This window comes from Rissa tridactyla, chromosome 4 (assembly GCF_028500815.1).
Source record: "Rissa tridactyla isolate bRisTri1 chromosome 4, bRisTri1.patW.cur.20221130, whole genome shotgun sequence".
Lineage (NCBI taxonomy): Eukaryota > Metazoa > Chordata > Aves > Charadriiformes > Laridae > Rissa > Rissa tridactyla.
In genome coordinates this window covers 12,995,611-13,275,275 of record NC_071469.1, presented here as the reverse complement: position 1 = coordinate 13,275,275, position 279,665 = coordinate 12,995,611, and the positions used below count along the sequence as shown (strand labels likewise).

The following is a 279,665-nucleotide window of genomic DNA, read 5'->3' as shown; positions in this document are numbered from 1 at the left end:
AAACCTGTCTGCTTTTTCCAATTGTACCAGTGCGCGTGCTACCTTATGATCTTGCAAAACCTGGAACTTCTTCCCGCTAACACTGTTGGATCTCTTTGGACGACCAGGGGCACAACACCGTATGCTGCTCCAAAGGAACTCTTCCACACGGACAAGATCCCCAATCCCCCCTGCCCTCCACTTTAAGTACCACTCAAAGTCGCCCCTCACCTGTGAGACTGAGACTAAGCTGCCACAGAGCAGTCAGACGTAAAAACTGCCCCAGAAATTCTGCACCTGATCTCCTGAGTAGAGCTGAATACTTTTGTCTGAAAAATTTGGGATAAAACCTGCTTTATGCTTAATAATCCTTGTTAAATTTTACTATTTAATGATAAGCAAATATTGTTTGAAGACATCTAGATTGCCATTTCATTTGTACTTTAATGTAGTGAGAAGTAGTAGGTCTGCTGGGCTGAGCAACAGTGCATCATATCGACCCAAAATTTAACACGACTGAGCAAACATAATGAGAGCTTGTGACAGAAGCTGAAAACAGCTGGGGTGAGGAGGAAGATGCCAGAATGAAAGGGGGAAAGGGGCAGAGAGGCAAGCAAGGAAATACTTTCAAATATATAATTATTCCAAAGATTTTCGCACACATCAGAGATGTCTATTTATCAGAGATGTAATTTCAAGTCTTCCTCATCTCCATATGTATACTGGGTTTTGAATAACTGTTTTCCTTTGAAATGAATCACTCAAACTCTTGCACTTACACTTTCCATCTTAGTATCCAAGGGGTTTCCGAGCTACCAAATAGGTTGTTGAGTTCTACGTAAAATAACACATCTTCAGTAATCAGGATTCGGTTTTGCAATTTAGCAGTGGCTTTCCTTGGGAGCAGGACCTGCATATGCTTTATCTCAAACAGAGAGGAAATCTGGGGTTCCTCTGGTCACAAGGAGTCTAAAAGACCCTCTCATGTTCATTTATACTCCTTGTCTAAGTCTTTTTATGCCACTGGTAGAAAAACTTCCCTGAAACAAACTTCAGATCCACCAGTGATATTTTAAAAGTTGAAGGATCTGCCTCTTAAAATGCCACTGTCACCGAAATGAAGAACACTACTTCTGTTTTATTCCAGGACTGAATACAGTATGTTCTACTAACGAGTACACATCTTTGAGTTTTTGAGTTAATAGGGAAAAAAGGAGACTTCTTGCTATGTGAAATAACTTTTAGACAAAGACTTGCTTGGTGCACCTCTTAGACATTTGTATTTCTTTGTGAGAACTTCCCAAGTCATCACTACAACAAATTGTAACACAAGAACATTTCTAGACCCACGTGTTTGGACCAGTTAGCCAACAGACAATCATTGCCTGGCACTCAAACTCTCCTCTCCAACAGATGTCAATAAGCATCACCTTCTATAAAACCACCTCAGACCTGAATTTGCAAAAGTACTGTGAATCCAGCAGTTGCACAACACTTTGCTCACCAAGGCCACTGTTCTTTTTGTTTCTTCCCCTTGCAGGAAGTCTGAAAGGTTTGAGGCCACCTGCGATGAAGTGAATGTGTTTCTGAAGCCGTGCTTACCTCACAGCTCTATACAGGCCTGCCCCACGTCCTTCCCCATAGTGTCCCGCGGAGGAATTAAAAGCAGCAGGTCTATAAGCTTAGGGAATTGAGATAGTTTTCAAGAGAGGCAGGTTTGGCATCTCATACAAGCACAGCACGCCTGGCAGCAGGCACCAAGTTCACGACTGCATCCCCCCAAACCTCTCCAAGGCTCAGGTCACCAGCACCACCTCATCAGAGCATGGGGCAGCCTGAGTTCACCCTGTCAGCATCTCCCCCAGTGAGTCCACAGAATGACACCATCAGTTTTAGTAGTGCACAATCACCACCAGCTCAGGAAGACTGACGTGGTTCCTCCAGAGAGTTCTTAACACTTGCTTTATTATAAGCAAAGTTTATTTTGCTTTGCTTAAAAAAAGCCTCCACCGCAGACCAGGGTGCATGTGGGGGTAGAAACAAAGAGAGGCGAAGCAGAGGTACCCCCAAATAGTGATCAAACTCCTTCCTTCTTCGTTTTCCTTGATGGTATAAAACATCCAATGATGACCTCGTACAGTTTGACACAGAGTGAACCCTACCAACTTCAGAACAGCCCTAACTTGAACCACTGTTCCCAGGCTGAGAATATTACCTTCTGTATTTGTCAGCTTCAAACAGAAATCTGTCAAAGCAGAGATCAGCCATTGCTAACGTGCAGGTCAGAAGAATAAGCAAGTCTCTCCGGCTATAGCTGACAAAAGAGAGGGCAGCTCCCTAAAAGAAAGGAAAAAAAGTGCACCTGAAGGATGAGCTCTTTTTTGCAGACACTGGGCTACTAAGGAACGTCAGAAACCGTACAACATGGGGGAAGTGGCATTCAGCCTTCTTACCTGTTCCTGTCATTGTACATGGGGAAGAACTGCAGAATCAGTGACAGGGGTTGGAAGGGACCTTTGGAAGTCCATCTTGTCCAACCCCCCTGCTCAAGCAGGGATGTCCTGGAGAGTGCATTTTGGATGAAGCAGGAGATTAAAGCGAGTAAAACTGACTCGGTCTCCCTGCTTCTCACACAATTGACATATAAAACTTTCAGGACACAGGCAGCAGAAAAGTTACAGAAGCGTAACCACAAATGAGTTGTGCTCACATTTGTTTACTACTCCACTCAAATCTAAAAAACTAGATTCAATGTACAGCAAGGCAGGCAGAACCAGTTTCAAGGTGAGATAAGCAGAGCAGTATCTAATGAACCAAGATTACACAGGGCTCCACTACATCAGTATGCTCTTCAAATCATTCGAAAATGAACGAGTGGAGAAGGAAGTAACCATGCTTTTGCCTCTCTGCCAGTACAGTCCCTCCACCCAGTAATTCCTCCTCCGGGCCCATCTGTCAAGTTAGATCTTACCCTGGGGTAAGATACGGTAAAAAAAGGTAGGAAACAGGCAATCTAGGCAACAATGCCTGGGCACATGTGTGCCACAGATGCTGTCCAAATCTCAGAGATGGAGGACAGTGCTATTTTCTCACCTAACTTTGTATTTGAAGCATCAGATAGTTACATTTCCAACAATTCCTGCTTCTCTGTATGGATCCCCCTACATAAAGGGAAACGATGAGTACATCGTACATATAGGTGACTAATCGTATTTTCCAGAACATAAAATTTGGAGACCTCCACCAAATTTGGCTACTAGGATCAAAAGTTGTTCTAAGATAGGAAAAAAGCTAACACAAACGGTGACACGTATGTGTGCGTGTACTCACAGACACTTTCCGAGATCTGCATTAGTCCCTTTGCCTTCCTGTTTTCCCCATTCCCTGATTACTGAGTAGGCATCTTCCACTGATGGCAGTCTGACCGACAACTGCTTGTGAGAAGGCTACACTGGTGCTGGGAGGGCAGCAGGAATCTAGTTGAACAGATCAGATACAAAACTGTACAAAAAATGTCTCCTGAAATCAGACACTAAAATGTCATACGTACCTGCAAAGTCAGGCAAAGGAGAAAAGATGATTAGCCAAATTATAATAAGAGGCTTTTGAAAATAGCACATTAATGCTATTTTTCATGTTAGAAGACAAATTTTATTGCAATTCAGCAAATGAGCTACACCTGTAAAACAGTTTTGTATATCCAATTCACATTTAACGTCCAATGGATTGAAATGTCACAGGAAAAATAAAAAAGGAAAACAGTACCTGGTTTTGTAAGTTAATGTAAACTTCAACACCCGCCCTTAAAAAAAACAAGCCAGTGATTTCCCCACGTAGTAAAATATATAGTTTATAAGGTATTGATGCTTTATCTTAGTTTAACAGCCAATCTCTAGGTATAAAATAAAGAACTACAAAGATGTGAAATACATGTACAATATCTTCAAGTACTTTGAAGTATCCTCTAGTATCTTGCACTATGGACAAAAATCATATGACAATATACAGAAAAAGGTAACTCTGAATAGTTTCACTGCAGAAATCTTAACATATTCATGAATTCAAAACACATAAAAAATATGGATCATCCAGCTAGTAGGTCCCATTTGAACAATTTGAAAAATAATCTTCGTAATGGAAAAATGTCGTGGAATAGTCTTCAGTTCATTAATATGTTTTCAGCTACAGAATGCCAGATGGTTAAGTTTATGGCAGGTTTTTTTTTTGTATAAACTTATCATTATAGTATTTGATTACATTTAAACTGAGTCTTTATTAATTTGCATTTTCTTTTTGTATAAAGTATCATTGTATCAAGTTTGACAGCATTAATCAAACAAGCATAAACAATTGATAGGTGAATAGCCTGGGATTTTTTTTCCTGAAATCACGTATCAGCCTGTGAATATGTTTGGCCAGTTTAGCACTATACATTTACTGCATTATGAACTACTCACTTTTTACCATTACATTTCTCTCTACAGAACGCATGTGTGCTGTTAAAGAAAAAAATATCTATTCCCATTAACTGTTACCCAAACAACAAAGCAGCATAGCCACTTTAACCTGCACCTACCAAACCTGCTCCCACATTTTAGAAAAGTAACTGGGGGGGAGGGGGGGAGTTACAATTGCATTATTCTATAGCCCGTTTCTGAACAAAAATTGCAATGCAAGTTTTAAAAAGGGAGATGGATTTTACAAAGTTCTAGTTAAAGAGCAGCGAAAGACGCTGACTACGCCATTTGCTCTTTTACAGAGCCATCCAATTCAGCAAAACGGTATGGAAGGAGCAAATGCTGGATGCTAACGTTATTCTGTGGGACTGATGCTAGCTACATCAACCACAGAAGTAGGCTGGTTCGTGGGAAATACTGAAGAGCGGTAGGGATTATGGCTGCGACTACAGACTGAACTGTTCTTAGATACGCCAGCCAAATCTCGTCCCAAAGCCCCAGCACAGGCTACCACAGAGCTATATTTAATATCTCGGTCTTCCTTGGTGGCCTCTGGATCCAATGAAACCAACCTTTTTTCTGATGCATTTCAGAACCTTCTACTGGTCCTTCAGCGGAACAAATCATTCCAGATTTGGAAGTCCATAGCAAAACGTGTTCTGAATCCTAATGGGATTAAGCATAGATCCCCTGCAAGAGAAGCAGGATGGGTCTATCACAAAGTGGTCCTTCCTGTGAAAATAAAGTAACTGAGGAGCTGGGAAGATGACCTCTGCATCCTCCTTTTGCATCTGGGCAGCTAGCACACAGGCTGCAGTCACTGATGGACAGCTTCATCCTCACGTGCTAAAGAGCCCACCCTTGGGAACCAGCAAACCCCAGCCTGTGTCCATCCCAGGCACCGCTAACTGTCATAACGAGGCCAAAAAGATCCACACCAAAACAAGCCATTAAACCAATGATATCATGCCACACTAGGTGAACTGGTGTTAAGTGAAAAAAAGAAAAAAAAAAGAACCTTATTTCAGGGTTAATTACCTCATGCAAAATAAAATTAATCAATACTTAATATTATGAGAGATACGGTTTTAACAGGATCAACTAATGTTGAAGTCAAAATAATTAGTCCAACCCTCCTTTCTTACGTAGGCAAATTCCCTGTGAAATACACAGGCCTAGCAAAGTCATCTTAAGTATAGCTGGAAGTACTGTAAATTTATTACATTTTTTTCTATGATTAATACATGAATAAGCAATTTGGGGCAAGTGTATAAAGATTATCCCAACATATTACGTTGAATACATGAAATTCTTAGTATAAAGTACATCTGTTTTATTTTTGCCCTTCCAAAGCTGGAAAAAAACCAAACCAAAAAAACCCAAACAAACGAAAAAAAACCCCAAAAAACAACAAAACAACAAAACCAAACCTGCATACACAAACTACTTCTGTGAAATGCTCCTGTAAGCTCCAGGCTGTGAAAGAATTCACACCCACCCAGCATGAGGAGTGGCTTGGATATTGCCCTTGTATCTTCCTAATGCTTCTGTGAAATCAAAAAAGAATCTTGCTCTGATAAATAGTGACAAAGGAACTTCTCAGTTTAATAATGAAATAAATAGGACAAAAGTAAAAACAGTCAAAAATTTAATACATGTGCTATACTTATAAATTATGGAAATAAAACTATCACAAGATGTGACTAAGCTGTAGGTAAAGTAAAGGTGCTACAACATTGTATGAACCAAAAAACTTGGACTCTGCTTTTCAAAAGAGAGGCAATACTGAGATAAGTTTATACAGTGGAGACCTCTTAAATACATAGCCCTGAATTTCTGTACAGTAATTTGTGATGCTGATAAATCAGCCTGTTCTTAAGTCACATATTAATTTAAAAGAGATTTTTATCAGAGGATTCAAATGAACAGAGATGCCTTTAGGCATTTGCCAAGTTCCAGATCTCCAACATATTAAGCTTTCAAAGTGTTTGTATTTTATTGTAGAAGTGGACTAAAGCTTTCTCTGCTAAAAACAAAAGCATCCCAAATGAAGCAAACTGTGACAACAGGACTCAAAACATATTGATGCAAAAGGAAAAGAAAAAAAACCTTACCACTCACTGTATTTTCAGAAAAATAAGAAATTCTTATATTTGTTAGTAGTAGGTATACCATTATTATTTCGTGAGGGCATAAACATCTTTATTTAGTCATCTGGCATTTGGGGACCTCATGTCCCTCTTTATTAGCAGTTAAGAGATTTACCAGCAGCAACCATATACCAAACTTCAAAAGGCTGGTTCAAGTGGAAACATTTTTGTGTTATGAACAATTATTCCAGGTTTTTGATTTAAGTGGGCTGCACTGTAAATTCTGAATTGTAACGTCATATAGCCAGTTGTATCATAGAATATTTTTTAAGACAAACTTACAAAACACAATGATAGGTTAAATAAATAAAAAACATCAGTTAAAAAAACACACTTGGTTTCTTCTGTGCAATTACGTACCAATATGAAAAATATTACTTTGATCTCTGCACTTTTCACGGTTCAGTCTCCTGGATTTCACTAAAAATAATACTGACAACAAAAATAAAGGAAAAAATGATTTGTTGACAAATCAGTGCTTTGGAGCTATTAAAAAAAAGCACACATCAGATTTGTCGTTCCCTTGCAGCAGAACATGACCCGATACGTTAAAAATCAAACATTGGTAATAATGTTAATATATAAAATATTAGTTTAAAAACTATAGAATGACCTTCTCAGCAGAAATGGAGTGTATACATTGGGGTCTATGACATACAGCATATCTGAAGGCAAGTTCACAGAATGCTGAAAGGCTCACTGCACATTTTCTATGGCAAGGAAATACTGCAGCTTTAAAATAAGCTGCACAATACTCATCTCTATCTCTTTCACATGAAAGTGTGTAAAAAGCAAATCAGCAAATAAACTCTAAAATAGATTTATACCAAAATCCTCTTTTTTACATTGAGTTTACAGCTTCTATCCATTTGCCTGTACTATTTTTGGAGTTTCCTTCAAGAAAAGTCAAAGTTGCATTTTAGGGCCTTGAACAAGTTCACGATACAATGTACTGGCAGACAGAACTTTTGCATACTAACGAGATTCACTCCTTGTTGCTTTTTTTTTTTTTTTTTTTTTAAAAGATAGTTTTTCCTGTGGGACAAGAGGTCAAATATCGATTCCTTTGACAAGAGATGCCTCCAGCGTAATGTTGAACTCCTGCAAGGTCTGCAGCACTCGAATCAAAGAATTCACAAGAGTATGATCCTTAATCAGTGCTATGTCTTCATACATCTGTGCTGTGATGGGGCAGTCTGCGAGCAGGGCGATCCAGTGATGCAAAAGGTGGTCTCTGACAAAGTGGCAATTTGCAATTTGGAAATAAAAATAAAGCCAAGTTAATTTCTCATTTTCACTGACATGATTTTTATTCTTTGCCTTCTAAACAGACCTACTATCTCCTCCACATATTTTCATAAGGCAGGGAAAGGGGAGTAACTGTCTGTGGAACTTGTTTAAGCAGGAAGCATCCATGAGAGATGCATTTCTAGGCTTTCCACCCCTCACATCAAAAGATATCGTTTCCCAAGAGGCCTGCAAGTCACTAGCCTGCTCCACTGCCTTTGCGTCAGCAGGCTTCTAGATGGTCCCAGCTTCCCTCCTACAATGAGTAGGTGAAGGGTGGGGAATTCACCCAGCCATTAACTGGAGGGGCCTCACTGATGTATGGTTTTCTGTTTCTATCTTCCAACCTTGTTGGCTGTACATGAGAGGGAGGCTATTCACACCAGCCTACTATCTTTCTTTCTTGATTCAGCTGCTCAGCTCTTTGGGATATTCAGTTTTATGTCTCAGATTTCCCACACTTCACACACCTAAGAACTCAGTCAGGGCAAGGTTCACTTGATCCTTCTTTAGTTACATCGAAGAACTGTGTAAGTAATAGTCAAAACGCACAACCCAGCAGTTGTGTGTCTTTATCTTACTAATATGCAACATCTTTTTCATTTTATTAAAATATCAATATTAACAACAACAATAATAATAAAGAAGTTTCTTTATACCTGGCTCCAAGACACACCAGCATCTGAAACTTGCCATCCTTCCCAATGTTTCTAGGGGTGTTGTTGATAGCAGTAATAAAGCGACAGAAATTCCTGGCCCTTGTCTGCCAGTTCTCTTCTGGGACCATTTCATTCTGCTCCAGGGTCTCATAGTATGTTTGTGCTTTTTCTTAAAAGAACGGTGGGAGATAACGAAGTTTCATCATTCCATATAGCAGTCCTAAAATACCTGAAATATTATTCTTCTGTGCTCGGAATAAAATAATTAGGCACTATGACCTTCAAATTTAGATAATTAAATTGAATACCACCTCAACTTTTCCCATAAGCATGCTTACAAATCCATAAGGCTATCTGATGCCTATACTAGACCATTAGTAAATCAGCATAAGTGTCTGCGTCATGGTGGGAACAGTTAAAATTGAAAGGCCTGGATTCAAAGCTCATCCATGAATTTCCTGAATGATTATGTCTAGGTATTGTTTTTTATTGTTTGATTCCATGTGTGAAACTGGGATTCCACTTCCTTCCCTCTGAACAGTGCTAAAGATGTTCTAATACCTAATGAATTTTGAGATGCTACATTACTGCAATGACGATACAAAGAGATGCTGCCAAGATGCCTGCAAGAAGTATGTTGTTCACATCAGCCAAGACATGGTGGCAATGACAAGGAACACAGATATATTTCGAAGACACAAACAGGTTCTGGTATGTCTTCCTTCCACTTACCTAAGAAGTCCCAAATAAATACATTTTTGAAGAGTCTCGGCGATTTAAATCCATGCTGAAACACTTGTTCAAGAGCTGAAACAAGTCCATTTTCTCCACACAGCAACAGCGTCAGACTGCCTCTCTGCCAAGCACAAACAGAAAACATACACACTTATTATCTCAGTTAGAAAGTCTGGGACACAAAAGTGTCTCATGCATCTATTACTGAAACCAGTTTTTAAATAAATAGATGCCCAAACTTACAGTCTACTGTCAAACAGTGGCCCTAGACAAAATGGCCCAGTTCTCACAAGTTTTAAGCATCCAAAAATATCTTGACCTCTCTAAGATCAAGGCTGAAGAAAGCAGTCTCAGAGCCTCTTCATCACCAAATGAAGGCACAAAGGCCAAGATAAAGATCATGAGCAGGTTTTACCTATAATAATGACCACTATACAGAAAATTAAGAAAATATTTTTCTCTTTTACTAAGCAATAAAGATCACAGGTCCATTGTAGCAGGTGCCTCAGAACGTTTGCTTATCAACAAAAACAACATATAACGCAATTTTTAAATATCAGAAAAAAAAACAAATTCTTCTTTAGAACATGATGGTAAATTCTATTTTGCAAAACCAGTGCATGACCACTTGAGATTATTGTGTAAATGCAATCATCAACCGGAATTACACTGTATATGAATTTGCCATGCTATACTGAAAAGAGAGGTGCAGAAGGAATGGGAGGACCTATTTGGAAAAAAAGAGCCAGCACTGCTGTACACCACTCCTGCTCACAAGGGCTGGATTATGATGCTTTGACAGAAGCATGGTTCTTAAGTTTGTTTAGGAAATAACTACTGTGTCAGTTAAGATGATTACACGTATAACGTAGAATTGTACCAGAGTGAGTGTACCAGAGTCTCTGAGAGCACTTCTTCACTTGCAGGGGGGTGGGGGTGGATCTTTTTTGTTTCTCTTGGTTTTTTAAAGTGGCCCGTGGGTTTTCATGTTTTAAGTAGCAAAGAATGCAAAAAAGGGATTAAAAAAACCCCTACGTAGTACTCAATGTAGATGTAAAATGTCAGTTAATCCAGAACACACTAGACAGGAGGCAACACCCTTGACAATAGTACAGGTAGAATCCTTGGCAGAATTTGACTAACACCACAGTCTCAAATACCAGCATGTTATCATTTTCAGTTAACAGAATGCTCCGGTTAGCAGCAAAACAGGTGCTTGAGGATGTACTATTTCAACAGTGTAGTCTCAGTATTTCATTTTCACTCCACTTAAGGAATTTTCGAACACATGGCTGTTCATCCAGTTTAGTTATTTCCGTCATATATATTCTCCAATGCTTACTAATAGTTTTAAGACAGGAGTGCCACTACACAGACAACAACTCCTCACCTCCTTCTCTGGCTTGTGGAAATGCTTGACAATACCATTGACAGCTTCACCAATAGCTTCTTGTATCTGACCAGTATTTAACTCTGCAAAATACAAAAATACATCCAGTCACTCTGTAGCAACTTTAGAAATTGTACCTGTGCATGATGGATAAGGCATACCACCAAAAAAAAAAAAGGGGGGGGGGGGGGAAGGAAAGGGAAGGAGCCATGAACCAGTATAACCTATACTATTGGTGAAAAGGTGCTGGACTGTGGGTAATCGAAATCCAATTCTACTTTTATTTACTGTGGAGAAGGTAGAAATGGAGATGGCTTGTTTTTATACCAAAGTTAACACTGTGGTGTTTCAACACAACAACAGGTGGAAAAGGTTTTTACATATTATGTGCATTTTCAGACCAGGGTCCAAAGCTAAGAAAAGGAGATGTATTTTGATTAGGACCACCAAATCTGGGCATCCTGGAAATACTTCCTGTGACAGTTCCACTGTAAATCCAAGCATGCTTGGGAGCAAAGTAACCACCTGATTTATCACGAATAAGACAATCCCAGAAAAGTGATCTCAATCCAAAACTAAAAGTCCATGAACAGAAAGCACTAGCAAGCTTTTTCATCCATGAAGATAGAGACAGGACAGCAAATTTCTACCTTCCTCCATAGCATTCATTCCACAGATGAAGGACAAGAATACAGAAAACACTACCAGGGTAGCAAAGCACTGGACCAGGAGTCCAGAGACATCTTCCTTCCATCCTTGGAGACTTTCAAAACCTGAATAGATAGAACAGGTTGCTCAGGATTGTAACTTGGAAGTTAGCTGGACTTTGAGCAGGGGGTTGCGCTAAGTGAGTTTCACAGGTCCTCTCCAAGCTACAGTTCTAAAATACAATAAAACCTACAGTTCTGTTTGCAAGCAGCACTCCTCAGGCGATGATGCAGAACAGTACAAGAGAAGAACAAGACATCCCCCACCACTCACTTGGCTTATTGTTTGGTGATATAGTGACAAATCTTCTGATCATGCTTGGTGACTGCTGCAAAGGAGGCGTTCGGCACTGTCGCTCATCAGCCTCAGTGTGGGAAGTGAGCAACTCTCCCACCAGGATCCTCTCTAAGCTGCCATCATCCATTCCTTTTCCAAGCCACCTTCCACAGGGAAACCTAAGAATATAAAGGAAATATTTGGATCAAGTCCTTCAACCCAGATTCAATTCCATGCCAAAGACTTTCAACTGCAGTTGCAAAAAAACCCAAATTCTGCTAGTATAGTTATTAGAAATACTTCACTCATCTAGCAACAAATAAACAAAGTCTTGGGTTTGGCTTTTTCCAGCAGAGGGAGCAAAAGTAAAACAGCTTTTCAGTTCCAGTTTGTGCTAAATGTCACCCTAGATGATCCGCAAAGCAAACAGTGGCAGATTTTACCTTGTCCTTGTCCTACATGTAGCACATGATTTGACGACTACAGAGGAAGAAGAGGTAGAACGGGAAGACCCACTACACACTACAGATGGGTGGTGAAATACACCTATGCTTTCACTGAGTGCATTACACAGCAGGCCAGCCACAAAATAAACACCCCGAACATACACTTAAATGCCAAAACACCAATACATCTATTGAAATTGGGATATTAAATCACACACTAGAAAGCACACGTGCTTACTTGCTCATTATCACTTTCTATGAATCAATGCTCACGTCAGTTTAATCAGCTTAACTGAAAAACTGAAGAGCATCCAAAAATAGGATCTTGTCTCCTCATTTAATTACTAACAAACTGGCATGGAGAACTGAGTGGATTTACCCACCAATGTGTCATCAACATGAGCCTGGCAGTTTGTTTAAGCAAAGGACAGAGCATCCAACTATGCTGCACCTCACACAAATAAATTTAAGTCTCATTCCCTTACTTTCACTACGTAAATGGAGGTTTCTAACACTCATAAGCCCTTGTGTTCCAGCTTGTGTCCAAAGGTCCCTCTATAATATCTAAAGCACTCAGCCTTAATATAAAATATCACCCATATTTGGTAAGCAGCAAGCTCTAATCTGCTATTTCATCCCCAGGCTCAAACAGATTATTTTTAAGATGCACAACAGTCAACTCATCTTCTCCACCAATGTTGTGAGGCTAGACATGAGCATCTGCAAACTGAAAACTCCATTTAATTTTGTAAGAATCATGACTTGTTTAATGCCAGAAGCCAAATGACCTTTCTACACTTTCAGGTAGTGGCAACTGTAGACAAGAGAGTCCCAGGAGATAAGACCTTTCTAATCAAACAAGCCCTATTGTGCCAGCTCCTGCAGAAATTCTACTTACCCAACATGAAATGTCTGGATGATACTTACTTGTAAGTATGCCCTGTTATTTCATTTCTGACCATAACATATTCCACTAGCCACTTGGCATACAGTCCCGAATTATCATGTCCTATTTGCACTGTGGTCAGTTTTCCCAGGTTCTGGCACTGAAAATTAAACAAAGAGTTTGTCAGAGTAAACTGAGAGAGAACAGCATGTTGGAGGAGTAAACTATTAGAGAACATGCTCAGACAGGGAATCAGAAGTGTGGTTCTCCTCTTCTAACTGCATGATTGATTCTGGGCTATTTAGGGGTAGGTTGCTTTATTTGGTTTTGTTTGTTCGCTTTGTTTTGTTAAATACTATTTTGATCAGCAGAGAAAACATCAGCTGAACTAGATTTTTCAATTAAATTTTACCCAATGTGTGCACACACACAAAAATCAGAGCAGAATCAATTCTTTGTTTCCAATAGAAGAGGATATGACATTTTCCACCACTACAGTACAAAACTGTAATATAAAGACAGTCTTGTCCATCCTTGCACTAAAGATTTGTCAGTCACTTTGTTCTGCATGTCATTAGATACAGATTAAATTTGCTATGTGCAGGCACAGGAAGCATTTGCGACTAACCTCATAGACTAAAGAAATTAAACATATGTCAAGATGGTACAGCAAGGGGAGAACTTAAATTTGAACAAAGAGAACATCCAAAGCATGTTTTGTATCAAGCAATACAAACCTCAAAAGTCATTTCTAATACATTCCTGGGAATCTGCAGGACTGCTGTTTCACCCAGTTCTCCCGAGATACAGATCCAAGGATTGGCTGTAAACATCGAGCCACCAAGTTTCTTGCTAGGAACTATCAATATGTGGTATGGTATCACTGCAAACACAAGAAGAAATAACACTTCAAAAATGAATGATAATTATGTAACGTCTTTAACGAAGAGAGGGGGAAATGGTAAGTCATAAAATAATACTGCAGTACCATGAAATGTTAAAACAGCATCAAAACTGCTATTTAATCATGCTGACACTTGCACACTAAGCACTGATTGACAATCAGGAAGTGTACACATAGCAGTCATTAAGAAGCAGAGCAGACAGCAAGACTCTGTCAAATGAAACAAGAAAAATGGATGGAATAATGCCTTCATATGGGTACAATAATTTTTCATTTACCAGCCTCAAAACATGTCATGAAGAACTTGTCCCCAGCTTAAAGACAAGGAAGCAAAGACAGAATATTCAGGCATCCAGGACTATTTTGTAGCTCAGCTCCTAACTGCCTGCTTTTGTGTGTGTGCGTGTAAGCACACTACGCAACTAACACCAATTCCCATTCAATTACTAACGAAAGCCTTTGTTTGCAGGGCGTGCTTGCAGCAGCATTCACTACTGTGGCTGAACAAATTCAAGTGAAAATGCATTATAATGCTGCAAGTTTCTCTCTATCATGTTGCTTTGAGTTATGCTAACTGTAAGACTGCTTGATTTTAAAAAGAACAACTTTTTCCCCTCTAACTGGCACCACACACATGCTCAAATGCTTTCTGGTCCCCTGGTTTACAAGTGACCAATTCAACACAGTACCACCTGAGTTACCGCCCCTTTCTCTGAGTCAGGAGGCATGTGCTCCTGAGGAAATGCATATGCTTTTCAATCGCCTAGCATCGCATACACAGCCCCCTATTAACCAAACTTCTATAACAAAATCCAATTATCTGAACGGTCATTGTATTTCTTGGCGAAATGCCCTTCTTTTATAGTGCATAAATGGATTACAGTTCAGGCTTTTCAGCTGAGGCGTTTAATACATTTCTCCCTCAGTGTCTCCTCAGCTGTCAGTGCCCTCAAGAAAGCACTTGGTGGTTGGATTTTCTTAAAAGCTTGATGCTCATAGCATTTAAGAATGGATTAAAATGTTTCCCTTTTTATTTTCTGTGATGATAGTCTCAAAGTAAGTGACAATTTAACTGCATCCAGCAGACCAGATTTTAGCATCGTCCAGAACTCGCCCACAAGACCAAAACCTATTTTGCTTAGACGTCTGCTTGCTTTGTCTTTCATACACACAATATGGATCATAATGCACTATCAAGGGCAGCTCCTACCAGGGGGCCAGCGGGGTCCTTTCACACGCCCCCAGCCCCAATTTTATAAGCCTTGCTAAAGTCTTTCCTTATTCTGCCTTATTAGTGAGGTCCTGGGGCAGCAGGTCCACAAATGCATGAGAACTCTGTAACGCATTTAAGCATCAGCAACAACAGGTTAAAAGTTTCTCTAGGGCATCTTAAAAAAAAAACAAAAAAAAAAAAAACACAACACACAAAACCAACACACAACAAAAAACTTCAATGGGCATTTCATTATTATCCCAGAGTCAGAGACAGGCATGCTGCAAAGTAGGCTGAGCATGAAAAGTTTTTTTGTTTTCTTTTCAATTCCTAGCATGTGTTATTCTTGTTCAGTACAATACACACAGCCACCGCAAAATTTTCTGTTGAGAATTCTCCCCCAATTAAGAGGATTACAGCTGCCCATGTTTTACCAAGTTAGAAACAAAAGCCTTTAGTGACACAGAGAGAGACACTACTGCCCACCTGAGAGGATCACAGAAATAGCGATACAGCATACACAGATGGATACCAAGAAGAAAGCAGAACAACTACATCGTGGCATGTTGCTCAGAGATGTTTAGAATTTTGGGTAAGGACTCAACCAGAGTTCCAGGGAAAGCAAATACTTACAGATTGTTGTGAAAACATTGGTAAAGCAAAAGTAATCAACAGCATTGAATGACAGGAGATGATATAAGAATTGCTCTTTCTCATCATCACAGCGGAGGAATGCATAACGCTTGTAGAGTTTTCTGACAAAGCAAAACAAATAATCTGTCATAGTAACAAGACGCTTTCAGTGAAATGTTTTCTATTATGCATATATATTAGGTAAACTACATAGAATGTGCAAGCGATTACAAATGACAAGTGATACTGGTACAGCCAACAGGATTTAATGTGCCAAGATATGTCAACACTCTGCAAGTCTGAAGTTTCCCAAGTGCATCAATCCAATACTTCACACCATTTTCCAACCCTTGAAAGCAAGGTTTAGGGTGGTTTAAGGGTCCTCTCCCACCCAAAACGACCCCAAAAGATGGAAAAAGGACTTTTGTATTTTCTTGGTAAAAATCCTCTGACTTCTTTTGGCCATGTAAAATGACAGAAATGAAGTAAAGAGAGTTCTCATAAGTGACTTCTGAGCAGATGGTGCCGTGGGAGAGTCCTCCAGCACACAATGTAAGAGAGCTAGAAGACTCTCTTTCAAGGACACTAGGGCAAACACTGGGGATATCTGCTTGTATTAGGTTATAAGTGATAACCCAGGGTCTACAACATCCCACACGTTAAGCTAGGGAATAGCTTCAGTATTGACTGTACACAGCTCCTGACATAATCAAAATCATAAATATGGCAAAGGTGGGCTAAAGTCCTACTGTTCCCTTTTACTGGGTTGCAAACTCTTTGCTAGAACTGCAACACTGCACAGAACTGCAATTTCTTTTAAGTGGAAATATCAAAAGATGTAGTTCAGTAGCCTTCTCTCACTAATGGAGACACTAATGCCTATGCAGAAGAATGCACTGTAAAGAGAAACAATCCTATACACTTATTGAAAAACACATTAGAGAATTTAACACTGCAAGACATGCAACTAAGAAACCTTGAAAAGAATTTACAACCTCAACCTTTTCAAGTGCAAGGAACGGTAACAAGCGATAGGGAAATACTCTTAAAGTTACTCACTTGTACATAGCAATCAACACAATTTCTGTTAATTATGCAATCAATAAATAATTCCAGTGTTGGTGAATAATCATAAAGAAAGACCATGCCAAGATGCATCAAAATCCAACTGACAACAGGGGAATATTTACAACATCATGAATGCACAAGCTGGGCATTAGAAATGCTGACACGGCCATGGATAGCTTGCTCCTGCCAGGAGGGCATCCCGACAATTCCCCTCAATTTCAGATATCAATTACAAAAAAGTGAGCAAGTGACTCACAAGCCAGAGATTTGCAAAACAAATCAATGATGATTAGCACACACACATTCTCACTTACATAACAAACATAACACTAGAGACCAACAGGAAACGTTCAATGGAAATAAAGACACCGAGCCTTAAATCAACATAACCTGCCTGTAGCCACAAGAGTAGCAAACCCACAAAGGTCTCATGGGTGTCTGTGTCCATCTTTCATTTGAACAATCTGAACCACATGTTTAGGCAGCCTGTCCACAAGGGTATGTGCTGTCCTGCCTTTTCCAAGTGTGAGATTTCTCAGTTTACTTGAACACATAAAGGTCTCAGGGGAATGAAGCTATGCGATTTCCTGTTCCCTAACTCTAGTGCTTTTGCAGACTAGAAAGAAACTGAACGTTTCAGTTTTCTTATTTTTTTAGCAAATGCAAAGTGAAGATAATGGGTTAATTAAAATATCTAACAGTTGCTTCAAAAAACAACACACAATTGGGTTAACTGTAAAATGGCAGAAGGGGCACAATTGCTTCTAGTACCTCACTGAACTTGGCACTGCTTCTGCTAAAAAAACCAAACAGTGCACACTTTAAATCCATGCTGCCTAGAACACCTTTCTTTAAGTAGGCTATCTAAATATGCAGCACAAAGCACACAAGATTACAAAGAACTTATGTCACTCCTATGCAAGTTGCTCCTTTGCTTGTCACTTTAATTTTAAACATAGTTTTGCTGCTGTCTCACTCTGTTCTAGAGAATCCGAATCTGTCTGATAGACAAACAGTGCATTGGCCAGTGTTAAGAGAGTTGGGGTTTGGGGGCTTTTTTCCCCCTCTTTTTGCGGGGGGAGGGCTGGGCAGTGGAGTGCGGTGGTATGTGGAAAGTCCTTTCCTAGCACTTGTTCTGCATGGGACAAGCACTGCTAAATTTAACCTGATCTGGACCGATGACTTCACTGGAAAGGCCTAACCTTAATTTAAAGATACAGGTAGATTTATTAGCTGTCCTCACTCTGCCCTTCAGCTTTTCCTTGCTCACTGTTGGAAGGCCGCAGCTTCATCAGAAAGTCCAATATAATTCAATACAAGGCAAATCTCAAATAATTAGCAGTCAGGATTCAGGGGAAATGGGGGAGGGAAGACATTTCTTGGAAGGTAGTGTGAGTGGGAGGAGAGGAAGGAAGAAAAGACAGCATAGGTTAAGCTGTCTCCAGAAAGAAGTCTTCAATTAAAGCTAATGATAATTACTAGGGCCCACACAAGAGAACCTTTAATTTCCACAGAGTAAACAGTATATTCAACCTTATCAGCAACAGAATTTTTTTCTTCTGCACAGGTCACGCTAAATAAACCTCAAATTGTTACTTCTAAAACAATCAGTATTAAATATGGCCTGTACTCTGATTTGTGCAACTATTTACAAAAGAATTGTTTATGTTTACAAAGATAGTATAATATACACGTGCTCTGGACATCACCAAGTAAATAGATCCTTGTGCTGAGCATTTCTCCTTTTGCCCTTCAAGACGTGTACTTGTAAGAAGCACTACCACAGAGTACTCTTGACAGAGTTTAAGCCAGCGGTATTTGCAGCTCTCTCCAGGTTCAAGTCTTTAGTTTTTACTCACATCCCTCTCCCCCCCCATACTTTATATACTTCTCCCATTTTCTTCCTAAAATCCAATTACTCTTTAGATATTGTTTTGCGTCTCAATGGTTGGGTCTTTTCATAATTTTTTTATGACTTCATATACAATGAATTGAAAGTCACATATTTTGAAATGTTTAGGATAAGTAATAAAACCAAAAAAGGTATCATAATAGCAGATATTTCACTATTACAAAAGCAATTCACCTTATGTTCTTAAGGAAGCTACAAATGCAAAACCTTTACTGTGTAGGAGAGGACAACTAAAGCTGAGACACTGTCAGTTTGATCTAGAGATGCGGACAATCATGCTCTAAAAGATGTAAACAGAAGATTTCAAAAGATTACCAGACCTTGAGCTTATTGCCCCAAAATGAGATGCAAGAACTGATCATCACAGCCTTCCTAGTCACCTTCAAGGTACCGCATGTACACCCTTTATCTGCTCTCTTAAACCACACCAGAAGTTGATATCTACATCATTTTACATGGCACTGAAAGAATTCACAAGAATGTCCCAGATTTGGCAACAGAGGTGAGAAGCTAAGGAACACCCACTTTGAGTCACACTAACGTGAACCACAGAAGCACATCTGGATGTGACTTTACACTCCTCATGACAGAACTGCGTACATGGACCTAAGCTGCACTTTGTCATTCATTGCCAAAACACACAAATAATCCAAGGAAACCAAATATCCCACAGTTACAGAAAGGGGGCCAAGATAAAAAGTTTGACTCAGCAAAGTAGTGGCATTTGGACTTATGCCCCATTTCATTTAGTCTCTAGTAATTTTTGAAGATTTCTGTTTCACCTCAAAGTCGGAGACAGTCTACGCTGACAGAACCGATTTTGTATCTGAAGAACCGCAACATTGAATCATAATTCCCAAATAGCTCATGCACAGGTACATAGACACACTTGGAAGGATCGTTTGTTCCATTAATTTTGCACAGTGCTAAGCAGATGGAAGAATAGGCACTTCTGGGTTTTTGAAGTCAAACAACTAAACAGGCTTAATTTTCAAAAGCTTTGCCCAAGATAAACCATCTTACTTTGTGAGTTCGTGATCCGAAAGCAGCTGTTTTAGATGCCTAGAGAGCAACTTCTTTTCCATAGAGAGACGAACCCAGGCTCTGGCCTTGCCAACATCTGTTTTGATCTCACTGATGTTCTGGATATGCCTGAAAAGGGGGAGGGGGGAAAAAAAAAAAAAAAAAAAAGACCCTGCTCAGTATTTTCAAAGTGTGACAGTTCTTTTGAACCAAGCTAAGCTGAAAAAGGAATTTTGCTAATAAAGTAAAATATCAGGCAAACTACTGGAAAGAGGCACAACGACCTTAATATTCAGCAGTATTGAAATTCCTTGCATATCTAGCTGAAAAAGAGTAAGAGCCTGAAACGGAAATATCTGCAATGCAGTGCCCTATTTACTAAATTCTAAACCAGGCCCATTGCCTCACATGATTTAAGAATCATTCTGGACCTTATCACTGCAATATTTATGGCTGAGCGCTTTGGAAAATTAAACACTGTCTTTGCATGCTCAGTAGTAGCTTTTCTTGCATACAAGACACAAATGATACATTTTTAAAGGACAAGCATGTCCCTTGAAAATCCTAAGTTCACTCCTCCTCACTGAAAAAAATTAGATGTTGGTAAGGTAAAAGGAGAAAAGAAAAATCCTTTCAAAATAATTTAGAAGTTCTGCATATTGTTTTTGATGTGCTGAAAAGAGGGCATTGAGCAGAAGTTAGTTTTATTCACACTACAGTACTCAATGTTAAATAAACCCATCCTTCAGATCAAACAAGTTCTTTAAACTGCCTTCTTCACTGTGAAGCAAGAATGAGCTCAGAGCTACAAAACTAACTTGGCAATGACTGGGAAAATACATACGCTACACTCGCATCTCTGTGGAAATAAAATACAGAATACTTACAAAAAGATGAAAACCGTGTCGGGGAATTTCTATAAGCTAGTAGCTGTGACAATATAAAACCTGCTCAGTAAGAAACATTTCTGTAAAGGTCGACGAAAAAGTTGCACTATGTACTTTAAAACAGTTCAGCACGTTCCTTCCCCACATCCTCCTCCTGATGTATAAAACACAGACTTTTCTGTATGGTATACATTACACACAGAAAACAAATATGCAAATCTCATGGGTTTTCTGTGTTGGTTTTAATAGTTTAAATTCACCTCATATCCTGGATGAGAGAGATTCTAAGAGGTGACATGGCTGGACTGGTATCAGACTTCCTCCTTTCTGAATCAAGAAGTATTCCTAGATTCAGAAGAACAGAATTTCGTGTTAGTAGAAATTCATCTAAAGATTTAAAAATCAATGTAAAAAACAAGGTGAATTAACATAAACTTGCACTTTTGCGCTACTGGTGACTCGCTGCTTTGTGAAGATTTGTGGCATATCTCCACTTCAAGTGACATGAAAATCTAATATGCTACATAGATGGTTATGCAGATCAGCACACACTGAGCATTAACACATTAATGAGCTTAGAGTCAACCAAAATTGCTATGACATCAAATGGCTTAAGACATATACTAATCAAGTATTATTTTCTAAAGACTACCCTATTTTCTTTCTACGTAGTAAAACTGACTGGCATTGTTGACACCAGAAAACAGCGTTCAACATGTTTTACTCAGTACACCACACGCCATATGCTTAACTAATCTATCACTTTGCAGACTCCTGTAACTCCACTACTTTTTAAAATTGCACATTTGGGGTTTTTTAAGCAATATTATTACTCTTATCTTTCAAATTCCACTGTAGAATCAGGTTGGATGTTAAATATAGTCCCTGCCCTCAATACCAAGTTCGAAAGCACAAAACTAATTATAACTTCAGTCTGATATGCAGAAACACTACGGACCAAGTGGCATTTAGGAGACCTTAATGCTTTCTAAATCTTTATTTTTTATTGCTTACAGGACCTCGTCCGTGTTAGTAATGCTCAACTCTTTGCCTATAGCAACTTTAAAACAAAACAAAACAAAAAATCCCAAAAGGCACCCACCGCCTCCTCCAACCCCATTGTTCTCTGCAAAGTTATACACTATGCCCCTATTTGACACAAGAAGCAGTGTTAAAAAAATTACATTAGCAACCTCAGAAACATATTATCAGTAGATCTAATGTGCAATATTACTTTTACTACAACACTTGGTATAACAAAAATTAAAATACGTTTCAATGTTTGTTGTATTTTTTTATATGTCTTTTCCTTTTAAACAGTAAGCCTACTGTTCAGTTGTTTTTCAAGAGAGAATGTAAAACTTCAGGATGTACAGCACAATTTTATATGAATCATAGAATCGTAGATTTGCCTAGGTTGGAAGGGACCTTTCAGATCATCTAGTCCAACCATCAACTTAACTCTGACAAAAACCCTCACTAAACCATATCCCTAATGGTTTCCCTAATATCTACCCATCTTTTAAATACCCCCAGGGATGGTGACTCAACCATTCCCCTGGGCAGCCTGTTCCAATGCTTAATAACCCTTTCAGCGTAAAAATGTTTCCTAATATCCAGTCTAAACCTCCCCTGGTGCAACTTGAGCCCGTTACTTGGGAGAAGAGACCGACCCCCACCTCTCTCCGACCTCCTTTCAGGTAGTTGTAGAGAGCGAGAAGGTCTCCCCTCAGCCTCCCACAGGCTAAACAACCCCAGCTCCCTCAGCCGCTCCTCATAAAACTTGTTTCTCCAGACCCTTCACCAGCTTCGTTGCCCTTCTCTGGACCCGCTCCAGTGCCTTAATGTCTTTTTTGTCTTTGCTTACACTTGTTTTCCACCCCCATCCATAACATAATATGCTTTGCCAGTCAGGCAGTGACTGTGTGTCATATAGAGGATGGTATATGGGAGCGATCCATTTTTAAGTTTATCTTTGAAATATCAGATACTTCTGGTATCTGACTACTGCAGTAGTCAGATACCAGACCGAAACAAGTGGACCCAATCCAAACAAGTTTATTTTCCACAAAATATACTGAGACAATACACCAGGTCCACATTAATTCTGTAGGGGATACAATACTTGATTCAGTCATATTGAGTGAAGGATATATCCAAGGAAACAATCTCTGCATGATGCAAATCTGCAAATAGCTCTTACTCATAGTTTTTTATCACCTTCTTCCAGCAGAAGCCGATCTTACCTGAGGTACTGAAGCTGCCTGATGTAGTTTTTCTCTGTCTGTTTTCTAAGTAGTGTAACAGATGAGACCACAAAGCAGATTTTCCCTAAAAGTAAAAATAATATTAAAGAAATCACTATCAGCTGAATAAAATAAAAAAAAGTTTAAATCATCATTGAAAGTATCAGCCATAACAAAACCTTTCTTTAAATGTGTCTCTCCCTAGGAAGCGTTGGTAAAAAACAAAAACGAGACACAAGTTGGAGGTGCTCAGGAGCTGTAAAGAGGTTGAGAAAGAAAAGCAAGAGTCAAACTGCTGAGATCTAATGATTCTGGTAACAGGAAAAAGTCAATTGAACTTCATTCCTCGTAGTTCATTAACCTGACAAGAAAACATTGCAAAACACTATCTGCCAGCAGGGTTTTAAGTCTGCGGCTGAGGCTGTAACCCGTACCATGTGGCTTTCCCTCCCTGCCTCTCCAGCAGTGAGATGACAAGCGTTACAGAGCCAGCCTGAGTAAACCATCTTATACCTGCATGGCTTACCATGGGATGGCAGAATGGGATGGTAATTCAGGGATACAGGTGCACGCTGCCAATTTTCAGAACCTCAAAAGATCCCCCTTAATTTCATCAAGGAAAGGACTTGGATAATCACAAACACATTAAGAAAAGACAACACAGAATGCAAGCAGGACAATGAAAGCTTATCAGCAAGAATACTCCAGTTCTACACAATATAAAACCAATTTAAAATTAGGGATGTAGTACTTAGGCCAAGATAAATCCATTAAATGATGTTTAAAAGTGCACCTTGCTCATTATGTTCCTTTCTTAAACCTCTGGTGGCTTAAAGCAGAGTGTGAGGAAATCTTTTGCTGGCAAACTAAAAAGATTCTTGGATTCATCCTAAAATACTCTGCATGACAAATCAAAAGCTTGCAAAGCCACAGAAAGACAGCAGTAATTGAACAGGGACTCTCCAGCACATTAATTGGAAGTACTTACAGAGGAAATTAATTAGTATTACTTATGATCTTCCTAAATTATTATATTAACTTGAAATCCCAGTAAAGATTTAGCAATTCTGCGTTTCAGAAAAGCAGTTATATTATAAAGCCGTATTTTTATTTACAACTTTGTGCAGAAAGAAACCATGACTGTAAAGCAACAGTTGTCAATTTAGCACTATAAATGTCATCTAAAATCATGTAAGTGCCTTCCTGGAGGTGCAGTCATTATGCTTCAACTCTGAAACATTTTAAATTTTTTTAAGCTTTCTTAAAAAAACAAATCTCTAAACACTTCAATCCTAAAGTTCGCTACCATTGACATAAAAGGCTAATGACCATCAGGGATTATTCCAGAAGTGGCACGCCTCCACAAGATAAAGCCTAGAGTGTCTATAACATCTGTGTTAAGAGAAATGTATTAAAAATATGCATTCAGTGGTGAAGGTATAAAAAAAAAAAAAATCCAGAGACGCTCAATGCCTCATGTCTGTACCTGACAGATCCAAAATTGAAATCCAGAAAGCCAAAATTGCAAGTCTTATAAAAAACATAAAAAGAAAGCATGAAAAACATCAACCAGAGAACAGTTACATCCAAAATGGCATTTCTCTCAATAAACACACACATACACACACAGTCTAGCGTTCAGCAACTAACTGCCATGGCAAGGAGAACCACAACAGATCGCATAAAGCAGCAAACAAAGGAACCTGCAGCTAATAGATGTCAACAATCATGGTGAATGTAAGAACTCATGCAGTATATATCTGCCCGCTTCCTTTACCACCATGTTACTCTCCTTTAACTTCAACAAATAGCAATGATGATGCAAGCTGTAGGGAAAGGAGAACAGCCTAAGGATAGCAGTGGGACAGAGAAAGGGCAAGGGAATAACCAAGGCTTTCTGAAAGTTCAGACTACTTCAGTCATTAGACCCTACATCTGACAACTCTCCTGCATTGCTCTGGACAAAGGAAGGTGTGGATTCACTTTGCACATGGAAGAATCAGTAGGTAGCTAACATAGGATTATCAGGGTTCATCAGCAGGGAAGAGGTAAAAGCAGGGATTGGTGAAAGGAAAGCCATCCTCATTACTATGGTCAATTGAGAAAGAAAAGTCTTCCTTGGCTCATTATTGAAAAATAAAATAAAATCGATGTACAAAACAGCAGGCTTTTGCATATTTAATAAAGGCCAGAGCACACAGAGAATTAGTGGTCTGTTGTTTGTGTTTGTTTTTTGTTTGTTTTTTTTTTTTAAACTGTAGATCATAATATGATATGCACTGCACTTCCTCCATGAGGCCTCTATTATATTCTACCACTCTGTTTATTCCACCATTCAGCACTGTTTGCCAACATCTGCAATCAATCCAAAGCATTAACCTTATGTAGGGTTGGCCGTCTGGTGGTCTGAAAGGCCCAAATCTGAGTTGAAGCAGAGTATACTGATGCTCTGTCTTCTAAGACGAAAGCAGTACAGCTTCTATCCTAAGTGATATACAAGAGGGAAGGGAGAGAATCACATGATAAATCTTCACATAGAGAACTGCTACATACTTTGAAGGAGAGCAGATTTAAACACTGGCGCTTGGGTGCTGGGAACAGAGATAATGAATTACAGTTGCCTGGATTATATACATTTATTCGGCACATTCTTTTTAAAAAAAAAAAGTTATCATCCCCACTGTCCTTGGTATTCCTATATACAAAGGAGGAAGAAGGTAGGAAGGCCCTCCAAAATCCATCTAGACCCACAAGCAACTCCAAAGAGTTGGCAAACAATTATTAATTTCATACAAAAAGCAACACCTCTAACTTGTGAGCTTGTAAGTGTCACTTAACTATCTCTACACCATTCAGAAAGAGCCAAATAGCAAGGGTTTTACTCTTAAAAACTAAATTATCCTTCACAAAAACAATTCCCCATACCATATCCCGTTGACCGCACCTTTAGCATATGCTGCCTGATAGTCTATGCGACTCCAGTAACAAAAAACTGAGAACACAGAAATAGTTTTACTTGTAGTAATTTACTACAATGTACTATTTAATAGTAAATAATATTTACTATTAAAAAAACCACCAAAAACCACAAAACAAAACAAACAAAACCCAAACAGGTTAAATAGAAAGAAAGTCTTCCAAGAAGTCATCGGTGGGACACATCTACACATGCATTTGCATGACCCCAGAGTAAAGTGGAGACAGATAAGGGGGCAGTAACTGACACAAAAAAGACTGGGGGGACACAAGTATTTAACACATCTATATACACACAACAGGTATCCTCTGAAAGCAGAGAGAGGAAGAGCATAACACGACTTTAGGAAAGTACACTGCAACACACAGGAATATTTGTTCTCACCTGTTTGACCTGCAGACCGTGGCTCCATATCCTTTCTAAGAGGTCACACAGACTGGCTATCAGGGTATTCTCTTCTACACCTGTGATATTCACTTCACCATGACCTAGCTCCACAGCTTCTCGACCCATTTTTTCAACCAACATTCTCTTGGTCTCAAAAAGGACAAGGCAAAAGAGAGTTAATTCCTTCTACAGGAACTTCCAAGATCACTTAACACTTTTTAAAACAACCAACAAGGAAGCAAACAATAGCAAAGATTTGTCAGAATAACTGGGTGTATGGGGTATTTCTGAAGCTAGTGCAGGACTGTGTTTCTTTTATCCCTGTTTTTCAAGCCATAGCAGCACCAGTGTTGATCACTTTAGAGCCTCTTCCGTCTTTCTCACAAGGAGCTTGCACATGGGCACATAAAACTCCACCAAGTAACCCCAACAAAGGGAACAGCAAGTCACACATCGACAAGGTAGACAGTCAAGCGGCAAGGCCCTGCCAGGCAGGCTCGATGTTTCTGAAGCCTAGTGAGTGCTGGACTGGGGGCAGTACGCTATGTCCACCTCCTCCCAGTGGAGATGAATGTGCACAACTGCTTCCAAGTAGCAGGAGGATATGTCATTCCTGTGAGACCCTGTTCTGTCAGGAGGGCATTTGCTTTCAAACCAAATCCATTCCGGAGTGCATCTCCTGAGTTTCCCAATGAGCCACATTCTCCTAAATCATGCACAATTTCATACTGGTCAACAAAGCTCTCGCCAGCTCTTAAAAGTACAGTCTCCCAGTCACAATATATTCATCGTATAGCTACCTGGAGGGAAAAATGACTAGGGAATCACTTCTGCTCATCTCGTACACGTTTTTTCATCTTGCTGTTCTAGAGTAGCTCTCAAATGAGTAATACTCCCTTAGACACCTATGCACGGTCTTAGTTGAGACAAAGAACTCCAAGTTAGTCTCTAGCTTCTCCTCCTCACCTACCCTGGCACTTTCTCTCTGTGCTAACAGCAAGCTCACTACATTCACTAGAGATGCATACCCACAGTGAAAGAGCCAAGTCTATCTCTGAGGATTTTCACCATCGTATGTCTCTATTAAGTGAAAGGAATTATTCGGACAGTTTCAAACATGTAGAAAACAAATGTGAAATCAGAAGTAGATGCATGTACTAAACACAGTTTTACGAAAAGTTGTATGAAATTGCTTTATTACCTCCACTGACTTAAGGCAAGAACGTGTCTATTTGATAATGACTCTCTTTACTGTGTTACTATAAACATTAACATTTAATTCAGATAAATATATTGTCAAATCTATACTGGTGAAGCATGTCTACAAACTAATGCCAAGTATCTTTAAGTGCTTGAAAACATATGTTTCAGAAGTTTGTTAACCCACTTCCTTTAGTTATGATAAAAGCTCCTGCATTTTCACCATAACCCCTGCTTTTGGAATATTGACTCTTGTTGAAATAGTATAGTCTCCCAGTGATAACTGAAATATGCTATAATAGACGTGGGCAGCAGGATCACAAAGACCCATCAGAATATTCAATCTCTTTCTGTTATTTTACATTCTCTATCATAAATCGGCTTAATAAAGTTTCCACTCTCTGCAGAATTTCTAAGTTATCTCTTCATGAATTTCTTGCTACCATGCAAAAATCTTTATACGAATGCCATGCTAAAGTCTTTACAGGGATAAGGCAGAAACAGATGGCAGAAGAGGGGGGTTCAAACAGATTGGCCACAAAATGGTCCATAAAGGATGAATATGAGGTGCAAGAGAGCAGAATTATTCTCTATATTACCTTATTTCGGCATTCCTTCAGCAAGCCTTCTACAAACTTCCAGTTTGTTTGTGCAATTACCGATGGAGAGAGGTTAGACAGTTTGGGCTGCCGAATAGTGCTGCCCAGATTCCTGGCTTCTTGGATATACTTCTGTATCGGGGTAGAAAATTGACAAACACAGATAAAAGTACAAGTGAGACTACTTTGCCAAGAGAAAAGGGTAAACTTATCTTTATAACCCATCCCTGTGCAATAAGGGGAAAAGGATCACATCTTCTCTCAGAAAAGGCCCCTTTTTATATCCAGCATTATATTGGGCTGAGATATTTAAGGTACTATTTCTCTGGAGGTCAAATCTCCATTTACATTTTCTATCTAGTATTAGAACATACATTGTAGAATAACAAAAACACAATACAAACTGTCAAGGATATTTAGATGCATAGAGATTCAATTACTCTCTCCACCACTAGGAATTGTTATTTTTTCATAAAAATGAAAATTTGTAATAATTATCCAGATGAAGACTATTCAAATGGCAGACTGGTCAGTACGTTGACAACGCATGAGATCTGTGCTATGCATTCCTGCAGATCTCCTGTTTCTCACCCACCCTCCCAGCCTTTCAATGCAAAATGCTACTAACAGCTCTCAGCTGTGAACCATCTGCACTTTTTGAGCAGAATCTTTTCCTGAACTCACTATGCTTCAAAGAGCTTTTCTGCTCCTCTTACTGCCATCAAGGAGTTGCCATTGTTTTCACCTCAGAGACAAGAATAATACAACAAGTGTTTTGAAAGACAGGTGATAGATTGGTTGGGGCACAGCCAACTGCAAATAAGTGATAAAGTCCTCTACAGGCACTGACAGAATACTCAGGATTAGTAAATATTTCAGATTAATAGGTAACTTCTCTAGCTTACATTGATATAATGACTGACTGAAAAGTCAGTGAATGAAAAGTCAGTGAATAGACAGATTTGTCAAACATGATATGATCTTTGAGAAGAGGGAAAACCACACCTTCTCCATCATGCATTAAAGAGCTATGATACATACACTTAATTATGCATCTTTATCCAGAACTACGATTACAGTCATATTGTGCATTGGACATACCAGATAACGCTCTGACACAGATTTTATAGAGGGCACGAAGGGCCAATCATGCTGGTCCCAGTCTAAACATAACTGCAACTGAAGCTCTGACATGGAAAAATCCAGGTGCTGGCAGGATAAGTTGGTAGCAAAAAGCCAAGGAGACCAGGTAAAGTGAAAGTGGTAAGCACATATGAAGTAATAAAAGCAAGCATGCAAAACAGAAAAGGAAAAGGGTGAAGACATAACATAATGCAGAACTCCCAAGCATTCAACATAAAAATAAATTAATAACTAATGAAGCTGAAAGGAAAAAAGAAAAGATGGTATTTATTGTATTGGTGTAAACTCTGCCCTCCACTGGGCACAAATATTTGTAAGTTAAAAGCCACTAACTCTCAATTCCACACATTTTTGTTGGCTGTCCTAAAGCTTCACTTTGTCTAAAAGTCTCAACATTGCACTTTGAAACCACTGCCTCCTGCTTGGCCCAATCCCCAGTGTTCATCTCGGAAGGAACTCCCTCCCCATTCTTTCTGGTTCACTGGGAGAGGGGGTCAATGTCCAATCACTGTCATGTCATCAACAAGGTACGGCATAAAAGCCTACAACACCAGCACAGAATAACCTGGCAGTTGGTACCCTCACCAGACCATGTATTTGTAATTTTTATTCCTCAGAAGTTATTTGCCTCATGTGACAGAGTAGCTCCTACAGGATAATCAACATGTGAAGAGTCAGTTAAAAAAAACAAAACCAAAAAACCCCCAGACACTAGAAGTAGATTTTTGCCTTTTACCCAACTGAAATCATAAAACATCATAACAGCTAAACATCATAACTGTTAAAAGCAACAGTGAGGCTATAAATCAATTATTCTTCACTTCTGTTACTTCTAAGTAAAAAGTACTTCAGAGTTATCTGAGCATATGGAACATGTCAAAGCCAGAAACTACTCGCAGCTTTTTTTTTTTTATTATGCAGACATTCTTCTATTACATGGTTATGAATGACATAGATGACACTACACTTCAACAAAATTTTAACAAACCAGTAAGAAAATTCTGGAAATGAGTACACTGGAATGGCAATTAAACTCATCACTACCACAAAAGAATGAACTGGACAGACAAAAATACTTGATTTTGACAACACTATCCTTACAGACACGAGACTACTTTAGAATTCCAAGTGAAGCTTTTCTGAAAATATTTAACAAGGCAAGAGAATATTGTCTTAACGAACAACATATATTTAAACAAAACTAGAGCTCTGAGGTTAGTAAACAAAAAAAAAATTCTGATATTTTAAACCAGATTCTTCTTGGAATCACCTGTAAATGACACCCGGTGTAAGAGTTTGCAGTCTGTATCATATGAATCATAAACTGTACTGTAATTAGTTCACATCACCCAGATCTTTCAAAATGCCTTCACCACAAAGAACAACTGTGTCAGCTGTAGAAGCACTGATGAGAAAAGTTATCAGATCAGAAGGTGGGTAAATCAGCATCAGACTGTGCTGTGTAAAAACAGGTAGACACAAATTTGACAGTGTGGGTGGGGTTCACAATCCCACCTTACCATGAGGTTGTGTGTCAGTTTCCCACCTTAAGACTTCTTTTATGGTCTACAGAAGAAAAACAGGCAACACCAAGAGGCAATGCTTCTGATTTTAGGATGAAATTAATCACTCTCTGGAGGTGGTTATCTTTCCTCCATCAGCAGAAGCATAGGGTGATGAAGTCAATTAGAGACTGGAAATGCATGGCTAAAACTGTTAAAATTAATTCCTCCCTTCCCCCACCTTTCTCCCCCCCCCGCCTTTTTTTTTTTATTTAACTTTAAAGCAAGTGATGACATTTTCAGGGAACTCTCCTATACATAGGATGAAATAATTTTGTCTTGAGAGGGGATAAAAATGGCATAACTTTTAGAATAAGCAAGCTAAGTATTTTTGATCTCTTAAGGACCAGGAACTTCATTCGTGTTAAATACAAATAAGAGAGCAGAGATGGACTGCAAGTAACTGTCTGGACATTTCATAAAGGTTACAGAGCATTACTCAGGGAATCAGAAAAAAAAAAATAATCAGATCTCTATAGTTGAACAGTTTTCACCTCTCTCTGATCGTTGTCAAGACGCAAGTGCTCTGTGTGTTGCTTCTGTCTGTCCTTTCGCCTCCACTGTGCAGGAGCATTTCTCTTTGTCCACCTACAGATAGAGGAATATTATTAAGCAAATGTCAAGAGTTGGGTGAAGGGGAGCAGCAATGGGGGAAATAAGTTTCTATCTTATTGTATATTGAACACATCGGCATCAATTACATCAGATAAAGTGCAGCTGCAAATACACACAAAGAATTTCTGTAGAAGAATGCAACACTGGGCAACCAAAAGATTTCAGAAAATTAGGTTACATACACTTGCTTTTTATTTTTCCATTCTTTTATGATATCCAGGTACAATTTACACCGTCTCCCTCTTCCTTCAAAGCTTTTATAAGAAGATATTCTAAAATGTTTGCTAGCTCTTAACTGAGATCCAATAAGGAAATCTGCTTTTATATTGACAGTAATTGTGAGTAACTCAGAGTATAACAACTATAACCTCAAACATAATAGGGCTTTCTTAAAGTCAATTGGCTTCTGGAAGTCCAGATGAAAAGAAAGGGAAAGGGAAAGGGAAAGGGAAAGGGAAAGGGAAAGGGAAAGGGAAAGGGAAAGGGAAAGGGAAAGGGAAAGGGAAAGGGAAAGGGAAAGGGAAAGGGAAAGGGAAAGGGAAAGGGAAAGGGAAAGGGAAAGGGAAAGGGAAAGGGAAAGGGAAAGGGAAAGGGAGACATTAAAAAAAAATCCACACACAACCCATCCGCATCATCTGATTTGTTCTCACTTTAAAAGATCTGAATTTACTTTCTAGTATCTCTGCGTTAGTACCATTCTATAAATCTCGCCAAGATCCATCATCCATTTGTCACAGCTTACTCACTTGTTGCTTGCTGGTCCAGTGGATAAAACATCAGACTGAAGCTTGGGAAAAAATCCAAGCTCATATTTCCCTTGTCCAATTTTCATGTCCAGCAAGTGTGGGTGGACTGCAGTGTGATCTATTTTTGCTAGCCTTAATTCAATAGATTTCTCTGAAATAGTAAGAAAGTCCAGTTTTTTAAAAGGTGTCTTCATCAGACATGTCGCCATAGTCACACCTCCTCAACTAAAAGCGATCTCAAATTTAAGAGAGGAGGGAGTTTCTTACTGACACCAACAGGTACACCAGTACAAGAATTTATTAAATATCAAAGAAGTAACTCCAAAAGGAGAAAGATGTTTACCTTCTTAAGCTCAAACATTTCTCATAAAAAGGCATGCAGGAAAACAGCTGAGTTCAATTAAACTTTACATGAGTTTCATCTCACATCTCGGCTTCCCAGGTAACATTTGTTTCCCCACTGAAGCTTTACACCTCAGCTTTTTTGGTTGGTTTGGTTTGGGTTTTGGTTGTTTTTTTTTTGAGGTTTCAAAGCATGAATCATTACTTAACTTTAACCTAATGTCTATAACAAACAGCACTGACTAGTTTAATTTTCTTAAGTCTCAAGATAGTGGTTTATTACTCTTACCAGCCTCATCAATGGTTGTGCACTTCTGATACATAGATGTGCGCAGAGTTGGCGTCCTAACATTTAGCAGCCTGATTTTATCCACTCTGGAATCAAATACTCTCAAAATAGGGTCTTTATCATCTTCGTCATGGCACATAATCTTATTGTCAATAAAAGATGCAAACATTTGGGTCTCCAGGAATCTTGAGAGGAAAGGCAAATAAGGTTCAGGCTGGTCCGACAAGAATGATGCCTAACAGAGAAGAGGAGATCAGAGCGTTTGAGAGTCTGCAGAGAGAGATACATCCACCAAAAGCACCATTTTTTCTAATCAAGGATGTATTGGAGTGGTTTGGTGCCACTTAAAGCCTCGTTTTATTACACACACCAATTCTATCTCTGAAACAGGCGGTCTGTATCTTCAGTTTCATGACCATCACCTACTATATAGCACAATAATTATTAAACTGTGATTTGCTAGAATTTCCTTAATTTTCTAAAAATTTCAACAGAATCCCAGCAAAACACAACGACAGTACCACAGATGTGGATATTATGTACTTCTGGCTGGGCTCAAAGCTTATGAAGTTGATGACAATCTTCTCATATGATTTGACGGAATCAGATTAGCGTTTTAGCAGGCAGTGCTGCAACATAATCTTCACCCACGTGAACTATCCTGCTGACAAATATCTGATCTCCAGTAAAGAAGACAGGAGTAAAATCTGAAGAACTGAATCTTGTGTTTCTCTAGAAAAGAGCTAGGGATACATCTAGTACACATGTACGTAAGTATCGTGTGGGGTCACGGCTTTATCTATTAACATATTCAGCAATTGTGGTTAAAAAAAATAATTACTTTCACTAGTAATATTTAACTTTAATGCAGAGGTTAGCCATAAAATGAGGCTAAGTTGTTTTTCTACAGTATCCTTAAAAGAGTATCTTTATCTAAGTGTGTGTATGTATATATTTTTCCACATGATATACAAGATGTGACTTTTTTGGGGAACACTGAAATTTAAGCAAAAAATTTCAATTTTGACAGTACTGTTTTCCGTTTTATGTCCCAATAAAAAAAGTCTTAGGTTTGAATACTGTTTTACTTTTCATATTAACATATCTTCTTATTACAACTTACTTTGTCAAAGTTTTGCATCTGTTCCCTGTTTGTAAACCAAGATTCCTTGTCCTGACTGGGTTGAATGACAAATACTTCATAATCTGCAAACATTTGTGTAAAGCGGTTGGCAAAAACTTCACGGATTTGAATGTTCAGCTGGTAAATCTTGAATTCTTCTTCATCACACTGAATTTTAAGATCCTTTTTGCTACTGGTCTCTTCTCGCACCTCCAACTGAGAAAGTAAGCAAATACACAAAAAAAATTTGCGTTGTTGATTTGTCAGATATTCTAGGTATACAAGACCTTAATCTGCCATTCAGCTGCCACTCCTCAAGTCAACATTTCAATAAAATAAAAAAATACTTACAGTTTCAAGCACTGTAATAAAACAGCAACATCAAAAAATCTACAAAGAAACTTATCTATAAAAGTTTCATTTCAATAATAAACTATAACCTACTTTAGTACTGGTTGCACGGGATATGCATTAGATTTAAAAGGGATCGATAACAACCATATACAAGCCCACATATGCCATATACTTAATTTACTTTCTTTTACCCTTTAATCACCTACTTCTGTCCGGTGTAATACAAGTCCAGGTTTCATACTGTTACAGTTCAATACATACCAGCTTTCAAATGAAGACAGAAAGGCACAGTAAAAAGAAGCTGGGCATATCTAGTAGCCAGTTTCCTTTAACCTAAGTCTTTAGCAGCATAATGTACAATTCATCACTACACAGCCCAGAGCAATCTTTAATGAAATAAAATGCATTTTCAGTTAATGCGTGGGCTAAGATTTATGAAAACAGCAATACAAGATCCAGATATTAGCTTTGACAGGAATTGGGTATCTAGAAAAAAAGTACCAAAGCCACAAGCATTCATGCACCAGTTTGAATACACATTTGCTACCCCTACCTTTGTTAATTACTATGAGAGACTGCCACACATAATTAGACATAATACCTAGAGCTTACAACATCTGCACAATGATGCAGTTGCTGCAGCTGTCCCACACTTCTTAAAGCGCCTTGGTTGCAGCAGTCCAAGGTTGGCTATGAAGAGCATCCTACAGCCATGCTCTCTGATGGAGAGAGCTCTGCTCTTCAGCCATTTCTTCTAACTGCAGCCCATAAGTAGCACTTGGCACCTACACATTCTCCATTCATTCCGTATTTGGTATTAAGCAGTTTTTTAAGTTATTTAACCATTGAGAAAGTTTTGACAGTTATAACCTATACACTCCTATCATCACAAAAAAGGCTAGTAAAATGGGACTAACTACTACGGAAGAGAGAACAGCCTAGATAAGGCATAGGTGTGCAAAAACTTACAAGAAACTGAGATTAAAAAAAAAAGACAGACCTGTACTACTGCCATCACTTTCCAATCCATGCAGCAAAAGAACAAAAGCTCCTTACCAGTATTCCCCTGAACAAGAAAACAATGCAAAAGAAAAACCCAAAAAGAGGAACAGAGCTGATTCACAATTTCTACCTCTGTCTGGCCCAACCTGTAGCCAAAATTACAGTCACACAGGTAGGAATCGGAGTCAGCAATGAAAAGCTGGCCAAGATAATTTAATCATGAAAGAAATAAAACCTTTGCTGAGAAAATCGATCCATTTCACAAAGGCTAAAAAAACTCACAATACCTTTTCTGTACTTTTTTTTTTTCCCAATTCTGATCGCCCAAAAAAATGCAATCAGGGACACCATGAGCTGTACACATTCACTTGCTGGGAATAAGACACTAGTGCACTTTACAACATCAGCCAGGAAAAAAGAAAAAAAAAAAAAAATCACAGTATCCCTACAGCAAGCATATATATACAAGCAAAATTATACATATTCTATACACAATGAGAAAGATACCTATAGAAACCAAGAAAGGATTCCAACTTCAGAAATACCTGGATATCAGTTTTAGCCATGTAAGTCACAAGAAAGTGGTGTAAGTTTAGAATAAATCTTAAAACCAAGAATAAACAAGGCAAGGTGTATTTTTAGACACATTATCTGGGCAAAGAAACAGGGGATAGTCAAAGGTTTCCCTAGATGTTGTGGGGTTAAATCTCACCCCCCAAGACTTGCCCTTGCCTCTACAGATGTTCACATAAAGTTATTTCTACTGAAGACAGACAAACAGAGTCTTTGGACTGTTACTTCAGACCACCTGCTAGTGCATGTCGAGAGAGAGTGCAGCTAATTTCATAGCTTACCTTTTCTAGGCTCACACCTGTTCTTTTAACAAGTGCTTGGAGTCTTGCAATAGTCTCATTTTCCTTTAGCAGCTCATAGGAATTCAAAGGTGATCCCGCTATGTTCCCATTTCTTTTATCAGAAACCAGGTCACATGCTCTGAGGCTCTTCATCTTGGAGGCACTTTCACTGCAGTGAAGGTTTCCCTCAGGCGGAATTCCAAAAGCCATTAGTATCTCTGAAATTTCCTGAATGAATTCAAGTTTATTTGGGAACTGGGGTAGGTCTTCTGGCAGCTCGATGAAATGGTTGTCTACATCCACAAAGCACAGGTTAGCCTGGGATTTAATTTAGAACAGGATACCATTACAATGCCATTAAGCACAAGGGTCATGTTTTATTCATCTTTGGGTTTTGGGTTTACTAAAAGATTCAAATACGCTTGCATTTGTTTGGTTATTTTGCAAAAAAGACTTGCCCCAACCACAACTGAAATGATTGGTTGGCTTTGAAGAGAGCAGCACAAGGCCTACATTTCCAGGTCTTTCAAGGTGGTAACTAAGAAGACGACGCTAAAGTTCTTTACTAGGTATGAAAAAGATTGTGGCATATATTAGGTACAGATGTGTGCCTTTTTTCCGTAAACATACAGCTAGATTTTAACTACAAGATACTTGCCACACTATTTTATACACATGTATAAATAAGCAGGTGAGTGCCTCTTGCTCAGATTATCAGTCCACTCCTCTAAAAGATTTGACAAATACTATTCTAAAAGGTGTACTGATATTGCAGAAGCTGCAATAAAGTTACCTTCTCTTTTTTGTAAGCAACTTGAGAACTAAGGCAGTTCCTTGAAGGAGTTTAGAAGTTTGCTTCCAAGGGGGAAAATGAATCAAACTAGTTTCAATTCTGTTTTCCTATTCCAATCTCTATGTCATTTACCATCAAGAAAGACCAAGGGGGGAAAAAAAAAAAGAAAGAAATAAAAACCACCTATGTGGCTTCCACAGTAACATCAAATGAAGCTTTACATCTTTCAACGATTTACCTCACCCTATATTTGGTGTGTGAGGGTTTCCCCTTTTGGCTTCGACATTGCAAAATCTGTAACAAATAGTTTCCTAACATTACATAACTACACACCTCACAGCAAGAACCCCATTCATGTGTGAAATCTGCTTGGAAAGTTAAGTATACAGAAGAAATGTTGCTTTTCTGTGAAAGCATTTCATTTTTTCTTCACTGCAGAATTAATATGGACTGTCACTTAGCCTTCCCTATAAAAAAAATCCCTTCACCCAGATTATGGGGTACTTTCAACCAAGCTTCAGCACGTCATTCTAAGAGGCACACCAAAACTCAGGTTTCACTACAGCTTTGCAACAAAAATACAGATCAAGTCATGAGAGCTAACATATCTCCAGTTATTTCTTATGATTCAGTAAGTGCAGGACAGAAGCACTCTCACAATGTAATAGGAAAGAAAGAATTGGAAGAGATTAACCTCACACCGAATGAACAATGGATGATCCCAGAAATCAGAGCAATGAACACAAACAGTGAAGCATCAGTAAGGACAAAGTAGTTCTGGTAGGATTTTGGTGTGGGACTGATCACAGACTAAGGATAAGCTGTGCCTGACAAGACCCCTTCATTTAAGTAAACTAGTGTGAGAACTTACATTTAATACTTGTGACAGATTTAGCTCTCTTGGCTTTTCTACAGAACAGAGTTAGGTGTCAATTCTTCTTAAAACACAAATACCCGCTGTGTTTGATTTCTTGAACTTCAACATCAGAATTAAAAAAAAAATATTAATTCTTAAAGCAGAACTCCACTGGGCATATTACACTAGATTTGCACAGAACTTTTCATGAAAGACTCCAATTTATGCTCTGCTACAATGTTACCCACAGTTACAACGGTAAGTAGAAGAATTCCAGTTCTCCATTTCCTGATGTTTTAGCATTTTAATACTGGCATTTATTTCTTATGCTCAAAGGAATGCATATAAAACAGTTTAGTAGTTCTTGTATAGATACTTTACTGTAAATTAAATCACAAATTGAATTAGATGTTGCAAAAGAATCCAAGGTCAATAAATAGAACTAAGACCTTGATTCTGAAACAGCTTCTGGTGCATCCTAGAAAAAGTTTTTCTTTTTTCAATAGGAGAGGCGTCCTTGTTCAGATTTCCCTAGTATCAACATTGCTGAAACGCAGCAGGTATTGCGTATGCCTACCCAGCAAGGCAGCTCCAGCGGTCGGGCAGGGATGGACACAGAGTGCATCTGCTTCCTGGTCAAATAAACATTCAGCACAAAGGGACAGTATGTACACAATAACTCTCATGTTTCAAGTAAGCACCTGAATTTAGGAACTTCAAGACCCTCACTATACACATGGTTCTGTGATGATTAGAAGTCAGCTAATATTTATCAGGAAGATTGCAAGCACTTCAAGACGAGAGACATAAAGCTTTGAAACTAGGCACAATGCCTGCCAATCAGTGCTGAGGGAAGAACAAAAAACATTTAGTTCTTCATAAGCTGTCTGAGAAATGTCAAGACAGATTCATTAAGAAACTCTTCAAGCAGTTTAATTGCATTTCTTCCTTTTTAAATTCTCTTTAATTTATACCATTCAGCTTTCCCTCTTTTTTGGGCTATCCCACCTTAGCACAGATTCTGCAGAAAACATCACTCTTGGTTAAGCTTAGCTGTACCTAAGAAGTGCTTGGCCAAAATGTAACCAAACATTAAACTTAACAATGTAGAGATTCTAGTCTTCGCACTGAAAATAAACTCCTTGCCAATGAAGAAAAAGCCAAGTTTAATGCTTGCTAAAATTACTTATAATTATTATATAGGCTCATCTGGCTAATTCTTCCAACAGTTAAATATCCTTTCTGGAGAGCTTCTCTTAAAGAGCAATACACATAGTTTAAACACTATAAGCCACTAATGATGATTGCTTATCATGCAACCTACTATTACATTTCTTAGAATTCACCCTATACAGAAGCATTAAAAAAAAAAAAATGTTAGTGTGCAGCAATACTGCAAGGAGTGTAAAAAGTATTTTTGGGGACACTCTACACTAATTCAGTGCCTGGTTAATAACCCGTAAGTTAAAGGACTACCCAGAGCAGCATAAGCAAAGAAGATTCAGTAGGTGGCTTTAGCCTCTCTTAACTTAGGGAGACTGAGGTCATCCTCAAGAACTGCATAAGCACTTCCGAAAAGGCTATGTTCCCCGGGGAACAGAAATGGCAAAGACACCGTACTTCACAAGCCCTTCAAGAGGTAACAAAACAACATTTTCCTGTAAAAATTAAATCCCAAGTTTTAGTTATTTTGTTTCTGGAGGCAACAGAGTTGAGTGAGCTGTGAATAGCTGACAACTCTGTATGTAAGCCTCTACGGATACACTGATCATCATTTTACACGTACAAAATTAAAATTATATAAAGACAAGATGGCAGCTTGTGTAAGTAGGGGTACAACTGAAAGAGCATCCTTAAGTTAGTCGCTTGGTATTGCGGGTCTCTAGAACAGTCACTCTTTTATTTGTTGCCAAGGTATCAGTTTTCTGACCAAAAGAAAACCTCAAACAGTTACGCACCACTTTAATAGCACATTGTTACAAGAAAGGACACATAACATCATCACACAATAAAATTATTCTCCTGAGATGCTACACTAAGGAACAAGGGTGTCAACATCCTAATTTAAAAAAATTGTCATTCCCATAAACTTTTATCATCACAAATAATGATGTGTCCAGGTGAAAGTCTTACAAACCTTAGAAATCTGTATGCAAGTCAGTCAATATTCATGCATCTGATGCCAAAGCCTGGTCCCCTGAGGTCAACAGCACAATTTTCCATTGACTCAGTGAGGCCTGGACTACACCCACCAATTCCAAACCCAGAGGACAACTGCAATTCTTTAGTTTGACCTCGAGTACAACAAGGGCTAAACCCCTACGCTTATCTAGCAATATCTGCATCAAGCCTGTATCCTTCCTCTCAGCTCTGTTCAAAAACATAGAAGGAAATGATCTAGGTTCTGTCAAAAAGATGTCTAAGGAGGAACTAATATTGACTAATAATGAGTAAGGTCCCTACGCCACTGACATCCTAAAGAGAAAATACGCTTTATTTGACACATTAATACATAATTATATGGTATGCAAATAGACGCCTACAACAATACAGAACAGTCAGTTCTGATAGCACAATCACCACTACTTGAATTCTCTGTGCAGCACAGGAGCTCAGACTATAGGTTACATACGGGTTTTCACATCCCCTCCTAGACAGTCAGATTGAAACATGGTTCTGAGTTAAGGATTCTGCTTGAATACAGCCTTGAAAAACTAAAACCCATTCATCTACAGCATGTATCACCTCTGTGCATCAGGTCCCAACCTCACAAATAACCACCCACTTCACTTAACGCACAGAAAACACAGACATGCAAATTTATACACACCCGGTATGGTGCGTGCATACAGTTTACAGTGGTCTTAAACTCTTAACGGATGCTCCTGTGCCATTCCTGTAAGCAAACGGTGAACTTCTGCATTTATTCTCAGCACTACTATTCTTCATGTCAACCCAGAATTTACGACTGAGAATAACTTACAGCTGCAGCTTTCAGAAACATGAATTTAACTCCTCAAGTGGCTGTTTAACACTGAAGTACAGGAAAACATAAAACTGAAGTCTGTCAATAAATTTGCAGTATTATCAAGGATCTATCACACCAGCAGAAAGCCTGAAAATGCATACAAAGTAGTGATTATCTTTCAAAAGCAATTATCTTGGTCGGTCTGGTCTAAGTGTGTCAGCATCAAGACGAAAAAAGGCTTTTCAAGAGACCTTATTTTCTAAAACAACATACAAAATTAAAAACCCAGAGAATTCACTAAGATTTAGTATTGAATAACACCTTTTTAATGGTGGAAATAAAAATACCAGGAATACATATCTGTCTTATATTAGCAGAGAACTCAATCTTAGCTTTTAAAATCTTTCAACTTTTCTGAAAGAAAAAGCTATTGCCCAAGACCCTTGGGATCACTCCATTAAAAACAATCTTTTGTTTGATTTAACCAGCGCTGGAAGACTCAGTGTTGCTTATTTTCACTCAAAATAATTTAATTTTCCACCTTTCTCCTGCATTACAGAGTAGCGAGATGCACATGCAAATCTAGAAACATGAAATGGCCCAGATTAACTTGCTTGTTAAAAATATACTACTGTAGCACTGCAAACGTTTCTTTAAAAGGAAATTCAAAGACACATCAAAAAAAACAATCTTACTTTAGTACTTGGGGTTTATGTTCTGCAAGAAAGCTAGTTTAACCACTTTTTTGATCAATTTTACTGATAAACAAACCACAGTTCTGCCAGCAACATCTGAAACAGCTACATGCTCATCCCTTCCCCTTTGATTTCTGCAGCACCTTATTCTAGCACCGCTTCCCCAATGCCCCCCTCCTTCTCTTTGGGTTCCTTACAAGCATCTGATGCAGCGATCAGTGAAACCACAAGAACGCTCACGCATACAGAAAGAGCCCTTAGCAAAGCAGCAATACATATAAGAACAAGCTTAACTTTTAAGTGCACTATATCACTGACATGTACAAGAAACTCAACCCTACAGCAAGCCTTGAGTCTTTTCTACAATTTTACTGGGCCACAGAGAGTCAGGTCTTCAAGGCATTGGTGAACTTCAATGAATTCTCCATCAGGTACTGTCTTCTGATGCACCCAAGCGATAGTCTAAACTTGAATTTTGTACTTATGCAGTTACTTTGCTGAAGATTTTAATCATCATCTGACAAAGCACCAACTTCCAGAACACAGCTGGGTTTCCATGCTCCCATGGTATAGCATTCCCTTAAAGCACCAGATGTGACAAAATATGGGAGATTGCCACCGCAAGCAAACCAAAACAAGCCTTATGGCACATATATGCAAGACTTAAACCAAACCAGACCGAGTTAGGACAGACAGTATTTTCACATATATTGGCCCAAAATGCTTTGAGCAAGACAAATCAGTCTTTTAAAAATTTCATTGTAAAACCACAACCAAGAAGCCTACAGCAACACTGAGGCATCCATGCTACGCTAGATAGCAATATTATATTATTCCACAATGCCCTTCAACTGAGAAGCACTAACAAGCTCACTTCTCCAGCCCTTGTCTAAATTATACATTGCTTTCTTTAACAGCAGCTGTCCCATGCATCCATGTATATAGGCTAGCAACACAGATGCAATTTATGCAGTTTCAAGACAAAGAAAAAAATTAGGTTTTTTTTCAGAAGTCAAAATAAATTAGAATGTAGAAAGGCTCTTTATATATCCTTTGTGATAAGTGAGGAAAATTCTGATACTTACTATATCTATAAATCAGGAGCCCAGAGGCAGGACTCAGAAATTACATTGCTCATGTAATCAACCCTGATGACTTCGTAAAGGATCATATACATTCCGAACTTTAGAGATAAGCAATGTTAAATATTAATATCCCTTTTGTTACTGATGATAAATTTGTCTTTACTGCAGTACAAATAATAGAATCCATATGCCCTCTTCTACTGTTCTACAAGACATTTTATGCATGTTCCTTGTCAGTTTCCATGTCAGGAATTAAGTGTAGAGCTTCTTTGGCTCTTTAAGTGAAGGGTATCTGAAAGCCTAATCATAAAGCAAAGTATTTTGGAGATTAATCTGTAATCTGCAGTTCTAAATATAATAAAGCTGAGTGATTATATTATTAATATCAGAAATACTGATACTGACCAATAGTTTCACTTACACCAGCGTGTGCTTTGAATTTTGCTTTACATTTTAAAATGCTACATTTACTTCTTGTTGCAACGGCAGCTGCAGGGTGGGGGGGGGGGGGGCTGTTGGGTGGAGTTTTTATTGGAAGTAAACCATTCTTCAATGAAAATCTCAACAATGGTGAGCTCCTGTTCTTCCCAGTCTACTTTGCCTCTCAGGTAAGCAAATCCATTGGTATAGGATATTTTCCTAGTCATCTTTGAAGTCTCCAGCACATGTTGAAGTCCTTTCTATGCCATAGCAACATTCACAGCCTGCAGTACTGAGGACTCCAACAGTTCACAAGAAACCTTACTCAGCAGTGACTACCAAGAGGATTTCTCAGACTAAGACATACTCATTGTGTACAAACCTTAAGGAGCTCACTCTTCAAATAAGAGAGAGAAAAGCTGAAGCTTCGGAAGGACAAGTTGAAGTCCTGCAGTAACTTCCATCACATGGGCACGTTGCCGCTGATATCTCAGTCCTGTGTGTCCTCCCCTCCCTGCCCTCCCAGACAATTCTGATCTCTCTAAGATACTATCAAAAATCTAACACTCCACCTTCATAAAAGGCTGGTTTTAAAACAAAAAGTAAATTGACGTGCCAGATTATTTTTTTAACATCTAAAAATAGATCAACTACCTTACTTTAAACCTCTAAGGTAAGGTGATAAAGCTCTTCAAAACCATTTACATTTTAAATAATTGAAATATCTTTTTGAAACTAAAACATGTTTATTTAGTTGGGAGTATTACAGTGACTTCAAAAGGAGACTCTTTTCAAAAGGAGGGCAGTCTTTTAGAAGCTTATTATAATAATGAAAACATCCATGGCGCATATTGACATGCATATCTACACATGCATTTTACTTCACCAGTTATGCTCTCTAAAATGTATACTAATCATATTAATTAGGCCTGTCAGTACATCCAAAATTTTGTAAATATGTAGTAAACCGAAGCAATAGACTGTTTTCATGGCAAGAACATACATTACTCTGTTATTAATTACGCCAGCGGAAAAAAAAAAAAAGAGAGGGAAAAAAGAAAGAAAGCAAGACATTAAATACTTTAGTTTTCACAGAAAAAAAATAACAGTTTGAAGAGAAATTTTCCTTTGAACTTGCCAGGAAAAACAAATGAAAACTATCAGCATATGGATTTGAGAAAAAGAGCAATGTTGGCATGGTGACCAGACTGGAGGTTCACAAAAATATCTTGTCTTTAATTTCACACAGCTTTTTAAGAAGTTTTTTTTGTGTCAAGCTATGTTGCAGCACTGCCTGATAATGAAAATAAAAAACACCACCACAAAACCCTCTGCCTGCTATACTTCTACTTTCCCAGTAATGTAAATGATACTAAAAGAAAACCGACAAACATGGCAAAAATGGCAGAAATTAGAGAATCCTACCAGTGCCTGTAAATAGGGTGTTTCCCATGGTTTACCTAGTCCCACCCCTGCAAAGTTACACCTACAAAGTAAGCAGACTCTGGCAGGGGCCAGAGCTGTTGTTCCACAGCTAATAACTCTACGAGCACTCGCTTTCCACAGGGCTACCTGATCGAGGTGTCCAGCTTCTTGACAACAGCCAGACCACATTGTAACACCCAGCATTTTCTACATACAAGAGTAAATAAACCATTCAATGGCACTCGATGAGAGCGGTCATTCAGATGACATATGGAACTGCTGCACAAGCCAGCGAGGCGCCTGACATACTTCCCATGGGTGGTTACTGGCTCCTGCAGACATTTCCTTTACTAACTCAGGTAGTGTTCAACTACTCTTGGTCCCCTGATCCTCACAACCAGCTCTTAAACTCTCTCTTGGCACATCTCTAAAAAGAGTACTTGTGAAGTGCATGGTGGGATAAGTAAATAAAAGCAACCTTTACGCAGTGTGAACATAGTCCCAGCCCCGTGTATGTGTTGCAGGACCCTTACAGACCATTTGCTTCTCCTTTATACAGTGGCTGGTGTTAACAGAGACTCACTACAAGGCAGGACTTCTGAGCGCTATCCCAATTAGCACCAGTTTGCTTAAGTAGATGCTGACATTTTGCTGCCGACTGAAGCATGCATTCTAGAAAAAAAATTTTTAAATAGTTTTGGTGCAGAGACCTGACAGGCTGGGTCCATGTAAGCCAACCCCAAATCAGAAATGCAGTGCAGGGAAACCCAGGAACCAGCCCAAGCACAACACAGTGCTGAAGCCAGTCCAGCTTTCATCACTTGGTACCACGCAGAAGCAGCTGTATGGTCTTTTGGCCACAGCTGGTGAATTCACATTGCACTTCCTTGCATTTCCTACACTACAAGGCTAAGCCTTCCATCACCAAAGTGTTCTTTCTGTAACCCCACTGCATCAATACCTGTAAAATTACAGTATAATTTTATCAGAGCATACAATTTCCAAAGGAGGGGTCTACTTACCTATTTCACCAGATTCTCTCCAGCATGTCAAGAAAATTAAGTAAGAGCTATCCCAAACTAGAGCCAGCGAGAACTTCAAATGGCTGTTACAGTTAGTACTAGTGTTTTGGCTCATTTCTCACTTCCCTTATAGTCATGTACAATATTTAATCAATCGAGACAAGCTCCTCTCACCTCTTGAGGAAGTTCCAGCTTAGACCTGTCATCCAGCCCATTAGAGTGCAAGCCCATGAGGTAAGGGACAGGAGCATCTAGAAAATGAAGGAGGGATGCTGGAAGGATAGGAACATACACATGCTGCCACTGAAATGGAAACATTAGTGCTGTGATGGTCTCTGCTACCGTCATCAGTCTCTGATAATCTGAAAAAGATCAAGAAACAAAAAAATATATTTCTTTCACAAACATTTTTAAGTAAATGCATCTAAGTTAAAGAAATGAGAGCTTGCTTTAAAAGAGAAACCACAAAACCCAGTACTAGCTGAGCAGCATCTTAATGAAAGCCCAGACTTGTACACCCAAGCACATTTTGCTGAAACAACAAAGAGAGCTCAACGCAAAGTAGGTCATTCTACAAGTCATATGGAAATGAGCAAACTGAGTCTTAACATCCATTAAGTCACTCTCTGCTACCTATACCAGGGTTACCAGGAGCTCCAGTTTGAGTACGGAAGCAGTATTGTAATCAGCTAAGGAACACATCGGAAATCATTTCTTTTCTCTGTGCTTATGCCTTTCCATGGAAGCCTTGGATGAAACCCAAGGCATCTGGTATCTCTCAGACAAACATTTTTTATAAGAGTGTTTAAATGTCTATAAAGCATGCTGTATAGTAGCCAACTCAACAGTGCGACTGAAATAACTGTGTAGAAAATAAAAAGGATCAGCTTTGTTTATCCTTTGCAATGTATGACTGAAGTCTCAGTTCAATGTAAAACCACCTCATCTCCTCCTAGAATTTAACAGCAGTGCTAAATGCACCTATGCAACATGCATTCCAAAAAAATATTTTTATTCCACAGCCAGTGCATAGACTAGTTAACAGTGCAGTATGCTGGGCCAAAAGCTCGCCCTCCTCTTTTATACTACAGAATCATCCTTAATGGTTTGTGATATCTATGCACTGTAAAGGAGGTGGCAACACCACATGAACTCGGAAGATGTGGTCTAATACAACTGCTGAAACATTCAGAATGCTTCAAGTTGCCAGGCTGGAAAGAGTATAAAAAAAGTCCACAAGACTACGACAAATCGTACCTTCGGTCAAGCTATAATGAGCAAGCAACAATATCCAATTCCAGCCAGGAAAGCTGGGGGCAGTAGGAGGAAGGGAAAAAGAAAATCAGTATCCTTCATATGTGTGTTGGAGTGTGGGGTATGCATGTCTTCTCTGCATGTTCATGCACGTCTGCATGTTCATAAAACTGCAGACACTGAAATTGGAAGAGACACCTGGACGCGTAGGTTCAGGTGCTGAGGTTTCTGAAGCTGTTGCACACTGCCACTGAAAACTGCAAAAATAACATTTGTTCTAAACAAGCACTCTGGAGAAAAATTAAGCTTAACTTCTAAGGTTATGGCTTTAATTCTATCCTTTAACTATCCTCCACTCAGACTTCAGATAGCAGAAGACAATGGGCCAAGAAACTCAGTTCCTGGCATTCACAATTAATTTTGTGTGAACTCAAAGTTGCCGACTCTGGGGTCTGCAAAGAGCCCTACAACCCAAGAGGAACTCAGCAAAAGTTTTGCTAACATCAGTCATAATTCTGCAATCTAGGCTTTTGCTTTTTCTTTTCAGACCAAGCTCTGCTGGTGAAAAAGGTTCCTACACAAAGCTACTTGTCACTGCCTCACAGTAGATCTACTGTGATTGAAGGAGCCTTCAATCAAAACAAGCAGGAATAGCTTAAACAGTTTAAAGTTTTTGCCAAAAGCTTACTTGGACTGAAACACATCAGGGAAGAATCAATGAACATCACCAGCAGCACCCCCCTAGTCTGCCTGGACACCAGTTTCTGCCTACACAATTACTTACTGGTTTGCAGCTTTAATCACAGCCTGACTGCAAAGAAGTGATGAATTAATGATAAGCTTTGGGAAGAATAATCCATTCCATACCCTATTTTCTTCAGCTTTAAAAGGAACTTTAAATGTAGCCACAGATATACAAACATTCCAGCTGGTTGGTATTCAGCTTGTTTATTTGAAAGAACAAGTCTCAGAATAGAAACAGTGTTTTCCTACTACACAAAACCCCCCTGTCTGATCCTGCTGGCTAATTTAAATACAACTTCTCTCTCTGTCATTAAGCTAACTTTAGTATTGGCCTTTCAAATTAATTACAAAGTAACATCAATAATTCAGAATTCCTATCCACTCAGCAGCTACCTCCTGCAACCGTGTCATCTGCAAATGCAGCTCTCTGGTCCTGGACATCTACATGGCTTAAGCCATTCCCAACTATTTGGCCAGCTTGCAAGCAGCAACGACTACATTCTGCAGGCTTCATGCGCATCAGGAGCTGCTGGCAAGAGGCAAGGACAAAGGAAAGAAGCCTGCAAATATATGAAAACATTTAAGTTATTTTGGTTGAAGTTATACCTATCCTGAGAGGGTATGGAGTTTTTCTTCTGCTTTAAAAAAGAAGAAAGCAGTATGCTTCTAGTACCAAAGCATTGCCTGAGATTTAAAAATAACAATAATAATTACAAAAATTTTAAAAGAGGGAAGTAGCATTTCAAGTGGTCTTGCTCTTGTTTTTGAAGCCAGAATATGCTTATTCTGGTGCAAATGACACCAGAGTTTTTTGGCCTTGTATTGTACAAGAGCACTGGCAGGGGAAAAAATGGCATATCATTAGTGTGCTATTAGTTTGATAAGTATTTAACTCTCACTGTGCAAGGAAAACAAAATCCACTACTTTTTAACATGGCCATTTAAGAACACAGAAAAAGGCTGATTTGTTCTTCTAACCAATTACTGTAGGTAATATACATTATCCCTTAAAGTACATATGAGAAGTTATTTGCACTAGTATCTATCTGTATCTAGTATATGTAGAATTTTTTGTTGATTTGTAAAAAGCACGTAAATCCAGGAAAAAAAAAAGAATTGAGGGGTCCTGGCTCTGGAAAAAGAGGAGCAGGATGGGAAGATGGTGGCAGCTGTAATAACCATTATTCCACCCCTCCATTCTCATACTCTACCAGAGAGAAGTCTATCAAGTCCCTGTAGAAATTCTCTGACTTGGTCAAATTTAAAACTGTTACGTGGTCACATTCTGGAGTATTTTTTCCTTCTAATCTTTCTACTTTATGTATCCCAATGAAATACTGTTGTATTTGTCAAGTAATTTCCATTCCACATGCAAGTCCCATATTGCTGCTTTAAGGCAGAGAGTTGCCCATACAGTGGAGGACCATTACTACAGACGAGTTTGGAGATCTTCAGAGTGTATATGGATAAACGAAAAAGATGAGCTACTTGCCAGGATCAAGCTTCTCTTTAAACTGAAGTAGAGCAGCAGGGGAAAAAATTATATAGGTCATCCCTATAGACAGGTAGCATGCAATGCAGTTGAGCCTCTGAAATAAGACATTGCCTGGAGAATTCCCTTTAGGCACGCCTGTTCGTAGCAGGAAGCATGGTGGTAAAAGAAACACTTTTCAACAGGTTTTTCTGAGCACACGTATTCAGTATGCCAGACTCCTAAGAGAAAACATAAATTTCTTTAATTGGGCCTTCTACTTCAAAAAACCTGTAACTGCAGTAAGAGAGAATTGTGGTTAGTAGAAGCAGTGGGTCAAAGTACTTCCTATTTGTGTTCACTTCTGTGTCTGACAGGCTGATTAAAGATGCCTGCAGCAAGTTTCCTAAATCACTGGAGGCATAAAAAGAAAGCGTCCTATGTAAAGGATTAGAGTTGGACAACACGGGACTAACACTGCAAAGAAATAAAACTAATACTTTAAATCTCCAGAGTGAACATAATTTTAAGCAAATGAAAGAAAGACAGAGAGAAGTGATTCAAAAGCAAAACAAAGCAGAAAAAAACCCTTTATTTGTACTTAAAAATGGCAGCAGACAGCAAACACACAGAAAATAAGAACTGCTCCATAGTCTGTGGCAGTGGTGCATTATATTTCTCCTTTTATTGTTTTTAGCTGTTCAGAAAATCTCCTCCAAGCAGATTTCACAGCTGTCTTAGCTCAGTGAACACTTTTCAGAGAGCTCTAGGTGCTGTATGGAGATAAGGAGTAAGTCTATTTCACAGATACAAGGGCAACATAAATTGCAGGAATGCAAAGCAGCACCACTGAAGGCCTCCTTCAGCACCACTGACTCTTTGCCAGAGTTCCTCGGCACTGGCTCAGCACTAGCAGCAGCTTCAGATTCTTCACTGCCTTAAAAGCACCCGCACTCCTCTAACACCTTCCCAAATGGGAGACAACTCTCACAAGAGGACAGTCGAATCAAGGAAATCATTCCCTACATTTGGCTTACACTGATCAAAACCACAGAGGCTGTGCCAATACAGTGGGACAAAAGAAGAATTGCCAGAAGCATAAAGTCAGAAACATGGCAAAGGAATCTTAAAGCAAAATACATTCACTGCCAGCTGAAGTTATTCCTATTCCAAGGACTGGCTGAAACTTAAGATGCTAAATAATTTGTTTCAAAAAGGACTGCATCTGGCAGCGAAGTCCTCCAAGACTTTTGGGGTTTTGGTTTGTTTTTTTTTTTTTATAAGTAAGTCTTAAAGCAAACCCTCTGATTCTGATGTGCACTGTTCTAACTCTAAATCCACCCAACGAGTACCTCGATCTCATCTGACCTAGAAGAACAAGAAACAATCCCAACCACCTCAGCCATCACAGGTTTGAGCACCAAGAGATTTAACAAACCCAAAGGACATTAAAAATTTTTAAGATTTATATTCTGAAGGACAACCTAGACCTCACATTACTGCACATGCGAGAATGTGAGCAAGCCCTCACTATTACTAAGGCGGCACTGTCACAACTAGTTCCATCAGAACTGAGGGCCAGAAGTCAGCAAACAAATAACTAAAATTCTTTTTCTACTGAAAGAAGACTTTTCAGCCAGAAACTATAGGTCAGAACTTGATAGAGGGAGACAAGACACTTCCATAACATGCAACACAGCCCAACTCGGTCAAAGCTCGCAGTGAGGCGGGGGAACTGTGGTCAAAAACGGTCATAAAGATCCAGGCCCACAGGCCTTCTGCTGCATGGATCCCTTTGAATTCCATATGTCTGTGCATGCAAACAAGAAACTCAAGTGTTCCAGAGCTATTTTAAGCTTCTTTAATTAGCCACTGATCAGACACTTGGAAAGTACCCAAGAAAAAAAGCTAAACCTATTAATATGACTTGAAAAGAGAACCCACAAGACTGGTCCAGAAGTGAGCTGAGTTCCAGCCCAGGAGAAAAAAGTACTTATAACACGATGGCCTGAAAAGAGACCACGAAGCACTGTTCCGATATGGCAACGCACACATTGTTTTTCCTGTGGTGCTTCCAACTGGCCAGGCACTTGCCCTTCTGCCACAGGAGGTCTCAAGCACAACTACAGGCCAACTGGACTGCATTCTTCAGGTGGAAGAGCTGATGGTTGAATCTTCCACGTAACACAGATACCCACATAAACAAACTCTCCCTAACTCAAAAACATATAAATGCCTAATCCATTTCTGGAGAAACCACAAAAGAAGTTTGTCTGCTAGGAAATTATTTCTAGATTTTCTGTGAATAAGCAGCAAAGCAATTTGGTTTTTAAGTCCAAGAGAGTAACCACTATGAGAGAGTACAGCAAATTTTTTTGGTTGTATTTAAATTACTGTATGTTTTTTCTCTGATAGTTAACAGCATTTATACAATGCAACAACTGTAACATATCACCCGGCTGCTCTTACACACTTTTAATCACCTTAACTATCCGTACAAAATCTATCTTTGGCTTTAGTCTACTCACACTTCTCAACACACAAACATCTGTATTTCAGGCTTGGAGAATGTTGCTAATAACTGCAGGATACATTTTACAAATAGTTACCATTTGTATTCTACATATTTCAGTGACAGCTCAATGGAATAAAAATATCAAAAACTGATTTCAGTAATACCCTGCATTATCCCTAGATTTGTCTTGGGGTCTTCCAGGCTTCTTTACCATTACTACAAACCAGTGCTAAAAATGCATTCTGTCTACTTTAAACCACACCATTATGGATGGGTGGGTCTGGACTAATGTTAGCCAGCTCAGGATGACTAAAAGTAGAAAAATTATCTTTTGGCATAACTCCACATACTCTGTGTTAGAGTAACAGGCTGCAGAGTAAGAAACCCAGTATTCACAAATTTTAACACAGAAAATAGATACCAAATTACTTATTAATTGATAAACAGATGCTACTTCAGCTTAGTTGCTGCCTATCCTCTTCAAAGCAAGCTTCATTTACATGATTTCAGCAATAACTGTTTCAAGGCCTCGACAGAGATGCGGGATTTAAACTCAGTCACATAAAACTTTTTTCCAAGTAATTTTACTTCAGAGTAACAACTTACATGTGACTTTGGTTAGTTAAAGAGAAAATTGTATTTGCACCAGTAATTCTTCTTCAGAACCATATATAATTAACTATGTAGCTTCTCAAAATACACGGATCGTTTGGCAGAATAGAAGGGAATTCAGCTAAGCAGCTAGAGAGGAACATGGGAGACAGCATACTACTCTATCCAACAGCACAACGTTTCCAGAGACAACAATAAAGAGGACAGTCAGTCCATGAATAGAGCAGATTATGTCAAAGCCCAAAGTTTTTTTAGGTGTCTAAAACCAGAGCCAATGCAATGCTCTCTTTACAACTTCAGTTCTTTTATTTACATTAAAACCTGCACATAGATCAGCCTGGCTGCATTAGCATGCTAATGCCACTTTAATGCAGCTATTCTGTTGTCTGTGTGGTTTTTAACATTCAAGAAATGAAAAGACCTTGTGCCAGTACAACTACAAGATAAGAAAACAAAAACCAAGTACTCACGCTGTGAATAAAGCAGTATCTGAAATTCCAAGAGGGCACAGGTAAACAGTTGAACCACATTTTCTACTCCAAGCAATTCAAAAACTTCTTTAACTGGAAAATCAAACAATGGTAGTTCACTGGTGCTTGGCCTCTGGCAGATAATTGGTCCATAAACACCTGAAAATTTTAATGACCTTCCTGCTGGAGGAAGAGGAACCTCATAGAGAATATTGTAGATGTAGCTTTCTAAAGGTAGAGGTGGCGGCTGAGGTGAAGTCACTGCTTGGTGAAGTTGTTCTAGTACTTTCTTACAGGCTTTCATGAAAGACATCGGAGTAATCAGACAAATGCACTTTGAGACATAGAGTGTGTCTCTGCTGATGTCATAGGAGTTAAAACGCTGTAGCTTTGAAACAGAAGTGCCATTGCAGTCTCCAGTGCTGCTGCAGCTATCTTTGTCATTTGTGGGTGGAGTATGAAGAATGTCATATTCAGCATTGTGCATATGATACAACGTCTGCATTGCACTGCAGATCTGTTTGCTAGTAACTTCCTCAAAAAACGTGAGAGAAAATCCAAATGTCCGTGAGCCATCTTCACGAGTAATAATAAAAGAGTGGAACTGAGGTTCTCTGGAATCTGCTTGTGTCTTGAAAGCAAGCCCTTTAGGCATACACAGCTATAAAAAAGGAGGGAGGGGAGATAATATCAATTAAAACACACTTTTCTCTCCCTCTGCCTCCAGAAGCATTGGTGAAAATAGGATTTAGAATCCACAGACTGCCATCACATTTCACTTTAAATTCTGCTAAGTGTTACATCTCTGTACAATACAGAAACAGGAAAACTAAAGTAACAGATTAAAAGGGCTGCATGCAGTTTCTATTGAAACACATAAGCATTTTGCTACCAACTTCAACAGGAACAAAATAAGAGAATTTAAACTCAGATAAACGAAAGTATTTTGGTCACTAACACCAGAAACCTGACAGAGAAAAGTACTTTGTTTTATCTAAATAAAGAAACCACACCACATTCCATTGAACAGAAAAATCATACAAAGAAGATTCATTAATTGAAGACTAATTTATTTCTCTACCAATTCCCTAGAATGTAATAAAAAAGTTGCAAAGGAACAAATAAAACTCTCCTAGGGAATTATCATTTCTAAGTTTTAACTTAATTTCCTTTAAAAATATCCAATTAAATGAAAGGTTCTTTTGAGCCTGCACAATTTAGAGTAATTCGTTATTATTTCTAATCCATAATAGACTTCACAATTTTTTTGTCAAAAAACCCCACAGATTAATGCCTTCAATTGTTAAGGTTGTTTTTAAGACAAAAACCTAAAGCCATTAAAGTGATACTGACCATTCCCACTGCATCCTGGTCAAAAGGGTTCCATTCAACATTCTCAGGATAGCGAGCAAGAACTTTGGATTTAAATGTGCGTCTTAACGGCGTCTGTTCAAAGTTTTCCCCTGCAGGTGAAAGAAAAATACGGAAGTAAGTATTTCATTCTCTTTCTAAGCTCAAACAAGGCCAAAAAGCAGAACATCAGCAGGAAGATGTGAGGATAAGTGAATTAAGCACACACTCCTCTTAAGAGAAACAGAAAATACAAGACAGTTAGTTAGCATAAAATCAGACTGCAGATATTAGCAAGGATTAGCATTGTAACATTTCTATGTTGTTAAGTATCTGTGCTTTTCCTTCAGTGCCACTGTCTTAAGATCGTGGTCATGCCAGCAATTCTCTAAGCTTCTCTTCAGATATTTCAGATTCTTATTAAAGCATAGCTAAAGCTTCAATTTCAGTGGAATTTTGTTACTGAAGAAAAGCACAAATAGACAAGATGCAAAGATGATGCAAGTTTAAGATAGACATACAAGTGGCATCACTTAATTTCTTCTGCAAGACTTAGGAAAAAAGGGTATCCACCATCTATTACAAGAAGTTAGCTGCGAAGAGATTCTAGAATGTTAAAAGATCAAGAACCACATAAATGCCCAGGGAGATAGGGTATCAGATGAACAAAAAATGGTGCTTTTTTTTTCCCCACACTTTTTCCTTTACCTTCTGTTGCACTTGAAATGAAACAGCTGGCACCATCTCGGGTTTTAGAGGCCTGTATATACTGGCATAAAGCTATATAACAAATAAAAACAACACTGCATTATCCATTTCATACTGTCGACTAATAGCGTAGCTAACACATACCAGTAAAAAAACATACAAGTATTTTCTACAGAATTAACATGCATAATATATAGTCTACTCTCCTAACATGCTTTTTATATGTATACAATTTCATACAAATTTCTCATTTCACTTACACATTCCTTGAAGATTATATCAGTATGTAACAGAAGCTCTTAGTTCCTGCATACACAACCAGAATGCTGACGCAGCACTAGAAATCAAGTTTCTTGTTAAATGAAAATTTTACATGTTAAACTATAAAATACCCGCAAAGAGCAGACAATGAAACTAACCCCAATGATAAGACCACCTCAAGGCCTTTAGAACTATATGAATTTAACAGGCACGGTCCAGCTTTTCACAGACGCTATCCATGCACTAGACTGGCTGATATATTCTTGTTTATAAGCTCTCAAATGTCCTCTAGAGTAATGACTGTTCATTATGATAGCACAGAGCTTTCTGCAGTAAATCTTCTGAATGTGTGTAGTTGCATGAAAAAAAAAAAGTGCACACAACTGTGTATCTTAAAATAAGCTTAGCTATCTTACTAGAATGCAATTAGCTAAATGAGCATGCAGCTGTTGACAGCTGCACTAACAATCAGGCACAATTGCATGAAATCATATGCTTTAAATAAATCAAACTAGTTCAGCAACACCTGCAAAAGAGAAAACACAGTTCAACTCCTCACTTGTTTTCTTACTTGCAGCAATTACACGGCAATAGAAATTGATTTCAGAATTGGCTGGGTTTGTTCTGCACTTTTACAGTAATATTTAAAGTTCAATTTCTAAGCCAACTTCAAATCTTTAATTTGTACAACATTTACTTCCACAAGTAGCAATACACAGAGACAATTATAACACTGCCTATAGACAATAAAGAACCTAACAAACACATTACACCAAACAAAACTTCATTTCCATGGAATGCTTAAAAAGTCCTTTGACAGTTGAGAAGTCATGTAACTCCGGATTTTGTTTAAACTAAGTCTTAAATATTACCTCAAACAGGGAACTTACCCTGAATCAGGACCTAGGACAGGTCTCAACACCGAAAATACTTGCATCTATTTTGCTAATCCCCTGGGTTTTAGCACTGAAATTAAAGGAGGGATTGTTTGTCTGAAAAAACAACAGCTCAGCTGATTTTCAAACCAACAAAACCACTCAGCTACATTATTTATGACTTTGTTCAATAATACCATTGTTAAGAGAGAAAAAAAAAATGTGTATTTGGGAAAATCTGAAACGCGTATAGAGAGGAATAGTTATGTAAAAACAGAACACAACTTAAATGAAATATAAACTTCTTGGGAAAGAGCAGAATCAATGACAGAAACATAACAGCATTTCCACAAAGGCTAAAAACAATCTTAAAAGATGAAAACAAGCATTTAAAGAAGCTTCCAATCTCCCAGAAAGAAAAATGGACATAATGTCACATCTCTATTTACTGACACAAATATACACTTAAGTAAAGAGAGTTCTCCATAAAAGAGGTTTTAAAAATAAGTCAGGAGATGTAACACACCTACTGTTTTCTATATTTACATCTGTGCAGATGATGTAATGTCAACTTTTAGATAATTGAGGAAAAATCTCAGACGTTTACTAAGCTGTTCTGTTCCTGTTTTTTTTTCTTCCACATACCTGTATGGGAGAAAATATCTGAAGGCCAAATTTTCTCCTGAAGTTGGAAACCATACATCACAATCACTGGGTTCACCTATGTGCAAGGTCATGCATATTTGGGAAATAAAAGAAAATCTGTGACTTGGAGATGATTTTCGTGTCATCTGTGACTTTTTGATGATTAATATTGCAAAATACATGATGCTGCTCTTCCCTTCTGATTAAAAAAAAAAAAAAAAGTACACTAAACCAACCTGATGGATGCTTATATATTTTAAGAAGCCTTGCCCCATCTGCTCTCAAGAAGACATCTCCAACACACACTTAAATTTTTTAGACCTGCAGTCTGTCTATAATTTAATGAAAGTATTGAAATTTATTTAAAGTCCTGATCCAGACAGAAACATAAGGCAACACTTACATGCCCTCCTATAATTCCATCAAACAATTCAGCTGTTGCACAGATACTGCTCTTGCCAGGGTGCCTCCATATTACACTTCTCTCCTAGAGCCATACTGCTCTGACACCGTATTTGTTGTGTTGACTTCCGCCTGAGTGTGATGCTCATTTTCTCTTTCACAGCACCACAGTCTTCCATCTTTAGCTATCTCTTGCAAGAACCTTTATGGTTGTAATACAGCAAACCACTGAACCTTCAGATCGCACAATGCTGACTTCCAAAGATACTGGCAGAGCAGGGAATCTCAAGAGACAGCTCACCAACACTGGCCAACCTGTTTTCTTGCCGTTACAACTAATGAGAACCTGAACACCAGCGAGTCCATCGCCTAGGCTCCCCCCTACACTTCTGTCACTAAGCAGCTCGTAGTTGTCCCTAGACAGCCATCAACAGACAGGGGGGAGGGAAAATAATCCACAAACAATATTTGCTTATACCCAGAATCAAAAAGCAATTAACCCTAAACTTCTAAATTTATGATCAGTTAGAAGCCTCAAACACTAACACCCTGCTCCAGCAAAATACCAATTGCAGCACATCTCCAGCAGCCAAAAATAACTCACAGTTTCAAGATCTGCCTCTGCATAAATTAAACATCTGATTAATTCAGTACTAATTGAAATGTTTTTTACAAAACACTGAAGACAAAAACAGGTTTAACAAATGCAGGAGACAAAACCATCAGCAAAATGGACAAAAATGAAGACATAAGAGAAGATAAACTGATAAAAATGTGATGTATCCTACAAGTTTCAGAGGATAAGTTCTCAAACTTAATGACTATCAAAGAACTGCTATCAGGAGATCATGTTTTTCATAAGGTTCCTCTCCTCTAGCAGAAGTGATGGCTAGAAAGTACTCTCCTTAGATCTGAGTAAAAATAAAGAGGTCTTCAAATATGAAGCTATAAATAGTTCTCTAAAAATAAGCTTCTTTCTTTTGTGCAAGTTCCATGTAAAAGGGACTTCTATTTATTTTTTTTAAATGGAACACGGTGTCACCCACTGAAGACTAAGGAGGCCTTTCAAACACACTTGATGGTCCTCACATACACAATACCACTCAGCTGTTTGTCATTGCCTAAGAAAAGCTCTTCAAAAATGAAGATGCCCCACAAGACTACAAACTTGGAACTAATTTGGATTTAAAGCAGAAACAGTAATCAAATATCTAAAACTGTAAGATTATTTGTCAGGAACTGTCACACAACATAAAATCCATAAACATACAAAATTCCAGGAAAAAAAAAAAAAGGAATACTTCAGGAAGTTTCAGGCCAACATGCTTCTCAACATCAAACCTTCAAAACAACAAGAATCCCATTGTATTTTGTAACATAAGCAATGTCATAAAAGCATAGAGAAATGTCATTTCACTAGGCACTGTACAAATCTACAAACACCAGTTTAGAATGAGACCTGGTGCTGCACCCAGCAGAGGAACAACAGTGAAGGAGAGGATCTCAGAATTTCTTTGTCATTGGAAAAAAAAAAAAAAAAAAAAGCTATCTGTGGCATCCCCCTCAAAATAGGATCAGCAAAACAATTTTAAATAAAAATAAATAGAGAATGAAGAAGGCGTTACCAAAGATTAATGGTTCACTAATCCAGTTTAGCCCATGTCCACACCTTAATTAGCTCACAGTGATCTCCCAAAACAGGAAGGAAGCAAAGAGTAAGCTACAGACCCAGAGGTTCTTAAACCAGTGCACTGAAGAAAACACGGGACTATAGTAGAGTTTTAATAACCCACGTGGGTAACTGAATAACACCTAAAGCTGCCCCTCCTCCTGAGGCCCAGCTTGCCCACCTGCTGGCTTCTGCTACCCTGGGCAATAGATTTTTTTCAACACCACCAACTGGCTTTGGTTACGCCCTTTCCTTCCTCTCCCTTCTTTCATACTTCATCAACCCTCTAAGACTCCACCGCCGGTTGGAAAAGGAACAAAGATTCTACAGTGATTTGCAAAGATTTTATTTATCTGTACTGTGGCAAAAACAAGCTATTCCCACTGTCACGCTATGTAGGCAGTCAGCCTCATTACCGCCCTATATTGCTTTCTCCTTATTTGTTACTATGTAATTTAAAAAGACATGCATAAAAGACAAAGTTCTTAGAGTAAGCTTGGTTATCAAAAGGGTCATCACCAGCTAGGTATAACCTCCGAAGGCTGAGGAATGTCCAGCGCATGGACCGCTCAGCCCAGCTCCTCCTGCGGTCGGCAGGGCTCAGCTCACGGCAGTCTCACTGCAGCCAGGTACACTCCGCACCGACTGGACCAAGTCTCACATAAGAGGCAGGTAACTCTCCAACTCCTCCCTCTCACATCTCTTCAGTAAACTGAACTTGATAGACTATAGCATGCATAAAGGCAACTACAAACCTGCTCAAGGTGACCAAAGAGTTGAAACACATTTAGTTGGACCACACAGTTAAAACCAGCCCCTTTTCACAGCTTATTTATACCTCTTTAGATGATGCTGGCCTATGTGTCTGTATTTGGACTTCCTAATTACAAGCACATTAGGACAGCTAATGCATACACTCCAAGTATCCTGCATTTGAACTAACAACTACATCTCATTTTATTGCGTGATATCTTACCGAGTTACCTAATACTGACCGTAAGCCGTATCACAATGTAGATCTGTAGTGCATGCTGGCAACTTCTCTGGCTCTCATTCTTATACTCCTCCCTGCTCTTACCCATTTCTTGCTGCTCAACCTGTGAGCAGAAGACAGCTGTGTCTGTGTCTTGGTCTGATGAGAATTAGGACTTACGAACTCAGAGATACTACATGGAGCTTCCAACCTGTGCAGGACAGCATTGCTTTGGAAGTATCTGCATGGAATTATAAATATAGTAGTACAACACTTTTCTACAAGATTATACAAAGCAAAAAAAGTTACAAAAACTAGAATGAATAACAGCATTCATCAATTCAGTAACGTGCAAAGTGCTATCTACCAAGCTTTCCTCAGCTTTGAGGGGAAATAAAAGGAGTGAATTGTGAAGGTCTAATTTTAGCTGTTTCCTGATTTAGCCAGAGAAAAATCTGATTCATTGCCTTCCATATTCATTTTCAGGAAAAGAAAAAAAAGGAAAAAAAGAAAAGAAAGAAAGAAGGTCTTCCCAACACAGTAATAAGAAAAACAGTTAGGTTGTACAACTTGCAGTTTGAATTACTTATGACCTCCCCACTAATATATAAATAATTACAAGTTTCAACTGAAAAGTGGATTTACTGTAAATGAAAAAGATGAAATTTTGAACTCTCAACAAAACAAAAAAGGAATACAAGACCTTTTTAAAGGCCTGGAAATTCAGACTTAAAACCCTACCACCACAGACACACACCTCTCACTCCATTCCCTTCTGGTTTTTGACTATGCCATCTGCAGTTCTGTTTACAACCTGAACTACAGGAGAGTGCCATTTATGGCTGCTATCAATATTATGAGCTGCATGTAACCATGCTAAGTAGTAACATATTTCCTGTCAAACCTTCATGTGTAGTCATGAAATAAGCTAGACCTGTACTGAAACGTCTTAACACATTCACTGTAAATTCAAGCTATGCCTGCCAGTCATATACATCCTCTCAAGTAGCTTATAGCAACAGAAGCAACACATATCCAGATGGATTGCTTGCAAATTTCTAATGCAAATTCCCAAGAAAACTTTCACCATTGTAACAATTAGATTTTCCCTGCTGAGTAGTTTGGTTTATTGCAAGTATTCTTCTAACCCTAGATTATTTTTTTTCTCTTCAATACATTAATCATTCTTCTTTGTAACCCACACCCTGCCATGAAAAGTTTCCATTCATGTAATAAAGTTCTGTTTAGTACAGAACAGTACCGTGTGGCTTAAGTTGCCCTTAATCAGAAGGGGCAAACTTGATCAAAAAAATGCCAGGGATACTTTGCAAAGCAAAACTTTTTAAAACTGAATCACAGCCTTTTGTACATGTGTCAATTCACTACTTGGTTTTAGTTCTTAGAAAGCGCAACTCTAAAAATTATGCAAGATGAAGAACTGTACAGGAAATTCTCCCTACATACTAGCTAGAAAAAAAAGTCTTTGAGCTACTTTTTCAGAGGTAGAGTCTAGCTCAGTTTTCCCTCTATGACAATAAAGAGCAAGTCAGAAGAAGCTACCCTAGTTACCAGAAAAAGTGCCCGATAACAGAACTAAACAGTCACGCAACACTGATTTTAAAGAATCATTAATACTGCCACCTTCTTTTGTTCACTGAGTCTGCTGATCTGCTCAAAATAATTACAAAACAAAAGACATCCAGAAAGCTCCACTGGTTCTGATTAAGTGGTTTGTTGCTTTCACCCTGCCAAGCAGCTTCTTTCCTTAAATTCTTGGGATACAGCCTGTTACTAATTCAATTCATTTGGTCTTGGTGTATTTTTATTGTATACAAGACATCTTCAAATAAAAAAATATTAGATAACATGCAATCAAAACTTTAACTTCATAAGGACACTCTTACAGGAATCTTTTAGCATACAAAGGCTGTGTATGCAATTCCTGCTGCCACTAAAATGAATGTTTTAATGAAGTAAATACAAAACAGCTTCAACATGAAACAGCCATATTGCTGTAATTAAACAAATGAATAAGAACAATGATAGTCTATACCAGCAACAGAAACTATGAGCCATACACTTAGTGCAGCCTCCCTGAACTGTGCAGCACACTGGAGAAACTGAAGTTAGCATTCAGAAGACCCTATAGAACCCTATAACCACACCCTTTACATCTGCACTTTCTACACCATGATTCAAAGAATCTTGCAACGATGGGAGTCATTCCAACTTGTGCAGGGGTGGGGGGCTTGAGACGGGGCTGACCACGACAGAGTAAAGGTTCTCTCAAGTGCAGGCTGTAAGTCAGAAGTCAGTCAACAAGGGGATTTGAACAGTGCATAAACTATAAACACTGTCCAGAGAACAGCCTAATTCTATCCAGCTTTCAGTTAAAAAATACAATAAAGCACAAAGCCATACTTAGGTGAAAAAGGACTTCAAAAGACATTTTGAAAACAATCTTTCTCATTCTTCGTTTTTGGGTGAAAACGGAGTAACTGCAGCAACATGCCTGTCAAAGGGCCTAGCTCATCGGAAAAAAAAAGTCTGAATTGTTTCCAAAGATACAAGAACGGCAGCAGTCCACAACACGTTTAGAATTAAGTTAATCTAAAACCAGCAGCTAATGTTATAAATAGCAGTAAGACTCTCAGTTCAGCCAGCAATCGTTCTCAGTACACACAATAAGGCTATAGATATTAAGGTAAATAATTATGTTTACAGAACATAAAATTACTCCAGGTCTAAAATTTATGGTCCAAGTCTAAATAAAAATAGTTGTCTGGCAGAACAGATAGTGTGCATACTTCTGGAATCCACGCTGTAGAAAGGATGAAAGTATCGAGCAAATAAGAGCACTTTAGGCAGGGGGGGAGCACTGGGGGGAAGAGGTGGTATGTACACTGAGACATTTGAGGACTTCTTGATTAGTCAAACTGACAGATGACCAATAGTTGACCTAGTTACACTGTAAAAGCAAATACAGGTGCTTAAGATGCATGAAGGCATGAAGAGACAGTCAAGCCAAGAATCAGTATCTTCAAATCAAAGGCAAAAGAGCTCCATTAAAAATAAGACTTGCCATATTTCCACTTGCCAATGGAAACAGTTAAATATTCTATTTCCAAGAGCAAAACTGGGATAATCAAACAAGTACTGAAATTATGTGGCCTGTACTATATTAGATATGAAATGAGATGGCAATCTGTTCGTTCATTCTAGCCCTTAAAAAACATACAAGAAGAAAAAAAGCTAAAATCCCAGACTTAGCCTTCTGGAGACCAATCATTTCACAGAACCCCATATTCTAGTATTAAAGTCCTTTCAATAAATACTTAGAGAGCTATTAATATACTACTAATAAGCCAAAGTTTATTTTAAAAACAAAACAAACCACCAAGTTTCTCCAATTCCATTTAATTTAATAAATTAAATATTTATTAATACTTAATAAATATTAAACCATACATAACTGAAAAAAACCAACAACCTCTATAATGTAGGAAATAAACATTCAAAGTTTGGCAGACTAAGGTTAGAAATTTATTAAACAAGAATTCTTGTAATAAAAAACGTTATTCAAGAAAAGCTGCAGCTGCCAAATCTGTAAGCAAACAGACACTCCATCAAAGGACAAATGACTTCAGATTATGACTTGTTTCCTTCCTTCCAGTTCTTCCTTAAGCAGAACTGCACGTATTTCTCATTAGAGGGGACTCCCCTCCCCAGCATACCTCTTCCACGGATATACACAAAAAAGAATCCTTCCCTTTTATCGTGAAACACATAAACCCTCTGTCCTGCACTTCTATCCCCCCTTCCCCCTGTTGGCAAGACCACCTGGCACAGCACAAGCTGAAGTGGCGGTTAGACCAGTGAATTTGTTACTGGAATTGGGCCTTTAACAGTTTTTAAAATGGATCAGTTTATCTGTATGAGAAAGTCTTACGGATCACCTTCACTTTTTTGTAGCACTGCTTTTTAAGCAGCTAGAATCCGGGGTTTCATTCATAGTCTCAAATGAATCGGGGGTTTCAATCACTGTCTCTAGCAGCTGTCATTCCACTGGATTTGTAACAGATTTACAAGCTATAATTTTCACATCAGGGACTTCCTCTAAAGATTTCTTTATGCAAGTTGCTCTTCCACTTTCCCTGACAAAAGAGCTCAAAGGCAAAGAAGTCCACCATCTGCCTTTCTGAATCAAAGGTGCAAATATGCTTTATGGACACCCTGCCCTCTATTTAAGTATCTGTCTTAAGTGCAACAGAAATATATGTTGGGTGAGGTGCCATTTTTGATCTGTAAACATTAAAGGACTTTCTTTAGAGGAAGTAGAGAGAAGAAGAAAATAATGAGAGTGATGAAAGGCTCTAAATTTTTCAACCTTTTTGTCATCTAGGGAACCCAAACTTTCTTGTAACAATCCCTTATCCCAATCCCATGGGAGCACATTCCTTTCAGCATACAACATACATTTGAACGTTCAATGGACAACACAGTTCTTCCTACCGCGGTCACTAAAAAGATGAGAAGGACAAAGAGACAAGTTAACCCTGATTTGTCAACTGTAAGAGATCCTGTTGCTTTCCTGTTTTCTTTTGCATTCCAGAAATCAAGAATTGCAATGTTTCAAGAATTGTAACATGAAGCGCCTCACTGTGAACTGAAATAAAAAAAAAAAAAGAGTTCACTAACTGGGTATTTTGTATTATCTCCACTGGACACAAATAATCTCTTGACCATCTTATGCTTTGGTGGCATAAATTCTTCCAAGCCCTCTATGGCAAATGAAAATTTAGGAATTAATAGATATCCATTCATCATCTAAGTTTCAGCATTCATCAAGCTGATAACAAAACATATTGCCACACACGCTCTGGAATAGTTTCAAATGCTGCAACAATGAATTTAAAGCACAGAAAAACAGCTGAGGACATCTGCATTCTGTGATTGTAAGGTCAGGAAACAGAAAGCTTTTGTTTTTATTTTCCTGGTACTGTTTCAATGAAGGCGGGAAGAGGTGGGACAGGGAAGTGACAGAGGAAACTACCAAGAATCTAAGGCAGCTTTTTAAAAACAAAGCAAGAAAACTCCCCAGAAAGTCCTCAGCTTTCATCTTTAAAAGCATCCTAAGCATTTTGGGTTGTTGTTTTGGGTTTTTTTTTTTTTGGGGGGGGGGTGGGGAGGGGGGTGGGGGGGGGGTTGGGTTGGTGGTTTGTTTTTTTTTTTACTACTTTGCATGTAACACAGGAAGGCAGATGGACACAATGTATTTTAATCAAGACTGCCTGGCAGAAATTTTCAAAGAAGTGTTCTTAAAAACAGAACTGTTTTACTAAACTACTTTTCTGCTTTAGCCACAGCAAAAAGACTTACAGAAAGATATTTATGTCTGTTTCCAACTAAACAACAGAAGCAGCACTCAAAATTACAATGACAGGCGTGTTCTCAGCCACGGGGGCTGGGGAAGGAGGGTGCGCCACTTCCATTACACAACAGATCTGAAATACATGCAAGAGAAGACACTAAGAAAGGAAAAGGGTGGCTTATGTTCAGAATAGAACACAATTCTTTTACGTGTACTAGAAATATAAAACAGAAGTGGAGAGAAGCATATTTTAAGTATATTTAATATAGAAATCAGCTGTTCTCCTCACGCCCACCTAAGATTGGCAGGCCCAGTGAGGCTGCTCCAGGGAAGCCTGAGCAAGCAGAAGCACAGACCAGCTCAGGCAACCCTCCTGGGCCACTGTGGATCTCCTTTTACAGTGACATGTCCCATCCAGTTAAATGTCCCTACTTTTTGTGCTCCCATTGCCCTACAACTCCAGCTCTGAGGACTGACGGAAACACATCTGTGTAAAAGCACAAGGACCAAATGTTATTGAACGTCCAGTCCTTTAACCAAGTTATTTCTATTCTTCTGGGATACTAGAGGTTTTGCATTGAAGAGGAAAGCCGTATTTTAAAATGCACGTGAAGCCTTTCAAGCAAGAGATCACCAAAATACAGCTATACAACCATCTCAGTACACGAGTCCTGTCCAGTATGTTTCACTTTGTTATCTAAATACTTTAAAGTGTTTTGCAGTAACCTGCCTGAAAAAAGACTGCCCCCCCCCAAAAAAAAAATGCCCTGTAAGAAAGTCATCAAGTTGCTTGATTTTTATTTTTTTATTATTTTTAAAATAGAAGTTATTTCTAATACCAGAAAATTAATCAGATGTGCTGACAGTTTGGTCAACGGATATGACAAACTCTGAAGTTTATCTTAGCTGACTATATCCTTCCTTATCATCTCACCAACCACCTCTCCTGAGTTTTCTTCCTTTTTACAGGTACCATATCAAGCTCACCTTTCTGCTTCACGAGGCTTGATTCATGTCAGGTAAAAAAAAAAAAAAAAAAAAAAAAAGTGTTTCAAATATGAAAATCTGATTAGAACAGGAAGAACAAAGTCCAGTACTTTTATTCAGTCCTGAAAACACAAGCCACAGCTCCAAGTTAACCACTTATAACTGCATATCACCTCTTTGTTCAAATTCATAAACGAAGATGGTGGCTTGTGGTTCCACAGAACCAAGATTATGAGTTAAATACCTTCCCTGGTCAAGCTTGATGAAAACAAAATATTGCGTTATATGTAGTTTTAACCGTGGAAGACTTTATATGAAATAAAGGGAAAAAGAGATGCACAAATAAAAAACACCAAATACGCCACACAAACATACACACCACACAAGTATTTCCCAGAGCCCACTTTGTCACCCACGCATAATACACTCAGGACTATTCACGGAATGAACCACCAAAAGAACCATCAGTTCACCTCATTCAGTGGATACATCCAGATTCCTTCATTTTCCAAGCCAAGATTAGGTCTCACCTGTGAAACGGTAGCCATTCTCAAGGCTACTAACACACGCAAGGGCAGATCTCTGTGTGGGGAAGGTTAGTTCACGGATCCTGAGCACAGTTTCAGGGGCGACATGATCACTGGGACATCAATCCAACGCTCACTACCTGTAGCACTAAAGCAACCTCACAGATCATAAGTAACTTGCGATAGTAACTCACTATCATAAGTAACTCTGGACCACAAACCCCTCAGAGGTCAGGTCAGTGTTCTGCAAATCATTGACATGGATTTCTAAATGGAAGTCTAAAGATCTTTTTGAATATGGCCCCCAATGGAGCTGTGCTTCAGGGCACCTATGCCAATTTAATGAATGGCTGTGCGTTACCAACCTCTCTCCTCACACCAAGGCCTGGTGCTCCTCAGAACCTGCTGCACTGAACCACGTCCAATGGGACTGCGCTAGACCTCATACAAAGGAAGGAGACGGGAGCACACGACTGCAGTAAGGATGGGGAAAGGGAGACCACGACAACCTGTAGTTAGGTTGGCCTGGGATGACATAAAATCTCTGACAGATTAATTCTCAGAAGTGACTGAGATGCTGATAAATAGAAGTTTTACCAGCCTTCAGCAAAACTTCTGAATGAGTTATTTCACAATTCAGGCTCCCAGACCACACATATAAAAAAGCCAGAAAAGGACACCACAGTCTTATGCTAGTTAGAGCTTGCACTGACCTTGTAAACTTAACCTTGTAAACTTCTCTTCCCCAACGTAATTCTGGTAACGGTTCAGTAGGACAGTGCTGGCCTTGGGGAGCAAAATCAGGGAGCTTGCTGAAAGTAGCAAGTTAAGGAGGAATAAGTAATATATGCAAATAGTAGAATAGCTCATAAAAAATTATGCTTGTAGAAGATGGAAGCAATGCAAAGATCAGTAGACTGCAGCAGCCTCCAGATCTCTGACCGCATATTTCTGCAACACAGTGCAACTGTAGACACCAGCAGCAGCAACTACAATTTAAAAAAAACTTTTCCAAACTCACCTGAAGTCATGCTGGAAGAATATCTGTTTCAGTAAAACCAACCTTTTTTCCTCACTCAAACATTGAAATGTTGCTATATCTGAAAAATGTTGCTTATGACTGCCATGTTATGTTTACTTATGACTGCTATGTTATCTGTCTGTTGATCACTTACCCACACAATGCAATAGTTTCTTTCTCAAGATGCTTCAGTATCGATACATAAATGACTCAATACAAAGATACATACTGTACCTCATTGTCGTTGATCATACAACCAGTAAAAAACAAAAAACTAAATATAAAAGGCAATACTTTACACTTCTACACAGGAGTTTGAAGCTAAAGGTCTCTTGCCCATCAAACCACAAGCAAAGTAGCATTTTCTTGGAAAGACTACAAAACAAGCCTTGAGCAGAAGCACTCCAAGTAAATTCTTCATCATTCATCAGTTTGTGCTGGAATGCTTGGTAATTTCTCTATGCAATAATATTTAAGCCACCCATGGTTAACATTCCAGTTTGCTGCAAACTTGACTACAAACCACAAATCTGAAAGGGTTGTCAAGAAATTCAGAGAGAATAACTACTGCACAACATACATCAGTAAGTAATTGCTTCTGACATTGTCACTTCATGTGCATTATTTCTGCTACATGAGCCCCACAGGTTAGAGGGAATTCAAAAAGATAAGTATGAGAAGTATTACCAACAACACTCAAGTAGGACATCACTAAGTCAAACTGCAGAGAAAAACAGTTGTAGTATTTTGTAACTACAGGATAAATAATTTGACGATTTAGGAGAAAAGAATTAAACACTTTTTTTTATTTGCAAATGGCAGTATTTCCCATACAATCCATTCAAGATGTTCTCTTTGTGTAGTTTCTCTCTTGCAGAAGAAATTGCAAAGAAAACAAAACAACACAAAAAACCCTAAAGGAACAAAATGACAAATCAACCCATCTTTGTATCCCTTGCTTTAATAAGGTGGAATTCCTATGGCTTTTTTTTTTTTTTTTTAAAGGCTTCAAAAGTTAGACTTGTAAACTTTAATCCTTTAGACACTGTTTCAGCATCTTTGGTCTATTCTCAACTCAAGAACCTATAACCTTCCTCCTCCCCCACACCTCACCTAAGAGCCTTCCAAATAAGTCGAATTTGTAATTGAATACTGAAGGGTGGAAAAATGAAGAGTTTTGAGGGGATGATTCTGTAAAGCACGCGGCTCAGTTTAACCTAAAATACAAATACAATAATCACAAGATTGGCATTATAGAAACATCACCTAATAAACAGTGGCTTCAAACGTAGTTCAGTAAAGTACAGCTGCTTCCCCCTTACATCAGCTCTCCCATTCTTTATTCTATATATCAGCTACCCTAGCACGTCTGCCTCAGTTCCCAAAGAGACAAAAGATCTTTTTGGCACTCAAACACAGCAAACAGCTCCAGCTTCTTGAGAAAAGATAGAGGGGGCAGGGAGGAGTGGAATAAACTATTATCCGGATTAAAACGTTTCACATGCGCCAATGTAAGTCCAGCCAAAAGTTGTTGCTATCTACTGCTCGTCCACAGTGACCTATGTGAAAACAGTGTGTGGTCTCAGCCTTGGTGCTACTGGAGAGGCCTCCCACAGAGGCAACACCTTGGTTATCAATGTCGGAGAAGCAAAGAAACTGAAAAACCTCCTTTTCAGTCTCAGAGTGAATCCGCAAGGGAAGAGGCACACCATTAGGGAACTGTGGGAAGCTTGCACCAATACTATCCATACTATGGACAAAGAGAGGAGGGGGGGGGGGGGGGGGGGGAACCAAACAAAAAAAAACAAAAAAAAACCCACAAACAAAACACCAAAACCCCAAAGACACACTTCAGCCTTTGGAAAATCAAGCAATGGCTCCCACCAATGCAAATTACTTCTGCAGCAAGTGTTGGTATTACTACCATAGCAAAAATAGACAAATTTACTCACACACTATTTACCCAAGGAATAAACAGTATTGCAGAACAGCTTCACTGCAAGAATCACAGCTGGCTCCAACTTCAAATGCCATGTCTTAATTCCAAGATAAAAATGCCCAAAAGAAGAAAATATGGAACCGGTCAGATGTCAGTCAGAAAAGGATATCTGCTAATTTAAATTAAGCTTGCCGCTCTTCTTCATCCTCTTTCCCTTTAGCTACGCCTTACAAATACCTTTGAGGCAAAATAAAAACTATTTAAGTCTGTTGAACCTGGAAACTAACACAGGCGCTGGTAACAACATTACTACATGGACCACCACAAAGGAAACTACCACCCCAATTCTGAAATACTAAGCAATTTATTATGTGACAAATGCCTTCCATCATTTCACCACATCCATATTTTTTTAAGTTTATATCGATACGAATGCTGTTAAAATAAAGCCTATCAACAGGAAACATATGAAGATAAGTTGTCATTTTAAATCTGAAGCCAACAAAATAGAAAAATACTGACAGTTCAATTACAGACAGAGGCGTGAGGTGAGACAACATTTCCATTTTACCGGTGAGGAGAAACACGTGCTCTAATACCAGTTTCTCACATTAATTTTGAGTGGAGCTAGGTGAATACTATATACCATTTACCACCTTCCCTTAGAATTTCACACACCAGCACTAACGAAGTGGCTACTGTTATGTTATCAGTCCTGTTATGCTACATAATCTACACACACACAGATCTTGCCTCAACATCATTAAAAACAAAACACAAAAAAAAGGTATTAGAGACGAAGAGTAACTAAAATCGTATTACACCATCATACGCTACAGTGAAAGGAGATATAATACGGATTCTGAAAAAGCACACGAAGGGTATTTACAGGAAGGATATTTCCTGGACACACACGCTTCACCTAACACTCATTTTCATCCTCCTTTAAGGATGAAGCTTTTGATCAGACGGACAACTCATAGCACCACGATAAGGACCTTGGTAAAAGGAACACAAGCCCATCTACTGAATAAACTAATTTTTGGACCAAACCTTAAAAGACCAGCTCAGACTGGGAAGAACGGCAGAAAGAAATAGGGATGACAGACTAGTCACTGGCCTTAGTCTTCCAAAATAAGATTTTTTTAAAGACAATCCTATTATTAATCATCAATCTTTTCTTCACAAATTACGAGCATTTTCTTTTTTTCTTTTTTTTTAAACGCTATTTCTCCTTTGTAACACTGTTATTTCTGAAATAACTGTTATCATCTTCATGACATGACACTCAAGACTATTAAGGCACATGCAACAGAAAATCTAAGATTAGAATATGATGTCCAGATATTTGGGTCTGAGTTACGTATTTTGTAATAGCAACTCCCAGACTACAATTACATGTAAGTGTAATGCAATGGCAAGTTGATCCTTTGCTTTGCCACTCCATAATAAACAAACTCTACTGACAAATGATTGCTAAAAACTAACACATCTCGGAGCAGGAAAAGAAAATCTTTAGTGAAAAAAGAACGTAGAACAAAAACTCCAACAGCTCCATATAGTGCAAGTATTTCCACCATCATTCAGATCACATCTAACTAATTCAACAGATAGGGGAAAGATGTTATCAGCTGAAAGATGAGATGAGGCACGACTTCATTCTCATTACCTTTCCAGGGTACAGTCATACAACCTAAATTAAGAAACCCTATCATAATGTTGCAGCATTACGTAAGTTATATTACACACAGAAGATTTTTGGTAGTTGATGATTATTTCCTGGTGGACACTAAGTCGACCGTGAGCCAGCAATGTGCCTTTGCTGCAAAGAAGGCAAATGGCATCCTGGGCTGTGTTAGTCAAAGCATTGCCAGCAGGTCGAGGGAGGTGATCCTTCCCCTCTACTCAGCACTGGTGAGGCCACACCTGGTGTGCTGTGCCCAGATCTGCGCTCCTCTTCTGTCTTCCAGACAGACATGGACACAGCAGAGAGTCCAAGCACAAAGATGATTTAAGTGACTGGAGCATCTCTCATATAAGGAAAGGCTAAGAGAGCTGGGACTGTTCAGCCTGGAGAAGAGAAGGCTCAGGGAGGAATTTTATCAATGTATATAAATACTTGAAGGGAGGGTGAAAAGAGGACGGAGACAGGCTCTTTTCAGCGGCACCCAGTGACAAGATCAGAGGCAATGGGCGCAAACTGAAACACAGAAGGTTCCATGTGAACATCAGGAAACACTTTTTCACTGTGAGGGTGACTGAGCACTGGCATGGCTTGCCCAGAGAGGCTCTGGAGTCTCCATCCTTGGAGATATTCAAAAACTATCTGGCGACAGTCCTGGGCAACTGGCTCTAGGTGGCCCTGATTCCGCAAGGGGGGTTTGACCCAACACCCTCCAGAGGTCCCTTCCAACCTCAACCATTCTGCGATTTTTCTCTATGAAATAAATTTATCTGTTACAGACCCTTGCAGTGTACTTAAGAGACTTCTGTCATTCCTTCTGGCACATCAATACTACCTGGAAATGTGTAAATAAGCCTCATCTCCTCTCTTGACCAGCTCAGCAACCACCACTGGATGAAGCTTAAATAAGATCAAATTGTCAGGGGTTTTTGTTGTTTGTTTTGTTTTACCACCACCTAGTAATTTTTTTTCCTATCTGCTTTAACAGGTCACTCAGTGGGAACACAATTATCAAAATAAGAAAGGATGTCAGATAACCAGATCACTTGAATTTGGGGATTAAAAAGCCCTAGCAATAGAGAACGTGCTGTCTTTAACCCGTGCTAACTACAAAGCCCTACATACAGTATTTCTCACTATATTAAAAGAAAATCATACATATATATAGAGAGAGTGCATTTTCAATCAGTCAGCCAACTTTTTCAGGAAAAAGTGTTACAGCTGTGCTATTTACTAAGCTTCCAACATACAAAGGAAAAACGCTATTAGAGGTGTCTCTTCCTGCAAAGTAACTAGACTGAGCATCAATTCATGATCTTATGCTTCATTTATAAGTCTGCAGAAAATGCTGTATCATCAACACTAAGGTTGAATACCTGCAATACACGATTTCATTAGCCTGGTGAGAACAAAGTCTGCCGACAGCATCCCCGGGGGCCCTGGCAGCGCCCGCCGGTTCCCTGCAGCGGTGGGGCAGCGATGACATCATGCCCGGTTGAGCTCCGGCAGCCCTGATGCAGGAAAGCCCTGGAGAGACCCGCTGTGCCCAGCTTCACCCTGCTGGGGAACCATCCCGCTCCCCACTCCTGCACCCACCAGCTGAAGTGCCAGTGCCTCTCTTCCAACAATGAGCACTTATGAAGCAAATTGTTTCAACAGTACAAGGATTCAGAATCTATTTTTCAGCACAGAAATAAGAAAGGGGGCGGGGGGGGGGATGGAAACAGTGCACAATAATCCTTTCATTCAAACAAGAAAGCCTTCCAGGAAGTGCAAAGTGTTTCAAATCTTTATCCAAAACCCACTGAAATCAATAGAGACCCTTTCCATTTATATCAGTGGACACTGCAGAAGGCTATAACCTAAGACACAATTTGAAAGCATTATCAGTCACACTATCATGCATTATTAATAACACAACAAACTCAAGAACATGCACTGGAATTCCAGCTAGCTCATATGCTGTGACATTATCATAAATTTATCCTCCTCCCCCTTGTTTCCTCCCCTCTTTTTTTAAACCCTTTCCTGAAATCACACAAAAATCAGTTTCCCCCATAAATACTAAAACCTATTCTGCCCCCAATCCCCACATCTTGTCACAAGCAAGACCATTACAGTATCATGGTGGAATACCAGAGAACAAGACATACTGCACACTACAGTTTTACATACTATAGATGCAGTCCTTGACAGGGAAAGCAAATACAGAAAGAACATCATGCTACAGCTTTCAGACTTGCGCACTCAGACAGTATATTTTAAAAAAGGCGCTGATGTCTTCCAGCTTACTATTAGATATCTAACTCAAAGTAATACACTGCTGGTTTTAAATTTAATTATGAGAGGAGAGTTATTCCTGTTTCTATCAAGATCAGGGAGTATTACTGAGTGTGCCTTGCACTGTGTTACACAAATAGTAAATGAATACACATAGTAAATGAATTAACATTAGAAACTGGTTTCAACCTAGAAACTTTGTTCGCTTGTGATTTAATCAAGAAAAATCTGTGGAACCTCACGTATCCTTCAATGAAATGGTATCGCATTTTGTTCTCTTGGATTTCTTAAATTAAATCAATGCTGTAATTTAAAGTGCCATTATAGAGCAGAGCATTATGGTGTATTCACTCTTCAAGTCTCAAATTGCAGTCTACAGTTATTTTAACATTAGACCAGCATGACTTCTTTTAGGGTAAGGTACCACTCAGCATGAGGGACAGCTGAGAAATTTCGTTTGAAGTCATTAAAAGAAAAGGGAAAAAAGAAAGTTTCCATCATAGCCAAAGTTTAGAACTAGAGTTCAACGTAAGAAGTCAGTTACAATAGCACAAGTTTCACCCTACAAGAAACAAGTGTTTATTGGGGGGGGGGGGAAGGGGGAGAGGTTTAAATACAATGATGTAAAAAAAACCCCACACGACATCTTATAAAACCAAGCTGATTTAACAAAAAAAAAAAAAAAAAAAACCAAACACAAAAAAACCAACCAGCCACCAAAGAATATAACATTGGTCAAGTTCTGAGGTCAAGTACACAAAATAAGTACTGATTTTAGGTCAGGTTTTCACCACTGCATTCCTATATCCTTCTGAACAGTTAAAGATGCTAAACAGCAATCTAATTTAACTGAAGCCAGTAGAGTGAAACTAAAGCTGAAACAAGGTGCTGTTAAAACAAAGAACAGATTTGTAACCTTAAAAACACAGATTTGACATAGTGTGATGGGATACAGTTTAGCTGTATTTGGTGTGAACATTCTCATATAGCAGAGTAATTACTTCCTAACCCGATTTTTTTTTTTCAGATACTGATAGAAGAGAATTCTTATCCTATGCTACAACAAAACATATTACAGAACAAGCAAAAAGTCTTTGCTTTCTCTCCAAAATCTGATTCACTAAGATTACCTCTGTGTTTCAAACGTCCAGGAGCCTGACTAGAAGTTGATAAATACAACCAAGCTCCAAAAAGAGTGCAGTAGATCGCTGTTAAGACAGAGATGGTCTAAAATAATACCACCGCCACCGCACAACCTTCACTTTGAAGAGGCCGTTTAAACGAGGTACTTCGCTGGGGTTGTTTAAGAAGTTAAGAGCACTTCCACAAACACCCGATAGTGCACAGCCGGGCATTTCTGCACGTTAAGCCCTCGGGGCAGCCCCGCAGACCCCGAAGCGCCGGCGGAGCGGGTCACAAGCGCCGCTGCCAAGGGTGGGGGCTGGCGGGGGGCGGCCGACGGTTCCCCCCGGGGCCCCCCACGGCGCCCCGGAGCCGCCCGGGGTCCGCCGAGCGGGGAGGCGGCGAGGCCGAACCCCGCCTGCGGCGCTGCCCGTCCCGCCGCCGCCACCACAGAGCTGACCGTCAACGGCCGCCGACCGCCAACGGCCACCGCCCCCTCGCCCGACCCCGCGGCCACTCACCGGAGAGCTCGTCCGGCTCCAGCCCTGTCTCGGTGTCCAGCCCGCAGATCACGAAGTAGTCGGCGAAGCGGCCGGGTGCCGAGGAGCCGCCCCCGCTGCCGCCGCTCATGCTGGAGCCCGAGGGGTGCGCGGGGCTCAGGGGGTGCGAGGCCGGGCGGCGGCGGGCAGCAGGGCTGCGCCAGCTGCGCCAGCTGCGGCGGCCGCCTCCATGATGGAGCGGAGCGGGCAGCGCCGCACGGCATTGTGGGTACAGCCCCCAGCTGTTCCCGCGGGGGGGCGGGCGGCCGGGGCTCGGGAACCGCAATGCTGCGCCTGCGCTCTGGGCCCGCGGGATGACGTGATGCTGCTGGTCCAGCCGCTGCGGGGCGGCGGGGAGCGCGCAGAAGCCGTTGGTGGGGGGTGGTCGCGCGCGCCGCGGTTGGCCGCGGCGCCTCCGCTCTGTGAGGGGACGGTGAGGCGGGCCGGCGGCCATGGCGGGGTGCGGGCAGAGCGGGAGCTCTTGCTCTGTGCCTCCGGGCCAGGGGAGCGTGGTTACAGCACCGGCCTCAGCTTCGGGGGCTCGGTGGCTGAGGGGCTCCCCGCAGGGGCTCTGGTCGGCCAGGGAGAGGCTTTGCCCCCGCTCTGCAGTTAGAGCAGACAAGGAGGCTTTGCCAGGGGCTACTCGCTCAAAGCACGGTTTAGTGTTGGTGATGGGTTTAAGTCTTCCCCTGTCACCCACGGCTTCTCATCCCCACTCCCTGAAAGCGGCTGCTCCAATGGTGGTTGTGATTTCACAGCTTTGTGGAGCAGCCATACCCTGAAACCAGCCCGGGTCATGGCAGAGAGAAGAGTGGGTGCAGGGGAAGTGTTTTTGGCATTGATTGTGTTTAGGTTTGGTTTTTCTGTTATATTAACATCACAGACAACTCTGTTAACAGTTGGGCTTGCACAGCTTAGTGAAATCCACTCCTCTGGCCCAGCATGGAAAGCAAAAGAACCCCTGGGGAAAAGGGGAAGAAGAACGAGAATGACTCAAACCAAGTTACTGAGGGACCAGTAACGCAAACCCATGCTCTGCATTGAGAGCGCTTCTTTCCACTGGCCATAGAGGGACCTGGGATAGCCTCACTAGACTAAAATTAGCTCTGTAAGCAGTTCCCCTTCCTCTCTGCACTCAGTTCTCTATTTGTGGCTCTCGCATCAAAATTCTTCCCTATCTTGTAGGGCTTATAAGAGGAGAAATTAACGCTTCTCAGACTATTACCTAGGTCTGCCCAAGTAGTTAAGTTTGCATCGATAATGCTGAATTAATCAGACACCAATCTAACTTAACATGCTGTCGAGCACATGAAGCTATTTGAGTTCATGTTGCCAAGACATACTGAGTTCTTTGCAGGCACTAGAGACAGCAGCATGTGTAAGACTTCGCTGTCAATGGTCTACAGCCTTTTGCAGTGCAATAACTAAGCTCTTACATCATTTTGCTCACTGGGCAAAATGACGTAAGAGCTTTTCCATCTTTCTGGGAAACAGGAAAAAGCACTGGTGCTATTAGTATTCACTTGATTAAGACTGTATGGGCCAGAGCTGGGTTATCAATGAATAAAAGTATTGCTTAGGCTTGATTGACAGTTCTGACAGTTCAATTGTAAACCACTAGTGAACCTGAGGGAGAGATTTCAATAAAGATCACAGGATAATTAGGAGCAATATTAGAGTGAAAGTCTTCAAGTTAACTCTACAGTGAGCACATACATTTAGATTATGTGGAGCCTGCCTGGCGGTTTGGAGAAGACAGCAAGAGAACGGAACTAGCTAAATCTGGTTGTTCTTATTCTGCTACGTTCTCTAGCCATTTTTTGCACATTTTGCTTCTCAGTCTGCTTTCAGTGCGGCAAAGAACAATGTATTCAGCACATGGTAAAGTTCTTTTGAGTAAGCCTGAACGGTAGTTTAACCCTTATAAACAAAAGTCAGAAGGACTTGCAAGAAAGTCTAGGGAAACAGCACAGACACTGGCAGGCAGTGGGTGTCAAATAAAGAATAAAATGGGGAAATAAAAATTGTTCTTACTTGCATTTTAACTGTTATGGCAATAACCATGTATTTAGAAGATTTAGCAAATAAAGTTAGATGGGCCAGTAAGTAAGCAAAGGATTACCAGAAATACTGTTGAGCAGCAATATTTAAGTGCACACACACCTTGCTATGCAACAGGGTAAGGGAGAAGAAATATTTTTTGTTAAAAGGAGAGTCTCAGGCTTCGATTTACTTTGAATTGTTACAAGAAAGGAACAAGAAGGGAAGAATTCCATGAACTAGAATCAACAAAAGGTTAATTAATACAGAAAGGTAAGAGTCACCACAATTTTTGCTGTGAAAACCCATTCCTGCTTTGTCAAATTCACTGCTTTCCCTGCCAGTTTACCGCCCGGCCTCTCTTAAATCTAGGCATCCAGCTACAGCTTTCTCCCTCCCATCTTGTCAATGACTGTCCCTTTTCCATTGTATCTTTCCCCTTTCCACCCCTTCCGCCCCAGTTATTTCATTTCTGAAATACTCTTGCATAGTGGCCACAAACAACATCTGTGATGTCTAATTCAAAGGCCAGGAGCTTTAATCTGTTAGTCTTCTTCAGCAATGTTCCCATTACAGAAAACACCCAAAACATGGCAATTTTGTCAGTAAACTTGGCAAATTGCTTAGATGTACTTGAGTAAGGCAACAACACTCTAAACTACATCATGAATTCTTTAAAGTATTCTTTATGACATTGAGAAAATCTGTGGAATTTTGAAATTGGTGGAAACTACGACTGCTTAGCCAGAGAATCATAAAGCTGTATTTGTAAATAGGAAGTGATTTAAAAGATTCATTGTCTTTGGCAAGACTATCACTGTTGATTCAGCTGCTGTTTCAGTGGCAAAGACTGGGATTTCCAAGCTCAAGCCTTAAAGAGAATAAAGTCTTTTAAAAATAGTGAAGACATAACTTAATGTGAACATATCTTGATTATGCCTCATACTATTAAATTCAGGCTTATTTTGCCAACAATCACAGTCATGATTATTGGAAGAGTTTATTTAATAAGCAGTAGGACTCTTTATCAGGGAGAGTAGTGATAGGATGAGGGGTAACGGTTTTAAACTGAAAGACGGGATATTTAAGTTAGATACTAGCAAGAAATTCTTTACTATGAGGCTGGTGAGACGCTGGCACAGGTTGCCCAGAGAAGCTGTGGATGCCCCATCCCTGGAGGTGTTCAAGGCCAGGCTGGATGGGGCTTTGAGCAGCCTGGTCTAGTGGGAGGTGTCCTTGTCCATGGCAGGGGGGTCAGAACTAGATGATCTTTATGGTCCCTTCCAACCCGAACCATTCTGTGATTCTATGATGAAATCTAAGAATGATTTAGTGATCTGCTCAAAACACTTTTTCATGGCATAGAATTCTTCCAAGTACAGTAAACATCGTAAATTCCAGATTATTGGATACAACTGCTCAAGGGCTAGGTTGTAAAATAAAAAGTCAGGAGTTATGACCATGACATTAGATCTTAATTACGATACAGAACTTTAAAAGCTATTCCCGTTGTGGCAATCCCACTCCTCTCCAGAGCCTACTAACTTTTTGTCTACTAACCTTTGAAGACTATGAGGATATCATTGAAGTCCTAAAGATGCGCAGAAGGAGAATTCTCTGTGTTTTGAAGATTATCTATGGAAAGGAGCTTTTATGAGACCTCTCGCACCAGTTATTGATCTTAGCTCTCATAATCCAGACACAGATTCTTCCTTGTGTACTATAAAACAATGAAACGTGAATTATTACACTAGGTGGAATATTTTTAAGAACAGGAAGGGGATTTATCGTATGTTAGTAAACATATTATGCTCTTATTCATATTAAATGCCATTATCAAAAGGCCATAACTTCTTTCAGTTTGGGTGACCTGGATCTATAAAGCTACCAGCTGAGAGTTGGATAGAAATGTGTGTCAGTGCAAGACACCAATTAGTCATAAAAATAATCAGAATAACTCACTTTTCTTTAAGGGAAATTTGAAAAGCTCGTTCTGGATCCTGCTTTCCTCTCAAGACTTCTTTTGTTTCCTTTTAACACTGTCATACTAAAATACATTGTTCACAAACCTCACACTGTTTATGACAGAAGGAAAGTTTTCTATGATTTCACCTGTATTCTTTCCAGCCTTCTGGAAGAAAAAATCCCCCTATTTTGTAAAAGAGATTGTCTCACATTGTGAAAAATAGTTCATTAAATATTTGAGGGATAGTTAGACTTCCCTTTCTGGCACTGGCACGGTAGTGAGTGCTAAGGAACACGCAGGCACTCTCAAGGCACTTCTGGGACAGGATTTTTTCACTGTGCTGAACCCAATTTTGAATGGAGGGATTTGACTAGAGGTATGATTCTTAGTGTTTTAGCTCCCACAGAACTCCCAGAGTTATTACTCCACTGTTATTACATACAAGAAAGAAAGAAAAAAATACATGACTAAGAAACAGGAGGAAATGCACTTCCTGTTTTGTTCCTTTTTAATATATTTCTAGTGTAAAACACTAGAGCTATAAATTTCATTTCTGTAGCAACAGTTCTCAGAGGCATCGAATTCAGTTAGTCCTCAGCTTTGTAAAATTGTACCTGCAGTAGCTGCTGGGTGTTTCGGTCCTATTCAGCTACCTGGCTGAGCGGATCCTGATGGTCGTTCAGCTTAATCCAGAGTAAACTGCATGGCATGAGGCAGGCAGCACACTCCAGTTCTAACGCAAAGCAGAGCAATCCACACCGCATTTTAGTTACCGACATAAAACTAGGTTATCACAGAAACTACAGATGATGAATACTCTCAGGAACAACACACAAAAATCTTCAAAGCTACTTGGCAACAAAAACCATGTTTTGACTTTGCATAATAGCAAGGCTCACCAGCATTTTGACAAAAGACTTCTCATTTTTTAAGTGTTACTTCTTTTGTCTCAACCCTTCAGCCAGCAAGCTTTCACCATCAGTTTTCTATACAAGGCAAAAAAAGAATTCCATAAACTGGACATAACAGAACATTAAGGGAAGGTGAATGAAGCTATTACAACTTTAGCACATGAACCTTCCATCAGGAATTCATGCAAAAAAAAGATCAAATTATGCAAATGGTTCTATTTGAGATTAAACAAATTGCATTCCAGTGCAAAAATATAAAAACTTTGCAAAATTACTCTTTGCAATAAATTAATTTCAGACAGAAAAGGAAGTCAAGTTTACCTACATGTGCTGAAATAAAGGTAGAAACAGAATGAATCTCATCTACAGATGTGATCAGCTGTTTAATTTTTACTCAGTCATTAAAAATACCATTTAATAAGAACGCATCCCTTTTAAACAGGCTAATAAAAAATAAAGCTTAGTGGGAAGTTCAGCATGCTTCATTGCACTCAGAAATACAACGTTTCATGTTTTATATAATAGCTTTATTATCAAATGGCAAGAGACATTTAGTAATGATGTCATGCAGGTATCACAAAAAAATCCAGAAGATAAACAGGTAGCCTAACAGCTCAAAACTCCTTGCAATTAAAAAACAAAGCTACATCTTCCCGATTTCCCTGTTTGTTTCATGGTAGCTAGTTTTCCTTTCAAAATGTTATGGCTGTCTCTTGGATCACTTGCGGGATCACTAAAGGAAAATGTAAGCTAGTGCAGTATTCCACAGCCCAGTGCTTTTTTGCCTTTTTCACAAGGCCTTCCTTACTCTTCCCAACCCTCAGAAGTAGTCCTCATAGGGTAGGAAACTGAGGCCGTTAGCAGCTGAAGATAAACACAGAACGGACAGGTTAAAAAAAAAAAAAACCAAACCTTAAGGTTTTGCAAAAGGAAAGAACCTTATTTTCAACCTTTTTAAGGTCTTAAGGCTTTTACTCACTGTGATGGAACCTAGTCTAAGCTGAAACAACAGGTTTTTCAGTAACAGCCTGATCCCATGTACACAGTGAAACGTAACTCAGTGAAAATGTCAAGTGATAGCACGATTCACATTAAATTAAAACATAGCTCAGTTCCTTCTTTAGTGTCAAGGTTCTACCAAAATATTGGCTTTTACAGAGATTTTATATAGAAGAGATTTTACAACAGCATCTGTCACTGACCTGAAATTGAGACAAATTTTGAGAAAAGCACTAGACAATAAGTAGTAGGTAATTTATTCTGAGAGTTCATCTGCATGAAAAGTTAACTATGCAAAAAAGGAGGCTGTAAATCTACAGCAACTTCACACTCAATAGTCCAGGGGACCCTTGCTCACAACAGCTAAATTCACACTCAAGTTTACTACGGAATAAATCCCCTGGGTAGATGACCTCAGAGATGAGAGCTGCAGCAATAAAAATAATCACTGTTCAGTTTTAAATGCCAATAAAGTACACTTTTAGAAGAAGTTACAAATAAAACAATTGCTGAAGCTAAATGATCCTACAATAAACTTGCAAACAGAAGTGACATGAATTCCTTTATCTACCTATGTAAAAAATACCATTTACTGTGCAGCCCGGATTTAAATAAAAGACAAATAGTGTATCAATAATATTTACTATATATTTACATGTAATACTGTGATGAAATGAAGGAGTCATTAACATTATGTTACAAAAAGAACAAAACTCTTTAAAGGTACCAGTACCTTTCACATTATCACATTTATGTAACTGTTTTCTTACATCTCAATGATCTATTATTATAAGATGAGTTAACATGAGGATACAGACAAATAAACCTTTGAATTGGAGCATATGCTAATGTGTCAACTCCCATTTCAGCAAGATACTTCAGGGGCACCAATTTAAAGCATATGAGCAGCGCTGGTTTCAGTAGGATAAAACTTAAATGCACACCCCAGTTCCTTGCTGATCAGGGCCTCACTTTACGGGATTCCACTGACAATACAACAAACAACAACAGCTGTAAGCATACAAGGGGAAGTATCATATACCTTATTAAGTGAATATATATAATTCTACTTAAAGGTGAATCATAGCTGGCTGCCCATTGCCAATTACTGACTTACGAGACAATGGAATCATCCATTCAATTGTATATACACTGACATAAAAGACTTCCATTACGTGATGCTTTGAATGTTACTCAGAATCATCTCTTTAATAAGAGCTGCACCAATTTGTGTACCTGACATTTCTAGCAAATTGAGCTACAATGGAAAATTTTATACTTTACATCTTGCTTGAGAAATGGTAATATTACACTGCTTAAAACATTTTTAAATCACGTGAGAACTGAAAGTTTTATATAATCATATGATCATTTTCTTAAGTTGGCAGGATAAATCTATACAAGTGAAATATTGGCAAAACAATCAACATTAAAAAAATTATAACTTCAAAATCATCAGCCACCCATGATAAAAATTCTAATCTGCTCTCTCCCTACCTATATCCTCTCCCAGAATAAAATTTTACAGAGGACAAACGGGAATGATGTGAAACTTTGCTTTTGTTAATCCAGGTAGTAAAGCAGATGTAGGTTCAAGTATTTAAATGCACACAGCACTAATAAATAGAAGTAAACAATCAGGATGAGAATATCGCTGTAGTTAACGTACTGCAAAAAAAACTTTGTTTCTGAGTGAGCACCGTTATTATATTATGATATTATTTTGGAACTCCCAAAGGCAAAAAAAGAAGAGAAATATGGTTGAGGAGAAATGTACTCAGACCAGATCACATGCAAGCCTACAGAGAATGTTACAAAATTGGACTGAATAATTAAGGATTTTTTCCTGCAAGTTGTAGAAAGCATTATCTGTAGTTTATGTCTACATTACAATTTTTGCTCTGCATGTAATCAGAGCAAAATGTTACATCTGTGTTTTCGCTTCCCTCATCCTGAGGGTCACACATCCACCTTCCCAAAGTAAAACACTGATGATTTGGGTACAAAACTATATGCAGTACATTTCTGAACAGAGTTCTTTCAATTTTAGGCCACGTGTTCATTTAAAGACATTCTTATCAATTGCAAGCCTCCCCTTTAATTGCTTAAGATCCATTAGAAAAGCAAATATACAAATATCAGAAGTTGCTGATCCTGAGATGAAGTATGAGAAATTCTGGTCCAGTTTGATCCTTATTCAAACTTCTGTTTCAGTTTCTTCTGGAAGACAGCTGGTAGGATGGAGAGGATGGCTAGAATCATGAGAACAAAAACAGAGTTCCAGGAAACAGCTTCCCCTGCTGTTGTAAGTTGGTACAGCGTTGTTCCTGCCTTAATGGCTACAAAAGACGGTGGTGCCACACCTGGAGCGGGGAATTAGAAGCGTAGGAGTGCAAAGGAAGAAAAAACAGATTATTAGGGTGAATATCATAAATTAGTCATCCAACTTTTTAACACCAAAAATTTCAGACTTTGTTACCTTGTACTTTTTTTTTTTCTAAAGAAGGTGTAAATACAAAATTTAAAGACAAAAAACTCTTATCATAAGAACTGGGTTTATGCTATTTTTAATATTTTTTAACACCAACTCAAACACAGAGGACTAAGAAAATAATCTTGGCTCTCTAGAGACTCGGCAGATTTCAAGCTGTCTCTCTACAAACAGATTTATTTATTTAAGAACTTTATTTAAGTTCGTAAAGGAAAAATATGGATTGTTCCTAACCAGATTAAAAAGTATTTGCAAAAATATGCCAATTATAAAGATAAAGTGTTCAGCAATACCTTAGTTAAATTATTAATTCACTCCTAGGAAGTTATATTACAATAAACAAAATGGAGTGAGAAGGGGAGAAACACTCCTTCAGATCAAAGTCACATACATCCTCCCACAATTATGCTGAGCTCAAAACAGGAGCTTATAGAACAAAAAGTTAATGGAACAAAAGTTATGGAACAAAAAGTTACTAATAAAGCATTCATATAATGTATGTTTCCTTAAGCAAGTAATTAGCCTGGGCTCATTACCTCTGATGCAGTATATCAGAATAGTCCTGAGTACTAAAATCTTTCGATGCTATAAACTCCACACATCAAAACAATATTCTTGAGCAGTCTTTCAACTGTCCAGTAGGTGGTGATCTCTGCTGAACAACGCATGCAGAGAGCAAATCATATCCCTTCTTATGGCTACCACCAAACTGCAGATGATTAGCCAGCATTCTTACCTAGAAAAGTGCCAATGAAAAATACTTTCAATGGCACATTAATTACAGGAGATGTTATATTGATAAACCAATTGGGAAGAAAAGGTGTTATTCTCAAAAATATTATGTAGTTAATGAGGTGTTCTCTGTGTCTTTCAACCTGCCAAAACAAAAACAAACAAAAAATCAGTACATTTCAGTGCCTTGAAAATACACAATGATTTTACTACTAGAGGTTTGTTAGGGTTTTGTAGTTTTTTTGCATATCTTTTGTAGAAATGTACAAGTTGGAAACATAAAAATCAGTTAAACAATGAGTGACTCAAGGAAGAGTCATCAGTGAATCACCTGTCAAATAGTACTGAAGTTAGTCTGGAAATACCAGTCTGTGGTAGAGCACGATGATGATGTGTCTGAATCAGCCAACTTAAACAGCAAACAAGTAACTCATCGCAGCAGCAGGCCTAACCCTAACTTTAGCGCAGCAATCTCTGCCTGTCTAACAGCAGCCCAATCAACATGGCCAGTTTGTCATCCTATTCCTAAAGCTGTTGCAGGAACTAGCAATGAAGTTTGTTCCTCAACCCATTCTGCCCTAACTCACGATCAAACTTGGAACACAGCTGTATTCCTCACTTGGAAACTTACCCAGGTCATGGCTCTGAAGTTCCTCAGGTGGCTGCTGCCAACACAGTTGCAAGACCTATCTAGCATTAACAGTTACCCAGAAACAACCACAATAGCCCCAACTTTATTTACAGCCTTAATTATATTCTCAAGTCTGGCCGAGCTCCCTACAGTAGTACTACATCAAAGCCTCTTCTCCTTCCAGCCTGGCTTTAGCACATCATCCTTTTTAAACAAGAACTGTAACCTCAAACCAAGTTATAAGGATAGCAGAGCATCCATCACTTCTGTCGTATCCTGGCAGACCGTCACTAAGCCTAAGCCTACACATGGTCATTTGGCCCGAAACAGTTGAAACCAAGCCTGGTCTAATTGCAATTTCATCTGACATCTCGCATAGCAACTCACACCAGTCACAACCCTGGTTTCCCCCCCCAACTTTAGCTTTAACTGCAAAACTGAAGTCAGTAGCCCTGCTATTGTTCAGCAATAGCACTGTAGGTTTTTTTAATCTTAGCAAAGGACGAATATTTAAACATTGATTAATCCTACATATAAAATGTCTTAGCCCTCAAAATGCACGCATGGTGTAGTCCAATTAACCTGGAAACAGTGCAGTATGAGCTGCACGTGTAATTACATAATTTTAAATCACATACCCAGTTCTACCATTGCCACTCAAAGAACAGCCCCAAGATTATACTGCAATATTAAGATTTACTTGTGTCAAGAGTCAAAACACTACTATATTATTTAATAAGGTCAATTGTGCAGGACAACTCCACATCTTACCTAATGAAGAACAAGTTTAAAATATTTTTACATGATTCAAAAATCTTGAACAGGGTACAGTAGTAAGTTATGCTTCATACTTGCAAAAAAATTCTGTTTGAACATTTCAGAGTATCAAAGCAAGAGACATGAGGTAAAATACTAATCACACTATGATTTTGTATTGCAAAATCTTTAACTTCATCAAGTATTGATCATCAAGTATTAATACTTGCCGAAACTAATGTTACCAAATACTGTAAGAGAAAGTTTCTAAATGCTCCAACCACAATAACCTCTTCAAATTCAGGTTTTGCAATCAGATGTACAGCTATGGGTTTTCTTGCCCTATAAAAGACATAAACTTAGCTTTCATTAGTTCCAATTCTTCGAGAGCTATTACTTTCAATTGAAACTGGAGGTTTCCTATTGACATTAGCTAGACCAGGGGGGTTATCAGTTGCAAACACTTCCTAAGTAAAAACAGCTTCCTCACAGGAAAACCATAAAACCAGGAATACTCCCCACTGTTTAAAAACACTCAGAGAAAGTAACTACAGTGTCAGAAAAGAGTCAGAATCCTTTCTTTGTAACTAGATACATGAGCACAAGACACCCTAGTTTTCCATGCTATTCCAACATACATTTTCTATCATAAGTTTCAGCATCTCTAGAAATTTTACCTGTTCTGACCATTTTACTGCTTTTTCTGTTAAATATCTGTATACAACAGGACGTCCCACCAGGTATGAAAGCATATAGCAGAATGAAGCTCCAAGTCCTGAGCACTGGGGGGGAAGAAAAAAAAAAAGAAAGAACAAATGAGCAGAAATTCTAATTAATCTTATCCTTATATTCCTATTAACTACACTGGCTCACTGGCTGGATAAAGCCTGCTTCTATGCAGACCCCCATTGAGGCTGAAGGGCTCTCCTTTGGCAGTATACACACACTCCCTAAGAATACTGCTGACCCAACACAGTTCCTTTATTCCCAAGGCATTTAGAGCAATCTTAACATTCAAAGCAGACAACGTTGATTACTTATCAGTTACTATTGAGTGCTTCTGCAGTTTTGTTTTAAGATTTTGAACAATGAAATCTTTGCAAGTTAAGGGGCACAATGGCATTAGAGATTCAGACTTCAAAATTCATCAACTTGGTCCTCCATGCCTACTCAATTGTCTCATTCTTAAGTACTTAGGCTCATTATGACTGCATCTTTTGCACATGACATTTTTTGAAGCTTGCCAATAGCACACATTTCTTACCTTAAATTAAGCTTCTTGGGTATTTAAGCCATTTAAAGACAGATATGTTTTGCAGTGTGATAACAAAAACACAGTAATCACGTTCTGAAATTAGAATCATGTTCTGGTGGAGTGTAAACAAATTTAAAGTAAAGGAAACTCTGGCTGATTCACACCCAGGTGCCTCCATTATTAAGAAAACTTGGAGAAACAGTTTAGTTTTTTGGATCATCACCCAATGCTACAGTGAATTTTGTGGGTAATGCCATGCTCACAACAGAGCTGAATGAGAACTGATTGATACCCCTATTTCACTCAGACCCTGATAATTTCAAACAGGAAACCATTTAGATGCTTGGTTGTATTTCAAATAGATAGAAATATATGCCCTTGCAAACTATTTTCCATACTTACCAGACAAACAAGGAATAAGGCTAGCGGAAAGGGATAAAGAAACCCTGACAGGATACTGAGAAATATAGACCCAGGGATAGCAAATGTTTGCAAGCTGGATGCATCTTTGTTAAGGATCCAAAACCAAAAAAACCCACACATTTTAAAAAAGCTACCCAATTCTTAATTTTCTAAGCATTCAGGATACACATTACAATTTGAAAAAGCATAAATATAAATAGGCATAGCCTCTTTACTTCAAAATACATTTGCAGAGTAGCACAAGCCCAAGCATAGAGAAACAAGGGGTAGATTCATCATTACACATACAAAAATAAGTCACTAAATAATAAAAGCTGCACTACATTTTTCTCTTTATCTGTGCTACGACTGACACCGGGGATTTATTGTGGCATTACAGGAAACACATACTTCTGATTTTATATTGTTGACTAGAAATACACAGATTTCAGATATTCTCTACTCCTGTCCGAGCCCATAACTACTACAAGTTTCATGAGACTGACACGCATGAAGGCAACTACTACCTTCTTACAAACAGGCATGGTGCAATCACTAGGTAACTAGGACACATGATCACTAACTTCAGTCAGAATTTTTAAAAAAGGCAAAAATTAAGTTTCTACAGCATAAGTGAATAGGCTGTTGAGCTTAAGCCTTTCTAGGTGCTGTGGTTTTGGCCAGACTGGCCAATCAGAACGACAGATGGCCCTCCCCCCCTCTCTCCTCAGAGAGGAGAGGAAGAGACAAGGAGATTCACGAGTTTAGAAAAAGAACTAAACTACTTTAATGAAAATAATAATAAATAAGAAAATAGTAAATAATAATAGAATAATAAAAATTAAAGAAAAAAAAGCATACAATACATACAAAACCATATCCAGCTCCCAGATTGACAATTGTGTCACCAGCAGACACAGGGAAAGTCCCAGACTGGAGTCAGTGACGGACAGGAGCTGAATTCCGGAACTAGAGTCAGGAATGCTCGGATCAGGATCAAAGGCAGACAAACAGACAGGGTCCTCCGCAGATGTCGGCCATTGAAGAAAGAGCGAGCCAGAGCAGCATTGCCCCTTTGATCCCTCAGCTTTTACACTGAGGGTGATGCATATGGGATGGAATAACCTGTCGGTCAGTTTTGGGTCACCTGTCCCATCTGCTCCTCCCTGCACTGTGACCCCTCTACGCTTCTCTGCTTCCGACCCTCCAATGGGGCAAATAACGAAGTTAGCTGACCTTGGTTGTTATAGCAATAAGTATAAGCAAGAGCCTCTGTGCATACCATTCATTGGTATAATCAGGTCTTATCGCCCTGAGAGTGAACAGTGTCTGAACAATATGCTGTTAATTTCAGACTTTAGTCAGTTAGAAGAGGCCCAGCTAAACAGTTAAATTACAAATCAGAAAACTGGTTCTGTTTTACCTCAAACCAGGACACTAGGCATACTTGAGACTATGGTGTATTGCCCACTTCGGATAGAAATCTTATCAAACAAAATTTGCACACTATTTTATCTGAGTTGAATTGACTAAAATTTCAAAATGACAAATAATCTTCCTTAATATTAAAGTCCATTACAACCAGTACAGCTTTTCTAAGCAAGTGTCAAGGTTCCAAGATAACTGTAGCGTGCTTGTCAACTGATCACAGTCTATTGCTGAGACAATAAATGTCGTCACTTCAGCTACTATAGTAGTTCAATAAACAGTCAATTCCGTTTACTTCTTGTTAATATATAAACATTATAATTTTCTTCATAAATCTATTATTTGTGAACTACACTTAAAAAGAATGAGCTAGAGGATAAATGCTAATGGCGCATTCAACATCAATTTTTCTGAGTTACAAAAGCATCCTGCATTAAACTATGAAAAAGACTTACACAGCTTTTGAAAGTTATTAACCTTTAGTTAAGTGTTCCAGTTAAGAGTGTGTTTAATGATTACTTAATATATTCAGCACTCAGGAAAAAGAAGTTAACACAGAACACAGGTAGCCTTTGTATCTCCCTAGGCAGAAAGTACCTCAGAAGTTTAGCTCTCTCTAAAAGGAAATAGAGATCCATTTTTTGAATGTGGGCACTGCAGAAATGAAAAAAGGCTCAAAACGCTTTCCTTCAAAAACGCTGTAAAATATTCTGTAAATTACCCTTATGTGACGCTTTTGAATGTCTCAAGGAAGAAAAGTGCAATAGTCTCAGCTTTCCTTCAGAATCAACAGTAATTTCTAACTGGTAATTCAGTTGGCAATAAAAAAATTCAGCATAACACCAAAATGAGACAAAGTCTAGTATCAAAGCTAAAAATATTGTCCATAACAGACACAGCCAAGATGAAACTGCACAGAAATCCCAACAGCATTTACTACTATACATGCATGCAGCAATTTCCTTCAACTCAATCCTTTCTTATGGTCCAAAAAGCATACTGAAACACACAAGAAATGTTTTTAATTTCAAAGATTTTTGGAATATTTGTGTCTATTTATAAACAAACATAGGAACGTTAGCCTTCTTCATCCATAATCAAGAATTTATAAGTTCGTACTTGTCATTTCTTTTGCAGAGAAACACGACTACATCAAAGCTGCCTTTTATATCATGAAAAGGATACAAAACATATGTGGTAAAATAAGCCACTAACACTTGAACATAATATGTGTCCTTGTATTTGGACAAGACTTTTCCCAAGGCCTTTGCATCATCCATATCTCTAGGAACCTTTATACATTCTCTTTCTTCTCTGGAAAAAAAAAAAAAAGCAGGAATAGTAGTAAATATAATCCAACAGTATAGTAAAATTACTTACTGAATATATAAATAATTAGACAAACTACATCACTAAACTACAACCTCAGCAAACAAACTACAATTATTGTGTGATACTGTTCTCACAGGAACACTTGATATTTACAGCATTTTCTGCATGAGAAAATTCTCCATTTTAGATGGAGAAATCATTTTTTTATGTCATGACAATAACCTGCTTCATTTCTAAGTTGTTTTTGTTTTTTTTTTCTTACCAACTACTGCTCAAAAAGAAAGAATTACTCAAACCAAACCTTGGCAACTGAACAGCAGTCCACATTTCAGCCAAAACCAACTGTAACTGCCTCAACACTAGGGTCATAACATTTGAAGTGCAGCAAGAGCAGCAGAGCTTTACCTCACAAACAAACAAAGCTTTAAGAGCAAAATCTCATGTCACACCTTAATCTGGTGCAACCCTGGGCAGCACAGTTGAGTGTCCTCTCCTCCTCTGTATCAGACTTAGTGATTGGACTGTTGCAAACTGAACTTGTTGAGCAAGTTAATCAGACAGAAAATTAACTACTAAAAGAAAAAAAGAAAGTTGTCAGCAAGCACGCTTCCATCTTGTCAAGCTATCTACCTTCCCAATATGAGCACTAAATGCAACAAAAAGGAGAAAGAGAACATGAAGTTTAGATATGAAGGAAGAAAGATGTCCCCTTCCAATGACAGCCTCCAGTTATATGTTATATCAGCGCACAAGAAATTTTAAAATAAACCTAGCCCTAACCAAGCACATCTTGGCTCTTAACTAAAGAGGGCTAATAACATAGCAAGTTACCATTGCTAATGTGACAGGGGGTAACTTTTCAAAGCATGATATCTCAACTGCGCAACAGAAACCCTAGGCCAAGTACAACCCTGTTTAGACAGATCCTAACAGTTCGTGTTTCAATATATAAGCTTTGTATCCTGACATTCTAGGTTATAAACTCAAATTCCCTTTAAAAAAAATAAGGTTATATCTATAATTAACTTATGTCAGTTTAAAAAAATCACTTAACCCCATGTAGGCTCCTCTAAAACTTGATACTGAATGAAAAGCAAATGAATTAATCTTTCCTGACATACTTACTCACTAAGTTGTGGGAAATTTTTATATACCAGGAACATAAGGAAAGCAGCTGATAAGAAGATAGACACTAAAATAAGAAGCGATGTCCGAGCTGATCCACCTTCTGCCTGAGCTTTCCCTGAAATTGAACAAAAACAAAAGTTTAAAAAAAAACAAAACAAACCAAAACAACAATAACATAAAGAAAATTCTCACATCTTACAACAGATTTCAAACTTATACTTTCAGAAAACGTTAACATAAGCTCTCTGTGGACATAATCTTCCCACTAATGCTTCTATAACATATGCAACACATTGCTCGCATTTCCTGAGAGCTTTCAAACAAATTTGAAGTTCTTACACTGACAAACATCCCATAGAAGTCAACTTCTATGACCTGTAATAATCTAAGCCTCAATTAATAAATACATTTGTAAAGAAAAAAACAGAGCAAAACACAGTAAGCCATAAATATTTTTTCCTTTTTGCCTGGCTTTGAGCAACCTGGTCTAGTGGGAGGTGTCCCTGCCCATGGAAGGGGGGTCAGAACTAGATGATCTTTAAGGTCCCTACCAACCTAAACCATCCTATGATATCTTCTGCCACTCTAGTTAACTAGAGATTTAACTTGAAGTTAAATCTTCAGTATGTACAATGCAACTTTGGACAGGCTCATTCACAGATATTTTTTTTCCTCCTATGAAAGAACACCACGCACAACCACTGGCCAGTTAGTGAGAAACACTCATCAGGAGAAAACATATGTAAATATACACACCAGCCTGGGATGTAAGGATTACAGTTGTGAATTACACATATTTTACACTCATATAAGAGAGTTCTCTTGGATATATCTATGTGGGTTTATTAGCCTTTAAATTCTTGTGTAAAGGAAGTAGTGGGAGTACAGTAAGTGGCACAATTGCATTTTAGGCCTCTTCCATACTTTAGATTCTTACCATATATAAGGAATATGGTCATATATAAGGAATACACCGATTAGCACAAACACAGCTATAAGCACAAAGAATTTTAAACAGAGAAACAAACACTAAGAACTCTCTGCATCCACACTAGGGTGTGTATGCGTGGATGTATTAAAACACTCTCTCTTCTCAGACACCGCTAGGCCAGCACAACTTTGCAGGGAGCATCAGTTTTGTTCACCTGAAGAACACAAAAAAGGCCAAGGCTGTATTTTCATTCGTAGATGTCAGTGGCATGACTACAATGCCAACGCGTAACCTTCAAGCGGTTTGCCCTGCCACCTCACTGTTGTGAAACACAGCGAAAGGATGATGAAACCCACAGACTGAAAACAAAGCTGGCTGGACAAGCTGGCAATTTTTACTCGCTTTAAGGTCAGCGCGATCCCACAGGCGTGCTCTGGCTCTGCTAAGGCCGAAGGCAGCATCCATGCAGCAGTTTACAAGCACGAGTATCTCACTCACGGTTAATGACATCTTCTCCAGAGAGGGAAAAAAAAAATAAGAATAAGAAAAAACCCCACAACTTTGCGGACAACAATACAGCAAACTGACACTTTCTGACAGCACTTTCTGACACTGCCACTTTTTGCACCGCAGGTAGTGGAATAATAACACACAGACACACACAGACACGCGTGTTTCCTCATTACCGTGCGTGTGGGGCGGGTTGCTGCCCTATATCTGCCCCCGCCCCCCCGGGCCCTGCCGCGGGTAGCGGCTGACAGGCCCCGCGGCGGGAGCCCGCCTCGCCCCCCTCACAGACACCGACTCCCCTCAGGCGACCGTTCGCCCACCCAACCGCCCGCGGGGGCCGGGGACGTTGCCCTCTGCGCGGCGCAGAGGGCAACGTCCCCGGCCCCCGCGGGCGGTTGGGCGGGCGATTGACGGTTGGCGGTCGGCCGTTGGCAGGACGAGGTCGCGAGGTCGCGCGCTCCCGCCGCCCCAGCCGCCCCCCCGCCGCCCCAGCCGCCCCCCCGCCCCCAGCACCTTCTAGAAGCTGCCGCTGGTGCCTGGCGCTCTCCGCCGCCCCGTGGCAAGGCCCGCGCTCCGCCGCCCTCCGCTGCGCCATGCTTCCCCACCGGCCGGCCGGCAAAATCGGATCCCCGGGCAAGGCCTCCGCCGGTACCGAAAGCGGCGGGAAGTAAGGCGGGACCGCGGCCGCTCCTCCTCACCCCACCGGGTCACGGCTCCACGCCCCCATCGCCCAACAGCGCATGCGCCGCCGCTTGTATGAGAGTCATTACGGCTTCTTGGCGCTTCTGCGCCGTGATATACGGGAGCACGTGTTGCGCTTGGCGCCCCGAAATGTGGTGGTGCGTCAGTGGCGGGTAAATACGGTAACGCCTCCTTTCAGGGAGCGGAACGTCACTCACGCGCTGCTCGCCGTATGGGTATATACGGTAGCGTGTAATACGCTCAATAGGGGTAAATGCGGTGTAGGGTGTCCCTCAGCGCCGTGTGTGGTGGCCTCCTCGTCCCCGCCGGGAAATAAAGGCCGGTGGTGCTTGTGGGGGGCAGGATAAAATCCGTTTGTGGGTCCGTTTTACCTCGGTAGCGGTGTGAGGTGCGGCCTTACGGGTGAGAACGGAAAGTGGGAGTCCCTCGGCGGGCGGCCGGGACGGTTGGGCCGCGCTGGGCGGCTCTGGGGCGGGGCGATGGAACGGCAGTGGGCTTTGGGGGAAAGGGGAAAACCTCATTTGATTTTTACGGTTAGGTTTTTAGGTGTTTGGAGCCGGTTTGTGCCTCTCGAGAAGAAAGCTTCAGTGCGCTGTTTCTGATGAGCCGGATTGCTCTTTCCTGGGAAGGAAGAAAACTTTTTAGCTTTCACAAGATTTTCTTCACGTCCCTTCCTGTCAGTAAGAAGGTTTGAAATCCCTCAGAAAAGCTAGTGCGTCATGTCCCAATGTTCACAGATTCCTTGGCATTCAAGCCGAATCTGACCTCGAAGCACCTATTTCCTCATGCAGTCTTTTGGCAATGAGACACCCCTTAACCTTTCAACTCTCCCCGCCTGCAAGAAGTATTTCAGTGAAGTGTTCTCCAGAGAGAACACTCTGAAACTGTGCAGACAACATGCATTGCATAAGCTTTTGGGCCCGCTTGTTGGCTGAGGGAGATAGTGTGTCACCCTCTCTCCCCTTTTCCAGCTGTATCTACTAAAAAATCTTTAGCCCTTCCTCAGGGTCTTTTTGCTAGAAAGGAAGGTTTCATGAGAGAGCTGGGCACTGTTTCTAAGATTTAACTTCAGCCTCGTTTATCTGAATACTCTGGCTGCAACTAACTTTAAATGCGTGTTTAGTCATGGTATAAAATTGCTTGTACAGGATATAACAGATAAGTAATTTTATAGCAGTAGAATTTTAGAGCTTGTATTTCCTGAGATCATAGATCTTTATAAAACAGTGAGGAAGATGCAGTTCAGCACACAACAGGCTTAAAAGCTTTTGCTTTATTGCTACACTGCACAAAAAACACTTGTGTTACAGTGTGTCTACAGGAAGTTGATGATTCATTTAAGATCTAAATAGTCTAATATGCTATTACACAAATACAGTCCCTGCCAAATCCAGTGGGAGGAAATAATCCAAACTATAAATTATGATCAGATTCCAAATAAAGCTTCGACTCGTGAGCAGATTCTACATGAAGCTTTAATTTGCTCGGAATTTCTTATGTTTAGAATCGGATAATTTCAAATTATTAAACCATGTAATTCACTATTATAATATTTTTAATTGTATTTCAGAAATGCTAGTGCTGTGAGGAGTCAGTCAGGTCTATGAACTTGTTGCTGTGGGCACTGGTGCCAGATGACAGAATCCTTTGTTTTTTCAAACCCTTTCAGTAGAAAATTGTACATACTAGCAAGATGGGAATTGCTGACACCGTACCAGATAGCATTTTTTTTTTCCCCTATTGTAAATGCATATCATGTTTGTCATCTCTCTTTGATTATCCCATTGTTTCTGGTACTCCAGGTAAAACGATTCAAATAGTGGGACTTCTTTCTTGTCTGGATAACTCTGACAAAACATCAAATAGATACTAAACTGAAGAATGTTGGAAGTAAAGTTATAAATCAGATTATCACACAGAAAAACGTTTACCAAATAATTCTGAAACCGAGGAGGAAAAGCACATACTGAAAGATGTAAATAAAGTATGCACCACAATTCAAAAGGTGCAGAGTAGATGTTAAATGTTGGAAGGGCTATCTCTTACTTTGGTGTAGTGGTTTGTACAGTGAGGAATGAATCACAGTTTGGCATGTTTGTTGTCCACTAATCACTCGGAGCCAAGGGGTCAGGCAGAGCCTGCTTCAGTGAATGTCTGACTTCTAATTAACCTGCTTTGCATTGCGTAGCCTCTCTGTGTTACCCCAATGCACGTAACTTGACAACACAGGTTAGGCTGATGTCTGACTCTTGCTAAATTCTCCACAGTTCCCACTGTAAGATGTACAACAAACAATTACAACAAAACAAACTTGCTCCATGTTTCGCATTCTGTTAGTACAAGCGCCTGGCCGGCAGATTGTTCCCAGGACGCTGATTCTGCAGTAAGCTCCCTGTGTTAGTATATATCTCATTAAAAATAGAAAAGATAACTCTAATCAACTCAGTGTTATGGAGCTTTCTGAATTCCTGCCAGAGTGAAATTTAAGGATTCATTAACTAGATCACTTTGAAGTTGAAATATACTGCGTAAGTGATATTTGTTAGACTAGACTATCAGAAGACTTTTAGACTGTTTTATGCTGTTCTTGGTTCCCTCGGGGGGGATAATGCTGTTGTGAATGTATTGGCTATTTTACTAAACTTTGAAACTGTCAGTGGTGTTTAGTATCTGCTGACAATTTAAATAGTCACCTCCAAAGATGTCTACACCTAACAGATATCAGCAGAACCTCTGCATTCACTCAAGAAAAAAAAAGGGACATGTCTGGGGAATGTTCCTTACGACTCACTCTGTGAATAAAATAACGCAAGAACCTCTCTTGAAAACATTAAATTAGATTCATTTACTGGAAAGAAAGCAAAGAATGGAAAATACCACCATAAGCCACATCCCTTATGTGTTTAGAGGAGAAAGAGTTTTGGTAACTGGAACTCCGTGAGTGATCATGGAAACTTTCAAAACATGGTTAAGATCAGCACTGCTGGAAGCAGCTTCGCTCCACAGCGTACTGAGCATGATAGCTGTGGACTGAAAATAGATTTACTCTCTAAATGGATAATGTATCCCCTATATCTGATGTATAACTTCATAAACAACATAGAATCTCCTCTGTTTTTGGAGTGTCTTTCTAAGCTCTTCCTGATACGGAACATGTGCTGCACGGTACTTCATTCAGGAGAGAAAGAATGACAGAAGTGCTCTGGTTTCCAGTTGGAGTTTGCTCAGTGGCTTTACCAGTGGGAACAGCATTCTGTACTTAAAGGCTATAGACTGAATGAGGCAAGTAGCCACAAGCTTTATATGAGTCAGATTTTCAAAAATATACCTTAAACTCAGAATATGAGTTCTTTCAAATTGTATGTGAACCAAAAGGAAAAATACTTTTTTGACCTGCTGGAAAGAAACAAAATATATTGACAATTACTAGGGCGGCAGCTAAGTGGTCGGCTTTGTGAAGTCACTTCCTTCTGTGGGTGGTTGGATGGAACATTTTATTTTTATACAACTGAAAGATGTCTTCCCAAAGCACAAAAAAAATGTATTTGCTTCTTTTTTAAATAATGCCTAGATGGACTGATGGAGCACGTGTCACATGGCTGAGTCATTAATACAGCCAATGCTTTGCAGACTGAGTCATGCTAATTGTCGGCAAGAGGAAGGAGGAAGAGAGACTGAGAGTGATCCTACTCCTGAGAGCTTCTAGCTGAAAATTATCAAAAACGAGAGCATTAACAAGTAAATTGTAGGTGTAATTTCTTGAGGAGAAGTGCAGATTTAGAACCCTTTTCTCCTGCTTTCCCCTATTACTGTCTTCTTTCTGACCACCACAAAGGAAACTGCATTGTTTTAACATTTTTATTATGTGTAAATATGGCAAGAAATTACTCTATTCCAACTAACAGTTTAAACTTCACAATAAAGGAGCTAATTTTGCTCTACACAGAATAGGAAGGTACTTTGCTGGCATCTCAAGAGAGGCAGTAGCTTGCAAAAAAGAAGTAAAAACCTGAAAGGCAGGTGACGCCAGAGATGACCTCCCTGCCTGAGACCATTCCCAGGAGAGCCCAGCTGTAACATTAGCTGGACAATCTACCAGGTTCAGAGTGCCTGCTCTTGCCCATGCCCCCGATGTGTTTTGATGAGCTCATACTTCATATTTTCATTAGTTATGATAAAGAGTTTGAGGATATAACTAGTGAATTAGCATCTGCACAGAGTACAAGTTAGGATGGAATGCACTGATTAAAATGAACAGAAAAATGTCATCAAGAAGTGAGATAAATAGAAATAAGCACATACTTGTAGCTGGATATCTCTGTTTGTGTGAATGAAGGATTAGAAATATCTTGGGGCCAGAAGGAGAGGTAATGAGAGACTTTATAAAAGTCGGTGCTCAAGGACAGAAGCTGAAAACTGAATTAAACACCAAGCGAGAGCAAAACTTGTAAGCATTAAAATGAGTTGAATCTGAACTCCAGAATCATAAATGTTCAGATTAGTTTCTCTCCTTATATTTTTTTTATTAGAAGGTATGTCTTTTAACTCCTATTGTCAATTTTATGTACAATTGTACATTTTATGTACATACTGACATGTGTGCATACTGTATGTATATACTGTGCATATGTACATATAGCATGCTGTACACAGATTTATGTACAAATGTACAAAATGCACATTTTTAATAGTATGTACCTGTTTTCATTACTGCTTAATTAGAAACACAGTAAAATAGATAGCTATGATGTTTCTATGCCAAGAGGTAAAAATACAAGCTGCATTCTCAGTTCTGATGTAGCTCTTGTTCATAATTAATAGTTCATAGATCACCTTAAACAGCCAGCTACATTTTTTTTCTATTGCATGTGCCAGTGGTGTGCATGAAATGGGGAAAGAAACTTTTCTGGTTAGTCTGCTCATATCCTATATTTGAATGCAAGAAGACAGGAATTAAAGGTTATTTTGTCTTGCTGCAAATTAAGAGTGAAACGTACCCTGTAATAAGCTTATGCCATCCCAACTAAGGGTCGTGAAGCTCTGTCAGGTTCCTTAAATGTAGTACCAACTTTCAGAGGCCTTACTTCTCATTCTTCTTGGTTTTTTTCCAGACTCGGAAAGAACTTTCTCTAAGAAGTCAAAGCTCTTATTAAAAAGACCAGGAAAAGAGGGAATTGTCATCACAGTGCAGGGAATCTCAAGTGTCCTCCTGACAGAAATAACTAGCTTACTGTTTGTAACAGGAAGAGGCTGAACAGCTCCACCTCACTCTGTCAATTACCTCATCCCAACCCTTAGTCTAGCCTACAGCATCTCAGTTCTGGGAACGGGCTCAGGCAGAAAATATGTTAAAGAGTTCAGCCAGTGTCAGCTTTTTAAGATAGGTAGCAAGGGAAATACAAATATTTCCAAAGCGAGAAAATCTTCCTGGCACCTTATTCGTGCTCCATGTCTCCTTCAAAGTTCTCTGCAGACACCTGTGAACCAGGGCACAACCCACACATAATGGAGCACAGCGCTGTAGTGGGGGGGCAACATGAGCCATATCCAAATCGTGGGCAGAGAAAAGGGAGGCAGCGCAAGAGGAGAGTGAGTATGTGGAGCTGCAAGGAGAGTCCTTGCTTGACTCAAAAACAGCTGTGCAAGACTTCAGCCATGCAGCGCTTGTCCGCAGGTGAGGTATTTATAATCTGGCATTTATTACTTGTGATAACTAGAGAATGTATATGCCCTTATTCGGGAATACACCCATTAGTTGCGATTCATATTTAATACTAGGTTAGGATCAAATGTAATGATTGAATTTATATCCTGTCTGCATCTGAGTTTATACTGACATACCTGAAAATTCAGATAGTGCGTCTAAGGAGGGATATGTGCCTTCAAGGATTCCTTCTTATTTATAGCAATAAGGTAGCTGGACATAGCTGTATGCAGGGCAAAAGTTCCCAAATCTAAGTTACTCCATGGTAAAAACACTGTCTTTAATCTGATCAAAGACTCATTTTAATTTCTCTTTAAATGCCATTACTGATTTTTTCAGACTGTTTTTACAGATTCTGCTTCCAGAAATGTGCAATTGGGAGTTTCAGCTCAGTTAAACTGAGGCTTAGGATATATATATTGGGGTGTTGGCAGAAGCTTCTGTCTTTTGATTCTTGTTCTTGGGCACATAAGAGGGAGGGGGTGAATAGTGAACCTGAGCAGGGACCTTTGATCTCACTAAATAATAGTCTGTGTTTCTTTTTGCTGGTTTATTCTTTGTTGGACTAGTCCTGAACTGCCTCACTGTACGGCCACAGAGTTGTTCAAAAGGAATGATATATTGGCAGAAAAAAAAAGTCAAAAGTGGAGATTTCCAGTGCCCATTTAAACAGCCCGAGTCTGTGGCTTGTTCTCTCCAGTCTAAACCCATCATTTACTGTCACCTTTCTGTGGGCCAGGTCACCAATCCTGATGTAACCGCATTGCACTGCCCAGCCATACAGGCCCGAAACATGCCTTATCTGGAAAGCCTGGGGTTCATGTGAAGGTAACACACAAAGATCATTAGTCTGGACAGCCAGCTTCAGGACACCTCCCAGTATTGAGCACATACTGGGGTGTGTAGCTTTGACAGTGTCTAAACTGCTGGAGTAATGACAGAAATTAATGCTGCAGAGTGCAGTCAGGTGTTTTTAAGCTGCTTTTTCCACTGTCCTCACAAAGGCCCAAGTGGAACCACCCGCTGGAACTCACCAGGACCTGAGCGTCTCCTTTTACTGCCATGTTCTTAAAAGGTAGACAAAGAGTCAGATAATTGTAACTATCTATTGACATGTCCTTTCTGCATTTTGCTTTCTCACTGTAAGTAGGCTAAGCAGATTACACTATCATAAAGCAAGCTTCATTTTACTCTAATTTGCCCTGAATTGAAGTCCAAGCTCTGTCCCCTAATGCTAAGAAAGAAGCTAGAAGAGAAAATGTGTTTATTAAAAAAAGAAATGAAAATAGTAAGATACAAAGCAGAGAGTAAACACTGTGTGTGAAAGATGAAAAATGAGAACTTGTTGAGATCTGAAGAGAAACCAGTTCAGCTTCCTCATTTATTCTACAGCTCTCTTAGAATGCGGTCTTTAAACAACATGCCACTTGGTTACCTGAACTGGGGTTACCAGCAGAAAGGGCATGTCAACAGCCAATTGCCTAATGGCATTGCAGAGTCAAATGGTTAAATTATTAGCGATCATCTTCCACGTTGCGCTCTGAGTGCAGTTTTAATCATCCTTTGGTGTTAAGTGATAAACGCATTTGGCTTGGAACAGAAGGAGAAAATCAGGAGTACAGGCACATAGTTTTGAAAAATAAACCAATAAAGCATAAAATTTAACATTTGCCTCAGTGTTAGGAAAGATTTGCATGTCTTCTCATTAATTACCTAAATAACAGAATGACCTTAAGCAATGGCACCCAGATTATGGTAAGCATGCCTGGCAAAGGAGAAATTAAAAAGAGGAGAGCTTTTAAGAAATGCTGAGGATCTGACTTCTGACCTCAGCTTCTCTGAAATTCAGGCTCAGAGTGTCTCAATGTAGCCCTGTGTCATATGACACTATGTTCCCAGGGTTTTACGTTCTGGGAATACATTTCTCTCTTGCCTACATAACTTGGTAAACAATGTTATATCACACGGGAAACACGGTTCTGGTCTGATGGCAGAAGCAGCCTGTTCTATGTGACACAAGGCCTTACACGCCATTCTGGGTCGTGCTATGGGTGACAGGGGCAGTAGTTTACTCATCCATCTTGCAACCCTCATGAAACCATCAGCTTGAAGATCTGCTGCTGTAGTGTTGCTTCTGAATCTATTGTCATCACCACTGTACCCACAAGTCATAGCACGTTGGATGATCAAAGCCATTCACTGCTCCTGCTCGTTCATTGCTGAAGAGGATCGTTGCAGAGACATTAACCTGGAAAGTAAGCATGTACCTGTGTGGAGTAAGAAGGGAAGAGAATATGTAGTTCATCACACAGTCATACAAATGCAGAGGCTTTTCCTCCTGCTCACAATGGGCCATTTCTCACAGCGTTGATGCACAACATACAGAGTGATCAAAAATGGCTGAAACTAGAGGCAGTGCCCCTGCTCCTGAGAGAACGCGGGTGATCTCAGTGTCTGTCAGAAAGCACCTGCTGTACAGAAATACTGCAGGAGAACAGTATGGTCAGGTAGCTGAAGGTTCATTTCTGCAGTTTTTCCCAATTTGCACTGGAAACCTGAATGAAGATTTTAAAAATTAAATGCACCTTACTTTTCAGAACTAGTAATTTTCAGATTTAAATAGCCTGACCAGCAGTTATTTACAGTCATCAGTGAACTGTTGGCTCATTGGTTGATCCTTTGCTTTATTTCCAGGTGTTGCTGAAGTGTCTCTGAAGATCTGAAGAGAAAGGTCAGAGTTTCTACTTTGATTGGAAATTTCTTCTATCTTAGAGGAGGAAGAGAGGAAAAATCAGGGATCTTTGGAAGTGGAGACCAGACAGGCAAAGATTTGGAAAAAAATGACATGGTGGTTAGACACATGATTCAGGAAGAATATGTGGAACAACAATTCTGATGGGGAAGGTGTGTTCAGGTAATATGGGAGTGTAAAACACATTGTAGAAGAAAGAAGGATAAGAAAAAAGGAAAAGCAGGAAAAGGCAGTATTACCTTTTCCACAAAAAAGCAAAACTTCTGGTGAAGTAGTTTAGAACTTCTAAGTGTTTCCCATATTGTAAGGAGTCCCTGCAACCTTCAGATAAATTGATGAATTGCATTTGAGATAAGGAGGGGAAAAGTTAATAGGATGGGGTTTTTTCCTGTAACTGTGTTTCACAATTCACAATTTAAGAATGCATGGTCTAATCAGAATATGTGCAAATGTCATGCCAGATTTTCTTCTGTTTTCCTTTTTCTGTGACATAAAAAATGTCTGCAGTGAGAGCACCCAATATTTCTCCTGATCTGGCCTTTAAGGTCTAAGTTTTTCCAGAAACTAGCCATAATTCATAATGAGTGGGCCGATAACCAATCCACAAAGAACAAACCTTTCACCCTTGCTATATGCAACCACACACGCAGTTAGTTTTTAAGAAATGTATTCAGGTCATCATTAAACCAGTATTCTGCAATGGAAGATAATTAAAATTCAGAGCAACATCAAAGGGGTCAGAACGTGTTTAATTGAAACATTTTAGAAAAGCTGCCAACATTCTGAGAAATTAATTGCTGTATGTGTATTCCTATGGGAAATTATTAAATTAATTGAAAAAGCTATAATATGACTGATAGCACTTACTATCGTAATAAATGAGCATCACGGAGTCAGTTGTTAATCAGGATTAGAGATTAAATGGGGACGGTGTGATAAGTGTAGACTGTTTTCATCTAAGGCAGTTCTATGAAGAAAAACTGTTCATTTCAATCTTCAACATTATGTTCCTAGTCCTAGACAAGTTTCCTGTGGAACAGCTTCGCTGAATGCAGAAATGCAGATCTACAAATATCTGTGATAAGCAAATTCACATACTTTTTCTACTGCACACAACACTAGTTCCTTTTTGCCTGTGGACAGATTACAGGATCAGCTTTTGGCCTGCTTCTTGCAACAAAATAGGCTACAGCCAATGACTGCAGAAAAGAAATGTCAGATTCTTGTATAAAACATTATTAATTAATATGATGTAATAATTTCTGAATAGGCAAGGCTAGTACAGAAAAAATAAAAGGAATCCACAGGAAGACTGGTAAATGGTTTTATAAGAACTAAAAAAAGCTGGTATCCCATTATTCAGTAGAAATCCTTATTGTAGCTGAACCAGCATGTTTGCTTTTCTATGCGGAACTACTTGCTGTACTGGTGATACAATTTCATGCAAATACTTTACTAAACTTTCAGCTTGATTTAACTGTAGCAATTCATTTTTTTATCTTGTCAATCCAGCAGAAACATGAATGAAAATTCATTTCACATGCTGAAGCGAGGAATCCTGCTCAGGAAAGGCCAGGAGTAGAACAGCAGAACGCTGGCAAGCAGGAACCAACGTGTTCAAGAAGCACACAGGGAGGAAGCTGACGCAGCTCGCTCTTACCCTGAGAACACGATGTTGCCCTGCATGCATCACTCAAGTGCCTTCAAAAGGTGAAATGAGGGGCAAGTGTTTTCCACTTTGTTACTTCACAAAACACATGGAAAAGTCACAGAGTCCTGTTCAGCCAAAGACATGGGCCTTGGCGATGAGATTCTTGTGTTTCCATACACATTCCCTGCTTTGCTGTTGCAGCTGCTGGAATTAGCATGCAGCAATTGTGAGGTGTGTTTATCCCACAGGCCAGGCTAACTGAGCTAATTTTAATGTAGCTGTTGGCTACCAAGAGCCTGGGAGCCACAGGAGTATGAGTGTCTGGGCCAGCTCTGTACTAACTCAGCTAGCCTCAGTCAAAGATAACCTTAATACCTCTGGTCTGCTGCTCATGCAGAAGCTAAGATAAAGCTATGTGTCCTCTATGTTTTTATGTCCCAGGCAGATACCCAGCACGTACACACCCCAGCTCACCCACCTGTTATTCCACAGAAATAGTGGTGCACAGAAATAGTGGTGCACCAACGGTCATCACGAAACCCACACGTGTGCTCACAAGTAGTGTGTAATGTTGAATAATAACAATTTCATCACTTATTTTAATATCTGTATTTCTTTAGCAGTTTACATACAGGTCAGAATGGGTCTTATGTTTACCGTTCCTCAGCATTACAACCCCTTTTGTTAAATAAGAAAACACTGGTATTTAAAACAATATAACCCAATAGAAAACATACTCATCCCATTTCGACAGCAATACTGAGTTGTAAAAACTTGCAAAGAATAAACAATATGAGACACCTAATAAAAGTGCTAATCAGATAACATCTAAAATGCAAGTAAAAGAAGGAAATTAAAAGAATGTGGTCTTATAACAAAAAATCTATTTTTAATACACTGAAATTCTGATATTTATCTGTATCTATGAAATACAGATCTCTACGCTTTTCAGCTCTAATTTTGTTATTTTTGACTCTCTTAACATAAGCAGCTAACTAAGGTTTATGATTGATAGAGCTATTACTAATAGAAAAGTAATTTGGTGAAGGAGTTAAGGTACCTTTATGAAATCCTATTTATTTAGAAAATACGTATGAAAAGTTGTGCTTCAATTAGCATAGCAGGAATCGAACAGAAAGGGGTCATATGTTTCTTTCAGTACTCATAAGTAAACTTTCCAGCTTATTTTCTGCTCATAAACTCTGTATCTAATCTTAGATTTTCTCCCAGTCAGCTGTAAGCAATTCCCTGCCTGCCTCTGGGTATTTCTTTGATGCCTTTATTATGCTTCCTCTCAGGCAGACAGAGAGTTCACCAAGCAACACGCAGTCCCCTTTGTTTGCAATAAGACCCAAAGAAACAGACCTGGCCACGTAGGTCCGATCCGTCAGCTGCCCTGGGTGGGGCCTCTGCTTTTAACACAGTTCTGATTATTTCAGCTCTATATTCCATAAAGGAACAGAAGTGGTTTTACATTTTTCCTGCATTAAAGGCTTCTTTTCTATCTACCTGCTTCCCCTGTATCACACAGAAATGTGGTAACTGTACTCTCCATTTACTTTACTTTTCAAAAAAGAAAAAATGTTTACATATCAAATGGGGAAGGGAATAGAGAGAATATACCTACTTGTCTGGCATAAATTTTAATCTTGAAATTTTGGCATAGAATGGATTTTAAGGGTATCTGTTTGGCATTGGACTACTCTCATCTTGAACTTGCTATTTATGAAAATTAAACAGGAAAGCTTTAAAAGGTTCAATTTAGTCTTTTATTTAAAGATAAACTATTTTTCATTATATTGACTTAGCAGTATGCATAATTGTCTCCTCAAGTTTAGAAAGGACAGAGGGACGTCTGACAAGCTGGAAAAGTAAGAAAAAAGAATATTGTACCATGCCAGCAAAAACAAAATATGTTTTCATTTTTATAATAAATATATAATAAATCCCAAATGTGCAATTAAGACTGCAGTCATCACTAGAGGTCAGTCATATTTACTGATTTCTCTTCCTTGGATGAATGTTTCCATAGTATTTTGATGTCATTCATATTGCACAATAGTCATAAAACTTAATCCCTTTTACCTCTGCCTCTTTTCTTATACCTTCTTTCCCTGTATCACTCACTTTTTTTCCACCTCTGACATTCTTTCCCTCTCTTTTCTTTTTGCTGCCTCCATATTATTCTTCTCTCTCATATACATACTCCTTGCTACCGATGACATCCATGCTGCTCAGCAGCTGTTAAAAACTGCATAGTCTAAATACCCACAGGCAAATTAAGGTGTTTGAAGGAAACCGAGCTTCCCAACGTACTGCCTTGTGGTGTCACCTCACAGCAGCATTAGGAATTGATGGCCAAGCGTGTGTGCAGCCCTGAGCACACCAGAGGCTCCTCACCACGGCCCTGTCCATCCCTGTCTGCCTCGCAGCCTTCCTGGCTGCCGGGACTCTAGAAACGCTTCATAGGCAGTTACATCTGCTGCCGAGGAGCCACGCTGGTACGCCTTCTAAACACAGATGTGTTACGGGGAGAAATGCCTAGAATTGTACAGACTGGAATGAGTTAATAAACTGAATACTATGTTACTAGATTACTGAAATTCTTAATGCATGTATGTAGTGCCTTGCAAATGAAAAGCTTTTCCTAAGTGATGAAAATTTATTCTAGTGAATTTTTAATATAATAAAACCCTGGTCCTGTCCTACTGTACTCATTGTTATTTAATCAATTTAAATGGAATCAGGATATGATTATAAAGACTAAAATTATTCTAAACAGAACTAACTTGAACTCTCTGTCTTATTAAACAGAAAGAAATATTATACTTCGATAAATGTACATATAGCTTACATAAGCCTTGCATAGCCTCACTTGAACACATATTTAATAATACGGCTAAAGTTATAGCTTAAATAGCGTTTTTACTCCTATGAAGTTTCAGAAATTTTTGCTTGGTCCCCAGCTTGAACATTTTCACAGCTATTTCTGAACAGTTTCAGTTTATTGCTGTGTCTTGCCTGTGAAAACTGCATTAGAAAGCTTGTGTTTTAAAAATAAGCATCCGCTCGAACACTAATAAATCATAGATGCACATCCCTTATACTTAGATTTTCTATAAATTTGCTTCCTCAATATTTAAAGTATGCATTACATTTGATCCACAGGTGGCCATTTTAGGAACAATCATAAAAAATAAGATGCCCTTGGGGTCCTACTTAAGGAATGGTAAGGAAAGGACATACTTGTTTTCTTGCAAAAATAAAATAAACCCATGCCCATAATGCATGTAAAGAGAAAACATTCTTGGAGAACACAGTGGTAACAGTCATTATTCTGAAGACATGCTGTCTTGGATATGCTGCTGACATGCTGTATTCACTTGCAGCAATTCTGTGATCTTCAGCATGAGTTTTCATTTCACAATAATACAACAGATTCTTATCAATGCATTTTTTAACTTATGTGGTTGTGCAACTGAATTAAAAACATGAAAAGCGCATAAACTCTTAGTGCCATCTTAGTGCCGCAAGTACTGGTTACTGTCTCCTGCTTGGCTCTCCAGGGTGTCGCAGATCCACCGTTCTGCGGCTTTATAAGTTTGGCATTTTCCTTTCCCTAAGGGCCATGAATACAATGTTTTTGCACACAGAACTCACCATTTTCTAGTGTCCGACATTGATTGTCTGTGTCTATGTGCCACTGAGGCTAATTTGAAACTGTCTTTTTCTGTTTCATTTTCCCTGCGTGAAGTATATTTTTTGCACAGTTTGGCAGGGTGTAGAGTTACAGAGCTGGAGAGGACTCCGTATTGTGATAAGGGAAAGCTAAAAGCATAGATGCATCTGCAAATACAAGTATACAGGCTGGAAAAACAGTGCATGAGGTAGGAGGAGACAAGACTCCTGTAGCCACAGACACTCTTGCTCTGCTGCATCTCACGGAACCTGATGCAGGTTCTGGGCTGGATTAGTTGGACTTCCACATTGTGGGAACAGCCTTCAGGAGCAGATACATCTGACTTGAAAGCAAACAGCAAAACCCAAACCATTGTGCAGTTTATGATCACATCATCTTGTCCAACATCCTGTATAGTACCAGCAATTCAAGTTTTATGCACATATTTTTTATTAAAGCCCTAATCTTGTTGGTTTGACTGAAGCACAGCTTGTGTTTTTACTAAAACATACCTTCCAGAACAGCATCCAGTCTCAGTCAGAAGACATTGAGAAATAGAGCACTCACTACAGCCACTGGGAATTTGTTTCAGTGATTCTTCAGTTTCATCTGTTAGATATTTGGTCCTGTTACATCTTTCTTCACTAAAGAGCTTTTCAGTACCCAGTAATTTCTTCTTGAGGAGATACTGTCACCGTTTTTTCTCAGCTTGCTGCCAGCGTTAACTGCTAAAAGTAAGAATTGATGAGGGAGTCCCGTACCTTTGAAGAGATGTTTATTTTACAAAAAATTACAAGTTCTTCTGAACTCAGAATTACCATGCACGGGAGCTTTTTCTTTTTTTTCACACTGCTCAAGGTGGGTTTTTTTGTGTTTTTTTTTTCAAATAAGCCATTGGTCTAAAAGCTCTATAAAAGCTCTATCTCCTTGGCATTTACTCAGGACCTTAATATCACTGGCTGTAGTACAGAGATGGTTTCTTTACTGCTTCCTCTCAGCATTTCTACTCCTGCTGTTCCACTTGCATATGCTCCCACCAGCTAATGGCCAAATCTTGTTTTCAGCCTCTGTCCCCTGGGAAACCTGGTTGAATATGGGGTTTAGCATCTGCTCAAGCCCTGCCATCTGGCTGGAGGGGGTGGGGGTGACTTGTGCTTTTTTTTGGTGGGGTGGAGCGACTATTGAGCTCATGGCTATATAAAGGAGCTTAGCAGCTTCTTTACATCCATCCTGAACAAAATTTCAGCAAAGTTTACCGGAGAAGTGAAGGCAACTCCCAGCTGCCTGGGGGGGATTAAGGGGAGCTGTGCAACCACAGGATGGGCACGCTGTGGCATCCTGCTCTCCCAGCTGGAGCCAGCCTCAGAGCAGGGACTCTGTAAGGAACCTCCCTTACGCTGCCCGCTAAATTTATGCTTTATCTCATCGTTATAGTAGTGACATACAGTAATCAAGACTCCTCACAACTTTTGTCTTAAACCTAAGTTGGACATTTCAAATAGGTCTCACACAGATGAAGAGAATAAACTCTTCAAATAATTATTGTGGCTATTTTATACAATCCTGTTTGTAAATACTTAAAAAACCATAAATGCTAGAGCTATTTTCTGGCAATGTAGCATCTGTCCCTCCAGCACCAGAGGAAGAGACAAATGACTTCCCCACACCCCCTTTTCACATCTCTGTTTTCAACTCGAAGATTGTGCTAAGTCTTTTGCCACCCCGTCCTGCTGGGAGCTCATGTCAGCCTGCATGCCCACGGTGTCCCTGCAGTCTACAGAAACCTGCCTGCACTTTTCCGTTCTTAAATGTCTAACTTTACATTTGGCTGCACTGAAATGCATTTCTGCTTGTTGTTCAGGTCACCAGCTTGTCCCATCCATATAGGATTGTTTTGCTAATCTTATGTCATCCTCACAGTGATCTACAGCGATTTTTATATTTATTTCAAAACTGCTTACAGTATCAAATAGCAAACAGTTGCCAGTGGTATCAGCAGAAATCCAACAGAAACCAGTCCCTTAAATAAACGCTTTTATCAACTTTTTATCAAGAACTGTAATTTAGCCAGTTCTCAATCCCTTCAATGTGTGCTCAGGTTTATAGCCTACTATGATATTTTAAAGCAAAGAAATCTATTTATACTGTACCATTTTCCCAGTCAAACAAGAGAACTCCTAAAACAATCACCTTTGTTTCATGATTTTGCACCAGATCATGTTGACTATCATCAGTTTAGTTTTATGGCTTCATACCTGAATCCTATTTGAGCTTTTTCTTTTAAGACTAATCTAAATAGTTATTTGCAAACTTTGCATATTGGCACAATATTTCTGTGCATCCTTTTCCCTTCCTATTGCCCTCTCTGATTTAGCACAAGTAGCTCCAGGATAGCTTTGGGTGTTGGTGATTCATCCACTCACTCCATGTCCAAACTCCCTTTGAATTTGTAGGATTGGCAGGTACCTTCACATGCAAGTATTTTTTTCCAAATCCTGGGTTGATACTTTGAATGCAGTTGATGCAGGAATACACTGCCTTCACATAGCTGGAGTCAATTTGGCTGCTGTCAAATATGTTCCGGCACAGAACAGCTGATAGCAGCATTTATCAGTTACTAACTTTTTGGGAATATGTAGATGGCGTAAAAATTTCTGCAAAATTTTTTGGAGAGATGTGGTGAAAGCACCCAAACCTGACAAGGCTCAAGAAAGATCTTGATAGCTGTGCTCCCCTTACAGGCAATTTCTGGCTTCTAGCTTTTCATTTACTGTAAAGAGAATGGTACCCCAGAAAGGCATACATGCTAAGCAGTGCTCTGCAGTCAGCTCCAAGGGAGTATACTGCTTTATTAAAGCTGACAAATACTGTCTTTGTTATTGTTCCAACTTTCCAGGGAAAATACACATGACTGCTAAACCCAAGACAGTCTAGGAGAGTATGTTTTTTATCTTCTGGAGTAATTGCGACTGATTTGTATCCAATGTTTGAGGCCTGCACAATACCACATCTGCCTTTTATGAGATAATTTGAGCAGCTCAGTTCTCCCACAGTGGCCTGAGGTTGTCTAGAACAGTTCATACACAACAGAGAACATTATCGGGCAGCTAATCTCTGCAGCACATACACACTTTTTTCTGTTCTGAGACCAAGAATTTGATGAGGCTTTTCTGGCTAAGGGACACATTTCTCTCCAACGTTAACTCTTGTGATTTGAAATTTGGCTTAAAAATTAAATTGTTATATCAACTCATCTCTTGCATCTAGCAAGATACTTATTTATGCTTTGGTAGGATATTTTCCCCCTCTTTTATTTGCTAAACAGCTTTGGCACGAGTCCTTGCCAATTGCTGTGCTGCAATGGCTAGGCTTAAAGTCTCTTTTGTCCTGCTAATACTGTTGAAAGAAAGTATCTGACAGAAGCAGGTACATTTATTTAATCCTGACAAAATTTCAGTGTTCAAGATGCCACAGCTCACCAGTCCCTTGTACTGCGGTGTACTGCTAGTATGTCTGCTTTCTTTGATCTTTACTATTTCATCTCCCTCTTCAACACTGAACCACCTGTGGCAAATGGAATCCATCAACAAATTGTTCAGATTTGTGATAAATTCTTTTTAAACCTTATGGATGTTTCTTCTTAAAGCTCGTGTGCAGTCTGCATGAAACGTCCATCTTGACTGAATCTTGCATTTATTAATTTCTGTGAATCATTTATGCAGTTAATCCTGCTGTCAGGTTAGTTGTTACTACTTCTGAGCAAGCAAAGATGTGAATGCAAACATCCTCATGAATGCAAACATTCCTTGACATAGAATGTTTTCTGTTTCAGAGTACTCAGACCCTGGACAATTGCGTACACATTCTTTTGCATATTTTTTTTTTTGTCCTCCTCACTTTTGTATACAAATGGTAACAGGTCTGGCGATAAGCTTCCCCAGCCACAGCACCTCTGCTGACAATGGTTTACACCCCATTGTGCTTTGGTTTGCACCCCATTGTGCTTTTCTTTGCAGCATTTCGCATGTGTGTATCTGACAAAGAGTAAGAGGTATAACCAGCACATCATGAGCCCTTTGTCCTTTGAAGTACTTACTTCTCTTTTTAAAGAAGATATATTCTGTTTCATAAGTTGTTGATCAGCTTAGCTTCTGCGTTCTCTCTGGTTAGAGGCATTATTGCTTACTCCTTTGATACAAAGAGCATTGAGATTTCATCTTGCATCTGCTGTGACACAAAAGCACGGAAAAGACTTTGTTGTAGCATTTTTTAATGGTATTGAATCTACAGTATTTCATCTTTCTTTACATTTTGGGCAACATCTAGAATTGGAGTGTGACTGCAGATCTGGGCAACTTATAGAAGAACATCCTATGACATCATGTCCTGAAATTATGCTGCATTGCCACATGGGTCTTCTGGGTCCATATGTCTCCTGGGCTTATTTAGAAAGCCAGCCATTCATTGCTGCTTTGCCATTTAGTTTTATGAGGCATTCATTTTCATACTTGCAATAAAACAAAAAAACACCACCTGTGTAGTGTAAATCATAGGTTTTAGCATATAAAAAAAAAAAACAACAAACCACCAAAAAAAACCGCCAAAAAAACAGTATCAAGAGAAACTGAGAAATCCAGTTTTTAGTCCAGCAACAATCATGGACAAGTTACTCATTTGGAAAATGTATATACAGAAGCAAGTCTGTTAAGCTGTTTCATATATGAAATGACACTCTAGATAAACCTGACTAGCGCAGATTTTGCCAGCTGAGACAGTACTGGTTAGCCAGCCTTAGGCCATTCTCTGGGATGGTGGCCAACTGAGAGAGGATGGCCTTCAAAACCAAGCTGGCTCCATCCAGGCTATATGATGGGACTGGCCTGTGGCCCACGCTAAGTCCATGTATGGGAAACGTTTGCAAGGCCACCAGCACAGTAGGGTGGTAAAGGGAATCAAATTTTAATGTGGTATTTCCTGAAACTGTTTGATTGATATGCAGCTTCTTTGGTAATGTGCCTTCATTTCAGAGTTGTTCCAGGGTGGGCTGTTCTTCATTGTATTAGATATCTGAGTGTTCAATAAACTCCTTCCACAAATATAACTCAAAATTCCAAGTATATCCCCCATGTCATCCTCCAAACAGAGACATGATAGTGAATGACTCTGTATACTAATGATTACATTTTACAAATCACTATGCTCCTAACTTATAAATAGCGTTGCTTATTTTGTTGTGACTACTCATGTAAGTGAAATTACTTCAGTGCCCAAATGCGTAGGATAAAGCCTGCAGAAGTGACTTACAGAGGACCAACTCGAGCAGCCCAATCCTGATTTTGTGGCTGAGTCAACCCCTCCAGGAATCATCGAATCATAGAATCATAGAATTGCTGAGGTTGGAAGGGACCTTTAAGATCATCGAGTCCAACCTTTAACCTACCCTGACAAAAGCCACTTCTAAACCATGTCCCTAAGTGCCCCATCTACCCTTTTTTTAAACACCTCCAGGGATGGTGAATCCACCACCTCCCTGGGCAGCCTATTCCAATGTTTAATAACCCTTTCGTGAAAAAATGTTTCCTAATATCCAATCTAAACCTCCCCTGACATAACTTGAACCCGTTTCCTCTCGTCCTATCACTTGTCACCAGGGAGGTCAGTCCCCATCTCTCTACAACCTCCAATGAGACAGCTCCGCTTATATTGATTTTCTGACAAATTTCTGATACATCTTTGAGGATTTTTTTTTTCTTTTTTGGGGGGGAAAACTAGCAGAACAAAACGCTGGATTTTCCCAAATGCTTAAGAACCGTTTGCGCCCTGTGCCCATCATAAAGCAAGCGCTTTTAAAGGAACCCCATGCCTCCATGCATCCCTCCTTCCTCACCAGCCATCAGAGCCGCTCTGAAAAGGGAAGGCGTACGTGATAAAACGAGGGACTTTCGATAAAACAACGGATTCTACTTAAATCTTCACGCGGCCTACGAGTTCTGGGCAGGCCGTGTGCCTGCCTTCCCCTCAGAGGCGGGCACCCCACCACAGCAACCCCCCCGAGCCTACCGCAAGGCCGAGGTCGCCTTCAGGCTCTCTCCAGTGGCCCCCGCCGCTCCCCGGGCTGCCCCGCACACAACCCGCCCCCCCGAACCCTCACACCGAGAGGGGAAACCAGGCGGCGGACCCTTCTCCGTCCGTCCGTCCGTCCCTCCCCCCCTCCCCTCCCCTCCCCTCCCCTCCCCTCCCCTCCCCTCCCCTCCCCTCAGCGTGCGGGGGCGGCGGCGCGGCCTCCCTACAAGCGCGCCCGCCGCCCGCCGCCTCGGTTTGGCGGTTAGGCGCGCGGCGGCGGCGGTTGGGGCCGGCCCTTAGACTACAGGTCCCGTGGCGCCCCGCGGCGCGGAGGCGGGACGCGGGCGGCGGAAGGGGCGCCGCTCCCTGGCGGCGGCGGGGGGCAGCTCTATCCGGGCCTTTGGCGCTCTCCCTTCCTTTCGCGCCGGCGGCCGCTGCGAGGCGGCGGGTCCATGTGCGTACGGCGCGGCGCGGCCCCGGCCCCTGCCCTCCGCCTCCTCCTCTTCCCCCCGCCGCCGCCGCCATGGACCCCAACACCATCATCGAGGCCCTGCGGGGTACCATGGATCCGGCGTTGCGGGAAGCCGCCGAGAGGCAGCTTAACGAGGTGAGGGAGACGACGGGGCCTGGGCCGGGGCTGCGGCCGCCGCGATACTGGAAGGCGGAGCGGGGGGGGGACACACAGCGGGGCGGGCGGCGGGGTCGGGGCAGGCCTGTGTGAGGGGGAAGCGGGGCAAGGGCGGCGGGAAGGGGGCCGGGGGCGCGGGGAGACGGGGCTGAGGGAGCGGGAGGAGGGGGGGGGGGGGCGGCTCCCTCAGCCCCATCTCCCCGCGCCCCCGGCCCCCTTCCCGCCGCCGAGCCCCGCCTGGTGTCACGGCGGCTGCAGGCCGGGCCCGACCGCCCGACTCGCATTGTCCCCGGCACATGGCAGCAGGGCCTCCGGCCGGGGCCAGGCCAGGCCATGCCGTACCGGGCGGGGCTGCTCAAGGAGGGAGATTTAGCGGCCAGAAAGCGGTCCGGCGTTGAGGGAGGAGGCCCCCGTTGGCTTTCCTGCCGGTAGCAAATTACCTCCATTGTCTTCTTGCTCAACCCGGGGAAGGATCATCTGTAAGGAGGGGTGTTTAAAATCGTCGGTGGCGCAGGCCCCCGGTGGCTCAGAGGCTGGAGCCAGTCCTGCCTAGGACTGTCTAAGGGCAATCTTTGGATGTGGAAGGGAGTAATCTGTGAACGGGAAAAGGGGTATCAAGACCCCCATCACTTTATAACTAGTGCAGCCTGTTAGTGTAAGAGTGACCTGGTCTGAGTTCAGAAATAAATCTGGTAGCCTGGCGTTGTGTGGTGTTCGTACAAATCCTTTGGACTCCGGGTTCAGCGGCGCTCTGGAGGTAGGTGTGCTTTCTGGGTGTAGTATCGACACGTGCCCAAGAGACGGGGGAAGACAGAGTTCCCAACCCAGGTATGTCATCCACTTAGACTACATTTGTATGTCATATTGGGATAGAGCAAAACCAGCAGGTCCTAGTTCCACAGGTTTCAATTTTAGAAGAAGGTTGTATTTTTGTTCCACTTAACTACACCCGGTAGCTGAAAACTTTTCTTTATTAATGAGACACAGCCGCAGGACTTTTAGACATTCTGAAAAAAAGGTGTTCTAGTGTTTGACTCAGAGAAAAGGTGATAGCTTGATGGAGTAGGTAAAGGATAAGCCTGTGTGGCAGCTCTTGTGGTGCCTTTAGTTGGCCTTTTCCACAAACGTTTTTCTTTGTTGCTCTTAAGCAGACTTTAGACCTGAGAAAATACATTTAATGCAACAGCTGTTCAGCAGAGCTTAGATAAAGGTGGGCCAAATGCTCTGTTGGCGGTAGAGAAACTTTCAAAAACTAAAGGTACAGCTGCTCATATTATAAAAAAGTGTAATTAGGCTGAATTCCTGCATGTCTTTTAATAAGTGAATGGCAAATAAGTATTAGGTACATTTGAAATAGCTGTAAAATTACTCAATGTTTAATTGAGGTTTGTGTAAAGTAATTGGCTATCTTTTCTATATACTTCAGTAAAAAGTATTTTAGTCTTTCTTATTTAAACCAAAAGTGAAAATAATGTAATTGCCTGTAAAGACAGTAATATGTATGAAGATTTAAGCTGGCTCCAAAATGCAATTTTTTTGTGTTCTATGCATGTCAATATCTATATATAGTAACTTGCTTGAAATCTATTTTAGCTGTTTCTGCAGGTGTTGAGTTGCTGAACATGCAGGAAATGACGTTCTCTGCCAGTCGGGGTCTTCAGCAAATGGCTAACTCTTGCATGAAGGATCGTGCTCACTGGCAACTACCTTTTGTTCACACTTTTGAATCAAAACATGATAGTCTATCATGTACTATACAAGTATTAAATTGGTATAAAATCAAAATATCTGTTCCCCTTTAAAAACACCGGATATTATTGAACCTGTGCGTAAGCATTCTTTATGATTGGAAATGTAGCCTCACTGATCTTTCAGAGATCTTCTGTGATAAAAATATTTGCTAAACCCTAAATCTGCAGGCACTCGTACATTTATGTAGTTTTAGTCACATGCATGGTCTTGGTGTTGCGTAGGTTTATTGAAGTCAGTTATGCATTTGCTTGCAGGATATAGGTCTAAATCTGTTAACTGTTAGGGCAATTGTGTCACCAGTTGATATTTTATGGGGTCTCTTTCTCTGTAAAGATGAAATCATCCAGCAGTGAATGCTGTTCTTGCACGTGGCCAGGCACACAGAAGTGTTCTTATAATTTAAGTTTAATAGTTGTCCTTGGTTGACCTTTTAGTTTACCTTTAATTTGTCTGAAGTGTCTCTATTGTGCTGATGAGTCTGGTTTTCAGTAGAATGGTCATTTTACCGTATCAGAAAAGAACGTGCCTCAGTCAGTAATTGATATTCCTAATTAATGGAAGAGTTAAGTGTCTGATCTGTCTTCATCATAATCAAGAAAGTTTCCACTGACTGGAGAAGGGAACCGGGATGGGTGTATGATTCTTGGTTTGTCCAGGCTTTGTTATTTTTCATCTGACCTTGGCTAAGTCGTGAATTGTTCTGTGCTTTATTTCTTCTTTCAGTAAGTCTTATCAGGTTATATTGCCTGCACATAAAATCCTGTGAGAACTTTTAGAGTTGAGATACCTGCATTTTTTTTTTTAGTGTATTTCAGTCTCTTTGGCTTTACTTTCCTCACTGTGAAAATAAGTTGTAGGGAATGATACCACTAACTCTTGTGTCTGACAGTGTCTCACGTAATTTCCAGCTGATGGTGTAACCCTGAGGTGTTTGCCCATCTCTGTCCCCGTCTTACAGGGGAAGGCTGTGTTTTACAAGGACTTAGAACCAGACTCTTCAAGTAAGCTACTGGAAAGCAGCAAGAAGATGCTGTTGCCTTTTGAAACAGTCTTTGTACTGCGTGTACAAAGTGTTTCCCAGAAATGGTGATGAAAATAGATATTTTTAACTATGCAGCTATGGAATGACACTCTGAAAGTAATACACAGTGTTTCATCTTTTAATATCAACGTATTTATAAAGACAAAGTTGCTAGATAATACTTTTCTTACAGGTTTCTTATTTGTAATTCTGGATAATTTATAACTTAACTGTTATGTACGTCTTGTAAATATCTGAGCTTAACCTAAGTATGTATGAGCTATTAAGATATCTTTTTAGACTAACAACCCAATTTTTGTGTCCAAGAATGTTGTGTTTTGTTTTGTTTTTTTTTAAAAAGGAGACCAATCACCAATAACTCATTTTTTTAAGTCAAAGCTTAACAGAGTTTGTTTAGGAAAATGTTATGCTGTTGCTCTACTGAAAAAGTGCCTTTCAGAAGTTATGTTTAAGCTGTTTCACATTCTAATATAAGCAACAGGGGAAGGAAAAATGCTTTAGCTTGTTGACTAGTCACTGTAGCATGCCATCAGTTTAACAGGATACAGTAGGGCCTAGTTCAGTGTCTTGCATTGCCTGCTTAATAGATACAAATGTCAGAATGATGTAATGATTAAATTAAATGATTGGACCGTAACTACTGGGAGCTTTGGAGTGAAAGGTTGTCAAAGGGGAAGAAGCAAGCTGCTTATTATGTGGTGCCTTTCACACAGGTATTTCCAAATGCTGAAATGCTATGTTTTGGATACTTTGGGGTAGGTATTTATAGTGTTACCCTGATCTTCAATTTTTTTTTAACCTTTTCTAGCATGGTCTGTATGTATAATACCTACGGCTATATATTGTAGTGTGAGGAAGAACAAGAACAGAGCATGAGGTTCCTGGCTCTGATTATCAGATCATGGGCTCTCTTTTAAAGTTGTTAGTATGACACTTCACCAAAAGTACTTGATCGTTTTCATTTCCCTTCTGTCTATGTATTTTGGTGTGTGCTAGATGAGAGGTGCTTTGGGAAAGGATGATCTTAAATTGTATGTATGAAGGCTGGTCCAACGCCAGAAATCCCCTTGGGGGCAGTAAGGAACCAAGGGAGCTTTGTCTTCCTTCGGAAGAAGTTACATTCTTCATGCACATTAACCCAGTACAAGTTAAAATCTTAGTATACAGGGTGCCTTGCTACTTTCTCATGACTTAGCAAATAGTTACTGTGTGTGCTTAGCCAGCCTTTGCTAAGAGCACGTTCCTTTTTTCTCTGCGAACATGAGAGCAAATAGGCTTCAGAACTTGCAGACAGTATTGCGATGAAATGAGCCTCAAGGATGTTTGCAAGATCTGATGAGCATGTATGTATTTTTTGTGGACCTTCAACTGGATTTACATGTACGTTGTAGCTGCATAAGAGGTGGCAGTACTAGCTTGCAAAAACCTGAGGTCAGAATGACTTCCGCACCTGCTGAGTTCTTAAAAAAGAATTGAAAGAGTGCTACAGGGCAGTTTGCTGATTCAGCATGGCCTTACAGTTCCTGGCCTTACCTTTCTATAAAAAAAACCCCAAACTGTTTTCATCTCAGTGTAATAGTTGTGTTCACCTAGTTCTGTTATGGTCTAGATAAAAAATTGCATGCACATTTTTTCAAAATTGGGACAGCAGAGATGCATTGAATTTGTATTTTTTCAACTCCTCTATAAAGAAATCGTAGCTTTTACTTAAATGTGTGCTACTTTTAATAACTATTTAAATAACCTAGGGTTGTAGTTGAGCAACATATAGTAAATACCACCCTTCTGATTTGATTTTTTGGTAACGGTAAAGGAGGTACCTATTGTAGTGTGTCTGTTATGGTATTTTAAATTCTCAATGTCTAAGCAGAACGCACGGAGGTCTTTTTGCCTGAGCTGAAGCCTCTTGTTTTTATCATTTAGTGGCATGCAGGTTTTGTGTAAGATATGAATAATTCTAGTATTAAAGGTGAATGTAACTGACTTCAGAGGTTATTATTACTGGGGAAAAAGTGTTTTTCTGTATCATGATTACTGTTGATAGTTTATATGCGATGAACTGGTTTCTTTAATGTTAACTTCAAACTTCATTTATATTTCAGATTATGGAGCTGGCATGACACTTTTCTCAAAACTGTGTTTTAGTACATGGCCAACAAGCCAACCCTGCCAGGAAAAACTGCAATGAAATATGCAAAAAAGATTGTATGTTCTGAAACTGATTGATATTAACAGACAGTGGTGCAACGTTTGTGGTCTGATAGAATACATTCCTTAGCTCGCGAGGCTGCATAGCAAAGACTGCTCTTGGGAAAAGTCCCTGAATTCTTTGGCTCTTAGACAACAAAGTCATACCAGTGACATGGCATGTTGGAACATTTGTAAGGGGGAAGGACTAGAGATGGGTTTTGGTTTTGTTTTTTAAAAATACTGAGTTGATGTTGGAAAACAGACTTTGACTGTGACAGAAACATTTTTTTTCAGTTATCGTTGTAGTTTTCTAAATTAATATGTATTTTTAAAGGATATTTATAGACAAGGAGCCAAGAGAATAAAAGACAAAATTTTACCAATGTCAAAACTTAAGTCAAATAAATTGTTCCTATTCTCCACACAGTTTAGATTATACGATAGCAACCATTGTGAAATCTTGATTTTAATTCTTGCATGCCGGAGCCATGGCACTCCTGTGTAGAATGACGCTGCTTCCCAGTAGCTTTCACTGAAGTGGCATCAGTGCACCCAATTCTTCTGGAGACTGGGGCGCGCATGGGCCAGCAGAGTCCTCTACATTCAGATAGTTCTCTGATAGACCTTTAATGAATCTTCATTTGTAGCTCATCAATTGTGGAAGTATTCCGGCTAATTGCCTGCACTAAAACCAAAAGCCAGTATTTGTATAAAATTTTTACCTAAAATAGGTGTGTTTTTTTGTTTGGTTGGGGTTTTTTTAGCAGTGCTGTCAGTGAAGAGGAACTTGATGTCCTCAGAGGCAGCCATCTTTGGAGAGTAAAAATACTAAAGATTAAAGTAGCTGAAATGGATGTGTGTTCTGTATTTTTTTAATGCCATAGGCACAAAATCAGCATCTATGTGGTATCTTAAGTTCAGTTGTTTTTCCATGTGCCAATAAAACGTTGGATGTTCTTTTTAATACTCGAGCAAAGCAAGGGAGGAAGTTACAAGTTATTGTAGTATCTGGGGTTTTATTTGATCCTTCAGTACACATATACCTGTCCGTACTCCTCCCCACATTTCAGTTTCTGTGGAATCACCTTCCCTTCAGTGTCATGGGAAGAGCTTCATTATAAAGAGTTTGGAAGTACTTTATATTCTGTATAGAATGCATAGAAGTGTTAATGTAGCTCTGTGAATTCAGTTGTGAACTGAATGGATTGAGAGGAGGCTTTGTTTGGAAAGTACAAGGTATTTTACTTATGCTACTTTGTATTAAAAGCACACAAATTATTTCTAGTCTGAATTTCTGCTTTGAACCACTAAAGGTGATGAAGTAGCTCATCCTTGTGGTTGGTGAGTGTCTGATGCTTGAGACGTTAATAAGGATGATACTTGTAAGACTTTAAAAAAATGAGATAATGGTGTAGATGTTTTGTTCCCATCCTGTAAAACTTGTTATAGTTCAAAGAATCCAGTGAAAATATATTAATCCTACATACTAATATAATTGACATTTCTAGGGAGCTTCTATAGCTTGCTACAGTCCTGATTTTTCCAATGAAGAAAAGATTATTCTTTGGTATTTTATTAAATTTCAACGTGTGGCAGTTTTGTACACTGCTATTTCTTTGTCGCTTTTTGCTTTTAAGACACATCATTTTTGTATTCAATTTCTTTTGTTATTCCCATTAGTCCCTTGATAGTTCTTAGGCAATTTCTCTATTTTTTATTGAAATGTCCCTGTTACAGTTGCTTTACTTAAAAGGGTAGTTGTCATTTATCATGAAAGAAGGGAAAGTAATCCTTCATTTTTAAAATTCTAGGATTAAATGTGTTTCAATTTCCAAACATGAAATGCATTGCAAATTTTCACTATTGAAAAGGTAACTAATAAGTTTATCATAGTCACTGCGGAAAGACATGGGTTTGCACTTCTAAGTCCATTTTATGCAGACAGTAATCTGACTTTATGCGTAGGTGAGTTAAAGGTTATTGAAACTGAAAGCTTTCTTCGTAATAACACACTTAAGTATAGGAGCGCTTCCGTTGACATTAATGTTAGGCATATAATTGAATACTGTGCAGAATTAAGGTCTAATGTCATTTGGTATGTGTTGCGGGAAAAGTGTGTCTTACTAATGTTACTTAAGAAAAGAAGGAACTTAACAGACCTGTAGCTGTAGTAGAAATTAATACCAACACGCAATTTTTATTTTAAATGTATTTGTTCAACCATTACCTGACAGTTGAAAACAAATACTTTTTTTCCATTTGAAAGTATATTTGCTTCTTCAGGACTTTGAGGATATCAGAGGGACCCGGGTCAGAAAGTTGCGTGCTCATATTGCACTGTCAGTTACTCACAATTCATCAAAACACACTCTACAAATAAACATTTCAGTTGGACCAGATGCGAGTGTTGCTCCTGTGCATTTTCTGTGGCCTGTAGATTTTTAGTGCATAGAATGAATACGTACAACAATGTTTTAACATTTTGGGGAGATTATTAAGTCAAGTTAATTTTTCATTTAAAATCAGTTTTAAATAACAGGAGATAGAAAACAAGCTACAGTAATCAAATCTTAGTACAAATGCATGAAAATGTCATGTCTTAGGCTATCCCTTTTGTTTATACTAGAGCATATAGGAGATATTTGCTAGGGAAGGTTAAGTTTGGAGAGAAGAACCTGGTGCTGTAAGAATGAGCTGGGCAGCCTTACACTCTTTTACTGTCAAAAGAGCTTTTGGTGCTACTAAAAGAATAGAAAGATAATTTCTGATTGTTTTTCTTTATGATGTTAATTTGCTCTGCTGCAGTAACTGAGACAATAGTTTATTTTTTATGAATGTATAGTGTAATTTAAATTGTTTTCAAAGTATTAATTTATTTGCTTTATGTAGGGAGTAAGAAACTGAGTAACAAGTAACTAAGAGGTGTTTTCCTGTGAGTTTAACAGGTTGAGTTATGTAGCTCTGTGCAGTTGTCTTTGGTAGAAGTGCTGCAAAGAACATAGGAAATTATTGACATGTAAGTGAAGATAAAGCAGCAATATATCTTGGCAATTTGAATCATGGATTAATGAGGTTAGAAGGGACCTCTGCGGATCATCTCATCCAGCCCCCTGAAGCAAAGTTGTTTTGAAGATAGATGAGGTAGATCAGGACTTGTCCAATTGAGTTCTGAGTATCTCAAAGGATGAGGTCCCACAGCTTCTGCGGACAGACTGTTCTAGACCTTGGCTGCCTTTGTGATTTATTTTTTTTTTCCTTTTATAAAATAGGAATTTCCCCCACTGCAGCTCATGTCCATTGACTCTTGACCTTGAGGAGAATTATGCTGTTTTCCAGTTATAAAAAGTAGAGTTAGTTTTTAAGGATTACAGTTCACTTTTCCCAGCAAAATTAATTTAATGTTTCGAGTTTTTGATGCTTAGGAAAGGTGGGTAAAGGATGCTGTAATAATGTTAAGGTTAGTTTCCTTGTACTGAAAATGTAATATAGCATTTAGTGTTATCAATGACATTTCTCATTATTGTAAGAAAAAATATGTTTTGTTTTCTTTGCAAGTAAACTCTTGCAAATCCTTGCAAAGTTGTTAGTCTGCGGATATCACCACATTTAGGTCTCCGTACTGCTGGTTTGCTGTTGTATGGGTATGCTGAGAGTTGCTGCAGTAATGCATAAGTGGTCACCTGAAGCTGTTTTTTCCGAAAGATGAGCTATGAGTTGGGCAGGCTTGCCTAAGGCTGGACTTAGTTTTGTAACATAGTTGCTGTCTGTTTCTTAGATTACTACATACTGAATTCATACCTTGTTAAAAGGTCACTGTAAACTTGCTGCACTTGGGTTTTTCTGGCTATTTAGATATTCTTCTTTCAAGTAAGTATTTGTTATGAATGAAGAACATGTTCGGTGACTGTAAAAGGCTGATTCCTGAAGCCTGTTTAATGATTTCAACTCTATTACCTTAAACGGTAGGGTTTTTCCTCCCCCATGCTGTCTTCAGAATACAGTGAGCATGAAACTTTGGAATGCTTTGGTTGATTAGCCGAGTACTGTGAAACTGTCTGAATTGCTGGTATTCTATTGATTGCATTACATCATTATAAAGATATTGTAAAACCTAATGGGAGTATTCTAAAACTTAACTGTGACTAAATAATACTTACTTTTTTTCCTCTGCAGGCTCATAAGTCAGTGAACTTTGTTTCAACTCTGCTTCAGATCACGATGTCCGAGCAACTGGATTTACCAGTGAGACAGGCAGGCAAGTTTTCAAATCTTTTTTTCATTGTATCTACTTTAATGATGCATACACACAAGTACATATGCAGATACTGTTAAAGAATTCTAATCAATTTAATCTCAAATACTCAAAAGTTGAGAGTCGCTTAAATTACAGTCGTCATGAACTATATCTGGCACCATACACTGAATAGGGAAAACAGAAAGAAAAAGCAGCTGGCTCTTCAGTGATTGCTACCCTTTATTTCTAGTGAATAATGGTCTTTGGGGAAACAGAATGGTTTATGATGCTAGTACACTTGGTTCGAGGAAGTAATTTAACCTTGTCCTACTAATGCTAATGTTTCTAAACATTTTAAATGCAAGAAAACAAATTATGTCTTTTGGAACCCTGTTGGTTTGCACATGAGCCATCAGTAAAATTGGTTATCGAATACTAGCAACTCCATACATCATCTTAAAGCTGCTATGATTACTTGATAGAGGTTTCCAACACGATACTTTAATGGTTTTTCTGACAGTTCAGGAAGTGTGATCTTAATCACTTTATGTGGCTCTTACATGTAGTAGACTATTCTCAGTTGTAGCATAAGCCTAACTTGCATTTTATCTTATTGATTGGAGGTACCATTCAGATGTTGACTCAAAAAAGTTACTGCTTCACATGTATAACATGCAAAAAAAGGGGGTGCTTTGAAAACAACCTCTGAATATTCGCCCTCAGTGTAAGCCAATTAAAAACCAAAGCAGTTTGTAGAGAATGGAGACAAGTCATACATTGCATAGCTTGCAAACAGTGCATGTTTTGCAAACAAATTAATGGCATGATAAATCCCTTAGAGGACAGATTGAAGTCTGCATCACTTCAGTTTTGTAATAGCTCCTATCTACTGAGTGTTGCTTACCTTTGCAGACCCTTTCAGAAACCCTTTGGTTTCAGAACCTTCAGAAGGTGCATATGGAATTTGGGAAGAGAAGTTGCCTTGTGGATTTGTACATAGAATTAGATTAATAGTAACTTTGTTGTTTGTTTGTAATTTGAGATTTCCTGTTGCATTTTATAAGTCCTTTTCTTTCCAACTGCTGTAATCTATATTCTGCCACATAAGCAGTTTGGATTTGATTGTCAAATCATACATGCAGGCGTTTGTGCCAGCAGCCTGATGGCTGCAAACTGCTGTGGGTCATAACTTTGGTATAAAGGAGCTCTGTTTCTCTTTAGCATTCACTCCTGTTTCACAAATTTAATTAGATTTTTTTTTTTTGCTTACAAGGGATGTTTTAGATAGTCATTAGTATTGATTAGCTTTATTTTAATGAAAATACTAAGAAAATAATTATAAAGTATTTTTCAGAAGTGTGTTGCTAAAATATTCCACAACTGTTTATCTGTAGCATGGATAAAGGCAATACGTTTAGTATTTTTATATGAAAACACATTCTTTACATAACTGAAATACAGACATCACAATAAATGGTTAAAGTGTATCAACTTAGTAAATTATTAGGCTAATAATTTGCATGGTTTATGTATTTTGATTCTCCTATTCAGAAATGGTCAATGAATTAGTCATTTCATTCACTTTCTTTCTAAAATAGATTTCTTCGCAAAATGCGTTTTTGTTTTGTATTTTGAATGACTGTCAGCTGATTTTCCACTTCTGTTTCACAGGAGTTATCTACTTGAAAAATATGATAACCCAGTATTGGCCAGATCGTGAAGCTGCGCCAGGAGAGATTCCACCTTACTCCATCCCAGAAGAAGACAGACACTGTATTCGTGAAAATATTGTAGAAGCCATTATTCACTCTCCTGAGCTCATTAGGTAAGCAGTTTTGATTTGCTTATGAATTGGCTGTGGTTGTTATGGGTTTATGAGTTGGGGTTGTTATGGGTTTTTTGCACAACAAAGATCACCTGCATGCTAAGATCATTGTCATATGCTGTGTATCCTAAGCATAGAATTAATGTAGATGGAAAAACAGTTTTCAGCTTGTGCAGCATGTAGAAATTTAAAATTCCTCACATAGAATCATAGAATTGTTAGGGTTGGAAGGGACCTTAAAGATCATCTAGTTCCAACCCCCCTGCCATGGGCAGGGACATCTCCCACTGGATCAGGTTGCTCAGAGCTCCGTGCAGCCTCGCCTTAAAAACTTCCAGGGATGGGGCTTCCACCACCTCTCTGGGCAACCTGTTCCAGCGTCTCACCACCCTCATGACGAAGATGCTAAACAAGACCGGTCCCAGTACTGATCCTTGAGGGACTCCACTTGTCACTGGCCTCCACTTGGACATGGACCCATTGACAGCCACTCTTTGGGTGCGGCCATCAAGCCAGTTCTTTATCCACTGAATTGTCAGTCCATCAAACCCATATTTTATCAGCTTGGAGACCAGGATGTCATGCGGGACAGTGTCAAAGGCTTTGCTCAGGTCCAGGTAAATGATGTCAGTTGCTCTCCCCTTGTCTATTGATGTTGTGACCTTTTCATAGAAGGCCACCAGGTTTGTCAGGCACAATTTGCCCTTGGTGAAGCCGTGTTAATTGTACCCGATCACCTCTTTGTTATTCTTCTGTCTCAGCAGCGCCTCCAGGAGGATCTGCTCCATAATCTTATCAGGCACGGAGAATATTAAGCAGAAAGTACAAGACCTAAACCTTCTAAACAAAACTTGAAATAAGTCTAAGTTTGGGCAATATTAACTGTTTTCAACACCACAAGAATATTTTTAAAATAATAGCAGTACCTTATTTAATCATTGTGTATTTGATTTCTAGGGTACAGCTTACTACTTGCATTCACCATATTATTAAGCATGATTATCCTAGTCGCTGGACTGCAGTTGTGGAGAAAATTGGATTTTATCTTCAGTCTGACAACAGTGCTTGTTGGCTTGGAATTCTTCTTTGTCTTTATCAACTTGTGAAAAACTATGAGTAAGTTTTTTCTACCATCTAAACCAACAGAATTAATAGATTTGTGTTTATTTTTTGTATCCTATATGTATGCTGTAACAATGTAGAATTGGGTGTGGGATTGCGCAAAGATGATAGAAATCTAATTTTAGAAAATATTCTTGAATACTTACTATGCAGATGTTGGCTCGTGTATCTTCTCCACTAAGAAATTACAGGAAAAGTGCCTTCATTAAAGATTTGAGATCAGAAAAAAGAGGGTGGTTTAAAGCCTTAATTTGGTAGTTGTTTTTTAAGGATTGATAGCAGTAAGAAAGTCTGCTCAAAATCATGACTTTTGCAGAAAATGATTATTTATTTAAACCAGGTTTAGGCTCTTATACAATTTGTACTATAGGTAGCAGTGACACTAAACATATAAAGGTTTCAAAATGTGAAATCTTGAATGTTAGAAAGTTCAGAATTAGTTGACTGACTTTGATATGTTCCTTTTGAAAATTTTGATAGCCTCATCCAACCCATCATAGGAAATCTTCATCAAAGCCCGCCATTCTCCTATATGCAAGGCATTGGGCTAGGATACATACGGATGAATGTTCTTTGCTCTGTATCTGGTATTATGCTCAGAGCTTTAAAGCTGAGGTTGTACTTTAGGAAGTTATGTGGAGCTTAGCTGCTGCTGCTGGCATGTAGGAAGCTCATTTGAGCTGTGTCACAGACAAGTGCAATCCTGGAGTCAGGGAATTGTAGTAGTGGAACTGATGGAGTCCACAGTTAACTCTTTCAAAGCACTGTCATGCGTAACTCTCTTGTTTAGTGTACTTGATTTAAAATGTTGCATTGAAAAATTTCACTGTCTAATTCCACAAATTTTTTGTAAATTAGTGTAAAACAGGTGAATATCAGTTTCTTAAAAATCCTTTTTTTACAAAAAAAGATAAAATCCTTTTATAAAGACTTTTTTAATCTCATGTTGGTTTTTTTTCTATGGCTGAAAATTGCAGGTCCTGCTAGGAAAGGAAAATAAACTAATTTCTCACTTGATTTTCAAATTAAACATCTTTAACCAAATATAGAGCAGAGATCTGAGACACATAAAACATGAAGTGTTCACTGGTAGTGTATTATGATTAAAGCAATCCTTGTTTAGGGAAGAATTTTGATATGAGCCACAGTCATTGTGTGATTAGTGTAGGTAACAGGTGTGTTCATAATCTTAGTTGATCAAACACTAGCTGAGGCCAGCCACTGCTCATACTTGTTTAGCTTTCTGGGTGAAGTCAACAAGGGTCTGTTTCACAAATCATGTAGGATTTTGCATATTGCATTGCGTAAGAATTTGTCTGGAAGCAGGTTTCTGTAAAATTTGTTAAATTACTTATGTCAGTTATGGGGGGATTTTTTTTTTTCATAATATGGAAGGTAAATATCTTAGGCTTTTCAACTTTATTTCTTTTTTTCCAAAATCAGCCAGAAAGATCAAATGGCTGCTTTTTGCGTAGTAATTTTTTCTGGTCTTTTTCTATTGTGTCTTTTGTGGAAATTAGAAACTGAATTTTCCTGATCAACATTTCTATTCCTGAGCAAGATTTCTATTTCAGAAAATACATGGAAACTATATTATTGAATAGGATTTTGGAGCTCTGTGTTCTGTAGTAGTTTTTACAGAACATGCCATCTGGCAGCAGATGGAGTAGACTTTATCTTGTATTTCTAGAAATTGGCACAGTTTAAGAGTCTGAGCATTGATATTTAATATTAGTGAAAAGTCTACCAAAAATGTATTTAAAAAAACAAAATCTAATTCCCCAACCTAAAAATCTCCCATAAGAGTCCAAGAGTATTATAGTATTAATCGGTTAATCAAAATATAAAACTGTACAGTCTTATGGTGATATTTTACTTTGTTCTTACTGTCATCACCAGTATGGACAAGATCCTATTCTGCTGTGATAACTCTTGAGTCAATAAGGACTTTTTTCTTCAGAAGTTAAAAGTTGGGGGGAAAATTTCAAAATGTGGCTTCATTTCCATTCAGGAATTTTGAAATGTTTTAAGAAAGGAAATGGAGCCTTGTTTTCAGCATAGGCAAGCTTCCCATGTCACCAGCATGGGAAGGTCTGAGACACAATTTCAAGGTGGGGTTGCAATCAAAGCCTGCTTAGTGTCCACCATGTAGCCTTGAATTGTTAGATTTGGGCAAATTATATGGTAAGATGAGAGATACATCAATGGTAAACTGTGAGAGATCTCAATTTACTTTCTTCAATGTCCGTGAAGTAATCCAGCTTCTGGAAATATTTTGATAAATTGTGAACTCTGATAAATGTCTTTCTGTGGTTTTACTGACTAGCCTGGCATCTGCCATTCTTGGCAATAAACGCGTACCTTTTGCTTGCAGCTTTTGTAGTGCTCTGATTGCTTTTCACTATAGTAATGGTGTGGCTGAACATGATGTAGTATTCAAAGCGAGTGAGTTGGCAGGAGTGCATTACCAGCAGAAAACTAATGTGAATATATAGTGGAATAATGGATACTCAGCAGCTTTCTAACTTCCCTTTTAACTGTAATGTTGTCTGGCTATAGCTTTATTTCAAATTCTGTAACAAATGATTAGGTTTTTTTAGAATTGGATGCTGTTATGAACTGTAATATAACCTACTTGTGTCTACATCGTGTAAAGATGGACTTTTAAAACTCAAAAGCTACCTGAAAGATCTACAAAACCAGTTTGTTCTTATCTAAAGGTACAAGAAACCAGAGGAGCGGAGTCCTTTGATAGCTGCAATGCAGCATTTTCTACCAGTTCTGAAGGATAGTTTCATTCAGCTCTTGAGTGATCCATCTGATCAGTCTGTCCTCATCCAGAAACAGATCTTCAAAATATTTTATGCCCTTGTCCAGGTAAAAAATAAACTTTGTATATACTTGATTGGTAATTTAGTTTAAAGCATTATGCTTTTCCTTAAAATAGTAAATGACAGAAATATTAACAATATTAGATTACATCTGAATCATTTCCCCTACTACTCAAACTGTGGTATGAATCATAGGTTTTTGCTATGCTTGATTGTGGTGTACTTTTACTTTTGTACAGTGCTATTCCTGGTTGGCATTAGATAGAATTTAGGCACAAGGTAGAGTGTTTGCTAGAAAACTGATCAGAAAATTGGTTTTCGAATAACAGATTGTAGAGCCCAGCCTACATAGAATAACCAGTGTAAATGCAGCAGTTTGGAATGAGTCTTTTCATATGCTGTCAATGGCTTCAGAAGTTAGTGTAACATCCATTTAAGTAGTGTCTTACTTAGCATTGCATAAGCATAATGAATTGGAGTAGAGACCTCTAACACCTTTGAGGATATTGAGAATATGATTAGATTGTGTTAAGTTCTTCAACCTGGTTTTTAGCATCATTTGCTAATCTAATTAAGTGTAGACAAAGATTTGAAAGAGCTAACATTCATACTGTGAAAGTAACATTTATTTTCAAATTGCTTTACAATGAATTTATTTTGGCTTTTTTTTTATAAGTATACGTTACCTTTGGAGTTGATAAATCAGCAAAACTTGACTGAATGGATAGAAATCCTGAAGACTGTTGTCGATAGGGATGTACCAGCTGTAAGTGGCTTTTGGCTATTTATGTCTTTAAGCTTAAATATTTTTCATTCATTAGAATGTTAAAAAATTTATTTTTTTTATTTCTGCATTCTTTTTTCTCAATAGACGCCCAGAAAATAAATTTTTAAACTAAAGAGGGTGTTTTAAGCAGACTAGACAAATTTTGGAAATATGTAGCTTTTATGGGAATTCTGTCATTTTCAAATTATAGCAAAACTTACTTTGGCTTCTTGTTTCAAGAATTTGTTGACCATTTATGCAGTATATATAATGGGATTTATTTTTAGATAATGCTTTGCTTTGTAATTCTATTAAGCTAGAAGTGCAAAGAGCAGGCTAAAAACAAAATATGCTATGTAGTTGTTCAAAATACATCTAACTCTTTCTAAATAGGTGGTAAATAATATTTCCCGACCCCCCCCTCCTTTAGGAAACCCTTCAAGTTGATGAAGATGATAGACCTGAGTTGCCTTGGTGGAAATGCAAGAAGTGGGCTTTGCATATCTTAGCTAGGCTTTTTGAGAGGTATTTTCTCTTCCATTATATTTTTTAAAAAACAAACAAATATTCAAATCAGTAATATTGCTGCACTCTTGAATTTGCATACTTGCTTCTAATTCTAGGTATGGAAGCCCTGGTAATGTTTCAAAGGAGTACAATGAGTTTGCTGAAGTGTTCCTGAAGGCGTTCGCTGTTGGTGTTCAGCAAGTAAGAAAAATGAACGTGGGGGATATTAGGATGAGTTTGGTAGTGATTTACTGTTTTCTGAAAAGGCTTCTTGCTCTTCTTCACAATTGTTGTGGGTTTCTTTAAGCACATTGGTATGGAAAGCACTGATATCTGTGGGTTAAAAGAAAAGAATGATTTAAAAAATTTTGAATTTGCCACATAGGACAATCCACTGAAAATAGCCTATGCAGCACTGATAATCTGTAAATAGAGTAAATGCTCTCATATAACAGGCCTTCAGATGTGCTTCAGGTAAATGCTATCATTTTTTCTCTTTCTGGAAGAGATAGGTATAATGTTTATGTTGTGTAGTTGACCATTTCACCTACCCTTTTAACTCTGATAGTATAGTTCTTTTTTGACTCAAAGTCAGTAAATACTAAGCTTCCTAGCCTTTTGCAAAACCCTGATAAAGCAGAGGCTAGCTTACAAACAGGTAAGTCTGATGGTCACTTTCTACTCAACTCCCTGTCTGGTGATCGCCACTTCTACAGGGTTGTTATACACAAAGCATCTTCTGGACTATAGCAATTTCTAACCTGATGTATTAATGTTATGCCAAGCTATCCTTGACTAACCTTTATTGGGAGTAACTTTCCGATTCAGATAGCAATCTACAGGTTTTCCTGAAGGGACAGAATGGATTGGTGGGGCAGGAATTGTCATCTGCCACTCTTATAGTGTATGTGTTTAAAGTCAGTAATTTGAGCATTTTGAACTAGCAAGAAAACTCCCATGAATATTGGGAATTTTCTTGGTTCTGATTCTCAGTGCCTGGCTGTACTGCTGACTTCCATTCTTTTGAAACAAGTTTATTTTTAAAAAAAACTTAGGAGTAGTTTTTGTAAAATTTCCTTGTATCGGCTCATAAATCTGTTTATATTAAGGTGATTAGGTTGTAAACGTAAATAGACTATTAATTTGTAAAAATCTCAGGGAGCGCATTGTCTTCTTCAAAGCTTTTATTTTAATCAGGCTCAGACAATTACCCATTACTGCTCTTCCATGTGGGTGGCGATGAAGTTGCAATGTGTAGTCCAGGGGCAATCAAAAGAGACTTTCAGGGCCTTGGGACAGTTGGTAAGGGAATCTGGAGTACAGGTTTTCTTTTCCTCTCTCCTTCCAGTTGGAGGCAGCAACATTGCAAGAAATAGACGGGCCCAGTCTATTAATACATAGCTCCATGACTGGTGTCATTGCCACAATTTTGGGTTTTTCGATAATGGGATGGCCTACACAGCACCACGCATGCTGGCATCAGATGGGGTTCACCTTTCTCAAAGTGGGCAGGAGGATCTTTGCTCACAAGCTAGTGGGGCTCATTGACAGAGCTTTAAACTAGGCTTGAAGGGGGAGGGGGATAATATCAGACTTCTCCATGACAAGCTGTGGGATGACATGCCAAGGTTAGAGGGACAGGATGCTAGTGAGGGCCCTCAGACTGTTACTCTGAGACTGCAGCACACTGGAAGTCCTACAGAGATGAGCCAGGGGCTCCTGAGGTAACAGCAGCCAACAGGGAAACACCAGTGAAATGCCTCAAAGGAGTGATTTGAGACAGCCAGCATGGCTTCACCAAGGGCAAGTCCTGCCTGATCTAGTGGCCTTCTAAGATGGAATGACTACAGCAGTGGACAAGGGAAGAGCTATGGATGTTGTCTATCTGGACTTCTGTAAGGCCTTTGACATGGTCCCCCACAGCATCCTTCTCTCTAAATTGGCGAGAGATGGATTTGATGGGTGGACTGTTCAGTGGACGAGGAATTGGTTGGATGGTTGCATCCAGAGGATAGTGGTCAACAGCTCAATGTCCAGATGGAGTTCGCTGATAAGTGGTGTCCCTCAGGGGTCCTTACTGGGACCAGTACTGTTCAATATCTTCATCAGTGACATAGACAGTGGGATCGAGTGCACCCTCAGCAAGTTTGTGGATGACACCAAGTTAAGTGGTGTGGTTGACATGCCTGAGGGATGGGATGCCATCCAGAGGGACCTGAACAAGCTTGAGAGGTGGTCCCATGTGAACCTCAGGACGTTCAACAAGGCAAAGTGGTGTCGTGCATCTGGCTTGGGGCAATCCCCCGCTAGGGGATGAAGGGATTGAGAACAGCCCTGCCGAGAAGGATTTAAGGGTACTGGAGGATGAAAAGCTGGACATGAGCCAACAATGTGTGCTCAGAGCCCAGAAAGCCAACCATATGCTGGGCAGTATCAAAAGAGGCATGGCCAGCAGGTCAAGGGAGGTCATTCTCCCTCTCTGCTCTGCTCTGGTGAGACCCCACCTGGAGTACTACATCAAGCTCTGGAGCCCTCAGCACAGGAAGGACATGGACCTGTTGGAGCAGGCCCAGAGGAGGGCCACGAAAATGATGAGAAGGCTGGAACACCTGTCCTGTGATGACAGGCTGAGAGAGTTGGGGTTATTTAGCCTGGAGAAGAGAAGGCTCTGGGAGACTTTATTGAGGCCTATTGCAACTTAAAGATGGCTTATGAGAAAGATGGGGACAAACTTTTTAGCAGGGCCTGTTGTGATAGGACAGTTTAAAACGATGGTTTTAAACTAAAAGAGGTTTGATTTAGACTAGATACAAGGGAGAAAATTTTTACAATGAGAGTGGTGAAACACTGGCACAGGTTGCCCCGAGAGGTGGTAGGTGGAAACATTCAAGTTCAGGTTGGACGGGGCTCTGAGCAACCTGATCTAGCTGTAGATGTCCCTGCTTATTGCAGGGGGGTTGGACAAGATGACCTTTAAAGTTCCATTCCAACCCAATCTATTCCACGATTCTATGAATTGGGAGAAGAACAGTTCTTAGTTCAGTTTTCATTCCTAAGGAAATTATAATGAATTACAGGACTTTAAAAGAGGAAAACTAGGGAAAGCATCTCCTAAATACATGTTTTTTGAAGGTCATCCAAAGTATTGAAAGGGTAGAGAACATTTGTCATGTTGAGTGTTAAAAAATATATCTCAACATATTCTACTCAGACAAGTGGGGTCAACATCACGTTCTGAGGTGCTTATACCTGTAGATGGCATCAGGCAGATAACTATTACACGTTCTTTAAGACCTTACTGGTTGCTTTGTACTTCAAAGGTAAAATGAAGTTCTGACTGAAGACTGTATGGGCAAAAGAAGTCTTTGAAAAGATAAATTTAAACAGTTCAACAAAATACTTCCTGTTTTTTCTTTTTTCTTTGAATCAAATTTGTTCCTTTTATTGCATCTAGGAAACGCCAAGAATTCAGGTCTTTAAAGAAAATTGCTAAAGGGCAAGACTTTAAAATGCTTACAGTTTCTTCCTATACAATAATGTAGTTTGTATAGAAATACAGATTATTTTTAAGACGCTGTCCACTGTTTCTATGCAGAAGATAAATCTTGTATGTATGCTCAAGAAATTTGAACACTTCAGATAAATGTTATAGAAGATTTTTAAATGGGATGGATCGTCCTTACAAAAATTGGAAATCTGTACCAAAGAATACAAATGCTGATAATATGCTTGACTTGAGTTCTCTTGACTCTCTAAAGTGTACGCACCCTTTTACTAAAGGAGTAATAGATAAATACGCGGTATGGGATTACAAGTTGTTCAAGTATAAACTTGAAACATACCGCTAATATTTTTCTGATAGTTACTTCTCATTGATTATTCTTTTTATGTAGTCTAAATTTTTGTCATGTGCATGTCACCAACCAAAAAAAAAAAGAAAAACCAGTACATTCAGCATTAGTTTTAGCTAAACTTTCTTAACCTTGTCCAAAACAGTCTGAGCTATCTGGCTGGAACACCTTGATTCTTACCCCTTGTTTTAGCAGCTGTTTTGCTCAAGACATTTCTCATTTTGAAGGACCTGATGAGCCAGAGCTAAGCCCTGGTCAAACACTACTGCCTGGTTGTTCCTTGACACAGTTGCAGAATTTTATTTGCCCTGAAGCCTCAGTCCGACATCCTGCTTTTACTGGCTGCAATTCTTAAACATTTTCTTAATCTTTTCAATTTCTTTCCTTATTGCATCTGAATCCTAGGAGGTAGCTGTTTAGATCTGTGAAAAGAAAGGACCAAACCACTTGTTCTAAGTAATGTGGCTGCATAGACCATTTGTTAGGCCTCAGTTTTGTCCTCATTTCTGGATAGTATTCCCCATCTTTTCACTGACTGTTGATGAATTAAGGCTTTTCTGTGTGCTATCCTGGTGCGTTGGAGAATATCTCTCTCTCTCAAAACAAAAACAAAAAAGAAACTTCAGATCCTTGTAAAATTCAAATACACCAGCAAACTGGACCTTCTTGTATAAGCTTTTCCACAGAGAAGATTGTATTCCTATATGTTAAGTTCTAGTTTGCTCAAGACCCAGGATTACTACTTTTGCCTAGAACAAAGAACCCCCAATTTGTATCTTTTTAATCTCTCCTGAGCTGCCACCATGGTGAGACTTAGGCCGTGCAGCCTGTCTCAGATCCGTGCGTTATGAAGGTTCAGTATATGATGTTAATAGTGATGGTCATTTCTTTGTTGCTTGTGTTGAAATTTATAAAGGAAGAGAATCTTGTACTCTGTAAAATGGCAAGAAATCCCAGTCTTTGTTAGTTTCCCAATTACTGCTGGAAAGACTGTGTTAAAGGTATACCATCAAGGAAGTAAAATATGTTACAGAGTTGTTTACGTGTTTAATTAATTTTGTCACTAGCTTTTTAGACTCTTTTTAATGATTAACATTCTTGATTGTTCTAAATTCAAGTTAGAAGCCTTTCCAGTTCCTTCAGTTTTGGATTTTTTTAAACGTTGTTATATGTGAAGAATTAAATTAAACCCTGGAAATGGAATTTATCATTTCCCTCCCATTGGTGCTGCTGCTCTTAAAGGTGCAGTGTTGCCACTGACCCGGACTGGGCTACAAGGAAACCCCCTTGCATTACCAGTACCAAACTTTCTAGTGAGCTGGAATTTAAGTACTAGTAACGGACCCATGTCCATTTCATGTCCTTATTTGTGGAGAGCCGTGGACTTTAACAAGAGTAAATCCCTGTGAATACTTCTGAACACCACCTCAGGAGAAGAATTGAGGCCAGGAAGCAAAGGGGAGAGGCTAGTTCATCATTCTTCATACACAGACATTGGTCATACAGCGTCATTGCTGTAAGGCTGCACATAGGCAAGAATCAGTAGACTGCCCAAGTGTAGAGTGTTTTACCAATCCAGTGATTAGGCATGAATTTCCACCCCCAAAGAGTGGCAAGATGGAATAATAAACCTCAGAGGGAAGAGTCCCCTGGGCTATGTTGGTGATGAATTAGCATGTATGTTTTGTCTTACTAAAGGATTGTATTTTTAAAAGATAAGCAGCACCTGATATGAGCTGCAAATTGCCTTACAAAATTAACAATGACATTTAGTAGAAGGATTAGTCAGTACTTGTTGCATTTAGAGGGGCTCTTATGTAGGATTGTGAGAGAGGGTGGAATTCTTCAGGTTAAAATGGTCTGTGCTCAGTATAAGCTATTGATGAGATCTGATTTTTTTTCTAGGTGTTGCTGAAGGTGTTGTATCAATACAAAGAAAAGCAGTACATGGCTCCTAGAGTTCTGCAGCAAACACTGAATTACATCAATCAAGGAGTGTCACACGCAGTCACCTGGAAGAACCTGAAGCCTCATATTCAAGTAAACCATTTTCGGGGTTTAATACTTACATGACTCAATAGTACATTAGTCGGTCTGTTGTATAGTGTTTCTAGCCTTGCTAGAATTCAAGTTTTAGGGACCTCTGTTATAAATTGGTGGTGGAAATGGTTTAAGCCTGTTTGGTGAAGGTTGCCTCGATACATGAGCAAAGCTAGCTAATTGCTTTTTTTCCTGTCACTCTTTCGTGCCTTAATAAGGATTACAGTGTAACAGAGCAACACAACAAATTTGGAGATGATGTTAACTACTGAATTTATGGCATTGAATCATCTCCACGTACCATTATCCAAAGCATATCTAATAGCTTGCACTGTATTGTGGCTCTACCTTAAGTTAAAAGATCTCTTCTTTGTAAGGTACCACATAAAATCCACCACGTCCAAGTAGTTTTAGAATGTTACCGTTTTGTATGAGAAGTGACAGGATGGACAAAATCCATGAAATACGGGGCAGAATATAGAGATTGATTTAGTAGTGCTAGCCTGTTTTCAATTTTTTTTTTCTTTCAGGGAATTATCCAAGATGTTATTTTTCCATTGATGTGCTATACAGATGCTGATGAAGAGCTTTGGCAAGAAGATCCATATGAATATATTCGCATGAAATTTGGTGAGAATTTTAAAATCTATTCATACTAAAATATGAATTCACACAAAGATGGAATTTTTGTAGGCTTTTTTTGAAAATAGAGATGGCTTTAGTCTTTAAAAGAAGAAAAATAAAAAGAGAAAAACAGTCTGTGTTATCCAAATAATATAACTTCATATAGTTAATTTTTGGATATAGTGGTGGAAATGACAGGTAACGTGTGACAGTCAACAATGACACAGGTGTTTTCTGCACTTGAAAAAAGTAGCTAATTTTGACAGTTACAAAGTTTTTGTTAAGTCAAACAGTCCATGTCTTGGTGGCAATAATTACATTGTTTAATGTTATTAAAAGTTTATGCTTTACAACAGCTGCTATTTCAGGCCTTGGACTTTGTATGATCTTAAGGAATTTCACATGTGGCATTGTTCAGAACAGATTTACTGTAGTGGTAAATGAAACATTATGAAGTTAACCTAGCATTCCAGACTTGTCTAATTTCACCTCCTGTGGCTTGCTACTTAGTTGTTGGGGTTTACTGTAAGTCTATGCAGCCCTTTCGAGCTGGGGAAGAAAGAAGATACATCAGACTTCCTGAACAAATTCTTCCTTCCACTAGGACTTTTATATGGCTAGAACAAGTAATCTTGATGGGATTGTGAGTTTCTTATCCCTCAAGTCAGAGGCAGACCTATAAACGGTACAGGTATTATACAAGGGTCTGATAATCTTATGCAGAGAAATAAGAAACTAAGCATTTTTAACTCAATCAATTACGTGTGCTTGCCTGTACAGCAAATAACATATATGTCAAAAATAGACATCTGTGTGTGCTTCTACTGTTACAAAAATTTTATCTTAAAAATAAGGAAGACGTACAATTTCAAATTAGACATGTAGAGCTGGTGATCATGAAAAAGGTGAAACATGTATCGGCATCCTCCAACCATTTGTTACTGTTATTTGGTCTTGGAATATTTGTAGTAAGAAAGCATGATTAACCACCTGAAAAGAAGGACAATTGTTGGTCTCCTGTTTCATATTAAATAATAAGATTACATTAGGATCATGAATGTAGTAAAGGAACAAAATCTACAGCTGATGTATGTTTACTTAATAGATGTATTTGAAGACTTCATTTCTCCAACAACTGCTGCTCAGACGTTATTGTTTACATCATGTAGTAAAAGAAAAGAGGTAAGCTATTCAAGGATTTTAATTAAATATGTTAGCTAGATTTACCTTATAGTCTCCATTTGCTGAAATAATTACTAATAAAAGTTTTACTTTTCTGTTCTCTGTTGTATTGTAGTACAGTAAAATTTATCATTCCTCTCAAATTTATGTTGTACTGGTCTACTTGTGATTTTTGTATCTGCCAATTCCCTAAGACCTCTATATCATAAATGTTGTGTGTTTATAACAAAGACAAAAAACACTATTCAAATTCCAGATGTAGAGAAGATTATTAGAGATTTAAGCATTTCAGAGCACTGAGAATGGTACCTGAGATGATTGACTGAAATACTTTGACTAACCCTACATGTAATCTAGGTCTTGCAGAAGACAATGGGCTTTTGCTATCAGATCCTTACGGAGCCAAATGCTGACCCTCGTAAGAAAGATGGTGCTTTACATATGATCGGGTCTTTGGCTGAAATTCTCCTAAAAGTAAGCATAACAAATCTGGTGGTTCTTTTATTTATTTTTTTTCCTCCTTTCCTTTCTTTCACATATGGTGTCTTAGAAGAAATGAGAAAATAGCTCTTTGAGTTTACAAGTTTTGGAATCATTGCCAGATTTTTTAAAGCTGTTGAACTTAAATTGTTTTGGTTTTGTTTTCAGCTTGCTTACACAAGTTCTATTAGGTCGCGTTCAATTTCAGATGATTGTTTTAAGTTCCTTTAAGTTCTCTGCTTCTACTAAGAATTGCTACACCATTTCCTGTGCTACACTTAACTACATTCCTCTTTTTTTTTTTTTTTTTTTTGGGAAGCAAGGAAAAAAAATCCATTCAGTGAGAGGCCATTGATTTAATGAGGTCTTTTCTGTGTATAGAAGAGAAGAAATAAAGTGAAATTAGCAACCTTGTTCAATTAGAATGGTAGCAAAAAAGATGCAGGGCATGGACTTGGTAATTGGATCATGTCTCTGCGAAGTTTCCCTGACCACTTTTTCTTTTGGTACCAGACTAATGTACTGCCAAGTAAAAGGTGTCTCTAGGAGTCAAAAAATGACAGAAAGAAAGTGTCACTGTTTTGACCGAAAATTATAAAAGTCCATGTTGGATCCAAGTTTAATTACTAATATGGGATTTCATTGTTGCTTAACGGACTTTAATAAAGGGGGAAGTTAAAAGTCTGAGGGCTTTGTTATGCTGTTCACACTTCTGTATGTGACATTTTTTACTGGGTTAGAAATGCATTTTTACATGAAGTTTTAAACTAGTGTGTTTCTGTTCATATTCTGACAGAAAAAGATTTATAAAGATCAGATGGAATATATGCTGCAGAATCATGTGTTCCCTCTCTTCAGCAGTGAGCTGGGTTACATGAGAGCACGGGTAAGAAATTGTGAGATTTACTGTTAAGATACACTGTTTGACTGAAGACTTCAGGAATATTCTTTAAATTTTTCCCTCTAACAAATGCACACTTCTCTGCACCTGTTCTGTAATAAATTGTATGCTTATTTCGGAGACTAGTATCAATCTTTGTGTGACTGTAGATAGTTACTGTGTAGTTTTAAAATGGCTGCAGAATTGTGTGCATAGTTTTCCATCTGTGTCTGGTGGTACCGTCTATTTGTGTTCTGCATTTAGACTGTACTGCTCACACAAAACCTGTGGCCAAAGATGAACCTGAGATCATAGTACTGGTCTAGTGATGTCTGAAAGACAAACTTCCCACTGGCCAGCCTCCACACTCTCAGACATCTTCATCTGTTAAAAAGTTTTACGGTATCTTTATTCAACAGTAGTTATACTTCAGATTTCCTAATTTGTGTAGGTTAGGGGTATACGAGTAGTCGATAATCCTGTTTGCAGGTTTTGTAACTCTGAATTTGTTCAATGTCTTTTTTTCAGGCTTGTTGGGTTCTTCATTATTTTTGTGAAGTCAAATTTAAGAGTGACCAGAATCTCCAGACAGCCTTAGAACTCACAAGACGGTGTCTGATAGATGATAGGGAAATGCCTGTAAAAGTGGAAGCTGCAATAGCACTTCAAGTTCTGATCAGTAATCAAGAGAAAGGTAGCCTTCTTTTCTTAAAGCTACAGCAAGCTTTAATGGAATAGGCATTAATATTGCAGTGTTCAGGGAGACTTGTTCTCTTCTTTCCTGATGTTAATTTACTTCTTGGCAATTTTAATTTGTAGTCACTTATTGTAAATTTTTTTAATAATATTTTAATTTTTATATTGTAAATTTTTTTAGATAAATAACATCACAATTTCATGATACTATAAATCCAGTTTTACAACACCTCATCATCAAATCAAAAATACGGTGGCAATATAAGCATATCTGTCTCAGCATACATTCATCAATGTTCAAATGTATCTTTTTAAAAAAGTTGTCTTTATCCTGGCAGGCTTTACATTGCTTAGTAAAGCAAACAAATTCTGTATCAACTACTTTGGCTAATTTGACAAAAATATATATGTACCCGTTCCTGTTCAACTAAAATTTGCATTGATAAGTAATTTTGCATTCCATAAAGACTGTAGAGCTCTGGTTTTCATACTTCAGTTGTGATCCCTCTTGGTATACATTTTTACAAAAAAATTGTTCAGAATGTTAGTGTTGTTATAATGATTTATACTACCCATGGTTTTGGCATGTTAATGCCAAAGCACTAAATACTAATAAAGTATGTATTGATTTTCTTATGCTGATACTGTAGTTTTGTAAATATGTCAATGCAAATATTTCCACTTGTTTTACAGCTAAAGAATATATTACTCCATTCATTAGACCTGTCATGCAAGCTTTACTTCATATTATAAGAGAAACTGAAAATGATGATCTTACTAATGTGATTCAGAAGATGATCTGTGAATATAGTGAAGAAGTTACCCCAATTGCAGTAGAAATGACACAGCATTTGGTAAGAGTTTCTGGTGACTTAAAAAGATGTTTAATATGTGAAAGATGGGTATTTAAAATGAAGATAGTTGTCCGTAAGTCAATAGCTGTTGGTACTCCAGTCTGCTTAAGTGCACTCATACAGGTAATTTTCTTCTATATTTAGATTGTTTTTTCTCAAAAGTGGCTTTGTAGCTTGAACTAAATGGAAATTTCTAAGAACAAATGTAGAAATGTTTGAGAAATCTTGATACTTAGTTTCTCCTGATACTGTTCATAATGAATTTTCTGTTTAAAAATGGAAACTTAAAGAGCAGATTTTTAATAAAAAGTTTGGTGTGAAAATATTACATTGTATGTAATGTGAAAATGAAATTGAATCTGCAGGAGAAATTCGGACCTTGAATGGCCGTATCTAGCAAGTTGTTATAATGGCTTCAAAAGCAGAGGTCGGCTCAGTGCTCCCCTATTAAAGGCTCTTGCCTTGGATTTAAAACTAAATTGTTTTCATGTCCTCTGTGGGAATGCCTGCAAAGTGGCCCAGTCTAGTGCAGCTACCAGTTAAACCTTATGTCAGAAAAACTTACTCATAGAAAATGTGTTCTTTTGCAAGGAAAGTAATGTAATTTGTATCTTATTCATGAATGGATAAAGGATGACAGCTCAAATGGCTTAACATTTAAATTTTATCAATCTTGAATACAAACTCTGGAATAGAGCAGTCACTCTCTAGTATTCATACACATTTTCTTAGCAGAAGTCTTCCTTAAATTGTGTATAATATCAGACTTGCACAATTGCTCTTCATCTCCGAACACGTTCTCATTAAATGACATATTTATGGGTTGTTTTGCTGTTACTTGCAGGCAATGACATTTAACCAGGTGATCCAGACTGGCCCAGATGAAGAGGGCAGTGATGACAAAGCAGTGACAGCAATGGGAATCTTGAATACTATTGATACACTTCTCAGTGTAGTTGAAGATCACAAGGAAGTAAGTAAAAATTACTTTAAAGCTAATACGTATTGTCTCTAGACATTGAAAGTCTTTTTGTACTTCCCGTATTCCTGACGTTATCTGAAAAACTGTCCTTTCAGGCAAAAATATCTTAAAACAGAAAGCAGTGAAATACTTACCATGCAACAAAGTTGTAACAGTGGGTCACATTTATGACACAACATGTGTAGTAATAGAGCATAAATGTTACCACAGTATTTCCCATAAGAATCCAGATTCTTGTTCAAATAGGTGAAAGAAACTTGTCTCTAACTAATGGAACTCTGTCGGCTCAGCTGGAAAAACCCATTTGATTTGATGAGGTCTGCCCTTCGGAGAAAATAGATAAAACTTCAGTTAGCTTTGAACATTGACTCTGCTGACTTAGTTTGCTCTCTGCAACAGAATCAATGTCTGTAAATACAGCTGTTGTGGCTATGCCAAGTGATAGCTTTGTTTACCTGCCTAATCTGCACTGTAGAATTCTCCAATGTGATGAAAACTTTTGTTAGTTAGCTTTGTTCGACTGAATGGACTAACTTTGGTCCAGAGTACAGCTTGTTCAAAAGATGCTGTTGCTGATTGAAATCCTTCTTGACAAAGTCAGCTACTGTTGTTTGATAAATACATTATAGTTTTTTAGTGACTAAACAATTCAGTAATAAATTGTACTCTCAGGGCTCTGAAGACTTTACTAAGGAAGCAACATAAACGAATTCTGAATGCCCATGGTCGGAATCCACTGCTGCCATGCAATAAGCCAAGGACCAGTTCGGCTCATTTACTTGTTGCTAAAGCTGCTCAGCAAGCTTTTCATGTACTTGTTTTTGTCAGCAAATTCTTGCTATCTAAATGAAAAGTTTGTGTAACAATATGCTAGTCCTGAGGAACTCAATTGTAAAACGTTGATCAGTAAACATTTATATTTAGAGACATCTCACAGAGGATGACCAGTGTTCCAAGAGATAAGGTATTTAGCTGGTTAGTTTCAAATCCTGTTCTGCATAGCTAAGACCAGAAACTCAACCCTTATTTGTCCCTATGTAAGGTAAGTGCCCTAAACAGGTTAATGACTGTTTTGTTAGCTGTTCTAGGGACTAATAAATACTAATTGGGAAGAGTGTCTGAATCTGTAGAGCAGCATTTATACTAATTGTCCACATAGCCTATGAACATCCTAAGCTAGGTTTGGGGGGCGGTTTGGTATTTGTTTTGTTTTTCGAATTTACACTTTTCCAGAAAAGCAAATAGTTCCTGCAACTTCCATTGCTTACCCCTTTGATATATAAATACTTACTGTGTTTTGATGGGACTGAATGCTGCATAGGGTTACTGTCAGGCCTTTCTTTTTAAAGGATACCCTATAATGAGTTTCTTACAATATTCAAAGAATATCCCAAAGCCACCTCGTATTAAAAGCTATCTTACAAATCCTTAGCTAAGAGTGCTGCTCTTACACATTTAGTGTTCTAAAATGTGAGAAATTTTGAATTTTTTTAGAAGACTATATTGTCTAAATAGAAACTGTTCAGAGTACTTTTATTTAAAATGTGTTTAATTTAAACTCCAAAGTATTGAAAACAGTCATAAATTTCCTTTTTCCAGATTACCCAGCAGCTGGAAGGGATCTGTTTACAAGTTATTGGAACAGTTTTGCAGCAGCATGTATTAGGTATCTGTACTTTTGTTGGCTTATTTTTTTAACTGTATGCGATTGGCATTAAATTTACCTAGATTCTGTTTGTTTTAGAGTTCTATGAGGAGATCTTTTCCTTGGCTCATAGTCTGACCTGTCAACAAGTTTCTGCACAAATGTGGCAGCTTCTTCCTCTTGTATTTGAAGTCTTTCAGCAGGATGGCTTTGACTATTTTACTGGTAAGTAATAAAAATAAATCAGAAAGCCAAACGGTTTCATACATGTAATTTCAACCATACAATAAACTGCATCTTGATTGAAGTGTTAGGAGAACGCTGACTGAAGTGAGATTATGCTTGAAGTATTTTATTCTGCTGTTGCTGCAACCAGCCTTGTTTTGCCAGGGCATCTATGACTAGATGCACGCTTATCCGGACAAACATTAAGCAAGAACTGTAATTAATTTATTAATACATAGATTTCAAACTGATTTTAACAGCTTGTCTAATAAAATGTGCAAACAATATCTAACTGTGATCATTCTTCTTTTAATGCAGACATGATGCCTCTCTTGCATAATTATGTTACTGTTGATACAGATACGCTTCTGTCAGACACAAAATATCTTGAAATGATCTACAGTATGTGCAAGAAGGTAAGTAGATTCCTCTGCGATAACAAAACCTGTGATCTCTGAAGTAATACACTGTTAAACTGGGTACTTTTTTCCACAACAGCAGACTGTAAAACTGAAGAATTTTGATGTCTGCTCTTAAGGCATTATGCTATTTAACATTCCCTGTGATTCCACAAATTAGTGAGTTACTGCAGAGAAATTTAAAGAGGTTGCATCAAGTTTCAGATACATGCTTTTGCTAAAAGGGAAAAATAAATTGTGCACAACAAAAGCAGATAAAACAAACCATGGTTTTGTGCGTGTGTGTTTTGAGTAATATACTTTGTGCATGTGGGTATGCAAAACACACGTATGCATATTGCAAAAAGTAGGTGGTTTCTTTTATCTGCGATTTGTAGCCTCACTGTGGCTGGGATACCGCATACCATATGTATGCTAGAGGTCTTAAATCTATTAGCTAAAACAAGTGGAGCAGGGATGGAAAGTAGAGGGATAGGAATAGGAAGTTATTTTCCCAAGTTCATGCCAAGTCAGTGATAAAAGCTGGGAGCAGAATACAATTGTTCTGACTCAGACCAGTGACTTTTGGGGCAGTGTTTCTGTATTTAACTTAGCTTCTCAGCTCCTGCGTATTGTAGGTGGCTATCAATTGGGCTTTCGTTATCCAATGCATGTGTAGAATACAAAGCTTTCCAGAATGTTAGCCCTATGTGAGGAAATTAATACTTTTTTATAAAATGGTGTTAATATTTTATAATCTCTAATAGTAACCTGTGCAGATTGCAGTTTCCCATTTCTGGATATCATATGTTTTGTCTATATAAGAACTATGGTGAACTGTCAGCTGCCCTGACCATGGTGTTTCCTGAGTAATTCTTTTGAAGATGTTTAAATATTATAATGAATAATTCTTGTCAGCCTTTATTTGAAAACAAGTTGCAACCAGGCTGACTGTAAATACTTGAACATTTTATATATATAAAAAAGAAAATTAGCCTGTTAATTCTTAGATATTAGGAAGAATTACTTTACTGAAAGAGTGGTCAGGCAGTGGAACAGCCTGCCCAGGGAGGGGGTTGAGTCACCATCCCTAGAGGTAGTTAAGAAATGTCTAGATGTGGCACTTCAGGGCATGCTCTAGTGGCAGAGATTGTAGGTTGGTTGGGTTTTTTTTTTGTGTGTGGTGGATGGTTGGACTTGACGATCTCAAAGGTCCTTTCCAACCATGAAGATTCTATTGATTCTATGATTCTACTGTGCCTCTTCGTGATTAGTTTTATTAGCTGAGCACAGTGAATCTTTAACACTGAAGTTTTAGGTATTGTGTGGTCTCCCACTAGATATCTCAAATTTGTAAATATAATTTTTACAAAATTCAGTACATGAATGCATAAGAAAAATTTTTGGTTTGTGTATGAAATAAACCTTTGCAAAGTGGCAGCTGATGCTTATCCAGTTACTGTTGTAAGCTCTGTGTCCATAGAGTTACTGAATACTTGTACGTGTAGCTCAGTTTTACCCACTTTGAGCAATGTTTCAGTCTCTAGTTCTAATACTGAACCATTGCTGTAGACTTGGCTGCTTCACTAATGGATATTTACGCTAGCATTATAATAGAGTGTGTAAATTCATATCAGCTTTCCAAAGCAAAGCAGTACATAGAAAATACTTCTTGAAGGGATATCATCAACAGTAATTGTTATTTTTCAGGTCCTTACAGGAGTTGCCGGAGAAGATGCAGAATGTCATGCAGCAAAGTTGTTAGAAGTAATTATTCTTCAGTGTAAAGGGCGTGGCATTGATCAGGTTAGTAACAACTTTGGTTTCTGTAACTAATATTTTAAAAATATTTTTATTCTCAAATATTAATTGCTTATGTATTAACATGAGTTCTGTACCAAGAAGTTTGTGTAGCATCACTAATAATCCTGTCTTCTACTTCAATGTCACAAGTCCTTCTGCTCAGTTAACAGCACTACAGAGAGAGTTATTGCGCACTTTGTCTCTAGAACTTAAGACGCTACGAAACTCAATGTTAAGTGTTTTCATGAATCTGGAAGAGGGCTGGTTTAGGAGCATCTTGGTTCTAAAAGTCGATTAATTATATTCTAAGTTAATTCTAGTGAATATTTCATGCACGTTATTCAGTCTGTCAAGTTAATAGCCTTGAAATAAATAAGAATGGAAGTGGAGTTCTTAGAATCCAAATTAATGTCCTAGAGGAACCAGGGACTTCATTATGCACATAGGAAAGTTGGAATTTGAGAGATGAGTCTGTGTGCTTCTGCGCTGTACGTAACAAGCACTGTATAATAGCTGTTTAAACATTTTTTGCATGCTTTTTAATACTTGTGAATATGGTCCCTGGAAACTTTAACTTTTAATTTATTTGAAGGATAATCTTCTATAGGGATTTTTTTTTTCAGTGTGGCATCTCTGACAAGACTGCTCCTTTGAATAGCTGTTTTCTTGGAATGTTACTAATATCTCTTGACTCTGTTGTGGATGTTAAAAAAGACTGAGTTGATTTTACTGTACTTCCTAGTGTACGCATTTCCTCTATTTTTCATTTTTAAAACACAAGATTATAGAACCAGGAATTGCATCTACTGTGCATGATGTCACAAAATCCATGTGCTTGGAGTAGATTAAATCTTCTCATATTTTCATTTCATCTTTATACATGAATTCTGCTGGCAATTAAAAATTACTCCCATTTGATGCCCTCTATATTTACGCACTAGACTGGTTTTATGCTATTTCTGAACTTTTGTGTAAAATACAGAAATACAAAATTTAATTTTTATCATAAATTTGTAATGCTTCTCTTCAGTGCATACCCTTATTTGTGGAAGCTGCATTAGAGAGATTAACCAGAGAAGTGAAAACAAGTGAACTGCGAACAATGTGCCTCCAGGTTGCCATAGCTGCTTTGTATTACAATCCTCATTTACTATTAAATACATTGGAAAATCTTCGTTTTCCCAATAATGTGGAGCCTGTCACTAATCACTTCATAACACAGTGGCTTAATGATGTGGACTGTTTCTTGGGGTAAGCGTTTCTAATTTTGAAGCTTATTCTCTGTGATACACCTCTATATTACCTGCTTGTAAATCATAACAGGATTTGTAACTTATTTTACTCTTATATTTTGTAGACTTCATGATAGAAAGATGTGTGTGCTTGGCTTGTGTGCTCTCATTGATCTGGAGCAAATACCACAGGTTTTAAATCAAGTTGCAGGCCAGATCCTGCCAGCTTTTATCCTTTTATTTAATGGATTGAAAAGAGCATATGCCTGTCATGCAGAGCATGAAAATGACAGTGATGATGATGATGAAGCTGAAGAAGATGAGGAAACAGGTATGGAAACTGAAACATTGCTGTTACTTTGTATTTTTCATTTCTTCTGTTGGAGATGCCGAGTTCCTTTGTGGAATTCTTCAGAGTTCCGTAATTGCAAAAATGAAATGCTGTCATAGAACACTGCACATTTTTAACTACTTCCACGTACATCTGACTTACTTTCCAGTCCCTCTTAAAGACTAACTTCCTAGGCAGAGTCTCCTCAGAGTCACATCAAGTTAGCTTTTGTGTGGGGATGCTGTCATTACTGAAAAGAATTATTACTGGGGCATGTTTCCCATTTGAGTGAGGGGCAAGAGTCAGTAGAAGAGTTTCCAGGAATCCTTCTAATCCATTGTACAGTTCAACCTGTATATTACAAACTGTCCCGTGAGCTGCTGGTGTTGTAGCTGTGTGTTGAAAATGACAGTTCTTGTGATACTTTTTTTTTTCCCTGAACTAAAGTGATCTCAACTGTATCAGCTTTTATAGACATTCTTCTTCATACAGTCATTTCACGAACTTTCACATCTTTTACCGTCATCTTTATGTGAAGTTCAAAATTGCCTGCAGCTTCCCCGTACTTCTTTCTTCCATCGTTCCCTATACTCTGCTTAAGCTTTCAGTTCTTGTTCCCTATTTTTATCTTCCCATCATTAGCCTGGTGTCTTTGTGAGTAATTGTTTGGAACAGTTGAACACACTCAAAGGAGTATCTGTTGGTTTCCATCTATCTACTTAGAGCCCAGGTTTTTTTTGGTACCTGCTGTTGAATTCTGGACTCTCCAGACTATTGTCATTATACATCATTCACACTATTACATTTTGTATTTTTCAAGCATTCTTTCCAATAGCCCTTTTGAATGTGCCTTTAAAAGTGTTTTCATCAAATTATTTCAAACTTTTTTTGGAGCACGAATACTACTTTGCCTAAAGTTTTATCGAGCGCTGTTCCAAACTATCTGTATATACATTTTTCTGTATATGTTTTTGTGACAAGTAAAATTTTAGTTTCCCACTTACACAGTTGGTGCAAGTCATTTAACCCCTCTCCTAGCACCATGGTCTTCCCCAACCCCGACACACTTTCCTCGCTTACACCAACTGTGTAACTGTGCACAGTTGGTGTAAGTGAGGAAAGTGTGTCGGGGTAGGGGAAGACCATGGTGCTAGGAGAGGAGTTAAATGAGCTTCCCGCTCTCTAGTCTGCGTTGTACTGTTAGCAGTTCTATTGACTGTTTTGTACAATGGGCCATCTTCCTAAACAGTTGTTCTTGCTATTCCTGAGATAAACTTCTTTGTGTGTGATATTTAACTCAGAGGAATTGGGGAGTGATGAAGATGACATTGATGAAGATGGTCAAGAATATCTAGAAATCCTAGCAAAACAGGCAGGTGAAGATGGAGATGATGAAGATTGGGAAGAAGATGATGCTGAAGAGACTGCTTTGGAAGGGTATTCCACAATTATTGATGATGAAGACAACCCTATTGATGAATATCAGATATTTAAAACAATTTTTCAGAGTAAGTAACTTTATTCCCTTTCCTGGCCAACAAGTTATATTTTAACTTAACTTTAGTGCATACCATTTGTAAACTAGAACCTGTTTAAAGCTTCCAAACAGGCTTTCCAATATGTGCTCTGAACAAGCTCTTTGGAAAGGGGAAGCCATCATTAAACTTTCAGAGCAGGGGGAGATGCTTGAATGAATTTATGGTGAGAGGGAAGAGGTCAGAGTTTGTGTTAGTGTTTTTAAATATCTTGAATTATGTAACCATAACAGAATATTATTCTGATGGAAATGGCAGCGAGTTAGCAAGCTTTGAGTTACAGAACATTTTAATGAACACTTTCCTCTTGCTTATGTTTTCTTTCTCTTGCAGCAATTCAGAATCGTAACCCTGTGTGGTACCAAGCTTTGACACAGGGTCTTAATGAAGAACAAAGAAAACAATTGCAGGACATAGCAACTCTGGCAGATCAGAGGCGGGCAGCACACGGTATTTTCCCCCCTTTATACTATTAATTGCTTCTTTTGCTGTTTGAATGCTGTTTATGTGCTCAAGAAGCATAACACAGAAAATGCCTATAATTCAAGGCTGGTAATGTCTCTATCAAAGCAGGGTTGTTTTACACTCCAGAGATGTTTGAAATCTCTTAAGATTGTCAGGTCACAAAGCCTCAATGCATGAATTGTATGGCATACCACAGGTGTAAGGGATGATAGAAACATTTTAATGAAGTGGACAAGTAAATAAAAGCTTATTTGTCATAATAGCTTGGATTTGAAAACAATTGATTTGATTATCTGAAGGTAGATGAACTCTAGATATGGTAACAAACACATTAAGTGGCTGATAAATTATTTCCTGATGTGACCTAGTCCAGCTGGGATAGACGGATTCTATGGGTGGGAAAATACTAAATTAAGGAAGTCATATCCCTCTGTAAAGCTACATCATTAAGCCTATTAAATATTGAAGATTGTTATTCTTCAATACAGATTTTAAAATATAGGAAGTGGGGAGATCTTCGGTTGGTTGGGTTTTTTTCTTTGCAAGTTTTCCCAGGTGTTTGGGAGTAAGCCAATACAGATCACTCTCTAAAGTCAAGGCTGAATTTTGAGTTATCAGTCCAGTCTCATATCCTGCATCTTATTGAGCAATTACTACAAGATGTTTCAAAATAGAAGTTCAGAAATCTTTCAATAAAAAGATCGGTAGTAAGAATGCACGTTTTATAAGTAATTTTTGACAGAAAACAGCCCAAATTACCTCACAAAGCTTGTAAGTGTCCAGAACGATCCACTTTTAATGGTTATAAAATACAGTTTCAATGTGACCCTTGTCAAGCACTAGATAGAATACTGATGAGATTACATACTACTTGTGCATTTTATGAAAAAAAATGTTCCTTTGGTTTTTTTCAGCTGTCTATTCATAGAGCAAGTTAGGTTCAGATTGTCAAGTTTAACTTAAGCAACTAGATCCTTACAGGAAATTCTTGCCTACTATCAGAAAATACTGACAGTCCATTTAGGCTGCCTACCGCACGTGGGGACATCCGGTTAGAAGGATTTGTAATATAATTGAGTCATTAATGTAGTTAAGCAGAATTTCCATAAGCTAAGAGATTTGTCTTCTGTGCACTATGGAGCCAGGAGGGAACAGAGTGATGCTCCCCAGGTCATGTTCTCCCCCGTCCTTCATCAGCCATGGCAAGATTTTTATGGCCTGTTTCCAAAGAAACAGAGACAAAATACAGATCCTCTAGATAACACGAGCTGTCCTGTATTCCCAGAGAGAGAGAGATTGCAACTATTGAGGTAGGAGAAAGCTCTTAGACTGGAAATAAGACATTAATAAGCATTCTCTTGAGCTGGAAATAACATAAACCTTCTGCACTATCTAGATTGTAGAAAAGGTAGATAGAAATACACATTTCTATAGAAATGTGTAGATAGAAACGTATAGGTAAAAATACACATTTCTATCTGCTCTTCACCAACCTAATTTTCAGATGTGCCTGTATTAGAGCTTGTAAAAAGTAGTCTTACAGTAATCTTCGAAGGACAGAATATGCAGCTATTAAAACCAGACAGCTTAACCATCACTGTTAGTTACAGTGATGGATATGTGGACCTCAGATGCCTAAAGATCTTAAGGTTTGGTTGAAAACGAAAAGTGATAAACTTGGTAGTTTTCTCTCAGAATTATGTTATATGGCCTAGTAACCTAAACTCCAAATTATCTGCTTGGGTATGGGGGGGAAACGCAGGTATACTAAAAAGTCTGTTTCTGGTATTTCAGTGGCTATTTCTGCTTACGTTGTTGAATTGAGATACAAAAACTGAAAATGTAGCTAATATCTGTATACTGCTTTTTTTGTGCTCTGTTATTGATTTGACTGAAAAGTCTATAAATGTTAATCAGAAAGAACTGGGCGCCTGTAGCAAGTTCAGAAGTCCAACATTCATTCAGGTCCTGTTTCTGAAATGTGAAAATTACATACTTGTGTCCAAAAGCTGAAGTGTGGGGTTAAACCTGTATCTCTGAGAATATCAAAATGGTCAGCGACAAAACCTTTATCTGTCTTCCCCCTACACTAAAATATCTTCCTTCTGTTTTTTTGCTTTGTTTTAGAATCCAAAATGATTGAAAAGCATGGAGGATACAAATTCAATGCTCCAGTTGTGCCAACTTCATTTAATTTTGGAGGCCCTGCCCCAGGAATGAATTGAATTATCACTTTTCCTGCTACTGTGTGATTGTAGTGAAGAGCTTGTGTTCCTCCCAATAGTGGTTCCAGAACTGGTTCATGTTATCTACAACTCACTCTTAAACTAATTGATAAATAGATTGGACAAAAGCCCCAGAAGTGGGACCTGATCATGCAACCTAATACTGGAAAGCAAACCAGAGGTTTTTTTGAAGATAGGAAGAATCTGAATTTGAAGCTTCAAACGACACACTTTGGAAATCAGAAATCAAGAGGGGATGTCATGAAGGCAGCTTTTCTTTTTCTGAGGAAAAAAATAAGCATGGGCTGCAGGACTATTTAAAATGTCTCATTTACAGTACAAGCTAGAAGGCAGACTTAATTTTTACACCTGTGGCGGTATGAGTATTTGCCCAGTTTATTTCCCTTTTCTCCCTTCCTATTGGGTGTCTATTCTTTTAATGTAAATAAGATAAGGTAATCAGATAGCCTTACTTAATCTTCATCATTTCCATTTATCAAGATTGTTCATATGTAGAATATTGGACACTTAATGTAGCACTACATAACTGATAAATCTGTAAATGAATTAGCACTTTCATATTGAAACAAGCCTGCTAGCCTATGTACAAAAATAGCAAAATGTTTGCTGTTTATAAAAAATTAAAATAAATAAGGGATGTATTGGGGAAAATAATTTCAAGTTATTAATTTAAAATGAACTAGCAGTTTTGTACCTGGTGACTTTGTGGTGCAGTCACCTCTGGTTGTGACTTGAATTCGGTTATGTAAAAAAGGGGTTAGTGATACTTCATTGCTGCTAAAAAAAAAATAGCAACACCCTCTGTGTCCTTTGTTTTTCTTAAAGGTCTCACTGTACGAGGTGAAATTTGTATACAAATGTGTACTGTAAGCACTGAGGAAAAAGTTACCTTCTCTAAAGCAGGTAAATAAGATGTGAAGTTCTGCTCTTAAAAGTCAATTAAAGTGTGTGGATGAAACATCTATATATGCAATCTATTAAAACCACAACAATTTAATTTGGCTGATCTGGGCTATGATCTATGAATGCAGTTGTTGCCCCTGATTTTGCAAAATATTCTTTCCAGCACGTGGTAGTGCAGGTGCACTACTCTTGCATTTCATCGCCCCTCTTTTTGCACTCCCGGAATTAGTGCGTGCCGTTGTCTGCCTGATCCAGACAGTGTATTTGAAGTTTTGCCAATCTTTCATTTTTGAAGCCACAATTTTCTTCCTTCAAAGTTGCTATAGTAACTAGTATTTTAGCTAGAGAGGCAGAATACAGTTCCCTCTGGGACCACTATCAAAACCACTGTATGAAGAAGCCAGCAGGGAGATGCTGTGAATGGGTTGGCTTAAATGCCCCCTTTTTCTTTTCTAAAAGCAAAAATCGATAGGTTTTTGATCTTGCCTTGAGATCATTGATGTCAGGTCTTTTAAATCAAATGTTTGGGGTTTTTTTTCTTTTGGCTGTTTTTATATAAAAATGTCACCTGCTGTTACAATTGATATTAAACAAGCTACCTTAATTTAATGTAAGCCTCCAAAATTTAAATACAGGTTAAAAATAAACTGAGTTTATATCTGTAAAAATGAAATGCACATATATATATTATGATACTCAAAATGCAGTCTTCAGAAAATTGGTTCGTGTGGTGTGTTTTTTTGCATCAGCAGAGTAGCAGGAATTCGTGGTTTGGGGTTTCCTTGGCAAGCTGAGCAGCACCATGCTCTGCCTTCCATTTGTTGCACAACCGCTAGCGCTTCTCTGGGCAGCTCTAATGGGTTTTTCCAGTCACTCCTCTCTGGTCTGCCTTTCTTCGGCAAACACAGTTCCCTGCGCACAGAGTGCTAATGTGAGAGACTGAGCCAGGACTATAATGCCACGTTGCCCTAGCCGAATACCAAAGGGATACTTTAAAAGCAAATTGTGGACTTAAACGGATGGATATTGCACCTGGTGTGAAAAAGCCTAAAAAATTAAGCCTTGAATCAGAGTATCCGTTATAGTAGTGGTATGAGAACCACGGTAGTACTTGTGAATCTTTAGCTGACTGGCCAAGTACACATAGCAGAACTGTTTTTTTGTAAATGTGTAACTCATGAGCGCGTACAGGTGTACTCCGGCCTCAAGATAATATCTAGTCAAGGTTTTATTTTTGTAGAGAAAGGTGACAGAAGTAATTACAGCATGCCTTTTCCTGTGCATTCCTTGACTTTGAAAAACGCCCAGTTTGACATAAATCATTTCTGAACATCTGCTTGTTGGGTATCTGCTTATCAAGTTATGCATCCCAAAAAATGTAAGAGAACCTTCTAGGACAGATGAGAGAGACGCTTTTGCCTCAAGGCAGAAGATACAACAGAGCAGCAGTGAGAAGGCTCTAGATACAAAGCAGATGAAAAAATGAGGGGGAAATCACCAATTTAGTGCCACTGTCATTTCTGGAACAGTTATATTTTTCAAGTCACAAGTCAAGGGAAGAATTTTATCTTGGTGTGAGGAATACAGTCTTACTTCAAGGGTGCTTTTATGTGTCGCTAGACTGGTTAGCAAGGAGCATCTTTTTTAAGAATGGATCTAGAACTTTGCTTTCCTTTGCTCCAAGAAATGTATTTATATAAATTGCAAAACAATTTTGCATTGTTGTTGGTGGTGATAGTGCATTTTGTGATGCAATATATCAATTTCAGTGATACACTTATGTCAAATTTAAAATTAATCTTCCTTCTAGAACTTGCACTTATCCATTCCATTTTCAAGGATAATGCAACTCTAGAGGAAGAGCTGGGAAATTTAAAGCCTCTGTTTTTTCTATTATGGAAGATCTCCTTGGATTAATAAACATCTAAAGCAAATCCTTATCTTCACTTATTTCAGTGTGGTGTTTTGAATGCAGCTGTATTCTTGCAGTACGTTGGAGTCCTGTTCTAGTTGCATAGCTCTAAGGTTTATATTTTCCTCTCAAAAATAATTCTTCAAGCAAATGTTAGGCACAACCACAGTTTCTTAACTGTGTTAAATACAAAAGGCTTTTGTCATACACTCTTTACTGAAATGTTGACATATTGGGTAAATGTAATACCCTTTTTTCCTAAATCACTATCTTAAAACAATTATTAATAGCTGTCAGCATAGTGCAGCAAAGCTCTGTTCAAAAATCTATTGTAGCCTAGAAGTATTACTGCAAGATTCAAGAAGTCTGCAGTGGATTAGTTACAGAATACATGCAGATGGTCTTAATTGTGCCTAATAATTGATACCTGAGAGGTTTTAAGGGTTGACTTTTATTTTTTTTCTAAAGGAAATTTCTTCCTCTTGTACTATGAGTTCTTGAACTAAGAGTAGAAACGTCATGAAGCTTCTCAGCATGTTTTACCTTTGCACATTTCTGTCAAGTTCCCTTTCAGTCCTTCCTCATACGTACTTTCCCTTGCCAACCATTTTCACTTCCTGGGCCTGAATTTGTCCCCCTGTAACTCCCCTGAGATGCTGCTCAGAAACCGTAAGCACTTTGTACTAAAGCAGTTCATGCTGGGGGCAGTCATACCCTCGGGGTATTCGACACCAAGATGCATCCTCCTCTGGAGTTTCAGCAAGGGGACTGGCACTCGCCAGTGGCTCTGAGCAGCGCAGCCAAGGGGACAGGGGACCGGGGCTCCCAGGGGGAAGTTCTGGAGTCAGTTATTAGACACAGCATTATCTACATATGGGTTTTGATTTAACAGACAACGCTGGTCTAAACTTTTTATGTTGATTAAAGCTTTACCAGTCTTCCATGACTTCGGCTACCAATTAAGTTTTTATCTTTGGTAGATGATCAAAAGCGGATGAGCATTGCTTTTGAAAACCTATGCAGAAGTGGGCATTTGGTTTCTTTTAAAAAATTTAAGGGGGGGGCAGTTTATAAAAATTTGAGAAAAGCTTGGAAGGTCTAAAGTTGTCTATATTACACTGTTACAGACTGTGAAAGTAAGAGTCGAGTTCCATGAGCTGGGTTTTTCTCTTCTCTGTGTTCTGTGGGACCTTTCACATACCCAGAACCAGGAATTTGGAAAAGCTTCATTTGTCCGTTGGCGATTATCAGTTACTTTGCCATCAATATGTGGCTTCTTAAAATGGTGTGTCGCTGGTTTGCGTATTTCTGCTTTTTATAACCATTCTCAGATGTTAATGCTAGAAACACAAAGCACTTCAAAATGGGAAATACCAAGCTGTAGGATTTGAGAGATCTAACAAGTAATGCATTTATAATATAAAGGCATTGATAAACCCAAAAATAAAATTCTGTCTTGGGTATTTCACTGCTACTGTACCTCAAATCAAACTGATGGCTGGAATTTGTATTTTGGGTGAAAGTTTCCATTTAAGATACAGGAAGGAAAACTCAAAACTAAAAGAGGAAAACAGCTCTGAATTAGGCCTGTTTAGGAATAAGCTATTTTTGTCTGTTATGACTGCAGGAATTCACAACTATTGTTCTGGATTTTCAGGCAAAAAAATCTTAAATTTTTTCTAATCGTCATATTCAAGAAAGTTCCTGTAGAACTGGGCATATCATCCTGTAAATTGCAACAGCTCACGTCAATTACACTGCTGGGTTTTCTTTAAAAACCATCTACTGAAATAATTTTAATACCTTTTTAATTGCCTATGGAGCAGTTGCTGGGACTATTAAACCGTTTCATACCTAAAAATCACGTAAGGGTAGATATTCTCACGCATAGCTTTAAAAACAGAGTCCTTATCCGCAAGAGCTCGGACGAAATGGCAACCGAAGATAACGCGCCCGGAGGCCGGGGAGGGGCAGGGTGGTGGCTCCCCTGAGCAGCCCCACCGCAAGCGCATCGCGCCCCGGCACCCTTCCAGCGGCCGGCCTCCCTCCGGCTCCCGCACCGCCAGAGCACGGAGCCCTGCCGGCCCGCCCGCCGCGGTCCCAGCAGGCCGCGCCGGGGCCGTCTGTGGGGGCCGTGACGCCGGGGCCGAAGCCCGCGGGTGGGTCGCGGCCGATCCAGGAGTCCCTCCCCGCCGGCGCCCGGCGGCCCAGCTCCAGGCGCCCGCCTCCTCGGGCCGCACCGCTCTGTCCCCACTGTGGGGGGCCGGCTGCGATGCCAGAGACAGCCGCCTCAGGGCCCCCCCTCGGCCCTCGCCGAGGGACCCGCGGCGTCCTGGGGCGCCGCTGCCGCCAGGCTCCCTCCGCGGGGAAGGAAATGGCGCCCAGGTCCCCCGCTCCCCTGCTGACGCACAGGCGCCTCACTCCCCGCGGCACAAAATGGCGGCGGCGGCAGCCCCGAACCCAGCATAACCGAGACGCCATGAAGCCGCGGGGCGGGGCCCCCGGGCGTCTAGCCAATGGGCATTGGCGCGGGGCCTGGAGGCGACCAATGGCGGGTGGGGGCCGTGACGCGCGGCGCGGCGTGCCCAATGGGAGTGGCGGGGGCGCGGGGCGCGGGGCCCGCCCGTGCTGCTCGGGGCGGCGCTGAGGCGGGCGGGCGCTGAGGCGGCCGTTTCCTGTCCTGGTGCATGGTGGTCGGACGGAGGAATTGTTGGAAAATTTCTCGGCGAGGTTAGTATATAAATGTGTTTTTACCCAGTGTGCCTTATTCTAACCACCGCCATCTCCGGCTGGGGCCGCCGCCGCTCCGGGCCGCTGGGCTGGGCCCTGCCCTCCGCGCCGCCCGCAGGGAGGCGGCGAGGGGCATCGAGCGGGGGCAGCGCCGGCACCGACCGACACGAATAAAGCCGCCGCCGCTCCGCCGCCCGCCCGCTCTGCGCTGCCCGGCCCCTCCTTCCTTCCTCCCTCCCTTCTCCCGCCGGGCCTGTCCGCGCTTGCCCGCCGGCATCCCGCACCGCGGGGCGCACTGGCCACCGGCCCGTGGGGGGCCCCGGGAGCCCCCCGCCGCCCCCCTCCCCCCCCTCCCGCAAGTCGCCTCCTGACGGGCCCGGGCGCGGGGGCGCCCGTTAGCCGCTGCGTCACGGGCGGGGGCTGCTGGCGCGGGGGGGGCGCGGGGGCGGCGGCGGGTAGCGCGGACCCGGGGGGGGGGGATCCCGGCCCGCTCCCGCCCTGGGGTGGCCGCCGCTTACTGCTGGCACTCGCTGTGCATAAATTTAGGGTTTAATTTATTTTTACCTTTCCTTCCTTTTTTTTTTTTTTTTTTTTAACGTGATGTTCGCATTTTGGCGGAGGGCAAACTTGCAAGGCGGCGTTAAAACAATCGCGTTCAGAGCTCTCTCGGCCCTAACGCGCGTTACGGAAGGAATAATTGGCTATTCTTGCACGAAGTTGCTTATTTTTAAGGTTGCGGTGCTGCGGCGCCGCGAGCGCGGCTCGGCCGCTGCCGTGCTGACACGGAGCTTGTGAAATCATCTATTTTGGTTCATCTCTTTCAACTCGCCAAAATACCGTGCAAAATTATTTTAAGCATTTTACGGCCTGCTCTCTCTTGGTTTCCTTCAGCTTTTCTTGTCTAGGCCTTCTAGTAGAACAGGATAACGAGAAGCTACTGGTCTAAAAAAATTACCTGCAGTAATGCAAGGATTTTTTTTTTATTACTATTTATTTTCTAATAAGGTCTTATTTGTGCTGCTTGTTCATCAAGAAACAATGACATGACTTTTCGTGCAAGTTAAATTTTCTGTTAAGCCTAGTGTTGAGCAGCTCCAGTTATGTATAAAATCTCTCAAGGGTTTGTTTTGAACTATCAAAGAATTACACTTGACGTTACATGCAGAGTGATACCAGTACTTTTAAGGACAGTTATTCCTGTTTCCAGCGATACAGAAAATCCAGCCTTGCAGTTTTTCAAAGAAAATGTTTTCTCCTGTCATAGTTTTCTCAAGATTCTGCTTTAGGTGTTGTAAATCTATTATACCTTAGAGAACTGTATACCAGATATTTCTGCTGTAGCTTCAAGGTGATCACACCTGAAAAAATGGAATTCGTTTGTTCTTCAACTTGTAGCTTTTTAAGAGAAATAGTATGGGCATAGTATATTTTAGCTTCTTTGTATAAGTGTATTTGCCATATAGCTTTAGAGTAGCAGAATACAACATGGAACCATGTTTTCATGGCTTGTTTCTTTGTATTTCATGCATTAAAGTCTTGAGCTTTCAAGCTGTGTATATGTTAGAAGCTAATCATCTGCTTGAATCACTGCAGAAAATGAAACTTGGGAATACGTAGTGAAATAATATATGATTGTTTGGGTAGTAGATTGCAGCTTAAATGAGATGTAAAAACAAATGTTTTAAACAGTTTTGAGAAATGTATTTTAAATTGGTTGCACAATTTACATTCTCATTGTAATGAAATAGTATTTAATTTCTAGTATCCTATCTGAGAAAGAGTTATTTTTATTTTGCCTTATATTAAAGGCTTAATTAAAGAAAATGCTTAAGCATTGTAGAAGTTTCTTTGGCTAGAAAGTCATACGGGCTTCACTCTGTCTTCATGCCTGTGTAGCATTTGATGTTTAAACATCAAAATACTTCTATCATGAGCTGGCAGTCCCTTTTCTCAGAGGAGATGGGCACAGCGGTGATAAAGTGATGAATATTCCTTCGTAATGGGTGCCAAAATTAGGCTGTAAATTTGGTTTTGTCTCTAGAATATCTCAAAGTATGTACTGCTTCAGCTCAGCAGACTGGTGCTGGCCTAAGTTCTGCTGTCCTGTGCTATCCAGGAGAAGGGAATCGGTGGGAGTTTGAGCGGTGAACAGGGTCTAAGCGTCAGGCGGCTGCTGGTGCTGTGCCTGCTCGCGGCTGAGCTGCTGGGGCACCATCTGCCTTCTCGCTTACAGGTCTGCTGGGTGTGCTGAGGGTTCCTCAGCTTCCGTTTGGAGGTGGTAAGGGTCTCTCCCTGGACATCATATTTTCTGGACATTCCTTAAAACGCCATTTGTGTGTGTATTCTTGCGGACTTCTGTATTGACTTTAATGAAATGTATGGGTTTTGTTTAACAATAAAGCTGAAAATCTGACAATGTTGAACTGGGTTACTTCTCTTACAGTCTAACTGGGCTTCATTGGGAGTGCAGGATGTTGATCTTTCCTTGCACATAAGTCTTGGCCTTAAGAGTTTTGGGTTAAAACATGCTCAGTGTAGGTGGAGTCTTTGAGAAACACTGTTATTAAATTCTGAGCAGTCTTTAGTTGGCCCATGTGAAACTATTTGTTTTCCACAGCATAGGGCTCAGCTGAATTTGGATGAGTTTCCACACACAAAGCGAACAGCACATTCCTGATAATCAGGGCAATTCTTCCCATTTCCAGCATTGTAATGGACAGAATGCAAATACTCACGAGGAAGATCTAACTTGTCTCAATGCCTTCGTTACTCTTCTCCTGTCCGCATTTTCACTTGTACCCTTGTCCTTGATCATCCCTGCGATTTCTGCTTCCCACGCTATCTTTTGTAACTCCTGCTGCCTCTGACATGTGTATGTACATACCATAGCATCCCAGGCCAACCTTTGTTTGCCTTTCCTTGCCGCTGGCTTTTTTCCTGTATTGTCACATCTCTTGCAGTTTCTACAGCTCAACAGCATGCTTGCTCTTTGTGCATTAATAGGTGGGCAGTTTATTTTTTCATCTCTTCTGTGCTGCAACAAAATTGATGCATCTGGTAAAGAGAGCATGAATTGGGTAGCCCGTTCCTGTGCCTTGTGCCATAAAATATCCCAAATGGCTGAAGGAAGGTTTCTGCTTAGCTTATGGATCCTTAAGACGGATTGTGATCCTAACAGATGGATCCTTTCCTGGAATCTGAGAATTCAGCTCTGAAATGCAAGTTGCTGTAAATAGAGGTGTGCATAGGTACTGTTCTGAGGATGGAGTGATGAATCTGAGGGAAGTGCCTGTCCATGGACACCGCATTTCTGGGGGAGGAGGGGAAGGAACCCTTATGACCCATCATGGCTCAGTGGACATCGTGGGTTCTGCCTGTACCTTAAGTATGTAACTTGATCTGCTCTTATTTGTATTTATTTAAGGGACTATGGTTTTGGTCTTCTCACTCTGTGCACCAGCAATTGTTAATCAGTTACTCAAAAGTGGGATTGGACTAAATTAGTGAATGCTTCCAGTGACTTTGCTAAAATTTTCTGGGTTACACTGCTTTTTTTAATTGTATAGTGGGATTATAATTTGCTCCACCAAGATTAACACTCGTTAAATAAATGAAATTCTCAGTTTTGAAGGGAATTTACAGTTCCATCAAGTTCTGTGATATTCAAAGTTGACATAAAAGTTCCATTTACAACTACTTAGTGCTTCCCTCAGTCTGTATTTTATTGTCTGCTGAATGTTTTCCTCTATACATTTCTTGAGGGGAAAATTGTGTTATCTGCTTAATGCTCTTCATTTCTGATGACAGACTTCTCTAGAATTGGAAGATGGTCTGTATTTGCAAGTTAGTGTTGGTGTTGCCCATACCTTCAGTATATTCATACTCAGCTAATATGGTATTACATAGAGTTTCTTAGAATATATTTAGATATACTGTTTTTCAGTTTATGTTTGTGATGGTTTTTTGCAATTCAGGGTAAAGGCTGGCAATTCAGTAGGCTGTCCATTTAGTTCCTGAAATACAAGCATAGACTAAAACACTGCTGTTAATTGTCATGGCTAATACTGATACATCTGTAATGTAGTTATCAGATTACTAATTAACTCATAACCACACAAAACAACCTACTCAAAATTCCCTGTTTCATTGACAGTGGATTTGCAGGATTTGAAGGGGCACAGCCAGGATTAACTGTTTTGGTGATGTAAATTAGACACTTTTGTGATTTCTTGACAAGTAAAAGAGTTAGAAGTCTGTTGGACACAAAAGCAAAGCATTGATAGAAGTAGTTGGTCTCAATTTCATTCAGATTTTAGCCCTTAAGTATTCGCCTATTCACCAAATGTTCCTTGTTTTGTTGAAAACACTCACTGACATAACCAGAGGTTTTATGATTTAAGGATTAAGTATCCTCTTGAAGTGCTTCAGAAGTTAACTGTATCTTTTTTTTTTTTTAATGCAGATAGGCATTACTGCTCATTTCTAGGAGTAATTTGAATACAATTCTGACATGCATCATCTGGATGCCTTCTTTCTTTATCCAGTATTTTGTGTATACTTGGTGGTAAAAAACAAACCCCAAAAGCCAGTAGTTTTAAAAACACATAAGTTCATTCGTTAAGTGCTTCAAGTCTGTTTCTTGCTTTGTGACTTCCAGGGGATAAATCCACTTGGAATGAAATCTAGTGCTTTATCTCACTAATGTGTGCTGAAAAATTATTTAAAGGTGTTTTTTTTCAGCTTTGTTAACCTCCTTCTAAGTTTTTCCAGTATAAAACAGAAAATGAGACGACCTACCATATGTTCAGCTCTTTTCTGATCTCAGTTTCTGAGCATGCACATTATTATTATTTATCCCTTCTTTTTTGACTATTAAAAATAATTTATTACCAATCAGTCTGCAATAGAGGAATGTGGTGTGGGGTTTTTTTGGTGGTTTTTTTCGTTTGTTTTTGTTTGTTTGTTTTTTTTTTTTTTTAAAAGAAGGTATGCATGAGCATTGATAATACAAGTTTGGCCAGGAAAGAAGAAATGTGTCTTAACTTTGAGCAAGGAGGACCATCTGAGTTCAGAGAAATTTGCTGGCTTGTTTTGGTACATGAGTTTACATTATTCCTGTCACAGTATGCCTGCAAACCATTCCATGCACACTTACAAGTATTCCAAATGATGCATAGGTGTTTTCAGTCATATTTGAATTTGATGTTTTGGTACAGATTATATGGCCCTTTCTCATGCTAAATCTAGATAGAAGTGTACTAAGAACAGCTGTTTCATTAGTGTATTGATCATTGACCATGTACATTAGTATACTTTTTTTTGTACTTCAGTAAAGCTTTCACAATTCCAGTCTCTGTAGTTCTGCAAACGGTGCTGTATGGATCTCAATTACTTGTTACCTTTCGTGCAGAATTGGATCTTTCAGAAGACTCACAAGTCTTCGGATCTCTGGTTTAAGAAGCAATGCTGGTCACTGGGGTAGTTAGAAGCAGTGCTGTTGTAATAGTGCCGCCCAAGGCAAATGTGATTGTTGAACTAAGCATTTGCTGCTGAGGTGCTTGTCCCACAGCTGCAGCATGAGTTTGTTTAGCTTTCTGTCAGCTCTGCTGGCCAGTTAATACACTGATGGAACTACTCTGATGTACATTGATTAACCAGTAATTTCTTCTCTAACATGAAGGATATGGACCTGTTGGAATGGGTCCAGAAGAGGGCCATGAAGATGATCAGAGGGCTGGAGCACCTCTCCTATGAAGACAGGCTGAGAGAGTTGGGGTTGTTCAGCCTGGAGAAGAGAAGGCTCTGGGGAGACCTTATAGCAGCCTTCCAGTACCTTAAAGGGGACCTACAGGAGCAATGGGAAGGGACTCTTTATCAGGGAAGCATAGAATCACAGAATCATTTAGGTTGGAAAAGACCCTTGGGATCATCAAGTCCAACCATCAACTCCACTCTACAAAGCTCTCCCTTACACCATATCCCTTAAGAAGGAATGCAGCAATAGGACAAGGGGTAACAGTTTTAAACTGAAAGAGGGGAGATTTAAATTAAAGAAATTCTTTACTGTGAGGGTGGTGAGACACTGGCACAGGTTGCCCGGAGAAGTTGTGGATGCCCCATCCCTGGAAGTGTTCACGGCCAGGCTGGACGGGGCTTTGAGCAGCCTGGTCTAGTGGGAGGTGTCCCTGCCCATGGCAGCGGGGTTGGAGCCAGATGATCTTTAAGGTCCCTTCCAACCCAAACCATTCTGTGATTCTGTGCTCAAGAAACACATGAAGTTAGCAGTCATATTTGGGATCAACCTGAGTCTTCTCCACATGTGTAGGAGTTGTTGGTGGGTGGCTTTCTGATCTGCCTGTGTTGTCTTTTTTTTTTTTTTTAAGTGGCATACATTTGAAAATTATAGCATTCTCAGCACTCCTGCAGTGTGAAATTAGATACGTGCATAATCTTTTAATATTAGAGTAAGGATTTGTAAACATTCTTTATTTACACTGGTTAATCCAGTTGGGTTTTTATAAAATGCAAGCATTGATATCTGACAATACTTTTAATATTCCATAGATGGGATTCACAATGTAAACTGAATGTATGGTGATAACTTTAGGGGAAAAAGACTGTTGGTACCTAAAGTAATTATGTGAGGCTAAATGTGGTTCTCACTGCTCACACTAAAGTCATAACAGTCATGCTTGGTTATGGCAGTGATAAATTTGGTCTTGCATTTATAAATTATTTCTGAAGAGGTATCAAAGTCTGTGGCAGTGAATTAGACTTGAACTTCAATCTGGATGTATCTCTGGTGGAACAGAAAGGTTGAAACACTGCAAAAAGAATAAAAAGGAGCCTTGAGTTTGACTGTAAACCTCTGCTTTGGGCAACATGAGTCTCTGCAAGTTAGCTGTGCTGCCACTCAGAGTGTATGCATCATGCTTATGCAGTGGGCAGTGCTGTCAGTCTGGATTAGGTTCTTCTCCAGGGCCAGGGTTAGAGCCCGTGGTTCATAATTTGCCATGCTTCTTTGCTATGTAGAAAATAATTGAGTAATTTGCTATCAAATTGTGTATCTCACCCCTCTATCTGAATCCAACTATTGTTACTAGACTCTTAAGCGGAGGGTTTTGTTCTGTATTTCAGCCTTGATTCCATTTTATACAGTGGATGATTAATGTGGTGGAAGTTGCTGTTTAATTATGTTCTGCTTGCCTTTATCGGACACTGGAAAAATACAGTAAAAAAAGTTAAGATTACAGGAGAAAGTGTGTAGAAATTTAGAAATGCCTAACATAAAGTAGTTTGTCATGCTTATTCACTGGAAGTCAATCTGACAAATGATGGCATGAAATCAGTGTTCCGATGCAATGTTAAAATACTGAAAAAGGTAAGGGCTGTTGGCAAAGAAAGAAATCCACATCTCATCTATTGAGGCATTTGATCAAAGCATCCAGAGGATCTAGGTTTCATTTCTGACCCTGCTACAGATTTCTGGTGTCATACTGGAAAAGATTATCGTACAGGTACATATGGTAACAGAAGTAAGATTTTAGAGAGCCTTTTTTCAACTGTGTTTTTATTTCTAAGCTTACAGCTGTCAAATGTCTTAATGTAATTAGTAAGCTATACACTTGGGTCCTCTAAAAAAATTTTGTCTGGACTAGTCAGTTTTTCAGTCTATGTCAGTCATTATTTGCACTGAGACGCAGGAGGCTGTGATGCATATTAGTTATCAGTTGAAGTGTATTTAACCAAAATATTAATTGTAGGTACCAATTTTGATTTTTCACAAATATTTGTTAATCAGACTAGTTTTGGGAAATTGGTGATATTTGCATTCATATCCAGTGGTTAAGGACCCTAATGCAGCCAGTATTTAATTCAGAAAAATCTTAATTTTGTTACCGTGCTGACATACTTCAACTGATTTTGGGATCCAACTTTGTCAAATATGGGAATGCAGTTTCCTAAAATTCCTTAATGAAAGTTTCTGTATTGTGGGGTTATGTGTCATTTCCCATTTTACTTTTCTGGATTGATTTTTATTTGTTGTTTATATAAGTTTTATGAAATTACAAGTTTTGTATGTTATTTAGAAATGTATTAAAAATAAGTGATGTTTATTTTCAAATTAAATAAATGGGTATTATTTCAAACTTCTCAGTGCTGTCTCTGCAAGGAGGGTGGACAATTCCAAGATTGCTGAATGTCTGGAGTAGGGTTTTTTTTCCTGTCTGCCTTTCTTCCTACACGTTCTAGATTGCATTTTATAACCCTAAGTTTTCTTCCATGACTGCTATTACAAACTTTATTCCATTTCCTTTTAATCATCCTCTAAGCATCATTTTTTTTTCTCTAAGGAGTTTCTGTTAATTTCACTGCAGGTTTTTTCCTTTGTCCAGCCATCCGGTGGTGTAGTCATTCTTTAAATGGCAAATTCTTGCTATTTTGCAGCTGTTATTTGCCACATTCTCCAATATATTGGCTCTCCTCGTGCTATCCTCTCAGCTGCCAGAGTTCCCTAGCAGCCCAAACCCACTTTCTGCTCCATGGCAGCATCCCCTCTACCAGCTCCTGCTTTTCTTTTCAACTGCCTAAATCCTGCCTGTTGTCTCTTAGTTGTTCAATTTCTGGTTTTCAGCTGAGACTCCTGTTTCCAGTTGCTAGAGTGAGTTTACATAAAAACTTCTCTTTCAACATTGCATCTTTTTTCCAAAACAAGTGACAGCACCCAAAAGGTTCTATTTGTTTGAGTATTAGTGGACAGAAAAATACAGGAGGTGCCTTCTAGATAAGCAATGTAATGAAGCCTTTATGAAAAATCCTTTCTTTTTTTTTTGTTTTTAACCAGTCTCCCCTCTGGTTTCTGAGTGTTGAGAATTTAAAGCATATATGAGTTCACAGTTCTTACTTTTCAGAGAATTTGGAGGAGGGGTGGTTTGTTGGTTTGGTTTATTTTGTTTTGGTTTGGTTTTTTTTTTCATAAAAAATTGACCTATGTACCCTGCTGGATGGCATATTTTATCTGTCAGTGTTCTGCGGGGGGGTTTACATTGATGGTGTAGCTTTTGTCAAAAAGCGTAATGAAGTCAGCAACACGCATCACTAACTCACTGCTTTTGCTTTGTAACAGTGCAAGCACTTGCTTCAGCATCACTTCTTGCGGCTGGCTGTTGTTTCTATCAGATGCTGTTTTCAGTTCACTCTAATCATTTTCTGTCTCAGACTGATTTTTTTTTGTGGGAAGTATTTTGACCATCTTAAGGAATGGCAGGTTTTCTCTGCACAAGTACCACAGGAGTATTTCGATGACTAATCGTTTCAGGAATGCAGTATGAGTTACTGTCCTTGTTGAAGTCTTCGCAAATATCATCATTAACATGCCTTTGAAAACTGCAACTTGTGTATGAACTGTGAAGACTTGCAAGAGTTCACAAAGTCAAGGCTCAAGTTTTCACTTCAGTGAGTACCTCGTGACTCAGCCACTACTTGGTGTCTTTTCTGTAGGACAGCTGTTGAAATCAAGCAGAATACACGTGCATCAACCTTGTCCAGCAGCCATGCGGGCCCCACCCCAGGGTTCATGTATATTCCTAAAAATGGATGCTTTTCAGCTGCTTTTTAACTAATGAGGTGCAATATTTGAAGTGAGTAGAGGAAATCCTTCTCTTCCAGGTTCTTGCTGACAAAATTGCTGGCAGACAGGAGGTTTAAAGAAAAAGCTTAGTGATGCAAATGCACAGACATAAAAGCAATGAGGTAGATTAGGGAAAGAAGCTTGTGAGATTTGGATTGGAAAACGGATGAAGACAAATTTGCTGGAAGCTGAGGAGATGCAGCATATAAGCTGGTTAGCAGAAAAGAGGTGGAAGAGAGTGACTAAAACTGAGGTAAGGGAAGGGCCTTGAGTTTGATGAAAACAGACTGGTTTCAAAAAACTACAGCAAATTAATAAAAATATTGTAGGAGACTAGATATGCAGGGCGGATGATAGCATGGTGATAATGTATTAAATGTATGCAATATCAAAATGATTAGATATCATAGAAAGGAAGGGACCTCCAGAGGTTACCTAGTCCAGCCCTGATCAAGGCAGGTCTGATTAGATCGGGTTGCCCAAGGCTGTGTCAAGTTGAGTCTTGAATGCCTACAAGGATGGAGAGTCCATAACGCATCTTGGCAATCTGTTCTTGTATTTGACCACTCTTAGAGAAAGAAAAAGTAACGCTGTGGCAACAATATCTCTGTGATAGCCTGACCCATTTCTCTACAACACAGGCCAACTTTTTACATCATCTTTAGTTCTTTCCCCATCCTCTTCCTCAGAGCTCGTAGTGCTGTCTGGTTAGCCTGTCTTTTCCACTGGAGAGAAAGAAGGGTGGCTGAAAGTGAGCAGCATATCTGAGGGTGAGCGTTTGGCTGAGGGTAGTCCTCCGCGCACAGCAGAGTAACAGAGCAAAACTGCTGTGTGACCAAAGAGTGCATGAAAGCTGGGGTTTTGCTGTTTGGGAGGGTCCTCCGTTATAAGGGATGTGCTTCTGAGATGGGTCTGAGCATGAACCATCTTGAGACAGAGGCAGGAAGGTGATAAGACAATGGTGTGACAGACACATAGAGCAGACCAGCAGTAAGAGAAGACTACTTGCAGAACAAGTCGGTGTGGACATGGGAGTATTTTAGATTATTTTGATAAGAAGGATGTGATTATACTTGGGAAGAGGGATGTGCTGGAAATTTGGTACCATGATAGGACTGGCTGAAGAATGAAACTGGTACTTCAAGGAGAGGGATGGAGCTGGGGATAAGAAGCTAGTGGAAGGACAAAGGATTGGGAAGCATATATTGGAAGGAATGATTTTAAAGGAGTCGTAATTGGGACGAGACAGCAACACAGTCTGTGTTAAGATCGTCTAGATCATCTGGAATAAAGTAGTGAATGTTGTTCTGCTGTGTGCAGCAGTTCATTCTGGTGATTTTTCAGTGTGTGATAACTATTAATCAGCCACACTACAATAACAAACACTGTAAAATAATTTAAACCAAACTTTTGCTCCTGTGGCCCTTGAATCTACCTTGCACTAGATTTCTTTTTCTTCCAGAGCAGCCATTGACCCTTTAATCACTTGGCTCTGCTCTGACTCTTTCAGGACTTTGCAGTTATCTGTGTTGACTAGCTGCCTCTCTACTTCCCCAAAGTTGAGAGAAGAGGCATAAGCTCAGGAGGAAGGGCATTATTCTGTTTTAAAGGTAGATAGTATCTTAAATATCCTGGAGGCTTCTTAAAATACATTTTGTCTAAAAGGGGGAGTACTCTGAAGCCAGACCCAAGCTGAAAGGCCTTTGAAATGCAATCCCTGTGGAATTGTTTCAGAATATAGTTCTAGTCAAAACTCGTGGTTGTATAGCCTTTCTTCTCCAGTGTGCGAACTGGTGTTGCTGCTTTGCAGCCGATCTCCATGAGGTGTCCTGAAAATTGAGTGAATGCAAAGCACTGACAATACAGATGGAACACTGTTTGTAGTTAAGAAGACAGATAACCTCTGTGCACCACTAGCATTTCACACCATAATTACTTAATTTAACTTGCTACAAGCTGGCAGTGCCTCCAGAGAAGCAGTCCTGGCAAACTGGTCTGGAATGAAACTTTTTTTTGGTGGTAGTTTGTTTTTTTAACTGCATCAGCTTTCTGGTCTTACTTGTTGCACAGCACCTGAACATGGAGGGTAGGCCCACTTCAGTGCTTGTTTAAGCTGATCTCGTAGCTACAGCATGTTGTCACATTTTTTGTTTACAAGCAAAGTGCTTTTTAAGGGTTTTGACCCCATTTTGAGGTAGGAGGGATAAATGAGTAATAGGGAAAGAATTTACTAGTCCAAAGTCACTACCTTGGAGATGGCAGAGGAGGGAGTTGAACTCAGGATCTCTATATCCTCATACAGTTCCTTGCCCGTTAGATTATAGTATCCAACCAACACTTGCTGTTCAAAGTTCAAATTCTCTATTACAAGGTCCATATGGGCCCTGATCATAATATTCTCATACATGCCAAGGTGATTTAGACTCCAGGTCCAGTTTCAGGAGGTAATGTGGGCACTTGGTATCACATCACATTAGAAGCTAGCGGGCCTTGGACTATAGCAACACATTTGCTTTGTGCGCAGGGTTCAGGTTAAAGCACTTCAGGTGGCAAAAACGGCAGAGCTGCAGCAGCTGGGTGTGGGTCAACTTTTTCTCTGCTGGGACCGAAGAAACTTAGGTAGCTGCCCGCCTCTCTATGAAATAGAGTCTGGTTCAAAGTCACTTGGATGTATTTAGAAAATATTGCTCAGGTATAACTTTCAACTACTAAGTTAGTATACCAAACTTTTTAAATACTGCAGGCATGCTGGAGTACCTAAATGGTCTAATTTTGCTGTTATTATTCTTTAGTTTGGACTTAAGCATGAGTTCCTCAGTGGTCTTTGAGACCGTTGTTGAGTTGCTTGTTCAAGGACAGATTTCTGGATTGTAGAGGTAAAAATAGGTTAGTTATTTAGAAATATAATCATAAGTAAATTAAAAAAAAAACCCTAGATTATTCTTCTCAGCCTTGTATTACAAAGCAGTGGGTCAGAGAACCATAGTAAGATTAAAAGCTTTGATCACTTTTCTGTAACCGTTTTATGAGATTACTGAACTGCTTCTTACTGTAATAAAAACTCTTTGAGTATCAAGAGGTTGGGGTGGGGCGAAAGTTGCTTTAATGCCTTGGTTGCAGTTCCATGTGAATTATTTTTTTTTCCCATTCCATCCATGTCTAAGTGTATGTTATATTAACTAAAGGGCTTGCAGAACTCAGTGATGCTTTTCTGGGTTTGTTTTGGGTTTTCTTTGTCCTGTGCTGAAAGCCAACATCTGAGTTAGTAGAATGCAATATTATGTATTTCCTTTATAGCTTCTTAATCTACTAATACTTAAAATTAGTAATAGCCTTTCAGATGCAGCAGACTTCTTAATCTCCCATATTGAAACATGCCTGGATAAAAAATTAGTATCTAAAGGGATGGCTGTATCTGGTTCTATAAGATACATGCAGAGTTTTGACTGTCACTCACCAATCACTGTCCTGTTGTCTTATTAATACAATTTTATCATGAGATACTTTATTATTATTATATTATTATCCCAATGCGTGATAGATTCTAAACCTCTTACTGGCACTGGAGAGATGTTTGATTTATATAGTTAAAGTCTTGCTGTTGTCATGGGTGACTGTGGGTGAATTGTCAGCTTTATTTTAATTCTGGGGACAAAAACGTATAATTACTTATACTGTCATTACCACCATTATTCTTTATACATTTTTTGAATAATTGATATTTAACCCAAATCTAAACGTAATCGATGCCCTTCCATTTAGTAACTGCAACGTGAAGTTCTTATAGCTTAGTTAATTGTAGTAATAATATTTACCTATTTCAAATAACTTGTTTTCCTCAGAAGTATTTTCCAGGTAAGTCATTCATTGCATCTTCTTTATGTGGAAGGTAGCATAAAATATTTGTAGCAGCTGTATAAAAATCTAATTAAGTTTGGATTGGTTTTAACTAGTTCTGGTTCGCTATTTAAATAATTCTGTCTATGTTTTGTGAATACTTTCTTTCTAGGTAGACAATGTTATTAGCTCAGATAAATCGAGACTCTCAGGGAATGACTGAATTTTCTGGAGGAGGAATGGAGGCGCAGCATGTGACCCTTTGTCTAACAGAAGCTGTAGCTGTGCAAGGTGAACCTTCAGGTTAAAATATCTCTACATTATTGTGTCTTTTCTGCTTGGAGCTTAGATAAAACTCTAAAACTCGCTTAGTGTATTCTAAATGAAAAATCTAACCCAAATTATTTTTCGTTAACTGAAATTGATTCATTGAACTGAGATTAAGTTCACTAATTTAACTCTATAAGGAAATGATCTCTTAATTAAGGTAATGTGAGTGTAAATGTGACAAAACAGGAAATGTAAAATCTGACTTTATTCTCACTGTAGTTCTACTGGTTTATACTTTGTAACCACTTTATATGTAAGTATGTATAAAACAAGTTGAGTTTTAAATAGATGGTGATCAAGGATTGGTCTAAATTTGATGCTTCCTGACAGCTTCATTATGATTTTACAGGATTGAAAACTTTTTCCTAAATCGGTGTTTTACTCTAAATAGATTTGTGTATATTAATGACAGGTAGTAGTGTACAAAACAAAATCTTAAATACAAGTATGTATATTATTTCACTGTTGACAATCACGACCTCATTAATATTTCTCCTAAAACCTCAGCTTTGTTTGTAGTTATTTATTCAGTGACGTTGTAACTTTTTTAGTTGAGAAAAGTAACATTCTAGTGTCCTATTTACAGAGCAAAATCTCGAATGTATGACACTAGTATATATTCAGGTTCAAAAACGAGAAAGCAAGCCAGAATTATTTCCTATTATTATTTCTGAAATCATTACTCTTTAAGGGGATGTAATCATTTGTGGAGGTGGTGAAGTTGTGATTTTTAGGGTTTGATGCTGGTAATAATGAATACAAACTTTTTTCCTTTCTAGATGGTGACAACTTAGAAAACATGGAAGGTGTAAGTTTGCAAGCAGTTACCCTTGCTGATGGCTCCACTGCTTACATACAGCACAATTCTAAAGGTAGGTAAATGACTAGAAGTTGACTGGTATTGAAATTGTATTCTCCTTTTTAACCCTGTCTTTGAATTGTAAACCCCTTTGCATTGTAAAGTCAGGCAAAAATCTGTACAATGTTTATGAAGTTCCAGTTCCAGCTGGGAATTACAGATGTTACAATAATACTATAAATACATCTGCTACTAATAAGATGCAGAACATAAGTCAAACAAAAGTGAGATGATCTTTACACTTTTAAACCCAAATATCAATATTCCACCTACTGGATCAGGCTTCTTCCATTTTTTTAATCCCAGAATTTCAAAACCTTCGTATAGTCATACTATGCTTACTCTTTACCAAACATTATTTCTCTGTGATAATTTATTGACATTTTAATCCAGAAAGTATGAACTGTATAGTTAAATTGTGATTTGTCATATAGAATGTTTTTTAAGAATTCTAATTGTGTATTTCAGATGGTAAATTAATGGATGGCCAAGTGATTCAATTAGAAGATGGTTCTGCTGCTTATGTTCAACATGTACCCATGCCTAAAAGCAGTAAGTGTAATAATACAAGAAATATATTCTAAAATAATATCGTATTCATAAATATTAATACTAAGTAATTCATGGTTATTACAATAGCTTGATTTCTTATTTTAATGGAAAACAGTCATGAAGAGATCCTAGGTGTTTTGTAATCCTAGGTATTCAGTGTTTAATCTGTCCAACTAATGGATTTTTCAAACTATTGTTGAAGCATTGTAATTCTTTCTTCCAAACAGGGGACAGCTTGCGTTTGGAAGATGGACAAGCAGTTCAGCTGGAAGATGGAACTACGGCATTTATTCATCACACCTCGAAAGGTATTTTTTTTTTTTAAGTGAGATTTATTACATTAGAGTTCAACAGAACTTCAGGAGTATAAAATATGGTATTCTTTTTAGACTACAACGTCATTTAGTGTGATTCCCAATGTAGATTACTTGTTGCTTTTACTTTGTCACATCTGGAAAGTGTTGAAATGAGACTGGTTCAGTTTCTTATTTGAGCCTCATATAATGGTTATAAACAGAAGCAAACGCAGCATATTTCACTTTTTTTAGCCCAGGATCACATTAAAGTAAGTATATGTCATGTTAGTAGAGAATGTAAGCCCTTATACAGATTTCAGCAATAATTGCATGGGAAAAACAGAAGACAGGCAGGCAAGAATCAATCAATGGATTCCTCTTCAGCTAAAGAATGTAGAGATTGACTTAAAATTTTAAGATCGTGCTATTGATGATTTTGCCATTAGGTAGTAGGGCAGAAAATGTGACAGCTGACGGTCAAGAACGCAAATGTATTTATTTTAAATGATAACTTAGATTTCTGCAGAAGGTGGTTACACTAGTCCTGGGAATAGTACTACTTCTCCACAAAAAGTGAACAAGTAGGTATTTTAAGTCTGTTTAAATTAGCGTGACAAGAATTACATTCTACAATCATCAATACTAAGAGGAGAGAATATAATAAAGAATGTTTTCCTTAAAAGTCATCTTACATTTTATATGTTTCTTTTGCATATTTGCATGATTCTGTTCTTAAAATGGTCAGACTTACGAATCTGAAGTATTGTCATCAGTACATGTGTTACATTATTTTCATTTTATTATGAGTGGATACGAAACGGAAAGCATATTTGAGTTTCTGGTTTCCTTTGTTAATAAAGCTAGACTAATATAAAATTGGTTTTGCACTTTTATAAGTGTGCAGAAATCAAGCTATGCGAAGTGTTGCCTTGAAAAAAATTATCAGTGCTATTCATAGTAATATTTTAAGTGTTTATATTTCTCATAAAGTAGTGGTTATCTCTCTCATACATTTTGTACATATATATGACGTTAGGAGACATTTGCTAAACAGCAGTAGTTTCCCCTGTAACATGTAGGCATTGCTATTCCTTTTCTTTCATAACACTTTGTAATACTATTTCTCAGACAGTTACGACCAGAGTGCATTACAAGCAGTCCAGCTGGAGGATGGAACTACTGCCTACATTCACCACACAGTGCAAATGCCACAGTCCGATACCATTTTAGCCATTCAGGCTGATGGCACAGTGGCAGGTCTTCATACAGGAGATGCTGCCATTGACCCAGATACCATCAGCGCTTTGGAGCAATATGCAGCCAAGGTATACTGAAAAAAATTTTCTCTATCCATAACGTTTTAATGTAGCATCACAAGACAGTTGGCAGCAAAAGCCACTTGTGATCTAAGAAGTAAAATGATAATTAAGAGAGTCTTCAGACTCTTAGAAGAGAGAATACCAAATTGTCATGACAGTGCTTCACTCTCATGAGGAGCTCTAGTGTGTAGTATTGCATAAAAAGAACAAAAGATTGAACACTGAAATGGTGTGGAGTCAGACTGATTTGGAAAACTATTTAGACAACTAAATAATAATTTTCTCTAAAATACGGCATTGGAAAGGAGCCTCTTGAGAGGGCACTGTTTGAAAAGAGGACAAAGTTAAATTATTATTGTTCAGGTGCTATTGCTGGGTATTTTTAACTTTTTTTTTCCTTGCATTGGGAAGAGGAGGACAGCTTCCATGAGTTTATAGTTTAGCAGTGTCCCAGTTGCTGGATGATTACCATCAGTGCATGCATTCCTCTGAAAAAAGAGTAGAATAAATTTGAAAAGCTGTCCTCTAGTGTCACTAAGAGTTGTCAAATTTTGGGAGAAGGCCAGTTAGGATAATTAAATGGCTTATACACTGTTCTTTCCATTATGCTTCTGTCTGTTACAATTGAGAAGATCCTAAGAGAGCCAGTCAGATTGTGTTGTGTTTGGCTATGCCTTAACATTTCATAAAATAAAAGGTAATTCAAGGTTAGCTGAGCTGTAGTGACAAGCTTTTACACGTTCCCTAGCTACTATTTAATTTAGGTTTCAATCAATCATAACTTCGTCCTTCTTAACAAGATCTATATTAATCATAATTTGTAGTAAGTTTGTGTTTTGACAAGGTGAAGAAGAAACAGAAGAAATGCAAAGAAATTTGCGTTTTTGTCCTATTTATCTCAACATATGTGTTTTAGTTCTGTAATGTGAATTTGTTTTCTGTGGTACTTGTGTGTGTCTAGGAAAAAATCTATTTATTTTCTTTAAGCTTTCATCTCAACCTTATTCCGAAAGGTACTGCTAGAACCTCTCAGGGAAAGTCAGAAGTGAGTTTCCAAGTGTTGCGCCTGTTTTACTTACAAAAGCAAATAATAGCTTAATCATCACAACACTGCCTTTCTCTTAAAAGGAGAAATGTGGTTTTGTGATTCTCCTTCACGTCTGTATATGCTTCATAGTGAGGCAATGTGTGCTTTTCATAGCAATTGGTATAGGAACATTGAAAAAGGTACAGAAGGGCCAACAATGATGACCAAACATGAAATACATGAGGTAAGTATATGATAGAATTTTATAAAATTTTAAGTGGCACAGAGAAGAATAGTGACTTGTCTTTCTCTTTACCAGCATAAGAACTGGGAAACATCAGATGAAACTCTCAGGTGACAGGTTCAAGAAATACAAGGGAAGAATATTTTTTCAAACAGCACAAAGTTAAGCCATGGCAGTGCTTGTAGGATATTGTGGACACTACTATGTCCCTGGCTTCAAAGAGTAATTAGATAAATTCGTAGAAGAAAAATGTATCCAGGGCTATTAGGTAGAAACATGTGACTTCTAGTTCAGGAAGCTCCTAAGCCACAAATTGCTTGGAGGTTGGGAGAATATTTCTGTGAATGTATTACTATATGCTTGGTCTGTTCCTTTAGTCTTCTCTAGCATCTGCTACTGGTTGCTGTTGGAAACAAAATGGTGCACTAGACTGACCTTTAGTTTGACTCAGTATAGGTGTTCTTGTGTTCTTAGTTGCAGGCAGACTAAATCTTTCTTTAGAATCTAAGACAGTCTTTTAGGAGGAACTTAAAAATCTTCCTTGGAATCCTTCCAGAATTCTCCCCATACTGCTAAAAGAGGTTTAAAATTGTGTGTCTTGCTTTTTTTGTTAACTTTGAAGGTTTTCTCTTCAAAACTTGAAAGGGTGAAGAAAATTTTAAAGGCGGATTTGGAGAACGGTGGTTCTTTTCTGTTCCCCTGTCCTACATAACAGGCAGAAATAGCAAAGATCAGTAGGCTGCCCAAGATCAGTGTAGAAACTGTAAGAGAGTTCATGCAAAAAGATCCAAGATGACTGCAAAGTAGTTCACTGGAAGTAGTGGAATGTGTACAGTTTTCATCGTCCCTTGCTTCTCCTTAGACATAGTACTACTTTCCCACACCTTGCAGAGCACATGCAAAGACTTAACTAGGGTCCCCTTAATTTTGGGCTAAGTCAAGGCCACCTTCCTCCCAAAGCAACCAAGAAAAAAAGAGATCGTTGCTCTCAGTGATCATACGGTCAGAAGATATGTAATGGAATTGTGAAGAGGTTACAACACATAATCTTCTTCCATAAGCTTGTTTTCCTGCAACATCCAAGCTGCTGGAAAAGTACAGTTCCTGGGATTTGTGTATATCTACACACGTGCACACACATTCTGGTTGGATCATTTGTTGCCAGTGGCATTGAAATCTTTAATTTCATGTCAGCAGTTCCTTTCTCACCAATAAGAAGACATTCAGGATGAAGTGATTCAAGTCTCCTTTCTGTGCAGGTTCTCTCCCCTCCCTTCAAAAATTCTGAAGGAGAAGGTCCCAAAATGGCTGTTGTTTCCTTCAAAAAAAAACCAAAAACCAGAACCTGAGAATTAGCTGCTTGCAGACTCTCTTTGCAGTCTGTCTGTAATGCAAACTTGCCTCTGTTTCGGCACTTTCTCTTCACTGTTTTAGCTCAAAGTTTCCAAAAGTGTATTGCTCACAATCATCTAATTTAGAAAGGTAGTACAGTCTGAAAACCAATTATGGGACAAGTTCATCCTCAGTCTCCAAGCGAAATGTTGGTAGCTGATGCTTTAAGCAAGATACTTTACACAACCATTAATGTTCTCAGGAACCTGCTGTGACCTCCTTAGTGAAAGGGCATAAGCAGACCAGCTGAAGTAGGGTTCCTGCCAAACTATTTTAGAGAAGAATAAAATCACTTAGACTAGATTTAGGTGCATCAGTCTCAGCCTTGAGTGTAATGGATGCAGAGGGTATTGTGATTGCCTGTGCTTAATACAGAGGCAATTAAGGAATGGGAAACTGCGTAAAGTATACTTTAAAGTAGTTTTTTCTACAGTGACTAATAAGATGCTTTGAGTTGATGTTGTGAGAGAGTTTGTGTGGTGGCTGCTTTTTTTTTTTTTTTTAAACCAGGCAATTATATTTTTATTTAAATACAAATTTCAAATTTACATCTAATACTCTTTCAGATATTTTCATGAGCTCCTTGGAAAGCAGCAATACCCTTCTCCTCCTGTAGACTGGTTTTAAAAATAAACCTATGGAACAATACACAAGTCTTTGCTTAGCTGTTGTAATTTGACTATTTCAAATTGAGATGTAACATTGTCTTAGGTATTTCGATTCCAAAGGAGTTGTGCTGTTCGAAACAAGTAAATTCTGCTTAACAGGGAGTGAGAGATATACCCTATTATAAAATAAGTAACAGTTTAGGGGTTTGGTTTGTTTTTTTCTGTCAGAACTCACCATTTTAAAATGTATTAATTTACTTTAATACTTTTGTCAATCTATTAGTTTAACATACTTGGTCTCGTAGTTTTTCCTACCTTGTCTTAAAACAACTTGGAGATGCTCACTGTACCTGTTCTATAATGCAGGTTGATTTTCATGTAAGCTGATGTACCATAGAGCACCATGTTTCAAGGGGGAGCTAAAGAGCTATGAAATAAGAAGCCCTCAGGAACTGTCTGTAACCCTCTATTTTTCATATGAATAAAAATAACCTGCAAATGTTTTTCCCGTTTCAACTTTATTTTTCAGGTCTCTATTGATGGAAATGACAGTGTTAGTGGCACAGGAATGATAGGCGAAAATGAACAAGATAAAAAAATGCAGGTATGTAGCCCAATACAAAAGAATTAAATATATCTCTTTCTTCTGTCTTCTCTGCACAGCAACATGCATGATAGGTAGTCCTGTGTAGCCATGAACCAGGGTTTGCTACTACCCTGCAGAAATTTTAGATCTCAAACCTATACAGATAGGTCATATTTCTCACTTTGTACAAGATCCTTTCACAGGATTTTAAAGAGATCTTACTTACTGTTTTCTGGGGGTTTTTTTGTCAAAAGGTAATTAAAAATTATGTTGGATTTCTAAGATTTTTCAAGTTGATCTGAGTATGTAATCAGTAAGGGTATAAGTATTTCAGTTCTTCTCCAGAGAATGAACTGGCTTTTATAGTCCTTAAAGCAGAAGGAATGCTGACTCAATTAATGAATTATTTTCTTCTCAAGAGAAACAATTGCAGGCTTATGTCTGGAACTGTTCTCTTTTTGGTGACTTATTTTGATTCCACTTGACCTCTTAAGAGTCCCTGACTTTTACTGCGGGTTTTGTAAGTGATCAGTATATGAGAGTGTTGCTCCTAGTGAATGCTTAAAGAAGCAGAAAAATACTTCCATTTCCTTTTCTGTATTCATGCTGTTAGTATGTAGAAATATAAAAACCTTTTTGATGTCAAAATATTAAAGTTCAAAGAGCAATGGATATTACAGGTGCGACTTATTAAATCTCAAGCTTTTTTTTACCTGGGATCTGTAAAATTATGTAAGGAGAGTGGTATTTGTCATCATAAGATATTTTATTAAAGGAAAAGACAAAGCAAAACATATTCTTGGCTTCAAGGAATTATGTCCAACAACAAAAATAATAATAAACCCCCTATACCCTCACATGTTTAAATAACAAAATCAAAAATGGAAAAATCATTGCATTGAGAAAGGTTTGGTTAGAGAAGCCCTGTTTTTTTCTTTTTGTTTAATTTAATATATAATGAACTAGACAAGGAGGAAAAATATTTTCCAAGGTAAGATACAGTGTCTGTGAAAGGAACAATTATAGGCTCACCTCTGACAGTTACCTAAGAATCTTCTATTCTTAATTTTTTTAAAAGCTAGGTCCCACAATATTTAAAGCCACAGGCGCTCCACTCTTGCCTGTGCGGCATGACTGTGAAAGGAGAGAATAGCTAATACATAGCTAATATTCCATAAAATGAAATCAAGAAATTTCAAGGTTTTGCACACTTGTAGGTGTGAATGTGATACAACTCCAATAAAATGCAAAATTCAGGGAAGAGTAAGATAAGATCTTGGTTGGTTTTACCTGGAGAGCCTATTAAGCAAAATGACCTGTAACCAGTATCCAGTTACATGTTGACTTCAGCCTTAGCTCCAAAACAATGTATGGCAACATATATGCCATATGGAAATGTGCCAGTCTTATGGGGCATTATATGTTCCAAACAAACAAATAAAAAAATCTGCTATTTCAAAAGGCATTGAGGCGTAGTCTCAAATTCTGACTCCTATAAGGTAACTTCAGTTGGCCAACTGAAGGGTCCCAAAGCTATCAATTATCTATGAAAATCTTAATCATGATTATATTTTGATGTAAGTAGTTACCTACTTGTAGCTTATTGTGAAATAATCTACTACTTGGGATAAAATAGTCTTATATTTAGATATAGTATTAAATAAGTGTATATTTATAAACTTTAAGTCCACAGGTAACACAAGATCAGAACAGATGTCATGCTGCTAAATAGTCATTCAAACTTGCATGTGGTTAGGTTTTTCACCAGAGAAAAAAGCATAAAACCTCTTTGTGATTTTACACGTGAAAACAAAAGACTGTGTGACCAAATGGATATCACACAGTATTTGCTTTCAAACCCATCTGTTCATAATAAAAGCAGAATCATATGACTGAAGTCTGTATGTATACAACATAAAAATCTTATCTGAGATCTTTACCTTTGTTGTTCTCCTGTGTTACCTGTCTGAACTCAGGATGCATTTGTGGGATTTTTTTAAATTAAGTGGGTTTTTTTATTTTGTCTATTTAAAAGTATTTCAAAAGACACAATTCCTCTCAACAAGTTTCACATTCTTATAAATGCACTTTATTTTCTATGCTCTTCTGATTTTGTGCCTCCTAACATCTGAATTTTTTCATTTCTTTAGAGTGCATTAGCTATAACGATGAGCAGAAGGCTGAGGTATTTAATGCCTTCTTTGCCTCAGTCTTTAAGAGTAAGACCAGTTGTTTTCTGGGTTCCCAGCCCTCTGAGCTGGAAGACAGAAATGGGGAGCAAAATGAACCCCCCATAATCCAAGGAGAAATGGTTAGCCACCTGCTACATCACTTAGACGCACACACAAGCCTATGAGGCCGCACGGGATCCACCCAAGGGTACTGAGGCATTGGTGGAAGTGCTCACCAAGCCACTTTCCATCTTTTATCAGCAGTCCTGGCTAACCGGGGAGGTCTCAGTTTACACGAGGCTAGCAAATGTGACACCCATCTAGAAGAAGGGCCAGAAGGAGGATCTGGGGAACTACAGGCCTGTCAGTCTCACCTTGGTGCCCAGGAAGGTTATGGAGCAGATCTTCTTGAGTGCCATCACACAGTACATACAGGACAAACAGGTGATCAGGCCCAGTCAGCATGGGTTTATGAAAGGCAGGTCCTGCTTGACTAACCTGATCTCCTTCTATGACAAGGTGACCCGTTTAGTGGATGTGGGAAAGGCTGTGGATGTTGTCTGCCTAGACTTTAGTAAAACTTTCGACATTGTTTCCTACATCATTCTCCTGGATAAACTTCCTGCTCATGGCTTGGATGGGCATACTCTTCGCTGGGAAAAAAAACTGGCCGGATGGCCGGACCCAAAGCGTTGTGGTGAATGGAGTTAAATCCAGTTGGCGGCCAGTCACAAGTGGTATTCCCCAGGGCTTAGTACTGGGACTGGTTCTGTTTAATATCTTTATCAACAACCTGGACGAGAGGATCAAATGCACCCTCAGTAAGTTTGCAGATGACACCAAGTTTTGCGGGATTATTGATCTGCTTGAGGGTAGGATGGCTTTGCAGAGGGATCTAGACAGGCTGGATCGATGGGCTAAGGTCAATGGTATGAGGTTCAACAAGGCCAAGTGCCAGGTCCTGCACTTGGGTCAACAAGCCCACGCAGTGCTACAGGCTTGGGGAAGAGTGGCTGGAGAGCTGCCTGGCAGAAAAGGACCTGGGGGTGCTGTAGACAGCCGGCAGAATATGAGCTGGCAGGTGTCCAAGAAGGCCAATAGCATCCTGGCTTTATCAGAAATGGTGTGTCCAGCAGGACTAGGGAAGTGGTTGTTCCTTTGTACTTGGCACAGGTGAGGCCACGCCTCCAACACTGTGTTCAGTTTTGGGTCCCTTACTATGGAAAGACATCGAGGTGCTGGAGCATGTCCAGAAAAGGGCAACGAAGCTGGTGAAGGGTCTAGAGCTCAAGTCTTATGAGAAGCAGCTGAGGGAACTGGCGTTGTTTAGCCTGGAGAAAAGGAGGTTGAGGGGAGACCTCATTGCTCTCTACAACCACCTGAAAGGAGGCTGGAGAGAGGTGGGGGTCAGTCTCTTCGCCCAAGTAACAAGTGATAGGACGAGAGGAAATGGCCTCAAATTACGCCAGGGGAGGATGGATATTAGGAAAAATTTCTTCACCAAAAGGGTTGTCAAGGACTGGAACAGGCTACCCAGGGAAGTGGTTGAGTCACCATCCCTGGAGGTATTTAAAAGATGTGTAGATGTGGTGCTTAAGGACATGGTTTCATGGTAGACTTGGCAGTGCTAGGTTAACAGTTGGGCTCGATGATTTTAAGGGTCTCTTCCAAATTAAATGACTCTATGATCTCCTAAGAACAGTAATTTTAATACTATATCTGTCCTTGTTGAATGATAATACTAACTGAATTCTTAAAAATTCTCAAGTCATACCAAGAAAGTCATGCCAGAAAGGAGAGTAGAACCTAGCTCAAATTGCTCCACTTAGTTTGATCAAAACACACGCATCACTGACAAAGTACAAAATGCTTTCCTTCATGTTCAAACAGTGCTCATTATAAGTGCATTTAATTATTGTTTGGCCTTTGTGTGAACTTATCTTTGAAGGTGGTCTGATTTATGGCTAATTTCCCTTAGGAATGGATCCAGTGCCTTAGATGTAATCTAAGCCTTTTCTGTCTGCTCATTTGGTCAACTTACCACTGGACTTAGATTTCAAATTATTTTTGTCTGTCTTGTTATTTGGCTAATTAAAGCATCCTTTTAAATTTGCTAGCTACAAGTGAGTATGTTTTACAGTTTCTCTCTTTCCTTTCATCAGAACTTATGCGTTTTAGTTATTCATTTTTAGTTTGTTCATTGAGGACTAAGAAACACATGGCATAGCAAAGAGACACAAGAGAGACTTGTCAGAATCAGCTCTGACTTGATGGCAAAATAAAGTGTGTGACTCTTCTGATCCATTGTGGTTTTTTTTTTAATATTTTGGTTGTGTTTTTTTTCAATTTAAGATTGTCTTGCAAGGACACGGAACAAGAGTGACTGCAAAATCTCAGCAGAGTGGAGAGAAAGCTTTTCGCTGTGATTATGATGGCTGTGGAAAACTGTATACAACAGCTCACCATCTTAAGGTGATGAGATGTAAAATGACCATTGTTACTTTCCAGGCCTGACTTTTTTTGACAGATTATGTGGTTAAAAGCAACAGAAATTAACAGAGAGCTAGTTGCAATGGTGTTGGTTTGTCAAGTGTTTATTGGGTTGATTTTACAAAATTTGTTGTCCCAGGTGCTCAGCTGATTATGCAGTGTTCTGAGATGAGGCTCTCTTTGAAAACTGAACGTCTTGCAGACTGTAGTCACTGACTAGCAAAATATATTCTTTGTTTGTCACATAAAATGTGTGTTCTGTAACTTGAATGATCAAGAAAAAATACTGACTCTAAATGTTACTCATTTGCCTTTCGGATCAGGATAGATGCAGGTATGGGATCATGTTAGGCTCCTACATTTGCCAGCATGTAAGAAATCTCATGTTGAGATAGTTTCTACTAGCAATGTCACAGAAATTCTGAAATCCAGTGTTCTGGATTTCTTACATGTATGCATGATCATGCAAAAATTCCAATTTTTGAAAGTTTTTACCATCATAATACAACGTCTAAATCTTCAAATCAATCCAACATTAAAGGGGAAAGGCTGGAACATCTTTTCTTTACAGGTGGCAGCTCCTTAATTCTCTCTCTTTTGAAATTAAGTAAAGGAATTACTGAAACGGTTAAGGTATAGAGCAGTTCACATTCCAGCTTAGGCTGAGGTAATCATCAATGAGGGAAACTCCTTGCAGTGCTGCCTTGTCTCTGACAAAACACTCTGGAGTCAGTGACTAATTGACTCTGTGGATCTTGTGTTAAAATGGTGTCCTTGCTGTAGAGGTTTCATGCAATATAAGAGGATCATTAGAAGCACTCAGTGGAGTCAAAAATCAGGTAGAGAGTAAGGTCTGAGGCATATTTGTATACTGTAGTGTAGTTGCATGATGGCAGCTCTGTGTGTATTTACAGAAACGTTTTTTTTGCAAAACTGACTGAAAGGATCAAGTTAGACCTTTGAAAGAGACATCTTTAGTTTCAGGGAAAATATCGTTACCATATTTCTTTTTTTTTTTTTTAATCACTGATTTAAAAAGAAGACTAATGTGAATCTTAGGAAGAGAAATAAAATATTTTGTCTTAACAGGTACATGAAAGGTCACACACAGGAGACAGACCGTATCAGTGTGAACATCCTGGATGTGGCAAAGCTTTTGCAACAGGTAATCTTTTGTAGACTATCTCTTCCTGATTGTTAGTGTTTGTATAAAGTAAGTTTTTAATATTGATATTTTTTAAATTGCTAAGTAAAGAACTTGGTTGGGAGAACTGCAAAAAAGTCATCATTTCAGCTAGCGTAGCATATAGAAAGAACAGAGGATTTAAGTCTTAGTTACTAAAGGAGGAATGAGGTGAAAGACTTGACACTTTCCCTTACTCTTCACTTGTAATGCTACAGTCAGATTTTATGTTGAAAAAATAGGCCTTTCCTAATATGAAACTAATAGTATAAGTTAAATGAGGTGATAATAAGAAGCTGAACCTGTTGGCTAGAGGTAAACACCTGATCTTCTGTTCCAAATTTTAAAAGAACTAGATGGAAGATGCTGTTTTAAGTGTTCTTTTTTGAATTTGTATCAGAGTGACGTTTCTCATGAAGTGAACTCTACATTTTGTACAGACTACTCTGTTCTTAAATGATGCTTTCTCTGAGATTTGATTGTGCAAAATGCAATTATCAAGAATGAAACATGTAAGAAAATGAAAGAGCAAAACTTGTTTCAGATTCATTATTTTACTTTTAATGTAAATTAGTATGATGCTTAGAAAAGTTAGGTTCTATTTTTTTTAAAAAAGGTGGTTTTTAAAATAACTCAATGTGATCTTATACATTTAATACTGTTTCTTTGACTAGAAACAAGCAAAAGAAATGCTGGTGAGAAAGCTCAAAAGGGAGACAACCACACTTAAGGGGTTGCACCGAAGTTTAATTGCATAATGTTTGTAAAGGGATTTCAAAACTACATAATGAAACATTCTATTCCATTGCAACAGACTGATGTATGGCTATAAACGGCTGTTTGACTATTAATCCCGTATTTTTGGTCAGAGACATCGTACCACTGTAGTTCAGCAATCCTAGCCTTTGATAAAGCTCATGTTAAGTACTGAATGCTCTTGGTTTAAATATTACAAACTCTCTTGGGTTCAATCATGACATTGAGTATATTTTAGATGTAAAGAATGAAATAATGCTCAGCTCGGTAGACGTGCTTTGTGTTTTTAAAAACATCAAAAATAGGAATTTTGGCTGTTTTACGGAGAACACACTGTGAAACTAAAGCAGGTGCTGTCTTCTTACAAACTGTTACTTTATTTTGTAGAAATATAATATCACTTGTGGACACAAGTGATATTCAAATTCATTTTCCAAAATGGCTGTTTCAGGCTTCTCTAGTTGTGATGTTTTCAGGGAAATGCAGAAAGGAAAATCTTGGTAAAATGCTCTTTGCAAAATAATTTACAAGAGGACCTGGTCCAAAGTTCACTTTAGACTGGTAGTTTTTGATGAGTATGAGTTCCTAAAAGTAATTTTAAGAGAAATGAGCGTCCATGACTACTATCAGTTGACGTGTATATGTGATGATGTTAATAACATGATTTAAAATAATTTGAATAACTTAGAGACCACATAGCAGTAGAGCTTTTACTGCTGACTTCATTAATGGTTCTGATTTTTGCATGAGCTAATAATTAAATGTCATTTTGATGACAGTAGTGGTAAGAGATAAAAAGTAGATGGAATACAGAGCGTACAGCTTCCTCAGAAGACAAAATAAATATTTGTCCACATTATAATCATTACAGTTTATCCTTTTGAAGGAAAGGAGAAACATTATGCAAGTGTACTTTCTTCATAAACGAAGGATGAACTGTATCTAGAGTTCTGCTGCTCTGTATATGGTAGCATGAAGTGCTTGTGAAGAGTGAAAGAGCAAATTTTACTCATCGGGGAGCTTCCTGATCAGAATGGCAAGCACAGCTTTTCATGGTGATGGTTTATGAGTATCCTAATTTTGTGTTTATACTATTATAACATCCTTTCTGATCCTCAGGATATGGGTTAAAAAGTCATGTCCGAACACACACTGGTGAAAAGCCTTATCGGTGCACAGAAGAAAATTGCACCAAATCATTCAAGACGTCAGGAGACCTGCAGAAACATATCCGAACTCACACAGGTACTATTATCACCCCCCCTTTTTTTTTTTTTTGTTAATTCACTAAGGTGGATTTTTTTACCCTGTTTGATCATTCTGTGACTTTATACTTATGAAATCAGCCTGTGCATATTCTCTTTCTGAAGCCCAGTGAGCTCAACAACATTTCAGCATGGTAAGCATTTACTGCAAATCCAGCATGTTTTTCTTGGAAAAAGTGCTTAAGCATTCACACTGCTATTGCAAATGCACTAACTTTTACAATGCATCACTTACATTTTCATTGAGTCACTTTGTGCCTTTACAGTTTCATTTGCAGCTGTAACAGAAGAAGGAGCTTCTCCTCAATAACATGGCTTGCCTTTTAGAAATGGCATCAGTGTTCTTAAGTTTTGCTGCTTCAAGATAACTTGCATGCCAGCTTCACAAAGGTTGATAGTTCTGAGCTTGTTGTTATCCTGATTTCCCTTCTCTTCTTGCAATAGAAAAATTAACAAAAATATCACAGAAAACCAACTGTTATTAAAACTTCTAAATGCATAAAAAATAAAATCTTGCATTTTGTCTAAAAAGATTCCTTTGAATGCCAAAACACAAATTCTAGACAGCATACACTACACTTCACAAAACTCTATGGGTACGCACACATATAAACAAATTTGCAAAATGTCTCCTTTGCTTCTGAAATCTCCAGGAAAAAAAAAAGAAAAAGAAAAAACCACCCTTAAATGTAGGAAGAATAATCCATCACTTACTAAACTATTCCACTAAGTATATATACTTGCCTGCTAGAACACCAACAAGTTTTTCCACTGAACTTTCTGAATCTTAGACAGTAAAAAAGAAAAACTTTTTCTTAGGTTGAAAAGGACGGCGGGGGGGGATAAAAGCAGGCAATAAAAATTATAAAAATTCAAGATTACATTGACATAATTCTGCTTTCCTGGACTTCCATATTCAAAGACAGTCTAGTGCTCTTGATGTTAAATTAGTCATCAGGATGAAGGCATAAAAAGTGTCATCTGTTTTCAGTTCTAGAAGAGAATTGTTTGACGTTGTTATGTAGTACATCAAGTACAGGCTGTGAATTGAAAGACTTCTGTAGTATGGTCAACTTTATTAGCTGTAGACTGTTTTCTTTACTTCTTTATGACCATAGAAGTTGTATTGTAATTTAATCGCTGTAATCTAATTTAGTAGTTGAGACAAAAGACTTGAGCCAGCCCTTTGTAACCATGTATGCATTTGAAGAATATTAATAATACAATCATAGACTCCCAGCAGTCCATGGACCAGAGTTCAGGGGTGCCTTTTTTTAGATTTATGAGTAGCTGCAGGAAGCCAAAGAATGAGAAGAAAATTGCAACAAGTCCTTTGTGCAGATGGATGGAGTAGTGTATGCTCATACCCTGCGCAAGCTGCAACAGTGCACCCAATGGAGGCAAGTCTGGGCTCTGCCTGATCTCTCCCATGGCTCTGAAACCTTTTCGTTCCTTTACCATGTAGAGCAGGGTTAGTGCTTTCTTTATTTTCTGCCTGCTTTAGCTAAAAGTGATTTTTCCCTCTCTTTCAGTGGCAGTCCAGTCTCACTTTCTGTTGCCATCAGTGCTTGCCTTGGGTTCCTCCAAGACTTGGCTAGACATACTGTTTTGGTATCAGAAAAGCTGGTGTGGATGGCTCCTCATAGCTGCTGTGGGGTAGAGCTTGAAGGCTTCTGACTTGCTTTGCATTTCTAGTGCTAGAAATCTCAGTCACCTGGAAACAGGTCGCTTTTCTAACAAGTACATTAGAAACTTAAAGGCTGGCTTCCCCAACTGGTCTGATGACATTCTTGTGGGCATTCTTTAAGAGCAATCTGTTTTGGTTTCTAATGCAGGGTCTGTTGTTGGGCGGGGTTGACTCTGCAACCCTGCTCCTTTCAGGCAGGGTTTGAGGTCCTGTGCTGAAGCCAAGGATTAGGGGAGCCATGGTAACACAACACTGAGGCGTGTAAACTTAATACACACACACTGCCTTGGCAGGAAGCTGAAAAACCTTCCCGAAACAGCTGCCCTAAGGAGTGAATTATAGTCTCCTCAGCCAAGGAGCTAACTACTTTGGAGTTTCACGGTATTAATGTCTCTATCAGGACTTTGTTTTTTATTTCTGTCTCTAAGTACTTAATGTTTTATCTGTAGTGGTAATCTGCCCTCTCCTGCTCTCAGATTCTTCTCTTTGGTAAGCAGTACAGTGGGTGGAATGTACTTAGCTCTAGGAAGTGTGAAATTACAACAGGACAGCATGTCAGGTGGCTCGGACTTCTTCAAAGTTAACCCTCTTCACTCTCCCCCTCTGTGTGCTTTGATAGATCTGAAAGGCCAGGGGTATTTGGGTATTACAGAGGGGTTGGCCTTAATCTATTGTTCATGGTGAAATATTCTGGTGCAATGATGTAAGCTATTGTCCTTAAATTTATATTACATGAATGGAATTATTTTTGAAAAAGAACCTGTATTTGTGATTGCTTTGGTTTTGGGGGTAGAAACATGAGTTTCAGGGCTGTCTCTCTTTAAAAATGAGGTTCTTCTCATGTAAGGTTAAGTGCTTTCTATAATGAATTTTACTAATCCATTTGTATCTTGGTCATATGCTAAATCATGAAGGTATTTTTTCTGTTTTATGAATTACAATTGACAAATATACAAATGGTATGATACATTTGTTTTGGATAATGTATGTATGAACTGGGGGGGTGTTAAATACATGGTAGAATATGGACAATGTGGAAGCTAATCCAAGCAACTCAAGTCTGTTTTATACATCATAAAGTACTAATCTAAATGTTTCATAATTTATCTTACAGATTGTGTGATTTTCCTTAATTTTTCCAGTTTTGTCTAAACAGTAGAACACGGTGGCATATTCACAGCATTTCTGACTGAGGGTCTCAAAGACGGAATTAGGCAGCTTTAGATTCCTACATTCATTCTAAGCGTAACTTAGGATTTTTGTTCTTTTATAACTTTTGCACGTGTACCTTTTCTTTTCTTTTTTTTCAGGTGAAAGGCCCTTTAAGTGTCCATTTGAAGGATGTGGCAGGTCATTCACAACGTCTAATATTAGAAAGGTTCACATCAGGACACATACAGGCGAAAGGCCTTATTACTGTACAGAGCCAGGATGTGGGAGAGCTTTTGCCAGTGCAACTAATTATAAGAATCATGTGAGAATACACACAGGTATATGAGTGACGTTTTGTGTTTTGAAGTAGAATCTGCTTGGGAGAGGCTGTGTTATTCTCCTTGTGAACACACTTTTGGTGTATTGTAATTGGGTATAGTTATGTTTATATGACCTGGCTTCGTACTTTTGTTTGGGCATCATCTCTCCTCAGCTGATGCAAGTTAAGCAGTTAGGTTTCCCACCTTGCTGTCAAGGCAGAATAATTTTGGTTTGGATACAAAGTTCTTTAAAATGAATCCAAAAACCTTGTCTTCAGTGGACACTGGGCTAAGTTCTTAATATGGTTCTGCGGCTTGCCTCTGTTGTGAGTTGTTTCTTAAATAAATAACAGTAAAGCACAAGTCTGAGCTTGACTTTGTCTCACTGTTGCGAGTCATCCTTTCATCCCAGCTGTATTTTCCTTGCTGCTGCAGCGGTGGTCGAAACCTTCTTTTTATAGACCAGAGGTTAAAATACTTACCCAACTTGATTGTCAGGGTTAGTCAGCAGAAATAATCGGCATGAATTTGAAGGTTCTAATATGTAAGAGCCTTACATATTTTACTGAAGCACAGACAAGTTTCATAGAGGTACATTTTGTATCTCAGGTTATCTTTTTAGTCTATAATGTAATTTGGACATTAGTTTCATTGATTTTTAACTGAAAGGTGTTTTTATATGAAACCATAATTGTTTAAACATACACTGCCTACAGATTTCTTCAGAGCCTAAAGACTCAAAAGTGAAATTGTACTAGTGTATCAACATACCTTATCATTGATGAAAAGTATGGGGCTTCCAGTGATAAAAGAAAATTCACAATACAATGCCAAACTGACATCACAGCTTTCAGCCTGTATCCTTCTGTCTTCACCAGAAGGATGTTTTAGATGAATTGATAGGGAGTAAATAGGGCGCAACTTTTACTGGCAGTAGTTTGTTTGTTTTTTTTTTTAAAAAAAATATAGTGAGAGACTGCATTGATAAACTTCATGAGCTTGAGCTTCACTGTTGCCTTCGAAGGCAAAATTGAAGTATGCTTGGTAATGAAGGTGTGTCGCTAAATATCATTTGTTGACCGTTTTTTCTGTTCATCCTGCAGAAAGTTCTCTTTAATCCCTTTTGTTTTTCCATACAGGGGAGAAGCCCTATGTCTGTACAGTTCCTGGTTGTGATAAACGCTTTACAGAGTATTCCAGTTTATACAAACATCATGTTGTACATACTCATTCCAAACCATATAACTGTAATCACTGTGGGAAAACATACAAGCAGATTTCTACACTTGCTATGCACAAGCGGACAGCACATAATGACACAGAGCCCATTGAAGAAGAACAAGAGGCTTTTTTTGAGCCACCTCCAGGTTAGAGTTTCAATCTTTGAATCTCGTAAAAAAAAAAAAAAAAAAAAAAAAAAAAAAAGGGCTGGATAATATTTTGTTGTTTTTTTATAACCAAGGAAATAAAAGCATAGATAAAAATTTTAAGTATTTAATAAAGTTATTTAATTTCTTTGTAGGACCTTCTTACTGTGATAGGCAACTTGTAAACAGAAACTAAGAGAGTAATTGACCAGATCATAAAACTCACTTATAGTCATTTGCAGTCCCAGCAAACCTGCTATAAATGTGAATGTGGAAACGGACCTGTGAAAGTCTAAAATGTTTGTTTGCGACCTGCTGGATTTTTCATAAGGATTTTTGTAAGAGTATGTATAACACCATGGTCGGTGACAGTCTTTTGTGCAGGAGCAAAGCGGATTGCCTTGAGAAAAGGAAAATCTCTTTGCAGGACTCTGATACAGTGCTGGTTTTGCTCTGGTTAATACCAGTTTCTGTGAACTGTCCTAGAGGCAAAGATGAAAATAAGCTCATGTGCTGCAGTACTCCTTAGAATATATTTTTCATGGTATCATGGGTTTTGAATCCTATGACTATAAAATATCAGACTGAAGGAAGTGTTCTGATAGGACAAATATCACTTGTCAAGTTACGATTTTTAGATGTGACTGAAGATAGGAAATACACGCAAACTGTTTTGGTCAGAAAAGTTGTTTTACTACGGGTATGTGGGAAACTGCACTGAATGCCCAAAACAGATTTACTATAGTCTAATTCCTTCTTTTAAGGGAATGATAAGATTCATTTGCTGAGGTTAAACATTTATTAAGATAATGAACTTACTTAAATCTTCACACAAAGACATTACTGTGTTCTTCTGTATGTTTGTTAATTAATAACTCTTAAAAAGCTGCCAGTTGTGTTTGCATGGAGCCTCTTGTATGGAGAGGTTAACATTTAATGAATGAATTAGAAATGTTTGTCACCATCTTAATATTTCTTATAAACTATAAATTTATATTTTCTTTATGTGTAATACTTATGTGTGTTAAAACTCATTGCTAAAAGATCATACCCCACGTTCCCAAAACAACAGACTTTGTTACTTGCTTTCGATATCTTTCCACTAAAATTTTTGCGTTGGAGTATTTAAAACCTTCAAACCAGCCTGGCACTTAATCCTTGTCACTTGCTTTCCTGGCACTATTTAGAATATGTAAACTACCCTCTTGCATTCTTTGTATCAAATAGGTCAAGGTGAAGATGTTCTCAAAGGCTCCCAGATAACCTATGTGACAGGTGTAGAGGGAGAAGATGTAATTTCTGCACAGGTTGCTACAGTTACCCAGTCTGGATTAGGTCAACAAGTAGCACTAATATCCCAGGATGGAACCCAACATGTAAGTAACCACATTGTTAAAGAGCTGACAAAAATATGTTGAGAATCGAGGCAAGTGTTTGCAGATACTCCATGTGCTTTCTAAAATCAGTTAGGATTCTTGATAAATACATACGTGGGTTTCTTAAGGAAAGAAGCTCCTTTGGAGCTAGGTCGGATATGTTTAGGGTTGGGCCTCCCCTGTAATACCTAAATTAAACCACATATTCTGACATCTGAAGCTGTATTAATCCAAAGCTAGGGTTTTTTTCTCTATCTTTGTCACTCTTAAAGTGACAAAGGCACAGGGTATTTTAACGATTGTTATATATACAACCTAGTTTCTGAGGTTTCTCAGAACTGCTTGATTATTCCACTAATATCTGATGGTCATCTTCACTGTTGTCTTGTGCACACACTTTTGAGGGGGTAGAGGTGGGAAATCTTTCTAGTCCAGCTGTCTGCTTTACCAGCTGTTTGGTAGTGTTCAGTTCTTACCATTTCTAACATAAACAAGAGGATAAGGAATGCTTTGATACTATCTCCATTTGAAAATTCCTATGGATATATTTTTTAAGGGTTCCTGTGGATATATTTTTTAAGGATTTCATATGACATTTCATTGGGAGGGGATTTCAGCGCAACTCTTTTCTTTAGCTATGGCAATATATCGAAGGCATATGGGGAAAAGTTTCTAATTTCAGCTGGAAAGGTAGCTGAAATACCAGTAGCATATGAAAGATATCTTCAAAATTCAAATTGAAAATTAAATATTAAAGGGGACTGTTGTATTGCCAGCCCTGAACATTGCAGCAATGCTAAGTAACTGGCATTTTTACCCTCTAAAATGAAGGCCTGCAGAAGCCTTGACATGGAGTTCTTGCATTTATTTAAATTATCCTTCAGCTTGACTTTAGTTCTGGGATGTTTTATTACCTTGTAAATCAGACATCAGGTCACGTATCTGATGCCCTAATGCATTTATGCTGGAGACATCAGTAATTTATATCATTAATTTTTTATGAATTGTTTATTAGTGGTTTAAATTCTAAGCCCTCATAGGCCTCTCTAGTATTTCCGTTAAGATAAAAGTATGTCAGGTGGTACTACCTTGAGTAACATTGTCCATTGTGTAAGACACATGCATAGATAATCTATCACGCAGTTATTTGGGATATGATCTGATTAACATGGAGTTGTAGACTCTGGGGGCAAGTATGCATCCTTTTTCTTATTACTTAGAGCTGTAATTTTATTTCTGTAAACAGATAAGTGTGTCTGAAAGGTCATGGAATATTAGATCACAATCAGTAAGATGAATGCAGTGAGGGCTCTTGGTCTAAGATGGGGACTTGGCCAAAGAGTGAGGGTGATTCTCAAGGAATGCATGAGAATGTTGGTCAGGAAGTGGAATAATGGCTATTAGGTCTTTCGGCCAGTATGTTACTTGTGAACATGGCTTCAAATATTTTTTCCTGCTATTATGAACAAGTTGCCTTTTTCTTCTGGACCGCTACACATTTTGTTTCAAATGAAGAAATTGAACTAACAGGAGTAGTCCCACTAAACCAACTAGCAGGAATTTGTTTGATAAATGCTGTTACACTTCAAATGCGTATAGTCGTTTTTTTCAAACCTTACTTAAAAACATATGTTATGTTCCAAAAGCTAAGACCCAGATATAACTTGAGCAGCAATCAAACCTTCTTTTTATACTTCAGGAATTATTTTGTATTTCAGGTCAACATATCCCAGGCAGATATGCAGGCCATTGGCAATACTATCACTATGGTAACACAAGATGGCACCACCATCACAGTCCCTGCCCATGACGCCGTCATCTCTTCTGCAGGAACACATTCTGTAGCGATGGTTACTGCAGAAGGCACCGAAGGACAGCAGGTAAGATGTCAGCCTGCGTACATGTGTAATGTTCCTTTATAAGATGATGTGAAATAGGCACCTAATCCATCACACTGTCATTCACACAGATTTATCTAAATAAAGCAGTTTTCAACACCTGGCCGTAGCATTCCCCTCATAAGAGTATGAAGCGTTCTACTCCAGTGCTATACACCAACATATGGCAGAATGTTTTAAAAACAACAATTGGGCACCAAGAAAAAATCCTGAGGTACCAGTCCAGTAATTCATTTAGGTGTACGTGAAGCAAGACTTAGAAATGCTAAGTGCTTTCCCCAAAGTCACAGAGTAAATGAGTGGCAGAGCTAAGAATATAATCCAGTATGAATTGTAATTTTATCACTTAGTATTATGGGACTGTAGTTTATTTGGCAGATAGGAAACATTTGTGTAAGTAGGTATTTGCAGTCTTGTTTTTAATATACAAATACAATAGCTAAATTTTTTAGTAGAAATATAGTGACATAATTTTTGAGTTAAAATGCACTGTTCTAAAAACGTGCCACGTGAAAATGAAGATCCTAATCACTGTGCTCTGTATGTATAAATACTCACAGCTTGTAAGCACATTTATTGAACTTATGTGCAATTCTGAGGATATTTATATTTTGGGGGCTAATGATAACTTTGAGAACAAAGTGACGGCAGCCTTTTTTAAAAAAGTATCTTTTGCACAGTAAAATTATGCTCATGAACAATCACAGCTCTGAATATTAACTAATTTTGAAGATAACCGTTGTATGAGGTCAGTAACAGTAACAGATCTGTCATCCAGCTGATTCTCTTTCTTTGGTCTTGAAGGTTGCTATTGTGGCTCAAGACTTGGCAGCATTTCATAGTGCCTCATCAGAAATGGGACATCAGCAACATGGGCACCATTTAGTTACTACAGAAACTAGACCTGTTACATTGTTGGCTACATCCAATGGAACACAAATTGCAGTACAGGTAAGATGGCGATAAGTGTTTTTTGGAGTGTTCCTTACTTCTAGAGCTAGAAGCTCCTAGTCATGTAACAATAGGATTCGAATAAATAAGCTTGGCTCCCCTGAAAAAATAGTCCATAACCATTTGATCTCATATTTTAAATAATATATAGGGATAGGAAGAAGAAGAGTAAGCACTTGATTTTCCAAATCTACTTGTAGAACTTGCAAAAAAGGAGGTTAGAGGAGGGCCAAACTTCAGGTCAACTGAGTCATTCATGGGGTCACAGGTTTTCAGTGGAAGAGAGCTTTCATTCATCCTTCAGCATTACATATAAAGCTGATACGTCTAAAGCCAAACTCTCAAGGGTGAATTGCTATGAACTTATAAAGATAAAATTACTGAATTTATGTTATTTGAACCATAAGATGCTAACAGTGAAAAAGTGTAACCAATTACGTAGAAAGATTAATAATCAGAAATCTCTGGAAATAGTAACTTTCTGTTTATGTGTCAAACCAGCACAGTACAAGCAGCAGTCTCTGTAAATAGTTCCTCATATTGTCCAAACGCTGTAATGAAAGAGTAATTTCTAGGTATGAAAAAGTTTACTTTAAATTGGGTTAATTTAAAAGAAGGTGGAAATGAAGCACAAATTAAGCTTTTGTCTAGAAAGTAACCGAAAACGAAACCTAGACAGCTATTTTCGTGAATAGTTTATTTAGCGGGAAGCTAAGCTTCCCTCTAAGGTTGAGCAAAACCTCTAGGGCGAACAATGGCCAGTATGCTACCTTACTCAAACATTAAGTTAATTCTGTGTATATGTTATTTGTGTTATATATGATGGTAGGTTAACAGAAGCTTTTGGAAATTTTAAATCTGGAAGAGTAAGTATTTAAAAAATTAATCTCTTTTGATGACATTGCTGTCAAGGGTCAAATAAATGACTGAAGGAGCTTAGGGAAATTGCTGCTCCAATGACAGAAGCCATGACTTTCTGTGTTTGATCCTATTGTTGTTTGGGTATCACCACAGACACGCATTTTACTTTAGAGAACATGGAAAATCAGAAGAACCATACATCCTGAAACAGTATACAATTAGGAGAAGGATGTGATACACCCTATAAATTTCAAAGGGAGTTGAGTATATGCAACTGTCTTGAGTATGGTTTGCATGATGGGCCTTAGCTCTGACAAATACCAATATAAAAGAACATCAGTGTGCCTTTGCAGAGAGGAGATGGTCAAAAGAGTTTCTAAACAAGTTGATACTAAGTAGTGTAAATTAATCTGTGTTCTTGGAAGGCTCTTGGAAATAGCTTCAAATAGAAAAAAGAAATGCAGGAAATGCACTCACAGTTTTTATTTCCAGGAGTAAAATATACTTTGCATGCGGAAGTAACAGCAACTTAAGTCTGGTTCCTTCAAACTGTTCACATTTGCTGAAACTAATACGACATCAGAACCTTTGAGCGTTCGATTCTCAGGATTAATGCTGCAGTCCAGGTGTATACATGCATGCTACTCTCAATAGCTCAGATTGAAAGGAATTGTGTTAATATCTTCAAGCAAAAATGAGAGATGTTATTTTCCGCTTTGTTAAATGGAAAATTTAACAGCAAGTCAGATGCTGATTGAAAAGCAATGAAAGTCAAGAAGCTCTCAATTCTGAACTCCTGTCTTTTGAGCTAAGTTGGCAGCAGTCAATAATGCATGTAAGAGAAAGCATATCAGGAGGCAATTGTTTGCATGAGAGGAAGGAAAAAAAAAAGTAACTGGCACCCTCAGCAGTGTGTTCTTGAACAAAAGGAAAACATAGGCATTCATTAATTAAACTTAAAATATGCAATACAAATAGAAGAGAGAGAAATCAAAATTAAAATATTGATTATTCCTAAATTCTTGATTGTTTCTCTTTTGTACTTTCATACTAATAAATGAATTAATTTGGTTTCTAAATACTGATAAAGCCAGTAGCCTGATAGCTAGATTGAAGTCCTAAGGAGGTGGTAACAGAGCTCTTCCTAATCTGAGCTGCTCTAGAATGTGATATCCCATGACTGTAAAAACAAGTTACAAGCGATATTTAGAACTGTTCCATTAGCCTATCTGTCTGTCAAATAATCTGGTTTTGCCTTTCACGCTCTCACAGATCTTTCTCCTGAGCCAATAAGTAATGGCCAGCTTTACGTTTTTGTTAGGTTGAGGTTGTCTTCAGTGTTCACATCACTGTATGTAGATGCATGGGGTACATATTATAAAATTCCATGGATTCTTTCCCAAAATTGTGTCCAGGTGTCTTTATTGAGGGTTTGTTGATGTTGCTTCTAATAGTGCCAGATACATTGATGGCCTTGTAGTTGCAACGACAAAATAACTTCATCGCTAAACTACTGTAGAATTGAACAGCGTCATCGTGACTGCTTTTTTAAACACTCAGGATTCTCCAATAAGTGTAGTTTTTTTTTTAATATGTATTAATGCCGTATGGTGTTCCAAAGAGCTGCCTTTCTGCAAGAGAGTTAAGAAAAATGAAGATGTTTGTTTGCTTTACCAGTGTTAAAATGTAATTCAACAGCCGCCATTATTTCTGAAAGCCTTATCTTAGCTTTGTTATATTTGCCAAGTTGAAATATCATCTACTTTGTGTGTCATGAAATGTGTTTACCATGCAGCAGTTCTTTGAAGAAAATTTATTTGGTAGATACACAGAAACTCAGTTTAATCTGCTATCAGAAGCTATCTTAATTGTCATGCTGATTTAGATAGCTGCTAGTATATATTACCTAGAAGAGGTGTGACAATACTGATCACACTTATTTGTGCTAAAGTATTGATCCATAGCTAGATCTTTGGTTCCATCTTTATTTATTTATTTATGGTTTTTTTTACAAATTTATATCCGTATATAACATTTTGGATTTGTTTCAGCTTGGAGAACAACAGTCTCTGGAAGAAGCCATTAGAATAGCCTCCAGAATACAACAGGGTGAAACACCAGGGATTGATGATTAACTTCTAAAACTGCTACCAGAACAATAGAGTGAAAGGTATTTTATTTTCAATCAACAAAGGTCCATGCCAGCAGCAACCCATAAAAACTTTGAAGTTCCCCGCTCATTGATACTGTGTACACATTTTATGCAAGAGCGAAGAACGTTTTGTAAGTTTTGTGTACATAACCCTTGGAATGGACTGACGTCATCTACTTCCAACCGTTGTATATTCAGGAATATGGAATTAGGATTATATAGTAAATTTCCTTGTTATCCTTTCATCAGATTTCAGACTGGTCTGCAAGCAAGTGAAAAAATTAAATAGACGTATTGGAATTAATTTTTAATGTCATGTACAAATAATGAAGGCATTACTGAAGATTTCAAATGTCTAAAATACTATTAAAAATCATAATTTCAGGAACCCTTACAAGTAATAAAGATGGCAAAGCCTTTTAAATTGCATTCCATAAATGGAAAAGTCTTGGATTTTGAGCCTACTGTAAATCTTCGTATTTTGATTTGTTTCGTACAGATTTGAATACTCTTTAGATTACCTACCCCATCTCATTCATTGTAAATACAGACTGTTAATGCTGGAAGTGCTAATTATATTATCTTTAAATTGGATTATGTAAAAAGGAGAAACTTTGGTTGTTCAATATTAAAAGAAGTAAATCTAATGATTTTGTTTCTTTACATATTTTACTTAAAATGTTACTCTCAAATTATTATGCAATAAAATATAGCGAGATTGTACTGTCTAGATAGGATGATATTGTCGTGTGACGTACTGTTTTACTTTTTAATGAGACTGAAGTTCAAATTATTTATTTACGGCCTTGTATAAATTTTTCCAAAGTTTATTTATCATAAACTTAATTTTTTGACATATTAATTTTGGTCATAATCCACTATAGTGTATTAAGTAATTAGTGTTAATAGTTATTTTAAACATTCTAAAACACTACAAGAATTATTAAAATAGTAATTAGTCAATAGATTTTGACTAAAAAGTAAACTACCTGTTTTCAAGAGGAGTATTTTCAAATGGTGCGTTTGCAGCATAAGTACAAGTACTAATAGTCTATTTTCAACAGTTCTGAGTGCCTGCTGCTACCATTCAGCACCTAGGATATGCTGATAATCAGTGCTTTTGAAAATCAGGACACAAGTTACTAGAAAAAAGGGATTAATTAATGATGATGTAAGTACAATGCTCTTCTCCACCTATCATTCTGTAAAGGAAAAAAACCATTGTAGATATAATACATACAGTAAAATGTAACTTTAAACTTTTTTATATGAAAAAGTGTCTTTTGTCTTGTTAGTAAGCTTGTTAAGCAAGTTAAATTTTTTTGGCTTCATGTAAGATTCAGTGCTTATTTTAGATGAGTGTCAAGAGCACTTCTGAAACTGAAGCCTCACCTCTTAGCTTCTCAAGGGAAGGATTAAACATCTTCTGGATGAAGTGTTAATCAAATAATCATTTTATAAGTATTGTGAGGTACACGTTTTACATAAAATAAAGTCCATAACTATGTACCTTGAGGTATTTACCTCAAAAAGGCCAAGTTTGACTAGAACAGAGCTAATTTATTGTGAATTACCGTATCAGCATGGGTTGCAGCCTTTTATGTTTTTCATACAGATGGCCAAATGAAAAACACAGTGAAAGAATACAGTACTATGGGATAGATGTGGACAAAGCAAAGACTATTCTCTGGATCCATTACAAAGTAAAACTTGGAAACATTGAGGTTGTCTGTAACTTTTGTATAGGACTGAGGCTGCTTGCTCACCTAGGTGCCAGTTTTCCTGAAATGCTGTAAGTAATTCCTGATATCCCATGGAGATAAATGTACTATGCAAGGATGATTAATTGCCTGTCAACTAGATCAGTTTCTTAGTACTTATCACCTTTTAGAAATTAAAGATGTATCATTTGACATGAACGTTCAAGGTTTTTTTTCTTAAATTTCATTGCTAATGGTTTCTGGAAACGGTGGCTGGAATGATGGCTTTGGCAAAGAAATAACTTCAGTTCTTACTACTTCTTGTTTCACAGTACAATTCATGATCACTGTACAAATGTGAGTACACTTTCATAGAGTTGGTTTGCTGCTAGGCTTCAGAACTAACTCAGGAAAAGCTGCAGTATTTTTAAAATTGTTTCTCTTACTGGTATCTTAACTAGTTATTCTTGCAAAACTCCGAAGTCAAGGGCTGTGCTTCCATATTGTGCTAGCTGCCCCTATAAAGGAAAATATACTTACTAAATAAATAAGCCAAACTGACTTGGACTGCTTAGTGTTTAAAGAGAATCTGAACTAATTATATGCATTTTAGCTGTGAGACCTGTATTCATAATAGACCTGTTTTCAAAGTGGAGACACCTGTGTGACTTTCTGCCCTGCTTCCATTCAGACCAGAGTGGAAGGAGTGTTTCTGATAAACTGATGCTGTGTGTTAGTGTCAGAAGGACCTGAAGTGGAGATCAGACAAGATGAAATCGGGTCAGATAGGAATATTAGGGAAAAGGATTTCCAGGAGGAGGAAACAAAGAATATGACAAAAAGGACTAGATGTTTGGCAGTAGAAATCTCTATCCTTTCCCCATAGATTTTACTCGTCTTTTTGAAAGTTTTGTCTCAAAGGAAATGCTTTGGTACACTAGAAGGAAATCATTTGTAAAGAGGAATTCTATAAAGTAAAGCAACTCAGTACATCAATTCCTCTTACAAATTGGGTCCCACATTTCCGGCATTCTCAGTCACAATTTTTCTTTCAGATTTGAATTCCAGGCCTTCACCGACTCCTTCCTTAAACGAATAAAAACAAAATCGCAGTCAACTTTTCCCTTTTAAATGTTTCTACAGTTTTTCCAACACTGTGGGCTTTGCTTTTCTTTACTGTAGTTCAGTGCCTCTCCTGATGGTAAAAAGAGAGAGGCAATTATTTTGGGTGCTCCAGGCTGATGGCCTATTGTGCCAGACACACTATGCATAACAATAGGACAGTTTTTATCCTAAAGACCTAACGCCAATGCACACGTGAATAGGCTGACACTGGAAGAGTGTGTTTTTATAAGAATAAATCCTGAAGCCTGAAACAAAGTTGTAAACAGCCATAATCCCTCATGGTATAATTAATCTCAGCAACCGATCAGCTGACCGATACCAGCGATATTCAGGCACAGTGTGGGAGAAAAGGCACGTGGTGTCTGCTTAGCACACAAGAGAAGGACAGAGCTGATAGCCCAGACAAACAAAATGTCTGAGCTTGGAAGGCAGCTCTACCTAAACTTTACTCTAGTTCCTAACCCTTATAACCCCTCAAATGCTGCTGCGAGTAATCTGTTTGACTGGGTGTTCTGGTTTCTGCGATGATCAAGCTGTAGTAAAAAAACAGAAAAATCACTCTGCATGCTGTGTACTACTTAGGATGCGGAGTCAGAGAGCCTTCCCCCAGGGACTTCAGCCACCAGGAAAAGATGGTATGGAGCAAGGATGTGATCACGAGTGTTTCTGAATCTGGCAACTTCAGCAGTCCAGCTGCTGAGGCTTGTCAGATTGCACACGTTAGGTTGACCGTAGCTTCTACTTCCCAAGATGCAAAAGTACCCTATAGCAAACCTATTCCAGTCACTCTTAGTTTGTCATCGAATGAAAACAATTAAATGTTCTGTAAAATTTTCTGTGTAATTTTCAAATATGGCACAGATGATATTGCACTAATAGTGGGGTGAGAAGCAAACTGGTTTTCTTAAGCAGCAAAGCGTTAGGAGACTGTAAATGAAGGGTAACTTGTCCTGTTCAGCTATTACTTTACAGTTTGGAAGTTTAAAAATATATTTCTTTAGCTTGCATCATTTTTGTCTTGAAAAAGATAGAAATTAACACATACCTCGTCTTAACAGATACATAAATCCAAAGTCCAGATGGCTGTTGATAATAAGGTACTTCTATTTTTTTGCAAAGCAGTATATATTTGAACACCAGATCCCCAAAAGTATTTTTTTTCTCCATTGATAAAAACCTTCCAAAGTCTGGACCCCTATGACAAGAAAGCAAAACATCAAGAGCCACTCTCAGTTCTTGTGTCATAAACTACATTCCAAATAAGGCATAGAAACAAGCATTTTTCCTTGTTGTGTTATGTGTATTTGTAGCTTAGGTGTTGCCAGCAGTTTGACATTCCTTTGATGCTACTTTTCATTCTACTAGCAAAGTTCACTTGGCCAAAGGAAAATCCAACAATCTAATTAGACCATCACCATTAGCAGTTAGCAGCTGACACCTAACCCTATCAGGAATGTGATACCAGACTTTTTCAACTGAGGGTTATATTCAGAGCAGACTTTAATTATCCCAATAAACATACAAGATTATATCAACAAGCAAGCATTTTGTGCTACGCAGTCTGTGTATTTACCTCTAATGAAATTGTGACCCCCTTAAATCCCATCTGTCTCAGGTTCTGAAGCAGGAAGAGATTTTATTTGGATTATTTTTGTTCTGTTTAGATTATTTGAAGCAATTTACTCGAAGGAATGGCAAAACATTTACACTTTCAAGGCACAAGTGATTGTTCGCAATTTTTTCTATGACAAAAAAGTGTCTTATGTTACTGTTAAAACCCCAGTATTTTACCCTTTCTTTTGTTTAAACCCCTTACCAGCCTTTAGGTTGACTGGCTGCTGTATTTTACTTATTTTTCTGGGGAGTTTTAGATTCTCCACGCTGTTAGTGCTTGATTCTGTAGTATTTGACTGAGACGCTTCTGAGCAGGTATCTTAGTGAGGCAAGACAAGGAAAAGAGGCTGACTTCCTTACATCTGGCAGGTCTGCCTGCGTAACAGAAGCTACCACATGGCTGTAGAAAGCTCCTGGAGAAATGACAATGTTCTAAACCTGCATCTCCAGGGGATGTTTTGCTTTGTGTAGAGCTAATGCAGATTTGAATATAGGCTGTAATGACTGGAGAATCAGAAAGTACAAAAGTCTGTGTGACAGACAGGATTAGCTGCTTTTTGGTTTTAAACAGATACATTCAAGACAGTAAGAGACAGATTTTTGAACGTATGTAGGTTCCTGAGGATGGTGTTAGTGGAAAGAAGGTGGCTGAGCTTCTTGAAACTCTTAGCAGGCTTTTATGTTTTTATCTGCATCCCTAAAAAAGGTTTGCAAAATGTCTTACTTGAATGAATAGTAGTAAATTTGAAAAAAGGCTGAGTACCTCTTTTATGGTTTTGCATGTTGCCTAACAGAGAAAAAGGAAGAAGGTTAGTGAAACTGGTAAACTAGTGACTATTTAGTTCCTGTGCATTAGATGTTTTGAGGTTTTTAATTGCAGATACAAAATCTTGACTTCTATTCTGATCGTTTTAACTTCACTTTAGCACAGGAATGGGGCATTCTAATTGTATCTGGTTTTAGTCACGGCAATCGTTCTGTCTCTTCAACTTTTAGGATGTTTTGGAAGAAACTTCTCATCTGAATAAAACTCTTGGGAATAGATTCTTTTGCCATATTCTTTGTAAGCGGAGATTTCAAGTGTTAAGAGGCAGGGATATAGGCAAAAAAATGGAGTCACTGAAAACTGTGTGATCTCATAGCCACAGAGAAATATTTAATTGTGCGTGTCTGCTTGGCAACACTTGTGCTTTTTTAATGTACCTTGTACATTATAACTTTTGAGTATCTTCAGATCTTCCCTTGAATTCCCAGATTTGGGGCCCAGAAGTTTCTCTTTACTTTGGGAGGCATCCTTCATGCTGTCAAATTCCCCATTCTATTCTCCACCTTATTCTCTTGCTCTTATTATTTACACTTCCTGGGTGAATACATCCTTGAGAAATGCTCTATCTGCATGCAGACCGTAGGCTAAAAAGAATAAAAGGACTGGGAGCATCACCTACAGGCATGTCTTTGGACACAAAGTCCACCTTTGATGGAGAACCCATTCAACTCTGGACCTTGGAATGAAGAAAAAGAGGTTGCCAGCTAACAGCAGCTGTTAGCAGCACAACCCCAGATAAAATAATCTTTAAACTGTTCACCTTTAAGCCATCAGTGGCCCAGACACAACATCTCCCAGTTGGCACACTACCACTGAGACCTGTTAGCCCCATATATGCCAAGTCTTGTGTGCACACTGGCATGCCATTGCTGACATCTGTGACAAACACACTGGAACCCAAGAGAAAAGCTGAGATCCGTCCCTGCTCTCCGTTCTCCAGCAATAGCCTTGGTGCAGGCGGCTGTAGTGTTTCAGTTTTTCATATAAGCAACTTGACCTTCCTCCTCTTCTGCTTTTTTACTCCATTTACTCTTCTCATAATAAGATGAACTCCTCATAGTTTCACAACTATGCTGGCTGATGTAGAATGGGTTTCATCCAGTTTTTGGCAAAACTCTTCCAGTTTGGTTTTGGGGGACTGCAGATGAACTGGTAAGTGCAGTAAATGCTGACAAGATGTCAGTGTACCCACCTCTGTGGCAGTTTCCTCTGACAGCTAGACAAATTGGCCACTGTTCCATTCTTTTCCCATTCATCATTATTTGGGTTCCCCTGCTACCCACCAAAGAGGGAACAACAGTTTCCTTTGAGCTTGAAAACTTCTAGTTAAAAGCAGCTGTTAGTCAGTGTGTGCTGCCCCAGATAAGTATTTCTGGTAGCAAAATCTTCAGTGCACCAGGCTGATATATTTATTTCTTAATTTAAAAGCAAGTATTTAAAAAAACCCAAAAAAACAAAAAAAACCCCAAAAAACAGAAACCAATTTTGCAAACTTATCCTGAAAACCCTTATACCACTCATATTTGTAGGAATATCAGTCAGGCACTGCCTGGACATCAGGTTATGTACTGTTACATCTATTTGGAGGATCAGGGCTTTAGTTTGCAAGATCTACAGAGGCTCAAAGATGCTATTTGATCAGCTACAGAGAATTTGGAATGAATGTGGCTTGTAAAGTATGGCGCAGTGGAAGCCTGCAGAGCTCTTCTGTGCTCACCTCTCTTCCTGCTGTGATGATGCCCATTGCTAGCGTGCTCTCTAAGGGAATTGGCTGTGCGGTGCTTTTTAGTTCGGCTGTTTATAGGCCTCCTAATGCTAGTGATAGTGGTTGTCGTGGTGGACAGCATGGCGGAAGCTGCTGCACTCCGTCTGGGGTAAAATCATCTTTTCTTCAACACAACCATTTACGGTCCCGTCAAACTACAGCAAAAGAACAACTGATGCAAATTCAGAACAGCACGTATGTAGAGCCTATGAATGCACTCCTTATAGCAACTACACATTTTGTTATAGCTACATTCAGTACTGCCCTTTCTTGTTTGCTCTCAGTTTGGAAATAAACTTTCTTTTAAAACAATTGTGCTACTGCCGTTTATTTATTTCTCTCTTCCTTTTTTCCTTTCCTCTCCTATCTTTGTCTTCTCTTCAGAAATACTCCCTTCTCTGTACAAACTCTGAATTGTTCCATTTGATGTTGTCCCACTTAAACTGTTCCAGTGATTAGCAGTTAATTAGTTAAAGGCTATCCAATTGGGCTTCTGAATGTCAATTTGCCCTCACTAATCACCCTCACCTCACTAAATACCTGTGTCTGTGGACTCCAGAAAGCAACTCAGCACCAGTTATATTTAGGTTCAGATTGGGAAGGAAACTGCAACTTTGACATTTCAGGGGGAGGGATTTATTGAAAGCTTTAATTCTTTAATTTTTAAAGAAACCGAAATTTCATATGTGAGTGAAGCAAGTCGCAGCTAGTAGATGGGATGTTTTGAGTTACTAGGAATTGCTTTGTATCTCCCTCTGTGGGCTATTAATTGGGAAAGAGATGGAGGTTGTATTTTTTAATGCCATCTGTTCTGAAACTCAAATGCTTCAGTTAGTATTTGCTATACAGTGCATTTCAGTTTTAAAAATGAGAGTATTTAATGGGACATCATTGTGATTCTAAATTATTGCACCCCAAACATGTTTACAGCACTTGGTTTGATGGAGCCATATCTCTGTAAATGCTGCCCAATCCCATTTTCATAGGTTATATTGGCTACTTTCCATTTTCTGAAATTAGTTTTCAGGAGGTTTCCATAACCTCAAAAATTGTGTTCCAATGGGCCATTGAAAGTGTGAGAAATATGCAGGGATGCAATATTTAAGTAGAAATGTTTCTGTGTATGCCTTACAAAATAAAAGGGAGGTGACCCACATGTCTTGAGGCGATGGAGCTCTGAGCAAAACCATTTCACTGCGCAGGCATGGGGAGTGTGTGTGAGTACAGAGTTGTATTGACGGCTGGTCCACTCAGCCAAATTAATTTAAAATGCTCTTACGTTGGTACAGTGCTGGTGGCACACGCTGCTGGTTCAGTCCCTGCAGGGGACCAGTGAGAGCTGTTGGGGACAGTTGTGCTGCCCTGCAGGGCAGCTCTCTACAAAGACACGTGTACTTTCAGGCAAGAAGAGATGAAAAAAGGAAGAATCACTTGTGGGACTGGAGTATGGGACACTAGCATCCCTGTCGTGTTTCTTACATCCCAAAAGCACGTGGGCTTGGAGAGCAGCAGTTGTGTGAAAAGGGGAGAAAAAAGTATCCCGGTATTTTTGGTTTGGGCCTCAACAGAACATCTGTCGAAAAATAATGACCCGTTGGACATACAGGTGTCCGTTTCAGCAGGCAGCAGCAAAGGGCCACCAAGCCCTGCTGTTGACCTTCAGCATCGGGAAGATCTGCACCCCAGCTGCAGTTGCAGGAGCTGGAACCACATCCAGAGTTGCTTCTGAGGCTTCTGCCCATGGACTTTGGGGACCAGCGGCAGGATATCAGCAAACAACGGAAACATGGTTAAGTACAAACTTCTGTTTTCTACTGACTGGGCCTTAGGTGTTTTGGTTCATTATCTTTGAAGCTTTCAGGCCCACGGCCAGACCTCTCTGTAGAGGTGTACCATTTGCAGCAGATGAGGTCTTTGTCCTCCAGGCCAGGAGGGCTTTGGGGAGGTGGCTGGCCGGAACACAAGCTGGCAGAAGAGGGACTGTGGCACAGGGTCTCCCTATCCCAGGTGCCCACAGCTCTTGGGGAAGTGATGTCCTGGTGCTACCTGCACGTCCAGGGGACGGTGTGTCCGCCTGGAGAGCCGGGGGAGCAGGGAGAGACTCAACACCTGGCTTCCTCTGGGTTGTTTGGGGCTCGTGTGCATGGAAAAAAATGTTTTTTTTTTCAGGACCTTTGTTACCCAAGGGGCTCATTTTAATGTGATTTAGTACAGGAGAGAGAGTGGCAGGTCTGTTTTTTGGGTTACATTCAATCAATTGGGTTACATCAAGATGAAGCCGAGAGGGGAAGTTGTGGCATCTGTAGGGAGACACTCTGGTAATTAGCATCCACTGTAAATCACATTGAAGTTTCCTGTGGGAGTTAACAGCATGGGGTGCTGTATGTGAGGCTCCTGTGTTTCTGACTGCGTTTTAAATCACAAGAATAGAGTTATTTGGAACACGTTGCTTTTTCGGTTTTGCAAAAAGAAAAAAGCTGTCTTTAACCAGCCTGAAAGGAATTGTTATTGTTTTCGGGTACGCGAAATGCAGATTTTTGCCCACTCCTCTCTCAACCAACCAGGAACGAAACACCCGCGCCCCGAGGCGGGGAGCCGGCCGGGCGGGACGGGCCCGGCCCCTGGGCCAAGATGGCGCCTGGCCCGCGCCTCACCGGCGGACACGTCTGTGTGCCCGACCTCGCCCCCGCCCCGCCCCCTCCGCTCGCGGCGTTCGCGCCAAAGCGCCCCGTGACGCGTCCGTGCGTAGTCCCGCCCCCACCCTCCGTGTTTTCAAACCCAGGGGGCGGGCGTGATTGGCTGGCGTGCGCGCCACGTGACTAACGGTCGCGGGAAAGCCGCGGAGTCCGAACAGCGCGAGGCGAGCTGTGCCCGGGGGTAGCGCCGTGCGGAGCCGCCGCCGCCGCACCCAGGGGTGCCGCGCAGGCACAGCGACAGCGGGCGCGGCCGGGCTCGGCCGTCAGCGGGGCTCGCAGCTGAGCCGCCATGAGCTTTCTGAGTTTGCAGCAGGCGGCGCCGCCGCGGCGGGTCTCGGCCCGGCGGGCGGCCGCCCCGATCCGTCAGAAGCTGCTGTTCCTGAGCGGCCACAGTGACTGCGAGGAGGAGGAGGAGGACGAGGAGGAGGAAGGCGGCAGCAGCGGCAACAGCACCGGCGAGGACTCGGCCTTCCAGGAGGCGGACTCGCCGCTCTCGGCGGCTCGCACCCCGGCGCGGGGCGACCCACCCCTGCTGGAGGAAGAGGAGGAGGAGATGGAGCCAGCGGCGGCGCCGCTGCCGGACGAGGGGGACTCGTGGGAGGAGGAGGGGTTCGGCTCCTCTCCGGTGAAGTCGCCCGGAGCCTATTTCATGGCCGGCTCGCCTTCGCCGCCGCCCCCTCACAAGGGCCGCCGCTACTGCGGGCGCTCCCCGCCCCACCCGGCGGCTAGCGGTTACCGGGTGCGGAGCGAGGAGCCCAGCTCGCCGCTGCCCGACTACCCCGGCACCCCGCCTCACAAGACCTTCCGCAAGCTGCGCCTCTTCGACACGCCGCACACCCCCAAGGTGAGACACCCGCCCCGGGGCCCCCCTGACCGGGCTGAGGGCGGAGGGAGGGGGTATGTTGGGCCGGGCAGGGCTCGGCGGCCGGCCCGCCCCCGGCGGGCTGGGGTGGGGGTCCGCGCTCGGCGGTTGAAGCGTGGGGGTTGGGGGCCGGCGGCGGGGCCATCGCCCGCCCGTAACGGCAAGTTGGCGTCTGCCCCGGGGACCTGCCCACAGCCCGTCCGTTACGGTTATGTAACCCGCGGCACGGCCGGCCGCTCGCCCGCCGGTGGGCCCGGCGGGGCGGGTGCGGCGTTAAAGGGCGAGGGGGCGGCGCCTCGCCCTCAGCCCGGCCGCGGGGCCTCTCGGTTCGCCCCGCCGCCAGGGCTGCCGCTAACGGCGGAGCGGAAGGAGCACCGTCCGCCCCCGAAACCTCCCGATCGTGTGTCTTGTCCCGTAGCGTGACTGCGGGCGTGGAACAATCCCCTCGGACGTATACGCTTATCTATAAAAATCATAGATGTAAAAATGTATTTATAAATAAATATATGAGTACCCTGCTTTCTCTATGCTCTGTGGAAAAGATTTTAGAAAAGGGTAAAAGTGGAATATTAAAATAAAATATGTTGCTGTCGTGTGAGCGTTTGTACCTTTATAACCAGAAAGTTAAAGCTTGAACTGGAATCGGCTCCTGCGCGTCTGTCAGTGCACGGGGATGCCTGGAGTACTACCATTGTACCACACGCCAGCGCAAGTGCGGGTCTGCACTGACTCCTGCGCCCAATGTAAAAGGCTGTTTGAGGGATAGGTGGCTCTTAAGTCTGTCAATAACAGACTTTTTGGAAGGCATTTCAAGTCTTGAACTCGACGCTTATGTAAAACACCATATAGTGAATTTAAGTCTAGTGATAATAGGCTTGTTTTCCTCATTACTTTTCATATTGCCCTTTAGAAGTAATCCAGGGATAATCCCCAGGGATAATCTCCCAGGGGTCTATAGACTATAGATTGAAAGCAACTGACTTAAAGGTGCGAGGAAGGCAACCTTGTTAATTGGTTTTTCTACACCTTCTGCCTCAAATGAGGTTTCATTGGTAGAAATCAGTGGTACCTGTTGGGAAATAATAAAATTGGTGATGATCTTGTGCTGAATCAGGAGCAGGTGCTTCAGAAATGGAAGAGGCTTGTGGATTGTGACACTAAAACAAGGTCTTAACACTGTGGTTGAGTGGGATTCTTAAATTAGGTGTCCAAATTCCACATGAATTATCTTGGAGAGGTTACCCTTGAAATCTGGAAGAATCAGTTATGGTATCCAGTGGAAGTACTGAAATGTGTGTTGAGATGCCCAGCGATTTATAGGTCTTCATCTAGTCCAGATTTGGGGAGTGCAGTTGAGGTTCCCACATATCAGCCTTCTTCCCTATGGTGGTTTAGGCTTTAGGGATGTCAGTTCTTTATTTTGTAAGGTTTTGCGAGGGTAAGGCGATGCTCCTGCTTGTGATCCAGTAGGTCAGTGGTTGGCATCCTCACCAGGGTGTAGGAGACTTGGGTGTAAACTTCCCTACTTAAGTGGTAGAGGTTTCGTCATGTGCCTGGAAAATGCCTGGCCTGACAGATTGCCACGCAAAAGATCTGGCTTGGATATTGAACTGACAGCGCGTTAGTGATGTCAATTCTTGAGCAATTCTTTGTAGGCTCATGAAGAGGCATCTGTGCATCAGTATTAAATCTTTTATTTACTTATCTTTTTTTAGTTTGTCACCTAAATTTGTAGTCACCAAAGGCCATTTCCTACATCTGATCTAACTTTCATATTTTGTACATGAACATTATGGTGATATAGAACAGGATGGTCCATGAGTTTCATCTGTGTTCATTTCAGGGACAAAGAATTGTCCAAGAAGTTTAGGTGATGACATGATAAGAGACAGAAAAACACTGCTCTCATAATCTTTCCTGTCTTCTAAAAATTATTTTAATAGTCAGTGTTTCCTTTAACACTTTTTGTGTGGCGTGTAAAGCCTAATAGCTTCTTTGGAACTCTTTTTGATGGAAATGCAGGTATTTAAACAACTCATGATAACTTTGATAAGACAGTATTGTAATGATGGCTTTGAAGCATGACCTGACTGTGTCTAAATCAAAAATCAACGTTGAGGCTATAAATGTCTGTCTTCTGTTTTGTTTTTTTAATAAATGTAGAGTTTGCTTTCTAAAGCACAAGGAATAGGCTCCAGCTCAGTCAAACTTCGAGGGGGCTCTCTATTTATGAATGTTGGGAAATCGGAGAAGCAAGAAGAAGATATCAGACAAACACCTCATGTGAACATTAATCCTTTCACTCCTGATTCCATGTTCCTTCACAACTCTGAAGGAAGATGTCGTAGGAGGAAGAGAACACACTGGAATGAGTGAGTAACTTCTGTCTTTGTTAAGCTTATCTTTAGAACTACTTCTAGCTGCAAAAGTTTTGTTACAAATTGCTTCTTTTAAAGTATTTCCTTGCAAATCTGTTAGCGATGCATAATATAGGTTTTAAAGTATCTGCTCTGAGATGCATGATATTATGAAATAACCATTTAGCACTAGATCTTTTGATCAATATACAGAGAGGATAGACAAGGCTGTGTCCTACAGTCTTTTTACCTGACTGAATGAGCTATGCACAGTCTCTTTTTGAGGAGGGAAAAACACATTAAATACTAGTATGAAACATGAAGAAAGAAACAGTGTCTTTATTTTATGAGTTTGTGCTTATAAATGTAGCTAACAATTAGTTAAACTAAACTTCAGTAGAATGGGAGAATTGAATCTCAGAAGAATCAACAACTGCTAGACTTCAGTTTTAAGTTTGTTTAAGCCGTATTACTTCTGCAAAAGTAACTGGTGTGAATTTCAGCTCTTGTGGAGAGGACATGGAAGCAAGTGATGGAGAGCCTGAAGATGAAACTATCAGACCTGCAAAGGTAATTAATCTTTGGAAGTTGATTCTAAGTTTGGAAGTTTGTGTATCTGCAGATCTAAGGATTTTCCTTTCTAATCTTTGCAGAGGATAACAATAACAGAAAGTAATATGAAGTCACGGTATGCAACTGAATTTCATGAGTTGGAGAAGATTGGGTCTGGTGAATTTGGTTCTGTGTTTAAATGTGTGAAGAGGCTTGATGGCTGTATTTATGCAATAAAGCGATCCAAGAAACCTTTAGCTGGCTCAGTGGATGAGTGAGTATTTACTACTATTAAAAGTTAAAAGTCACCTCTTGATGCTTTTTCCTCCCCTGTATTGGTGTCTAGAAAAGGCATTTAAGAGAAAGGTATAGTTATACATGAATTAAATGTGAAACAGATACAATTTTGAAGTCACTAGCAGACATTTGTCCCAATATTCTGTGTGGGAACAGATTGTTCTTATCTGGAAAGTAAGAATAATACTTGCGTTAATGGCAGGAGGGACTATATGAATAAACTGTGCAGCGATGATCCTTTGAGATATGAAAGGAAAGCAGTATTCCCAACTAGGTCCTTTTCCTTGTTAACTTGAGTGACATGCAGATTTGTTAACTTAGTTTTGAGGTATTTTTTGGCATTTGTGAATGAGCCTGTGATTCTTGACATTTTCCCCACTGTTTTAAAAGTTAAAATATAAAACTCCACAGGTTTGAGTTGCTCAAAATTGCATACCAGACTTACCCACAAGAAGTTAGGCATGTTGAGTTCGGTCATACTTCTGGCTTATCATTATCTTCATTTTTTTCCTAAAACTTCAGTGATGCTTCTCAAAGCTTGCTGCTGGTTGGAAAGTACGTAATGGAGGTGGCAGCTCCCTCAAGAATTATCTGCAATAAAGCCTTTTTTTTTTTTTCAGGTTCCACATACTTAGTCTTTTAATACAATGTAAATTATTTTAGCTGTTTGGATGTAAGTACAAATACATCTTAAGGTGCCATAGAACTGAATATGAAGATTTTAGAAACCTGAGCTGTCAGAGGGGCACGATATTATAATAAGTGTTTCTATCAAGCTGAAATAGGACTGATTTCATCTCATAATATTCTTCTGTGCACTTATTTTTTGTGACTGTAACAGGCAAAATGCTTTAAGAGAGGTATATGCGCATGCAGTTCTGGGACAGCATTCTCATGTAGTAAGATACTACTCTGCATGGGCAGAAGATGATCATATGCTTATACAGAATGAATATTGCAATGGTAAGTAAAGTTTATCGCTCGTTCTGAACTTGCTTTCAAAAAATTTTTGAAGATATACAGATATCTCTACAAATCCCTAGGACTAGTTAGGAATTGATTGCCCTAGACATAGCTCATACCATCACTGTCTCAAATGTCTGATGTTCTTTGCTGCTGCCAAAGGCATATTAGATATATGAAGCAAAAACTGTACAAAATTGCAAAGTCTTAAGTCTTCAAGAATATTGGAAGTACAGTGAGGCATGTGTGAGCAGCAAAACTGTTCTTTCTTCTGTACAATAGTACAAGCTGGAATAGAGACAATTACCAGAGAGTTTCCTTTAGAAAGGGAGGTGGACCTGATTTATGAAGCTTTTTGCTATGTCTGATACCCTGACAGAGATTTGGAAGAGGGAGAGAGGTCTTTTTCCATTCTGTTGGTATCCTGTTAATTTGCATGGCAACTACAGGAGAAAAATAATTTTATTATATTACATGGCTATAAAGAGGGGGATACTACACTAGATTTTTATGCTTCTTATGTATCATCAGCAAGTTCTTGGGGATATGTTCACTGTCAATTTTGGAAGCCAGTTGTACTTACTTTTGGAAGCAAGTTGTCATTACTTTATCAACTGTTTGGTGTAAAATAATTAGTTGTTTTCTTTAATGTTGCTTTAGGTGGCAGTTTAGCAGATGCCATAAGTGAAAATTACAGGAATATGCGTTATTTTACTGAACCAGAACTGAAGGACCTGTTACTTCAGGTGGCTCGAGGCTTAAAGTACATTCATTCAATGTCACTTGTACACATGGATATCAAACCTAGTAAGTTTGTAAACCGCTTTACTCTGTATTGACAACTTCCTCAGTTAATTTAATCTGCTGTAGAAAAATGAACAGTTAGCCACACCTTACTAACTGTAAATTCTTCACTGAAGTTCTAAATAGCTGTACAAAGATGTCAGTTATAAAATTGGCTAGCAGACTTAAACTGTTGAGTTTATCTTGGGTCCTTTTTGTGTAGTTGACTCTACTTGCATAACACTTGGCTCCCATCCCAGCAGAGGGGCCAGCGCAAGCAAGTTATAGTTTCTCGCTCAAGGAACTGGGTATGTGTACATCTAGAACTTCTGTGTGGCTAAAGCAAGCTGTAGTGAAACTAGAGGAAGTAGAAATTGGATATAAACTGGATTTTTTTTTAGACATTCTGCTCCTTTTTCAGGTAATATTTTCATATCTAGGACATCAGTCCCAACTACAACTTCAGAAGAAGGTGATGATGATGACTGGTCATCTGATAGAGTCATATTTAAAATAGGTGAGAAGCAGCACACTTGTGCTCAAAAGAATTGTATTGTCTATTTGTCTTCTGAAAAAGACCAAAAAAAATTTCATTTCTTTTTGCAGGTGACCTTGGTCATGTAACTCGAGTATCAAGTCCACAAGTGGAGGAAGGGGATAGCCGTTTTCTTGCAAATGAAGTCCTACAAGAGGTAACTGTTCTGTTTAAGGAAAATAGTGATGTTGGGTCTGCATGCTGTTTTCTTTAGAGTACTGAGTTGCTGTCTGCCACCTCCTCGCTGGAGGAGAAGCTACCTAAATGGTATACCCTTGAACACTGGTAGTACTTAGAAGGGGAATGTAATATTGTGGATGTGTTCTGTGCTGAATAGTTTAGCTGTCTTAACACTGTGTGGTATGTGTAGTAAACTTATTTTTCTTTATTTTCAAGAACTACACTCATTTGCCAAAAGCAGATATTTTTGCTCTTGCTCTGACTGTTGTGTGTGCTGCTGGGGCTGAACCACTTCCAACTAATGGGGACCAATGGCATGAAATTCGACAAGGAAAACTACCTAGAATACCACAAGTGCTTTCTCAAGAATTACTAGACTTACTGAAAGTAAGAACTCTTGCACCAGTGGCTCACTGATTAGTGTAATTCACTGTATTACTGGCCTTAACTAGAATGCCTTATTTTCTTTTTTCCAAGGTTATGATTAATCCTGATCCAGAGAAAAGGCCTTCAGCTGTGGCACTAGTCAAGCATTCAGTGCTTCTCTCTGCTGCAAAAAAGAGTGCAGAGCAGCTCCGGATAGAACTGAATGCTGAAAAATTCAAAAACTCTCTCTTGCAGAAGTAAGTAGTTCCTTGGGGTCCTTAAATATAACTTAATTTCTAATGGGTTTTCATATGATAGTAGAGTAATGGTAAAACAGGACCATCCTTGTTTCTGCATGAGATCCGCAAATCTGTATGCACATACATCCCTGAGAGTACAAAGTGGGTCATGTAACTTTAAAAGGAGCTTTCTCCATAGAAGGAACTTCTGGAACGCTTTAAGGGAATCTCAACTACACTGTTAGTATTCAAGGCATACAAACCATTACAGTTTTTAAGAAATGTTTCAAGCATAATGCATACTTTTGTGACATGTATAGTGTAACTTACATCTGTATTATTTGAACCTGTGTGTTCCTAGGTCATCTGTACATTGAAACACATTGGAAAACATGACTTAAATGAGCTGTTTTGAACTTAAATGAAATGGCACATCAGGAATGGTTCTGGACTAATTTTGACTTGTACACAGTAGTGTTATTAGGTTACCAGAGAGTCATTTGTATTGTGAGGTCTTTTTGTCCTACCCCTTGCTCAAACACACAACTCCAAATTAACGCTTTGAAGAAGAGATTCCCTTTAGGGAAGTCTGATTTCTGCTTAAGTTTCAGAGAAAGAGTAAGTCAAGAAGCAATCATCTGAACCTTTCATTGCAGTTAACTTTGCACATATTATGTGTAATAGGCAGGCTTTTATAAGGGAATATAGAACAGCAATTACTTTGACTGGCTCATTTTGAATGGAGGTGTTAACTTCTCATTTGGATTTTCTCCATTGCTATCTGCTTATCTTACCATTGCTACAGTCTGAATGTAGCCAGACTTGCCATTTTAGATGGTTATCTTTATAATCTTCTTATGAATTACACTGATTGCAGAAAGAATAATTTGACAGTTTGTGCAGGTTATTCAAGGACAGATTTGCTGAGGTAACTTGCTTGCTTGTATAAAGACAACGTTTTTTTGTATCATGTGAAAGGAGAAGTTGGCAAAGCTAATATTTTATGAAGACTAATTCTGGCCTGGCAACAAGTAGGGTACGTCTTTATAAAATAACTGTAAATTCAAGAATGATTTTAAAAGAATGTTTATCCACAGTAACTTTTAATGTTGTGTGGGATAGTGTTCCATAAAATAATTCAGGTAGGTATTTCTGGTTTATTTTGGTTTTTTAACACTCCTGCATTTGACTCATTTAAGATAGCATTTGTGTATATAAATTACCATCAGTGAAAGGAATCCTTGTAAGGGAACTCAGCTTTTCACTGTGTCATCTTATTTAGAGGAAGGAAGAATTCAGGATTCAACTTCTAAGGAAGAATGGTAGTTTACTGTGGTGCGTGGGTGTGCCCATGTGTGTGCATTTGTGACTGACGTTTAATCTTTAGGGAAGATGACTAAAAATTGATTGTGTTCTCTTGCAGTGAACTGACACAGGGGTAACGTGGGGCAGATTAGACAGGGAATGGGTGTTCATGAATAATACTTTGGATAAAAGTGAGAAACGGGAGTAGCTTATTAAACTAAAATATGTAATTTAAAACTAAATAACAACCACACCAATATACAGCAAGCTTGTAAAATTTGATCTCGTTTTGGAGTCCAAATGTGAAGTGAGATTACAAATACTAGTTCTTAGGGTAGAGAAAAAATTTTGAGTGATAGTTTCGGATAGGAGAAGGAAAAGAGTACGGAGGGAATCCTTACAGCTAGCCGTATGTCAACATTTAAGGAAAGGAGAAAAAGGGTGTGTGGGAAAACCCTTGATAAAGATAACTTTGATCTTTAGTCAGACTATTTCATAGTTTTATCCTTAGTTTTATTTAACTTTGTCCTCAAACTGAGTATTGGTAATTCTCTGAAACAGAATAGTTGATGGAACGTTGCATGGGCACAATGGCCTGTGCTACCCTCAGTGTCTCAGCCTTGCAGTTTTGGGCTCAAATTTTCATGTTAGGCAAAAAAGATTTAGGTGGTGATAAGCTTTTGATGTGGGTATGCAAAAGGAAAAGGATGCTTCCCTAGTTGTATGTTGCCAGTTACGTTCATCTAAGTGTGTGTCTGTTTGTGTGAAACTTCACAGAAGTTCCGTTGTGGCTGAATGCTTCATTTGGGCAAACCTCAGTAAGTAGCTCTTCAGTGATTTATCATACAGCATCCTACTGTGTTCTGGTAATTGAAGTGTTGATCTGCTTATAAAAGGCTGGATTTCAAATTCTGACTGAGTTGTGTGAATTTCTCATTTCCTGTCCTTGTTGTTCGAAAGAAAGAACATTTAAGACAAGTAAGGAACATCCTACTTCTGTCCTCTGGGTTGTGAACAGGTGGATGCAAATGATAATGGTCTTAGTATGACCTAACCTGATGAAAGTCTTTAGTTCTGAACTGCTGTGATTCATTTGAAATGCTCCTGCTGTGATACGCCCATAAGTCGTTACCGATACCGTTGCACAAGTGTGACTCTGTGTCTTGCAGGGAGCTGAAGAAGGCACAGATGGCAAAGGCCGCAGCTGAGGAGCGAGCACTGTTCACTGACAGAATGACAACTAGATCTACAACACAAAATAGACCATCTCGACTCATTGGAAAGAAAATGAACCGCTCAGTTAGTCTTACTATATACTAACTGTGAAGTCTAAAAGAACTACTGAGGATGGCGATAGCATCTCTGCCGGATTGAAGCCCAAGGAGTTGAAGGAAGCACTCAGTTCCTGGTTTCTTGTCCTGTCTCTGATCAGTGTCACTAGTTTTACAGGAATCGCTTCTGGGTTTTTACTTCTACAATATGGCTGATTAGCTGTATTAACCATTTGAGTGAATGGACTCAGTTTCTATCTTGTCTATAGAGGATCCTGGATGCTAATCCATAAGCCTTTCAGTTACACTGTTAGATGTTACATCGTCCCAGGGTTAACCACTATAGTGGTGTGCTGCTTTGTAGTGTTATGGCATTTTAATAAGAAGTAATATCCCTAATGATCTTTAAGAGGGAGGGAGGGGGCCTTGCTTTCATAGTTACTGATTTTTTTGGAGCAGAGGGGAATACATTTTGAAAAACAGGCTTTAAGGCCACCTACACTCAATGTACCTGATGTCAGGTAGACTTTTATTGTGAATTTTATTTGTATATTCAACTGGGAGCACTTTGTAGGCATTGCATAAACCACAGCTTAGAAAACTGTGGAATTAAGTGCCATGTGGAACTGCTGCTATTTTTAGTTTGTTGTCCTCGCTGTAAAACTGTAGCATTAAAACAATCATTATTGTGTTAATAGGCTTCTTGTTAAAACAATTACGTGAAACGAATCTAAGCTGCATTTTAGTGAAGGCAGCATTTTTCTCTCAAAGCTAGTGCATTGTGAAATAATGCACCAATTTAATATTTGGACTCTGTATTAGTGTAGTGCAATTGTTAATGTCTTGGCTATTGATGTTTTGTAATTCTTTCTAATAAGGTTCTCTAAATGTTGATATTCTCTTCAGTTGTTCATTCTTGAGGCTATTGTATATTTTTTTTATGTTGGAGTACTTGTAAATAATTGTTTAGTGTAACTGTTCAGGTTGTTTTTCATTGTTTATGTACATAAGTTTGATTGTGCTTATAGTATACTATACTGAAACTGCAGTCTGAGATGCCAACAGACAAAGCTTAACTATTCCATTTTAAGTTCCAAAATGAACAGAATTTGGCCATCAGAACCTCTACTGGTGTTGGACCTAGGCTGACAAATGTTGCTAAAAATAGAACTGTTTTAATTACTGGCTTGTCTCTTCATTAATTTTAGTTTAAACAATGTTTCCCATTTGTGCTCTGTTTGTTCTTACTAGTGTTGAATTTGAATATTAAAGTTAAAAGTTTTGTTTAATATCGTCTAACACTTATTTAATGCTATAGTTGTGGAAATAAAATATTGAGTCAGGAATACGCTGTGGCAAGTCCTGATTAGATCTGCTTACTGCTCCTGTGTAATGCTTGTGATTCCCTCTTGTGAGAGATGAACTGATAAAACTACTCACTGATAGTTATGCTGGGAGAGAAGCCCCACAGTCTGTGCATTAGTACCTTTAGCAGTCTGTCTCTACAGCTTTAGAAATGGTACCGTGTGGTGGAAAGATGAAGCCCCTGGAAGATCTGAAGTGGAGCCACGACTGTGAAGATGGGGGACTAGGTGAAACTATGTGAAGAAAGACCTGGATCTAAGGTAAGGAGGAAAAAGCATGAATTGCTGAGAATGGGAAGAGAACTGCTTATTTAGAAATTAGGAAGAAAATAGTGGGAGGAACTGAGACAGTAACAGTGTGTTCTGTGGCTTGGATGCAAAATATTTATGCATATGCATTCTACCTTGTGTAAAGAAGACATACAGTAAAATTAATAAAGGCTTAATACATTAGTCTGTTGGGGAAGCTTTTACACTGCTAAATATTTCTATTTGTCAGAAGTCTCAGTGCTGTTCGTTTATGACAAATTCAGAGGCTTGGTTTAGGTAACTGTTCTCTGAATATACAGTTCTCATCAGTAAAAACCGATAGGCTGGAATACCTTTTACGTTTTTACTTTGTATGATAGTCCTGTCTTGTTTGTGAGAGAACTTAGAATGTCTCATCTGGTTTTGTTGCTCATCTACGCTAAATGAGACCTCTCTTAAAGTATACTTCTAAACAGTCATAAAACTGTTTATAAACTGTCATAAAACTTCTAAACAGTCATAACTGATGATGGGGGATCAACAGACTTAATAAGGCTTTCTCCTATAGTGTAAATAAATTTGATCTACCTATGATAATTATCTGCTCTTGCATCACTCATTTTCAGAGGCTTGTAACATCAGTACAGGTATTCCTGTGTACAGCTTGTTTGTGCAGCAGCTTGTAGAAGTGTACTCTTCGCTGGCTAAAAAAACTGGCTGGATGGCTGGGCCCAAAGAGTGGTGGTGAACGGAGTTAAATCTGTTTGGTGGCCGGTCACAAGTGGTGTTCCCCGGGGCTCAGTACTGTGACTGGTTCCGTTTAATATCAACAACCTGGACGAGGGGATCAAGTGCACCCTCAGAAGATGCCAAGATGTGCAGGAGTGTTGATCTGCTTGTGGGTAGGAAGGCTTTACAAGAGGGATAGGGACAGGCTGGATCGATGGGCTGAGGCCAATGGTATGAGGTTCAACAAGGCCAAGTGCCAGGTCCTGCACTTGGGGCACAACGAGCCCACGCAATGCTACAGGCTTGGGGAAGGGCTGGAAAGCTGCCTGTCAGAAAAGGACCTGGGACTGTTGGTCAACGGCCGGCTGAAAATGAGCTGGTAGCGTGCCCAGGTGGCCAAGAAGGCCAATAGCATCCTGGCTTGTATCAGAAATAGCATGTCCAGCAGGACTAGGGAAGTGGTTGTCCCTTTGTACTTGGCACTGGTGAGGTCGCATCTCAAATACTGTGTTCAGTTTTGGGCCCCCTACTTACAGGGAAGGCATTGAGGTGCTGGAGTGGGTCCAGAGAAGGGCAATGAAGGCTGCTGAGGGGTCTGAGGAGCAGCTGAGGGAAGTGGGATTGTTTAGCCTGGAGAAAAGGAGGCTGAGGGGAAACCTTATTGCTCTCTACAACTACCTGAAAGGAGCTTGTAGTGAGGTGGGGGTCAGCTCCCAAGTAACAAGCGATAGGATGAGAGATAACAGCCTCAAATTGTACCAGGGGAGGTTTAGGATAGGTATTAGGAAAAATTTCTTCACCAGAAGGGTTGTCAAGCACCAGAACAGGCTGCCCAGGGAAGTGGTTGAGTCACCATCCCTGGAAGTATTTAAAAGATGTGTAGATGTGGTGCTTAGGGACGTGGTTTCATGGTAGACTTGGCAGTGCTAGGTTAATGGTTGGGCTCGATGATCTTAAGGGCCTTTTCTGACCTAATTGATTACATGATTCTATTGTGTTGCTGGTCACAGGTTTTGTATCTGCTATGGAAGGGATGCCCGGCCTAAACCATGCAACTGAAGTAGCTTTGAATGTTTTAACCTTCTGCCATGTGCCAAGGAGCTTCAGGGTTTTTAAGTACTTTATAGGAGCAGTAAGAGTGATGAAATTTTATCTCAAATTTTCCTAAGCTTTCCTGAGGCGAATGGCGAGGCTGAGAATCCTGGCCCCAACCATGGCCAGGCCATTTGGAAAGTGTGCGTTAAATGCTTCTCATGAATGCTACAGCATTCAGTGAGTCACGACTCAGAATCTTGTTGACTGAGAAGTGGTATCTATTTTCACTGACATGGAAGGGTTTTCCTTCTTTTTTAATAGAAACAATCTTAAAATAACTTCAGTAGCTTACAAATTTATTGCAAAAACAATACTTGGGCAAAACTTGTGTGTAGTTAAGCAAGCCACTTTTTCAGGTGGAAGAAGAAGCTACTAGCCTCTTGCAAAATGTAGAGATGTCAGTTGAAGACATTCTACCAAGCATGGTGTAACACAAGGAGCTCCAGCACTTTAGGAAGAAAGCTTTATCTCAGTTTAAAAAGCAAGCTTTAGAGTTGGGTGGCAAACAATAGCTACATTTAATGTTTAACCATTTTTCTTGTGAATGCACCTAGCTTAATTTTCCAATACAGAATCCCTGACTTTTTGAAGAAATACATAGAAAGAGAACCTAAAAATAACTGAAAACAAGTATTTTATATCCCCACCTCCTCTAGATATTTGTCTGCTTCATTGTCTTCTGTCTTTGAATATAAATTCAGTGTCTGTAATCCATCTTCTAATGATAGGTTACTGGACAACACTACCTGCCTAGTCTTGCTGCCTCTCGTGCCCAAAGAGTGGGTGGCGTGGTGGCCTAAAGCTCTTACAGAGTTAGTTCCCTGTAAAGACATGACACCACTTAACACCGACAAATGCTGCTTTCCAAAAGAATATTCTGAAATTGTTCCATCTAAATGATTTCTTTGTGGATGCATTCTCTTCCGATGTGAATTGCAGGTGTCAAGGATACCAAGGATTAACCACTCTTTGGATAATTCATCTTGTGAATTAAACCTTTCTGTATTCAACCTGTATTGATGGTCCTTTGTTTGTCATTGTTTTTCAGGCTAAACCATTATAATCAAATCATAAATGCTATATTTTTAAAAATATTTTGAGTCACATATGGTATTCAAATACTATATGAAATTCTATTTATGCCATTACTGTTGAACCAAAATTGGATTTATTGGGAGAATAATTTTTCCAGAAAACAATATGGTGATAGTCATGCATATACTACTGGTCGATTATAGCCGTGAAGGCCAAGAAATGGACAAGGAATATGTCTGTAAAGAGAAGTCAGCACCTCCTGGTTGGAAACTGGAGCATAACTAGAAATTGTTCTGCTTCCATAGATTGCATATCAAATGCCTAGCAATTTTTGGCATGAATTACTAATATCATGTTACTCTTTTTTTTTTTGTGTGTTGTTAATGTTAAGCTATTGCTACACAGCATTTGTCTAGGGTTTGTTTTATTTTTTTCTTCCCAAGTTCCATAGAATAGCTTGGGTTAAAAGGGACCTTTAAGGTCATCTAGTCCAACCCCCTGCAATAAGCAGGGACGTCTTCAACTAGATCAGGTTGCTCAGAGGCCTTGTCCTATCGGCTCACTGATTTCCTGCTTCCCCTGTCCCGAATCCAAGCTGTTGATTAACACAGACCTAATAACACATTTTATTTTAGTTGGGATGGATCTGAATTAGTACGACCTGAAACACTTACTGACTACTTGGCTTTTTTATGAAGTTATGGACAAGCTTTACCTCCACCTAGAAATGGAGGTAGGCACTACTTGTATGTTTGAAAATAGGATTTCAATTTCGTAGATTGCATTACTTTAGACATTTTAAAGCTTCATGAATAAAAGTATACTTTGTCACCCTATTCTTCTTGAACTGGGGGGAAAAAAGAATGTGCCATGCATTGTTTGACCCTTTACCAAAAGCTGACCAGCTTGACCTTGTCTTTAATGTGTTTTGTAGTCTCCAGCAACACCTGCTGGACAAAACAGTCAACTGTACACTAAATTTTTGTCTTTAAAGTGTTTGTGTGCTAGTATGACACTCGACCCTGACTGTTAGAAATCATTGTCTCATTATGCAGCATTGATTGAGCATTCTTGCCGGCAGTAGCTCAGGTAAGTGTTGACTTGTATTTTCTCATCCACACCACCCCCCTCGTTTCTGTGGGCTCGCAAAAGACATCCTCCCGATTTCATCATATATGTGGTTTGGTATATACATGTATGTGTGCTTAATAAATCTCTGCATGTGTGCTACCTATGAATATCACTGCTGTAGCTGTGCTTGGGGACTCAGGTCTAAAGGCATGGCCAGCAAGAGTACAAAGTAGGGCTCTTCCCTGCCCGAACCTTCCCCTCTTTCAGTGAACCGTGGAAACCATCGGAGACAGCTGTGAACGAGCTCCCTTGGTTGGAGGCTGCTGAGCTGGTGTGTAGGTTCTCGTCTCAAGAAACACTGCAGAGAGAAAGGAGGAAGAAGCAGCGACTGGGCAGGACAGCACACAGGAAATTAAGGTCCCGCTCCTGTTTAAACAGTTGGAATCGGATGAAGATGCTATCTTCCCAGAGTATAATGGCATTGGGGGAGGGGAAAGGGAGGTGCCCCAAGGAGAGAAAATTGCTATGCCTAATTAAACAGGAAGCAATTTATTACTGCTTAACATGTTGCCCAGGGAGCTGAGGTTGTACATGCTTAAAAATTATCTGAGATTCTGGATAGTCTTGAAAAATCTGAAGACTTGATTTCAAAGATCTTCCTTTTGCCAGTCATTTGACTCCCTTCTAATATGCAGCATCAATATTTAGCATGACATCTGAATAATCATGCTGGTCTAAATGGATTTCTCCAACTCAAGATGAAAGCAGAATAACTGGCCTAATTCTAATTCATGATCTATGTATCCCTAGGGTTACTGCTGGATAAGACATAAAAACTGCTGTTACTGAATTACCATTTATACCCAGGAAAAGATTTTGTGTTCAGCCTGCATCCTGATGGAGAAGATCTTGTTCTTCTATTGATTTACAGACAATAGAATGCACCGCTAATGGAAGTATTTTAGGCAAGGTGTTCTGTAGGAATAGGGATGGGGAGAAATACTTCCTATTCCTAACATTTAGTAGTCTCGTGTGCTGCTGATCTTGGGTGATCTTCCTACCTCTGCAGCTGTTTCCTCCTGCCTCTTTTCACTCTCAGCTACTTAGGTGTTAAGATATTTAGGATAGAATCTCTCCATATGTTTGTTCCGTACCTCAGCAAATAGGATTTTGATCTCCTTTTGGTTTTGTAGACACTGAGTCAATATTGATCGACAGTCTTCTACACTAACCCTGCTTACATGGCTTTTTCCATTGACCATGTCTCTCTCCAGTTTCCATCCCAAAAGACGGTATCAGGTGGTTACTGCAGTACACACCTGGGATTTAATTTCCCCTTCCTTTCTGCAAGTAAGGTATCTCTGTGGTATTCTGTTCTACAGTGAGTTCTGCAACTTGGTGAGAAAAACCTTATCAGCTGCAAGTGTAGAGTAAGATGTGTGTTACCAGGGGGGAACTGAAAGGTAACTTAGTGCTCCGTGTTTTACCGCTTCATTATGTTTCTTTTGTCACGTTTGAATAGAAATGCATGTGTTGTGCATACGTGTATAAGAAAAGAAAACTTTGCTGGCATCACTTTAAAGACTGCTTTAGAAGTCTTAGAAATGAATGGAAAATTAACTTATTTTTTTGTGGGAGTAACTGAGCTGCCATTCTGATGCTGCATCTAATGCTGCTTCCTATTTCACCCAAAATAATTTTCATGCTTAATTTCTACGTAGTTTCATTGAGAATGTTTGAGGCATGGGTATAAGGCCAGAGATAAAACTTTTTTAAGTGGTTTGTTTTGTTTTGGTTTTTTAATAATAGAAAAACCAAATTCCTCAAATGGCTTGAGGACTGGGTTATAGTAAAATGTGAAATATACTTACTGTTTTTTACACTGTCCCCCAATCCTTCCTTAAGATGTTTTATGGTGGGACAAGTCTGTTCAGAAACTCTCACACACCAATCATGAACGCTGGCATTTGCTTTAGTTTTATTTTTTGATGAAGCTGCTGTGAAATGGCAGATACTGGAAACACAATTTGCTACAAAGTTGGCTTAATGGTTTTCAATTTCTGTTTGCTTCAGTTTAGTTTTCCTGTGGAGGATGAAAATGACTGATTTCGTTCATCCTGACAGTTCAGGAAGATTTTTCTCTGGGCTAACAATGAGCAGAAGGCTGAGTTGCTCCTGTGTCTGAATTCTTTCCTTGGTGGCAGTTTAACTGACTCAGTGGCATAAAACAAAATTAGTAACAGTTTAAGTGCGTAATCTTTCCTCTGGTTAGAGCCTTTCTGACAAATACTTATTATTTGGCTAACAAGGACTAATTAAGCTTCTGCAGGGAGGAGGAAGAGAAAAGTGATTGACCTCTTAAGGCTGAGCCTCAGCAGGGTCTAACTAAAGCTTCTTCCTGAAAGTGTGAGTCACTCTCTGAGACTGTGAGCCAGTTCTCCCCTCCCGGATCTCCTCACCACCCTTCAGTCGTGTTTTTAACTGTGGTGAGCAAACAAGGTTAGAATAAGCACAGATTTAAAGTAAAGTTGCCGAGATCTCTGACAACTGTCAAGAAAAGCAAAAGTGTAAGTTGCATCAGAACTTAGTTTTTTGTACCATGCAAGCAATTTAGAGGTTCTGTAGTGCTACCAAGGACTTAATGATTAACTGTGATCACTGTTAATTAATGTTCCATGGATTACATGTCAATCTTATCTTCAAAGGTTTAGAATGTAAAGTCTTTGATAAGCAAAGATTCAGACTAGCACATTAAAACAGAAGAGCTGCTTAAAATAACTCACACGTTGGGTGTGGATGCAGTTAGTCCTGTAACTTTGTGAAAGCTATTTTGGGTGAGTACAAAAAACAAAGGTGCTGTTCAACAGCAAGTTTATGTCTCCATACGAACTTCAGTTTAACTGTGTTTGCTCAATTAGTTCAATCCTGTAAAAACCATTTTAAATATGAGTATGCCTATATAAAATCATGTACTACTTTTATGTGTAACTTGTAAGTATCCTTTTGATTCCCTACCAAAAGCTGTAGCAGCAGAGGCTTATGTAAACTACTAATTTTAATGAAACATTTAAGCATGGACTGTTAACCTACTGACCTGAATGGAAATATTTATATTCTTAACGGAAAACAAATCCTGTTATGGCAAAGGATTTTAGTGTGTCATTTAAATCGGGAATAACAGAAGCCAGCAAAAAGAATGGAGAGAAGCACACAGGTGTTTTGTGCCCTTTTTTTTTCTTTTTTGTTTTACTATTCCTTTGTGGGACATTTTGTTTTAATTTCATTTTTCCACTCTATCGTTTTTATAAAAATGAGATACCAAAAATCACTGAACCCTGTTCAAAACAGAAACTAAGTCCCTGCCATGAGGAGATTCATGTGTAAACTATATTAATTGCTTTTCTTCAGTGACATGTCACAGAACCTAACTGTATTTTAATGCACCTGAATAGGGATGTTCTGTATTTACTGGTGACCTTGTGGTTGCTCAGCTACCAAATAAAATAAAATAGTTTGTTAGGTTATCTGCATATACAAAAGTTGTCTCCTTAAGTGGAACAGTTGTGTTCAAATATATTTCAAGATAGTAGATGTTTCTGGTAATACTAACATATATAATGTTAGCAAATCAGGTTCACTGGGAAATTTAATCCAATTAATCTTTGATGTTAATTGCATAGTTCACATCATAAAGGAGCATAAATAATTGTTTGTGGATTCCAAAGTCCTGAATAAACAATGGAGAAAAAAGTTAAGAAAAATGAGGCGGGGGGAAGGCTGCTAGGATATGCCTGGTGAATAAGGCAGGTTGTGTTGGGACTACTCACTGTGTTACTGAGAGATGATGACATCTCTGCACTGCTGGAGTATTTGTGTTGCTTCCTGTAAACTAGAGAAGACTCTAAGAAATAAAAATTACCAGAAATCTGTGGATGATTCTAGTCTCCCACTTGCCACATATAGAAAACTCATTTTCTGAATTATCACGTATGTGAATTAAAAGTACTTCCTACAGTGGACTTTGCTATCTGCTCATCTGTAGTGACCCTGACCAGAAGACCATTGTACGTCGAGGATTAGTGATCCACGTAAGGTAGGCCTGTGCCTGCTCGGCTTGTGCTGCACCGTGCTGCCGGTCCAGCCTGGCCTCCAGGCCCACGTGGGGCTGTGTCCCACAGCCGTGGGATGAATTTCCCATGTGATGGTACCAGAGGGGCCTGCACCAGCTCCCGCTTGGTGACCGTGATGACACCCCCTGTCTGGCCTGCCCTTTGTCTGGAAATGCAGCAAGAGGTTTTCATATGAGCATCCTTTCTGGTTGGCAGTAGAAATGATGTATAGAGTTGTTTCCTTGTAAGAAAATGCTGTAATAGCTTGGATGACCAAAATGATGTCACTTTTCCATGGGCAGGATCTGCGTGACGTGCAGATCCTTGATCAGAGGACTGGCTGATGCTGCACGGCTCAGGGTCCTCGGCACCTGGAGGACTGTAAGATTATCTACACTGTTCTCTCTGTTATAGTGTTAGCTCTAATAAATGGCATTTTAAGTGTAATTTGGAGTCTGAGTGCCTTTCTTACCGGGATGGTAATGAACCAGCACCACCTGGTGCATACCAGTCATCTTGCTGCACCTGCCAGAACCATTGCACTTAGAGAGCTATTTTTGTTCTGATGATGCAGTTGAATGAAGACTAAAGTTGGATGAAAACTTAAAATCTTTCTTTTTACCTTGTCTGTGATATGTCTTGAATTTGGGCTCTTAATGTTTGTGCTTAAAATCTGTGAAAATGAAAGCTTAACATGATTGTGAGCCGCATACTGTGAATTATCTCAGCTGAAGTATTCAAAGCATATATGCGGGTGCATTATCTTCTTGCCCCTTCTGGTCTAACGACAGCGTGAGCAGAGGAGTACCATGGAGGGCTGGGCTGGGAAGCACAAGGAGCGCGGGGACATCCCATGTCCCCCCACCGCAGCTGCTCTCACCAGTGCTTGGTCTGAACCCACAGCACTTACGAGGACTCAACACAAAAAAAAATCCCCAAAACAAACATAAAAACCCCATCCAACAAAGAAACTTCTTCCTTGTGATGGTATTTTGTACTGCTCCCGCTCTGGAAGTAGCGCTGAAGTTGTTTTCAGCCCTTCCCCCCCTTATTTTTGATGGCCCTTCATCCACTCTCGCTGTGCGCAGCCCTCCTTGCAAGCTACTTTTCCAAATTCTTGGGCCTGAAACAGTCCAGGGGGAAAGTTACTTTTCCCTGTGTGATGGCATCCTGCTGTGAAACCAGGCGCGGGGTGCCTCCTGCGGGGACGGCGCCACACGCGGGGGGCCGCCCCTGCCCTGCCCGGCGCGGGCTCGGCCGCCCCTCGGCCGGGCTCCCGCTCCCCTCAGCGCCTGGGGCCGCCCCGGCCCTCGCCTCCGAGGCGGGACGTGGCGGCTCCGGTTCCCGGGGCGGCGCCTGCGGAGCCGGGCAGGGCGGGCACCCGCCCCCGGGGCGGTGCGGGGCGGGCGCGGCGGCAGCGGCGGCGGGGCCCGGCCGGGCGAAGGCAGAGCGGCGGCGGGAGCGGGGCGGCAGCAGGCGGCGGGCCGGCCATGGTGGGCCTCAAGGAGGAGCTGCTGAAGTCCATCTGGCACGCCTTCACCGCTCTCGACCTCGACCGCAGCGGGAAGGTCTCCAAGTCCCAGCTCAAGGCAAGTGGGGCGGCCCGGCCCGGGCCGGCCGGGGGCAGCGGGGAGAGACGGGTGGCGGAGCCCGGGGGACGCGATGTGGGGCCGGGGCGCGATGTGGGTGTGAGGGGCCATGACACGGGCCTGGGCTGTCCCCACTGGCCACCTCCAGGTGGACATGGGGGTGCCCAGCCTGGGGCCTGTTGGAGGTGGTCACGCTTAGGGCCGGGTGAGGGAATGCAGCTGCCCCTCTTCGAAGCTCGCTTGAGGGCTGTGAATTGCGTGTCCTCCACTGAGGCCGTGGTTCCTGTGGCGCCTGGGTGCCTCCGTCCCGTGGGTGCTCGCATGGGCCCTGCCTTGTGCCCGAGGAGGCTGATTTTCATTCTGCCCGGGCAAGCGCTTCATCCTCCCTGAGATGTCGATGCACAAACCCTTGTTGTCCTTCTGGTCCGCTTTCAACCGCGTGTCCTTGGTACCCTTTCTGGCCAAAATCTTTTGTGGGGTAGCCACAAGGTCCCATCTATAGGGGTTGGCTGCGTCCAAGTGAAATTCATAGCTTGCCAAGGGGAGAGCGAGGTTCCACAGTGCTCTCTTATTTGGATATAAACAGGAGAATTAGTCAAGAGGCTCCAACTGTGCCATTCTTTCCTCAGCTTATACGCTGAAGTAATGTTTGTGCTCTTAAAAGAGCTCTCAGGCAGCTTGCTGAATCGGATCCCATCTTGGCCCTGCTTTATGGGACCGTCTTGGCCTGGGACTAATAGCAGGAATCTGGCTAAATAAATATTTTGAATAGGAACGCAACACCTGTTGGCATTTGAGACTGTGGGTCCTTGTACCGAGTGCTGGAGTTGTGTGTCGGCCACAAGGATGAGCTGAGGTGTGCGCCCTTTGTGGGATTGACTCCATGAGCGAAAGGGACCGTGCTGCGGGTGGTATTATTTCCAAGTCTGGTCAGTAGCTAATGGACTTTGTTTTCAGCATTATGTAATAAGTGCTGCAAGCAGCCTCTTCCTCTTCTCCTTTTTCTTCGCTCGGGGTGATCAGGCTGTGAGATAGCAGCAGCCTAACAGAAGTGGCTGCGGGGCAGGAGTCAGGCGAGAGGCCAGACCTGCCTGTGAGCTCAAGCTGAAAACCTGTGTGGGGTCCCGGGTCTTGTACAGGTGGCGTCACGAAAGCGAGTATTAGTGTTGCAGGACTAGCTGAAGTAGGTTGCAGAGAGGCGTTTTTTTATTGTCCTGCTTTTTAAAGCAATCCTGTTCTCCTGTCACACTGCCACACCTTGTGTGCGCTGCTGCGATTTGCATGCTCAGGGCAGTCACCCGGGAGGTGTGTCTGCAGCACGTGTTAGCATGCTGGCCGGTGAAGAAGCTGTCATGGTCACACAGGTGCTGGGGTGAGTTAAATGGCTAAAGAAGCAGCCAGGATGCTGGTGGGCTTGTACGGCTTGCACTGATGAAGGTGTCGTCACTTCTTCTCGAAGATCATGCACTGACGTAGGTGGATTAGAGCAGCAGTTGTATTTCCAGACTGAAGCACAGTTACTTGTTTTGTCACGGTCTGCTGTCTTATTAGAGTCCCATGTCTACAAATGCTTGTGTCTAAAAAAGGTAAAAAAATAAAAAGGAGAGAGGAAATTAAACTTGTCCCCCCGTTGGCTGTCAAACGTCTTCCTAAACAGTTTTGATGTTTCATTCTGTCTATCTGTGAGAGAGAAGGGATCAAAAAAAAGTGGGTCTTTGTGGGCCTGTGCAGTTCTGTCTGTGGTATAAAGGCTCCTGAGGAGGGAAGTATCAAGTGTGGGTCTGGGAATGCAGAAACAAGTCTGAAATGTGGCCGCTGTCTTCTCCTGTGGCCACCAAGAGTTAGTTTTCAGGAAACATGGGAAGAGGTAGAGAGGGTTCTTCCGTAGGCTTTTTGTGGCAAATGATGAATGTGGTGTCAAACCGATAGTCCTGCTGGGGAGACAAGGTGTACATTATGGCAGTAGCCCCACATTGATGCAGCAGAAAGGGGTGGGCAAGACAGCAAAACAGAAGTTCCTGTCTGATTGATTTAGGGCTATGTTGTACTAAGAAGGTATTTCACAATGAAGTATTTCTCATCCACATTACCATGAGGAAGATGCAGCACCCCTATAAAATGGAGAGATGAGGCTTGGAGATAAACAGGTTAGTAGAGATCTGTGGCATTAGAAAAATATGTTTAATAATTTTAATAATTTAGTGAAACCCTTGTTATAAAAAAATAAATGGTAAACCCCTATTTGTTTTCTGAGAATAGCATGTAGTGTTGTAACTTGCTGAACTCTTCTCAATAAGAAAACTTACTGACAACGGATCTTTGAGTTGTATAATCCAGTATAAGGGATTGCCATTGTGTTGCACAGAACGTCCTAAGTATAACATTTTGGTTGTTAAAGAGAGTGATTTCTAGTTTCTCTACCTAGAATTGATCTGTGAACCTCCCATAAAAATAAATAATTTTCATTAAATACTGTGGGAAAAAGTAATGTGTGTTATGTAGCTGAGGCCCTACTGTGAAGGGTTTGCATCACACATTGTTTTTAATGTATCTAGAGCAAAGGGATGGAGGTGAGTGAATTGGGTCTGTTTTGTAGTCTGGAGAAACAGCAAACGCTTGGAGGAAAAACTAGGACTTGCTTGGAATAGTAAGGATTTCATGAGATGTCTTTTATCCATTTGTATCTTTTTTTATATGGTCTGAGCTGCTGAGAGAAGAGATGGTCAAATCAGTCCTCTGTGCAATTTTGAGTATTATCCTCTTCCAGTATGCACTGAATATTTTTTTTTTTTGTCTAATTAGTAATCTTCAGAGATTCTACTGGCTGCAGATCTTTCCCTTTTTCTACATCAGCAGAAACATTTGTGTATTCTGTTCTGAAATTACACCTTTAAATATGAGCAGTCATTATTTTGTCAGTGTGTTTCAGCCCTTTCAAACACTGTTATAGAAAGACTAAAGTATAAGTTTTGTGTATGCAGTTATAGCTGGTGTTGTGGTTCGAGCACAAGCTACATGCAAGTACTTGCTTTCCTATATTTAAATCCAATTTCGTCTTTCTTGCAATCTGCAATTTTAAAATTGACTTATTTTAAAAGTTTCTGTAATGTGACAGCATTCAATCTGCTTTTCATCTGGATCTTGAAGCACTGTGGTTTTAAATGTAGTTACACTTAGCAGCCAGCAATACTCCTTGTCCTATGTGTGTATGATTGGATCTTGGGAAGAATACATACCAATTAGTTTTTACACTCTGGAGGCTCTTCCTTACATTGCTTTGTGACTTGTCTCTGCTTAGGCAGTGGGGTTATTTGGCTGTTCCTGTTTTGTTTTGTGTGCTACCACTGGGGTGGATTTTCAAAGTCTTGGATTCCTGGCATGGTATCTGCAGGACACGGCTGGTGAGCACCTCGTGAAAATATGGTCTCATTTGGGCCCATAACATGCGGGTGACCCAAGTTACTAGTCAGGCTTAGAAAATGTAAACCAGTCTTTAATAGTATCTGGGATGTTATAGTATTGTTATACCTCTTATCTTTGTTTTGCCCTTTTACTAAATGGGAAGTTAGTTGCTGGTGGGAAGAGGAAGAATGGTGTAATCAGGGGCAAGAGGGATGGTCCCAACAGAGAGGAAGACCTCAAACAATGCAGCAAGGCACTGGAAGGGTTGAGAGCCTGTGACGAGTGGGCAGGACCCCAGCCGGACAATTGACTTCGTACAACATTGAAGGATGGTAGGAAATTAGTCACGATGACTCACTATGAGAGAGTTGTGCTCTGACATTATTAACGGGGCTCAGAAGCGTTTGTATGAGGGTAGCCATGAGGAAAGGTGCGAGGGGAGGGATGCCCCTCTTCCAGAAGAGCTGGCAAACCAAGGCAGCTTGTAGACCAAAATGGGGGGGCATTAGGAAACGACAGGGCCATGATACTGCACCTGAGAGGAGCGGGTGCCAATGGATCAGCAGCCCGTTTAACCTTTCTCCTTGAGGTTTTGTCAGCTGGTTTCAAGGAAGATGCAGAAGAAAGGTGCAGTAGGTGGAGGGTGTTTACTGGAAGCTCTTCCTAAGGGTCAGGAGCCGCAGGGCAGAAAGGCAATTCCCTTGGACAGATGCAGGCTGGCACCAGTATGTGATCGGGAGCCAAAGGGGATGTGCTGATAATGAAGGCAAGAGGAAGGGTAGGAAGGGTGAGGTTGTCGATGATGGTGATAAGGGGTCTGGGAGCACCCAAGGGAGAAGGGAGCAAATGAAGGAAGAGAGAGGTGATGTGAGTGAAGGGCACTAGCGTCAGGAACCTGAGCTGGTGGAGGCTGGGCTTGAAGAAGAGGTTGCTGCACTAACCCCGATGTCAAATAATGAGACTCCGAATGGAGCTACCTGAGTGAATAAGGAAGCTGTACCTTGGAGATGCTGTGATGCAAGAAACCATACCCTTAAGATATACCCTGGTCGAAAAGACCTTGTGCCTGCGATGAGGGGCATATATGATGCTGGCTTCCACACTGATCAAAAAAAGAAATGGGAAAGTACTTGTGAGTAGCCTTATTTTGGCTGGCTAGCTGCTGACATGGATGTCAGAGAGAGATGAGCCAAGAATGTCTTGGAATGAATTCACACGAAGCCACTGAATGGAGCTGTCGGGATCTGCAATGCCAACATTTTAAAATCTTAAAAAGAGACGGGGGAGCGAGAAGACCCCCCTGAAAGATGGAAAAGAAAAAGAAAAAAGTACTGAAGAATCTGACAATAGCCGCTGTAGGATTAGTCTGCCCTGTTAATGCTCCTACTATCATCTGGGCCAAATTTTTGTTGCTGAGCAATAAGTAGTCTAGCAGATCTTCCTTTTCCCTTTAGAAATGCAGATCACTTTCATGGACAAGGTTAAATGGAACTACTCAGATGGTAACAATTCAACACGTGCTTAAAGTTTTGGAAGATCAATGTTTTGGAAGATGGGAGCTCCGGGGGGAGCAGCTGTGGCAGAGTAGAGCTGGGCTGGAGATCTGCACCCCAGGTGTAGCAGCATGAGATTGGCCGTAAAGAAAGTAAACGTGAAGTCTGTAACGACCTTTAGTGTTCAACTTGCTTGTTTTATCCGATTATTTATATTTAGAGCAGAACACCTTCAGTATTCCCTGGGCACCACTAGACATCTTGCTTATGAAACTTTTCACTGAAAATGGAAAACTTGTGCCAGGAGTGCCCTGGTTTTGCGGCCCCTCTGCAGGCTGCGTGTACTGTCTTATGGACTACAGTCTGGGGACCACCGCTGTACCCGCTTGCTGCAGCGCAGAGATGAGCCTCCAGCCTGGGGTAGGAGTTGGCTCTGGCATGAAGGTGGATGGTTAAACGTGGCATCCAGAGCATAATAAGTGCTGAAAGAAAAAGCTGCCTAGCAACCCTGTGGGCACGGGGGGAATAATCCTTACTGGTGCAAAACTTCCTCATGGTTGATGGAGCTTCTGCAAGGCGAGGCTATTTTTTGTACCCCAATTAACCTAGTATTCAGCTAGATTTTTATTTTTTTTTTTTTAATTGATCATTAAAATAGAGTATATCATGGCCCAGATAATGTGATTTGAGAGAACAAAACAAAATGAGACCTCAGTGCAGAATCTTTCAGGCTTTCCCTGCAACTGAAGAATTCAGCTGGCGCTTGGCCGTGCTGGAGAGTGGCAGGCCTTGGCAGGCGCCGAGGAGTTTCCTGAGTTATGAAAAGAGAGCACTGGGCACAGGAGAGATTGCAGATAAGGCAGATCTTAGAAAATGATTGGAAGTGGAATTCTTTCCTGGTAAATTGGTTGCTTGGTGTGGAAACCACCTAGGTTTCTGACAGCCCGAGCACAGCAGGAAGGTTGAAAAATGGAGGAAAGAAACAAGTAGACAGGACATGATGAGAAAGTGTTTTATTGAGACTTTTAAGTTATTTTGGTAATAAGCTTATATAAGTTATGCTGTTAGAATATTTTTATTAGCTGTGTATTTTTTTTAGTTATAGTATTAGCAACTACAGTCTGGTTGGAAAAATGAGATCATCTTTATCTCTCAGAAATTCAAGAATCCCTCAGTCTTCTATAAATAACAACAGAAGCCTTAAATAGAAGGGGAAGCACGCATGATAGAACGCTTTTTTCCCCCCATATGTAAATCACATGGACTGAAATACTTTATTCGATGTGGTGGTTAAAAATAAGGATAGATTGAAGGGAAATATACTGTTGATGGAGGGTAGTGTGAAACATGGTAACTTCTGAATACTCTTTTGCTATGTTGGGAAATAGAGCTTTTGTTGTAATATGGCTGATGCTATTGTTGTTCTGGTTTTAAACTTTTGCACTTGGTTAGCTCCAGTGGTTTAATGTTAGCATACGGCTGCGAAACTATGTATTCCTTGTGGAAATCTGTGCATTTCTAAAAGAAAGTGTACCTTTGAAGGTATGTAGAGAGGAATTCTCCTCTGAACTGAACTTGCATTTTGGGCTATCTTTGTGGGATTTTATGCTAACTAGCGCTTAGACTCAGCATGTCTCCTGATCATACCTTAGAAGAGTAAACGTATGTATTTTTTTTGGAGGGGGGGAACATACCAGGCTTTTTAAGTGTGTGGCATAGGTTTGATTTCCTAGGCTTTGGTGACTTCAGACTTTCACTTCTTGTTTTGCAGCTACCCCATCTGGACTGCTTTATGTCTGCCCATCTAAATAGACTCACTTATAAATTTCTGCACAGTTTTTTACTGCTTTCTCTTTGCATCATTTGGGTGTGTGTTTTTTTTAATTTTGTGCTACACAGTGAAAAAGTAAAACATATGCCAAAATTCAGTTGCAGTCTGTCCTGTCTAGTTGTTGATTTAAAAAAAGAAAATACCACAAGCAGCATGCATTTTCAAAAGATGCAGTCTGTTTTACTTCTGCCTGGTTTTGTTTTATCTGTATTTTCTTCCCTTTGGTTCTTAGTTACAGTTCTTCAACGCAGACCATTCCTGGGCATGTGAAGTTAAATCCTTAACCCAGTTCCTGTAGCTGATACATGGTCTTCAGAGGCTTAACTCTGCATCATGCCAAGGGGAGAGGGCTCCCGAGTGATGGCATGTTTTAAGACACAGTGGGCAGCGTGTTACAGGACTGACCTGACTCGAAACAGTGTGGACAACAAAAGGCATGGTGCTTTGCCTTTCTTAGGATAAGTGCTGGTGGCACAGGAGTTGCTGCTACCCAGGCTCTGCCTTCCTCTTGTTGGTACCGAGGTGTTAGCTTGTGCGTGCAAAACTCGGCCTAAGTTGAAGAAGTTGAGATGCGTTGGGTACTGGTTAGTTTTCAATAATTCTACTTCCTTAAAACGAATGAAGCGTGTAACCTCTTCTTGAAGGTAATTTCTCAAGAACAGACACGAGTGCTGGTGGGTGTTAAGCTCTTGACATAATTCATGCAAATACCTTTTTAAAATAAAAATTTGAGAAGCACGCCTAGACCCTTCCCCTTTCTATAAACATTACTTTTCCTTTGCCAACTGAAACATGGGCTGAATGTTGAAAAGCAACCCAAAAGGAAGCAGATGAGAGAAATACGTAGTTAATACTTCGAGTGGTCAGTTCTTTGTAAAGTAAAGGTACATGTTGAGTTGTTTTCTTCTTTACTTGTTTTCACTAAGTAGTAAATATTTATAATTTCAAAGGCTAGGTGTTTGTGGTTGTTTTCCATAGCTATCTAATTGCACTCAGTAAATACTACTCTGGTGTTTCAGCATGCCTCTCTTGGTTTTCAAATGCGTAAATATATGTGTACAAAGGGAAGCCGCTGTGGCTGTGTTTGCACTTCTGTGATTGCATTGCTTCTGTAAATGGGCAACTGTCTGAAGGTCTTGAATCCTTGGGGTCAACATTTTTAGTAATGTTTTGGTTTTTGACAAAAATCCACAGGGCAGAGCTTGTGGTGACATGAAGGTGTCACTTTCTGTGCATGGTTTTGCGAATCACAGGTCTGCTCTGGAGGGAACGCAGCATGGTTAAGGCCGACAGCAGTGTCACTGATTTCTCTTGTGTCCGTAGGTCCTTTCTCACAACTTGTGCACAGTGTTAAATGTTCCCCACGATCCAGTGGCCTTGGAGGAGCACTTTAGGGACGATGATGAAGGACCAGTTTCCAATCAGGGTTACATGCCTTATCTAAACAAATTCATCTTGGAAAAGGTAAGTTTTGAATTTTTGTGTTCTGTTTCTCCCTTTAGCAGGTTTTGTAATAGACTTCTGCTTGCACGAAGCATGCTGGTGTGAAGACGCTCTGGTTGTGAGTGTGCCTGTGTGGGGTTGTGATGGCACCAGTACTCTGGAGAGCCTGTGCCTTAAAATCGAAGGGTGCACTGTGCTCTACTTCTTTTTTTCTCTCCTTGGTTTCTATTTCCTGTTACATCTGGTCATTGTCTAAGCTGTGTTCATGCAGAACCGTGTTCATATTAATAACGCATCTCAGCTTGAAAGTGTTTTGGAGCTATAGATTGTCCCACTGGATACGCTGGCTATAACAGAATATTGTCTTAGACTCCTTTGCAAACAGGAAGGGCAAAAATATCTTTAATATCTATTCACAAGGTATTTTAATAAATAGATCCCTTCAAATTGTTACAGTGGGTGACAGTAGGGAATGTTGTTAAGTTCTGTCTTGCAAGTTCTTTCCTTTCGTGTCTGAGCACTCTTCAGTCTTCTGTTGTGCCTTGTTTTGGGGGAGCCTCTGGAAAGTTAGCAGGGTTTCCCCTACCCTCCTCTTCATCTTGTTCTAAGATGGGTATTCATTGGGTCAGAGCTGGGCTCTGGGAGCTGTGCCTTTGAGATTTAGGTTGAAATTTTTGAAAGTAAAAACCTATCTTCCTGGCTTTTTTTCTGACAACTTGAGAGACTGGCCTAGATGGTAAAAACCAGGCCACGTGATAGTGCAAACATATCAGCTTTAATACCACTGATTTCTCAAACACTTGGGGGCCGACCCCAAAAACCCTCAAACTTTGATGTTGTGGCTGCAGATACGTAGATGTTTGCTTTCATTTATAGCATTAAGAAGTCCTGAACTGACATGCTGCTGAAAAGTCTGATGCAGCAATTGCAGATTACGCAGACTCCTTAGCCTGATTTGCTGATTTTTACTGCTTCTTTAGTCTACATTTAATACTGGTGGGAAATGTGATATATATATATAATGCAGTCTGGCAGCTTGGAAACAGGGGAAGCTTCGTATATCTAGCTAAGACTTATCAGCCCTTCTGCTTCTCTAGTTGGTGTTTCTCTCATATCCAGAAATAATGTCCTGTTTTATGTGTAGTTGTTGGCCATTAATACACATAAAGGTACCCGCTTCATGTCTTGGTTGTTTGATGTTGGAGAATCCTAGCTTTGTCTCTAAGAAGTTTGTGATCTTATTTCCACTTTGTGTTGGCTGTCTGAGCTCCCGTGAGACTCAACACAGACCGAGCAGTTTATATATAAATTTTGTGGAAAGAGAAAAGCCCTTACTTTATGTTGACCGAAGGATTACGTAGTAGAGTCTGAACCACAGTGGTTTTTACTAATACCATTTGTAGGCAGTAGCAAGCCATTAAGTATAAAAAAAAAAAAAAAAAGATAGAGGTGGAAGACTTTTTAAAATATAAACATGCTTTATTGTTAAAGAAGAACAGTTACAGAAATGAGGAGCAATTGCATTTAAATAACACTTCATTTGAAAATGAAAGACATAAGTAAGTTGGTGTGAATTTACAGTGTTTAGGTACTCTGGGGTACCTTGTCACCCCATGATAAAAACAAGGGACAAGCTACCTTGCTTTCTCATGAAAAGAAAGAGCATGACTGCATATAGTTTCTTGTGTTGTTTTATTCGTATAATGATCTGGCTTCTGACAATTGCCTCATATACCCATCCCATTAGTTCATTTTAAAAGATGATGAAAGTGTTAAGGAACTGTCCTGGTTTGAGACCATGACAGGAACAGGATTAAATTACCTGTAACTTCACGTTATTTAATCCTAACGACATGCCTGTAAACCGTTCAGATATGTACTATTAAAAATTAGTGAAATGCTTTAGGTAGAATGCTATCTTTGTGGACTGGAAAAAACATGATTGTGACATCTCATCTTTTAGAGATGACTTCACATCAGTGCCAAAAGACAACATGCAACAAGATGAAGTCACTGGTTCATAGCATGTCTCCTTTGTTTAAAACAAACAAGCAAAAAAAGCAAACAAGAAACCCCTTCTTTTTTCATTCTTCCAAGGGGTAATCTGTTCTTTTAGATGAGGTGATTGTAGAACAAATGCTATTAATTTATGCTAGTAAGCAAAGCTACTAAAGAAGTGCTTTGTAACCCCAAATACAGAGGAAGTTCTCTCAATTTCCAGTCATACATCTTCTGGTGAATTAATTGATTTGAGCAGGTGCAACCTGCTCAAGAGAGATTTTTTTGATCTCAAAATATTTTGTTTTAAAACACTAGTAAAACATTTAAAGAATGAATCCTTAGATTTCTTTAAAACATATATGTAAGTCTGATTTACAATTTTATTGAGAGGACTTTATCACCTTTTGAAATAACTTCTATTGAACTCTTAAATGCAACTGTAGCTTTTTGTATTTTTTAGTGCTGTCTTACCCTGTGTTATCATGCAATAGAGCCTCTTTGTACAGAACCAAGGAGTTATCAAGAAAGGCACAAGTCAGTAGTTTAATGAGGCAAATTGGTTGCAACTAATTTCCTTTATCCAAATAGGGAATTTGAATAAATAGTTTGAATAATTAGTATTGCCTTATTGATGATTTCTAGTATTGTACGGCTTGTTACTTAGCGGACAGATGTATCTAGTATTTTCCTGCACCTGAAATAAACTCTGTTCTGGTTCTGTAAGTCTCTCTCAGGAGGGAGTTGTCACTGGCCAGTATAATATCTTCATAATCTATTTTACTTGGTTTCATAACCGTATTTTAGCATGTTCCATTATTTACAATGTATGTCTTTTAATACCAATTGAAAATGTTTCCATTTCAATGATGGTGATGGGGGTATTTTACAACACGCCTTTTTTACAGCAGGGAAGAGTCATAGTGGGGTGAGACAAAGAAGGGACTTCGTTCTACACCTCAGGTTATCTCATCGTCCAGGCAACTTAGTGAATGCTATTTACACCACCAATGCTTGTCTTATTTTTGGAACTGATCTGATCGCTGGTACTTAAGCCAGATATTTTGTGTATTTCCTTATGCTTTAGAGTTATTTGTTAGGATATTGATGCTAGTTATAATTTATTATACTTTGCATATTAGTAGAAATTAAAGATCTAGAAAATTGTAGGGGTTCTGCTGCATTTTTCTTTTGATTATTTTGTGAAGCTTCTTAGAAAGGGGAAGGTAGGTATCTTTTATATATCATGTTTTTATCTCTATGAGTTTAAGTAGTTTTAAGGTTGGAGGGGTCAGTTCATTTGCATATTTCATCATTTGGACAGATTCACAAATAGAAGTGGTAGCTGCTGTAGAGTTAATAGTGTGGAGTACTGTAGAAGTTTCCAAATGAAACGGTGACTTCAAATAATTTGGACAAATTAAGTACAGTTAAAAGCCTATACTAGTGCACAGGAAAAATCTCCTGTACAAGGATTTGTTCATTAATTAAGCAATAGAATTGTGTGATATTCACACAGGTTGCAAGCAGGATGAGTATTCTGGTCAAACACAACTGAAATTCTGGTTTCTCAGCAGAGTGCATAAATTTCTTATTTTCGTTTCACATCAAGTTGATTTCAGTGTAGGATTCATGGTAGAGTCTCACTGTAATTAAAGATGTTATGGGTAATCCTTTTAAAATTTAAATTCCAGGATAGTCTTTGACCCAATCTGGTTTTATAAATATGTGTTTTGCTAATGTCATGAAAAAGCAATGTATATATTTGTTTATGACTGTTTCTTTGACATCAGTACCTCCTCTTCGAAAAGTTTCTACTTTTACACTTTCTCAACTAAGTTAGAAGTACTTTTGCAAATAAGTTCAAGTATAACTTTAGAAACTGTTCAAATATTTTTAATTTTTGAAATGATGCTTAGAAATGGTCTCTCATAAATTCAGAGAGATTATTCATTCAGAGTGATTATTATGTAGTTACTTAGAGTGGAGTATTGCCAGTCAAGGAAGCCACAGTAACACAGCCAAAACTTTTATAGTATGGAGTTAGCTCTAAAGCAATTTGGGTTTAGTTGTGGGATTTTCACCTTCCTTCCCCTCACACCCAATGCAAATGTACTTGTAGAGCGTAGGTATGAGGAACAGTTGGTGTTGCTACATGAAATTGCTGAGGAAAATTTTTATTCTTTATTAGAGAGAACTATTTAGTTTCATCCCTGACTCCCAATATCCCTAGAACAAGAACTTTGTGATTATATCCTTTATTTAATAGGCAGCCTGATCATTTAGGAAAAAAAACACAGATGCGAAATTAGAGTTATTTTGGAGAGCTGGGACTTGTGTGCTCATCTGATTATCATTCCTGAAAAATTCCTAAGCAGTGTCTCTGCTCCAGATACCTCGTGGGTCCCATGAAGTCCATTTCTGAACCAAGTCTGGATTCTGAAAAAAGGAATATCTAAAGTTGGACCTCTGGCACAGCGTGACCTCATCCCCTGTGGCAAAATGGTCCTGAAACCTCCTGCTTGGCTGCTGCCTAATCCTGGTGGCAGTAACGTGCTGTAGGTGACTCCCTTTACCCTGGCCAGGACCCATGCCCTTCTCCATCTGAGTCCCTGTGGTCACTGATTGCTGCTGTGCTTTAAAACATGACCTGCTCGTAGAGCAACCCGCCTTATTTATAGTGCTTAGAGCACTTGCCAGCTGGTGGCTGTAGGAAAGGAGATTTCCCACCCCATCGGCATCTTCCTTGGGAGGAGCATAACCACTAGGACATTTTCAAGGTGGAACTGCTCATCATCTGGGTGGGTGAAGTTGTTTTAGAAAAGAAGTCAAGCTTCATTGGGCAGGGTGGGGAGGACAGACAGGGAGAAGCACAGGCAAAAGTAGCCAAGGCATGAGGCACTGGCGAATTGAACGAAGGAGAGGGAAACCTGGCTTCTGGACCTTTTTCCAAAGGGCGTTCATTCGCTTAGCTGGTGTTTCATTTAACACCTGTGTTTCTTGTGCAAACAACCAGGGTGCTGAGCTTGTGGCTATAGCAGCTATAGCTCTTAAAGCTCACACTTTCTTCAAAGGACGGCTGTAGCCTGTAGCCAGCCTCTTGCATCGTTGCTTGCATGGGTGGCCTGCTCTGCAAGCATGCAAAGTCTATGGCTTTCTTTCATAGTCTCACTTTTAGTCCTGGAAACTGTACTGTAAAGTACTTCTTGGCATAGGTTTGGTTTCCTGTTTACTTCTGTCTTTTTTTTTTTTTTTTCTTTTCTATTTTCCTCCAGCCACACCAGTTCATCCACTTCCTTAGTCTATCTTTGACTTAGCCACTGTGGCTCACCCTCCACTATATTTGACCACTTACCAGCCTGGATAGAAAATCATACAGTTTGCAATGGCCTCCTTGAAGCATCTAAGATGCATGGTTTGGCCTGTCATAAGAAAATGTTACTGAACATTACATTACTGGTGTTGTTACCACAAGAGGTACAAGAACCTATTTCTTAGGCATGTTTTCCAAAGTCTCAAGAGACTTCCATTACAGTGCAGAACATGCCTTGTGTCAATTACATGCTGGCAAAGAAATAGCATTGCTAAGCTGTAGGGGAGATAAATAGATTTAATCTCTAACATAAATGAGGGTTTTAAAAGGAAATAGAGGAAATGAAAGCTTTCGCATATGTAAATAATTCACAGATGGGTATGTGCAGTTGCTAAGTATGATAAAGGATAACAAAAATGACTTTTTTATCAATAAGGAAAAGATCTGCAAGTCCAAGAAAAAGGGAAGGTTTTAAGTGGATTAGCGTTCAAGAAAAAAATTATTACATGTTTATGAATATCCTAGAAGAGACACGTTTGAGTAACACAAAGTGGAAAAACATATTAAAGGTCCCTCCCGGCTATTGTTCCAATATCACTCTTAGCATATCCACATATAGTTTTGGCTATAATGGTTTCCAGATTTGCTATATCAAATCTCAGTAGCTCAGTGCAGTAGAGGGGCAGTTGGAACTAAGACAGTTACAATGATGGTTTGGAAGCTAAAGCGCTAGAGGAAACGCAGAATGCAGTGTAGCCTCCTTCACATGAAGTCAGGGTGTATTAACTCAACCAGAAATTGGAGGTTGGATGTGGATTTTGCTGGGAGACATACCTTAGTTGACCCCATGCAGGAAGTCAGACTAGGCTGCTACAGTGCTCTTTTTGGGCCTTGACATTTCTTGCAAACTAGAATTTTCTCAGTGCTTTTTGTGTGAGTTAGCCTGTTACACTTTGTCTGTCTGTTATTCTGTGCCATTTGTGCACCTTAATTTTTCTTTTTCTCAATTTCTTCATTTTAGGTTCAAGGAAACTTTGACAAAGTTGAATTCAACAGGATGTGCTGGACTCTCTGTGCTAAAAAGAACCTCTCTAAAAGTCCTTTGCTGATTAGTGATGAAGATGCATTTAAAGTGTGGGTTATTTTTAACTTCTTATCAGAGGACAAATACCCTTTAATCATTGTACCAGAGGAGGTAAGAAGCAAAATCTTAAGCTGTTTAACTCCAGTTTGCTTAATGTCCGGTTGAACTACGTTTGCTACTCTCTAGAGATTTAAGAGAAAATAATTGTTTAATATAAAACTTTTATTCCCCTCTTTTAATAACGTAAGGCTTTTGGTGCTTTTCTTTGTGTTTTCCTGGGTGCATATGCAGGGATTCCCACAGGATACTTTACATACTGATGGCTCTGTGTGTCCGTCATTTAAACAGCCTGGACTAAATGGGACATGCTGCCTGCTCCCCAGTAAATAGCTTATTTTGTTTTCTGCATGGACTGACCAGTGCTGGGGACACTAGGTCCCATACCAGCACTCAGAGCTGTTGAGGTTCTTGCTTCACTCGTGAGTAGTGCATGTATGTGATCCTGAATCACTGCGCTTGCTTATACGTGCTTAAATTTTGCACAGTTAGTAGATTCTGAAAAAAAATTCTCCCCTCTTCTCTGTGTTACTGTGACTTGCAAGATGAGTCTTCAATCTCATGTCACCCTCCTGATGAAAAAGAGAAGTATGAACTTTTCTGATGATGTCTGTTTCTGATCAAAAACAGCCACCACCTGAACACTCGTGCTTGAAATGGTTGAAGGAATAATACCAGAGAGATCTCTTTAAGTTTACTTTAAGTTCATTAACAAGTATGGGCAACACTCAAATAGGTATTTTAACCCCAAAGCAAGATTTCAGTATCTCTACAATTCTCCCCTTGGGGAAGGGCGAGGAAAGAAGCAGAAAGATCAGAACCATGGGCATAATCTCTTGCAAAACTGTATATAGGAATCCCAGCACTGGAGTACTGATTAATTAATATTTGCAAATTGTTGAACAGTCAGTGATCAAACCAGTCTGATTTACATGCCACTACGACATAACTGTTGGACTCCAAGCTGTTGTGCCAAACCATAAAGTACAGATAACTCCCCTTCCCTATCAAAATGAACTGCTCAGTTTTGCCTTTTCACTCACGTTTTAGCAGGAGACTTTCACAGAATCATGGAATTTCAGAGTTGGAAGGGACCTCTAGAGATCATCTAGTCCAACTCCCCTGCTAAAGCAGGATTGCCTAGAGCACATTACTCAGGACTGCATCCAGGCGGGTCTTGAAAGTCTCCAGAGAAGGGGACTCCACAACCTCCCTGGGCAGCCTGTTCCAGTGCTCTGTCACCCTCACCGTAAAGAAGTTTTTTCTCATATTTGATCGGAACTTCCTATGTTCCAGCTTGTGCCTGTTACCCCTCATCCTGTTACTGGGAACCACTGAAAAGAGTCTGGCTCCATCCTCCTTAAACCGACCCTTTAGATACTTGTAAACATTAATAAGGTCTCCCCTCAGCCTTCTCCAGGCTAAAGAGTCCCAGCTCTCTCAGCCTTTCCTCATAAGGGAGATGCTGCAATCCCTCGGTCACCTTTGTTGCCCTACGCTGGACTCTCTCCAGTAGTTCCCTGTCTCTCTTGAACCGGGAAGCCCAAAACTGGACACAATACTCCAGTTGTGGCCTCACCAGTGCAGAGTAGAGGGGGAGAATGACCTCCCTCGACCTACTGGCCACAGTCTTCCCTATGCAGTCCAGAATTCCGTTGGCCACTCTGCACAATGTTTGTGTTTTTGCCAGACTGGTGATGACAGGGCCCTACCTGGCATGCTTATTACCATGAGAAATGGGACAGTCTTTTTGCTTGCTTTCCTGTTTCTTCTGTCAGTTCTGGGAGATGCGCGATCAGGGTTATAAAAGCTAAGACAGCTCCTTTCTTAATGGTGCCCGATTTGGCTTTGGTAGAAGGTCAGAGTCACTAATTAATGTCAAAACTGGGACTCAAATCCACGACTCCGGCTTGTCATTGTGTTCCCCACTGCGCAGCCTGGCTTACCTGAGGGTAGGTACTTCACATCTCCTTATTAGTTGGCAGGGTTAAAAGCTTCAGACCTGCCAGCTCTGGGGTGTTGGCATTGCTCACTGCTCCCCCTCCACCAGCAAGCCCTCAGATTCCTGCTGCCTTCTGCTGCTGATGCCAGGTGATGGCAATGTGTCCATTTGTTGGGAGATGGGCTGCAGAGTCGGCTCCAAGCCCAAAAGAGGTTTTTCAGATTTCACAGCTGCTGCTGTTTGCCTTCCTTCCCATCTTTAACGTCCAGGGTTAACCTGTATTGCTCTTCTACTTGGAGTATTTTTAAAATTCTTAGCGTGGATCTGTGTCTGCATCTCCTTGATTACAGCAAGTTTTAAATTGTGCAATACTGTTTAAAGAAAGCTTGGAGAGCCTGACAAAGAAAGGCTGCTCTGTTCTTATCGTATACAATGCCTGTATTCACTCTAACCTTTTGCCTTAGACCACACAGGTAATGTAATCAGTCAGTGGAGGAATTGCCGTTTGTTTGCCTTGTCCTCCTCGGGTTCTCTGTGCTTCTGGAAAATCACACATTTACTCATTTACCCTTTTACACAAAATTCCAGAAGTAAAGACGCAAAGTCTCAATTTCGGTCAGTTTTGTTTTTTCTCTGTTTGGCCTTTTATGTCTGCCTTTTAAGTTCTTATGTCTGGGTTTTTTTAATGTTCAATCTAAACTCCAGATTTGTAACGCATTTTTTGTACAAACTTGTAGTTGTTGTCTTAGTGCCAAGAATTTCTACCTGAAAATAACTCTTTCAACACTGTTCAAAATTGATATTGGTACCTAGTAAAGGTATTTTTCTTTCCATTTACTTTTTAGCCTCTTGAGGTCTTAATAAGGCTTGATTATATATTTAGTCTTCACCACTTTATATTGCATCATGTCATTTAATTACAAAATGGCTTGCACATCATATATAAAGTAAGGGGATTTTTGCAAAGTGAAGAAGAGAGGAGAGGGTGGTGGAAGCATTGCTGTTCTGTGATGTTTATGTTTTGGTGAGACCAATATTAACCTCTCATGGCCAGGGAGGAAGCTGTCCTTCCCTCCTGTCTGTTGCTCTTATCTATGGCTGAGAATATTACAACACACAATTTACTTGCAGTTTCTGGCTTGGATTCAGTCTTTTGTGCGTGATCCAGTTGTTTCCCCTCCCTCCTCCCTCCCTCCCAACTCACAAGCTTTTGGGTTTCAGAGATTTTTTTTTCCCCTTTATAAGTAACTGGAAACTTGCCAACCCTTTCAGACTGGAAGGGTGATCCCTTGAAGATTTTTGCATACCATCTTGCAGATGGGAAGATTATAAAAGGCGGGACTTAGGTCCCAGTGTTGTTGATACAACTTCATGCGGTTATGAGGATGTCTTCTCTTCCTCCTGCTCCTTGGAGGAGTTGCTCTTTGGGACCTGGTTGGGAGTCTGATTTCTGTGGTTTCTGCACTCATTTGAACAATTTAATACCTGGAAAACTTACCTGCTTGGGTGCAGTTTCACCTTCTTTGCACTGTGCTGACTAAAGATTGAGGCTGCTGTCCTTCCTTGCCCCTGTTGCATACTTTGCACTAGTGCTGCTGTGCCAGGCCTTCCATATTAGACCGCTAATTGTGGTGGGACTGTTACCCCATCTGCAAAGTCTTAAGACTTGATTCCCTGCCCAGGTGTTGAACGGGCAGCAAATTGGGAACAGCTGCAGCTCAACCAGGGAAAGGAAAACAGGCTACTTTGGAAATGTGGAGGTGCAGGCTGAGGAAAGCTTTAGAAAGAGTGAAGTAAGGAAAGCAGTTACAACAAGGGAATTTGAAAGCAGTGGAGAGCTGACAAAAAGGTCAGAAGTTGCTCATTTGGTAGAAGCCGGACTGAAAGCCAGAGGCAGCGTCTGGCCCGTACTCCTCACTTTCCGTGGAAGTTTGAGCTTGAGAGGATCCCTCTGTGTTATGAGGAGAAGTCAGGTCACAGAGAGGCAGGAGCTGGTGGCTCTGCAGGGCGCTGGGCTCAGTGGTAATGGCCTTGGCCTCCAGTGTTGCTTCTGCTGGCTACTGGTGGGCAGCTGAGAGCAGTTAGGAGAGTTGGAAAATAACCGAGTTCCATGAATGTCTATTTTGCAAAGGTGCTCATGTCTTAGGGAAATGTGAAATGGTATCAAATCTAAAACCTCCCTCCCCTTTCAAGTGAGAAGCCTTGATGTGCATGAAGTAAAGCACTTCTGTGCACCAGGTGAATGTGGTATTTCAAAGAGATACTGATGGACTGGAGGAAAACAATGCTGTATTTTGTTTTCTCTCGTTAAAATTAGTCCTGATGGACAGCTTTCAGAACCAGTACAGTTCTCAGCTACAGCAGAACTGCCTCCTGGTGCAGTGGGCAGAGCTCTACCAAGGAGCTATACTGCTAATGCGCCTGGAAAGCAGGGGCCGAGGGGGCTTCCTGCCCTCCCTGCAGCCAGTCTTTTCCACTAGATCATCTGAGACGTAGACATCCAAGTTTGTGTTTCCTTCAGCTCTCACAGGCATTACCTCTTCCACGACAAGGATAAAATGAAGGGAAGAAAGCTGGAGAGAACTGTAGCTTAAGAGGAGAAATATTTCTAGTCTGTCATGAGCTCACTTCTTAGTCGTTACAGACTCATTTGTGTGCCTTGGTATTGTTTAACCAGACGTTTTCTGTTTTATAAAAAGGTTTCCAAACACTTCCCCTTTCTGATATCTGGACGTGTGACTGCAGCCTTGGGAATGCTTTATACTGTGTACTTTATGCTGTATACTCCTTGTGTGTTGTAATCTAGTGTTCAAATGACTTGCTTTAAATAAACCAAACGTATTTGCTGTGTTTGCTTTTTAAGCCTGACTTCTTGAGGAAAGATTTGTACAGTCATTTTTCACTTGTCCTCTAGCCTTCAACTGTCTTAACATGTGGCATTTCTAATCCTCCTAGTTATGACAAAGAAGGTCCAAACCTTGTGTGGCTTTCTGTGTATTTGAAAATGATGTCTTTTTAGACTGAGGAGGGGAAAGTCTGAAGCTGTCCAGTGGTGATTCTTCTGGGGGCATTTCCTGCAGAAAAAGTTTTTTTGTGACCATGTTTGCTTTCTTGTTCTTCATTCTAGTATCAGGAACTGATATGATGAATGAAATACTGGGAATTGAACCTTGGCCATTCAGAAAAAAAATCAAAACTGTTGCAACTAGAATGAAAGCTGCTTATGTGGGGTTTTAATTGACCCATGACCTTTACAAGTTGATGGTGATGGTTAGAAAGATTTTTAGTGACTTAGCAGCTTGTATCAGTTCTTCCTATTTCACTACTTTTTTCCTTGATTGATGCAAAAAATAAGACAGTTTTTAGCTTATGCAGCAGGTTGTCCTTAGGATTTACAAGTTTACATGTTACAGTGTTTTTTGAGTTGACCTTTATTATACTATTTAACGCTAACTTAATTAAAAAAAAGAAAGAAGACAATGGTTTACACTGGATAATGAACACAGTTTTGGTGGAAAGGAAGAAACAAATATTTGACTTAAAAGTATGTGATGTTCTGATGGGATGAAAAAATGGAATTGATGATAACTGTGAAAGGGGATATGACTGCTTTCATGTCTCTTGCCCAGTAACATATGCTTCCACAGAATTTTGTACAGTATTAATATGTTGTTCCTAAGAATAGGGGTTCATCACCCGGTGTGCACAAGCCAATCAACACACTGAGTCGAGATATTTGTCTTTATTTCAGTTCTGCAGAATCGGGTGCTAGGCATCTAAGGCGGCCAGCACACCTCTTAGGAAACACATAGGGCCTTTTATACAAAAAGGGAATGAGGAAAAAATCACATTAAAACAGCTGATTAGTCACTTGTAATCATATAACAAAACCTCATTTGCACACGTCCTAATTGCTGTCTGGCTCGTTGTACTAGGGTGGTCTTACATGTACATATAAAATCTCATCCCAGGGGTGTGATTTTTAGTATTAAAATTATCTAAGGTAACTAGAGGCTATACCTGCATCCTATCAGCTACCACTAGGTATTCTCTTGGGGTTCCAGTTGAAGTAATGGGTAACTTCAGGATTGGATTATTTATGTTTATGGGCTTTTTGTTTTAGAAACTTACTATTCCCATTGCCATGGTTTCAGAGCAAGCCAGCATGGTCACTCAGTTTTGTGGATTTTTAGCTCTTTTTGACATCAAATAGACCTGTTATATCTGCTCTGTTAATATCACAAACCTTATTTGAATAGTATGAACCAGAATAGCCTTGTCTGCTGTGCTCTGCTGGGCATGAAGGCCTCCTTGACATTATTTTTCATCTTCTAAGAGACCCACTTGTATATCAGAAAAATATGTGAAACATCTATGATACTTCATTCCCCATGGAGGATAGTGCCAGGAATACTCAGGAAAGAAAAACAAATAGGTGTTGAAATGTGGGAAAAGAAAGTGCCCTCTGAAAGAAGGTACCAAACAGGCTGTATAGCTCATGTTAAAGAGCCTCTGTTCTTTGTATTATTTTTTGCTTTCTCTTGGCAAAATTCTGGCTGAAAAGTTTCTCTGGGTTTGAGGTGGAAGCTGGTTTTCGTACTCTGGAGCTAGTTGGTCCGTACTGGAGCGTTAGCAACCCCCACTGTGTTTTTATGTCCATATCCAAAAGTAAGGTCCAGTCAGAATAGCAGCAAACGTTGCTGCGCATTTGCTTTTCGACACTCTTTAACCACAAGAGTAGATTATGTTTGAGCCAGTGGGCTTAATTTGTCAGTTATTTGCTGAGTTGACATGTCTCTTTGTGGAGGAGGGGAAATGTCGTTTTCTCTCAGAGGTTCCTCATTTGAGCACATAATGAATGGTCTCTTCTTTGCTTCCACACCGATTCAACTTATTTCTTTATATTTACCCACACTGTTCCATATTTATACCCCACCGCAACATTCACTGTTGCTGTTGAACAGATATGTTAGATAAAATTTTTCTCCATATTTTGGCTAGCCATGTACTTATGTGAATGCAAGACGAAGCTTGATTTTTTTTAATCTTTTTTTTATTTTAGAAATTAAACTGTCATATGCAGAGGCCCTTTTTCAGTTAAGAAGAGTTAATGTATTTTAAAATAATGAGATATTTTATGTACTTTAATGGGATTATAGGATATTTGTGGTCATGTTGGTGACTTTTAGTTGGGGGGTTTGCAGACTTAAATGTTTAAATCTGTTGTAATAATCAAAATAAGGTAAAATGTGTGCAGGTGACATTAAAGGAAAAGAGATGTTGACTTAGTGCCTTACGTGAGAACGTGTACTAGCAAAGAGTTTTGCATTGCTTCTTTTCCAGACCATTAGTTTGATATGCGTTTTGTTCATGTGACTTGAGCAAAAAAGTGAAAAAATCTGGTCAGGTATGATTTTTTTGTGTGTGCCCCTTTGTCTGCAAGCGAGTCCTGGTACTTTGAGATAATTAACCAAAGGAATTTGAGAGCTGCATGCCTCAAGCAGTGTAATAGGTTGTGAAATTTTGGAACAATACATTTTAAAGTTAAAGTTCGTTAAGTTTTAATGATATTTTTTTTTTTTTTTTAAATATTGTCTAGCATTTTGGCAGGTATATTACCTACCTCCTTAAGCCTCAGTTATTTTAGCTTTCCTTTCAGCTGAAGTGCAAGACCGTAGTTCAGAGGTGCTGCTGCTCAGAGGGACTGAGCTGAGTGGCAGGTTGTGTTTTCAACAGGGGGGAAAAAGTTACTCCTGCATTGATGCCAGAGCTCACTTCAGCTCCTCAAATTCAGGTTTTAGGAGGTTTGTTTTGAAACAGCTTCGTGGTACTACTGTTCTTGCATGCTGTGAAGGGCTTTTTTGGGTTGTTTTTTTTTTTTCTATAAAACTTGTCTGGGGTAGGAAGTAAGCTACTTCCTGCCTTTAACTGCATGCTGAGGATTTATGGTAGTTGATGCTCAAAAGCCTTGGATTAGTTTTTTAACTTCAGGATTTTGGAGAGTGAAAATCACCAAAGTATATTTTAAAGATTTTTAAAGGAATTAGTTACTGAATTTTACAGAAATCTAGTAAAAGTTATATGTTGGCTGCTTGGGAGGGCATGCTAAAATCTCCTTGCTGTCGTGTGACTGTGTTAACTCCAGCGATTCAGAGCTGTGTGTGGAACCACCTCAAAGCACAGTTTTATGGCCTGTTCTGGTGACCCGTCTGAATGTGAGCAGAGGTGCAGATGGCACAGCAGAGCCCTGGCTCTGCCACAGCAGGGGACCCGTGCCACCCTCTCCGTCCTGGGCACGCAGCCTGCGTGGAGGGGTGAGCGGCTGTGCCGAGGTGCCCTCCCTGGGGATGCTTTACTCAAACGGCAGAGGGGCACAGCACAGGGCCCAAAGCGTCTTTGCTGATTACCTTGCACCCTGTGTTGGATGTGCTTGTCTACAGTGTGAATGCCACTTTTCCAGAGGCCTTTGTTCAGATCATGTCTTTGCTAGTAGGCATTGCATGAGGAGCTAAAAATACTTAAATGCCGTACTTGGTGAAGCTGAAATGAAAAGCAGTGCTCTCTACAACTTCTGAACTCACCCTGGAGGCACATTCTGTGACTGGCTAGCCTGTCTTCTCTTCACACAGTCTTTATGAGGAGGATATGACAGCCACATCTCGGAGGGGTATGTGCTTCCTGCTCATTCAACAGAGTGGGAACTTTCCTCCAGACGGTGCAGCAGCTTCTCCATTTTGCTGTAGCATCAGTCCACGTGCTACTAGAGTAGGGGCTGTGAGACTAAGAACAGTCACTGAGCTGAAATAGTAAGAGAAGCCCACCCATCTATAGGGTGAATTGGTAACTTACTGCTTTGTCAGATGAGCGTGTTCTGGTACATGCTTGTGTGTTTCTTGATCACGGATGTGAGGGAAAGGAAGGGATTTGCCAGTACCAGTTGCAAGAGAGAGAAGCAGCAGCCGCAAAATTAGCATGTGTGCTGCATCTAAACCTTGTGGCCTGGGAGTCCATGAGGTGAAATGTGTGTGGGGAAAACACACTACTTTATTTCTTTGTACTCCCATATCTCTTACATAGAGGCTGCTGGGTGCTCTAAAGCCTATTAGACCAGCTGAAATGTGACTGAGCTGTAGCTGGAAAGATAATTTGTTCTGTGGTGAAACATCCTCTGGCTCTCTCAGTCGCAGTTTTTCTTACCTGTAGCAGAAATTATATTGTGCTTTCAAGCAGGGCTGAGGAGCAGAGGCGAGCCATCATTGGTGATCACAAAAATGACATCCTGAAAATCATTTTGTTTCCACCACTTTTCAATGAGGCATGTTCATGCTGTAAGCCGTAGTCATTTTTGTTAATGGGATCCAAGCTCCTGAGTCACTGTTTCCAAAATCACACCTAAAATAGGTAAATGGAAAGTGGAGCAGACCGTCCTGAAGGACTAACCTTCAGAAAAGCAGCACTTCAGGAAATCCGTGTTGTTTCCATGTGCACAGAGAGAACCTGAAAGGATCATGGTGCTTTCCCTCCCCACCTCCACTGGGCATCGTGCGCTCCCCACCCGGTCGCATCCTTCCTGCCTGTAGAGAAGCAGGGCAGTGGGGATGAGCCCCGGTCCGCAGCTTTGTGGGCCGACCTACCAGGAAGAGGTTGTGTGCTGGCCTTGTGGCAGCTGGAGAGAAAGACCAGCCCTTGGAGGAGCTGGTGCTGCACTGTCCCTGCTGTGGGACAGGTGGCTTTACTGTCCGCCTTGGCTGGTTGCCGAAGGCAGTTGAGTTCCCGAAGCTGGTGAGGACACGCAGTGAGCCATTGCCCAAAATAGCAGAAGACCACATTAGCTTGGTCTGTCTTCAAAACTGGTGTCCTGTGACTTCAGTCATAGAAAGTTAGAAGCCTGGCATTTACTTTGTTGTGTAGAGGTCTTTGTAGGATGGCTCTCCTACAATTATTTTGTTGAGAGAGACATTAAAAGCATTTTACATGTGCTCAAAGCTGTAGATGGGCTTAGTTTAAAATACTGCAAACTAGTTTAAAGAGCAAATAGTGCTGAGTTTAAAAACAACATAGACAAACAGACAAAAGAAGAAACCCAGCCTTCTTTCCCTCTTTTTTCATTCTTGTGTTTGTTTTGACTAGTAGTATTAGTGTTATTACCCTGTGTATGGTAATGCATACAGAATGATGAAAGATTAGAAGAAAAGGAGTTTATTTTGGAAACAATAAAAGCGGACGTGAAAAATTTGTTCTTTTACTTCTCTTGATACATCTCCCAAGATTGTGCCTAGTGATGGAGTGCTTGAGATCTAGAGAGGAGGGGTCAAGTGAAGACTAAGATATGTAACCATACCTTGGTAGTTTTTCATTTCACTTCTTATCCAAACTGCCATCTGCTTTTTTTTTTTTTCTAATATGTTTGCTTTTCATCTGACATTGATACTTTTTGAAACTTCTTGCTTTCTCACGCTTCAGTCGTCATGGTTTGGAAGCTGTTGCAGGGAAGGCCCCGTGTGTTCTGTAGGAGTCTGAAATATTAAAAGAGGCTGTCAGGTTCAATTCTTTGTTTTTTTACTATGAAGAGAGTAGCTGCAGGATGGCTTTGGCAGTCAAAAGTTAACAGAGGCAGCAGCCTAAAATCTTTGCTAATTAAACCACTTATGTTTAGGGGCCTGCGTGTGAATGTAGGAATCTAGCTGTAGTGATACTCTCCAGAGAAGCTTAGCTTACAGCTCTGAAACTCTTGATTTCTGTGCCCGCTGAAGATGATTAATTTCTGTATTTCTTTACAGATTGAATATTTACTTAAAAAACTCACCGAAGCAATGGGAGCAGGCTGGCAGCAAGAGCAGTTTGACCATTATAAGATTGCTCTCAACACCAGTCGAGAAGGTCTTTCTGCGTGGGAGCTGATTGATCTCATCGGAAGCGGGCAGTTTAGTAAAGGGATGGACCGACAGACGGTGTCCATGGCAATCAATGAGGTCTTTAATGAGCTCATATTAGATGTACTCAAACAGGTAAGAACCACAGAGAACTAGTGTTTTAAAGTAGAAAAATTTATTCTGTAATTAGGAAATGTTCGATTTATACTGAAATTTCTTTACCTGATGGATAATGAGCAGGGGGAAATAAGGTAAAGTACTTAAAAAGGGTTCTTTAATATGAGCTTATTTTTATAAAAGAGAAATTGTACTGCTGTCCAGATTGTTGTAATTGTTGCAGTATTATGAATGAGTTACTTTTGGGGAAAGTTTGTTTTTTAGAAAGTAAAAGAAGCATGCTCTGACTTGAAATACAGCCTTTTATATACTCGTGTCAACTGCTTGTTAACTGACATGATAGCTGCAACAGCTGTCAGTGCTTCAACTGTGACAACTCTTCAGTCTTGGTGTTTTCCTAGGTGCAGTTACGTTGTAGTAAATATAAATCGTGCTGATGATCACTGCTGTATTCAGACAAAGGGGGTCTGGAGAAAGGTATTGCTCCAGCTGAAAGGTCTGCTTCTAAGTTGCCCCACTTCAACATGGTGAAGACGTGTAGAAGAGCTGCAGAGCTCTCCCTTCTTCTTCTGCTTAGCAGGCTACGTGACCGACAGCTTCCTTACCTGTACTCAAACACGGAAGTCCTGCTGGCTTTTATATTCTTAGCAAACTTCTGTCAATCTTCAGTTTCTTCAGATTCCCAGTGGCTGGATGATCAGTTTAGGAATGGCTTTAAAAACTGCATTTCTTTCATGGGAAGTATAAATATCGCAGGGACCTGAGGGGTCACAGCAGAGCTTACGTAGAGAGCTATTTAAAATTGACTTTTACCTGGCAGAGAATTTTTTCCATCTTTGATTTCTTGGTGAGGGGAGAAACAAAGGCTTTCTTGGCAGGCTTTCCTAAGCTGTTCTGAAGAAATCATCAGAAGGTCTTGGCACAGGAAATTCTTTCAGAATATCCACAGAACAATGCAAAAGTCTATTTTTGTTAACTGCCGTTTGCCTGTTGGAGGTGAGGGCTGGGGACACACACGAAGTCATAGTCTTTTGAGGGCAAAATGAAGTCATTCTGCTGTTTAATACCATGAAAATAAAATAACCAGTGTCAGGTCAGTCCTTCCACTTGAAATTTGTGAGGAAATAGGATTTCTTTTCAGTTTTGATACTGCATTGTGTCTCCCCCCTCCTTTTTTTTTTTTTCTCTGTCTCCTTTCTTTCCTCTCTCGGTGGCTGGGCCTCTTTCTCAAGGATGTCTGAGTGCCTTTGAATGGTTCCTTGACACTTAAAAATAGTCTGTGTCAAGATTTGACCCATCACCTCCTGGGCAGTCACTGGTCTAACGGAGAATGGAGTTCCCTGGGTGTCTTACAGACGTCTGGTTCTTGTGTCCTGATACCTCTTCATTTTTTTGTCCTGTTTATTGCGGTATATGATTACTTTAAGGTATCAGTTAATGACATATGGTATCATAGCCAAGGGTCATACTGCCCTTTTTATTGTACACTTATCTTGGATCTCTGAGGCTTATGGTGGGTAGCAGTGATAATTAATTTTGTGATATTTAGTTTTCTGGAAGACATGTCCTTCATGTGATGGTTGGTGTGAAAAGTTCCCCAGGAGCTGCCAGTGGGCTCTGGGAAGATGAGAAGGAGCTGAAGCACTGAAATAATAGATAAAGACTTTGCAGAAATTTGAGGGGAAAAGATCAGTCTGACTTGCCTTTGAAAGCAAATTCAGTATTTCAGGAAGGGGAAGAACACCTGGTTATGACTTAGACTGTGCAAGGCATGAGAGAGTGAAGCTGCGGGAGTCCTTCACACGCACTTGCAACCACCCAGACCTCAGACTGAGTATGGAGGCGGCAAGCAAAGCTGCTTCTCTGCACATTCCTGTTCTGGAGCAAGGGGGTGGGATGGCACAGGGGAATAGGCACGGCCTTGGCTCTGGCCACGTTTATCTGGCTAGAAAAGCTGAGCACAGAGAAGCTGTATGTGTAGGGGGGTTGTTTCTTTTTTGTTTGGTTTCTTTTGTTTTTTTTTTAACAAAAGACCTTCTCCAACAGTCCTGAATTTTTCTTCCCCTCACACCTGTACACCACAGCACATTTATTTGTTTCCTTTTGCCCAAAATTGCTATAGCTAAAAGCCAGTACAGGAAAAACGTTCGTTGGTCTCCTTTCTACATTTTTCATCCTCTTAGTCTGGAATACTTTTGAGTACAGTGCTTTCTGTATGGCTTGTTCATAGCTATATTGATGTAGGTGTTTCAGTTTCATCTGTGATTTGACTTTTTTCTGAAGTTAGACAAAAGTATGTAAGTAATTAGGGAATACGGTTTCAGAAATGGCAGGTATAGCTGAAATACTGGCAGACTTTGAAACTCTGGATTAAAAACTGACTAGGTCACAGCAGTGCCCCTGATAAGATCAATAAAAATCCAGCACCTGAAAGAGTGACCAATTATTATATCATTCTCTGTGCACCCTTTTCCATGAGATGTTTTTTGAGTTGCCACAGCCACAGTGGATAATGTAGAACAGGGTTACCAGTATAACTGCACTTAGTATTGGTGCTTATATTTTATATATGTTAATATTCAATAGAGGCAAACTTGGATGATTTTCTCATGATACCAGCCCTATTTATTGTCATTACAGAAGATTATAATTTTTATTCTTTTATTTGTATAAAGCTCAGTGGCAAAGTATTGTCTTCTCTTCCTTCTTTTGAAATAGTCTTGTTAAGGCTTGCAAGTGTTTTCTTATATAGGAAGTTGAGTGGATCATCTTTCGAGGAAAACAAAATACTGTGAGTGAAATCGTGGCATTGTTTAAATCAAGGTACAACTCTGTTCCTTTAAGGGAAAATCCAGGCTTCGCCAGCGTTCTCATATCCCATCCAATAAAGATGACAGAAGTATGGTTCTGTTATCAGTTTCTCATTGAAGTATCCGTATGGGATCGCTTCTTCAATGGGGTGCAGCTAAATGAGTATGTCGGCAGGGCAGAGACACTCCCAGGACAAGAGGTGCTTCTGCTTTGTCCCTGGGAATATCCCGTAACAGGCTGGATTTACAGTGCGTGGGTGCAGGCATCCACACAGGACTGACTTTTAATAATGGCTGTCAGTAAAGTATTACAGGTGAGTTTTAGCAATGGCAAATGTCTCTGCTAGACTGAAGAACATTAAATAGTAAAGCTCATCAAAGAGGACCAAAGAGTCATAATAATGGCTTGATAATGATGTAATAATAATAAATTTTCAGTTCTTCAGGTAACACAGTTACTTAAAAACCGGACACGAGCAGAGAGTAATTTCTCATGGGCTAAACAATTAGCAGTGTGCTGGTATTGGGAACAGAAGTGTGTAGGTGAAGTATTTGGGGCCTTGAGCTCACTTCTCTGTGTGCTCTATTGAACACACAACAAAAAGACCAGGTGGTTCAACAGAGGCCGGGCATTTCAGCTATTTGTTGGTTTTTACAGGGCTATATGTTGAAAAAAGGTCACAAAAGGAAAAATTGGACGGAGCGATGGTTTGTGCTAAAACCCAATATTATTTCCTACTATGTAAGTGAAGATTTAAAGGACAAGAAGGGAGACATCATACTGGATGGCAACTGTTGTGTAGAGGTAAAAAAGAAAAAACACAAAACCAAACCAAACACCAAAACATATGAATGTCTCTAAAGATAACAATTAATTCTTTTTTTGTGTGCAGGATGGACTACTGGTATCTTTCATTAATGGAGCTCTTTTTACTTTATATAAAACCAGTTTATAAACACCCTTTTAATAAAGGTTCTTAGTGCTGGTATTTGTAGCTCTGTTACAGATAACTGCATACGTGGGGCTTGACAATATAACTTGGGTTTCAGTGTTTGCAAGTCTAATCCTTTTGTTACCCATTCTAGGCCTTGCCTGACAAAGATGGAAAGAAATGCCTTTTTCTCATAAAATGTCTTGATAAAAGCTTTGAGATCAGTGCCTCTGATAAAAAGAAGAAGCAGGAGTGGATTCAAGGTGAGGTTTCAAAAAATCTTAAGTTATGTGAAAGTTAAGGCAAGCTGAAGTCTTACAGCTATGCTTTACTCAAATTTGAAATTTTTGGTCTTGTGATTTCTGATGTCTCTGTTTTGGACACATGCAAAGGATGTTTTAAGGAGCCTGAGACTCAGAAAGAACTAATGATCCATCTAAGGGGAATCGATTTCTGTCATTTAGGTGGCTCAATTTAAGCAACCATAACCAAAATGAAATGGATATTATTGTTGTTTTCTTTTTCTGTGTTGGCTGTACTTCTAGGAATGGGGAAGGGAAGGGGGGAATACATTGTAAATTGTTGCTTTCAGGGAGAAAGGTGAAGCTTGTTCATGTCAGCATTATGAAATACTGGCTTTGCTTTTACAGTTTTGCTTGAGGTAGTGTGGTTTGGTGAGCTGAGCGCAAGGCTGGGAATTGGGGCTTCCTCTTCTGTTCCCACAGTGAAGGTACTTCTGTGAGACCTTCCCAGATAGGAGCTGAGCGATAGTTACGTGCATCTTTTGTGGAGTGAGGTAAAGCCCTTGCAAAGCCACTGTTGGCAATGCTATTGAAGTATGTACAGCATTTGAATATTTGGGGCTATGTGCTTTCATTTGCGCTTTCCTCTTTATCTGAAACATGTGTGTAATTGCACCGAAGTCAGATGTATGATGAATGATTACTTAGTTCCAAAAGGAGATATTTTTTTCACAGTTGTAGTAGGTGAATAAAATGTAAAAATCATCTGCCACTCCTGAGATTTGCTCTCTGAATATTTCCTTGTTGAATGTGAGTGAATGAGAGCTGCTGTCTTACTGGGAGAAAGCTTTCCCTTGGAGTATCAGTAAGAGTAAAGGATTTAAGGTTGCTTCTAGGGAAGTAAATGAATGCATTTGTTAGATAACGTGTTACTGCTTGAGTCACTGAATCTAGGTAATAAGAAATCTTGAAGTGTTGGGGTTGGGTTGTTTGTTTTTTTTTTTTCAGCCAGGCATACAAGTGACTTGTATGTGCACAGCCTGTTAGAAGTCAATATTGAAATTGCCATAAGGCATTGGAATTGCCAGCCCTTGTCCTTGTGGCACACAGTCAATACTAAAAGCCAAACGTCTTTCACTTTTGCTTTGTTGACAGCTAGCCTGAGGAGAATTAGGAGAACTGACAACAGTTATTTCTGATTGAAAAATATGTTTAAAAAGACCTCAACAAACAACACACCACCACTAGTATTTATTCACGGAGGCTATCCAGAAAGTTTAGCATTTCCCTTCATTGGTGTTCTCTTCCTCTCCCTTTGTCTTGCACGCTCCTTTCCAGCCATACAGACCACTGTAAACCTGCTGAGAGCAGGGAGCCCTCCACCCCACAAAGAAGCGCGCCAGAAGCGAAAAGAATTGCGGCAGAAGCTGTTAGCTGAGCAAGAAGAGCTGGAGCGGCAGATGAAAGAACTGCAAACGGCCAACGAGAACAAGCAGAAGGAACTGGAGACCGTGCGAAAGGTGGGAGTGGGAGCTGCTGACCTTCAAGCTTAAAGCTCATTCTCTGTGGTCTTGATGTATAATTAGGCATCTATTTCCTGTTCAGGTGTTCAGACACATTGAACAAACTCCTCCAGAGGAGGTGAGCTTGTGTCAGCAGCAGTAGATGTGCTGGTTGAGTCTCCAGTGTAAAGCCTTCAGCACTGACTGCAGCAGTTTCTGAGGACTGTTCAGCAGGCTCGGGGTAACTCACATGGCCCAGCCCTGTCCCCTGTACTTATGAGGGTATTGTGAAGCTAGTGTAGAAGAAAGCCCCAGCTGTGTGGATGGTGCTAGGGGACTGGAAAGTCTACTATTTTTAGTCACTTACGAGGCTTTTGTTTTTCTTTTCTGTCAGACATGTCTGTCAAACTTGGGGCTTTCCATTAAGATTTTCTTATATAGTTTTCCAAAGTTATTTTATGTGTGGGGGAACTCTTCTATTCATACAGAGGTAGTTTCCAGAGATACAAATTTAATTTACAAAGATTCCAAAGATGCAAAGTGATTTTTGTGAGTATGTATAGGCATAATTTTATTAGAGTGGTTTGGGGGAGGTTTATAGAGTTGAGACACTTAGCAACCATTTATAAACTGTTTAATGCACGCTCCTTGTAAATGCTGGATTGATTTCTAACAGCCTGAGAAGTGGACTAGAAATCTCTTGAGTATTAGCAGAAGACTTGCTGAATACATTATTTTCCTTGTAGACAGCTTTTTAGTCTAACAGCTGGTAGGAGACACCAAGGTGCCTTTGCTGTGGCTGCACACTCTGACAGTAGATTGAACATGCTTATGGATCTTTGTACTTTGGAACAACTGGTGCCTCTGTAATAATTCTCCACAGAGACTTGGTTATTATCCAGATGTACTTTCTATCTTTCTTTTTAAAGACTTGCAAGAAGACTTACTATGGCTTTTATTGCTGTGATGATACCTTTTAATGAGGAGCGTGCCTTGGAAATAGCTTAGAACGCCGTTAGATGCCTCCCGCCCTGCTGCTACCTAACATTTTGGCTGCTGAATCCCTGCTGCTAGAGCAGGCCGGATCTTTCCCCTGTGCTTAGTCTGAAGAGTCTTTTGTTCAGTGACTTCCTAAATTAATTTGATTTTTTGCATTCCCAGTTAGGACAAGTCTGCATCGTTGCTTGAGTTTTTCATAAATAAAAAAACACTAACTAATTTTAGCTTTCAGTTAGAAAAAAAACTTTAATGATCTTTGTGGCAGAGGAGAAGCTATAAATATCACGAGAGCATGTTAAAGGTGCTGAGTCTAGAAAGCAAATAAAATAATCCATAATGTATCTTTTTTTTAAAAGTCTTGTCATTAAGTCACAATTTGTGGCAAGGAGAAATTTGTCTTTTTTTTAACCAACCTTGCACTGCCTTAAATGGAGTCTGACAGTGGAAAACCATTTTTAAATTGAATTTTAGCACCTATATTCTAGCATGTGTTTAAGATTCAGAATCAAAAATATGCTTTAAAGGATAGCCTGTGTTACCTGCAAGTTACTGGTAAGTAATATACCTGTTAACAGAAATCATAGGACTGGATAGCTGTGTTGGGTTTATGGAGAAAAAGTGAAGGGGGTAAGGTAACATGAGAGCAACTCCAAAGGAGCAGGAGGATATTGACAGGCTCCAGGGAGTTTTGTAGAAATCATAATGGGTTGAACTAAAGAGAGTTGTGGCAAGAAGCATCTTTTGAAGTGGACTGGATTAAAATGACTTCTTGAGGAAAGTAGTTTAGTCTCTGACATGAACTACTGCACTTTGACTAAGTGGAATGAGTGGGGAGGTACTGTGTTGGAGGAACTTAAAGGGTTTGAGTAGTTAGAAAAATGTTCTTCAAGGAAAAGGCTTTGTAAATGGTTCAGGAAACTGAATTCTTCTGGAAAGCTTAGAGTTAGATTTGCTCCTGCTGGCAGCGAGCCACCACTTACGCAGCATCTGCCAAAGTGCACTGTGAGACTGGTTTGTATTTTGATAGCTCTTGCAGTAGTAAATTTCAGAAGAATAAGAGTCTTTGTCTAAAATAGATTTTTTTTCATATTTTTAATGGAATTTTGAGATACACACATTGAACAGACTGAAAGGTAAGTTTTCTCACCAAGAGAGCGAGCACAAGAGTTGTGCACCTTTTCTGTTTCAGTTAGGGGTCTTGCATGGGATTCAGAGACTCTGTGCTGGCTAACCCCTGCTGGAGTGGGATGTTCCTGTTGATTCCCCCTCCTTCCCCGCCCCCAACATTTGGGACTTTTCCCTAAACTGCATAGTTGTTGCCAGTAACCTTACCTGCCAGGAATGGATGTCCTCTGACATGAATTAAGCAGGAAGTTGCTGATAGAGAGTGGACAAACAATGTATTTTCTTGTTGAGCGCTCTGGCAAAAGCCTAACACCCACCCTTGCCTGTGACTCTGCACGTTCGCCCTCTCAGCTCAGTATTGGCAATGTTTGTTTAATTTCAAAGTGGGAAAGGAAATCAAAAGAAAATTTCACTTAAATAGGCATCTTGGATTTGACTACAGTTACATGCTTTCAAATGTTCTGGCAGAGGAGGAATACTGCTTCTGAAAGAGTGGCATCATTTAAGCCTTTCAAAGGAGAGCAATCCTGTACTATCTTCTACAGCTTAAAACCAGAAACTAGGAGCCTTCTCCTTCCCTTCTTCCCATCTATTTCAGATTAGAGTGGTATCACAAGCACTTAAAGGAATGAAAGTTTTAGCTTGGCATTTTTAATCGTTTAGGTGTCTCATTGGTTCGTCTAGGTTGTGTGAGGGAAGATGGTTTAAATGTGGTAACTTCCAAAAATCCTAAGGAAGATGGGTGTCCCACTCTTCTTGAAGGCCTGTGGAAGCAGTTTCACCAGCCTAGCACGTTACAAAAGAAGGGTGCTCGCTTTATGTTTCCTCAGAAGCATCAGATAAGTTTCTTATGAAAATTCTGTGAAAGAATTATTTTGTTTTCAGTATTGGTAAAGTTTTGGCTGGTACCTGTACATTTCTGACCTACCATGCATTCTAAAAATATGTGCTATTGAAATCCTGATGAAAGAACAAACTGTGACGACTATCTTTATTTGTAAAATCAAGATGCCAAAAAAAAAGTTAAATAAGTTGCACAAAGGTGTGAAGGTACCAGCAGCTGTTTCCTAGGCCTTAGCTCTGACTAGGCTAATTTTTCCCCTAATTTCAAGTGATGATTATCGACTAGAATTTTATTTGCCTTACATGGCAATTTAGGAGATGTTAAAGGGTTGTGATTCACAATAGCACAATCGCTTATTATAGTCAAAGTTTGTGGCACTTCTGCTTTCCCATGGCAATTTTAGTGCTTCTCACTTCTGTTTCTGTATGAACTCTCTGTGTGCTGGCATGTTTTCACTGTTGGGACTCCTGTACAGTCCTGCCTGGGATGTGCTTTTCCATAATAGTTTTCTATCCCATATGAGATAGAGAAGGAAATAAAGTGATTTCTATCAGGTGTGTAAAGCAGGACTCAAAGGAAACTCGGAGGATATCTGATAATTGACTTTTCATTGGTAAATTTAAAGTTGTCTTGCAACTGACAAGATTAAAAATTATATTTAGAGATTAAGAATAGCCTCAGACATTAAAAAAAAAAAGCTGGTGCCTTAATGCTTTTGAAGGTTTCTTCCAATTTTGTTAAAAACAAAAATTGTTAAATAAAATTCCATTTCCTCCAAATGTTGTCATTTTGACAAATTGTTTTTCTTTCTTTTTTCCGCCCCAACCCCTCACTCTTCTCTTGCAGCAACTGGAAGCAGCAGCTGCGCGTGCTGCTGAGGAAGAGAAGAAAAGACTTCAGACTCAAGTTGAATTACAAGATCGCTTCAGTTTGGAGCTGGAGAGAGAAAAAATGGTGAGTAGTGCATGTGGGTTTTTGCTACCATTACAGAGAGTGAACAATGCGTTCAGCAATGGCTTCCCTCACAGGCAGTCACTGAAAAGATTCTGCAGATTTTGCAGGAGGCCAGAGAATACAACCTGAGTTGTATTTATTAGAGATGTAGGAATAAAATATTTTTATGAGTGAATTCAAATACTAGAACAGCTTGCCTACAATTTGTATACCATTCAAAGTTTAAATATTATTGGAAAATTGGGAAAACATTGACTGTTTGAAAGATAAATGCAGACTGAAGTTATCCTTGCAGTTTTGAAAGATGGAGAACCTAAGGCCAGTACATACTATATGAATATACAAAATGAACACAGGCATAATCAAAATGCATTTTAAGAATTTTCTGACTTGAGTATATCCCTGCTTTTTTATACTGTGTGTTCTTGTACATTTACACACACACGAACATAAAAAATAAATAAATATTGTAGCTTTACAATGCTGTTACTATAATCCACACTGAGAATTTCCAGAAGAACTAATTTTCAGTCTTCAAGGGCTTTGTGAACCGTAATGAGCTTTTCTGTTAGCTGGAGAAAAGAAGTAGAAATAGTCCAGTCGATGTGATGGAACGTCTCAGGACATAAATGCACACAGTGCTGCTTTATGGGCTGCGTGTGAATTCCTGAATACGATCCCTTTCTGGGTCAGTGGGATTTAGGTTAGCTGAGGGAACGAGGCTGCAGAGCAGTGGAGCAGGACATGCCATCCTATCACACTTGACAGAAAGCCTTTCTTGCTGACTTTGGGAGCTGTGCTTACCTTCTGCGGAGTACACATTATGTGCTGCTAAATGCTGAGGTTTTGGTGCTTTATCCCAACTGCGTTCAAAGCCAGCTGGCTGCTGTTGTCCCCAGCACAGTGATGGGCTGAGTGGGAGGACGGTTCTGGTGCAGCAGCCCCTGGTTTCCCGCTTTGGTCAGTGAAAGGCGGGGGATGTGCATCAGAGACTGGGCGACTGTGGGTGTGCAGCATCCCCCTCACCTTCGTTTATCCCTTACCATTGTTTTTTGGTATAGCTGCTCATCTGTTAGCAAAGCCAACCTCCTTAGCCAGTTTCCAGCCCTTTACCCATCCTGTGCCGTTGCGGTGCCATCATCCAGATAAAAGTGTTTGAAATACACTGCTGCCAAGGGAGGACTTGCCTGAGGAAAGGAGTGGAAACAGTGTAATTAAACCAGCCTGGCCTTTGTGTCTGCAAGCTTTCTCTTCCTTCCCTTTCTGTATCTGTAAACTAAGCGACAAGTTCAAACTGATTGAAGTTAGGTTTAAACCCCTGTGAAAATCCTATGCTGCATGAAGTAGGGCAATGTAAGTAACCTGTATTATTACTTATTTTTTTAAATGCTTTTAGTTACAAATCTACACTCAGTTTTATCAGTTCTGCTCTGCAGGCAGCAGGAAAAAGTTTGTCTCTGAAAACATTATCTGAGGGAAACCTGGCAATTCCTTTAAAAATTGGAAACCTGAGTTGCATGGTAGCTCATATGTATCCTCAATTTATGCTGCTAGGTAAGACAAAAAATGGAAGAGCAGGTTGCTCAGAAATCATCTGAACTGGAACAGTATTTACAGAGAGTACGTGAACTGGAAGAAATGTATAAACAGCTACAGGAAGCTTTGGAGGATGAGAAGCAGGCACGGCAAGATGAGGAGACTGTAAGGAAACTTCAGGCCAGGTATGGCTTTGACCTAGTAGAAATTTATTTCAATACCCGACTCCCCCTTGCAATAATAAGTAACTGTGCCATACTATTAAAGATTGTTTGCATCTCGGACACGCTGCTGGAAAGGGGGACTGGCTGAAGTCCAAACACAGGATAGATTATTTTTTTTCCTTAAGCTATGAAGGCTAAAGCTGGTTTTTTTGATTTTTTTTAATATGTTTGATTAGCCCTTAGTGGTGGGAGTGCTCAGCAATTTCAGAGAAGCAGGTGCATTTATTTTTCCATCGGACGTTGTGCGTGTCAGCACTGGAAAAACTGAGACCACTCTGTGCAGACTTTTCAGTTGTGTATTTTATAAAGCAGTAACTGTAAATATTACTTTCTGCTGTATTTTATCACAGGTTTAAATTGTAATTGATAAAGGGTTAAGTCTCCTCTTACTCATATAGCCTTTGTTTAGTGTGGTTTGTTTCTTCATATATTCAGTCCTTCTAAGACAATTAAGATAACTTATGGATGCTTGTTTCTTCTGTCGTTTTTCATCGTTGTGTATTTGCATTATTGACTAAATTTTCTGAATAGCCCTTTGTAGCAGTCAGACTGCTTGCACTGCTGGCATGATTTTCAGCTTTACACTGAAGAGAAGCCAACAGGCAATAACTTTTTCCCTGCTTCCCAAGCTTGCTTTTTTTTTTTAATAAAAAAAGGAAAGAAAATAGTTAGCTTGGCTTGCCTATGTGTACGCTACATAATGGATACAGCTTACTTTAAAGTGCAGTTAACGTCGCAATCCCTGTTGCAGATTACTGGAAGAGGAGTCAGCAAAGAGAGCTGAACTGGAAAAATGGCACTTGCAGCAGCAACAGACCATTCAGATGACAGAAGCAGAGAAGCAAGAGTTAGAAAACCAGAGAATGATAAAGGAACGGGCTCTGCAAGTTGCTATGCAGCAACTGGAACAACTTGAACTGGAAAGGAAAGAGGCCCTTGAGCAATATGAGGTGAGCTGTCCTGTTCATCAGCCTCTCATACTTAGCCAGGTATTCAGTAATTTAACTGAATCTGAAGTTCATCAATATCATGCCTCTTGAAGGATTAGTATGGCACAAAAATTACAGTAACAGACAGGATAGTTATGTGTTGGGTTTTTTGGCCTAAACCAGTAGATATGTTTGAAGAAGAGGACGTGTTTCAGACACACCACCTCCTTTCTTCTTTTGTCCCAATTCACGTGCAAGCCAGCTCAGTCGTATCCTGAAATACTCCTTGTCTTCTATTGTAGGCTAACTGCTTCGGCAGTCCCATTGCTGTCATAACCAAATGCCCTATGCTTTTGATTTAATACTCTTTTAATGGTTTGATGATGTCATGGGGCAATATTGTCTTCTACAGATGAAAAATCGATGTGCTATGGTAGGCCGTTACTCCTCTAAAAGGTATTTAAGCACTGAACTGATGTCAAGGAGAGCTAGGAATTAGCTCAATGTGTAGCCGTGCCTCGTGTCCCAAATATCAGGCCTGTTCTCTGCTCTGCTGAGTGTTTTTGGTGAAGGCCAGTAGCTGTATTCATGGAAGAAATACGAGTCAGAATCCAGCGAGTACAGAGTCTGAAGTGCTGCATACTTTCTAGGGCTAGGGAGGTGTTGATCCTGTGTGTATTTAGGTCAGGAAACAAAACATGACTGGATTTCTGTTTAACTAGGGAGTGTGTTTATGCTGTCTCTGCACGGTTGAGGTTAGCTCTGTGAAGGACAAGCTAGTGAGCTGTCTCAACTGGCACAGAATACAAATGCTGCAGTGACTGCAAGCAAGGGCCCAGGTGGGGTAGTTCTGGCCACTTTACAACTTATGTGTTGGTGTTACATCTAACACCATCGTTAGATTGCTTTTGGCTAATACTTGACTTTTTTTTAGATGACATCTCAGAATATTTGTATATGAAACAACATTTACTACTACAAAAGAATTGCTGAATCCAATAGACATTAAAAAAACCCAAACATCTCCCCCTCAACCCAGAGCGAAAACCCAACCAAACAAAAAAAATTCCACAAAACAAATGATGGAGTAGGTCACTGCAATAGTTGACTAGTTATTTTAGAAATAATTAATCACTCAATTTGGAACTGACCAAAAGACCATTTTAGACCAAAGAATGCCGCTTTCTTGCTTGGGTGCAACAGCAGCAGTTCTTTTCATAACTTACATTTTATGATTTCTGATAGTGAGAGATAACCACTAGCCGGTGTTAGTTTGGAATACAAAATGCATCCTTCTGTTTTGAAACTACAGTTTATGCTTTCAGTCCTCATGAAAACTAGCCCAACTTACACAGCTACAGAATCTTGTAAAACTTAGTTATTTTTGGATTCTGGTTTGACAACTTACTTTTTTTAGTTTGCGATGATTAAATTACTTAAGGTGGTTAGAAATGAGGTTCTTCTGTCTACACCAAATAGATTGCTGGCTGCATTAGTGTGGTTCTGTCTTTAGATTTAAAAGCATGTTTTTTCTTTTTATATGAACAGAGTAAAGTTGTTCTTGTTTTTCAAGTGGGTTGTATCTTATTTCAGGAGGTTAAGAAAAAATTGGAAACGGCGGCTAATAACACCAAGAGTTGGAAAGATAAAGTAGCTCATCATGAGGGATTAATTCGACTAATAGAGCCAGGTAAGTTATTAACAGAGAAGTTACAAAAAATAAGTATTCATTCTGTCTTACATACTTCATATAAATCACCTAGTGATTTACTGAAGTCTGCCTTTTCCTGTAGCTTATTGGTTTCATGTCAGCCTATAAATATCACATTTGTGAGAACTGATGATGGTAATTTTCAAGTCTTTGCCTCTACTGGCCCTACTGTAATAATTAATTTTTTATTATTTGTTTATTTATTTATTTATTTTAAACAAATCAAGGATCAACCTGAACATCGCGTGATTTGGGTCTTTAAGGCAGTTAGCATAAATGCTAATTGCCAAAAAGATGAAGTAAAGATGGCTAAAATATTTGATTTTGGGGATAAATTTAATTTCTTAGCTTAATTAATAGCATGCCAGCCCAGAGGAAAGTGGCTTTGTAATGCAGCGCTGGAGAGATTGCTTTCCTTCAATGCTGGAGAGATCGCTTTCCTTCAAGGACATCTCTAAAGGCAAGAAGGAGAGGGGTTTACTAAGATACAGCTATTTGGGGTGCCGGGGGAAGTTGGGAGATAAGGATGCAAAAGACAGCAGCCATCGACAACTTCTCACATTAAGCACCTTCACTGACGGGGTTCCTCCTTGGTCAGCTAGTCATCAGGTCACCTTAGAGTAGGTGACAGCACTTACCAAAGCATCCTGTGGCGACACTCGGCCTGTCCCACTGACACTGGGTGAGCAATGTCCCTGTCAGAAACGCCTGTTTCAAGTATTGCACTCTGTCTTCCAGGCTCCAAGAATCCTCACTTAATCACAAACTGGGGCCCGGCCGCCTTCACTGAAGCTGAACTTGAGCAAAGACAAAAGAGCTGGAAAGGGAAAAAAGCCACTTCTGAGTAATGATGGTAGCTGACGTATCGTTTGTGAATAGACGCCCACCTTCATTCATTCTGCTTTGCACAGAGCAGCTTCCCGCTTATAAAGATCTTAGTTTGCTCAGCAGGTCGGGCCTTTCTGTGAAGGAAATACTGTTGACCACATAGGAGTGTCTACTCAGAGCGCATTAATTACAATATGTGGTGTCTGACAGTACTTGCTGTTTTCCCTCATTTTTCCAGAAATTCTGTTCTTTTATACAAAGCTTATCAACTGAAGATTTTTATTTAAATGCAGCTTGTGACAGAATTGTTTCCGTACTAGCCTGTAACAATCTGACAGCATCTAACCAATCAAGCAGCATCACTTTCATTCCAAAAAGTGAGGGAAGAAGTTGTTTTGTTGGTTCAGTTATTATAATTTAAACCCAGGATAAATCGATCCTGGAGGTTCTGTCCAACTTTGAGATAGAGCATTACCTTTCCTTCCATTGACTCGTCTTTTGTTTTTGCTCTGTCCGTCTGTTGCTCTTTGCATGGTGCTTCTTCCTTAGCGAGGGTAGACCGGCATCACTGGGTACCTGCTGGCTGGTTGGATTTTGTGTCCTGTTTTCCTCTGTTTGCAGGAATCCAAACAAAAGAACTGGAAATAGGCACGTACAAAATACTGCTGTAAAACATTTGGAAAAAGTAGTCATGCAAGATTGTTCTTGTACTGTCTCATACTTTAGAAGCGCTAACAAAAAACTTGAGAGTTCTCTTCATAGTTGTAAAGATGCACAGTTTTGACTTACAGCATTGTGGAGCAGATGAATGGAAGACGATAGCACATACAGGCCAAATGTCATCTGCATCAAGGCTATGCTTGTGCAAGAAATTTCATCATAATGTTCCACTGCTTTAGATACAACACTTTTGTCTTATTCTTAATTGGAGGCCAGATTAAAAAAAAAGCAAGAAGAAAACTAAGTTTGACCTTTTTATTTTAGATAAAAATTATAAATGGGTAGCAATACTGCTTTAGAAAAAATTAATTCCCATCAGCAAAATAATTTCAGAATTTCTAGTAACAAGGCTTCCCAAAGAGCCTACTGCTCTGCCTCAAAATTCTCTCCAGGGGCAAAGCCAGTTATTTCTGTTTCTGTAGGGAAAAGGAATACGTCTGTGATTTTGCTTTGTAGATCTCCCACACCAGACAAGAAGTCAGTCTATTGCTAAGTAGTATTTTTCGTAATTGTACAGATATTTTGAGAACTGAGCCCCCCCTCCTGAAGAGCAGGTGCCCATTGGTGTGGCTTGTTCGTCAGCTTTGACCTTTGTATGTACACCGAACACGGACATCCATCTCTTAGAACCTGCTTTTTAGTTCAGCTAAATGTTAAATTATTTTTAGTAAATAAGAAGTGGATGTTTTAGACGGATAACCAGAGCGTTTGTGTACTGCATTGTGATACTTGGATCCCAGAAGAGCAGAAGCTGTACAGAAGTGATCTTCAGATTCAGAAGTCAACACCATTTTTTTATTTGCCTATTAACCAAGACTCATTCAGATACTGAATCTTCCCATACATTTATTCTCTGGTTATATTTTTATACTAATTGAAATCTTTAATGTTTCAGTAAACGGAGTGTTGATTAGAATGGCAGGAAAATCCAGGATCTTCCTATTTGTATTTACTGTACAGGAAAGCAGTAGTTCCTTAAGCTTGCTAACAAGGCATTTTTAAAATTGATTATGTTTACAGAAGAAATGTGAAAAAAACTGTAATAGAAATACTAATGTATACATTGTTAAACTTTGCTGTAGGCGATGGAACAGTATTTATAACTATCAAACATCTTTTATGTGGAGAGCAGAAGGTCTATTGGGGCTAAACTTGTTTAATTTTTCTAACAGTCTTTATTTTGGACAAATGTTTTTTAAGAACACCAAATGATGCATGTTTTCATATTTTTTACTGTTCTTTAGAATTGGCTATTTAATAAAGTAATACAAAGTCATTTACATTTCTGAATTAATTGACGTCTTTTGGCATGGGTTTCTTTTGGGTTAGTGGTGTTCAGAATTCAGTAGCCATTGTGTGGAAGTATTAATGTGACGGAAGAAATATATTCTTAGTGGTCTGATCAACGGGATTTGGATTAAAGCCATAGTAAAGGCAGTGGTCACACAGATAATACAATATAATTTGTCTTAACAGCACCACTTCTCTTACATGTTTGTATTCAGTACACCTCGATACAGTATGATGATGGTGAGCTATTACAAACAGCATTGCTCGCTAACACAAAGCGTACCAGGTGGGAAATGAATTGATACAACAGCTACATCTACAGCAGCACATCAAGGCTTAGAGCGCCAGCCTGGGACGAGGGCAGACCTGCTCTTGTCAGCGAGCTAATGGGGGAACACGGCTGTGGAGTGCGGGTACCTTGGCACATAGAAATGTGTGCTTCTGCAGGAAAAACAGCCCTTCATTAAAATGTCATCTGCATGCATCTGTCTTGAGTTATTTATTTCTTAGTCACTATTAGAAGAGGAAATGAGACAAGTCTCCTTTTAGCTTTGTTGTCCCTGCTTGCTCTGACTAAGAAAGCTTTGTGTGAAGCGCTGTACGGTAAAAGTGGGGGAAGAGGTTGGTTTAAAAATTAACCAATCACATTTTGAGCAAAAAATAGTATTTTACAGTAAGTCCATTAAAGCTACGCTAAACACAGCATGAGTCAGAGTCACCACATCTCATGAAACTCCAGCATGGAAAACTGCACTCCTGGTGCAGTAGCATTTCCAGTGAGCCCCCAGGTTACAGCACTCTTATTCCAAGAAACTTAATGGTGAGGATATCCTCAATGAACTGTGGTGCTATGGTTGTCTCTTTTCCGCCCCAAGAAGCCTTGCGACGTCATAGTGCCTTACATACATGCCAGGCTACCTACGCAGAGGCCAGTGGAAAGCTGCATCTGCTGTTCTTGAACCCTCAGTAGAATGCACTGGAAGGCTTAGTCTGATTCAGATTTACCTGCTGCTTATGGTGGAACAGCCCTGCAAACCAATAGCACAGTGCCATGTTATTTTCGCTTAAAACAGGAGTGGGTTTTTTTAGCCCTGTGACCATTTTATGAAGCTGATTTATGAGACTTGCACGCTTACTCACACATTCCCAAACTGTAACAGGCCAGTTTCCAGCAACTCATATTACTTCTGTTTAACTGTCCCGCACGAACAGCCACAAAAGTGAAGCCTATACAGGGAAGCACAGTGTGTTAGGATAAGATCTGTATCCTGGGGTGAGGCGAGGGGGCAACAGCAGGCACACCATCCGTTTCAGTAAAAGTGAACTGAAAATAACTGCTCTGATTTTTTTATCTCAAATATGTGAAGCAGTTAAGTAAACAATTTTTGAGCAAACCAGTGCATGGCCAGGAAAGGGGATCTCCATAAGGTCTTTTAGCTGCTTTGGGGACAGAGGTCGTTATTTGTTCACAAAGTAAAGGGCACAGAAGTGAGGAATTATGACGTGCCATAACGTTGTCATCTCTAACAGAATGAAAATCTCCTGCAACACCCGCAAGATTTTAGTTCCCCCACTCATCAATTAGGGACTTTCCACCTTTGCCGCCCTGTGCTGGTTATTTGGCGATTGTGGCGTTCTTTGGCAATTGTGGCGGTCTTTTTTTTTTTTTTTTTTTTTTAATTTATTTTACTTTTATCTTTCCGCGTCACGGTGGGAGCGCCCCCCCCCCCCGGCGCCCCCCGCCCGGCCGCACCCGCTGGGACCTTGGCCCGGGGCTGGGACCTTGGCCCGGGGCTGGGACCTTGGGCGGCAGAGGCAGGACCCAAAGCCGGGGGCTGGGCCCGTCTCATACCTGGGCTCCAGCTGCCACCTGGTGGCGGCTCAGGCCTTCAGCGCCCCAGCTGGCGTTATTAACGCGTTCTACTGACCTGGTGAACGTGGCCCGAGAGAATGAACACCGCCCTTCAGCTTCATTCCCCTTCAACAACTGCAGCAGCCGCTTACAAGAGAGAAGTACAATGATGCACAACGGCTGGAATTAAAAAAATGTTGAAAGTGAACCAGGTGTCCTGCTGTACTACGATTATGCCACTGCTGTCATTGTAGCACATTGTCATCCTTGAGTTCAGAAGCCAGTTCGGTTCTTCTGTTGTCTCAGCTGAGTATATCTGGTCCCAGAGATGTCCCATGAGCCTAGGAAAAAGGAATTACAACTTGAGTGTTACCACTGGCCTAGTATAAATTTATGCTCAGAGCCTTGAAGCTAACTAACTCAGACATACTTAAAAAAAACCCCCACCAACCCAGTGCACCATGAAGGACAACGTGTACAGTTGGATACGCCATCCACCCAGCTCAGCTACAGCGCAAAGCTTGGGCTGCCATACAGCTTTCCTAATGGGAGTAAAGCAGGGCAAGGAAAAAAAAATGTATGTGTAAGGAAGGTTACTCACCTGTAAATAGTGTTTTCCCAGGTGTCTCATGTACATGCCTCATTTATCCTTCACCCCCATCCTGTTCTCGGTTCTTCCTCCTCCTACTGAAAGGCGCTCATTGACTTGCAGGATAAAAAAGCCCCGAGGCTGCAGGCGTGGGGCTGGGCGTAGGATGTGCAATGTGCCAGCTCACACGTACTCCCCTTTTGGGAGCAGGACTCAGGATCATCCCTTCAAGTTACAAGTGAGGGGGGAAAAGAAAAAAAGGAAAAAAAAAAAAAAGAAAAGAGACCAGCCTGTGGTTTGAAACACTTTAGGGCTCCCCACCTGGCAGGATGAGCAGCAACACAGGCATCATGTCTCCTCTTACAGCTAATGTGGCTGTGAATTCCAAAATGAAACACAAACAGAAAGCTTGTGACACTACATGAATTTAGAGACTGTCACGACTTTCATACATTGAGTCTCAACTGTGAACTTCAACTACTTGGAAACGCCAGGGAAGTGAAAATGCAGAAAAGCACCATTTTATGAACTGGCTTTCTGTGTATGTCCAAAGAACACTTGCTTCAGAAAGGGACAAGGCCAGTGGTTGTTTTGACACTCATGATGAAAAGAAAAGGTTTGGAGCAAGGCAGCTGCTTCTCACCTCAAAAAGAAATTGAAATTGGAACAGTATGGTGCAAAACAAAAGATAAAAACATTCTGAAAAGTCTTGAGGGGGAGATTTAATGAGGCAGTTTAACATCTACCACCACAATCCCAGAAAGATCATTTGATGAGAACCCCTCTCCTCCCTTCTTTCTGATATTTTAGCCTAATTGACAGAGGTAATGTAAAAAGATATGAGCAGCTGGCCAGTGGAAAGCCCATGACAGAGTGAGCAGAATGTCGACAAAAAGTAAAAAAAAAAAAAAAAAAAAATCACCTCAAAACACGTGCACTCACTTTTCCCCATTGGCCATTGTTTTAAATTCCTCAATAAATAAAACACACACACACAAAATAACACCTTCTACCTTAGTCAGCATGCTCATTGCTCACATTGCTCTTCTGTCAACCAAAGGAGCTTGCTCTAGCACTAGCTTTACACACTGTTGTTAATATAATTGATAATTAATAGAGCGGCTTGTCACAGCTACAGCACACAAACAGCTTTTACAGGATCCGGGCCTAACATCTTCCTGCAAATGCTCACCTGCTGTTATTCCTGTTGTCACCTATTCTCTGAGCACATGGCAGTGATTTGCTCAGGCAGTGCAGATTTCACCACAGGGAACCTACCAGGGTGCTTGTGAGGATGGCTGCTCTTGCCCACGGTTGCCCAAGGCACCCGTGTCCTTTCACCTAACTTGACCAACAAGTCTAATTTGAACATGTTAGTATCTCAGATGGGATTAAAAACTCAAGCATTGACATGAGACAGTTGCAAAAGCCGCCTGGGCTTCCTCGGTGTTGACACTTACTAGCTGTTTCAATGCTTACCAGAGCATGGGGATTTCTCTTTCCACTCCAAAGAGGCTTGTGCAGCTCAGCCCTGACACTGCTGGGGAACTCCAGGTCCTCTGGGGTGTTGGTTCCTCGGTCTTGACTAAAAAAGGAAAAAAACACTTAAAAAACTATTTAAGGTCAGACTCTGCTTAGACACCTTTAGAAACTCCATCTCAGGGCATAGCTGGGACTGAAATTTTGCATGTGGAGCAGCCTGAAGTTGTGTTTTCCCAACTGCTTCCTTTGCCAGTGATGCATTGGGCCATTTTGCCCTTTCCACCACGTCTGCCTGCGAGGGAGGAGCATGCCCCATTTCACAGCCAGGCTTTCTCCCCCTGCCAGAAAGCTCCTGTTGGCCCTAGGATGTTTTTCCCCAGAGAGAAGGTGGGAAACGATGCAGGGGCATACCCTGCTCACACACAGGTCCCCCCCCTTAAGCTGAGCGCTGTGCTGGCGCCAGGCACTCAGTGTGGGGCGGCTCCCTGTGGGGACAGAGGTGGCATCTTCTGCATTTGCTGTGGCCATTGCCTCCCTGTGAGGGTTGCACAATGCCCAAGGGAGTCGCTGCTGGCCCATGGAGCATCCTGGGGAGATGGCTGGCCAGAAACAAGCATCACCCCAAGCCTGGTCTTGCAGTGTAGCTGTACATGGCCCTGCTTGCAAAATAAACTTGCCTGCCTGTGCTCCCACATGCTCCCTTCACTGTCACCATTACAGATGGCAAGAGCCAAACCCACAATTGCTCTCAGGCCACCTCCATCCAGCAAATCCTCCCTGCCAGCAGGAGAAAATCCAGAGCATATATTCCTTGAAATCATATTTCCAAGGGCCGGGCAGCCAAAGGCTGGGTGCAGGCATGGAGTGTGGTGGTACAAGAACCAGCTTGGCAGAACAGCACACCAAAGGGAAAGGGAAAAAGAAAACCACACTGGGTGCCAAACACCCTTGCCGGGCTGGGCTGCTCCCTGGCATTTCTGATGTCTCTGCAAGGTGTGGACCAGTCCTGCACAGTTTCAAAGACAGCTATGTCTCTGCCTCCCCTCCTCACCCTACTCTGACCAGTCACTCACTCCTACTGGTGTCCCCACGACCCATCTGACAGAGTACCAGTTACAGGCATTAACTGCCCAGAAAATCAGACGTTGCTCAGACTCATGCAGCTATTTTAGCAGAAAGCTCCTGGGTGAGTGCTGGGCCCAGGGCAGGGTGCGCAGAGTCCACACCACCTCCGGGCGAGTGGTGCTGCACGACCACTCACTGCTCGTCAAGTTTTCTGTTCTTCTCTCATTTTCATCTTGCCCCTCCTGATGAGCCCCAACTCCCTACATGCCGACGCAGGGCGAGAAGACTGACACGATTTTTCCAAAGCCCCCGGCTAGTTCTGGGACCCGCAGCACAGGACTCTGCCAGCTCCTGCCCCGGCAGGCTGGCCAGGCAGCAGAAGCTGCTCCCCAAGAGACGGGGAGAACAATAAGAAATACCAGATCTTCCGCAGGAATGCGGGAGATACCGTGGCGGGGGGCCCTAGTGAGTCTGGGCAGGATTTGCTCACGGCTTGGATGTAGACCAGAGGTTGCCACTTCAACCGCCCTGTCGCCGGTCCAGGGTGACTTGGGGGGTGCGTCGCGGGGCCCTGTCCTGCCGTGGCCCCTGACACCAGATGGCAGCCGGACACCACCGCACGGCCCTCCGAAACCGCTCACAGGAGCAAAGCTGCTCCTCAGCAGGCTTGTAATTAATCACATCTGCGGATCCTGTTTTGAAAGGCAGATTCACACAGATGCGGTGCTACAGGGGTTTTTTACAGCTGAGTTAGTAGCACGCTTGGAGCTGCGTCACTTGTGTACGTGCAGCAACACACTGCTACTGCAGGAGGAAAAACCCACTCTTCCTTTGCAAGGAAAGCACACGTAACACCAAACCAAAATCTTTTGTTAGGTTTTGGATGACTTATCTCACTAAAGAAAAGCAAAAAGAGCCAGGACCAGGCAGATTTCGAATGACCAGGCTGCCAGCATACCCAGTCATCACAGCTCGGTGGGCTTCCACCCGAGTGCAAGGGCTGAGCAGCAGCAATGCAGCTCAACCCCTCGTGTGCTCGGGGCACATTGGTTACCCCGATTTGTTCAGGTGACTGAAACCAGGGTCTGCACCCGCAGCTGCAAAGGCCTGACACTAACTTGAGAGTCATACAGTTCCTCTGTTGGGTAACATTTTCCCTCAACGACTTACGAACTTTAATCCAATTTTGAAATGTAGGGGAGGCTAAGTTGGATTACATTAGCTTAACTGCTCATGTCATAAACTCTTCAGAAGTGGGACTGGAGGTTTTTTCCTCCAGAAACCTTTTGTTGGCCCACAAAATCCTTGGTTTTTTTCTTAGCTCAGACACCAAAAGGGGGAGTTTTCAGCTTCCAAAAATAAATCAAAGACACCATGATGCCTGCAGGGTATTTGTTTCTCCATAGGAACGTGAACCTGGTGGTTTAGTTTAAGAGAGACTAAGCTAACTCTCACATTTTCTACATTCCTCTTTTTCCTGGATATATCAAGATCGACAGGTTTGAACTGTTGTTTTAATGAAAACCTACTACTCCTGAGAGGGTTTCCTGTTTTAGAAAGATGATATTTCAGAGCTACAAAATTCCAAACAATTTGACTTGCTATCACCTTCGTCAGGTCCCTTAACCTCCTTACGCCTCAGTTGCCCATTGATGAAATGTGAATGATATTTATCCATTAAAAAAGCACGCAGACATCTGCAAAATACTCAGCTGTGCCTAAAAAGAGAGCTCTTTAAGCAACACCATGATAAACTGAAATTGTGTCCACAAGGTGCAAATCAGAGGTTGCTGCATGAGGCCTTGGAAAACACCATGTGTACTGGGGCAACCCCTGCGCAACCAGAGCTCCCATGGCACCATCCCCTGCCAGCCCCTTGCAGGGACACCTCCAGCTCCTCTACCTTTATGCATGATCCCTGGTGGCCAGAAAACCTCCTCTGAGCTCTTGGGTAACAACCGCAAATTGAAGCAGCCTTCAGCTCTCTAATTAACTGGAGCTAAATCACCACATAGCTACCCCCAAAGTGTCAGGAAAATTAAACCAGTAGTCATAAAGTCATGCTGCGTTCCAGCCAAGCCCTCTTTCATCATCTCTAATTCAGGCTGCTGAATCCATCCCAGGTAGGTTTTCCCCTCCCTTGTGCATGAGGAGCTCCAGAATCATCCTGGGGTAAATATAAACATGACTGACCTGGACATTGCATCTGTGGACAGTTTTCAGAGCTTAAGCTCCGCAACTCAGAGCAACAATTTTGCAGATAGATGCAAATCACTTGTTGAAACTCAAGTATTTGTATTAAACTTGCAAGCACAACATGACTCCCTGAATATGTTTTTGGTCTTGGAAACTGATCTTCAGCTCCCAGTTTTGTTAATTCTGCAATCCAAAATGTTTTTTTTTATTGTCTACTAAAGGCAATTAGGATTTTCCAACTGTTCTAACAATTTAGAAGCTCTAACATGTAAAAACACTTTCTTGTGTTACAAAAGCTTCTCTGAATTGTAAAATGCATTACAAAGGGGAGGGAGTCAGTCCCTTATACACTGCTTGGGCTGCTCTCCTGGCAGAAAATGACCACTGGCAGCTTGCAAGGAATGGAAAAAAGACTTATCGCCCAGATCCTGGAAACAAGAGTCAAAGCTGCGTTAGCTGGGCAAATCGGCGCTGACTTCTCAGCACTAGTCCCTGGAGGTAGGGACGTCTACTGACGTCAAGGCTGTCCTTGTTATTGCAGGGCTCAGAGCCCTTGAAACATTTTATCTGTAAGCCCTAGTCCAGCCCACTGCACAGAAAAGTTCTTCAAATGCCTCTGATGGGGACGGCTGGAACATGAGAATGTGGAGTGCTTTCGACGCCTCCCCACTCACCTGCTCCAACTGTGCAGCAGCATGTCTTAGGGATCTCTGAAATATGCACTTTGAGAAGCCAGTTGCTCTCCTGTTTCACTCAGAAACCCTCCTGGAACATTGCTGCTTCCTCTCTGAACGCCTCTTTTAAAGCCAGGTTTTCTTCCTGCTATGCCAAAGGAGCCTATAAAAAAGGAAAAAGACAGGGATGTTAAGTAAAGCACTTACCTGATATGCAAAAGCTCACAGGTACAACATGAAGGAATGCACAGTGCTCAGGATTACATGCCCATTAGGAAAATGGGAAAGCCACTAATGGTTTTCAAAGGTAGACTCTGACTTGTTATTTCTATCGGGCTATTATTTTTGGGAGACTTGAAGATTCCTTTTATTGGAGAATGTTTCCTGATAATTTCTTACGGAAAGAGCATTGCTCTTATCCCTTTGCATTTCAGGTAGATGAAGCACTTTATAAGCTGCTCACTGACCACTGCTCAAGGGCAGGAGTAACTGGTTTTTTTGGGGCTGGGGGGAGGCTGAGACATCAACTTGCTGGAAGGGCTGGAGCAGAGCCAGCAGCCACGCTGACCAGCCCTGCACTGGTCAATGCTGGTGGTGGGATGGCATATCACTGCCCCAGAGCGTTGCAGATACGTCGCTTCACCTTGTGGTGCAGCAGCGCAAAGCTGCATGTGGGCTCATTTTCTGTTTCCCCGTGTTCTGCAATGCAGACACCCCCAGGGTCCCAAAGTCACAGGATGAAAAACTCATCCTTCCTTTTGGCCCGGATCCTGAACAGACATATGCACACGCTTAGCGTTGAGCATGTGAGTAGCAACACTGATCTCCATGGGGCAATCCACATGCTTGAGCCTCTGCACATTTGGGAGCGGGGGAGAGAAGGACACTTGGTTCTTTGGTCGCCTGTTTTACATGCCACTGGTGGAGATCCCACCCAAGAGAGAACTGTGAAGCAGGATGGCGCTGAACTATACAGCTATTTTTCTTTCCATCACTTGTGGCCTTGCTGAGACCTGCTACGAATTATCTGGGATATTACACCCCAGACGAGTCGAAACAACAGGTCTTGCTGCAGACTGTCTGTGTTTAGTGGGATGATTTAGTTACTGCTTTCCCCCCACCCCGTCGTCTTCCTTATTCCCATTAGTGACACGTTGGCTGCAGAGAAAAGTTATTCATGCTCTAGAAATGTAATATTTACTCAAAACAATTTTTATTTGGCTTGGCTTCTTCCCAGTGCCATAAAGTGATAGCCAACCCCAAGTGCTTACATAGACAACATGTGCATCTGAGTCATATTTATGATCCTAGTTATAAAAAGCACACAATCTTGTTGTTTGGTGCAATAGGATGGGACTGAAGGCATCAGCACGTCTTGAGCATAGCCTGTCTCTGGAATCTGCAGAAATTTGCCATGCTCCAAATTTAGAACTTGTGGGTGGAAGCTCAGGCAGGAGCCAACTTTTTATACCATTACATCACAGGAATTGAGGGCTTCGTGCCAAGGGATCCAAGGAAATTAATAAAGAGCAGAGGCTGTCCAGCTGTTTGAATTTAAAGTCACGGCAGAGAGGTAATTATTAATAAAAGTGGCTTTATTCAGAGCATAGTAATCTCATTGCTTAAATTGAACATATCCCCTCTTTACTGCAGCTTACTATTCTGTTGGAACTTGTAAAGATAATAGTAAGGAATTAACATCTGTAAGAGATAGGCCCAGTGAAGCCGAGATCATTCTTGATAGAGGACACGCTTCAGCGGTAACTTTCCAGCTCAGTAATGCTCTGTGTGCGCACACGTTTGCCAGTGGCACCACTGCTCCCCTGGCTGAAGGAGGTGGCTGGAACGTGGTGTGCATTTTTCCAGCTAAAACACACAAGGTCTCACATGGACAGCGATCAAAGCTGTATCC

The 279,665-nt window shown here is 39.8% G+C and overlaps 6 protein-coding genes, 2 long non-coding RNA genes and 1 other non-coding gene across 27 annotated transcripts; 7 read left to right on the top strand and 2 right to left on the bottom strand.

The window, feature by feature from the left end:
- Window positions 1-421: 421 nt before the first annotated feature.
- On the bottom strand, window positions 422-74,945 carry DENND5A (DENN domain containing 5A). 3 transcript variants are annotated; one of them, XM_054201093.1, is made up of 25 exons: window positions 74,718-74,945; window positions 54,441-54,512; window positions 53,736-53,845; window positions 52,383-53,043; window positions 45,491-45,678; window positions 36,053-36,370; window positions 33,843-34,058; window positions 32,720-32,954; window positions 32,089-32,239; window positions 31,222-31,315; window positions 29,124-29,231; window positions 28,023-28,154; window positions 26,221-26,373; window positions 25,239-25,343; window positions 22,860-22,944; window positions 20,874-20,958; window positions 19,727-19,855; window positions 15,724-15,845; window positions 13,711-13,856; window positions 13,015-13,133; window positions 11,639-11,820; window positions 10,658-10,740; window positions 9,265-9,388; window positions 8,533-8,701; window positions 422-7,820 (listed from the first exon to the last, which is right to left on the bottom strand). In XM_054201093.1, the coding sequence occupies exons 1-25, from the start codon at window positions 74,824-74,826 to the stop codon at window positions 7,637-7,639; spliced, it is 4,080 nt and encodes a 1,359-aa protein (XP_054057068.1). In that variant the 5' UTR covers window positions 74,827-74,945; the 3' UTR covers window positions 422-7,636. The 3 variants fall into 3 exon arrangements, with proteins under 3 accessions (XP_054057068.1, XP_054057066.1, XP_054057067.1); XM_054201091.1 differs by lacking the exon at window positions 29,124-29,231 and having other exon boundaries at window positions 423-7,820; XM_054201092.1 differs by lacking the exons at window positions 25,239-25,343; window positions 29,124-29,231 and having other exon boundaries at window positions 425-7,820.
- Window positions 74,946-80,892: 5,947 nt separating this feature from the next.
- Window positions 80,893-93,080, bottom strand: TMEM41B (transmembrane protein 41B). 5 transcript variants are annotated; one of them, XM_054201098.1, is made up of 8 exons: window positions 92,761-93,074; window positions 92,094-92,247; window positions 90,804-90,921; window positions 89,532-89,660; window positions 86,919-87,012; window positions 85,939-86,043; window positions 83,879-84,017; window positions 80,893-83,014 (listed from the first exon to the last, which is right to left on the bottom strand). In XM_054201098.1, exons 2-8 carry the CDS (start codon window positions 92,245-92,247, stop codon window positions 82,845-82,847), a joined length of 909 nt encoding a protein of 302 aa, XP_054057073.1. In that variant the 5' UTR covers window positions 92,761-93,074; the 3' UTR covers window positions 80,893-82,844. The 5 variants fall into 5 exon arrangements, 4 of the variants coding, with proteins under 4 accessions (XP_054057073.1, XP_054057074.1, XP_054057076.1 ...); XM_054201099.1 differs by having other exon boundaries at window positions 92,136-92,247; window positions 92,761-93,073; XM_054201101.1 differs by having other exon boundaries at window positions 92,140-92,247; window positions 92,761-93,069.
- Window positions 93,081-93,179: 99 nt separating this feature from the next.
- Window positions 93,180-105,769, top strand: LOC128909431 (uncharacterized). Of its 5 annotated transcripts, XR_008466371.1 has the most exons (6): window positions 93,180-93,351; window positions 93,488-93,637; window positions 98,061-98,623; window positions 99,223-99,481; window positions 101,348-101,567; window positions 102,918-105,769. It is a non-coding gene; the product is annotated as an uncharacterized LOC128909431 (long non-coding RNA). The 5 variants fall into 5 exon arrangements; XR_008466375.1 differs by lacking the exon at window positions 99,223-99,481 and having other exon boundaries at window positions 101,348-101,384; XR_008466372.1 differs by lacking the exon at window positions 99,223-99,481.
- A 7,387-nt stretch (window positions 105,770-113,156) lies between these two features.
- Window positions 113,157-154,007, top strand: IPO7 (importin 7). The gene is made up of 25 exons (XM_054200580.1): window positions 113,157-113,405; window positions 122,584-122,665; window positions 124,316-124,469; window positions 125,427-125,585; window positions 128,312-128,468; window positions 129,099-129,188; window positions 129,619-129,713; window positions 129,812-129,896; window positions 135,452-135,586; window positions 136,117-136,216; window positions 137,316-137,392; window positions 137,750-137,866; window positions 138,669-138,758; window positions 139,281-139,446; window positions 140,142-140,302; window positions 141,147-141,275; window positions 142,884-142,950; window positions 143,029-143,154; window positions 143,473-143,570; window positions 145,263-145,358; window positions 146,386-146,606; window positions 146,713-146,918; window positions 148,220-148,426; window positions 148,787-148,903; window positions 151,046-154,007. Exons 1-25 carry the CDS (start codon window positions 113,322-113,324, stop codon window positions 151,141-151,143), a joined length of 3,117 nt encoding a protein of 1,038 aa, XP_054056555.1. The 5' UTR covers window positions 113,157-113,321; the 3' UTR covers window positions 151,144-154,007.
- Window positions 138,951-139,132, top strand: LOC128909705 (small nucleolar RNA SNORA23). Its single transcript, XR_008466480.1, has one exon. It is a non-coding gene; the product is annotated as a small nucleolar RNA SNORA23 (small nucleolar RNA).
- A 2,571-nt stretch (window positions 154,008-156,578) lies between the features above and the next one.
- On the top strand, window positions 156,579-204,361 carry ZNF143 (zinc finger protein 143). 8 transcript variants are annotated; one of them, XR_008466285.1, is made up of 17 exons: window positions 156,579-156,709; window positions 170,350-170,480; window positions 171,287-171,379; window positions 171,835-171,918; window positions 172,146-172,226; window positions 173,343-173,539; window positions 177,334-177,408; window positions 181,914-182,033; window positions 183,141-183,216; window positions 185,110-185,235; window positions 188,253-188,432; window positions 189,554-189,781; window positions 191,009-191,157; window positions 192,876-193,037; window positions 193,860-194,006; window positions 196,919-198,190; window positions 198,635-204,361. XR_008466285.1 is itself a non-coding variant. In XM_054200585.1 (17 exons), exons 2-16 carry the CDS (start codon window positions 170,357-170,359, stop codon window positions 197,000-197,002), a joined length of 1,926 nt encoding a protein of 641 aa, XP_054056560.1. In that variant the 5' UTR covers window positions 156,579-156,709; window positions 170,350-170,356; the 3' UTR covers window positions 197,003-197,037; window positions 198,635-204,361. The 8 variants fall into 8 exon arrangements, 7 of the variants coding, with proteins under 7 accessions (XP_054056560.1, XP_054056559.1, XP_054056561.1 ...); XM_054200585.1 differs by having other exon boundaries at window positions 196,919-197,037; XM_054200584.1 differs by having other exon boundaries at window positions 196,919-197,037; window positions 198,084-204,361.
- A 2,501-nt stretch (window positions 204,362-206,862) lies between these two features.
- Window positions 206,863-217,744, top strand: WEE1 (WEE1 G2 checkpoint kinase). Of its 2 annotated transcripts, XM_054200882.1 has the most exons (11): window positions 206,863-207,589; window positions 209,771-209,979; window positions 210,468-210,534; window positions 210,618-210,790; window positions 211,655-211,776; window positions 212,437-212,583; window positions 212,981-213,076; window positions 213,166-213,251; window positions 213,491-213,661; window positions 213,752-213,897; window positions 216,354-217,744. In XM_054200882.1, exons 1-11 carry the CDS (start codon window positions 207,035-207,037, stop codon window positions 216,502-216,504), a joined length of 1,923 nt encoding a protein of 640 aa, XP_054056857.1. In that variant the 5' UTR covers window positions 206,863-207,034; the 3' UTR covers window positions 216,505-217,744. The 2 variants fall into 2 exon arrangements, with proteins under 2 accessions (XP_054056857.1, XP_054056858.1); XM_054200883.1 differs by lacking the exon at window positions 213,491-213,661.
- A 3,713-nt stretch (window positions 217,745-221,457) lies between these two features.
- On the top strand, window positions 221,458-226,535 carry LOC128909662 (uncharacterized). The gene is made up of 3 exons (XR_008466435.1): window positions 221,458-221,660; window positions 221,983-222,016; window positions 222,266-226,535. It is a non-coding gene; the product is annotated as an uncharacterized LOC128909662 (long non-coding RNA).
- Window positions 226,536-227,523: 988 nt separating this feature from the next.
- On the top strand, window positions 227,524-269,881 carry SWAP70 (switching B cell complex subunit SWAP70). Its single transcript, XM_054200371.1, has 12 exons — window positions 227,524-227,696; window positions 235,746-235,886; window positions 242,198-242,371; window positions 253,040-253,267; window positions 256,718-256,864; window positions 257,146-257,254; window positions 258,572-258,753; window positions 262,550-262,657; window positions 264,212-264,378; window positions 265,169-265,367; window positions 266,940-267,036; window positions 267,796-269,881. The coding sequence occupies exons 1-12, from the start codon at window positions 227,598-227,600 to the stop codon at window positions 267,903-267,905; spliced, it is 1,761 nt and encodes a 586-aa protein (XP_054056346.1). The 5' UTR covers window positions 227,524-227,597; the 3' UTR covers window positions 267,906-269,881.
- The last annotated feature ends 9,784 nt before the right edge of the window (window positions 269,882-279,665 follow it).

Coding starts and splice junctions, on each gene's coding strand:
- IPO7 (XM_054200580.1), top strand. CDS start 113,322: ATGGACCCCAACACCATCATCGAGGCCCTGCGGGGTACCATGGATCCG. Junction 129,189..129,618: donor TCGATAGGGATGTACCAGCT/GTAAGTGGCTTT, acceptor CCCCTCCTTTAG/GAAACCCTTCAAGTTGATGA. Junction 129,897..135,451: donor TCGCTGTTGGTGTTCAGCAA/GTAAGAAAAATG, acceptor TTTTTTTTCTAG/GTGTTGCTGAAGGTGTTGTA.
- ZNF143 (XM_054200585.1), top strand. CDS start 170,357: ATGTTATTAGCTCAGATAAATCGAGACTCTCAGGGAATGACTGAATTT. Junction 171,380..171,834: donor CATACAGCACAATTCTAAAG/GTAGGTAAATGA, acceptor TGTGTATTTCAG/ATGGTAAATTAATGGATGGC. Junction 171,919..172,145: donor TGTACCCATGCCTAAAAGCA/GTAAGTGTAATA, acceptor TCTTCCAAACAG/GGGACAGCTTGCGTTTGGAA.
- WEE1 (XM_054200882.1), top strand. CDS start 207,035: ATGAGCTTTCTGAGTTTGCAGCAGGCGGCGCCGCCGCGGCGGGTCTCG. Junction 213,077..213,165: donor TAGAGTCATATTTAAAATAG/GTGAGAAGCAGC, acceptor TTCTTTTTGCAG/GTGACCTTGGTCATGTAACT. Junction 213,252..213,490: donor CAAATGAAGTCCTACAAGAG/GTAACTGTTCTG, acceptor TTTATTTTCAAG/AACTACACTCATTTGCCAAA.
- SWAP70 (XM_054200371.1), top strand. CDS start 227,598: ATGGTGGGCCTCAAGGAGGAGCTGCTGAAGTCCATCTGGCACGCCTTC. Junction 256,865..257,145: donor ATGGCAACTGTTGTGTAGAG/GTAAAAAAGAAA, acceptor TACCCATTCTAG/GCCTTGCCTGACAAAGATGG. Junction 257,255..258,571: donor GAAGCAGGAGTGGATTCAAG/GTGAGGTTTCAA, acceptor GCTCCTTTCCAG/CCATACAGACCACTGTAAAC.
- TMEM41B (XM_054201098.1), bottom strand. CDS start 92,247: ATGTCATTAACCGTGAGTGAGATACTCGTGCTTGTAAACTGCTGCATG. Junction 87,013..89,531: donor TATTTTACCACATATGTTTT/GTATCCTTTTCA, acceptor AGATGCATCCAG/CTTGCAAACATTTGCTATCC. Junction 83,015..83,878: donor TTTCATTGGCACTTTTCTAG/GTAAGAATGCTG, acceptor TCCCCGCTCCAG/GTGTGGCACCACCGTCTTTT.
- DENND5A (XM_054201093.1), bottom strand. CDS start 74,826: ATGAGCGGCGGCAGCGGGGGCGGCTCCTCGGCACCCGGCCGCTTCGCC. Junction 36,371..45,490: donor AGCTGGAACTTCCTCAAGAG/GTGAGAGGAGCT, acceptor ATTAAATCCCAG/GCTAACCTGTGCTTTGTGGA. Junction 32,955..33,842: donor AGATGCAAAACTTTGACAAA/GTAAGTTGTAAT, acceptor CTTCTCTGTTAG/GCATCATTCTTGTCGGACCA.